The sequence below is a fragment of the Pezoporus flaviventris genome, unplaced genomic scaffold (genome assembly GCF_033815535.1).
Source record: "Pezoporus flaviventris isolate CSIRO_AGI_PZ_B2104156 unplaced genomic scaffold, CSIRO_AGI_Pfla_v1 ptg000066l, whole genome shotgun sequence".
NCBI lineage: Eukaryota > Metazoa > Chordata > Aves > Psittaciformes > Psittacidae > Pezoporus > Pezoporus flaviventris.
Genome location: NW_026892614.1, coordinates 12,811,250 through 13,055,699, shown reverse-complemented (window position 1 = coordinate 13,055,699; position 244,450 = coordinate 12,811,250). Strand labels below are relative to the sequence as shown.

At 40.7% G+C, this 244,450-nt stretch overlaps 1 protein-coding gene and 1 long non-coding RNA gene across 5 annotated transcripts; one reads left to right on the top strand and one right to left on the bottom strand.

The window, feature by feature from the left end:
• The first annotated feature begins 4,400 nt into the window (after positions 1–4,400).
• On the top strand, positions 4,401–239,423 carry DISC1 (DISC1 scaffold protein). 4 transcript variants are annotated; one of them, XM_061471275.1, is made up of 14 exons: positions 4,401–5,198; positions 43,713–44,689; positions 47,887–47,956; positions 83,922–84,072; positions 87,435–87,564; positions 91,429–91,664; positions 107,615–107,669; positions 112,165–112,267; positions 123,535–123,723; positions 180,858–180,918; positions 210,665–210,908; positions 216,547–216,591; positions 226,338–226,495; positions 239,223–239,422. In XM_061471275.1, the coding sequence occupies exons 2-14, from the start codon at positions 43,730–43,732 to the stop codon at positions 239,281–239,283; spliced, it is 2,463 nt and encodes an 820-aa protein (XP_061327259.1). In that variant the 5' UTR covers positions 4,401–5,198; positions 43,713–43,729; the 3' UTR covers positions 239,284–239,422. The 4 variants fall into 4 exon arrangements, 3 of the variants coding, with proteins under 3 accessions (XP_061327259.1, XP_061327258.1, XP_061327260.1); XR_009746566.1 differs by lacking the exons at positions 4,401–5,198; positions 239,223–239,422 and adding exons at positions 24,558–24,711; positions 214,834–214,909 and having other exon boundaries at positions 226,338–226,429; XM_061471274.1 differs by lacking the exon at positions 4,401–5,198 and adding an exon at positions 24,558–24,711 and having other exon boundaries at positions 239,223–239,423.
• Positions 14,412–16,575, bottom strand: LOC133278685 (uncharacterized). Its single transcript, XR_009746649.1, has 2 exons — positions 16,416–16,575; positions 14,412–14,735 (listed from the first exon to the last, which is right to left on the bottom strand). It is a non-coding gene; the product is annotated as an uncharacterized LOC133278685 (long non-coding RNA).
• Positions 239,424–244,450: the final 5,027 nt, after the last annotated feature.

Below are 244,450 nucleotides of genomic sequence, written 5' to 3'. Positions count from 1 at the left end.
TCTTGTCTGTCCTGGCAGCTATCAGGTGGAATTTAAAACTGTTCATGGCACAGTTTGAAAACGGGTGGGATGAACTCTAGCACGTGGCAGCGTGTGGCTGAGTTGTGTTCTGCTTCACTCTGTGGAATGAGCCCACAGCGGCCGCAGTGTAGTGAAAGAGCTCCTGCTTTTGTACAGTCATTCATTATCTTAAAATTACAGATACCTATAAAGAAAATTTTTTCCTTCCCCCTGGCAATCTTTATGTTAGAGGTTTTTGCAAAAAAATACATACTGTTTCTAATGATTTTGAAAAATAAATTTTCTTTAAGGCGAGAGAGAACTTCTTAATGACAGACATGATTTCTAACCTTCAGGCTGTCTGTCTGGAATCAGAAGCTGTGAATAATTTCTACTAGGGAGCAAAGTGTGTATGTGGTGTATTAAAACACCAGCACAGATGGGAAATAGCTAATGGCCTGCAAACGTCCTGCTCAAGGAAATATTTTCCCCCAAAAAACAATTACCCTGTAGCTATTTGAAAAGTGACAGACATATATCAGCAAAACAAGCAATGGCAATTTTCCCATTTCTTATCCCATTACTCTGTGGAGCTATTGATACGCTTGGTCTGTGGCCAGTACTGGACTACGTCATAGCAGATGTTTCACAAGGGCAGCTCTGCGTGCTAAAGATCGTTTGCTTTTCTACAATCATCTCCTTTCTCAGAAATGATTTTTCTTTACGTGTTAACTTTTTTCCTGACTATTAATTTGCAGTGAGGAAAATAAAGCCAGCCACAATTTGCTTTCCAGAACTGCCAGAGAAGTTATGCAAGAGAAACTTCCTGTTGACAGGACACGTATGTCTGTCTACTCAGAGCCCTGCTTACTTGGATTTTTGGTGAGTTTACTGAAAATCAAAATCAAAATTAAAATAGGACCTTTTATAATATTTAGCTTATTGTGTGCCTTATGGAATTCTATGGACCAGATTCTGGCACTGCCATCAAAGCATTTGCAATTTAAGAGTAGGCAGAAGAGTAGCCAAGACAAACAAAAAGAAGATGGTAGCAAGGGAGGGGGAGACGAAGTGACAGGATTTTTACCAGAAGACTGTGCATTGTCGTAGGTTGGTTTACCACTTCCCATTCTGGAAAAGAAACTAGTCAGAACTCCAGAAAGCCTGGAGTGTGATAGTAAAGGGTTAGCTGGGAAGGGCGAAGGCGGCGGAGAGGCAAAATGGAAGGAAGTGAGGTAGAGACAAAGGGGGGAAGAGTGGCAAGGAGTGGGACATCACAGAGGAAGAGCAGGCTGAGCTGCAGGGCAGCGGGTGCACATGGGGGTAGGGTGGGACTGGGGAGGACGTGGGACAGGAAGACGGCCCTGCAAAGAACTAGAAACAACACTTCAAAACCAGGTGACTCAGCTATAAAAGAGATTGGAGTTGACCGGAGAAACTGAATTTAAAACAACCAGATGGTTCCCAAGGCATCTATCTATCCGTGGGTTATAAATAAGGGGAACTTGATTTTCTGAGCAGTGGAGAACCTGCAGATCCGGGACTGAGAAGGGCTTGCAGGCTTCCAGCCAGTCTGCCGCAGATCAACAAGCTCTTAGTTCCCAGCCACCCAACTTCCCATGCATGTTCCCTTCCAGCCACCCAACTTCCCATGCATGTTCCCTTTGCTCCTGAATTGGTAGCCACAAACCTCGATGTGTGAACTACCACCATTTGCATGTTAGAGGCATGGTTAGATAGTTTTTCACATACAGGAATGCTTACTTTGACCACTGTTTCCTTGTGTGCTGTTTACTTGTCTGTTTTGCTGTCATTGCTGCTTCAACCCCGTTTCTTCCCTTTCTTTACTTATCCTTTCTTAGGCAGTACCATTCTTTTGAGCCATTGCCCATGTCCATCCTAGGGCTCAGTCCTTTCCTGGTTTAGCTGGAATTCTGGGGTAAAATGTCTCCATGCAGGAAGAGGAATTGGTTAGTTTCTTTGGTTTGTCTGTTTGCACCTTCAACTTCAGAAACAGTGCTCTGGCTGTGAGGGGAGAGGCCTGGTACATATGTCCCCGGCCTTGGTGCCATGTGTCAGGATGGATGGATGGGTGGGCAGATCTCATGTTGCTTTTGCAAGTGAGCAAACCTTACTTAGTCTGAGGTTTGCAATCATCATAAGCCAAGGTAAATTGCCTACAAACATAAAAGATGTTTCTTCTCCAGTCCTGCAGAAGATTATCTTTGAGGAGTCTGATTTCCCACCAACTCTACCTCTTTTACCTGACCTGTTAATCCCTTTGAAAGGCCCATTTGCAGAGCAAAGCAGAGGAGACTTGCTGCTGACTTCCGGAGCCAGTCATGGCTCCCTGAACCATGGCCGTGAGTGATGTGGTGTCTACCTTCCCAGGTCCTCCCACAGGCTGGGCAGGCTGGCACTGGTGTCCCTCCAGCCACCCAGGGGGCCTCAACTCAGAGCCTCCCCTATTGCGTTGTGCAGGCACATGGGTTCATCCTCTTTTTACCCCCCACCTTCTAGTGGTGGTATTTTCATGTCATGCAGATATTCATTCCTCCCAAAGAAAGAAGCTGCTGTGCGTGCTTTGCTCCTCCACTGACATAACAGGTCAGATGGCTTCTTGAGCCCATCATAAACTTTCTTGGCTGCTGGTGCAGTGCAGGTTTTATGGAGCATCATCTGTCTCTGGGAATTTCTCCCACAGCCCTGTACTTTCCTGCCACCTTGCCAGGCCCCTTTTAATCCAAAATGGTCTGAGCACTTTAATTCTTCCTCAAGGTCCTCTCTTCTGGAGGCCCCCACAAGAAGAGCTGACAAAGCTATGTGGAAATAGCCCAGGGTTTTACTAAAATGAGCTTTTGCACGCTTGGGGACAGGAACCAGGCAGGCAAAGGATGCATGTGAATAGACCGAGGTGTTTCGATGTCACAGGAATATTGTTCAGTGCTGTCAGTCTCATTTTAGGAGGGAGTGGGGGTTGTTCCTCTCCTTGCAGCAAGGACTGCTGGCTGATTTGCTTTGCGCACCTAAAGGGAGAGGTGACAGACAAGAGCTGCAAGGGCTGTGAGGGAAGGTAGGTAAGATGAAAGATCACACAGCACATCAGTCTGGAGCCTCCACGCACCCAGCAGTGGGCAGCCGGGTCCGGTGTGTGCTGACACCTCGTGGTGCAAAACGGTTCCTTTGCCTTCCCCCAGACCTTTTTCTCCCACTTTTCGGCTCAGCCTTTACGCACGGAGGCTCCCAGTTGATGTGCTGCTGAAGAAACGTTGCTTTACAGGCGCAAAGCAGCGATAAGCAATTGATTTCAATTATTATTACTTAATTTGAGCTACTGCTGCAGTGTCCTACAAACTTGCAGTTACAGCGATGTTCTTGAGTCACATGGGATCAGTTCAGATTCTTACCTCTCTATAAAGCTTTTATCATCTATTAAATGTTGGGGTAATGTTCGCCAGGGTCCTGCTTTTAAAAAGAAGGGGAACTGTGGGCATTTGTGGCAAAAGACCTGAGAGTGTGTGTAAATCATAATATTCATAGTAAAGAACATAAAAGGTTTAAACCCAACCTTAGCAGGCCCTGCGTTCTACAAGAACTGATCTGGAAAAGCAGGGCACCTATAAGATTCCAATTAATTTTAGATATATGCTGTACTTTAACGTCTCTGGGCCTGCCCTCTGACTTAAAAGACGCATATTCGTCAGTTATTAGAGAACATGTATTTGTTCTGCCACCTAGTGTCCAGCTCTAGAAATACTCAAGCTTGTGGGTCAGTTACAAGTGGTGCATTGTTTGCTCTTTAAGTTCTTATAAATGCAGTTAGTGGTGTGGTTTAAGCTTCAATTTTATACTCGGGTAGGCCTCTGTTAGCAATAAGTTATACTCAGTGTAAATCACACTGGTACTATAAGTGCTTTTGGGAATACCAGGGAATGGCTTATGTTTATTTTGTATCTCATCATATGTGGCATGGTGTTTGAATACAAATAAATAAAAAACCATAAGAAACTTCGACTGGACATGTTCTTGCAGACCTCTGAATTATACAAATACTCTTATTTGAACTAGATCTTTTAAGGAGTGCTAATAAGGATTTGTAGACTGGAGTCCTAAATTCCTTAGTTTATATTACAATCAAGCTACCCATACAAGAAAATGCAAGCCTTTTTGAGCTGTTGAACTCCTGGTATAAAATCAAATGCTTCTGCATGTGTGAATGTGCCTGTGTACTTCCCTGCCATGACTCTGGCTGCCACAGAAACCCTTCAGGTAGAAAGCACAAGTGGCTTCAAACTTTGTAGCATAAAAGAACTGGCTGTGCTGCACTCTGTGAACAGAGTAGGGCTGGGGCTGATGTTTAAGCCCTGGAACATTGCCCAGCTGATGCTAAAGGTGATTTGGTCCCTCTTGTTGTCCTGGTCCATCAGCTCTTCCTTGCCCTGTGCTTCTCAGTGGTGCCCCAGGCTGGGAGAGACCTGGTATGCACCACAGCAGAGGTGTCATGAATCACCCCTGCAGTGGGCTTTTGGAGGGGATAACACAACCAGAGTTGTTACTTGGGTTGCCCCAGTGCACCGGTAACAGTCACTTATGAAATTGCATCAACAGACTTAGAAATGGTGACACTGTCACCACAGATATTGATTTATTCTCCTAAAGGCCATTCAAGGGTAATTTAAGGGTCCTTCTCCTACAGGGCCTATTCAGAAGTGAGAACCTTCCCCTGTGGCTGAAAGCCATTGAACAGCACACACTTCCTGCTTGTCCTACACCCAACTCCAGGGTGTTGGGCTATCTAAACCTGTGAGCAAGGCTGGTGCGTTTGAGCATGTGGCTGCAGACATCAACTGCTGCCCTGGCACTCTGCAATACAAAATTAGCCCTGTTTTATGTTATATTGTCACAGTTGTATCTGAGCATCTTTGGCTTTTTTGTAACTTAGCTGGGGGCCAGATACTCCATTCATGTTAACTTCTTTCTGGATTACAGCCACAAGAGGAAGGAGCTGCTAGTTTGTTTTAGAGCAGTTCCTGTGCCTGTGGAAGATCACAGGTTTTGGAGGGATTTATGTCTTTTTCCACCCCAGCTTAACAAAGACTGAGGTTTTGTATGGACTTCTGAATATATGGGATTCAACTTGCACTGTGGATAAAGCTAGGAGAGAATTGATGACCTCCCAGTCTTCTGGATAAACTCAGGTGAGATTCCAGCTGTTGTCTTCAGTAAAAACACTTTGAAATCCCTAGCCCTGGCAGGGAAGTTAGTGGCATCCCTCACCTGCTGAACCTCAACAGTCACATCCTGCTGCTTTGTCTTAGGTTAAAGCTCTCCCTGAAGTTATCAGGGGCTCTGAGATTGTTGCTCCCTCTGGGCAGCAGGGAAACAGAGATATAGGCATCTACAAAGGTGTCTCCGCATCTTGGCAGCCTCTCCATGTTTTTCCTTTGGCCTTGCTTCTTTTCCAATTGCTGCTTTTCCTTTGCTTTTGGAGTCACATTTTGTTGTAGGGTGTTAGCATGGGGGTTTGCTGATGCAGCACCTGAAAACAGAATAACTGGTGTATGAGTACATACTTGTATTTTTGCCTTATTGATTGCCTGCTTCCCTCTCCACTTGTGCACATACAAGGAGCACACCTGTAAAGACATGGAGAAGGAGGTGTGCTGTGAGAGTTTTCTCACAATGAGATATTCACTGTAGTAAAGACAACAGTTGACTGAAAAAATGCAGAAGAGCATTATGAGACTGCAGAGTGACAGGATGGGGAAGCAGATTGAGTGTAGGTAGATGTGAAGCGATACACATAGGGAAAAATAATCTCTGTGTGCCCCCTTCAAGATCAAAATATTGTGTTTTTTTTTTTTTTCCATGAAAGTATCAAATCAATGCTTGTCAGCACACAAAAAATCCAGTCAAATGTTAGGAATTATTAGGAAAGGACTAGAAATAAAGACAAGGGTATGCTGTACAAATGTCACTGTATGAATCCCTGGATCACCTGCTTTTGAGTGTGACTCTGATCCCTCATCTCAAAAAGGATATAGAAGAACTGCACAAAGGTTCAGAGGAAAGCAGAAAGGATGACCAAAGTTAGGGATCAGATTCCCTATGAAAGGAAACTATGGAAGTCCAGTGGGCTGTAATCCTTCAGCCTGGAAAAATTACATTAGGGAGGGTATATAGAGATCTGTGGGATTATGTCTGCCATAAGGAAGGCGGATATGGAGGAACCTTTCACTGTCTCTGCTAAGAGACATCATCAACTGCAGCTGTCCATAGCCAGGCTCAGAGCAAGCACCAGGAGCTTGTGCAGTGGGTGAGAGCTGTGAAAAACAGCCTGTCCTCTGGGCCAGCTGCTGCTGCTGGTGTTTCCTTCCTTCCTTCCAAGGAGGAGGATGCAGCAGGTCTCCTGAGGCCAGTTTGTGCAGAGGCAGCAACAGATATGGGGAGGGAGGATGCTGTGGCCATACTTACGCTGTCATATGTTTCAGCTCAGGAGAATAGAGTTTAAATAAGGTTTCTCAGGTCACTGAAGCCAAATGCTTTCTTTCTACCAGAGCTAGCTATGTCTTCTGTCTTTCACCTCAAGCTCCCCCAGCAAACCGGTCGGGCTTCTCACACAGGGCTCAGGGCCAGCAGGAGGGCAGGGTGAAGGTGGCCACAGCTCAGAAGTGGTGGGGATCCAGACTATGCATGTAGCAACGTGCAGGAGAGACAACTTGGCCACCTCAGCACAAAGCTACAACTGAACGTGCTTCAAGCACAGCTTTACAGCTCGAACAGGACCCTTACAGCATCCCCAGGCTTGACCTGAGCTCTCGCCTTGCCACAAAACTCGCACCGCTCAAGCTAATGTAGGGTGTGATGTCGATGTCCTTAAGTTGTTTGTCTCTGTTTGCAACAGGCTTGTATTGATTTAGGTTAATTTGGTTACCCCCAAAAAGGGTTGTGCTGATTGCTCTAAATAGATTAAATAGTGATTTTAGTTAAATTGGTGGCAGGCTTGTGTGTAGACAGGGCCTGGAGCTTTGTAAGCTAATGACTTGGCAGGAGTGCAATGAGGGTTTTCAGACAGTTGAGACCAAGCTGTTGTTTTAAATAGAAGACCTTAAGTGTTACTATTCTAGTAAATGGTCCCCAAATGTGATAATTTTCCACCAACTTGGGCTCCTTCTGCATCCTGGCAGATCTCTTTGCTCCCTCTCACTTTTCTGATAATAATTTGAGAAGTGCTTTTACTCCAAATAGATTTTGGATTAAATCCAACTGTAAAACATGGAAAAATGTCAATTTTTGGCAAGATTTTCTGATTTTTGTCCACTCCCAGCCTGCTGAAATTCCCACATTTTTGGCAATGGGGGAAAAAATGTTTGTCTTCATTTTCATAAAAATTCAGATAGAAGAAAAATTCAAATGCGCCTGGCTCCTGTCGACAGCATGGACTTTTCCCCACAAGTGACATATGGGAGGAGGACAGGTCCAGAAGCAGCCACTCCTTAATTTCTTCTCTCAGAAAAGAGCAAAGGTGAGATTAGCTGTTGGTCATTAAGTCTTTCGTGGCTCTATCATCTCCTTGAAGACACTGTATCTGCATAAGGTGTTGCCTGCCTTCCTCTGAACCAGCTGACTTAACTTCTGCCAAGTGAATCTGCCTGCACAGGTCTTTTCTCTACCAAATCCCATTTTGATCTATCTGCTTTGGCTTTTGTTTGTCACGTTTGGACCGACATCTGAAAAGAGCATGACCAAAAAGTCCAAACCAAAGAGTCACTAAGCCTTGGTTGTCTTTCAGGGAAGCCTACTGAGATACTGAATAGCTCTTATTTCAGAAAGCAACAGACCAGCAGGTAGGCTGTGATCCCTTTTCCGTCTTGGGCAGGTTCATGTAACCAGAAGCAGAAGGTTGGTGATAAGAATGGAGGAGACCTCATGCATCAGAGGACAGAGAGAACAAGAGGAAGGAAAAGGTCAGGGCTACCAGCAGGGCAGCAACTAGATACCAAGAACCTGAGTTACCTAGAGGAATGAGTACATGGTATCCCAGTGTGCACTAAGATGAATCTTGGAAAGAGGTTTCTATACCACTACTGCATGTCAGATCCTGGACTGCTTTATGCATTCCTGGTTCCTGGAAGTTGGACTCCAATAACCTGGAGCACATGTAGAGGTGAAGCTGTGGGAAAATGACAAGACACAGATCAGGCAAATCAGGTGTTAGAGCATTTATGGAGGAGCTGGGTTACCCACAAGGAGTAACAAACTGGTTCTTTGTCCAAGGCATACACCAAAGAGATCAAAGGAATCAGCACCATAAAAGCAAGCGGGTTGTGTGTGACCCAACTGCAGCAGCTTGCTGGGTGCAGTGGTCAGTAAGGGATAGGGAAGGGTGAAAGCACAGGCACGAGGCAGTTCCACAGCCATGAACTTGCAGTCTGTGACAATAAGCACTGTGGAAGCCATCCCCATCTTCACTGACCCCCTCGCCAGAGCAACCTGCCCATGGATGAATACCCTTTCACACCTCCTCCTAACTTTCAATGTGTCCCCAACTGTTCATGCAACCCCCTGGGCCTGCAACTGCACTCATCCCTCTCACATACATCATTGCCCATGACCAGAGTGTACTGGCATCAAAGGAGCACTGATGAGTTGTTCCTTTGTGAGGGAAAGGGAGTGCACTCCACTATGAACTTAAGATAAGGATACAGAGCGTGGCAAAGAAGGACCCTGGATCCATATGCTTCCCAGACTCCCACTCATTCCCATTCATCACCCAGGATGTAACATCCAGCCCCTACAAACTAAACCTTCATCAGAAGCCTGAAGCTCTTCCCCATCTTGTATCTGGCTCTACAGCCTCATTGAGTAAGGCTCTGGGGCTGATCACTGAGACATATTATCCAAGTCCAGAGGCTTGAGGGTAGAGATAGTATGATCTGCTTGCCTTGAACACCTGAAATGTAGATGAACAGATCTAAACCAAACTGACCAAAACATCTGCAGAGAGCTGATGGGACACCCAGGCTGGGAATAAGGCCATTTTCCCCCTCCTTCCATTTGCCATCTGGTGGTGTCTGAGAGCTCCTTCTGGACAGCCTCAAAGCTACTCCAGGCTCACAGCAGAAAACCTGCCTGTGGGGGATGCCCTGCCCTGGAACACAGCTCTCCCTGGGCTATGAGTGGTAAACCAAACTCGGATCAGAACGGCTGGCTTTGCTACAGAAGACTACAAAGCTCACAATGAATAAAAGAATATCCTACAAAATCCTCCTTCAGACTTCCCTGAGCCTCTTCCATGGAACAATTAGTGGATGCTCTTGTTTTGAACTCTGTGACTCACTCCTGTGATTCTGTTGTGGCCTGGGATCACTCAGTCACTTAATGCGACGGGGGAAACAGGCAATTGTGAGAGTTTCCTCTCCGCCTCCCTCAGCCTCCCGCTGCAGCTCTGCAGCATGTTATTCTTCAGCGCCATGCGACCGCAGTCTGGATGCTCGCATCCCACATGTGCTGGCTCAGCCTTCAGGCAACGCTTCCTCACAGTGAGCAGGAAGGTTTCCCAAAGAGAAAAAGCATCTCACTGTGTTTTACAGTACTTCGTAATCCCAGCTGCAAGGGCAGGCCTTTTACCATGGTCTTAATAGTTAAGCTGCGGCTTGGCTCTACTACAGCTTTATTTCTAATATGGTATATTCACTGTGTGTACATGTGTTTGTGTATTTGTTAAAGCTCCATTAAAGATAATAGGCTCTATTAAAGTGATTACACTGGCTAATGGCTCCCACATTATTTCTCTTAACCATATTTAACTTTTCCAGTCGGCAGTGTATTTACTGTTAGGAACTAGTGATTTTTAATCACTGGATTTGCACAACATATGCATTTGTGTAACTTTCCAAGTAGATACAAAAGGCATTTCACAATTAAACCAAAAGTGCTTCCAAAGACTGGATATGTTTGGGTGCTTCTTTGTGCTTACCTTGCCTTGGTCATGCTGTAGTAATTTTGGCAACAGAGCAAGGGAAAACCCTGAATGATTTTCCAACTGTGCTGCAGTGTCCTTCACACAGGGCTTCCTCCAGTCCCAGGAGGGTGGCTCAGCCAGTGGCTCCTGCAGCCGCAGGCAGCAGCTGCTCCTTTGTCAGGGTCTGGGGCTGAGAGCTCCTCTGCGTGATGCTCAGTATTCTCACTTGTCTGCTTTTGACCTCCCTCTGCCTGATCTCTTCTCTCAAACACTTTCCCCCCTTAGTCTCTTTGCTACTTCCCTTCGGTGGTTGCTTTCCCTGTTACCGCTCAGCTGAATTTCTTTCAATTTCTTACCCCTTTTCTCTTTTAGCTTCCCTTTTTCTCTTGCTTTTCCCTCTTCCAAACCACATGCACCACTTTCTCCCTTTCTGGTCATTTTCCCAAGGGCTGAATCACAGCAGCTCTGTTTTCATGGCTGTTCATATGGTCCAGTCATCTCCCACATCTTGGGGCACTCAGCTGAGGAAGGTGACCTTCCTTGGCTCTCTCTGAAGTCCGTGGGGTGAGACTGGAGCCTCCAGAAGGTCACTCAGTTTTTAAGGCTGTCAAAAGACCTTGTGAAGACTGATCTCCTGCCATGGTCTGCCAATAAGATAAATATCCTAATTTATGAGCTTTGAACTGGGGACAAAAGTTAGTACAAATCCTGCTTTTGCACAGTCTTTTGGCATATGTCAGATGGATAGGGAGCACAAATTAGAGCACATTCCCTCTAACCGCCCTCCCAGGGGTCAGACTTTCCCCCACCCTAAATTCTCACCTCTGTGCTACAAAGTGTTTGGTCTGACTTCAATAAGCCAGTGAGCGTTTTTGATCCTGTTCCTTTTTCACTCTAAAAATAAGTATCATGTAAGGAATAAGGAAATAAAAGTGAAAAGGGAAGCAAAACTTTCTCACCCAACCATTTTCAAGCAGGCATCTGCACAGTTTCCATGGCCTTTGTTTGCTGGGAAAATGTCTGCCAGGGGCTAGCTTGAACATTTTGAATGTTTAGCTTTTTCCATAGCAAATCACACAGGAACCATGAACTGCAAATGCAGCTTTATCTCCATCCAGACATTTGTTCCCAAAGGTATTTTACCAGTTCTCTGTGATCACACTGAGAAAATACAGGCAACATTACAACAACAGAGTCTCTCTGTACGCACGCTCTATTGCATACTGAAGTTGCTGACCAGTTGTTGTATGGTAAAGGTCTATTTTCTACGTAGAAATCTAGTCCTAGGATTTCACCTCCAGGATCATTATTGCTGGACCAGGAACACAAAAGCCTGTGAGTCACATGCTCCCCCCGCCCTTCCCTGGGCATCTCTTTCCCCCCTTCCCTTTTACAGCACAGGAGGGGTGACTGCTCCCCCCATGAAGGCCCCTGATCCCCAAGGCAGGCTCATGGGACCCTGTTTCCCACACTTAGCCCCTCTCCACAGGTCACTGGTGAAGGGAAAACTGTGTCCACATCCAAACGTTCTTTGGCCCAGAGAGCTCTTGAGAGTATTTTTGGTTCATTTTATTACTGACTGCAGGACATGATGTAACACAAAAGTGTAATTCCTTGGTCTTGTGTCTGACCAAGGTGGCTGTTGTGGTGGTGGCTGCTACGCTCTCTGTGGCTCTCCATGGTTCTCTGCTCCCTGCCTGCCATCCAGTGTGCAGCTGACCTGGTGGCTTTGATAATCAGACTTTTATTAGCCTGTTAAGTAAATGCTGGCATTGAGCCACTGGCAAGCTGTAAAGCTGACTGAACAATTGGAATAATAATTCACCCACCTTGAATGAGGTCCATTTAAACACGGTGCTTATTTCCTGAATGGAAATGAATCTCTTCTAAGGATTTGGTTTAGATTAATTCACTGCATGGTTTACTTCAGCCTATAATTTTACCACTGATACACAAAGTAGGTTCATAAATAGAGCAATGGGGTCTTGGCTGGGCTAGGAGATAGTGCTGTGCACTAATGTAAATTATAAATGTAGAGTTAGAAAACCTAACAAGCCCAGCTGGCAAACTTCCACGTATTATCTCACAATAATTGCTTCCAGCCAGTAGATATTTTTGTACAGCAGAAGACAGGTTATTTATATTATATATTTAGCCTAAAACCGTAGTAACATCCTCTGGCAAAGGTATTATCTGATGGTGTCTGAAATGGAACCAGCTTTCCTCTTTCCAGGCATTAACAAATGAAAATCTTTGTGTCATCTGATGGCATTTCCGGAACTGGAGAATAAAATTTTTAATATGTATAGTTTATTTCTTAAAAAGTAAATCTATTTTTGACAACCAGATTTCCCAGAATTGTTATGTGTGGTTCGTAAAACTGACCAGAGAAATATTTCCTTTATGATTCTAATCAGGCAGAAACAACAGTACCACCAGCAGGACTGGCTCTTGGTTTAGCACAGTCAGAAAAGAACCTGTGAACAAGCGAGGCACGTGAAGGTCACAGCAGAGGTTATGTTTCTTCCTGTTAGCTCAGAAATGCCTGGATGCCTCCTACATTGCCCATCTGCGCATTCTCAGGCAAGCACTATAGTAGTGAAGATGTTAGGCCAACAACCAGGAAGACTAACAGGTATGTTTCAGAAATCTTAGACAGAGACAAAACTTAGTGAGGGGCCAGGCTCACTACTCAGTGTAGCTGTTCCATCTTCCAGTGGCAATAAAGAATGAGCGTTGTGGTTTAACCCCAGCCAGTGGCTAAGCCCCACACAGACACTTGCTCATTACCTGCAGTGGGATGGGGAGAGAATCAGGAAAGTAAAAGTCAGAAAACACATGGATTGAGATAAAGACAGTTTAATAGGTGAAGCAAAAGCTGTGCATATGAGCAAAGCAAAACTAGGAATTCAATCACTTCCCATCAGCAAGCAAGTGTCCAGCCATCCCCAGGACAGCAGGGCTCCATTATATGTAGTTGTTACTTGGGAAGATAAACGCCATCACTCCAAGTGTCCCTCCTTTCCTTCCTCTTTCTCCAGCTTTATGTTCTGAGCATGACACCATATGGTCTGGGATATCCCTTGGGACAGTTGGGGTCAGCTGTTCCAGCTGTGTCACCTCCCAGCTTCTTGTGCAGCCCCAGCCCACTCACTGGTGGGATGGGGTGAGAAGAAAAGGCCTTGACTCTGTCTAAGCACTGCTCAGCAGTGACTAAAACATCCCTTAATTATCAACTCTGTTTCCAGCATGAATCCAAAATAGAGGCCCATACCAGCTACTATGAGGAAAATTATCCCAGCCTTGAGATTTATGATCTCATGTGCATTCCAGTCTTTCAATAACTTGAGAAGATGTCACGAATATTAAGCAATTGGTTGGCCTGGGTTGCCTGCTCCCTTTCTAGTCACAGGTCGTGGCCAAGGAAGTCTCTCCCAGTGTTTGGGTTAGGTGACTATTAGGTCCTGGCACAACCCCAGAAGTTCAGGCTGTGCTAATGACAGGCTCCTCAATAAAGGAGGCTGGCCTCAGGGAACTCAAGGCAGATCAGCTTAACCTCTGCCCTGGACAAAGTCGCTAAAAATAACTTAATTACTGGTAAAGAACCCAATTAGTTGCGAACTGAAGATGCTGATGTGGTAAGTGCAGAAGGCATCAATGAGAACAAGCCTTGTCTGGTCTGAGGCTCAGTATTCAGTGCTGATGAGAGCAGAAGCTTGGTGAAAGTGGACCATCATAATGTAAGGTTTCTGACAGTTATTTGGACAAGTATCACGCAACAGCCTGATTTAATAAAAAATAAAGTAGAACTGTGTAAGACTGAAATATTCGGTAGTCTGAGACCTGGTGGGTTGAAAAGGTGCAGTTGCCCAAGGAGAACTGCTAAGGAATGGGAGTTACTGTAGTGATGTCTGCGTGGAGCAGTACAAGACTTATTGCTGGTTTTGTCAAGATCTGAGAATAAACATAACATTTCTGCTAAGACATCAAATATGCAAACGCTGGCCAGGCGGCAAGTAATGCTAAAGGGTCCCCTAGAATGGCCAGGATTGCTCAGTAGAGAGCTCATCCAGGCAAGTGATGTCTTAGTACAGTCCTAAGATACCAAGCTAAATTAGACATCTAAAAAGCAGGAACAGAGGCTGTACTTACAGGAGGTGGTTTTCAGAGGGTAAGCAGTGACTCTGAAATACTTTCGAGAGCTCAGAAGAGAGAAGCAACTCAGTAGGAACTCCCAGTGTGATGGAAGAAAAGGTGTTGACTGTCTCTGGATATGCAATTGGTGAGAAGTGGGTAGTGATCAAAGCCCCACATGAAACCATCTGTGGAACATGTATCCCGCTGGAGTGTTCCCACTGAAAAAGAAGACTGAAGGGTTTTCTGTCAGCAGATCAGAGTCATAGAAATAGTTCAAGAACTGGGAAAAAAGACCTTTCATCAGCTACTGTAGAGTTCACTTTATTTAGTTTAGTCAAAGGAAGAAGATAGCAGCCTTCATCACCTAGGGTAAAAACACTTACACTGGGGTAAAACCAGAAGGTGGGATTCAATCACCTAAACACAGTCACTTGCAGCACATTAGATGCCGGATGTGTGACTCCTCCTTTGGGCAGGGAGAAGGATGAGATGAACTCTCAAGACCCTGCTCAATCCTATGTTTGGGAATCTGCTGGATATGCCGCAAGCTTGGATTTAGGCACATTGTGAACTCCAGACATTAAACCCTTCAGTCTTCCTATGTCAGCGAGTTCCCCCAGCTGCTCTGCAAGCTCTGCAGGTAACAGAAGAGTTGTTATAACACTGCAGCAGAAATCCCCTGGAATTACTGCTAACACAGTCACATGCAATCAGAGAATAACTTGCGGTTCCTGATGTAAACTCCAAGGACAGTCTCAGCACAGATGTATGTGAATCAAGTTGAATTTGAAGCCAGACTCCATTCTCTAGCTGGAGACCCAATGCACTGGGCTTTCAAATCCCTGACTGTGGTCCTTCTCTGGCACCCTTTGGATTTCTGGCAGGCAGGGAACATGCCTCACATATTCGTACTTTTATTATCTTTTATTTCTGCTTAATACATCATTTAAATGTTCCAACATAAGGTATATTGGCATGAAAATGGGAAAAATAAAGGTGGCAGGAACTCGTTGCCAGAGCTAACGTGTTTGACTGCTTTTTGTGCCTAGGCACGTGAGCAGCTCTGAGGGGCCTCTTGCGGCACAGCACACTTGCCTTCTCAGTGCCCACTGTTCCTTTGGGCATGGCAGTCATGCTGCAGGCAAGTCACAGGATCATCCCTCTGCCAGCACTTTGCCTGCACAGCAGCACCAGCAGGTCATTTGACAGCATAATGCAGTTAGCTGGGGACTGATAGCGTGGGGAAGCCAGCAAGAGCAGCTGTGTTCCAGTGCTGTATCATGGGACAAGCTATTGCCACAGCTCTGGGAAGGTGGCAGGTGTCTGTGAGGGACTCTGCCAGTGTCACTGTGACTGCCCACACCCCAGGCCTTCCCCTCTATGTGATCCACTCAATCCACACAGAAAAATGGATGTATACAATGGATGTATACAGTGATAATCTCATGAGGAAGGTGACATGTTAAGGTCTATTAAAATGACTGCTACAGCCACATAACGATAAATCCAAATCTGAATTCACACATGCTGTGAAAAAAAACAACCTCCCCCCCCCCCCCCCCCCCCAATAATAATGACAGTTCAATAGAAAATAATTCTGTATCCAGATGTAAAAAGATGGATGCAGGAAAAGTGGTTCCCTTACTGGTTGTACTGTAACATTTAAAAAATCTTGTGACAAGCAGTAGAAACTAAAGAGTGTGAGACTAATAAATTTGAGACAATTTGGGATTTGGGGGGGGGGGGGTAGTACAGTAAAAAGGATAGCTGCTGAGAAAAAATATGCTTATTCTGCTTTTTAAACCACGATTGTTCCCGATTTCTCCCAGTTTTGTTCTTAGTTGATGTACTGACTTAGAATTATGGCTGGTCCACACTACTATTGAGTAAAGGGCCCTAAAGTTCAATTTTAAAGCCTGGAGAACAGCAATATGAATTCTCAGCTTGTTTGCGAGTGATCAGGTGTCTCTGGGGAAGGTTCAAGTTTTCTTGAACTGATTTAAGTTTATAGGGAGGCATCCAGGGAAAATAAATACCCAAAGGCTTAACTCTTTTGATTTGTATATCCACTGGATTAGGCCTTCAAACGTTTTTGAGTTATCCATAATATATGAGTCTTAATCCCATAAATATTTTGAACTGAGTGGTAATGAACTGTCAGCTTTACGCTTGTTTTGAAGTCTACCCTGACACCAGTTGAGTCACTGTCTTTGGAACAGGATCAGAAAACAATGCCAGCAGCATCTACAGCTGCTCCGTTACAGCTGCGGATGAACAAGGAAAAAGATGATTCTGGAAAGTGAAATGTATTCACCTGTAACAACAATCGCAGTAAAGTCTCATCAGTTCCATTCAGATTCGCATGTTTTGTGAAAGTTTTATACAGTTGCTTATTATTTTTAACAAAATTCTGGTGTAGCTGAAGTCTCTAGGAGCTCTGTGGGAACTCCTACTAACTCAGACTGTGACTTAACTTTTGCGTTAAGCACTTCAATTGGCTTATCTATCATAAAGATTACCTGTATGCTAATCATATCACAAAGCAAGTTCCAGAGTTATTACCTTCAGAGTTAACTAAAGCACAATCAAAGTTAGAACACCTCATTCTGGATAGGGCATGGCAGTATACCTAAGCTACACACTGATTAAAGTTGTGAAAAAACAATTACTTCAGTTCTGTGGATGAACTAAAGATATATACTTAAAAGTTCTTTGCAGATTAACCCAAAATGCCCTTGCTTTTCACAGAATCACAGAATCCTAAGGGTTGGAAGGGACCTCAAAAGATCATCTAGTCCAACACTCCTGCAAGAGCAGGGTAACCTAGAGTACATCACACAGGAACTTGTCCAGGCAGGCCTTGAATATCTCCAACGTAGGAGACTCCACAACCCCCCTGGGCAACCTGTTCCAGTGCTCTGTCACTCTCACAGTAAAGAGATTTTTCCTGATGTTCACATGGAACCTCCTATGCTCCAGTTTACACCCATTGCCCCTTGTCCTATCACTGGACATCACTGAAAAAACCCTAGCTCCATCATCCTGACACTCACCCTTTACATATTTGTAAACATTGATGAGGTCACCCCTCAGTCTCCTCTTCTCCAAGCTAAAGAGTCCCAGCTCCCTCAGCCTCTCCTCATAAGGGAGTTGTTCCACTCCTTTAATCATCTTAGTTGCCCTGCGCTGGAGTCTTTCAGGCAATTCCCTGTCCTTCTTGAACTGAGGGGCCCAGAACTGGACACAATATTCCAGATGCGGCCTCACCAAGGCAGAGTAGAGGGGGAGGAGAACCTCTCTTGACCTACTAACCACACCCTTTCTAATGCACCCTAGGATGCCATTGGCCTTCTTGGCCACAAGGGCACATTGCTGGCTCATGGTCATCCTCCTATCCACCAGGACCCCAGGTCCCTTTCCCCTTCGCTACTGTCCAGCAGGTCAACCCCCAACCTGTACTGGTACATGGGGCTGCTCTTCCCCAGATGCAAGACTACATTCACCCTTGTTGAATTTCATCAAGTTCCTCTCTGCCCAACTCTCCAGCCTGTCCAGGACTCGCTGAATGGCAACACAGCCCTCTGGTGTGTCAGCCACTCCTCCCAGTTTAGTATCATCAGCGAACTTGCTGAGGGTGCATTCAGTTCCCTCATCCAAGTCGTTGATGAAAATATTAAACAGCACTGGTCCCAGCACTGACCCCTGAGGGACTCCACTAGTCACAGACCTCCAGCTAGATTCTGCCCCATTGACCACAACTCTCTGCCTTCTTCCTTTTGACCAGTTCTTGATCCACCTCACTACCTGATCATCAAGCCCACACTTCCTTAGCTTATCTATGAGGATGCTGTGGGAGACAGTATCAAATGCCTTACTGAAATCAAGAAAAAACACATCTACCGCTCTACCATCATCCATCCATATAGTTACTTGTTCATAGAAGGCTATAAGGTTGGTCAAACATGACTTCCCCTTGGTAAAACCATGTTGGCTGCTCTTAATGACCCCCTCATCCTTGATATGTCTAGAGATGGTGTCAAGAATAAGTTGTTCCATCACCTTTCCAGGGATGGAGGTAAGGCTGACCGGTCTGTAATTACCCGGGTCCTCCTTCTTGCCCGTCTTATAGACCAGTGTGACATTTGCCATCCTCCAATCCTCAGGCACCTCACCTGTTTCCCACGACTTACCAAAGATGATGGAGAGTGGCTCAGCAATGACCTCCGCCAGCTCCCTCAGCACCCGCGGATGTATTCCATCCGGACCCATCGATTTATAGATGTCCAGATTACTTAACTGATCCCTAACCCAATCCTCATCCACCAAAGCAAACTCCTCCTTTATCCTGACTCCTTCTGGGGCTATAGGAATCTGGGTCCCCCCGGGGAGAGTCTGCAGGAGTAAAGACAGAGGCAAAGAAGGCATTCAACACCTCTGCCTTCTTTATATCCTCTGTCTCCAGGGCACCCACCTCATTCAGCAGTGGGCCTATACTGCTTCTTGTGTTAGTTTTATTCGCTATGTATTTGAAGAAGCTTTTACTGTTTTCCAATGGAAAACAACCCTTTGGGGATGAACTTCACCACTGAAAGTGAAATGAGTGCTTCTGATTCTGAACATTTAAAGTGAAAATGAAAGAAAAGTGGAAGAAAGTGTTAGTTTTTGCTGCAAAGCTGTTATTGAGGGGAAAGAAAAAGTGCAGAGCTGAGCTGTGAGGGTATGTAGGTGAAAAGGAAGCAGCTCAGAGGCTGCGGCTCCAGCAGGACCAGGTAACGGAAAAGTACTGGCCAGGATCTGGCTTCTGCAGAGGGCTGCAATGTGAGGAGCAGGAGCCAACGGCCACAGCAAACCACTGAGCTAAGCTGCCATCTCCCAGCCAGCCATGATTACCTTCATCCCTTATCCTGAGTCTTCTGGTGAGATATGGCAGCTTGGCTGGGTGTCCTACCTCCTCATGGACACAGATATCTGGTCTGTACCAGCCCATGCTGCTGCTCTGCCCTAGCCACCCCTGCCTGGCCTCCTATCTCATTGCAGCTTCCCTAGTCTGTGCTGAAGCCATGCTCCAAAAGATGCCATGCAAATCGTTTTCAAATTGAAGGAGAGATGATGAAAAGAACAGCTTGAGAAAAATCATATTAGAGTATGAGGACATGAGCATGATGGCTATTTACTCTTCTGCTGCAGTGCCACATATAAGCATAGCTTGAAAAGATTAAGATGTCTTGAACCTGGAGAGATAAAATTAGTAAGTCTAACATGTCTGGGCTTTCCTCATTTTTATGCTAGGAAAAGCCTCCCCCCCCCCGAATTTGACTTGAATTCACAAGTAGAGTTGGCTTCCCTTCAGTGGTATGTTTTGGTGAGTACACTATTTACTACTGAAATAGAAAAGGTCTCTGGTGTAAAAAATGAAAAACAAAGATGAATGTAAGAAGAAGAAAAGCAGAGTTTGCAGCTGAGCTATGAGATGAAGCAGAGGTCATAAGGGACAGAGCTACAGGAAATCTGTTCACTATGGCAGCAGGTGCAGGGGGGAGCTCTCATACACTGATATCAATTGAAAGCGAAGGTACCACACAAAGAAGCAGCTATGTGTAGACAATGAGAAGCAAAGAGGCCAAGATGAGGAGTGGAAAACAGAGGAGGCAATTCCGAGCTTCCATGAGGGCACAGGAAGTTGTTTGAGAAGAGGCAGCAGCCCTGCCTTCAGTACACAGGGAGGGATTGTTTGAATTTGGTGGGATTTCTGATGCAGCCTGTAATGCTGTATTTTCACAGTCGCTTTCAACTGGAGAAAGGGCTTTGGTGGGAAAAAAAGAAAAAGAGGTTTAAATCCACATCTGTTCCCAGTTTACTGTAGAGCCAGAGAAACGTTCTTGCAGCAAAAAGTGGGCAGTAGCACAGGGGAAGAGAAAGAAGGCACAACTGGAGAAGTAGTGGAGGGAGTAAGGCAGAGCCATTTCTTTAGGCAGCTGTGCCTGTATACACCATCATAATGAAAATTAAAAATCTAGACATAGCAAAACATTTCAGCTTCTTCCTCTATAACTTAAATTAGAAGATAGCCATATAGTATCAGCTCTTAGGTATGTTTCGTGTAATTTCTTACACCATCCATCTCACTCTAAATACTAAGTAGTGCCCAAAAATGCATTAGGGTAAACTGTAACTGGGTAGATTTCTCTGTAAGCTCTGGATGTCTCACCATGTCATTTTGATCAGACATTCCATGCAGGGCACAATTCAAACAGCATTAAAACCCAAGAATACTACTCTTACCTACCAGAAGTCTGTCTGCTTCCTGCATCGTTTTCTTCATGTGTCTCAAGTCTTCTGTAGAAACTATCTGCCATCTCCCTCCAACTCCATTCCAATGGTCTGACAATTGAATAAGGGTGATTGCCCAAAAGGCAGCTCCTTGCTTAGTAAAGGAACAGATTGCCATGTTCAATATATAAATATATATAACACACACACACATATTCACACATAGTGCTGATAATCTACTGAGGTAGTGACTTACAGTCTGCTGAGATTCCAAGGCCAGGTTGGATGGGGCTTTGAGCAACATCGTCTAGTGGAAGGTGTCCCTGCTCAGGGCAGGGGAGTTGGAACTGAGTGATCTTTAAGGTCCCTTCCAACCCAAACCATTCTGTGATTCTATGATTCTGTTGTGGTGGGAATTTTCTGTTAAATATGCACATTAATGTGAGTATCCATGAGGCAAGGGAAAGACACCTGAAGCAGACGTGTTGAAGTTTCGCATAAACTTTAACTCTTGGAACAGATTCAGAACAATGCAAAGAACCCATTAACAAGGTGTTGTTTTTTTTTTCCCTGAATATCGATCATGCCATGCCTCCTTTGATTATTAGTTTAGAGAATCAGCTTTGGACTGATTGGTAACCTCTGCTGTTCAACATTTCAGATGAAACAAGTCTGCTTCTGATTCTAAGCTATTTGAGGTAGCATTGTCGTGGTTTAAACCCAGTCAGGTAACTTGTTCACTCACCCCCAGTGAGTGGTGCCGAGCTGACAACAATCGAGGTCCATGTCCGTCTCCCCCCCCCCCCCCCCCCCCCCTGCACCGGGGCTCTCCCCTTCCCCGCTCCCAGAGGAACGGGGAGGAGGATCGAGAGAGTGCAACTCCTACGGGTTGAGACAAGAACAGTCCAGCAACAAATCACCACCGCTACTATCAGCTAAAACAATGATAAGGGAAAATAACAAGGGAAGAGAATACGATACCACCGGCCAAGAAAGCGAGTTCCACCCGGAAGCCCCTGTCCTTCCGGGTAACTCCCAGTTACCCCCCCACCCCGGGCATGACGTGCTGTGGTATGGAATACCTCCCCAGCTAGCCCGGGTCAGGCGCCCCGTCTCTGCTTCCTCACAGCTTCCCCTCCTCCCTGGCAGAGCATGAGCCTCACAGAGTCCTTGGTCAGGGTAAACATCACTTAGCAACAACCGAAAACATCGGCTTCACCAACACTGTTCTCAAGCTAGAAGTCAAAACACAGCACTGCACCAGTTAACACAAAGGAAAAACATGACTGCTACTGCTGAACCCAGGACAAGCATGAACGAGGGCTGGCTGTAAAGACCTGGAGAAGGACTTTATGAGGCTGAATGACTGGACAATCAAAGAACAGATGAAATTCACTGTGTATAAATTGAATTGGCACCTATCAGTAAGAATAATCCTAGCCTCTCATATAAGATAAAAAGCTCTGAGATGACTGTTGCCACTGAGGAAGAAACTGTGAGGTTAGTAACATATCAGAAAATATCATCTAAGTGAGTGGCAGCAGTCAGAAAAAACAATCAGATGTTACAGACTATTGCTAAAGGAACATAGAACACAACAGGAAACATGAATAGCAGTACAAATCCATAGCTAACCTGTACCCTTACTTAGCACCATCATCCCAAAAAGCAGAAATAGAAAGATGTAGAGAGGAGCAACAAAGATAATCAAAGGTTTGGAGCCGCTTTTGTACAGGGTCAGTTTTTGAGTAGCTTAGCATCCCCCAGTTTGGAAAATGGATCACATGATCCCTTTTCATAACACATATGGAAATCATCAGCGTTACGGGCACATTAGGAAAGCACAATATCTCACAGCTCTCAAAGACAGTGAGCCACAGAGCTCAGTGCTCAGAGCAAGCACAAAGAGCTGGTGCCTTGTGCAGTGGGTGAGACCTGGGGAAGCCCTCACCCATGGATGTTGAATGTGCAAAAGCTGAAGTGAGCTCAAGGGGAGGCTGGGTGAGCACTTGGAGAGCATGAGAGCCACCACAGAGTGCTGGCTCAACAAACCAAGTTGAGCTGAGGAAACCCCTGAGCACATATCAGTCAGAGAGTGGGAGAATCCAAAGGGGAAGTTTAGTGTGTACTGCCTTGTTCCGGCTGATGCTGAGGCAACTGCCATGGGTTTGAGCTGGACACAAGGCTTGGGCTAGATGGGCCCTTTGTCTGCATCAGTACAAATGCCTTTTACAACAAATTTCTCTCTGACTGGTGGGAGCTAGCACTGACATCATCTGAATCAGACTCACTGCAGCAAGGCTGAAGGAAGAAGGATGCATGGCTATTTTTGGCATGTGAGGCACAGCTGCTCTCTCTCTTCTCTCACAAGTCAGGAAGGGCACAGACTGGAACATGAGGTCAAAACTCCCTTTAGCATGTCCTGTATTTCTTAATAAATGGACTGAAACCAGAGAACATCAGTAAGCTGTCAGTTGTTAGAGAAACCTGAGCCTTTTTTTAGCAACTTTTCTGAATGTTATGAGAACTTCCTTGTGCGGAGGATGGTATTTTTAACTTACAATAGTATTTGATGCATCTGAGAAGGTAGAAGCATTCTTGTAGACTAGGATGGATAGAGGTCATCTTGAAAAACACTGATTTCTTGTGCATGGCTAATATAGTGGATATAGTGATTCATGGTTGAAGCAGATACTACTTTAGCAAAGGTAATAAAAAGCTGTAGTCAGTGGATAGTCATAAGCTTATATAAAGCTTGCAATTATGGGTACCAATAGAGAGAATACTGACAGTAAAGAAATACTAGGGACAGCAAAAGGTGATGCATGTGTTAACTAGGGAGAAGAAGATACAAGGGAAATTATGGAGGATTAAAATTATCTAAGGCACAAAACAGGAGAGGGTTTTTAGGAGAAAGTTATATTGTTGCAATGATCTGTAAGTTCACGGGGACAGCCTCAGGAAAGGTATAGTGATCTTCAAAAAAGGACTTGAAATTATCTGCTGTATATTGTTGTGTGTTAACTCTGGTAGGTAGCTAAGCCCCATGCAGCTCCTTGCTCATTCTCCCTGCCTTGGTGAGATGAGTACCACAAATATAAAAGCGAGAAAATTCATGGATTGAGGTATAGACAGTTTAATAGGTAAATCAAAAGCTGCATGCACATAGCAAAATAAGGAATTCATTTGCTGCTTCCCATTGGCAGGCAGCTGTTGAGCCATCCTCAGGACAGCAGGGCTCCATCACACATAACAGTCACTTGGGAGGACAAACACCATCGCTCTCAGCATACCCCTCCCTTCCTTCTTCCACTCAACCTTTACTGCTGGGCATGATGCCATATGGATATATGGTCTGAGATATCCCTTTGGTCACTTGGGGTCAGCTGTCCCAGTTGTGTCCCCTCACAGCTTCTTGTGCAGCTGCAGCCCACTCGCAGGGCAGTCTGATTAGCAAAAAAGGCCTAGAGGCCAGTGTAAGCACTTCTCAGTAGTGACTAAACCATCCCTGAATTGTCAACACTGGTCACAAATCCAAACCAGAGCCCTACAATGAAGAAAATTGCCTCTATCCTAGCCAAACCCCATACATATATATATAAATGACAGCACAACAAAATGGAAAGGGTCTGTGTTTGACATCTAGATACAAAGCCAATAAAAATATGTATGAAGGGTTGGCTACTTGAAGCCAATGAATACCGTGCTATCCAACTGTACACACACTCTAATGAAGTCAGTATCTGACACACAACGCAGTGCCACAGCAGGCCTCATGAGCAGTCACACTATGGCTGTCAGACCCAACCAGTGCACAGTGCAGCTACCTTTGAAAGCAGATCGATTCCCAATAGTATATTTGGTATATATATTTGGTATAGCCGTATCACCATGATGCTCGGATGCGCAAGAGGGAGCCTGTATGCCTCTGTATGTGTGGCAGAGGTGGCTCTTCTTGTGCGCTAATCCCGTCAGGGTGATGCAGATGGGGAGTGCGAGCGTAGTCATCCTAACTTAATGCCGATGTGCTGCAGACCTGAGGGAGCAGAGACCCTACAGCCTGAGATCGCTGCACGGACAAGGGCCGGCCTTGCCCGAAGCGCGTTGCTCGCTGGGCCTGTGCACAGCTCCACACTGGGCCCAACCGCGGCCCACTCCCTCTCCAGGGCGGTGGAGCTGCCTGCGGCCCGCCTCCGGCTGGGAGGGGCCGGCGCCACGGCCGCTTTCCGCCCCGGTGAGGAACGGGGTGCAGGGGGGACCCGGGATGTGGCGGCTGCAGTCCCGGCCGGGCGGTACCGACAGGCGGCGCCGCGGCGGCGGGGGGGAGGCGGCAAGCTCAGGTGAGGGGGCGGCCTGAGGGCCCCGCGGCTGCTGACGGGGAGGGCGGCCCGGGCCGGCGGCGTGAGGAGGGGAGAGGGACGTTCCCCTCCTCACGCCGTCAGCCCGGTGGGGCAGGTAACCCGGGACGGAGGAGAGCGACGCTGAGCCCTAATGGGGCCAGGGCTGGCAGCGCTTCTCCCTGCTGGAGGCGCCGGCTGGATCGGTTGGATGTAGCCTTCAGGTTGGGAAGGCCGGCAGCTCTGATGTTGGGAGTCCTGTTGAGCACTGGGGAATTAAGGGTGGAAAAATACGGATTTCTCGTTTCTCAGCCTGAAAGTTTTGGGATATTTAATCTTAAACCCCAGTGATGATAGCTTTTATTTCACAGTAAATACAGTCTAAGAAACTGTGCTCGAACATTGAAATGACATGCTTGTTATCTTTTTAACTCAAAAAAAATCCTTCAATTTCATTTCAGCCAATGTGAGAACAGTTACATTGATACAAAGATGTGTAGTTTATTGTTTTTAAAATGACCAACTGCAGAGAGGGAAGTAACAGTCACCCATATGCTGCCTCCAAACTGGGCTTAAAGAAAGAGAAAGGAAACTGACATCTCAATAGAGAAACTGTGCATATATACTCTTATGCATGAGTTTTATCAGTGCGGATGTGCTGCTCTCCTCTTTCCTGAGAGCGACAGCCATCAGCTGGCCCAAGCTAGGGCTGCCTGTGTTACCAGCGCTGGTGCTGGTGAAAGGCTGGAGCTGTGGGGGGATTCTGGGAAAAATAGTACTACACCTTTCCCAGGGGAGCTGGAAGAAAGACATGTCACTCACCGGGTGCGTCCACTGCCTTTTGGGTTGTTTGGGGTACATGGTTCTCCCAGCTCCATTAGTCGAGCAAGACTTTCTGCAAACGCTTCAGTTGTCCTTGCCAGTGGTTTTGTAGAAACCAGCTCATTCATGTTTTGGTAATCCACACTAATCTTTGTGTACAAGTGCTTGAGTAACTTTTTGCTGTGCTTCTGAATAGAGATTTAAGAGCTCTGCAGTGAAGTGCTTTTATAAGAAGGGCTTTCACAAAGTATGCTGCAGAACACATACCAGCAAGCGCTACTGGTAATTAAAAGTAAATGAGAGATTTGAGAGAAACGAGCAAAGTACACCAGGATGCATTATCTCTGGCTTTATCCTTTTGTATTTGTTTATTTTACTTGCTAATAAGCTAGTGGCCTTACAGTAACTCATGGAAATGCGTGTTCTTCTTTATTAAAATTTTCTTATGTAACTACTGAAGTCTCTGATAATGTTGTATGGGTATTCCCCATGTCATTGCTGAAAAGGAAGGCGCTGAGAGTGGTTTTCCAGTTGAAGCTGCAGATTTTTACTAGGGCTTTAAGCACTTATGAAACTGAAAAGTAAGGATATTTAGAATAAATATTTGATGTAAAAAGAACTAAGTTGAGTTTAGAGGTTTGTGGTTACTTAAAATGTTGTGGTCATGATGGGTTGGGGGAATGTAAATGAACCTCCAAATGCTCATGAACAGTGTTTTGTATACTTGTGATTAAGACCATATCCAACTATGTCTTCCTCCCCCCCCCCCCCCTTGCTTCTCAGTGCTTATTCTATTAAAGTTACCACTTTTCTGTATTGTTCATTGAGATTAGGCAGTGAAAATAACCTCTTCTCATACACGATGCTGATGATTACAGTGCAGCAGCACTCTAAAGAGTGGTAAGAGGCAAGTATTGTATTGCTGCTGGCTTCCTCTCTCTTCAAACTTAGATAAATCAGCCTTTGTTCTCTTCAGTTAAGTGAAGTCAAAAGTTTGGGCCTAAGCTGCTGCTTCTGGAATTGTAGTGGGGTCATGTAAGAAAAGAGGATTTATTAGCACCAGGATAAATTAATTGTGATGAACAGGAAGACGAAAAGCACTGCAAACAATGTTTTGTACTCACAAAAGGGAAAACCCTAAAGGTTAATTCTGACTTTGTTCACAAATTAGGCACACTTGGTTAGGCTTTTTTTGCTCACCATAACTTGGGCCTCCCACAGCTACTGAACCACCTGACCTTTCAAATGGGATTTACTGGAGTGTGTAACACTCCTGGGAGTGCTCCTTGGGAGTTATGATTTTTTTGGGGGTCATTTTAGCATTGGATTTCCTTGTGCAGACCTTCTTCCTAATTGAGCGGTGGACAGACTGTGGCCTTTTCTGGTTTTGACCATAATACTAACCAAATATTATAATATATATATATAAATATTATATATAATATTATAATACTGACCAAATATTAACAACTCTGGTGGAAAGGGGTTTTCTTACCTCCTTTGGAGTATATCGGCCTCAAAGGTGAGCAGAAAGGAACCTGCAGAGTTGCCATAGTGATTTCCAAGTTCATCCTTAGCATCTTGCATCTTTTTCCAGAGAGCAGTCCTTTCATGCTGTGTCACTTAGATTACGATTGAGCTCACGGTATGTTGTAATACTGTTCAATATCCTTGAAGGAAAACTGCTGCAAAACCCTTATGTATTCGGGATGAATGTGCCCTTTGTAAATCAGCAGTCACACGAGGAGAAAGTTGGCCCTCTTGCACAGAACAAAGACTGCTGTGCCTATGTTATGCCTGATAGTATCCTTACTTGGAGGTGTTTACTTAATTCTGTGTAATGTTAAATATTTAACTCTCCATTTAATTTTCTGTTTTCTTCTCTTTCAGCACATGGGCACAGATTCTGTTAACTGCTCACCTGAAAAATGCTTTCAGGGAGAAACATTTCTTTATTGGGCCTCATAGCTACTGCTGCTGTGGAATCTGAGATCTGCTGTCGACATTGTCTGTTAAACATGAGTTTTCTGTATGGAAATTGAATTAGCTTTTGACATGGAGTTACTTCCCTATTTATTGACTGACGCTGAGAATGTAAAGTGTCTTAACGACTAATCTGAAGTCTGCAGGCAGAGGGCCGAGATCATGTGCTTGCCTCAAGTAGGGCTTCTTTGTTCAGCGCGACTCCTTTGGGGCATGCAGAATTTGGATTCTGCCTTCCCTTTGTACATACTGTACAGTGCTGCTCCCTCTGTTTTAGACCCTCCTTCATTGTACAGCCATGTTTCCTTCCAGTCTTATTGTCTCTGTGTGATAAATTACTAATTGGGACCTTGCTGCCTAATGAGTATGATCCGTGGCACTTTCTATTCTTTCTCATCCCCTCTTCCCTTTCCTTCCTCTCTTACTGCCTTACAAATAGGTGTATTAGTTTGCAACCCTGATGTCTGAGTAAATTGTCTAGTTACTCTGCTCTTTTTGCCTTCTGTCAATATGTTTATTTATAACAACAGCAAATGTAAAAATAAATATTTTTACCTTGAAAAGTAAATATTTATTATGTAAACAGCTGTGTACTCATTTAGGGATGGAAAGTGGAAAATGCATTTTCTTAATAGTGCTTCACTAGCTCCTTTTGTTTCAAAGGTGTATGCATTACCTGTATTTATAGGTCAGATCAAACAGCATCTGAATCAGAACTACAGGTATAACAATAATTTGCTAAGCACAGTGTATGTATGCTCAGATAATAAAATCTCCTTGGAAGAGAGCTGTGTGGGAGAAGTGGCTGCTTGAAACTTATAGCAGAATGAATGTGATGTGTGTGAACTTGCCCTGTTCTCTCTAGCGACAGAAGAGTTGGTTGGAGAGGTTTCTTTTGCTGAGGGGTCAGGAAACTGTTGCAGTGGAAAATTTCTTGCTAGAGCACCTTTGAGGCAACCTGTGGAGCAAAACGTCAAGTATTATAAAACTGAGTAAGAATGAAAGGGTTAGTATCTGTGGAACAGGCAGGAACTAGAAGTTGATATTAGATTTTTTAAAGTTGTTTTGCAGATATCCTGATCTGTGTAAGGAGAGGCATGTGGCATCAGTGTGGCTTTTCAAGACATTGCTAAATTCTGCATGATAATAATAATGATGATGATGATGGAAAACTAGAATCAAATGATAGCAATGTTTTAATGTGCCTGACGATAATGAAGTTTGACAGCGGCTCCATGACTTTGCAAATTGATGGGGTTAGCAGAGTATTCTGTAGCTCAGCTCATATCTCTGGTAGCTCTTGGAATTAAAATTGGCAGTCAGGCCTTTGGGTCTGAAAAGTATGTTTTGACCATTGAAATAAACCGTTCTTAGGGTCTTTTAGTTTTGGTTTTGGAAAGCCATAAAGCCTCCAGAGAGGAGAAGTGGAAAGATGATTTTTCCTGCTAGTAAACTGCTTTCTTGCTGTTTTAGTGGGATGCCAGAAGTGTTTTATTTCCCATTTTTAATGTTATCATGGTAAGTATCCTTTCCACTGGCATATCAGCTTAGTTTTATGGTTTATCACTTCTGCAGATATACAAGCACCTGGAATGGTGGTTGTGGAGACTACTTGCAAGGCCAAATGCTTATAGACAGAGGCTTTTTTCTTATGTTATGGCTATCTAATTCTTGTGGTCCGATTGTTTCCCTTCCCTCATGAGCAAATGTTTGACTTGAGGGGCGCACCCCAGGGTTTCAAGGAAGGACCATCCCCAAACCTGTTCAGTGTGGTGAATCCAGGTAGCCTCAGCCCTGTAAAATATGTGACTTTTTGTTGTAAGGGCTAAGCTGATCATATGAGGAAGGGCTTGATTTCCACTGTTGTTGGAGAGTAAAGCTTACCCTTCTCTGTTAGTAACCATCCCTGGCCAAAACCTTGAGGCAGGGATAAGGTTGAGTTTCATGTGCTGGTCTAATGTCCAGCTGCTTCCTGTTGTTGATGGCCCATGGAGACTCAGGTGGGGGGGGAGGGGAATGGGCAGTGCAGCCGTTTGCTGAGGGTTGGCTATTCTCTTTTATTGAGCAGTGCATTAATCTGTCAGTATTTGCTCTAATAGCTCAGGCTCTGATTAGGAGAGCTGAGCTGTTGACATCTCAGCTTCAGTCTTGAAGAGCAATAGGCACACTGATCTCAGGAGAGCAGGACAGACAATAGCTGAGTTTGGTGGTGCTTTATATTGCTGGAGCAAGATTTCCATGATTTTAACACCTTTGTGGTTGCTGTGTCCAAAGTGGAAGTGACACAAAAGGGGTGCTGACATATATGCATCAGCAGTGGTGTAGAGGCTTGGGGCCATGCAATGCTGTTGGACACCCTGTCCCAGGCTATGCTGGCACTGTGGTGGGGCATCAGTGTTTTACCACAGCACTGTGCTGAATATTTGGTCCTGTACAGCCAGACCCCTGGGTTAGGAGAGAAGTACATTTTTATTTGCTTAAAGCAGTGAAAACCTTGAGGAGACCCTTGCTGAAATTGTGTGAGAAGGGCCCGGTCACCAGGGCCTGGAGTGCAGCACCAGTGCAGATGGTTGTCTGTGTGTTTTTGCTCTCATACTAGTTAATAATCAACAGGTATTACATTTCCCCTTTCCCTGGGAAAGTTGAACGTGCTCATGGCAAGACAGCTGCTGTAGTGTTTCCATGCTTGTAGTCTGTCAGGGTCTTGTACAGACTTGGCCATGAGAGACGCTGCTGCGGTTAATGGTTCCCTCTGAGCAGTGCATCAATTCTGCTTCCTGTGAGAATGAGGACAGAGGAAAAGTCCTGCTTTTCCTCTAAGGACAGAGGAAAAGGGAGTCTCTGGTTGCTGTAAAATGAAAAATGACCAGCACCTGCTTTTTCTTAGAGTGTAGTAGGTAAGGTTTGTTGTCTTTGGGTTGAAGAGAATGGGTATATTCATGCAATTCACTTTCCAAATTAATTAAATATAATTTTAAAATAATTTAGCTGTGCTATAACTATTGATAATGGTGTGTAGCAACAGCTTTGCTGTGTTTCTGGTGAGCTTGGTGTGGCACTGAATTTTTTGATGGGTGTGTCCAGACCTATCTACTGGGTCTGGACACACGTGCTTCTTATATTATTACTTCCCGCGCTGCCAGGTCTTATAGAAACAATGTGTGCTTTACATAGGCATTAAATGTGGCACTAGGAAGTTTAGATTAGCTGTGGCTTTAATATTGAAAGGCCAGTATGGCATGACTGTTCAGTGCAAGCCATTTGAGAAGTACATGAGGTTGCTGTCTTCAAAGTTTCTTCTTAGGAGCAATTGTTCTACATGTTAGCTGTCTAAAATGATCTTTAATGACTTGAAAATCATGATACAAAATATGAAAGTAGTTTTTAAAAGGAGGATTACAATGCAGAGAGCTAAGTAGGGAATAATAATAGAAGTAGTAATAATAAAAAAAAAAAACAAAACTGACCAGGTAAAGACAATGCAGAGGACAGCTTAAGGCTGTTCTAAGGAATTCTGTGTAGCAGCCTGTGTATTTTGAGCACCTACAGTGCAAAGTAGTGGAAGAAGAAAGAAATCAGCCCCAGAAATTTCTCTAATTCTATATAAAACCAAGAAGGAGAATAGAAAGAACTGTATTCGTGCACTCAGTTACATAGAACATGTACATTCTTGGCATGGTTATGGGTGCCTGACTCAGCTGTGTGGCAGAGTGTTCAGGTTTGCCTTTTTTCATGCCCATGTTAGAATTAGACTTTATGGACAGAATAGAGTAGAGGCAATATTCTGTGTGCAGAGGTTGTCTTCCTCATTCCTTTGCCAGGAAATCTGTGTGAGAGGCAGATTTCATTGCAGCTGTTCAAATGTGATATTTCTCTGTGTGTGTGTTTAATGCCCTTAGCACCATTTAAGGGATTATGTTTCTGAGAGGCAAGTGTCTTCAGACAGTTATAGTCTTGCAGATGGCTCTGTCTTGGCCTCCAGTTGGCAAGCAACCTAGGAAAAGGTATCAAAATATTTTTTAATAATAGTAAACTGAGTGATGCCTTGAGAGAAATGCTCTCCAATGTTTGTACAAGCAATAAAAGAGTCTCAGTAATAAACATTTTGTGAAATAACAGCAGTAGATCAAAGTGATGTTTAAGTGATGCTCATGAGCATCATTTTATCACCAGCTAACCACTAAAGGTCTGCTGCTGTGGAACATAGGTGTTATTGTGTTGTTATGCCTTGTTGTGTCTGTCTTGCTTAAGGCACTGACCATCACTAAAGTTTGTGATTTGTGTGTGTCTGTGTGTGCTGGATGCTTAAATGCTGGTTGTGAACCTATTTATTTCAAGTACTGAACTTTGTTCTTAATTTTGTTCATAGAAAGTCAGCTGTTTCCAGCTTCCAGGATGTGGCAACACTATTGCTTAACTTCCTTGTGGCTCCTTTGTGGAGTTAAATCAGATAAATTGCTTTTTTGCAAATTTGGATGCATCTTCACATGTAAAACTCTTGAACTGTTGTTGTGTATATAAACAACTAGTGGAATACTGCAAATCCTGAGACATGTATTTAAAGCTTAGAGGTAAGATAGGATAGCTTGGGTTGGACCAGGAGGTCTCTGGTCCAACTCCCTGGTCAAAGCAGGGCTGACTCTGAAGTGGAGCCAGGTTGCTCAGAGCTTTACCCTGTTGGGCCTAGAAAACCTCCAAGGACTGCATGACCTCTCTGAGCAGCCTGCTCCACTGCTTGGCTGGCATCAGGGTGAAAAGGTTTTCCTTTGTATCCAGTCTGAACGTCTCTTAAGTTATGCCCGTCTCTTTCTTGTCCTACCCCTGTGTACTGTTGTGTATGGTTTGCTGTTATCCTCACTATTCGTATGTAGCACCTTAGGAATGTTGTTGCTAGTGGAGGGTAATCAAATGCCATTTATAATGTCTTTAATGGAAGTTTTAGACTACCACTCTTGGCATTCTTTGATTTACTTTCTTCCTATAGCATAAAATAGTATTGTATTTGCTGAAGTTTAATGTTGCTGCAAATATATCTTTATACCCAAAGAGGGCATTCTAACCTTAAAGATGTTCTTAGTTCTGCCTCTGTGGCTTTCTCTGATGATAGAGAAGTCCTTGCTTATGACTCAGGCTTTAAGGTAATTTAAGACGTTTCATACATTTTTGTTCAGTAAAGCACTATGACACTTTCATTACAGAGAAATTAAAATCCATGTGTCTTCTCAGTATCTCTCACAGTTTTATTGGCACCTCTTTGTTTTTATAAGGCTATTCATGCATGATGTTCCTGCTCACTGAGCATTGGAGGGAAAGGACGTTTTTCAGGTTGTGAAACTTTTGCAGGTACCTTCAGAATACTGTGAGTTTCCCTTTTGCCCTAGTCAGGACAGGATTTAAAAGGCTTCCAGCTTAAAGGTAGCAGTGTTCCACTTGGAAATTAAAGGAGCCTGTTCATGAACTTCTGTCTATAGTCTGATGGACTTACTTGACACAGTTATTTTATAAATATACTTTCCTGTACCAGATCTGTGGATTAGTAAAGATTTGTTTACAAAATTTGGAATACAAAGACATAAGCAAGCACAAGTCATATTATAGGTAAGTTAAGTTGAGTCATGTAAATATCATGTTTGTATTTGCTTCAAATTTCTGGTGAAAATGTAAGTTAAACCTGAAGTTTCCAATGAAATTTCACTGCACAGAATTCCACACAGGATGGCCTTATTGCTGGGATTTGCCTTGGAGGGAACCTACGACTCCAAGGTTTGATAGCTTTGAGACTATTCAGCTAAATTCTATTCAGATGCTGCTTTTAAAGAATCAAATATTTTCCATGAAGACAGGAGCTGTAAAGGTACAAAGCCTTAGGTGTATCCTTATAGTGAAAATGCTTTCTCTCTAGCTGTCTTTCAGGAGTCCTGCGTTAAGTCCTTAGTTCTGTCTTGGGTGTACTTTGTGACTTGGGTAAATTGTGTAGCTTCTCATGAGGTCTGCTTTAACCACAGGTTACTGCAGTACCTCAGGACTCGTGAGATCAAATGTCTCTGAAAATGCATTGCTTTCCTTGAAAGGAAGCTACAGCAGTTCTGCCTGCTACTTTTTAACAATAATACTTGTCAGTAGTACTATGTGTAAACCTGAAAGAAGCCGGGGAAGAAATTTCCTGCTGTTGCTACAGTAGTATGAAGGAGGGGGCTGTTCCAAACAACTGAAAGTGATAGGCAAATGTGAGTGACTTTGCACAGGACCCGCTAATCCTGGATTCTAAATTCAGGTTTTCTAAAGCAATAAATAAAATAAAAAAAAAAACCAAAAAACAACTCAAACAGTATGGGAAATAATGAGTTAATGATCTGTATTTATTTTGGAAAACAATTTGAATGACGCTCAAAGTTTTTCTCTGCCAAGCTTTTTGCTTCTGCGGCAGATCTTCTCAGGTGTGTGTGTTTAACACCATATGGTACAATCTGCACCTTTTAAAATCCACTTAAAATGCTAAACTGAATCCAGAATATGTTGACCTAAAAAAAAAAAAAGGGGGTTGGCTTACTCAAGACAATCTTAATACAGAGAATATTTTGGAAAGGTAGCTCTGATTTTTGCATTTACTTTTAATTATTTTTTAACTTAAAGTATTTTGCTGAGGACTTTTGTTTCATTACAGTATCACACAGTGTGGTACTTGCACCCAAGAAACATCTGCAAGTTATCATTAGGAACATGAGTAAGGGTACAATTTCTCTGAAGATAATACTGTGCTTTAATTTACATGGGGAATAGAAGCAGACAGGTGAGGTTCAGTGAAAGGTGGCAGATCCTATGGCCTTGTACTTAGGTGGGAGTACTTAAGTGAATTACAAATAGCATGTGGCAGAAGTAAGTTAAAAAATCCTCTGGCAAAAATCTGGGCTTTTGTTGAGCATCATAGGCATATGTTAATAAGTATAACCTGTATTATTAGCTAATGTATGTTTGCCCAGGGAGGCTGTCAGAGTAAATTGTGGCAGGTAATTGTCTTGATTTCCTAGACATGAATAGCAGTGATTTAGAGTCATGGGAAAGAAGCTCTTACAAGAGTGTTTTTATTGAGTTGATCTCAAAGGAGATGAATGGAGCCAGTGTGCCTTTAGAGTGGGGTTTGGTTTAGATGCTCAAACAAACTATGTGTGTGCTGTGAAAGAGGTAACAAGAGCCCTGAGAACTGGTTGCAGTCCTGATAGTCAAAAGGCAGAGCACCTGGGGGCAAGCAATGAAATCAGTGGGCACAGCTGAAGTGGGGTTGGGCTCCTTTTAAATGCGCCTGGAGAAGCCTAGAAACTTCTGAGCCCTGCTGATGGGGACAGTGAAGCAGGAAGGGTTTCCACCATGGAAAGGGATGGGGTCCTTTGGAGGAGAATGGGGAACTGGACAGTCTGGAAGCTCATGTAAAGGAGACTTTTGGAGTCAAGTTGAAAGGTGCTTGATAGCTGTTGTGAGGGGAATCCTGTTAATGGGTATGGGGGAGGCTTGAGCATATCAGGGTAGTGACAAATAGGATAAACCAAAAAGGACTAAAGGGGTGGTGTTGAGGAGTGATATCAGGAAAGAGAGTGTTTCTGTGTGATTTTGAATGTTGCTTGGGAGCTTTGTGGCTGGTTAGTGCTATAGATGGTATAGCATCAAGCATGACCCTCAGTGTGAAGTCTAGAGCAGCAAGTGGAAAGATTTCTGGTACAGCTATCTTTTTCACTTACTTGAAGAGAAATACGCAATTGGTTTGTGAGACTAATTGGGAATAAAAAATGCAAGGGAAGTTGGTGAAAAAGAAGTCAGGGTTTGATGGGAGTGGTGGAAAGCGTGCAGCGTTGGGATTGGCAGAATTGGAATGGATACAAGTGACAGTGAAAGTAGATCTGTTGGTGTTGATGATGTCCTCCCACAGTGGGCATGGCTTTTGGATGTGTGGGAAGACAGGGCTTTGGTCCTCTTGAGTTGTTAGTTTCCAGTTGTGGTGTGAGGTGTGTTGGGTGACTCTTGGGGATCTCCAGGAGTCTGGCTTTGAAGGCAGTATTCCTGCAATACCTGGTGATGTGGGTAGGAAATATCAAGTTTGACCACTAATGCCAGGGCTCTTATGTGGGGAGATGTGGACTGCTGGATGTCTAGCACTGGCAGGTGCCTTCTTTGAGTGCTCTTCAGCATTTTCTGTGAGGTCTTCTCATCCTCTGTATCAATGACAATTATCATTCTGTGCTGGCACATCGGTAAATTCTGTAATTCAATGCAGTTACCTTGTAGAGAGAAAGTATGTTCTTTCCTGGACTGTTAATTTTTTGTTGGTGGTGTAACTTGTGCTAAGCAGAGAGACTTCTGTGCCACCTTATTTATAAGCAGCTGTGTTACCTGCTAGAAGACAAGTGTTCTTGCCAATGGTTAGTAGTCTGCTGCAGTTTCAGCAACATCTACTATAGTACTTCTCCCAAAGCTTGTTGTCCTGGGTTCAGCAGTAGCAGTCATTTTTCTCCTCCTTGGTAGCTGGTGCAGTGCTGTGTTTTGAGTTTCGACCTGGGAACAGAGCGGATAACGATGTTTTGGTTTGGCCAAGGACTTTGTGAGCCTCATGCTCTGCCAGGGAAGAGCGGAAGGCAGGAGGAAGCAGAGACAGGACACCTGACCCAAACTGACCAGAGAGGTATTCCATACCACAGCACATCATGCCCAGGAGGTAACTGGGAGTTAGCCGGAAGGGCTGGGGCACTGCGGGGTTGGAGGAGGTATCGGTTGGTGCTTGGTCTGGTTGGGGGGGGGAGTGAGTTATCGGTCGGCTGGTGGTGAGGTGTTGTATTCTCTTCGCCTGTTATTTCCTTTATCAGTATTATTATTGGTGGTAGCAGCAGTGATTTGTGTTATACCTTAGTTACTGGACTGTTCTTATCTCAACCTGTGGGAGTTGCATTCTTTTGATTCTCCTCTCCATCCCTCCGGGAGGAGGGAAAGAAGGGAGGAGTGAGTGAACGAGTTGCCTGACTGGGTTTAAACCATGACACTTGTTCACACGGTAATTCCAGAATTGCACCTGAACCATTTTGTTTTCTCCTCTATGCTAGAGGAAAAGGATATAACTGATGTCTTTGCTTCTGTGGTCCCGGGCACCATAAAACAAATGTTTTGTTTCTGTTTTGTCTGTTTACTGCCATGGGTATGAGTTGTAAAGGTCAAGCCATATTCTTACCTCGAAAGCGATGTTGTGTGCTGCTTTCCTCCTTACCAGTGTAGGTCTCTAAGTGAACTGCGCTGAGCTTGCTGGAGCATGAAGGTTGACTCATTGCAGGCTATGACATGGACTGATGATGCAAAGTACTGCTGGCCTTTATCAAGGACATGTGTTACTGAAGTTGTCTGTGTAGTTTTTGAGGATAGGAGAGCAGTGTTGAAGTCTGTGCCTCATGAGTTCAGCTGAGAATTATCTTGCCACTCAGTGTGGTGATTAATTGTTAGCCAGCAGAAACACAATCCACAATCACTGCAGCAGAGAGTGGAGGATATCACGAGTACAGAAATTTGGTGGGAGCATGAAGAGTTGCAGTGATTCATGCAAAGCCCTAAGAGTTTCTTTCTGGGGGAGCAGGGTGAGAGACTGGTGCTGCTCATTTGCCTGCCTCCTCGCTGCATGTGGGCTCTGTCACATGCATTGCTGTAATTGCAGTTTCTGTACATGCCTGGCTTAAGCAGTGTCTTGTATTCAAGCTGCATCCTGAGGTGCTGTGCTTTCTGTGGGAAGTTATTGCTCAGCTTTCCTGGTGTCTGGAAGTCCATTCCATCCCTGTTGCTGTCTAGACAGCATTGACGCTGCATCCTGACAAGCGTGACTGGTGATGTAAGGTAAACTTCCTTCAGCAGGCAAAGGAGGAGCATTTGTCCTGGGACTTTGATATTAAATTGTAAAGCTAAAAGCATTCCGACTCCTCACCCTTGGCAATATAGGAACTGCCACATTGTTTTATTTTCATTAGATGTGATCACTACTGAGCTGTTAAGAGAAAATTACTTTCTATTTCAGTAAGCTCAATTCTGGTTTCAGACTGACTTTGCATCAGCTGCTTAATTTGGAACCCGCTTTCTTGGTGAAATTAAAAATTCAAATCTCCAAGCTGGAGAACTCAAACTGTGCTTGAATTAGAAATTGACTGCTGTCAATGTGCTCTCACACTTCACTTTTTTTAAAATTTCTCCCTCCCCCTGACGAGTTTTATATTAGAGTCTTGCTGTAGATGATCTGACTGAGCAGAAGTGGTGGGAATCCACACTGTCATTCTGTAGACAGAGTGATGAAAGAGAAGTGTGGTGTGTTAAACAGACCGTTCGTGAAAGGACTGCTGTGTACTGATTTCATAGTTACATGCATATTTGGTGAAGTACTTCTATGGGAGATGACTGCAAACCCATTGTGTTGTTTGCAAATTAATTTAGGACCTAAGCAAACTTCACCGTTTCTGTTAAAAATCCTTGTTCCCCTGTTTCTGTGTAACATTTAAAACTGTTTTCAGATCTTGACTGAAAGAACCAGAACATCTCTATGCTTGAGACATTTGTGTAAAAATAAGCATTGGTTCTCTATTGTGAGAATTCTTGCTAGGTTTGCAATTTGTGTGTCGTTCTGCCTCTTTGGAAAGTGGATAATAGTCTCAATTACTGAACTATAAGTTAAAAATAATTATGCTCAGAGGTTTAAAACAAATTGGGCTGGATATTTTTGAGGAAGTTAAAAGTCTTCTGTTACTGAGTGTGCTGAAGGAGTCCAGTGCTGGTACTGGCTTGTTTTTCCAGACCTGCTTGTGTTCTCCCCCAGGGTGTTTTATTGTACATCGGGGGTCCACTCTCTGGAACTAGATGATCTTTAAGGTCCTTTCCAATTCAAACCATTCTATGATTCTGTGATCTAAGTGTTCCTGCTTAATTGGGACAGCAGAGTCACCTGGCTGTTCTAGAGTAAATCTGGCCAATTACTTTTCTGGCCAATAAAATGTGTTTCCTTGTAATGCCACAGTGAAGAAGTTGGGAGGTGTAATTTTCATTCAGCTTAGAGGAATGCAATTTCCTATAATAGCCAAACCTTAGGTCTCAGATTGCCAGCCATAGGGTGTTGATTAGTTATCAAATAGGCCTTTACATTGTGACTGCATGCTTTCATAAGCTGGCTACTTGTATTTTTAAATTTGAAAAGATCAGAAAGGCATATTTCTGTTCTTTCTGTCACATCAAGGTGCTTAGGCCCTGATTCAGCAAGGCACTTGCTTGAGAAAAAAGCCTGCTTTATGTGCAGTCAGTGCCCTGCTGAATACTGATGATGCAGATGTGTTTTAAAGTTTTAGTAGTATCAAGCACAATTACAGTATGTAATTAAGCAAATTCTTTATTCCCCCTGACTAAGTAGGTGATTATTACTGATATGGGAAGCTTTTGATATTTATCAGCTTACTTTTTAACAGCTATTTTTCTTTTTTTTTTTCCTTAGTGTTTAGGCAAACCTGTGTTTAAAACCATTTTTCCTGAAGGGGGAAAAAAGAAGTTTATGGCATATTGAAACTGGTATCAGCTAATGTGATTCTTACTGTAGTGAGAGGTGCTGTAATTTCATCATAGCATAAAATGAGTTGTGCTAAGGAGGTAAGTGGCTCAAATGTAACAACTCAATGACGTGTGTTATGGGAGTGTGTCAATACAAACACAATTACTTAAACACTGGCTATGGAAGATCACTTTGACTTCTAAAATGCACAACTCTGAAGAGTTTTTAATGAAGAACGGAAACTAATGTGCATTTAATGACTTCAGAAAATACCGTGTATGTGCTGTCTTGGAAATTTAGCAGTTGAATAACTGAACCCAGTCTGTGACCTTAGGAATCACAGGAACTCTTAGTGGGGAAATAATTTGCAAATGGTATCAAATGTAATGTAGCTCAGCTGTTGCTTCTGTTCTGTAGATACACTTTATAAAATGCTAGATAAAGCATTGTTAACATTCCATTAGTAAGGTCAAAAAGTTGTCTGAGACCTTTGCTTTTTAAGAGTTATGAAAATCTTTATTGAGAAGTAACTTTCTTTGGAAATTTACCTGTGTAAGGCGACGGGGTGGTTTGTTTTAACATAGGCTGTGTTGAGATCAATGCCATCTTATTTTGAAGAGTTACTGGTATCTTTGAAATTCAGCAAATGAATTAAAATATAACTAATTGGGAACCTGAAACATTTTATATATTTTAATGATGTAGGAACTGAACAGTAATGGTTATTGTCATGTCAGATCAAATAATCCCTGGGAGATTATTTTTTTACTGGTATGTTAAATGTTTGTGTGTCTATATTTGTAAATGATAAATATTGTCATCTCACTTTGTTGGCATACAGTTTTATGCAGATGTTTAAGGCTTCCCTAACAGAAGGAGCGCTACATAAATGGCTTGGAGCAGTGCTTTGATAGTAGGATTTGAATATGACCAAGTGTTTTTCCCTCCACACCACAGTTACCACCCACCAATGCTCTGAAGGTGAATTTGTTATTCTAATAAAAATAAAGTGTGTTTAATATAGGTGTACTCATATACTTGAGCTCTCTTTAAAACTGTACGTATAATTTCTCAGTTACTTTCAGGGAGGACTTAATGAGCTTGCAAGCATTTTGCATTGTGTCTTTAAAGCAGGGTTGGGGACATAATTGCTTCAGAGTTTCTGTGCTGATCTATAAAATCCTATTGGACTTCATAAATATGTAAGGTAGTTAAACCTGTCTGTCCACAAATGATACTGGAGCCTTTGGTGGGAAAACTGAACTGCCACTATTGTGGTAGTTTCCACTGTACCCAATTTCCCACTGAGCAGAGTGGAAAACATTCTTTGGCTTTACCTCTCCCTCTTTCTTATTACTGGTACAGCTGTGAACAACATTGCTGGTCAAGCCTTGCTTTACAATAGGCTTCCCCCTTTCCCCGTCCACTGTGCTTTTGGCTCTGAGCTGTTAGATCTTATGAAATGCTGGTCACTAGGAAAGTTTGTTATGGTGAAAAAGCTATTTTAATTATTACTGGGCTTTCAAAATTTGTATTTGAAGCAATTTGTGTAGTCTGACATTAGAATATACACTCCATCATCTTCTAGATTGTAACATATTAAAAATTAGTTTGTAGTATTATAATTGAAAGGCTCTTCTCTTCTGTTTGTGACTCTTTCCCAGGTGCATGCGTCATACAATGCATTGCATGTTGTAATGTCGGAGTATTTTAATTTCCTTCAGTTACTTCACTGTCAAGATACTGCCAGGGATCTGTGTTGATAGCCTTGAAGTTAATTGCCATCAGTTATTTGTTGTGCTTGAAACTGAGGGAATTGCAAGAAAAATTTGAGGCCTGCTTTTCTTTAGTAATCTAGCTGAATTAGTTCAGTGCAGTTTCTGTATCTGATGTGCAAACAAAGCAAGCTATGGTTGGAAGTCTATGCAGAAAACCAAAGTTTCTGTAACTAATTTCAGATACATGATGATAAACAACTGAAATTATTCTGATCTTCAAAAAAGAGATATGGCAGAAGGGTAAAGAGCACACAGGATACCCAAAGCCATAGTAGCATCCTGGCTGGGTTTCAGGATGGCTGAGGGTACTATGACTGCTCTCTGGCTGGAATCAGGGATCAGGTTGTGGCCGCCTTCTCCCTCCATCATCCCTTGGGGAAGGTGTGTGTGTTCGTGTTGAGGTGCTGGTCCCAGCTCTATGTCTGTCCCCTCCTTCTCTGGCTTATGCAGAGTGCAGCTCTGACCAGCTCAGATGCAGTTGTTCTGGGGCTTAGGACGTGCAGCCCTCTACTCGTAACATCTGCTGAACAGCCTGTGGCTTGGGCTGTAATTTTGGTCTGGTAGCCAGGTGAAGGATTTGTGCTGCTGGACTTGCCAGAAGGCATACCTGGAGTCCGTAAAGGAGCTGAATGGTAAACCTGTCTAGAGGAGCACCGAAGTGGGTGAGTTTTGCATGGACTAGTTCAAAGTACTGCAACTGTACCACTTTGGCTCCAAGAATTTGTAGAGTCGCATCCATTTCACTTTGTGTGAATATCTATGCTTTGGCCAATTTAAACCTTACTTACATTAGCTTAGTTTAAATTTGGTGTTTAAAGAGCTGTGATTATCTGTCTGCTTTAGAAATTCATAGTGATTTAGTGAGAACAATTTTAAGCTGATTTTAATTAAACCAAAGAACCTTTTCCATTTTTACAGATGAGGCCTGTGACTAGTCTTTGTAAGTGGTGATAAAGTATATCCAGTCTTAGAATGACTTTTCTGCATGACTGATTTCTTCTGCTGAAAGGAAACTTAGGCTGTTATTCTGTATATAAATTAAAAGAATTAAATTCTAAAGAACATTTTGTTCAATTTTTATTCCCTTACTCCAAAAGCAGTTCCTATTTGTTAAGACTTCTATTAAATTACTCCCAGTACAGTATTTCAGTGTCTTTTTATAGGAGGCAGGTTGATGGACTCCCTGACCTTTTTATTTCCGATTTCTGTGATGCTTTTTCCTCTGACAAAAGACAATGTAAGAGGCAGCTGGGGTATTCTAATTTATGGTGGTAGGAAGCAGAATACAGAAGCTTAACTGTAGTCACATGGTGAGATGTGCCACTATTGTTGGATGCGGAAAATGTATAAATTGCTTTTGTTGAAGGTTATTTGGAGAAAGTGTAGTGAATGTTGGAAAAATTCTTCTGGGAAGTTTCAGGTCCAATGCTTAAGTTTTTATATAGGATGTCATTGTATTGAGGTGTGTATGAAACCTGTGTTAGGAGTTTTTGAGGGGTTTAGATTACATGCATATATATCCATGTAAAAATTGTCAAAGGGTTGTAATTAGAGATGAATATTAAATTTATTGCATGTAAAGAAAAAAATTGGAAACTTGTGTTTTTGGAAGAGCCCTGTGTGGGTGATGAGAATGTTTCTGTCACCTGAGCTTTGGGCAATTGATTCCGTTTCCATGGGGCAGGTAATTGAAGGCATGATTCAGGTAGTCACTAGATCTCTTTGAAGGGTGATTCTGGTAAATAGGTCCAGTCAATATGTTTTTGTATTGCAAAACAGATCATGGTGTAGAGCTTGTGTTCTCATTGATTGTGGCAGGACAGATGAATGGAATACCTTTTGACTAGCAGCAGTAAATCCATGCGAATTTGAAAGTAGTCACCATGTAATTTTTCACCCATATTTTTTTCTACTAGATATATGCAGAAAACAAAGACCAGAACCACATTCTGATATCCCACTTTTAATGTTTGGTGTGTGGTGTTTTTGTTTTCTGTTTTTTGGGTTTTTTTTAATTAATTTTTTATTTTTATCTTGCTTCTTTCTATTCTGCTCTGCAAACAGTAAATCTGTCTTTTCACCTATGTAAGTAAGGTCTGTGTGGGGAAATTGAGCTATTGAGCTTTTTTCTTAATGATATCAATACTGCAGTAATGCTACCAATTATATGGTGGCATTAGTTTTCTAGAACCAATGGTCCTGTGTGCAAACCTTTTCCATTAACATTATATTTTGAACAATAGGTAGTACAGTAAAGCTACACGACAATGTGTAAAATATCTCATTAGACTGACATCTGCAGCTACAGACTGTTACAGAGTTGTATCTGTTCTGGGAGCAGAATCTGAGTCATTTGCTCATACTGATAACACATGGATATGAACACAAGAAACTGGATGTGAGTAACAACAGATTACGCACAAAATTTCTTTGCATGGTTCTCATCTTTTTGGTGAAAATTCAGTCCTATCCTAGATGTCCTCATAAGTCTGAAAATCATTCTGGACCAGGGAGACTTTGACCAGGACTGTGCTTTACTGTGCTGCTAAGCAAATTGAGAATGAAAAAGCATAAGAGTGGTGCTATGAATAGGGAAGATAATGCAATTCATTGTACCCAGGTTTGTGTCCCAGTTACATTAGTGAGTTTGCTTAAAAGCAGGTGCAAACTCTTTAGAAAGTGAATGAATATACACAGCATTCTCTGGCAACACCTTTTCTCCTCTACCAGCATTACGGTCAGTGTCTTTGTTCTGTTGAAACAGAAAGCAATGCACGGTGGGAAATTCCTGAAATGATTATTTTCAGATGCTGCAATATGTTAAGCCTAGGAAACTGTGGAAACACTTTAATGACTTTTTTTCCCTCCCCCAGATGTTCAGGAGCACGTCATGCCTGCAGGCTCTCTTTGTAAAAAGAAGCTGGCAAAAAGACCTGGATACATGAGGTCAGAAGCTCAGCGACAGGTAGATTTTCAGTCCCTGAGTGCCTGCAAACCATTCAGCCCAGAAGAGCTCAGGCATGGCAAGCAGCACTGTGACCACCTTGAGAGCTGCTCTGTATGCAGAAAATGCCAAAGTAACCTTGAGTTCTCATGCTGTAGTTCTGTAGCCCCTGCTAATGGGGTAACAGTGTTGTCCGCTACTGGAAATATGCCAGGATGCCACAAAAATCTTCCATGTTGCAAGAGTCCGCAGTCAGAAAACACAGCAATAATTGTTTACTCCACTGCAGCAACAAACAAAGGAGATGTTTCTGCTGTATGCTCTACACAGCAGAAAAGTGATGGTGCTAAAGTGATCAAGCCTGCAAACATGTGTGCTTTGGATCAGACAGAAGTGAGTAACAGCTGTGGATATCAAACCAGAGATGTCATTTCTCATTCTGTTGGGGCACATGATAGCTTTAGTTCAAGTTTCAGTTTCATACAGCTCTCCCTGAACTCAGCATCTGTAGCAAGAGATTCTGAAGGCAAGTCAACTGTTGAGGAAACTGAGTATGTTCGACATCCCAGCACTGCAGGAAATCTACAGAAGCCAGAAGAGATGATGCACGCTTATGAGCACTTGGGAGCTTTACATTGCTTCTCTAGGCCCTGTGAGGATTTGGAGTATGAAAATGAGACCACAGTGAACGATAAACTGCAGGACTGTGAGACTGTCTCTCTCTCAGATACAGATGCAACATACTCATATTCTACGGATTCCTCAGATGCAGCATCTGCTGGCTCTTCTGTTACCTCAGGCTATGAAAGCAGTTTTACTGCTAGTGACCATAGCTGGGATACTTTGATAAAAAAGTATGAACCAGTGCTACAGGGCTGCCTGCTTGGCAACCGTAGTACATTAAAGGTTAGTAATCTCACTTCATCTTTGCTTCCTCCCTGGCACTCAAAACATTTGTTTTTATAGAGCCCAAGTCAAAGCTGATGTAGGAGTTGGGATGTTAATGGCTTTTATCGCAGTTGTTCATGAAGGTTTACAGTAGCACTCTGCATAATAAAAGTGAGAACTGGTTTGGTTTTCTTTTTGGTACTTTAAAAAAAGAAAAGTGATATTTTTTTATAGTACCCTATTCCTGTGTTCGACCGAAACTGTGATACTCTTATTTCTGATATGTCACACATCAGTTTCTGAATTCAACAAATACCGTTTTCTTTCACAGATGGCTGTTTTGTCTGCAGTTTGGAATATCTGTAGTACGAAATTTGAGGGTGGTAGGAACTCTTTTCTTGATGCGCCATGATTTAACAACGCTAAACTTCGTAACTAGAAATGCATTAAGTTTAGCCAAGTTCTTGGAGTGAGGCATGCATATGAGAGTAACCTGTCAACTAATGATGGGTGGTCTCCCCACATGAAGAAAAATGAGGGTCAAGTCCTTGCTCTAACTCCAACTGGGAATTGAACCTTTTTTCCTTCCACACCAGAGGAGTACTGGGCTGTTGAGTCAGGAGTCCTTGTTTTTGCATTTGTGTATACCCACGTATATATCTACCACACAGGCAGTCTGATTCACTGTGTTTGTTTTTGTGGGAAGGGAAACTTTTAAGAAGGATTAGCTATGTTTTGTTATAGAGTCTTTAGGATGGTGGGGTGGGTGTTGGAGGGAAACTATTTTGAGCTTGCCTGCAATAAGGAGACAAATACTGGCTTGATTTCATTTCTGTTTACAGCGCCCTAAGTGGCTGGTTGGGTTGTTTTGACATCTGATCTGGGCTTACAATGCTCTCTGATCCTTACTTTCCATAGAGGATGCATCTTGGACTCAAGCTAGGTTCTCTTATGTACAGGCTTCACACACATTTTTATGGAGCAGTTTCTTTGGCTTCATGCCTGGAATGACAATGTGCCCAAAGCCTGGGACAGTTTGGGAAATTAATTCACTGCAAATTTGGGAATATAAGCCATAATCAAAATAGGAAATTATTTTTCTATCTATTCATCATGCTTCTTTGATAGGTATAAAAGAAACATTTCTGTCTTTTATTTCTGTAGTCATTAATTCATTGAACAGAGAATTGGGGATTTGTGCCCTCGCATGTCTTTGCCCTTGATTAGCCAGTTGTATATGTTTAATTTGAAGCCTCTTCATATTGTAATGATAATGAGCAAGTCTCAAACTTTCAGAAAGGAACAAAAGCAACTGTAGTCCAGAAAAGGGGACAATACCAAGGTTGTTAAACTTACGCTTTTTTTGTACTTGTGGCCATCACTGGTACAGTTATAAGACATGCCACGCTGAAGCAGCTCTTTGATTAGATGAGCTCCAAACATCTTACAAGCCTGCAAATGGAAAATACTGTGACAGCATCAGTCAGTTTGCTGTGGATATGCCTGGGCTGTGGTACCCAAGCAGTCTTTAAATGACCTGCCACTGCAAGCAAATGATGGAGTAAACATGGCAAACAGCAGCAAAGCTGACTTCTCAATGCAGATGGTTGTTATATATCATATATATGAAAAACGTCATTTGAATAATTCCTACTGCAGGCTTCTTTAAAACTCTATCAAAAGTATGGCATAACATACAGAAAATAATTTATGGTGAGGATTCATGGCTCCTCCCTTCAATATGTTACACATTCCTCACCAGTCTCAGAGAAAAAGATTGGAGTTTCAGGATGTGAAAACTAAAATAAAATAAACCCCTGAGGAAAAGGGAGTATTTACAATGTTGTGCAGTGTTGTTTGCTTTTTCCCTCTGGGGCATCCTATAGCCTGGTTTTGATTGTTTTCTGGCTTTATTTTTTCTAGTTATTTTCTGACTTTCACATACCATATTTAGAAGGAATACGGTTAATTTAAATGTCTTACCTAATTTGTGTGTTGATTGTGTAGTCATGATAACTTAATGTTTGTGGTAAGTTGCTAGCTGGCTTCATCTATTTTTCCTCTATGCAATCTAGAATTTAAATATAGAGATTTAAATATAAAGGAGTTTCAGGGAGGAGTGAAATCTCTTGTAAATGCAAAATATCTGAAGCATAGACTTTCTTGTGCTGAAAAATGCTTTCCCAAGCACTTTCAGGCTTTGGGCTATGAGAATGTATGCTGCTTGTTTTTCCAGGCTTACCTCTTTCAGTGTTAATAATGATATGTTTGGTACAGGCCATGTGTAAATTTAATAAGAAGCAAGTACTTCTCAGTCTTGTAGCTGTAGCCATGTTAGGCAGTGGCTGGCATGGCAATGAGGACTACCTACCTTCTTACCAAATTCTTCTGCAGTAAAAACTTGTAATGGCCTTTAAATACACCCCTGGCTTTACAAATTTTTAGTAAATTTAATACTCTTGTCCAAACCCTTTGTGTTAAAAATGAGCAGTAGCTTTTGAAAGAAAACCTCTTTTGTGGTAAAAGTTTCTTTTTTGGGTGTGAAAGGGTGCTCTGTGTGTGATACGGGTATTCTTGGTGGTTTGATTCTCCCCCCCCCCACCTAGCATATGCAGTGTGAACATTTTTGAAGATGTAAATGTCAGCATTAGGCAGATGAGCCTAAATTATATTTTAATAAACTTCATAAGCTTCATGTGAACACAGTTTTCTGTGCCATGAGTATACCTGCTCTAAAACATTCATGCTATATTTCTTTCTTTTACTTACAGAAGAAAATGGTTTTCTGATGGAAATTCTGGATTTGTTCTGTGCAAAACTCATATGGAGCAAAAATTGTTAGAATGGTCTCTAGAGCACGCAGAGTACAATGCGATCTGAAGTAGATGCTGTGTTGTCAGAATCCTGTAATAGCCTGTACTTTGATTTATTCAAAGTGTAAAAAGTATCCTACAATCACATGATCTCTTTTGCTTTTCAAGAAATATTGTTTGTTATTCTCTGTATGCATTTGGACTGAAGCTGTGCTTGGCTCAAGTAGCCGCAGTTCAGCTGAGTTCCAAATGGGTCTGTCCACTTAACAAATGTGGGCTTAACTCTCAAAGTCAGGCCATTCTAGCGATTTAGTAATCCATTAAATTTATATGATGTAGAGGTTAATAGTGCAAGTATTTTTAAAATGCAACTTCATCATTAACTTTTTTCTCTTTGCACAGATAAAATCCTTGATCTTATGGCTCCAGAAGCTTCAGGAAAAAGCAGTAGAGGAAGATGACTATGATAGAGGTGAGAGTTGTTCCCTCCTTCCCCCACTAGATCATGCTGGGTTTTTTCCCTTCCCCCTTCTTCCTCTACTAATTTTATTTTACATTTGCTACATAGTGGTGGGTAGGTGTGGAAGGTGAGTTCAATGAGCTGTATTGTTTATTCTGATGTATGGCAGGAAACAAAGAATGAAGTAGGTCAGCAGCAAGTAGCAACAGTTTTTATTTTCTTGAGTCACATCACCATGTGAGAAGGTTGGAATCCAAATATCCACCATCTGGATCAGCTGTTTTGAAGCAGCATGACTTTAAAAAATGCAGAAATGAATTAAAGCTTTGAAAAGAGAAAGGACAGGCACTGGCTGCTGACAGAGTTCGATTTGTTGCTTGCTACATTTAGTCATGACACTACGGCAGGTCTCAAACACAGAAATGAGGTCAGTAGCTATTATAAAAGTGACTGATACCGTCCTGTGGGATTAACTTGATGTCTGCTGAAAGAAAACCACTATCTAGAGAATATGGTGATGGTACAGCTGCTGGCAAATATCTGTATTTGAATAGTGCTTTTCATTTCAAATGCCTTGGTGCTTCTGCTAAGCTCTCTGTGTGCATGTGTTAATAATTAGAGCATCTATTAACATACGTCTTGGATTTCTTACTTCTCATGGTAGTCTGTATTCAGGTACTTGTATTTTTGATAGTCTTGAGGTTCTAGGTTAAATTCTCCCTGCTAGATCTGTCTTCAGTTGGGAAGCACTGCAAATGGTTCAGTAAAATCTGCATGGGTACATCAGAGAAATAAGACTGGAAAAAAATAGTTTCTTTCCTGCTGCTTTTTTATTCTCAGCTTTTAGGGGACTGGGGAGTGGCCAGGCTTGTGGTTTGCCTTTCAAAATCAATGTGTGAAGCTTTGCAGTTGTACCACGGTTCTGTTTCCCTGCCTCCAAAGGTGTCCTTCAAGACAATAGAAACGTGTTTTAATAGTGTCCAGGGAGTAGGTGTGTAGCCCTTTTACAAGAGTGATTCTGCTGGCCTCATAAACACTCATCTGTATATAGGAGAAAAGTCTGCTACTGTTGCAAGTCATTCTTTTAGTGTGGCCTTTTCCAGTGGGGAAAACTTTTAGCTATGTTACAAGCTGAGGATGTTGTAGATATTCATGGGTTTAATCTCTGTCAAATAAACATTATTGACGTGTATGCTTTACATGTGTAACGCTCGTAACTCTTCTTTTTTTTTTTTTTTTTTTTCCTAAGTGCCTCTGGGTTGAGTTCCCAGTTGGAGACTTCCTGACAGCTGTGTACACAGTGCGCATGGTTCCCATGCATTACAGCTGGGATTTTCTGGGCAGTCATCCACTCTGACAGGAGTATTTTACTATATCAGGTGTGACATCTGCCTGCGATGCCACATAGTCGTTGACCACAGTGAAAAAGGATGACTTGCCTAAGTTTGCACAGGAAGTTGTTACGTAGTTTTCCTGGGTGCTAGTATTGTGTCTTCAAAACAGGACTATCTTTATGTTGACCATTGTCTTATTAATTACCCTTTCCAGTTTCCACCCTAGTTGTCAGGCAGGTAGCACAAAGGGTGGTCTGCAGAGTCTTGCATTAATTCCCTTCAGAACACCAGTCTGGCTGAAATGTGATTTCACCATGTGTTGTGGGCACAGCTTCCAGACAGCAAAAGTGTGGCAGCAATGCAAAGGTGGAGAGGAGCATCCACAGGTGAGATTGTTGTTTTCTGTGCAATGCCTGGCATATATAGGCAGAAAACATTTGTCCTGATACGGGACTAGGTACTGAGGTGCTTGAGAGACTTTGCTTTATGTTCCTTCATCCTTTTGAAAACTAGAACTCCACCTTCACACAAGTGTTCTCAGGAAATGCCATGCTCCATGCATGCACATGACCACGCATTCTTAATGTTATCAGTCCTTCGAGTCCTTGACCCATTTACTGTCATACTGGTCTTTGTTCCTCGTCCAATAGAACTGTCTGCTGGTTTTTTTATGACTACTTTTCATTATGTTCATGGTATCTGAACTGGCTTCCTTGTTCTGTTTTGTGAATCACAGGCAGCATATCTCCAGGGAAAGACTTGCATGGAGAAGGTGCAGTGCTGCAAGAAGAATTAGAGCTGTGACCTTCCTTCGTTCTCTTGCAGTTGCAAGCTTTCCACCTTTGCTTTTAGGGGTATGTCACAGTTCCTAGTGGAGAGCAAAGTCTTGCCTGGCATAGAGTGAGGTTTGAAAGCTTATTAAAGACCTTACAGGTTGGCCCAGTACCAATTTCTGTTCAAGTGGAATCTGTAATTAGCCTTTTTTAAAGGGATCTTATTGCCAGATATTGCTAGCATGGAATGGAATTGCTAAACATTCAGAGCTGTGATGTGGGACATAAATGGAAATATATTATCAGGGAGTGGGAGAAGCTAACAGGGTGTATTGTGGAGGGCTGAGGGTGTTTTAACTGTAATGCTAAAAAGAAAATTATTGTCCCTATAATTCTAGGGGACCTCTTTGAATATAGAGCGAGTCCTCTGTTAAGAGCAGAACTGTTTTGAATGGGAGATGGTGGTAGTGCTGTGTGGTGATAGCACGGGTCTTGCTGATTTGGGAGTGCTTCAGGGGAAGGGGTGATCTGGTATGATGTGAGTAGCTGCAAAATACCCTGTATGTGAAAGATGTGAGTAGAGGGGAAGGAGGGCAGGTGGAGAGGGGGTATGGATGGTCATATCCCCAAATGGAAAACAGAATTGTCAGTAAACACATTATTATATGTAACTATTATCACTTCAGTGGTAGAGGCTCTTCAGCTTCAACTGTTGGCAAAAACTCAAGGGATTTTCTGACTTTGGCTCTCTATGAGCCATCCAGTCTTGCAGGAGAGAGGGCTCTGTTTTTAACAGCAGTTCAGTGAGAGGGAGATGTGTTAGCACTTAAAACTCCTCAAAGTGCTTAGGACTGGTTTCTGCAGCCTGAAACTGCAAACTTAGCAACTTAATGAAAGCCAAGCCTCTACTGTCTGATATTGCTGCTTTCCTGCTCTCTAGAGCTTTTTGAAAGCTCCCTTAGTTTATAGTAACTTTTTGAAACTGAAGTTTAAGGAAAGTGGTGCCCATACAGAGGATGGAAATGATGCATTGTGCTATTGGTTGTGGCAACAAGGCTAGGATGCTTACCTGTGCTGTGCTTTCTTAAAGACCTGCCAGCATGGTTAGGGTATTGGTGTAGAGGACTGTCGGTCATTCACACAGCTACAATTTCTTCCTGTATTTCTGGCAGCCCCATGTGTATGGGGTGTGCATGTATGTTTGTTCTGAGAGTGTTGAAGGGGCTGCTTGGGGCAGAGGATGTTCTCCTGTGCTGTGTTCATCTTCCTCTGCTAGGGGACCCTGAGCACAGTGCTGCAAGACCCGCAGGGTCCCCTCTCTACTATAGCCACCATGGGTTGTTGCAAATGCAGATGTTCCTTGGCTGTGAAATGTTTGTGTGAAATGCACATTCAGTGAGACAAATCTTCTCACTCCTGGCTTAAGTTTAAAAAGGAAACATTAGGATGTTACATGTTTTATTCCTTGTTCTGTGTTTTGAGGTGATGAAATATCAGGAAGTTGCTTATTTTTTCTGTACTTACTTGTAGTCTCCTCTTGATGGCCACATTACTGTGTATTTTCAAAGCAGGTACGGTACCATGGGAATATGATAAGTGTTTTGCCTTGCATAGCATATAGTAAAAATTGGTCTGTTCTCCAAGGATCACTTGGAGTGTTGTCATGGCTCATTATTCATGATGGAGCTTGACAGCTCCAAGGTTAAATGCACTGCTGAATACAGGAGGTTAAAAAGAAGAGAAGAAGCAGCTTATTTTGTGTCTCTGTAAGTTGTGCCTGCAGTGGAAGCAAGTGTATTTTGCACAGTACAAATCTATTGCCCAAACATTTAAACTCCTTTTCCTGTTCGCTACTGCTTGAACTTCTCAACATTGCCTGGTGCAAGGGGCAATGGGATTGGTAACTGTCAGGACTGAGTCTTGCTGCTGAATTCCACCATTGGTTCATATGCCATCTTGTTACTCAGAAGTAAGTTTCTGCTGAGCTACTGATCTTTTCTTATAAATTATTATCAATTTTAAGCTCTTGTTTGTAGGAATGTGAGTGTATGGATTCATTGCTTGCAACTGGTAGGGAAGGGTAACTTCCCTGTACAGATCATATTCAGAGTTGGGGCTCTTCAGTGAAGGTCATTGAGTTGATCGGAGCAACTCCCTCCCCATCTGTTCAACATGGCAGCTAGAAGATGGAAACATTTATGCTTGTTATGGCAAAACCTAACCTATCCTACAAATGAAAATTCACCTATAGATACATTTAACATCATGTGAGCCTTCAGTTATTTTAGCTGAGATATCAAGGCTTGGGCTACATGAGTTGGTGAACTGCCATGGACTGTGCCAGAGCGCTGTGCGCTCTGCAGGAAAATAGCCTATGTTGTTTTGTTTTCTTTTTTTTTCCTTTTTTTAACCTCTCCTCTCTGCTTGTGCTCTTTGAGACCTCTTCATGTCAATTGTCCTTTTGGTGTCTCGAGAGCTGCAGGGCATCAAGGACAGAACCCTGTGCCGTGAAGGAGTTGGAGTCTTATTTCATGCATTTTCCGTTAATCAGAACTGTAGGAAGGAAGGACTTTGTAGCAGTTAGTCTCCTGTACGTTTACACTGGAAGAGATCCTTTGCTCACTTGCAGAGAGAGTAAAACAGTGGAGTATGATTTTAAGTAGTATCTGGCTTGAAAATTTAATTTGTTAAGTAGTATTCAGAGGGAGGTCTTGGCTACTTCTTAGCTGGTACTTGTGAACACTGAATTATGCAATACTCCCAAAGTCCTGGCCAGACGTATAGTTGTTTGAAAAAAATACTTTTCCTGTTTCAAGTGCTATTTCTAGTCATAGCTTTTGAATACTTGAACTAATTTGATCTTCAGGCAGGTGGGTGGTGTGTTTGGTGTGTTTTGGTTTGTTTATTGTTTTGTTATGTTTCTCCTTTGGAAGAGCTATTTACAGATGAGGGTTGGGTAGAATCCCTGCTTTGCTTCTGTTATTTCAAACTAAAAGCTTGCTTGACAGATGGTTGTTAGGACACAGGAATGAAGGCAAGTTAGCTGCTTGAAGGAAGGACAGTGAATTTGGGAGAAGCTGTATCTGGAAATAACTCTCAAAGAACATGCTACTTTGGATTTTACTTGTTTCAGGATGGCACATACCTCTGCAAGTAAAATCCTTAAACCTAGCTGAGTGAAGTTCTACATCTGAGGCTACTGGTTAGATAAAAAGCGGTGGGGTTGACATTGAAGGAGCAGAGCTTCTGTGACACAGGAGACTTACTGTGAGTTTGTAACTTGCAGTTGCAGGCTGTTGAGTTGGAAGTATGTTTGGGGCGGAAGGGACAAATAGGGCTTTTTATTGCGCTGTACTCTCAGAGCCTTGCTGCATCCCAAGCTTGTAGAAGTTTCTGAAATCTGTAGGTAAGTCTTTTGGGGTTTCATTTTCTATTTTTATAACTTTCCAGTAAAGCTATTAAGAGGATGGGGGGAAGGGCTTGTACAAATTCTCAAAATCAAATCTTCATTGCATGAGTCTTGTTGGTTTTGTCTTTCTTTGACAGACTTAGCCTCCACAAAAGGGTTTAGGTGGTTAAGGAAAGGAAGTGTTTATGTGAAATAAAATTTGACTTAATTTCTGCCCTGGCTTCCCTTTCAAAAAAACAGAGGCAGCACAACCCCTGCACCTTTTTCACCTTGTCAATGTTTCTTGAAGACACCAGTCTGAAAGGAAAAGGTAGAACAGTTTTTGTCCATATCCATTTATTGTGCAGGGTTACAGCCCTTCACAGTTCATAGGTATGAAACTACTTATCTTGCTGTCAGGCAGCTGGAAAACTCAGGTTGTTGGGTGTTTTTAAGGCCAGAAGAATGGCTTTTTTTTTTTCTTTTATTTTAATTGCCTGTGTTTATGAGAGGGAGGTCTGCTATACATTTGTGGGTACATTCACTCATATTTGTTTACTCATTGCACGTGTAGCACATGTATCTTTGGCAACTTCTTGAAATGCTTTCAATGTGAATCCTCATTTTAACCCGGTTGTTCAGTTTTAATCTTGCAAAGGTGTGTCTTTGAGGTAGAATAAGATCTTGCTCTTGATCTGCTTATGCCCTCACATTGAAAATGCGGTTGTGTTTTCTGTGTCTTTAATTCCTTAGCCAATATTGGAGAGCAAGCTGCTGTAGCCATGCAGTATCTCGCTTAGACCGTGCAGCCTAAATATTTTTAGGAAGTGATAGTATTTTGTGGGATGCTACTATGCTCTCTTATTTTAATCTTGGCCAGTGTGAAAAGGTTCAGCTACATCTTGTGTTTCTGGAAGCTGCTTGACAAAAGGAAAATTGCTGAAGTTTTGGCATACCATGTGCTTGGAAGCTTTCTCTACTCCTGGCCATCTGCTGTCTAAAACTGACACTGCGGGCTACCCCTCCTGTGATGGGCTCTGTTTCTCAGCCCGTGATGCAGCCAAGCTGTTCCCAGACAGCCAAGCTAGTCTTTTACAAACAAACAAGCAGTGAAAAAATCAGAACAAAATAAGCAATTGTGGATAATTTAAGAGCTTACTTGCTGTATTGCAGTTGGAAACATAGAGCTCTGATGGGTGCGTAGAGCTTGGGAGCAGTGTTGATGTGCTATCTGGACAGTACCCACAGAGTGAATGACACAGCTCTCCTGCCACCCAGCCCATCTGCTTACTTTGCACTTGCAAAATCATGCAGCCCAATTTTATATTCAGGACAGACTTATCTTTCTCTTCCTCTTTAGGAATATTAACTCCAGATAAGAAAATCATCTTTCATTTGCAGCATTACCACTGGAGACAGTATGAGTATTAATTAAACCAACTACTAGAAATCTATTTTGCTGCTCTTGTCTTACACTTAGGATATAAACATCTTAAGGGAGTGGGAGGCACCTTCTCTTTTTAATTGTTGTCTGCTTAATAAATGACTGGACCTGGACAGAAACTTCTAGATGGTGTGGTAATGCGACTTCTGTGTAATTGGGGATTAAAAAGATGCTGAATGACTGTGACTGTCATTTGAAAGCAAACACTGGAGTGTTCCAATGTGAGTTCTCTGTGGGGAACTGATAACACTCCTTGCTGATTGCTGGGTGGTGTATGGTTGAATTCTTTAGTAGGATGCTTTTATTGGAGATCTCTGCAGCCCTTCCATCGTTTGCCAAACTTCTGTGCAAAGTGGGACTGCCTCCAGTTAATTAACCTCTTTCTCCTGAGGTTTCACTCCTGTCCTCCCTGTCCACACGCCCAGACCCAACTGCTCATCCTGGGGTGCATTCATAGTTCTTCAGGCATGCCTTCCCTCTCCAGTGCTTCCTTGCCTTCATCGTATGCAAGCTTTTGCATGTTTCTTATCTTTTGCCTGTGGAAGGTGAAGGTAGCAAATAATGCTGTTTTAAGGACATCTTTAGCATTCTTGGGACAATGGTAGGGTTTTGGCAATGATTGTTAATCAAAAAGGTGAAGAGGGGAAATTTCAAATACCTAGCGCTCTTATACAATAACATGGTTTGGACAAAGAGCTAGTAAGTCTGTAAGAAATCTGATAGTGGGAGCATCCAAACCAATGCCACATATTGTGAGCTTAAACCTTTTGCTGTTGATATCCTACCAGTCTAATACTGGTCAGGATTTCTGGTAGGTTTTGATTTGAGGAAGTGACTGGTACATCTCTGTACTCACTGAGATTTTTAAAACATGAAAAAGTAGATGAAGTTAATGAGTTGAATTGATTTGATACAGCAAAGTTGAACAAAGAGCAAAGTGAGATGTTGTGGATCAGAGGCATAGTTCAGACATGATGCTGGAGCCAAATACAAACAAAGATGAACAGCCTTTTTGATTAGGTCATTTCAGAACATAGTACTTACCTGACTTATTTATGGGTGTCCATTCATGCACCTCTGGCATTCCCAAATGCCTTAGTACATTCCTGCCAGTGATAGCTTACTGGAGAAACAGCATCTTGGAGAGAAAGCGTTAATGTGTGGGTTGTTAGAAGCTCTCCAGGGTTCATTAGGCTTCTTAAGAAAATATGTCAGTGGAAGTGAAGAGCAAAAACAGCTTGGTATGTGCCATGGTACCATACAAAGCTTGTGTTGCATCGCACCAAAGCGTCAGGGACAGTGCTATAGACTGGAGGACCTGTGATAATGGTCTCAACAATAAGATCTGTTTAAAAATCAGTAGAGTTGAATTTTTTGGAGACAAGAGTTCAAGAAACTTTAAGACTGCAAGGAATCGGGCCCCCATAAGCTGTGATGTACACAACTTCCTGTTTGTTAGAGCTCAAATAGCTGGGTTCTTCCCCCCAAATGACATTCAAATGTTTTACCAAAGGAAGGATTCCCCCCCCCCTTTATGCTTTGACCTTCACCTGCCCAGTCTCAAGGGTATGGGTGACTCCTAATACTGGCAAATAACTGGTATTGTAGTGGAATGACTTTTGGCTGCTGCTGTGCACTGGGCTGAAGCTGTGCTCTTTTCAAAATGAATTCTGAGTGACAGCAATGAGTTTCTCAGTGGGAATCATTTGACATTAAATGACTCTCTTAATGATGAGCATATAGGAATACAGAGAGAAAAGGTTCCTGCTGTATACCCTAATGTAGTGCAAAGCCTACTAGTGGGGTTTATTGCTGAAAATTCCTCATATATCAAATACCGTTCAAGGGGAACAATTTCTTAATGCTTAATCTGAGCAAGAGTCAAACTGGTGATCTGGAAGCAGAAAGCACAATAGCACATTAGTAATTCTACTAAAGCCTTGTGTTTACAGGTTTAGGAAAGTAGCTCTGGTAGCATAAGGGTGCTACACTGATTCTGACCTTCTCCAAATGTGCTCAAGCAGTATCTGCTAGTCGGTATTTATAGGCCAAATGTCATGCTTTGTTGCCAAGTTCATAGAGAATCTGCTGCCCTGTCTTTTAAAAGAAGAAACAAAAAGGATAAAACAAAAATCTCAGCTCTTTTAAGCACACAGCAGTAATTAAAATCAAACCAAAATTCATATTGAAGTTTGGGGGTGTTGGTTTGAAATATTTTAATTATGACCTTTCCTGGCTAGAGAAAATGCTTGTGAGCAAGAGCTGAAATCACCCCAATCACAGGAGGCTTCAACAGCTGGCTATTCTGGCGCTATCTAACCAATAATAAGAATGAAAATAGAGAGGCGTTCTGGACAAAGAGGTTCCAGTCATGCTGTGTCAACCTGCCTCACAGGACCTACGGCAAGAAGAGTTAAGATTTGAGAGTGTATTTTCATGTTTTTATAAAATGACAGCATCTTTCAGGGAAAAGAAACACTGAAGGTGCTGAAGAGAATGAGAAATGTTTCTTTGGGGGGAAAAAAAAGTCCAAAATAGAATTATTCCAGAATTAAAATTTAATTCTGCTTCAGAGCACTGTGCCTGCAGAAGCACTGCTACTGGAATGGCTTTCCAATATAATTGTTCTGCATCATGAGTCTTTTCATGTCTGCCTGTAGATAAGTCTTCTGAGTTTTGTGCAGTTTTCCTGTCTCAGATGCTTTTTTTCCACCTGTAACTCCAAGGACTCATATCAAGGAATACATAGGATCCAGTAGGATGCTGCTGTTTCGTTTAGATCACTCTTATATTTATTGTTTGACATTTTCAAAACAATCATGCGACTCCATGTGAGAAGGAGAAGAGAAATTTGGCAGAGGAGCAAAATCTTCATTCCTCATGCCATTTGTGCTGTTACCAAACATCTGATTCTTTTCATTTTATGCTGCTTTGCTTGTTGGTTGAACCTGCCTGGTTTTGTATACAAGAAGTGTTTCTTCCCTCCTGCTTTCAAAATACTTCAGCTCTGCTTACTTATAGGTGTTGTATTGACTGACCCATTCATTCTGAATATTTAGGGGCAGGCTTACATGCTCAGCAAAACTATTTAATTTCTATTGCTTCACTTGGGGTGGGGGAGCCCTTTCCTTTTAAATGAAGTAAGGAGAAGGCAAAGCTGCATGTCTGTGTGTGAATGGGTAATGCCTACCTCAGTGTAAACAGACGGGAGTTACTCAGAAACAGTGTGGGCAGCAAGGCAGCTGAGCTGTATATGACTGACTTTCTTCTTTTGTGGCATGCACATTTGTTGGGGGGGGGGGGGGAGCCAAAAATGTGAAACAAAATGTGTTTTGCTTGTTGAAGTATCCTTAAAAATACTGTGTTTGCTCAGATGAGGAAAAGAAATTCTGTTCCTATCCAAGCTGGAGCTCAGTTACAGGCTACAGGAGGTGTAGGTCATGAAAGGGCTGGAGTGTTTTGGAGTGTAATGCAGCAGGCCTGGGTCTGTTGGACAAGTATCCCCTGGGTTGTAGCTTTAAGGAGGCAGACTTGGACCTTGACTTCAACAAGCCTGTGGAAAGAAGTTTCTTCTACCTCTGTGTGCTCCTATAGGGACTGTGCTATGAGTGGTGTCAGTCCCGTTTCCTGGCCTCCTTTGTGTGCTAGAAACAGCATTGTGTCTCCTGCCTTTCTGGAGTTAGAAGCGAAGTCTGCCTTGCGCATTGTGCCTAGAAGTTCATTTTTCACTGCTTTAATTTTATAGGGTCTAACTGCTGAATAGAAACTTTCTTGTGAAGGGTCCCTATTTGTCATTCAGAGTGAGTGCTCTTAAAAGCAGCTAATAACAAACTGAATGTTTGCCTGCAAAATCAGTTTTTATTTCAGAAGTTAGAACTAATTTCCCACCCTTTCTTTGGAGACACAGAACCTCCTTGCTCTTAAAAGCTTTCCTGGCTCTCCCTTTCTTAAGAAGCAGCCTCTCCTCTATTTCTGTCAGAAAAGCAAACTTCTGTACTCCCAGTTCCCTGCTCCAGAGTTTAGTGTGCTGCTTGGCCTTTGCTGCACTTAGTCATTTCTTTACGTAACAGGTGTGGGTAGATCAGTGGCTTGTATACCTTCCCCACTGCTTGAGCAGAGATCGTAGAAGGATGGGGTGTTCTTAGCCAAGATAAATATGGTATTTTTTAATTTGTTTTATGTAAGGCTGTGGGTTTTGTATTTCTTTATTTGTAGCAAGATCTAAAGAGTTGTTTTATGGATGGTTAGTTGTTCAGGTGTGTATAGTTGATGTCTCTCAGTTCTAAGGAATGTCTGCTTTCTCATACTTTTTTTTTTCCTGTGGGCTTTATTTTTTCCCTATCCATACTAAGATATGCCGTATGTCTGCCTAAAATTACAAAAGTCCATTTTTAATATTCAAGATGTATGTCATGTAATACAGTGGCACACATTGTTCCCAGTAGTTCCAGTGCCTATCTAAAAGGGATTCTGAAAAATGTTACCTGAGGTGCAGAATTCCTTGAAGTATTCTTGTGAAAGCAAAGAAAACATTTATACAGCCCTGGTAGGCAACCGGAAAGGCTACCTATACCAAAGTGCGCATGGGATAACCTTTGGAAAAGTCAAGAAAACAGCATGAAATACTAGATACTTTTTTTAACTCTCATCTGCAGGCCAATTGACTCTTGACAGTTGGAGGCCTTTTTTGAAGTGATGTATAGCACACAAACCTGTCATCTTAGCTTCCAAGCAAGTACACAGAAGAGGCTGGGGCCAGCTAAAGGTCACAAAAAATACCAACTGCCCCTTCTATGCAAAGAAGTTGAAAGCAACAACCCAATCCAACTTGCAGGAGAGAGGTACAGAGGCTGAATCTTACTTGATGTTAGTATTCTGCTCAGCTGAGATTAACTAACTGCCACAGGTTTCTTTTGAAGGTTAGGATGAAGCTGCGGCAATGCTTATTTCTAGTCAGAGAGTGTTCTTGGGAGCTCAGAGTTAAGGTCAGAAAGTTGTATTTAATCAGTTCCAACTCTCATGAAATTCACAACTGTCCTGCTTCCTCCAATTTGACCTTGAGTACCTGACTGAGGAACATCCTCCAGATCTGGGGTATGTTTAGCAGTATTATGATGTGTTCAGTGCTGTAGTGCCTGTGCATGGTCTTTGCACATGTGGTGCTCTTGCCATTCTTGTTTTTCAGTTGATATTTAAATGGCCTCTTTCTTCATTATTGCTCAGCTGCTTCAAAGCATAGGCAGCTACTTGCTACTGAAATCTGTGGGAACGACCATAATGAAAAAGGGAGTGTTAATTATCAGGGTCACCCCAGTGAGAAAAATGAATCTGCTGGAACTACTGTCCCCAGCTGGCTCCTGTACTTCAGGTTTTTACATTTGTTCATTCAGAAATGCACTGCTTGGGGTTCTTTTCTGGCAAAAGGGCTACCAAATGGCTGTTTCCTTACCACATTAACTTTGGTCATGAGGACATGCAAGGCTTCTACTGTGCAAGTTCAGCCCCAGCAAATGCTCTTTTAAAAATGAGGATTTCCAGTCTTTCAGGCATGGGAATTGTGCATGAAGAAGAGTGCATCCTGTGCATAGGATGATATGAGGAACTTCGGTGACTGTAAGGCAAGAAGCTTGCTTTCCCGTATCTCCCATTCTGATGTCCTCTGTTCCCATGCTGGCATCTTGCAACAGTAGGGTATCTTCTAGCAGTAACTCTTCTTCTATCCACTTTGTGTTTTAGGAAGGTGCTTGGCAAGTGTCTTTTGGGAACACCATGAGTCACATTTTCTTCCTCTCCTGTGCCCTTCTCGCATATTTGTTCAGCCAGCAGCTGCTGTTAGCCTGGGCTGCTGCTGTTTCTGCTTACCACCTGGTGAGCAGGCTTGAATTTGCTCTTCAATGGTTTATTGTGGTATCCTGGGGGTGGCAGTGGATATTATCAGCCTGCTGCTGTGCTGCATCTCTGTGGTTGTAAACTGTCCTCTGGACTGCAGACTCTGAGGGGGTGCAAGGTAGTAATTCTGCTGCTTACCTGTAATCTGAAGTTAAGATTGTGGGCATGATGACAAGGTGCCTCTTCCTTGTCCCTTTCACTCAACGGATTAATTTTCACCAGACTGGGAAGTTACTGACCTTTTCCTAGGAGGTGGTGTTTCTCTGCATTCCTTTATTTGCAGGAGCCCCCCAGGAGCCTAAGGAAACTTACCCTTTGCTGTCCAGGTCTGTTGGGAGTGGGAGAACAGGATTGTACTTTTTACTTGCTCTTTGCCTACACTTTTTGTCTTTGGTCTTCTCAGAGATTCTGATTTTGGAAGAACAGTGGGATTTATTTATTTATTTTCAAGTAAATGTTTATGTTGAATCATATACTTCTTGCATTCTCTTTTTCCCAAGAAAAAGATGTGCTATAACCACAGAGAGTGAGCTTCACATTCTGCCCTGATGGGAGCCTTGTGGCCAGCCACCAGCAAGATTTTAATCCTGTTCCAATCCCTTTTGCTAGGATTTGAGGATGTATGTACTTGTTTCACAGCTAGGGCTCATTGTTAATGGATTTAGGTAAATAAGCCAAAGTCTTGTTTATGTGTGAAGAAAATAAAGCCAACCTAGGAATGGTGAGGAAGGATAATATTAATATCTTAATCTTTTCCCTGGTAAATAAGTAATTTAAAGAGTTGGGTTAAGTATAAGGACAGATGATGGTTTATTTGGTTCCCAAAGGAAGATTTCTGAAACTGGATAGAGTGACCGGGAATGTCTAAATTAGACTAGATATTTTTGCTACTTATAAAAGATTTTATTTCTAACTTTTTGTGAGTTTTATGTTAATTCTTTTGCCTAATAACAGTGGGAGAAGAAGGTGAATATAAATTAGAAAGGTAACAGTGCAGATATCGCAGTGGCAGGGAGAACTATAGAATTTGAGAAAATAAAGGCATTTGATCAACAGTGAAGCTTAATAACAGGGTTATAATGTAGGAGACAAGGTAGTTGTACAGAGGGTGATACTCTACAGGAGTTTTCTGAAGGAATAACATTCAGACTCTTACTTCCTTTGAAACTTTATGGAAATACTTTGTTCCTTTTTTTTTATTGTACTCTTCCCTCTATTTGACACAATTGTACCTGATTGCATCTTCTGCTTAAATCTGTTTTAAAAAGTATTTCTGGAAAAGATTTTTGTAAACTTAGCACAATAGAATTTTGTTTGAGGGTTCATTTCTTAACTTCCATCATCACATAATTGCATTAAGGTATGGCTGCCTGCTGAATCCTGTAGCCTGCTGAATTGATCCATACGATTTTCTGGCACCAGAAGTGTGTGTAGTCTTCTAGAGGCTGTCAAGCTGCCCCTGTAGTCCTTTCTTTCCATCTTTTGAAATGCTGAAACATCCAGTTGTCACTGCTGCAGGCAGAATCCTGTTCTGGATGGACCTGAGTCTGATCTAGTCTGGCAATTCTTGTCACTTTACTACTTTCTGTTTCTTCTAGTGGTTTAACGTGCCCATGTTTTGTTGTATGTATGTGTGTGCTACTGGATTGTGCTTGGAAAAGTGTAAGATATTGTCTGTCAACTTTTATTTCTAGCCCTTTTAAAAAAAAAAAAAAGAAATCAAACATTTTTCTTCTGCAGCTTAGGCTCATGTAAGTGCTCCAGCTTGCAAATAGGCTACACACCTGCAAATCCCACTGACTTCAGTGAATATCAGAATCTTTACATTTAGATGATGGATTTTTAAACTTTCACCTCTTCAGGTAGAAGACAGCTGCCCAAGGGAAAATTTTATTTACACAGTAATGGATCTACTTGATGAAGTTTCCAAACATAAGTAACATTCTCCAGAATGGGGGGGGGGGGGGGGGGGGGGATATATGGTATTGTGTTAATGCAGTAACAGTTAAAGCATCCACATCTCAAGGGGTATGTGTCAAACACAATGCTTTGTTAACCTAAAAGACTTTAAAATGTTATTTCTCCTTGGATATGCCTTACTGCAGCTGCTTGCAACCCCACATTGTGGTGCTGCCGTCATTCATAGTACTTGTCACCAAAGAAACCATTATGGCTTTTTAAGGTCTTGATAGTGTTGTTATTGAGTATCTTTGAATAACTCGTTGAATTTGACACACTTAGGAAATGTGCCAGAGGGTAAAACAAGCATCACTCCTATTCTTGCATGTGGCAGCTGAAGTGGCATTGAAGAGGTTTGTGAAGAATGCCACCCTGTCCCTTGGCCAGCTTCCAGCTTCCCCGCTTCCCTGTGGAAGTGAAAACCTATGAAAGGAGCTATATGTTATTATATTATGCCAGACTTTTTTTTTTTAAGGGAGCAGTAAGGTTTTGAAAGAGGCATGTGGCTCTGATACCTGTACTTTCTCTCTCACAATATTTATTGATGGAATGGCCCAATTCTGATGTTATAATTCCCATTTTTGATGATGTTATAATTAGCCTCATTCTAGAGGCATTCAGGTAGTTAATGTCTACTCTGTATCTTAGGGACAGAGTTGCAGCTGTCTCTGGTTAACTTTTTGTTAATTTAATAAAAAGTTGTTTCTTCTTGATTAAAGCTTGTTAGGATGCACACAATTTTTTGGTTATGTTCAGCTGACGTGTAAAATCTGTTAAGACCTAAGCAGTTTTACAGCAAATCCAGAAGTCTAGTGCTAACAGTCAGAGCATTGATTAAATGCTATGGTGAGAGAAGTTCTAAGGTTTTTTTGCATTTACAGTCCAGTGTGTAAAATATTTCTACTACTCTTCCTAACTGCAGATTTTTTTCCAAACTTGTCTTGATGATACTGGTTCTGAATCTCATATGCTAGTGCCCAATTTTTAACCTTTTGAGAGTACACTGAGTCATATATGAATTGTTTTTGGATAGATGTAGTCAGACGAGGGGAACCTGAGCATCTTGCTTGCCCTTTTCTTCCACCATTGCATGGCACAGCCTAGGCTTCCTCAGGTGATGAGGATCATGCATCTATGTAAGTTGGGTTGTTGCTCACTTAGCCTTAGGATTTCAGCTCCAGCATTAAAGTGGTCTAATACTAACTCCTGTATTTGTATACATTATTTTTGTTTTGTAACACACTGCTGATGTTCCAAATGATAATGGAACATCTTTTTGGAGAAGCAGAAAAATGTTTTGATGAGAGAATAAATTATTATACAGGAACAGGGAGCTAAAAAATAATATGCAACAGATTTTTTTTTTTGGTGGGTTTTAAGGTGGTTTGTTTGGTTTTGTTTGTTTTAAACTACAAGAGCATATTGGTATTTTGCTATTTTAACTGTAGGTACGCTACTTAGGTCTGCTTCAAATGAGCTGTCCAGAAAGTGGGTATATCATCACTTGTCATACTACAGTCTTCGGAGTTTTAATAGAAAGCTGTATATCTCACTGAGCTCCTATTGTGATTGGAACTTCACAGTTGTAATGTGTTGCTATCAATAAATGCTGAAATTTTAATTTTCATGGTTTAATGGAAAAGTTGTCCTCATGTAACTTTGTGTATTATATTTGTTGTATTTCTGAGAGCTATAAGGCCTGTAGGTTAAGCTGTTCTCATCAGACTGTATAGGCAGCGAGCCAATGGCAGTAATGTTAGCTTGTGTCTTGGAAAGAGAAATGACGGAACTGCTCTTTTTTTTTTTTTTCTCATGTAGATTACTATAAAGTTATTTTCTATAGTGGCAATTACTGGACAGTGACCTTTACCAACTTATGACATTGATGTAGTGGAAGGGACGTTTTTCCACTTGACCTTTATGCAATGTGTCGGCTTGTCCTGTGGCACCAAATGAGTTGCAATTGACAGATTTGATGGAACACTAACTTGACAGGAGCTTATTGTTTGGAAGAAGATATGTGTTGAAATGTGGAGCCTCTAGTAAAGAACATGATAAAAGTTATTTGCGTGTCTTCCATCACTAAGGAAGAACTTGCTTAGAAATGACCACTGCCTAAATCGCAACTTGAACACTGATGAACTGAAATTCTAGCAAGCCAGACATCCAATAGTGATATTTCAGAGTAAAATTTATTGTTTTTACTCTCCCCCCTCCCTTTGTTGTTCTGTAACCAAGTAACAGTGGTTTTCTGCATTTTAACCTTGCTTTTTGTCTTAACATTTGTCTCTGAAAAGAAGAGGAATAAAAGTCAGACAAACGTTTTCACTATACAGCAAGGAAGACATGTCTTCCATAAGGATAGGAGGATGTGTGTGTATACAAATATGCACACCCAAAGGTGGAGGGATGTGTGTGTACATAGATATATAGATATCCATGAGTAGCTTCTTTGATAATTTATTAATATATTAAAGAAATAATGGTCAGATATAGTTCTGGTTGTGGAGAGGTACAAGGAGCTACGAGCACACACTACAGTGAGGGTGGATAATATAAAAAGAACTGTAAGGGAGGGCCAAACTTTCCCTGCCCCACTGTTCCAGATGGAAAGTGCAGAGTCCAGTTGTTTTTCAGATCTGCCAGAATAAAGCAGAGAGAGTATTGTGCTTTTTGAGGAGAAATTGAAAAGCAAAGAACAGAAGTCAGTTATCTTGGGTATCTTGTTGTAATCAAATATCTTTTTGTGCCCTGGCTGAAGGTTCTGATGCTTCCTGTGAATAAAATAATTCCACTTACGAAATGGAGAAGACAAAGTTGTAGTGGAACCCAGGGTCTATCTGACACTATTCAAGTAGTGAATTATCGTGGCTTTTTAAAACTGTTGAGCAGCAGGATTGATAAAAGAGCAGCAAATGCCATCTGTCTGATCTACATATTTTACCACAGTTCTTCTGAAGCTGTCCAGTTAAGGTGAAGGAGTTGAATGGGTGTGGGTGGGAAAAGAGCTCGGCTATCTTCTGTTGCATTTGCAGGAGGTATTTGGAAGGTGAAAGAAAGTTTAGAGAGGTTGCTGTTGAGAGATATTCATGTAACCTTTACTTATTATTTCCAAGACATTTTGCTGAAGTAATTTCAGTAGTAGGGGGTGGTGCTGGACAGAGTCAAGGTATGAGGCTGGATGGAAATACTATTTAGCTATGGTGAAACAGGTGGTGTGGGTGTGCTGGCATGGAGTGAAATTTACAGCAGGATCTGCTACTGTAGATGTACTATTTAATTGTAACTCATGAGGAAAGTAGAGAGTAGTTATTGTGAAGCTGTATGCTAATAAAAACTTACTTCTTGCAGTGTTTTCATTTGTAGTTAACACATGGTACAGGAGATTTAATCACAGAATGGTTTGGGTTGGAAGGGACCTTAAAGATCATCTACTTCCAACCTCCCTAGCATAGGCAGGGACACCTACCACTAGACCAGGTTGCTCAAAGCCCCATCCACTCTGGCTCTCGGTCAATACAGACACTGGTCTAACAGTTTTAGTTTCCATGCTGAGGAGGCTCTGATGAGTAGGTGGAAAAGCTGCTGGAGACATTGAAACTTCATGGGCTCAGGCTGGAAGAAGGTAGTGAGTCTGTATATAAAATTTTAAAGTCTCACAGCTTAAAGCATGGAGACCAGCAAAGGTGCCTTGACACTGCTGTGCTTCACTTGGGGTGGGAAATGGAGAGGCTATTCTGTGGATCGCCATGCTGGAGGAGGTCATGCCTCTTTGCAGTAGCTGTTGTTGGGTGGGCTCTTTTTTCTGTGTGGACATAATCCAGCTGAGCCTCTGTCTGCGTTTGGTGGTCAATAGGTTGTTGTCTCATTCATAAGTGCTTCGCTAAAGGAGGAGCAGAGTTAAAGGACTGTGGAGCTTGCTTGGAGAGCCTTTTGATCTTTTCCCCACTGCCCTCTGCTGACAACCTCCTGTACAGCTCGGCTCAGTGTCCTGTGTGCTTGAGGGGTAGTTCTGCCTGGAACACTTCCCAGGAGATCTGTGCCGAGACGGTGGGGACAGCTGTAGTGCCAGGATTAAAAGAATATCATAAATGTGAAAAATAGTGGCATGTTTGTGAAAGGGAGGAAGGTAGGGGACAGTGATTTAAAAAACTAAATAATCCTCATGATCCCTTTTGTTCAACTAGGAAAGAAAGGCTGGGCTTTATCTGCTTTTGAAACTAGAAAATTAAGAGGTGACTCCCAGAGGTAGTAGTCTTTTATAGGGAACAGAGTCCTGTAAAAGAACAAAAGGGCACTAACTTTTAAGAAAAGGTCAAATTATGAAAGGGATAATACAAGGTTTCTTATGCAAGAAGCAGTTCGGATTGTGTAATTACAGCAATGCTTTTATCTGAAGATCTCACACAGGAGTTAATTAAGTCTGATGAGGCCCCTGTGGAGCAATTGTTACTATCCAAGTTTTTACAGGCAGAGGACCTAGAAGCTGAAAGAAATGAGGTTATGCTGCTGAGATCACTGTAAATCCATGGTCATGAGAGAATATTGGGAGTATGACTTGAAGCCACCTGGCACAGCAATGGGCAGAACCCTTTCCAGGAAACCATGCTGTATACCCCTTCTGCTTTTTTTTGTTGTCTGAAAATGTTACTAGATGTAGATGCATAAAAAGAAATTACTAAAATGGGTTCTCTTGATGATGCCTGTAACTGCTTCTGTTTGGTTGTTTTTCCTTTTATTTTTCTTTTCCTAATGCTGTGCTTAAGATCTTCAGGCTCCTGTGATATTTTTGGTTAGCATTGTTTTGAGAGCCTCATGGGAACCAGTAGGAAGAAAAATACACCTATGTGGGTGAGACTTTGTATATTAACTACTTTCATGTGTTCATGTCAGTCTTTCCAATGCAGAGCAGATGGATAAATTGTTTTGTAAGCTTCCTATAGGGAAATCAAACAACTCTTAATTGTTGTTTTCCTTCCTGTAATACTCTTGAGCTGTTGGTAATTCCATAAGAAATTCTGTGAAAGTACTGGTGGATGAGTGAGGATGGGGAAACAGAGAATTTCAAGATACTCTTACGATGCTTTGTATGTAGGATGTTGAACTTCAGAGCAGGTCATCTAAACTTTTTGGACTAGATGACCTTTAAAGGTCCTTTCCACCCCAAACCATCTGTGATGATTCTGTGAAATGTTAAAATTTGTGACTAGATTTTGGCTGACAGCAGGCAAATTAGTCTGAGAAAAATTACAGATGTTTGTCGTGGTTTAAACCCAGTCAGGTAACTTGTTCACTCACTCCCAGTGAGTGGTGCTGAGCTGACAACAATCGAGGTCCGTGTCCGTCCCCCCCCCCCCCCCCCCCCGCACCGGGGCTCTCCCCTTCCCCGCTCCCGGAGGAACGGGGAGGAGGATCGAGAGAGTGCAACTCCTACGGGTTGAGACAAGAACAGTCCAGCAACAAATCACCACCGCTACTATCAGCTAAAACAATGATAAGGGAAAATAACAAGGGAAGAGAATACGATACCACCGGCCAAGAAAGCGAGTTCCACCTGGAAGCCCCTGTCCTTCTGGGTAACTCCCAGTTACCCCCCACCCCGGGCATGACGTGCTGTGACATGGAATACCTCCCCGGCTAGCCCGGGTCAGGCGCCCCGTCTCTGCCTCCCCACAGCCTCCCCTCCTCCCTGGCAGAGCATGAGCCCCACAGAGTCCTTGGTCAGGGTAAACATCACCTAGCAACAACCGAAAACATCGGCTTCACCAACACTGTTCTCAAACTAGAAGTCAAAACACAGCACTGCACCAGTTAACACAAAGGAAAAACATGACTGCTACTGCTGAACCCAGGACATTATCCACCCCTTATTCCATACCATTCACGTCGTGCTCAGATCCCACATTTTCAATACACCATCGCTCTCCCATATATATACATCCATATACATACAGACTAAGAGGAAAAGATCATTTTCTTAGTGCATGGACCAATCCCTATAATGCTGCCGAGTCCATTCGGTCCATGATGTTCAAAGTTCATTCTCTGTTGGGATGATGGCTGGAGGGAAGTCAGGGCCAGTCGCTGGTGACCTGGAGACATCTAGTTGATGGGCTATAAAAGCATTACACAGCAGGCAACGGCATACAATTGAGTTCACTGGCTGTTTTCCCCTAAAATCAAATCCCCTTGAGGTATACATTGGACTTCCTCATCTTCCTGCATTACCCACCAAGTATATCCAGGTCCCTGAGCAAAAGCAATCCCACGAGTGGGTTTGCCTTTACCTGAAGCAGGAATTACCCAGACTGTCTTCCCCAGCAAATTCTTCATATGCACCACGGGAACTTTGTCCCCCTCTACAATATGTAAAAGTTCTGACTGGGCTGGGCCAGCCCTGTTGGCAGATCCTCTGGTGTTGACCAACCAGGTGGCCTTTGGTAAATGTGTATCCCAATGCTTGAAAGTTCCCCCACCCATTGCTCTCAGTGTAGTTTTTAACAGCCCATTGTACCGTTCGATTTTCCCAGAGGCTGGTGCGTGGTAGGGGATGTGATATACCCACTCAATGCCATGCTCTTTGGCCCAAATATCTATAAGGTTATTCCGGAAATGAGTCCCATTGTCTGACTCAATTCTCTCTGGGGTGCCGTGTCGCCACAAAATCTGTTTCTCAAGGCCCAGGATGGTGTTCCGGGCAGTGGCATGGGGCACAGCGTATGTTTCCAGCCACCCGGTGGTTGATTCCACCATGGTAAGCACATGGCGCTTGCCTTGGCGGGTTGGTGGCAGTGTGATATAGTCAATCTGCCAGGCCTCCCCATATTTATACTTCAACCATCGTCCTCCATACCAAAGAGGCTTTAACCGCTTGGCTTGTTTAATTGCAGCACATGTTTCACACTCATGAATAACCTGGGCAATAGTGTCCATTGTTAAGTCCACCCCTCAGTCACGGGCCCATCTATATGTTGCATCTCTGCCCTGGTGGCCTGAAGTGTCATGGGCCCACTGGGCCAAAAATAATTCACCTTTATGTTGCCAATCTAAGTCCATCTGAGCCACTTCAATCTTAGCCGCTTTATCCACTTGTTGGTTGTTCTGGTGTTCCTCAGTGGCCCGACTCTTGGGTACATGGGCATCTACATGACGTACCTTCACCACCAGGTTCTGCACCCTGGCAGCAATATCTTTCCACAGTGCAGCAGCCCAGATGGGTTTACCTCTGCGTTGCCAGTTGCTCTGCTTCCATTGCTTCAACCACCCCCACAGGGCATTTGCCACCATCCATGAGTCAGTATAGAGATAAAGTACTGGCCACTTTTCTCGTTCAGCAATGTCCAGGGCCAGCTGGATGGCTTTCACCTCGGCAAATTGACTCGATTCACCCTCTCCGTCAGCAGTTTCTGCAACTTGTCGTCCAGGACTCCATACAGCTGCCTTCCATCTCCGATGCTTTCCCACAATACGGCAAGAGCCATCAGTAAACAAGGCATACTGCTTTTCACTTTCTGACAGTTTATTATATGGTGGGGCCTCTTCAGCACGCACCACCTCCTCCTCTGGTGACATTCCGAAATCTTTGCCCTCTGGCCAGTCCATGATGACTTCTAGAATGCCTGGACGACTGGGATTTCCTATTCGAGTTCGTTGTGTAATTAGTGCAGCCCATTTACTCCATGTAGCATCAGTTGCATGATGTGTAGAGGAGACCCTGCCTTTGAACATCCAGCCCAACACGGGCAGCCGGGGTGCCAGGAGGAGCTGTGCTTCAGTGCCAATCACTTCCGAAGCAGCTCGAACCCCTTCATAGGCTGCCAGTATCTCTTTCTCAGTTGGGGTATAGCTGGCCTCAGATCCTTTGTATCCCCGACTCCAAAAGCCGAGGGGTCGACCTCGAGTCTCCCCTGGAGCTTTCTGCCAGAGGCTCCAGGTAGGACCGTTCTCCCCAGCTGCAGTGTACAGCACATTTTTTACATCTGGCCCGGTCCGGACTGGTCCAAGGGCTACTGCGTGAACTATCTCGCGTTTAATTTGCTCAAAGGCTTGTTGCTGCTCAGGGCCCCATTTAAAATCATTCTTCTTCCGGGTCACATGATAGAGAGGGCTTACAATCGAACTGTAATTTGGGATGTGCATTCTCCAGAACCCCACTGCACCCAAGAAAGCTTGCGTTTCTTTCTTATTAGTTGGTGGAGACATTGCTGTTATCTTGTTGATCACATCTGTGGGGATCTGTCTACGTCCATCTTGCCATTTTATTCCCAAAAATTGAATCTCCTGTGCAGGTCCCTTGACCTTACTCCGTTTTATGGCAAAACCGGCTTTCAGCAGGATTTGGATTATTTTCCTCCCTTTGTCAAAGACTTCTTCCGCTGTATCGCCCCACACAATAATGTCATCAATGTATTGCAGGTGTTCTGGAGCTTGCCCCTGTTCCAGTGCAGTCTGGATCAGTCCATGGCAAATGGTAGGGCTGTGTTTCCACCCCTGGGGCAGTCGGTTCCAAGTGAACTGGACACCTCTCAAAGTAAAAGCAAACTGTGGCCTGCACTCTGCTGCCAAAGGAATGGAGAAAAATGCATTGGCAATATCAATCGTGGCATACCACTTGGCTGCCTTTGACTCTAGTTCATACTGAAGTTCTAGCATGTCCGGTACGGCAGCACTCAATGGTGGTGTGACTTCATTCAGGCCACGATAGTCTACTGTTAGTCTCCATTCTCCATTAGACTTTCGCACTGGCCATATGGGGCTATTGAAGGGTGAGCGGGTCCTGCTGATCACCCCCTGACTCTCCAGTCTACGGATCAGATGATGGATGGGAATCAGGGAGTCTCGGTTGGTGCGATATTGCCGCCGGTGCACTGTTGTGGTCGTAATTGGCACTTGTTGTTCTTCAACTTTCAGCAACCCCACAGCAGAGGGATCTTCTGAGAGACCAGGCAAGGTGGACAGCTGCTCAATTTCCTCAGTCTCCAAAGCAGCAATACCAAAAGCCCACCGGTACCCTTTTGGGTCTTTGAAGTACCCTCTCTTGAGGTAGTCTATGCCGAGGATGCATGGAGCCTCTGGACCAGTCACAATAGGGTGCTTTTGCCACTCCCTCCCAGTCAGGCTGATTTCAGCCTCCAGCACAGTCAACTCTTGGGATCCTCCTGTTACTCCAGAAATATAGATGGGTTCCACCCCTTGACAGCTTGATGGCATCAGGGTACACTGTGCACCGGTATCTACTAGAGCCTTATACTTCTGTGGGACTGATGTGCCAGGCCATCTGATCCACACAGTCCAGTAAATCCGATTGTCCCCTACCTCCACCTGGCTGGAGGCAGGGCCCCTCTAATGGTCGTCACAGCTTTGGACACTTAAGTCGTGTTGAAAGGGATTATTCTTCATTATCACAGGAGCTGGAGTAAAATCAGCTCTTCCACTCCATCTGGGAAACTGCTCACCAGAGACTGAAGCCGTAGCTCTCATGGGACGATCAGTCTTGGCCCTTGCTCCCCTCTTCAGTTCACTCACCCGTTCCTCCAAAGCTGAAGTAGGTTTTCCATCCCACTTTGTCATGTCTTCTCCGTGATCCAGCAGGTAAAACCATAGGGTACCCCGTGGCGTATACCTTCTGTATCTCCTCTCTTGAACAATAGGACGCCTCTTGTTAATAGCTGAGACGTGTGTTGGTACACGTGAGGAGCTGGATAAATCAGATAGATCGTCCCTCAATTTTTCGAGGTCCTGGGACAGTTTTTTCACAGCTGAGATGATGGAAGGAGTGAGATTGTCTTCGAACTCTCGGAGTTTATGAACCATTTCATCCACTGTTAGTGGTACTATGTCATTCCAGGTCACTGTTGCCAATGAATGGGCATATGATGACGGTGCATTCCGTGTAAGTTTTCGCCACATGGGTCGTGTACATTCAACTTCATCTGGATCTATAGGTGTATCCCCGTTATTCGGCTTGATGTGATAGATCATCTCTACGATGGCTGATTCCCTCAGAGACTGGATGCCTTTGTCTATAGTAGTCCACTTGGCCGAACGACTCGTAACATCGTCCTTGTATGGAAACCTTTCTTTCACAGCTGCCAAGAGCCTCCTCCAAAGGCTGAGGGACTTTTTCTCTCTTGCAATTGCTTTGTCAATTCCCCCTTCTCTAGCAAGTGATCCCAGCTGCTTGGCTTCTGTACCTTCTAGTTCGTGACCATCGGCCCCATTGTCCCAGCATCGGAGTAACCAGGTGATGATGTGCTCCCCTGGTTGACGGGTAAAATCTTTTCGCATATTCCGCAGCTCGGTTGAGGTCCGAGGTCGAGAAGTTACCTCTTCTTCTTCTTCTTCGTCATGTGATGATGACTCCTGATCAGATTCTGGACCGGGTGGTGAATTCATTGGTTCTTCATCTCGCTTCACCCTTTTTGCCTCCTTTTTGCTTGTTCTCTTGCGTACAGGGGCAACCAATATTGGTACGAATTGGTCCTCTGGTTTGGCTGCAGTGATTATCACTGTGGTTTGAGTAGCAACTGTACTTGTTGCTGGGGGTGGTGTAGCTCCCGTGCTTGGAGCTGGGGTAACCGCGCTGTCTGTTGCAGTTGAAGTTTGAGCAGCTGCTGTACTTGCTGCTGGGGTAGCTGCGCAGTTCATTGCAGCCAAAGTTTGAGTAGCGACTGTCACTTTGCCCTCAAATCCGCTGACATTCTTTTCCTTTTGAAGGTGCTGGATAGTGTTGAACAAGGCCCTGTAAGCATAGGCCAAGCCCCAGCACGTTGCCGTGATTTGTCCATCTCTGGTATGGCCAGAATGACCACACACCTCATTTAAGTGTTTTACTAATTCTTCTGGATTTTGCAGTTGTTCGGTAGTGAAATTCCAAAGTACTGGAGGGGCCCACTGACCTAGATACTTGCCCATACTATCCCACACACCCTGCCACTCATGGCTGTCCAGCCTCAGGGAAAATCTCTCGGTCCTCCTACATTGTCGTTTGACCCCAGACAAGACGCAAACCTGACTCTGCTTAACTCTTGAAATCAGTAGTGGGCAAAACACACTCTGTATGCGTGTTAGCATGGTGATTCCCATCACCATCAGCAAACAAGTCTCAACAGCATTAAAAGGCCATTCAAAAAATTCAAAACTCTCAAATGTAAATGGTCTGGGGGGATGACTAGGAGGGTAAAAGGATGTCTCCTTCACAGGTTGAGCACCTGAGGAGGAGAAAAAAGATGTGTAATTGCTAAGCACCTCCATCATATACCTCCCAAAGTATAAAGGTGGTGACCACACTGGGAACATAAGCCAGATCAGTTTCATGATCAATGATTCTATTGTATTACAAGTCATTACCATAAAGTACAATGGGACAAAAACCTTAGCCCAAGCCCCACACTTTAAAAACACTAATACAGCAAATACCGGATGGACGTAAGATATGATATACTGAAACTGTGAGGTCAAGAGGAAAAACCTTGAGAGCCAATAAATCAGCATTGTGATGAGTGACTATCAATCCAGTCAGATCTGTTCTTATCTCAACCCCTCGTGCCCCACGTTGGGCGCCAAAAAGAACTGTCGTGGTTTAAACCCAGTCAGGTAACTTGTTCACTCACTCCCAGTGAGTGGTGCCGAGCTGACAACAATCGAGGTCCGTGTCCGTCTCCCCCCCCGCACCGGGGCTCTCCCCTTCCCTGCTCCCGGAGGATCGAGAGAGTGCAAATCCTACGGGTTGAGACAAGAACAGTCCAGCAACAAATCACCACCGCTACTATCAGCTAAAACAATGATAAGGGAAAATAACAAGGGAAGAGAATATGATACCACCGGCCAAGAAAGCGAGTTCCACCTGGAAGCCCCTGTCCTTCTGGGTAACTCCCAGTTACCCCCCACCCCGGGCATGACGTGCTGTGGCATGGAATACCTCCCCGGCCAGCCCGGGTCAGGCGCCCCGTCTCTGCCTCCCCACAGCCTCCCCTCCTCCCTGGCAGAGCATGAGCCCCACAGAGTCCTTGGTCAGGGTAAACATCACCTAGCAACAACCGAAAACATCGGCTTCACCAACACTGTTCTCAAACTGGAAGTCAAAACACAGCACTGCACCAGTTAACACAAAGGAAAAACATGACTGCTACTGCTGAACCCAGGACAATGTTGTAAACTGTTCTCTTGTATCATTTACTTTCTTCATCTTTTCTGGATGAAGGAAAACAGTGTGACCTTTGGGTGCTAGAACAGACACGGATGGCAGAAATTGGGAAAGTGGCTAGGCTGGACTAAGGTAGCATCTTTAGTAGATTTGAATCAGTTTTTGGTTTTGCATCTACTGATCCAGAGTGCTTGGGAAGGGTATCAGCTTAATCTGAGGGTAAAAGTTTAGTTCTTGAAGAACACTAGAGATAAGGAAGTAGCAATGAAGGGAGAAATTAGGTGTATGTATTTGAGATTATGTAGAGTACTAAGTGTGAGAGTGAAGACCTGGAATACAAGAAAACATTGAGTGCTATTGTGGGAACACATGAAGGGGAATGCAGGCAGCAAGAGGAATTTAAAATATTTTCTTCACCCAAAACCAAAATTCTGGTGTCCAGGTACTCATTCCTTATGAAAGGATTTGCTGTTTTCAGCTCAGTTACCACAAAGACTTTTATCTTTTCCTCTCTTCTTTTTGTTTCTAAAGCAAATCTTCAAGTTTCCCCATAGGATTCCCCACTGCAGTTTTCAGAGTAATTGGTTTGGGGATGTGTGCATGTAGCTGTATTCTCTTTGGAGTTCTCTGTGGGTAATATCCATTCTATAAGAAAGAATATTTGATACCTTTTTATCAGTGTACCTTGTCACAGAAGGAAGATAATGTTGTCTAATTGCATTTTGGCTTTGGTGGTGCTGGTGGCTTAAGAAAAACTGCAAGTCAATTTGTTTACATGCTGTAGTTCTTGGGGGCGGGACGGGACATTGCACAACATAATATGCACCACATTTTAAAATCTGTGCTGTTTTCTTTCAAACTTCAACGTAAAGCAATTCTGCATCCACTCATTGGTGTTTTTAGCCTGGACTTTGTGCTGCTTTGTTGTGCTTTTTTACAGGATGGCTTTTAAAAGCAAGAAGATAAGCCTCTGTGGAATACTTCTTATATTATCTATACTAGTTTTGGACTTCTGTAGCAAAAAAAAAAAAAAAAAAATCTTTCATATGATGTGCTTTGGGATGATATTCTCAGTAAATTCAGGTTAGGCAGTAACAAAGGAGGCTTTTCTTTCTTTGGCAGCTAGAACAAAGCACTTTACATTCACAGTATGTGCTTAAGTAGAGCCTGGTAAAAAAATCCCATCATAATCTGACTGTGTCTCTAGTTAGAAAATCCTTGATATATAAGCCCAGATACAGTCCATCAGATTTTAAAATTTCTTATTCTTTAGAAACTTGCTTTATAAAAGTGACTGGTATCTCAAAATAGAATGCAATTAGTTGTAGAGTATAGCATTGTTTCACTGTTAATTGACTGGTCTGTCTTCTAATCAAGCCATGGCATTTATTCAGAGGCAGTGAATAAAGGCAGGTGTTGGCTTAGAGATTCTTGAAACAAGGAAGGGGCCGTGGTAAACTGGAATTGAATCACCCACAGGTGGTATATTAATATATAGCTGACAGTTGTTCATGTATTTGAACCGTGCTGATGGAAGCCTTTACCAAAATTTTTCCTCTACCATCTCCAATAAAAGAAGGAGCTGTGTGGCTTTGCACTGATTTCTGCTAGCTTCCTTGTCTTGAGGGATCTTTTTAAGAGTAGAATTTAATTCAAAATAGGTATCTACGCCATTGTGCTGCACAGCCTTACTTTTTTAAAAATGCCGATTCAGCCTGGAATCAGCAGTACATACTTTTCTTTATTTCTGTACCATTTCATACGTAGTGACAGTACTTGTCAGCACTGCTTGCAGAATAATGTTGGTATCAACAAGCAATCAGCTTGTTTTTTCCTTTTATTGTCTCATTTGATGTTACTGTAAATTATTGTAAAGTCATATTGGAAATGTAAGCATCTTGGTGATTTCATTGGAAACTTGATATGAAAGACTATGAAAAGCAGACAGCCAACAGGGCACTGCTTATTTTGTATTGTGAATTGACTAAAGCAGAAATGATGTTTTCAAAAAAAATGCCCACACATTAAAACTCTGGTGGTGTTTAAAGGAATTTACAGATGCATACAGATGTTGTATGGGATTGTGCCTTTATTTTCATGCAGTTACAGAGATGAGTACGGGGTTGTCCCATACAGAAAACTGCCCACTATTTCAGCAACTCTTATGCGTATCAGAAATGTAAATGTTATTACTCCAGCATTTAGAAAATTATGGAAGTGGTTAGTTTATGCTCTAATGTAAAATACAAATGTCAGATTAAGAGCAGTGGAGATTAAGATGCTTCTGGTGTGCTGAAATTATGTTACAATGTTCTCATTGTATGTCTGATGCTTTGTTCTCTCCATTTGTCTCTGTTTATTGTAATTTTATTGCAGTAGGACCCTTTGTGTGTGCGCATGTGTGTGTTGTCATTTTCCTATTTCTATATTCCTCTTCTCCTTTTCCTTTCCTCTTCCCCGCCCCTCCCATTGATGTTACCTGCAGCAGGTGAAGCTTACGGCATCAAATGTGACATCAGGTCACTGCTGTGCATTTTGGCTGCTCCGATGCTTTGAGTCTGTCCGGGAATGCAGGAGACCAGTTCTCTTGTGCTTTTCAGGTTACTACTCTTAACTTTAAATAGCACTAGAATTGGAGGCAAACATTGAATTACAAGGGTTTGCCACCTGTACTGAGTGCCAAACAACTGAGGAATACACACAAAACAAAGACTTCTGGGAGTTGTAGTGCACTCTACAGATTTTAGCCCTCCTGCTTTAGGGTGGATTCTGTAGCAGTTACTACTGACTTCAAAGGGTGTTCAGCAGCCAGGAGTTTGGTTTGCTCAGCTGTTCCTCAACGTAGTCTTGATAGTTCAGGAGCACAACTAGACTGAATTTTACAAAGTTGCCTTTTTGGTTTGAATGGAAAATAATAAGTGGTGGGGAAGCTGGGCAATTTCATTTCCACTTTGCTGTAGCAGCAATTAGGCTCTAGCCTTTTATGAACTGAACACAAATTTTGGCTCTGTAACCCAGGGGGTTATAACCTTCTCTGGAAAGGTTTAGCCTCTGCTTACTGGCATTTCTAGGAGCTACTTTTTCTGCTGACAGCTGGATATATTCCAAGGACCCCAGCCCAAATAGTATGTTAGTTAAAATTAGGTGTGAAAGCCTTTGAAGGGAATTTCCCAGTAGTCTCGTTTACTTTGCTTTTCATTGTAGAGCAGTTTTATAGTGCATGGACTGGTTTCATGCAGGTGGGGTAAAGTCTGAAGATGTGCTCTAGAGGTTTACCCAAGGGGCTCCAGCTACTAACTGGCCTTTGGTCAATGGGGCCACACTTAACCTAGTCTAAAGCAAGACCCTCTGAACTGCAGATGTTGGGGCTTCCGTACTGAACTGTATTGCTCTGCAGATGTGCTCCTTTTAGTCCACATAGTCAGTAGGGTGGGCATAGCTCTGTGGTGGAGCTTATTTCAAAGATTTCCATATGCAGGGCTGAATGGAAGGTGGAAAAGGCTTTGTTGTGTACCTGTGACCAGACAGCATGTGGTAAGGGTTAAAACTTTGTCGTGGTTTAAACCCAGCCATGTAGCTTGGTCACTCACTCCCCCCCTTCTTGCCTTCCCCCTGCTCCTGGAGGGATGGGAAGGAGAATTGGAAGAATGCAACTCCCACAGGTTGAGATAAGAACAGTCCAGCAATTAAGGTATAACACAAATCACTACTGCTACCACCAATAATAATAACAATGAAGGAAATAACAAGGGAAGAGAATATAAAACCTCAGCACCAGCTGACCGATAACTCACCCCACCCCACCTGACCGAGCACTGACCGATACCTCGTCCAACCCCGCAGTGCCCCAGCCCTTCTGGGTAAGTCTCAGTTACATCCTGGGCATGACATGCTGTGGTATGGAATACCTCTTTGGTCAGTTTGGGTCAGGTGTCCTGTCTCTGCTTCCTCCCAGCTTCCCCTCCTCCCTGGCAGAGCATGAGGCTCACAAAGTCCTTGGTCAGAGTAAACATTACTGAGCAGCAACTAAAAACATCTGTGTTATCAGCACTGTTCCCAGGCTGAAAGTCAAAAACACAGCACTGCACCAGCTACCAAGGAGGAGAAAAAATTACTGCTACTGCTGAACCCAGGACAAACTTAAGCAGGGGAAGTTTAGATTGGGTATAAGGAGGAAGTTCTTTACTGTAAGGGTGGTGAGGCACTGGAATGGGTTGCCCAGGAAAGTTGTGAATGCTCCATCTCTGGCAGTGTTCAAGACCAGGCTGGACAGAGCCTTGGGTGACATGGTTTAGTGTGAGGTGTCCCTGCCCATGGCAGGGGGGTTGGAACTTGGTGATCTTAAGGTCCTTTCCAACCTTAACTATTCTATGATTCTAAGGGCTAGCTGCTCAACTATCTAGTTTTAATCTGAAGCTCCCTTTTACACATATCCATGTGTTAGGACTCGCAAGGAATTGACTATCTCCTACTGTGTATCTTTTTGGCACTGTTAAATGGTTCATTATTTTATTCTTAAATTAAGGGCACAGGTATACTCCAGTTGCTTGTATTGCCTTCAGTTCTTATCAGAGTATATGTCTTTACATGTCACATTTGGATATTACTTGGTTTGCGTGTTCTCCTTCAAGTAATTTTGCAGAAGGCAATGCTAGTAATTGGGCTGTAGACACCATCCTTAGCAGTCTAATCTCCAGCTGCATTTCAGTCGCGTATTCAGACTCCACATTAGACTCCCCACTTTCTAGCATTTCTAGCATTGCTTTAGCTTATGTAAGTCTCTTCTAGAAAATGAATGGTGCAATTTGAGCATGATGATGTCAAAGTTCTTAATGTGTAGGCAAAGTAAAAAAGGAATGTTGTTGGCTTTTTTTCCTATTTATGGTAAAAAAAACCACAAAAGAAATAGCTAATAAGAATGGTTTAAAATTAATGGTTTAAACCAAGAATGGTTTAAAATTACTAATAGGGTATGTGTTTAAATAATTCATAATTCCATTTGACATTTTCTGCTATAGTATATCTTGGAGACCAAAACCATAGATAGCATGAGAAAAGAGAACCCTAGTTGAACTAGCTAAAGAAATGCTTTTTTTTAAATGTCCAGCAATTTGTAGAATAACAGGATTGATCATCTTCTCACCTATCAGCAAAGAACAGACATAAATAAATGTAAATATATGCAATATAGCAAATGAGGTTCTACCCTTACTATGATGATTTTCTTAAATGTGTTTTAAATGATGATAAATAGCTCTGATAAAGTGAACCTTGTGTTATAGGGAAAAATACATATCAGAATATGTAAAAAGTAGGGACGTAGCCAGATGTTCTCATATGGTAAATTAAAAATTTGCTAAATTGCTTCCTTTGCTTAAAGCTATTACAAAACACGTTCTTTAGAGACAGTGCAGTTCTTACTGCTGTTTAATTGAAACTAGCAGCTAGTCAGCGTCTTCCAGGCCTGTACTCTGGGTTGACTTCAGTTGGAGTGGGATGTTTGAGGTGCATAAGGCAGTAACAGATTGGGATGGGGGATAATTTAAGGGTTAACTTTTGCTGTTTACACGGAAGTAGAGGGACTTTTTACAAGGGCATGTAGTGGCAGGACAAGGGGCAGTGGCTTTAAACTAATAAAGGATAGCTTAGATTAGATACTGGGAAGAAATTCTTTACTATGAGGGTGGTGAGCCACTGGAACAGGTTACCCAGAGAAGTTGTGGATGCCCCATCCCTGGAAGTGTTCAAGGCCAGGTTGGACAGGGCTTACAGCAACTTGATCTAGTGGAAGGTGTCTTTGCCCATGGCAGGGGGTTGGACCTAGATAAGCTTTATGGTCCCTTCCAACCCAAACCATTCTATGATTCTGTGAAGCAGAAGCTTTGTATAGGGTGTCTGTAGGACTGATGCAAGGCAGTTGGCAACATAATGCAGTGAAATAAAAGGCTGTTTAAGAGAATTAAGCCTTATTCCAGATACTTGTCTGTAAAACAGTATGTACTGAATACGCTAAGTTCCTTCATTACTGAATACACTAAGTTCCTTCATTTAAGAACTTCAAATGGGATGATGCTTTTTTTCATGTAAGCTGTGTATTAAATGACTTGAGGTGAAGTGTGGGACAGAACACTAAAGTATTAAGCCTTTGTGTGTGTAGGTATCCATGTGTGTGTTTTCTTTTGGTGTTTCCGTCCATCAGTGAGCTCTGTGATTTTGTGAAGGTCTCTTCTGTGTTGGAATCACATGCTTAGAAGACTAAAATGGAGGTAGAAGTGATGTCCTTGGGTCTGATGGCTTATGAATAGCAAATGCCTTCTGTGTCTGCTTTTTGGCTGAAAAATCCTAAAAATAGGTGGGAAGGGATCTCAGGAGAACATATTTGATCTTGCTGGCTTCAACCTTAGAAACTGTGCCAGAGCTATTTGTAAGAGATGTTTGTCTGACCTGAAAACCGGCACTGATGGAGATTTCCTGTCTATCCTAAGCAGTTAGTTTTAGTGCTTTACTATATGTAATGTTTTTTCCTCACCTCCTTTACTGCAGCTCAGGTTTGTTACTGGGAACCCAAGTTCTGAGGAGAGGTGAAAAGCACTGTATTACGTACTTCTTTGTAGCTTCCTGGTATGTAATAGTACTGGAAGTTACTTCCTTCAGTCTTTATCTCCACTAGATGAAGGAACCCTACTTACTGTCAAGTTTTTTACATTCTACTTGCTAGACTTCTGATTGCTTGTATTACTTCTGCTTGACCCAGATCTCTTTTGAGCTGCAACACTGAAAGCTGGACTGAAATGAGCCTTATTTGCATGGCTGTCTGCAGCTGGCACTGAGGAGCCTTGATCTCTCCACTCACTGAAGACATCAGCCAGGTCAAACTTTCCAGGAAAGGAGACTCAAAAGCTGTGTGCTGCAGTGTTCAGCTCAGTGATGCTGGAGTCTCTTGACGCATAACCCCTAACTGCAATGCTGAAAGGATAAAAAAAATCATTTAGTGCTGAGAGGTAACAAGTGGATATGGCTAGCAGTAGTACTTATAAAATGCCAGTGGAACAAATTATTTAGAAACATCTGTTAGTAGAAACTAATTGAATACTGTGTAGATTGGAATGTATAAAGCAGGACATAGCCAAGAATTAATGAGAGAGAGAATGAATTGGCAGGTGGATCCCCTCATCTGTTTTCCTTCCCAGAATAGCCTGTTTCTAGGGCCAGAATGGGTAGAATAGAATGATGAAACAACTGGACGCACAAACACAGTGTAAGCGTAATTATGTTGGAGAACAGTGAAAACGTTGTTAAATGGCTGGTAGAGAGTTGCTTGCTCTCTCAACTCCTGCTTGTTTAACACACAAAGCTCATTGGTGGATAGTTTGACTGACAGGAGGTGTTTTTATGGGTTTTGGCATTCAGTAGTCATTGATCACAATCCAACACTTTTCTGTTTTAAGCAGTGATATTTTTGATGGCTGTCTTTGAAATTCTATGCAAATTACAAATGCTGTTATGTCCTTCTGGTCAAAGTATGGGCTAGGGATCTTCATCTGCGCCCAAATTTGAGTTTCTTTGTTGTGCTAGGGATCAGACAGCTGTGGTCCTTGAAAAATGCGTGTAGTTCAACCTCACGGCTGAAAACATCTTTCTCCTTTGCAGGAAGAGAGCACACACACATGTACATATGGCTGCTGGGGCAAGGCCTGGACCCTGCAGTAACTTGTGTGGTGATCGTTTTGACTAGAGCCTTCTGGCAGTATTTTGCACCCTAATAATAACGACAACAGGAGTTTAACTACCCTGGAACAGTCTGCTGCCCCAGGGAGAAGATCTAGTCTAGTTAGTACGTTCTTGTGTCTTTATTCCACCCCATCAGCACAGAAGCAGAAAGGAGAGCAGTATGAACGATAGATGATTGTGAAAATGGATATTTCACTAAACTAGCAAATGTAGACAACCCCTATTCTTAAAACCCCTTTGAGGATAAAGAAAATAAGCTGTAAAAAGCATGCACAGATGGATGTTATTCTGATAGTAACATGCTGTATTGATATGTTAGAAAGGAAGGAATGCTAATTGTGCAAAATTGTAGGCAGTGAGGTCATGGGGAAAGTACTGAACTGTAAAGGTTTTCCATTTGCAGGATAGTTCAACTCTCTCTGATTTGACTAATGTATCATCAAAGGTGTTCTGGCCAGGACCAGCCAGGCTTCTTATCTGTCATGGATGTGATTTTTGCTAATATACTGGCACAGTACAGAATATATGTTCCAGAAATAATAATTTGTAATTGAAACTGTGTTCCTTTAATTTCTACACAGGGAAAGAAAACAAAGAAATGTCTTACATAGAGAAATATTTACTTTAAGAAATTTATAGTTATGGTAGAGTCAATCTCTTAAGGACCACTGTTTCTTTTAATGAAAGTTAAAAGTAAATCTTTTTGTTGGATGATAAAATAAGCATAATTCAGCACAGCCTGGAATGATATAATTGTTTAAATGCTATAATTACTTGTACATTTTCTGCTGAAATATATTGCTGATCATATATGATTCTTCAGTTCTTGACCTAATAACAATGCAGTTTGTTAAAAGGTCAGACTTTAAATGTGTAACTGCCATCTAAGAGTGTTTTAAAACTGGAACAGCTAAGAGTAGGAGCTTTCTTAGAATTGAATTCAGAGCTGTTTCTCTAGGAGAAAAGCACAGATTGTAACTTTGAACCAATTCTTTGAAGCCTTACCAAATTAAAACTCTGCGAAAGTGCTGAGAAGCCTGCAGTTTTGTCCTTGTCATAGAAGAAAGTAGCTTAGCATCCTGCTTGTCTGATGTTTTCCATTGTAGTCTTAGCAATTCATCCTTGAGCAAAACACTGATATATTTTATCAAAAGGAGAAGAACTGTCTGTGAGGTAGATTTTACTTTTTGTTGATTGACCTTTATTTCTTCTTCACGTAAAATGGAACCTTTTTTTGTCACTGATGAGTGAATTTTTGTGTGTGATTTTTTTTGTTTGTTTTGTTTTTTGTTTTTTGTTTTTTTAAATTTCTAGCTGATAAATTTAGACGGAAACTGGAAGAACTGGAGAAAGAGAAAAAGTCTTTAAAATTTCAGCTTCCTTCAAGGCATCCTTCAGTTAGCAGTTTTTTGGACCGGTTTGTTACCCAAGTTCAAGCAGAGTTGCGCTGGGCTGCTGATCATCGGTAAGTTTGTTGATTCCCTGTTATGTAGAATGGTGCTTCTGTTTTTTTCTAAGTACAGAATGCAATTCATGAATAATTCTCATAAAGAGTTTTAAGGACATTCTAACATATCAATATGGAGCTTTTTTTATGAAAATCCCCTCCCACCTTCCCTTTTTTTTTTTTCTTTCTACAGTTCATTTAGAATTGCCCTGAGAAACATTGATCATGTCAAACTGGTGAATTAAATGGAACTTTTCTCACTGTTATTGAGTAGGAATGGGATTGAATCCTTGACACTTGGCAACTTGAGCATACAGCAGCAAGGCAGCTTGAGCAATGGTTCCCTGTGGAGTTAATTCTGATGCTCCTTTACAAGCAATGAGAGGATATTTAAATATAAAGTAAAAACTTTTTTTTTTTTCCCCAGATGAACAGATCTTTGGGAGCTTCCTTTTATGCATCGCTTGTTAGGTGGCAGTAATGTGCTCAGCACTGTACAAAGTCACAAAAACGATTTCTCGACCTTCTCTTGAAGGGATAACAGCTTCAAAGATTAGGGGAATGAAGATGAGTTGGATGACCCAAGGGAGGTAGTTAGCTTAGGAAGAAAAATTTCTCTATTTCTAGGTCGGTCTTCAGCTATGCTGCCAGTTACTGTTATTAGAAGCAAGAGGATTCTTCATAGATATTGGGAGCTATTCTTAAATGCAATAGCACAAATGAAAGAAGAAAAATCTTTTGTTTTCTGGCAGCTTGTACATAGAAAGGCTTCAGTGTGCTAGTCAATACATAGTTTTTGATAGACATGAAAATTGGGTAAAACCAGCACAGATAATAGGATTACATTGCTAAATTTGAGACTTTTAAGGGTATTTTTAGTCTCTATTTATAGTATTTGGGAATAAGACAGGTTTAAAACAAACTGCATGCCCTCAGAGTTTTTTGCTTCTACCTTCTGAGGCCCTAAGCAGCTGTTTTGCCATTCCTTAATGATTTAGGGTACAACATCTTGTATTTTGTCATTGACATGTGTTTGCTTTATAATGATTTTGGCTTTAGAGGTGCTGTTGTCTTTACTGTCACAGAAATTATGTTCTTCAGGGATGCTTTAGTGACTTAGTCTGCTTCTTTTTTCTTATATAATGTAGATATATTTTTTTGTATAATAATATACTGAATAAATAATATATACATTTATGAAACTAGTGCTGTTCTTTGATTATATCTGTGTATCTGTTTGCTGACTGCTACTGCTGAACCCAGGACAACAGGTCTGAGAGCAGTGCCATTCTTCAGGGTCAGATGAATATCCTCTTCACTTTTGTGTCCTGTGCATACTCCTTTCTTCGAGCTTGTGTTTGTTGTGACACCCTTTCTTTTTCTTGCTTGATTCTTGTAGCCTTTCACGCTGCTTTGTTTGTGGTCTGACTCTTGTTGATGCAGCAGGCCTGCCCGTTGTCTTCAATACAGGTGTTCAAAATCTTTCTTTTCCAACAGTATTTTTAGATAGGACAAGATTGAAAATGTTACCACTTTTTCAGGAAAAACTTGTAGGCTTCAGTTTTTATTTTGATTCTGAATGTGAACAAAACCAATATACCCAAGATTTCTTTTTTCACTGGAGAATTAGAAAGATGACAAGGCTAGCCCCATCTGACCAAATCATTGCAGTTTCACAGTAGTTAAGCCAGTCTCATCTTTTTGCAAAGAAACAACTTTTAAAATAAAAAGTGCGTATGGCAGGTTATTTGTTCAGTACATGAAACTGAAATTCATGCCCTGGTTTTGTTGGTTAAATTATGAGACTAGTTTTTAGGTGAGTGTATTTGGTGTTGAGAGGATATTGGTGGCAGGTGTAGGAGCCAGGTTTGGTTATGTTTAGCTTAGGAGCAATACCCAAGATAAATCTGGGTTTGTGCAATCACCCAAGTTTAGAGAGATCCAAGAGGTCTTGTTTCTGTTCCCTCAGTCCCAAATAGGCAGATGTACATGGGATTTCCAAGGAGATTCTGAGAATAACATATGTTTATTGTGGAATGTTTCTTAATTTCAACCAACTACTTGGAAATCTCTATTGCATACAGAGCTTGGGAAGATGCAGCTCTTGCTAAAAGAAGGTGACTTCAGAGCTGCTGGCAAGTGTGGCTGGTTGGAGCCACAGCAACCTATAATGATTGTAAGGCATATATATATATAGTGATGACCTAGCACCTCACATTGCAGGTGTCCCTTTGAGCTATTTTGTTATTACAGAAATACAGTTGTGCTGCCATTATGTATGTTTTGTTTAAATATTAATGCCATTTATCTTAGTGCCATGGGTTATTTTGCCTTTTCAGTACATTCTTCAGCACACAGAAAGGGAATAAAAGCATGTGTGTCTTCTGATGGTCCTGCAGAAGAGACAGGAACCTTTTGTTCTACACACTTGTTAAACAGCTGTGCATAGGGATCATAAGTGTGTTATTAGTTGTGCTTAAACTAGACTTGTGATGCGTATTTTGTGTGTGGCATGAATGCATTTGCTTTGTATGATTACAGTGGGAAATCATGCTTCAGAAACATTCTTTGAGAGATTGGTTTTTTGTTTTGTTCTGTTTGTTTGTTTTTTTTTAAACAAGATCTTGAAATGTATCTGTACCCTTTATGTGGTAATGCACTTGCTTCTATAGAGATGGACACAGAAATACAATTGGCCTTGCAAGCATGCATGCCCTTTTGCAGGAACATGCAAGATCAAAGGTTTGCATTGTTTGCAGGTGCATTTTGAGAGGCTGATTATAGACTTGACAATGTAGTACACTGATTACCTTGGGGGTCCAATCATGCAAAGATTTACAGCTGAGTGTTGTGCTGGCCACTGTGAGGAATCCCACTGACTGTAATTTTGAAAGAACTCACTGTGCAGCAGAGAAGTAAAATTTGGCATGGAGAAGCAAACACTCCAGATGATCTCTAATGTAGTCTCCGAAAGCTGTCAGAAGCTGCAAAATTGGCTTTGGCAAGTTTCTAAACTTCTGTCTAAGAGAGATTTTTCTCTGTATTGATAGAAATTACATGCCTTAGTTTTCTCTCTTTCAAGGCAGTGATGGATAAATTTCTGAAATATGAAAAAGCTGGGGGAAGCCTGAAGCCATACAAGTTTTCCTTTTTCCTTCTTCAGCGTGTTGTAAAAACAGTGTAAATGTTTGAGATAATAAGGGAAGATATGCCAAGGAAAAATCTCTTGTTCTCTAACTGCATCCATTTAAGATATAATCATTCTGGTGATGGAATGTTATGACTCTGAAGGTAACATGTAACATTCTGATCTCTTTAGTCTTTGAGATGTTGGTACTCGGGAATAATGCTAACTTTTAGCTTTTTTCATTTTTCCAAAGTGTTAGAAATGAAGAAACGCAAGTTTGGCATGAAAACGAACATAGACTTTTGAGGTCCACTTACCAGGAGAGGATGGAGGTTTCAGCCACAAAACGAAACCAACTTTTTCAAGAAAAGAAGTGGTTACAGGTAACAGGACTGCAAAGTTCTCCAAGCACCAGTGCTGTGTGGGGAAAAGCTTGTAAGCTGTCACACAATTCAGTACATTTATTGTAATAGTGACTTTGCTTCTGTGCAGCAATTAGAGCCTTGGCTGTAGTCCAGTTGATATCTAAGTGATGATTGGAGATGGCAGCCACAGGAGCTGAGTTAATCTCATTATGGAGAAGCAGAACTTCAAGGCTCGGTGGCTTGTGTACATGCTTTAACTTCCCTCATTATCTTTTGAAGTGTCCTCTCTATGTTCTAATTTGCCATTTCACTATTTCACTGATCTCCAGAAATTTTTGTTCAAAGACAAAAAGTTTTCATCTGATTCTGGTTAGAATTGACTGTAAATACATAATTTACCAGCTTTTGTTCCTGAAAGATGGTTGATGCAATTCATAAGGATGAAGGAATCATCATGGAGCTGTTAACATTTGCCAGCAGTAACTTTACACTGACATGTGATGTCAGAATGCGGTAGTTTGGCAAATGGAATGCTTTTAAGATGGCTTCTGTCCAGTTTTTAATCTGTAAGTCTTTTCTGCAAAATTTAGCTCTTTTCACTGTCCTTCAAAAAATCCCAATTTACTGGCTAGTGCAAGTCTTTGCTCCGCCTCCTTGGCAATCACACTTGGCAATGTGACACTTTAGAGAGCTACTAGGTCTTGTCTTAATATCCCATTATTTTTGATACTATTTTTCCTTTGGTGGATCTGATAGTATAATCATCTGTTTATTTGTATACACACAAATATGTATATGAAAACCAGAAAGAACTAGAGCAAAGTATTTACTAGTTATTGCAAAATCTAACCTATATGAAAAAATGTCTTTTCTATCCTAGTCTTCACCTTTGTACTGTTTAATTTATTTCATCAATATGTAAGAGTATAGTTCAACATTTGTCAGTGTTCAGAAAGACATTTTTAATAATGTAGATGTCTAGCCAGCTACCTCAAGATACTCAACTGAAATCTACTGTAAAGACTCCACGCCAGGTAACGTTTTTATACTTTTCCAGGTGAATCTTTATTCCTATGTAGTTATGCTAGGAACAAATTAGTCACATTGTTGCACAGGCATGCTATTTATGAGCATTTGATCAAAATTACCACTAATTTGAGATTCTGGAGAAGAAGGCTGACCTATGGCATTTGGTGACTTCCAAGCATCCCTTAAGGATTGCTCCTTTCCAAAATCTCCTGTGATCTGAAAACATCAGTGTTGTTTGTTTTCAGTTTGCTCCTCCTTTTTTTCCCCTCCTTTTTTTCCCCTCCTTCCTCCTCCTCCTTCCTCCTCCTCCTCCTCCTTCCTCCTCCTCCTCCTCCTTCCTCCTCCTCCTCCTCCTCCTTCCTCCTCCTCCTCCTTCCTCCTCCTTTTCTCTCTCTGTTGTTGGATCTGTGTTTTGTCTTCAGGGATTAGAAAGCGTATGACAGTATCTAAAATTTGCATAGTAATGTTTCTACTGTAATCTGTGCTTCATGTAGAGCACCAGCCCATAAGTGAAGCTGGAGTACAACTCCAGCTTATGTTTAGTGAGCCGAATATAATCTGCTGCTCCACACTGAGGCTTTAAGTCCTTTTTATCTGTCCCTGGAGGCTGACCAGGAGCCCATTAAAAGCTTCTTGGCATTTCTGGAAAAGAAGGCAGAAGAATTTCAGTTTACTGACTAAATTTCCATTCTCCCAAGAATACCTGTGTACTATTCCTGATTGGAACAGCTTTCTGTCTGTGAATGCAGATTGTGTGCTTCTGCTATCTATTTATGTTGCAAAACCACTTTGGTACTAAAAGTGTGTTTTTAAAACCAAATTCTGTTTATCTCCCTTTCTGTTCCCATGTAGGTTGCTTATTGGAGTGATTGCAATTACTACGTTTTTACAGAGTATGAAGGTCTTTGTATAAAGTAGGGCCTATGAAGATTTTGGCAGTATTCCCAAACTGGTAACAGAGACAGAATTGTCCTTTGTGCACACTAAAAGCCTAATTTAAGACTGAAAGAAATAAAACTGATGTTTTTGGCCTGCTGACCTTTCTGTCATTGACAAATACCTGTAGATTGAAACATGGGCCATTCTGTTCTCTTGTTGCTAAACCTAAAACCAAAAAGGAGGAAAATAATTGATGAATTTAGTGTGCGAGTACTAATATAAGTTGAAATTTTGGAGCCAGTCAACCTTTTAAGATGCTAGGACTGTTTCTTGTCATTTTAAGCGATACTCAGGGAGCTTATTGCAGTGCAGCAAACCTGAAAGTATGTTTGTTGACAAAATGAGCATTAGACAACTAAATTTCACTTAAAATACGCTGAAAATACTAAAATCATGTTAAGGTTTGAAAGCAAAGCACTCAAAAAGCAAGTAAGTGCTTAAGTCGGTTATCTGTGCATAGTATGTATGCTTTATGAAAGTGTTCAATTATATGAACATGCCTCTTTTTCTGGATTCCTGCTGCATATGTTGAAGATGGAAAGTGCTTGTTTAGATATTCAGAATACCATTTTTGTCTTCATTACTCATTATTCAGCACCATTTTACTGTATGTCACTCAAACCCTCTTTTCGATTCAGATGTATTAATTTGTGAGTGGGCTCTTTTTACAGCATTAATCAACATGGCATCAGAGTGATTCAAAACCACTTAATTTTATCTCCACATTGATTTGTGTGATGAGGTACTCTTATTGCCATTTTACAGCTAGAGAATGAAGAAGTGAATTGCTGTAAAAAGCTATATGGTCATTTCTAAGGTCAATTTTGTAATGCCTAATTATTTACCTGTGAAAGGTTTTGTTTTGAGGTTGTTTTAATTTTATTTTTTTGTTAATTTCTATTTTTAGCTGGACTGAATATAATCAGAATATGGAATTATCAGCCTTGATTTCTGTTGAGAGTCTATAGATAGCACTTCAGAGACCCCTCTTTCTGGTTCTATGGAAGATAGCGAACATTCAGTCCGTGACAGTGTGTGGGGGTAGTAGTTTAAGTGGCTTGCAAAATTTAACAGAAACTGTATGAAGTGTTAGGAATAGAATCAATTTTCCAGGGTGGTTTTAAACTACTTCAATAGCAAGTAGTTATCCTTTTTTCTTTTCTTTCTTTTTCTTTTTAGCCTCACTTTTCAGGTGGGACAAAGGAGCCAAGGGCTAGATATTAAATACCGTTATTAACTCATCAACCCTGACTCCTTCATGAAGCGCTCCTTCCTAGGGTGCAAGCTACCTGTTGTCTTTCTAAGGAAAAAATAGAATGTGCTTTTGCAGAAACTTCAGAACCATAATGCATGGTATTTGAACCTCTAGCAAGACAAGCTTAACTGAGGTTTGAAGCTGTGGTCATTTTAAGTCAAGGGAGGGATTTTATTCTTTTAATTTAAGTTAAATACTAGTAATCAAAAGGACTTGCTAGGCAGTCAGTGATTTGCCATTTACATCCTGATGCTGGATTGAAAGCCTAGAGAAGCCATTGCAGAGATACTCTGCAGGAGGACAGCTATATGGTTGATCACATTATCTGTCAGTCTGTAGCAAGATTCTCTTGTCATACTTGAACTGAGATTTTGTTTTGCTTAAAGTAGCTCTGTATTTTAAAAGTAAAAGGTGGCTGATGAAGAAGAACCTGAAATTTGGTATTGAAATGGAGGTGGGGTGTTCAGATTGTTAGCACTAAAGTTTTTAAATATGATAAACGTAAGAGTTATTGTGTGTCAACAAAAGAATGTCTTCTTATTTAATGTGCTAAATTGGAGAACCTTAATTCATGCTACTTTAGGGACTTGTATTTTTCTAAGAGTAGAAGGGTTTCTCTAGCAGGGTTTGTTGTAAACTCATGTTTTTGCTCTCTGCAGAAGGAAATTGAAGACCTCCGAGCAAGACTGGCCATATTGGAAGCAAAAGATCAACAGCTAAGAAGAGAAATTGAAGAACAAGATAGGCTTATTCAGTCACAGGACTGTGAACTGTCTGCTTTACTTGGCTGTGTTTCTTTGCGAGAACTACAGGAAATAAGCAAGGCTGTGGATGACACTTTAGCATTGTCCTGTCAAATTCCATTCAGTCTGGATCTTCCGGGGACAATAAAGAGGTATTAAAATTTCAGCATGTTGTCAGTAATGTAGAGGCTTGTATCTTCCCAAAATAATGTTGAATTTGCTGTCAGTTGTTTTCTTCATAATTGCGCCAGCAAAGTAGCTGAATTCAGACGCTTTAAAATTTTCTAAGAAGAGACGTTGAAGTTCTAATATTAATATACTTTCTCAGGAAGAAAGACTTTGTAGTTATTTGCAGGTCTTGCACTTAATAACTTTTTATGGTAAAGAGTCACTTACAGAAAGCCTATGTATCCATTAACTGCTAATACCTATCATCAGTTTAAACTATTTCTTTTTAACTGGTGGATTTCCCCTGCCAGCCTGCACCCTCCATCCCCAGCTTGGTAACTGCAGTAATTACAACATGTTTCTTGTAGCCTGGAAGTCAGTACTAGGCATCATCTGAATAAATATTGGAGATGCTTCTTGCTTCAGTGAACTTCCAATCATAATAAATTCTGAGTGTTACACTCAGATGGTGGGCTTCAGGTAGCAGGGGAAGGATGCAGCGTGCAGACTTTTCAGGTCCCTACCCTTAAATGCACAGTGTATGGTTCCTTTAAATGGAAAAGTAGCTACTCTTGGTAACCTATTGGAAATAACCTCATCTTTATTTATGAAAGCAACACAAGTGCTCAGAGCCTAAACAGTACTGGCAGGTAATGGGATGTTGATGATGGAACTTTGAAAGTGTTGTGTCGCCAGGACAAAATAAAATCTCTGTTTATCCGAACTTGCATTTCTTCCAGATAAGCAATAACTACATTTCTTGCCTTTTTTTTTTTCCTCCCTTCATGTTTGTTGGATTTAGCTTGTTTATATTAACATTCATAAGAAATTGCTGCTCATGTGTGCTAATTTATACAGATATTTTTATTTAAAGTCAGCAGAACATTTTGTAAAGGACATATTCATCTCTTTTCAGGTTTGGTTAAAATTTTATATTAAGTTATGGGAAATATTTTATTGAATTAAGTTTAGTTTTGTTTAATAGTATCTTATACCTGTGTTTCCGAGATTGGGGAATAAAAAGTCTCAAGCAGTCTGTCAGAACACAGGCTTTGATTTTTCTCTCAGTTTGATATTTATTTATGAAAGAATATTTAGTTGTTTTTTTTTTCCCCTCTCACAATGCTGATGCAATATTTGAGTTGCCCTTAACTCTTTGGGAAATGATTTAAAGATGAGTTAAATTAGTACTGGTTCAGGAGGAACTTGCTCAGAATTCTTTGCTTGTTAGCACCATGAATAACACAATCACTAGAGGGAAAACAGGCACTATTGAAAGTGGGTTCAAAACTTAAATGAAAACTTAGAATTAATTTGTTTCCTTTCTGTTCGTTTTTAAAAGATGCACTGAATGAAACTTTTCTGGTTTAGTTTTGTTTGTTACCAGCTCTGTGTCACCTGGGACAATGATCGGGTGCTTCTGCTCTCTTTACTGTGCCTGGAATTCTGCTATAGAAAGTGGAGACAGATGAATGCTGGGTTGTGTTGTGCAAGTAAGCCCACTCAGGCAGTCATCTGTGACAACCTTTGGGAACAGTTTAAATCTCCTATATTGGCTTATAGCTAGGTGCTCTTGTCAAACCCTAAAGCCTTTTCTGACCAGAACTAATAGCAGTGGTGTAGATGTCCACCTATGGCATGGTCACTTGGAAGCTAGAGTCATTGGTTCAGAACATGGAAGCTCTGCATTCAGGTCCTCTGCAGACTGACTGGATCTGAACCTACCATCTCAGAGTAAGCTCTTATCTGCCAAGGATTTCAATGTTCTGGCAGGAAGCATGTTCCATCACAGTTCTTAAGTTGGGTCTTAATGTATCTAGTAATGCAAAAGCAGAAATCTGCCAAAAGGCTAGAAGGCAATGGGAGCCCTGACTCTGGGAGAGTGAAAGTGGGGAGGATTGATGATTATAGCACTCAGCTGAGATGAGAGACTGATATGGTGGTCATATCTGTTGAGGGATTTGGCAACTGTCCCTCAAGAGTTATTTTTTTTTTGGTTTTTTTTTTTCTTTTCTTCTATTACAACTTCGAAGTGAGCTGATAGGAATGTGTCACAACATGGCTGATGCAGTCTTTCAATGAAGCAACGTACCACTCACTGTCTATTCAGCAGCTTTCCTGTCTGCAGAAGATGGTGGCTTGCCCTGAATTAAAAACATCTTGTAGGTGTTTTCTCTACACGATGCGGCTTCTTGGTCTTGTACATCCCACTCAAAATCTGCTCAGGTATTGTATATGCTGTAGCTGCTGCTCTGTTGAAAAGTGCACAAGCTGTCTTGGAAGCACAGACTGACATCTCCAGTCCAGCTGTGTGACTCAACCACTTGACATTATCATACAGCCCCTTGCTTGCCTTTGGTTCTCAAATCTCTTCCCTCAGTCATAGAATCCTTGAATGGTTTGGGTTGGAAAAGGACCTTAAGAACATCAAGTTTGAACCCCCGCTGCAATGGGTGGGGATGCCTCCCCCTAGACCATGTTGCCCAAGGCCATGTCCAGCCAGGCCATGAACACTGCCAGAGATGGAGCATTCACAACTTCCTTGCGAAAACTGTTTCAGTGCCTCACCGCCCTCACAGTAAAGACCTTCTTCCTTACATCCAACCTGAACTTTCCCTGTTCAAGTTTAAACTCATTACCCGTTGTCTTATCGCTACAGTCCCTAGTGAAGAGTCCCTCTCCAGCACCCTTGTAGACCCCCTTCAGATACTGGAAGGCTGCTATGAGGTCTCCACGCTGAACAGCCCCAACTTTCTCAGCTTATCTTCATACGGGAGGTTCTCCAGTCCCCTGATCATCCTCGTGGCCCTCCTCTGGACTTGTTCCAACAGTTCCATGTCCTTTTTATGCTGAGGACACCAGAACTGCACACAATACTCCAAGTGGGGTCTCGTGAGACCAGAGTAGAGGGCAGGATGACCTCCTTCGACCTGCTGGTCACGCTCCTTTTGGTACAGCCCAGGATATGCTTTGCTTTCTGGATGTTCTTTCCTTTAAAGCTGTGCAGTCCATCATACCTCAGGTACAGTGATTTTATGTTTGCATCCAGTCATGTTGTGTTCTCTCTTTCTGTAAGAGAAAAAGCAGTAGCAGATAGTAAGACATATGGTGTGGATATACTTCCTGTATGCCTATGGGCATCCCCTACATTGTCATACAATTATAGAATGATTCAGGAGGTCATCTTGTCAAACTCCAGCTCAGTTTCCAAGTGAGATTAGGTTGCTCAGGGCCCTATCTGTCTTAAGTTTTGCTTGTCTCCAAGGATTTTTTTGGCCCATATCTAGCTGGAATTGTATTGGCTATCCTAAATTAGTCTTGTGAACGGCAATTGTGTATTAGGTAGCAGGTTAAGATACTTGATGAAGTAAGTTGAGCATATTAGTTTTAAATTAAAAAGTCTTGGGATATTTAATATGGAATAGATTTTTCTGGAAATGTACTTTTTATTTTATGAATAATAATGCCTTCTAAAGTTTGGGCTACCTGTGTGAGAAATAAAGCTATTACTCATGCACATTTATTAAAGATCAGTGCTTATGCAGAAAGTTGTTCAGTATCAATATGCTCTAAATTACAGTCTCTTGGCTATCGGGTTGCAAGATACTATGTATTCTAACTGCATTGTCCTAAGTACTGCTATAATGTGCTTTGGCATAATTATTTGTTGGGTACATGAATTGCATTCAGTACTGGAATTACACAGGGCTAGTCTGAAGCATCAAGACAATCTGTGCTAAAATTAATTGTATTGAGTGGCTTGTAGCTCACTATAAAATACAAATTATTTTGTTTTTCTTGGTCTAAATGCTACTAAATAACAACTTATTAAAGTAAACTTCAGGGAATGTTGAGAGAACATCTTAAATGAAGAATAATTGCCCAGAGAGAAGTGTGCAGAAGCAAGAGCGCAAGTCAGCGTAATATTGGGCTAAGGATTTTTTCTAAGCTTATTTTTCTTGCCAAACATTATTATTTTCAGGCAGATTCTTTGTTTTGTCTTATCTTCTGTTTGTGGTGGACTTTTGAAAGTAAAAAGCCTTTGTCAGTAACAATAGTATGTTTTGAGTCTGAAGAATTGAGAAATATTACCCTGGGTTCTTTCTTGTGGGCTTTTGGAAGCTGAGGTTAAAACCTGGCTGGTTAATGTGCAAGCAAATGCATTAGCTTGTGTTTTGACAGGGATTCTCATCAAGGTTGAGACCACAGAATGTGTAGTTTTGCTCATCCAGACAGGCCTAATTGCCCTTGGTAAACTAAAGGGTGTAATCATTATTATAAAAGGAGGAAATTGCAATGCAAAAGCTCAGTTCGTTTTGTGTGGGGTTGTGTGGGGATGTGTTTAAAAGGTGGGAACAGCTGGTGTTGTGTGCACTGTGACGTATGTTAGTGTTTTAACTAAAAATGATGTACTGAAATCAGAGGAAAATAGGACTGAATATTTCAGTGGAAAGTACTTTCTCCTGGAGATTGCAAAATGTAACAAAATGTGTAAATTCCATACTCTACTGAAGAGGACACCATTTCAGAAATATGTTTTTAACTGGTGTAACTTGGATCTTCTATCTATGACTGTTTTTAATTATTTGACATGCTCTCTTCAATACTTGTTTTTTCCTTTTTTTGTTTCTTTTCACAATGAAAACTGGGATGTCTCTTACGTTCATACTTGGTTTCATTTGGCATTGTGTTTTTTTCCATATCTACAGATATATGCAACTGTACAGCATGTGATCCTTAAACTGAATTGCACAGTTCCATCTGGGCTACTGTTTGGGCACTGAATGCTGGCTGAAAGAAAGAAATTCAATTAAATATCTTTCAAAATATTTTAATACTCCACCTCTCCTTCTACCCCTCCCATGGACCAATTTTTAATTAGTAGGAATTTGTTCTGCAGTGGGTATGTGGGATCTTCTGAAGATAGGGAAATTCTCTATTCTATGCATTAGTTATTATAGTACTGTCATGCCTAGTGGTGCACAGAACTGAAGTTTTATGCAGTCAGTTTACTCTGCTTTAGTGATGCCTGGAGCTCATCTGACAGATTAATTCAAAGTGAGATACAAATGCTCAGGGGATTGAAAACATTATTAGAATATACTCAAAGCATTCAGCAACTTCATCTGAGGCTAAAGCCTGATAAAGGCAAAAAAGGTGGTATGGTTTGTTTTTTTTTTGTGGTGGTGTTTGGCTGTGTTGTTGTTTTGTTTGTTTGTCTTGGTTGTTTCTTTTGTGTTTTTTTATTGTTTTTGTGTGTGGCTTTGGGGTTTTGTTTTTTTTTTGTTCTTTTGAGATGTTGATTTACTTGGGAAAAGACGGGGAAAGAAAGGCTTATATGTAGTCTAACATTAACTGATGAAAAGTGGCATTCAGAATGGGCTGTCAGGACAGACTGTTTTGTACACATTGTGTTGATGTTCTTCAGAGTATATTGTCCACGTGATATTTCTAGGCAAATTAGTGATTAGCAAGCTATGTGAAATTACTAAGAACTCTGAATGCAGCCATGTTTATTCGCATGAGCTTTTCAACAAAATTTTGAAGAAATGTGTTTAGAAGAAGAAAAACAAACTGCACCCTATGATTTCAAAAATATACCTGGTTTTTGCTACATAATGTGCAGTCTATCCAGGAAAGTCTGTATTTAATACGTAATTTGAGGTTTTCTTTGGCTATTTATGTGAAAATGCACACGTATCAAAAATATCCTCTGTGAATAGGAGGGTAGCACAAACGCAAAGAGCAGATGAATGAAATGCCTTTATAGTATCATGAAGTGTATATGACGGTGTGCAGGCTGCTAATGTTCCTTCATGGTACAGCAGAGAACTGAATTGTACTTTTAATGCCAGATACGCTTATAGTCTTTATTTCTGGGTTTACTTCTTTTGGGGGGTTGAAGGTTTTTTTTTTTGTTGTTGTCTGCACTTTCTTCCTGATTTCACAACCTTAGTAGTGCTCAATCACAAGTAGAAAGTGATGTCAGTAGGTAAGTTAGAGACAAAATAATCTAAATTTTTTTCTTCTTATAAGATCCTCCTGAATGTTTTCAGGAGGGTCTCCTGTGAGGTGTTGTGAATTGGACCGTGAAGACTTTGATGGTTTAATAGACCTCAAAGCACATTGTATTGATATGAAACATTTTCTGACCTCATTTGGTGCTGGGGCGGGGGGCGGTAGCTGGGCCTTGGACTGGCTATACATGAAGCTGTTTTCAGCAAGTCACCATTGCTTTCACCTTCTCATGCAATGTAATTTACTTGTGGGTTTTTACTTGGGGGGATGATTTTTCACATGCTTCATCTTCATGTCTCTGCCATGGGAGATGTCAGCCTGTGGTGCTCCCTTGGCAGAAAGGCTTTCTGCCTTTCTGACCAGTCTTTCCCTCTTCTGCCATCACTTGTCACAACCTAATAGCCACTTTCCTTCTCAGGTACAGTTATATTTCCCTGATGGTGGTGTAAGCATGTTTGTTTGTGTCTGATCTGTGTAAGATTCTTGCTCCTGGGCTGTGTGAGAGGATGAAAGGCTCCTTTCTCTGTACTATTCCCTGCTTTGTAGGGCAATCTTCTTTTTCCTCTTAAAAATACTTCTCCCTCTCACAACCACAGTACACTATCAGTCCACATAGAATTGCTGTGGAATATCAAGAGTCCAGGGAAAGAAGAATATTAAAAAGGAGAAAAGGAGGGTATATAAGTAAAATGTGAGAGAAGAGTGATTTGCCCCCCCCCCCAGCCCCTTTGTTTCCCTCTTATGGGTATGCATGGTAAAACGAGTGTTTTGAGCTGGCAGTTGCGCAGACAAAACAGGTAGCTTGCATGACCTCCACAGCTAGGTCTTCGTCAAGTAATAGGAATGAAGAAGAGAGAGAGCTCTCAATCACCTCAGTAGTACAGTTGTTTTAGCTTTACAGGTCTGCAGGAATTTAAATACACCACTTGACGAAGTGATGCAAAGCTCCTGGAGCTGCTTTCTCTGGTGTTCACATCTGTCCCAGTTGTAAGCTCTGGGCATGGAAGCCTTCAAGGCTTCTGACAGCTCCAGTTCCTCCCCAGGCCTGTTCATGTTAACTTAATTTCAGTCAGTGATAAATCATCTTCTGCGACACAAGGATGATGCACAGGTCACTTTGACAGTTCCTTACTGTCTTGACTTAGGGCCCTTTCATGCTGCTCTGATTTTTATTGTTTCTGAAGCTTAACGGAGAATTTTAAAACTCTCTTCTGTGGTAGGAAACATGTCTGTCTATGGTACATGAGACAAGCCAAAACACAATTATGGGGTTCTTAAAGTATAGCCAATATCATTGCTGCTACTCTAGCTAGGGATAATGATGGTAGTTTGGTGCCCTGTTTTTTTAATTGTAGTTCTCTTGTTTAATGATCCACTGATCCGTTTTATTTGGTGTGCTACACTTTCACGAAACCTGTATCAGTGAGCTTGTGGCAGAGGAGCAGAGCCAGAGAAGATGTTCCCTAGCACCTGGGGAGGATTCTGCCTTGGAAATTCTCCTGCCCTCCTGCCCTTAGGACGATTAGCTGCATAGCCAGCTTCCTCTGCCACAAGGTTTTTTTTTGAGGGGAAAACTGAATTTTATGTTGAAAGTCATAACCCACCCTGTGCTTTGATAATTGGATTGTCTCATTTCAGCTGGTCCCACAGCTGGGTTTGTGTTTTGAGGAGGCTATCATCTCTGCCTTCTCAAAAAAGGTGCCTTAGCCTTTCACAAAAGCTTGCAGCCAAGTCATAGGTGAAAGAAGAGATTTGCCTCTTTCTTTGTGATCTGAATGATTAGGAGGCTCAGCTTTCTTTTTGTGGATAGATAGGTGTGTTCCTCTCCATTTTGTCTACCTAGGATTAATTTCATTCCTTTGTTCTCTGCTGAAGATTGAAGTGTGGACTCCTTGGGCAAGTGGCTTTGTTTCTTTTTTAACTCGCTTGTGGGAAGAAACTGTGTATTGAAAGCCTGGCATGACATACCATGTCTGTGCTTTGTCACATGTAAAGAATTTGCTTCCTGCAAACGTGCGAACAAAAGTCATTGAACAAGAGCTGCCAGAGTTGGAAACTGGGGTGTAGGGCTTCTTGATTGAGTTGTCTGTGTCTGGGCTGAGTCCTTTGTTCTGTGGCTTAGCAGTTTATAGTGATTCTGATCCTGCTAGGGCCAGTGAGGAGCCCTGTTACAGGGAGGAAAAAGGGCTTCTGTGAAGTCTGCTGCTGTGCCGCAAGCACTGGCCTGCCTTGGGAAGAACAGGATGTATTGGAAGCACAGCAGGGAAAGGAGAGTAAGTCTTCCAACGTGGAGGACAGAGCCACTGCTACCAACCTGAAGTATTTTACAGCAATCTTAAAAGCAGTTTTTAATCCTTCCAAGCAGCTTTATAGAAGGCAAAAGTCACAACAGAAAGATGAGTACCACCTGCTTGAGTATCCACATCTGCAGTGTGATAAGGGGTCTGGTTTTCCTTGCTGAGCATCTGGTTCCCCCTGCTTGCCTGAACAGCATCCAGAAGGATGTAGCAGCCTGTAAAGTCTAGGCCATATATGTGTGGATTCCTCTGGAGATGCATATGATGAGACTTATTTCTCTTTAGGGAAAAATGACCAGCTGTCCCAGTCAGTGTATGATACTGAAGTCATTTGTATATAAGAAAGAGAAACAGCTAACAACAATATCCAGGAACAGACCCCTTCAGTCTGTGAAGTACAATGGATGTTATGAGAATAATTGCAGCTGCTGTGGGCAAGCTCTAGTTTTTGTGCACTCCAGACAGAAGTAGCAGGAGAATGGGTATCTCTTGACACATCAAAGAGTCTGGGGAAAGTTTGAAAGTGATCAACTGCTGCTGCAGATAGCTATTTGATTGTGCCTTTTTTTTTCAGTCTGATGCTCCTGTTTCAGGGAGCAGCAACTGCCACAACCACTCTCTGCAGCAGCAGCTGACAAAGAGTGACTACAACACCACATGAATGATTGGTTGAAACAGACGGCCAGTTCGGCTGTCTGAATGGTGTGTTATACAGGACCAGAAGATTTCCAATACATGCCAATGAAAATTCAGCTCGGTGGTATCATTAAAGATGCCAGCAGCACCTTCAAGTGACTGTGAACTAATTTTTTCTGTTGGGGTGATTTTTATCTAAAACCCCAGCTACCATACTGTGCAGACTGAGGTGCTGCCTCAGTCCTCCTATTTCAGGTATTAAAAAAAAATATATCTCATTTATCATGCTTACCAGAAAATTGTGAAGTGTCATCTAATTCCCTGATTTTTCTGCAGACCTCCCATAACTGGGGCCAGTGTGTGGCAGTACTGCAGCAAATAAGGGTTGTCTCAGTTTAAAGTTCTTGTGTATGTAAGAGCTTCTGAGCAGTATGATGAGTTGTTATGGTTCACTTTGTATAGGTGACTCTTTGAGAGTCGACAAAAGCAAATGCAGTCACCCAGCAACCCATGAGTCAATGGGAAACCTTATGGGTAAGCTGATGTTATACAAAGACAGTGGGAAACTGTACTTCTGGCTCTGCCTCTTGAAGAATTCTGAGTGGAGGAGCACATGTATTGAAGTGATCCTTGACACAGAGCAACAATGAAGAAAAACTGCTCTGCACATGATAGAAAAAGAGCAAATTGCTGGAGCAAAATCAGCTCTCTAGTGGTTCAGAGCTAGGCGCGTAGTTTTGGGTTCTCATTCATATTCCTTGGAGAACTCTGTAGATTGAAATTTGCAGAAGGTCCAGTGCTTCTGTACCTTAAAGTACATCTCTTGATAATTTTCATCTCGGATCAGATTAATTTTTCAGGTTGGAAGCTTTCCAAGGTGACATTTTGCATTTTGCTGCTAATTCAGGTGACTAATCTTTGCAACTGCCGCAAATTTCATTTTCAGATGAATTAAATACAAGTTCTCTCCCTTTCTATTTAGTGTCAAAGTCCACATCTCAAGAGCGCATACAAGTTTAGATAGAGAAATTACATTTTTCACCACATCAGTTCAGCAGAAATTTTGTGGATTTATCGTTTAACGAGCTCTGTCATCTCGGAAGTGTTCTGTGTGCGGCATTATCTAAGGAAAAAATCAGAGTTTGTTTGTAAAACCCTGACTTATGTTTAATGGATGAATTTGCTTCCAAGCATGGAGATATGCTGCTGTGAAAATCACATTGTTTAAAGTCCTATGGATCATTGGGTGAAGATGAAAAGGAACTTGCTTGACTGAATAATTGCTTTCCTGGTATGGTAGTACCCAAATACATATCCCCGCCAGCCTTATGAACAGATCACATAGAATGAAAATATTGTTGTTCAGTGTCTTCCTTGATTAGGTAGAATCAAACTTCGTGGTGGAGAGTTTAAAAAGAAAACAAAAAGTGCTGTTAATGCATTTAATGCCATCTGGCTTTGAACATTCTTAATCAAGCAGAAGTGTAGGGCCAGCAACACTTTTTTGTAGGTCTAACCCTGTAAAAAAACCTGCATGTGTTACCTGTAATAAGGAATCTGTTGATTTTACTCAAGAAAACTTCTGGTACGAGTAGATTTTCTTATTTTTCTTTGGCCTAGTTGTACATATCTAGCTTAAAGCTGCCTCTTGTTAAGTGTAGTTTTGTTCAAAAGCTTTTTTTCTGATTTACCTTCAAAGCTCTGTGAGATATGCACATAAAGGGAACTGTAAAAGTGCAACAAAGTTATTGATTGATTGCTTTATTTTTGGATTGTGGATTTCTTCCTTAAAGGTCCAGTGAAGTCCCTAGACTTAACGATTTTTGTTAAATTTTTGCCTTGATGTAGACTGTGTTTACACCAAATGTTCTCTGAGTGGCACTTCCAATTTCTTTTGCAAAGGACTGGACAAAGGCTTTTTTGGAAGGTCAACTTCTCTTTGCTGTTAAAAACAGGATTACTGTTGTAGGGCTTGGTTTATGCATTTTTATCTTCTAAGAGAGTACAGCTTCTTGTGACTTCGGAGTTGAAGAAGGAATTGTGTTAGAAGACTTAAAGTTGGAAAAGTCATGCTCTCTATAGGCTGCAGCTGTTAGAATGAGGTTATCCTTTGCAGGCAATCTCATTACTCTGGGCCAAATTCAGAAATACTCTAACCTGCTTAAATTTGCTAATAGTCAAGAAAATACTCTTTAATTTTATCCAGGAGGGGATACATATTTATATGAACTGAGGGTTCAGCCCATCATGCTTTCTCATGTGTGTATAATCTGAGCATATGCTTCTAGACTATTGCTCTTGAATTAGAAATTCAGGCATGGGTAATTTTAGGTTGTTCTTTCTTGTGCTTAGTTTTAAAGAAATGGAAGTTCTTTTTGCTTAAGCACTATGTTGTGGTGTGGAGATAGGAATTGAAATTACAGTATCTAGAATAAACTTTTAGGTGACACTAATGCAAGGATTATTTGCTCTTAAAGGGTGTCTTCTTGTCTTTCAGTCTGGCTGCTTAGTTTTTGTATGAAGATAAGAATTTGGAGTAGAGAATATATTATTTACACTGGTACCATGTGTGGTATGTTCTATTGTGCTGTTATGGAAACTGCATTCTGACTGCTTTTAATTGTCACTGTATATATATTTTGTCAATAATACAGGAACTGTTTCTGTTTAAGCAATATGTATATTTATATATCTTGAATGTAGAGAACAGCATGACTTGCCTTTTGCCCGTTTTCATTCTTTGAATTTTTTCTGAGGAAGCAAAATATAAATACACAATAGCCTGGTATGCAAAGGGAAGTATACTAGCAAAGTGGAAGGAAAGACATTCAGAAACATGCCTTCCTTTAGTAGAAAGCCATTCTTCCCAGTATTGTGCTAGACAGCCTTCGTCTGAACAAAGCCACTTCCATAGTATTTGTAATTCCTGCATGTAAATTGTAACTTCCCGGGATATTCTTTAAAAGACATTTTAAACATCTGTTATATTGTGACATTTAATGTCTTCTGTGGTCATGTGGAAAGTCTGTGATAAAGTGAGGAATGAGTGCAGCAAACCACCTGACTCCCAGTCCTCCTTCTGTCCCCCATTGCTTTGAATTGGCTTTCTTTACTTTGCCAGCGTACCATTACTGACTATGAACATTATCATCTCATCAGGTTGCAACTGCGTTATTACAGTTCAACATACTCATTCCTATCTTTCTTTAAGGTCACTAAAATGAGATACTTAAAAGGCACTGTCTTGTTTGAAGTATTGAGATAATAAAAAAACACAGCAAAAATTTTAATATGTGCCAAGCCAGCCTCAGCTCCTGAATATGCAGCATTTCTATATCCTCCTGCAGCTCTCCAGCTGAAGTCCATGTTTTACCAAATTATTACTGAATTTCTTATCCAGAAAGGGTAATTCCTCAGCTCCCGCTTTCCTGTTTTGGTCTAGTGTGTATACAATGAGGCCCTAAGATGCATCAAGTCTACATGCCTTTCTTCTCTCCTCATTATGGATCCTAATGTATGTAAATCCATTGGAAGCCATTTAAGTGATAGGCTTACATGGCCATCCGCATGAACGAAGAAATTACACATGGTGTATAGGTAGCTGTCAGTTCTGCAAGTGTTGAAAACCTCTCTTCTCCTGTGTTTAGTCTGTTAATTTTGTGTTAGTTGAATTCCTGTCTTATTCTAGTCCTTGTCAGCTGGGTCAGGAACTTTGCTTTCTCCGTGTTGGAGTTAGCTTATATTGAATTTGAGAAGTAACTTCTAAATGGTCCTTATAATAGATAGCAGAGACCGTGAGGACAAGCAGTCAAATTCTTGATTAGCTGTTCTGCCAGAGAAGAATGAGTCAAAAACTATGGATGTCTTCCCAGGCAAGAATTCAGTGATGTTTCAGAGAGGTTTTTTTTTAAAGCTGTTTTCCCTGATAGTAATAAGTAAAACACCTTTTAAGCAGACAGAATACTCTCTTAAAATGAAATATGATGCTTCAGGGTGGTGGTAGAGGAACGTACTATTTCTGGTTCAAGTTGCATTTAAAAGATCATGGCTGTTAAAGCTCTTTTGTTAGTAGAATGAATCAGTATTGACTGCCTGTGTTCTGTTTCGGGTCATTAACTTGTCAGTTAATTGGAAAGCTTGTGAGGGGCTTCTCCATGATGGTGTTTTGTGGTAGAAGAAAACAACCTGAGAATAAACTTAGTTAAAAGGTGGTCATAGCTGGTAACTGTGGTTGGTTCATACATGGTTTTGATTGCTTTGTGCGAATTGTATGATGGGCTAATCTGTAAAGGGATAGGGGATTCCCACAGTATCACTCTGAAGGCAAACAAGGATTCAAAACAGGATCCTACTGTGGAATTCGTATCATAAATAATGCAAATACACTTGTAAGAGTCTGCATGAATGCTTCAACTGTAACAAAGGATTCTTCAGATTCAAGTCTGTGGTTAATGTAGCTATTCCTAGCTTGAGTCAAAATGATGATTTACTAATTATATTCTTTATTGATATGTGTCAGATTAATATAAAATTCTCTTAAAGCTCTAGTTCTGCTGTCATTGTAATAGCAGTGTGTGATTTCCTTATTTATTTTAGTGATTTGATAGATGCACATAAAAAAGTAATCTGGGTGTAAAGAGTCTGTTTCTTTCTGCTCGGTACCTGGATGTGAAAATCCTCATGGGCTTGTGCATCCTTGTTAGCAATGTAGACTTTACAACTGGGTCTTAGTTTGTAATATTCTTTTGAATGTATGGTTTAAAAAGAAGTTAAAAATTCATCTCTCTTCCTATTATCTGTGTGAGTTTTGCAGAGGAGTGAAACATTGTATGAACCGGGGTGACTTTCTGTGAATAAAAGTAAGCAGATAAGAGGAAAGGCGCATGGAAGACATTTGTTAAATAGGGGTGCCATCTTTATACTATTGTTCTTCTGGCTATAACTGCACTTTACATTTTATTGTGGCCTGGGTCTCTAGAGTTGAATTTTACAAGGCATTTTCAGAACAATTGGATCAGTCGCCCATTATTCATACAATTACACACTGTAGCCTTGCTGCTCCTTGTTGACATCTGTGCACAAAGCCCAGCTCTTTTTCACATAACTTGACCAGCTCAGACACTGATTGTGGGAGATGCTGAAAGTCACTGAGAGCTCCAGAGAAAAGAAATGGCTGAATAGTTCATTCCCTCTGGCATGCCCAGAGGCAAGCAGGAAGTTGATAATGGCATCATTACACATGTGATATTTTGTGGTTTGCCTATATATTGCTATAGAAAGAGAGAAACTGGAGACTGCTATGTGGGAAATGTTGTTAAACCACTTTTACATAGCTAGCCAGCTGCATTTCTGTTTGTTGCCTTACACAGGCATTGACTTATACTGTTATGAGCTATTTCTGAGGGCACTGCCTCATCTGGAGCTGGAGGGACCCCTGCATGCTGTGGTGGTAATGAGGTGACTGGCCTTGCTGGCTGTATATTGAAAAGGTGTGTGCTACATGAAGTAGGGTATTAGGGAAAGTGATACAAATAGCTGTCTCATGAATGGGATTAAATGATACGCTAGATAGCTGATTTCTGCCTCTGAGGCTGTCTCCTGTGTGCCAGCCTTTCTGTAGGCGGTCAGTAACTGAGCACAAGTCCAACTTTGTGTGCTTGGCTTTCAGACTGAACACAAATTCTGGCTCTTTAAACAAGACTCAGTATATGCTATGCTTGGAAAATATGAAGAAGTAAGATTTCAAAAGAAAACTGAAATGCATAGAGGTAGGCAGCAGGGATAGTGTGCATGTCGAAATGGGCATTCAGTCTTAACTTTCTGAATAACAGTGACTTGTGTTTCTTTCACCTGTAAAATGAATACAATAATGCCTTTTCTTGAGGGAGTATCTTTGAAGTAAACCCTGTGATGTTTCTGAAATGTTTGGATACTTCAGTGCTGAACACTAAAGAAAAGCTCAGAAATAAATTAATAGTTCTTTCTTTGGCAAGAATATTAGCAGTAGACTGTGAAAGAAGTACAATTTTTATAACGCAGCTAAAAAGAAGAATTGTAATGCTGCTGTGGGGAGTGCTGTCATGTACATTGAATTGAGGTGTCTGACAGAAAACCAAATAGTGTGTGATAACGTAATTGAACACTGTATGAAAGACTGCCTGCTGAGTAGGAGGGAGGGAAGTATTAAAGTTGAAAAAGTAATCTCTATACTAACCCCCAATGTTTGACTTGACTTGGATTATTTTTTTTTCCAAGTTAAAAATGTAACTTGTGAATTTACTTACAAGCACCAAAGATAAATATTTATGTTAGGTTCGGTAATATCAAAGTAATAAACCTATTTGGTTTTATATGTGAAAAAAACCTTTGAATTTCTTCGTATAAGCATGAACAATGCTTCAATTTCTGCTCGCTGTTGTATCAATTTGATACAAGTATTTTGTAGGTTTTTATGAAATTAAACTGAGTAATGATATTTCATATAAAATTACTGTTAGAACAAGTGACTGTAGTTGAACTTTCCCTAGCAGGGTTGGAAACTGGGTTATAAGAGAACAGTTAACTGCAAACTCCTTATGTCAGAAATGCCTTTATATTAGGTGTTTGGATGGTAGCCTAGCAAAGCATCAGTCCTGGACACTGCTGGGAACTCCTAAGATACTGGGGTTACACAAGAAATCATAATAGTGGTTCAAATGATAAGTAAAATGCATATACACTCAATAAGGAACTGTAAAGCTAGTGTATGAACTGTTTTGCAAACAAACAGAATTAAGTGGGTAGAAATTGGGTGGACAAAATTTTGGTTAGTCATTAGCAACACTAAAACCAAATGTACAGATTTTATCTTGGTTTTGGCTCTTTTGTGATAGTGAGAGTCATTTTAAAGCCTCTGTGCTTCCATATGAAAATGTGTCTTGTGTAGCAGTCTGTGATCAGCAGAGAAAGTCAACTTCACTTTATTTTATTTTAATCCCTTCTAGCCTTCAGGAAAAAGAGCAATCGTTCACCATGTCCATTAAAGAAACTACTGCCAAAGTAAGTACACATCAGTGTTCAGTTCTTCAAAATATTTTGAGAAGCAGATAATAGCTTGCATCTTAATAAATGGTCTGTGTTTTAGAACGCTGGTTTTGTGGCACTTCTTCTAAACAGATTCTGCATATAAACATTTTTAAACATACACTGCAAAAAAAAAACCCCAGCTTTTATATTTAGACAGGCCACAGAGATTATGTTTAAGAAGCAGGTGGAGTAATTTGTTGTTTTTTGGTTTATGTTTGCTAGTCTCTATTTAGGAAAAGTTAGGAAAAGAATCCTCAGCTTCATGAAATGAAAGTGAACTCTGGTCACAACTTAATGCTTTCACTCTTCATATAGAGCCTCTTACTTTCCTAGCTGACTGGTTTCATTGATGTAAAAGAAAAGCATAAATGAAGCACCTATCTTTCCCACCACACTAATACTAAACTAGCAATCTCATTCTTATTCCCCTTTAAAAATATAAAGAAAAGTGATATGGAATATTTAGCGTATCTTTTGTTTCTAACCAGAGATGTTAATACTTTTTCTTTAATTTTCTTATTTCTCATGGCCTCCTTCTGAGAAAGAGAATACTAAAATTTTCTTTTTATTTTAGCGAGTCACAGGACATCTTTGCTTCAAGAGAGCTCTAGAAAAAAAGGTCCATTTGTTGTAGCTGACCCATATTGGTCTATATGGAACAGGGAGTGGAAAATATTCCTGGCTTTTGATCAGTAATGAATTTATACTCTGAAATAAACTTTATTTTTTGTGCTCTTTCTCTAATAGCACACATCAAAATTAGTAAAAATTTTATCCTTTACAATCTATTCTTTCTAATCATCTCAACCAATGCTTTTGGCATGCACTGTTCAGAAGACTATTCAAAGGCTGCATCTCAATATCCCTCCCTCCTTTCCTACATAATTTTGAGCTTATTCTCCTCTATTCCTTGCTTTATGCACACATTTCGGGGAAAAAAAAATACTATACACCATTATAACATGATGTTTCCCCTATTTTTAAAAATATTATGAATAAGGTATCAAGGAAAAGATTGTAATTGACCTACAGATCATCTACTAAAATGAATGAGACATTGAGGACCTTAGTAATATGTTATTTCAAGCCATCTGCAAGCTAAACCAGATTTCACCTTCTACCCTGAAAATGTGTGTCTTTTGAAGTTTTATTTTACAGCTATAGTATCTAGAGACTTTTTCAATAAGACCTGAAACATTGGATAACAATTGAAGTCTGCAAGGTAGAATTCCACAGCCTGTTTGTTCTTTTAAATATTCAAGAGATAAAATATTATTTTAATTTCATTCCATTCCTGTGTGATGTCTTTTATTTATTAGAGAAGATAAATAGAAAGAACGTAATGAGACTCCTCCAAATCATTTATTGGTTTATTTATTCAGATTGTCTCATCCTATTAATTTTTTTCTGAAGCTGAATAGAGCTGATCTTTTAAACCTTTTCATTGTATGGGGAAAACACTGCTTTGTCAAAGGTCTTTTTGTTCCCCTGTGCCACTGGTATTTCTGTGGCCTTTTCTGCCTTATCTGTATTGTTTTCAGCTGAGGCTGCAAAAGCTAAAATTTGCCTGCTAATGAAGGGAACAATCCCCCTTATCCACCACCACCCTTCAGAAATTAGTATCTGCCTTTGCTAATGGCAAGATTGTGCTGTGATGGGAGATCCAGGTGGATTGTCGTCTTTAGGCAGTGTAAAGTGAATTTCTCTTTTTTTCCAAGGTGCTGTTGTACAGAAATGTGAAGGTTATTAAAAAATTATTATCATTTTTTCCTTGAAATGGTTGGAGGAAGCGTAAATTTCAGCACTTTAATCAGTGTCCTTGTCCCTGTTTCTGCTGCCTTAGATTAAAATTGTATGCTGGAAAGATGGAAGAGGATGACAATAGGCAAATTTTCTTTTGATATTTTGCTGCTTTTCATCTTGATTCCACGTATCTTTGCTAAACAGCATCCTACTGGTTTCAGATAGACTGCTTTTTTGGGTAGCATCTGTGTGTCTGAACACAACTCGTAAGAAATACTCCTGAACAAGAGCATCTTGTTTATGGTTTGTGTGCGGTTTTTAGGTTTTGTGTGGGGTTGTTTTTTGTTTGGTTTGTTTCGTGTTTTATTTTATTTTTTTATAGTCTTCTTTAAAAACCCCCACAAACCACCAAAGAAAGTAATATTTGCCTGTAAAGAACTTCACTGAAAGGGAGGGTTTTTTAGACTTGGAGCTCGTTGGACCATGGGCTACAGCAGAGCTGGTCACTGACACCAGGGAAAGGGCATTGCTGGGGGCACAGGTGGTTGCACTCAGACTGGTTAGAGAAGAATGGGAGCAACAGAGGAAGCTGGCTTTGTGAATGTTCATTTTTGTCAGCTAATAAATAACCTTTCCTTAGTGTCTGAATAAGCTACTGTAATGAATAATTGTAGCTGTTATTAAGATAAAATAATTAGAAAAAAAATGAAAAGAATTGGAGCTTGTAGAGTAGAACTGATCTAATGTCTGAGCAGTACTATTAGTTTAGAGGATGTTACATTATTTTGCCTCTCCTAGTTGCTCATTTAGTTTTGTTGAACTGTGCCATATGATAGCTCTGAAGATTAATGTTGTTCATTTATTTACAGAATACACGTGACATAGATACAAGCAGAGGCTTGGTAATGTACTTATCTCATGTTCCAGAAGAATCATCTCTGTGATTTAAGAGGAGCAGCCTCTGGTTCCTGCATTTTGCCCGTTAATAGAGTGCCAGTGAGCTTTGTTCTGATGGTAGTGCATACAAAAGTGGACAGTTTTCGCTGGAAACTGATTAAACCTCCCAGCTTATTTTGCATAATTGCCAAACAGCTGTCTGGTGGTAATGACTTGAAGTTACTAGCAGCATGGGATATATTCATACAGTTTTCCTGGAGCTGAAAGGTTCCCTGTCTAACTGCAGTTCACTGAGCCATTCAGTACCCCTAAAGAGAGAGAACTACTTAGAACAAAGTCATTAAAAACTTTCAGATTTATTCTGGTGCTCTGTGTGGGAATGGGTGAAGGATCAATCAAGAGCTTAAGAGTCAGGATTTAAAGGGAAGGCAGGGAGAGGTGACATTACAGTGAGAATGGATAGAGGTCAGCCTTCAGGAGAAGGACTTGGAGGTGTTATTTTGATGAGAAGCTCAACATGACCTAGCAATATGCATTTGCAGCACAGAAAGCCAACTGTGTCCTGGCCTGCATCAAAAGAAGCATGGTAGTTTTGTTGACTTAAGGAAAAGGTTAACAGATGCTCTCAGCTGAAGCAAGGGGATATTCATCCATTTAAAAGGATTTAGTTAGTGTCATAGCTGAATTATTGTAATTGTACAAACAGGTAAGCCATTAGAGCTGTAGGCTTTTGCTATTAGAAATTGAAGTGGTAACTGTGCTTCTGTTCACAGTGTGGTGTATGCACTTATTTTTGTGGCCAGAGAAGACAAGTAGGAAGGGAAACTTTCCTCTGTAGATTGCATTTCACATCTCTTCTCTTTGTAACTGACTGGTGCCTATCTTCACTATTGCTTTACTCTTGGTTCCAATGAATACAATGTTTTCTCAAGTGTCAGCTACAATTTTAAGTGTTTGATGCCTGCCTTCAGAACAAGGGATTTACCTTAGCTTGTTGAGGGATTTTCCTGTTCATTTTGCTTTCCTTCCCAAATGGTGCAGTATGGAAGAAACACTAACATTTTTGAGTGTGTGGGAGTTATATGAATTTTGTATGCTGTGTAAAGTCCTTCTGCAGTGGTAACATAGTCTTAAATTGGAAGTACAGAAACACTGTAACTTCCTTTTTTATTTTTCCTCCTATCTCAATGTTTTTTAATACCAGTCCTGATTCATTGCTGAAAAAACTTGCAGTTAAAAAGGTAAAAAAAGAGAGAGCAGGAAAGTCATAAACCTGAGCCCCAGTCAGCTGTGTCTCCTGGTTGTGAAACAAAGTATAGTATTGTCCTGGTTTAGCTTTATTCATTGTCTGTGTAGAGCATTAATTCTGGCTGTTCTGCCTGTTTTCAGTTAAGATGAGCAGCACTCTATTTTTTTTTTTTATAAAAATTACTGTACATTCTGTGCTACGGTATCTTAAACTCCATATGCTGGCTTATTTACACTCTGCTCCAGGCATCACTCTTAATGCTGAAATTGCACAGAATTTGTAAGATGGCCTTTCTTCTATGTGCAGTCTCAGTATCTAATAATGATACATGTCCTTTCTCATGCAAGTAGCTAATACTAGTACTTTTCACTATTTTTATGATAGAATGTGCGACGAAGCCTGGAAATTTTGATTCATGTTGGGTATTTCTGTAAAAACATCACTTTTTATTAAGCTTCTCTACCTTGCTGTATGATGTTCTGTTGTGTCTGTAAACCAAGAACATTTGAAGCCCTATTTAAATTGCCTTATATTTTACACTGAATCAATTGTATATCATGGCTGTCTGCCTTGATGTAGGTTTGCACGAGTCAGAAACTCTGCAGTACTTTGAGGAGGAAAGTGAGTGATATTGAGACTCAACTACCAGCTCTACTTGAAGCAAAAATGCTGGCTGCTTCAGGTAAGTTTTAAGTAATGAAAAAGACTAACACTGATGGGTGATGTGTTAGAGCACTTGCTGAGCTTTTAATATCTGAGACTTCCTAGGAAAGCTGATGTTCCCGTATGTAGATCCCTTGAAGTTATGGCAAGTCTGGGTAACCAGGATGTCTCCTGTGTTGTGTAAGGTGTTTCAGGCCCCTCTATGTGGTTGGGAAATACTGGTAAAGAGGATGCTGTGTGGTAGGCATTGAACATGCAAAGAACATATTTTTCCATAGGTGAAATTGATAAGTAATTATCAATAGCTGTTCCTGGACCTGACAAGTTATATGCCTATATAACTTATATACTAGCTAAGAGCATAAATAGACAGGAAAGACATGATAATTCCAATTGTGGCTTTAAATGGAATACAATAATTGGCACCTTCTGCTGTTCAGATCATTAAACAACTAATGCTGGCAGCAAAAGAGCAATTTGGCCTGTGGAGCACTTGTGCCTGTTATTTACAACCAGTAAAACACTGAGATGTGATTAGAGAGCCTGATATGTAACAGCTTTACATAGCATTTGTTTGTGATTACTGCACTGTTCTTGAATGAAAGAAGGCAAAGCACAGTTCTGTCTCTTAAGTTTGAAGAGGTGGGTTTTCTGTTCTATTTCAATTCAGCATATTGTTTGCAGGTGTGTAAGTAGGTGTCTCTGCTAGACACCTGCCTCAGAGAGGAAACTGAGTAGGGGTGAAAATTCCTTGTACCCGAGTACAAGGAACTTTCCAGTGTTACACCAAGTAAAGAAAGGCTAGAGGGTTTTAATACATGTCGAGGTGACATATTGTAGCTATGTGTTGGTGATTTACCTTCTCAATTAGATACAAGAATCTAGCACTGGCACACACCAATTTTTTAAAGATGAAACCCTGTGCAGTGTTACATGGCTTGTTTGCCAGAAGTGGATAACATCAGGCTTGAGCAAAGTCCTAAAGGAGATTAAGGACCAGCTCTTGTATTGGTGCTCAGCATGTTCATTTTCCTTGTTTCTAATAACAACTTTCTGAAATAGAAACTCTATTTCTCTGTGTCCAACTTTGAGAGGTGGGCTGAACAATCATCCTTCTCTGCCTGTGGGCTGTTTGAATGTAGGTAATTTTCTTGCTTTCAGAAACAGGGTCAAAGTTTTCCCCAATCATTTTATGACTTTCTTGAGAACAAAATATCCCATAGACTGGACGTGCAACTGCTTCATGCTGGCAGCAGGAAGCAGTTGGCCAGAAAATATGTACCTCAGAAGCTTTGGCAGAGTAAATGACAACTTGAAGATGATTTTCAAAACATTCATAACTCTTTTATACTTTTTAGATGTTAAAAGAGGTTTCTTATTTCAGGGATGAATTCAAAAGACAGTTTAATGCTGACGTTTCTATAAACTGCACAGCACTGGGACTATGATTGCCTTTCTATGCATTTTTAAGAAGTGTCAGTGCGATTTCTTAATACTGACGATAAGCATTGTTCCTTTGTCTTTTTTTTTTTATTTTTTTTATTTCTTTTTAATTCTTACCCTGAAAAACACGTCAGGGAATTTTAATGACTGTGGTACAATCCTAAGTTGTTATAAGGCAAAATTCTGGAGGGAACTGGCTAAAAATCACGGACAAAAGGTAGTATGGGGACAGTGGATACTGTAATTCCTTTCTCTTGCCATAAGATATGGATGCGTTTATTTGATGTGATGGCTCTTGTTTATGTTACATGAAGAATAGTGTGCAGAGGATATGGGGGAAATATGGGAATAAAAAAATATTAGCTCTCTGAAGACCTGAAAGGGAAAAAAAAAAAAATCGGGGGGGACTGGGGGGGTAGGGCAGAAGGGAAATATTTTAGTCGATATTTTAGTCTTAAAGCATGAAATGATAAAATCAGAAATTCAGGGTGCAGAATTAATTGCAGTGTGCAGAGAAGCAAGTCAGGAAGAAAAGATTTTATAAATGCAGAAGAGGAAAGAGGAAGAAAGAGATAAAAATAGCCCCTTTTTTTTTCTTTTTTTTTTTAACTTAATAGGGCAAAAACAGTGAGCGGTGGATAATATAGAGAAAGCTGAATTATTCAGTTTCTGTATATTCCTGTATTAGGCATAAATGAATGACATTTCTTAAATAAGGCATAGTTAAGAAGTAGGTCTTAACCTTTCAAGAACTGCTTAAGTTTTAAACAAGATACTTTACCTATGCATACCCTGAACTGTCAGGCAGCTGTTAATGAATACCTTGAGTATATTAAATCATTTTAAGGTGGGAGAATCATCAATTGGGTAATACACAATTATTTAGGGACAGTTTTGGAGTAGCATGAAATACAGAGGGAATTATAGTGTATATATTAAATATGCAGTAACAATAAAGTTTGGTCATAGAGGTTTTAATTTAGTCTGGACGCATGAGGAAGGGATAAATATCTGTTATTTCCGCTTTTATAGCTAGTGGTTAGATCATTCATGCTAACAGTTACATCAGACAACAGTACCGATGGATACTGAGATCAACTCTAAACAGCTGTTGCATCACTTTTCTTTAACATAGCATTTTTCTTGAGGAAGCAGTTAGAATTCAGTGATTTTGGAACAGTGTCAAAGGAAAAAGGTAACTGAATGCAGTTGCACACATCTGTATTAGTGTATCATAAAAGTTAAGTTAGGTATAAGGATGCTGGGGAGGGCCTCTTCATTAGGGACTGTAGTGATAGGACAAGGGGTAACGGGTTAAAACTTAAACAAGGGAAGTTTAGATTGGATATAAGGAAGAAATTCTTTACTGTTAGGGTGGTGAGGCACTGGAATGGGTTGCCCAGGGAGGCTGTGAATGCTCCATCCCTGGCGGTGTTCAAGGCCAGGTTGGACAAAGCCTTGGGTGACACGGTTTAGATTGAGGTGTCCCTGCCCATGGCAAGGGGCTTGGAACTAGATGATCTTAAGGTCCTTTCCAACCCTAACTATTCTATGATTCTATGAGCTTAAGAATATAGTTGTTAAGTGGTACATGCATACTCGGAGCTTACATGCAATGACTTAATGATGTGATGACTTGGAAAGCATGATAATATAACTCATCCTCTAATAGCTACCTTGATAGCTTCAGGGCAGTGTTTATATTCTATGTGAACTGTACTTCCTATACCAAACACACTGTTTTACAGTACTGGTGTCCTTGCACCGGAAAATTAAGAATATAACTGATTTTTTTTTTCTTTTTTTGTGAGAAAAATACTACAATTAATGCAATGTAAGTATAACAGTTCTATTAGTTCTGTCAATACAATACCTTTAATTTTAAGACTATAATAATACTGTAAAGATATAAGAGATGATGCTACATGTGTGAACGTCTCTTCTCCCTATTATTTTGTCCTTGGAAGAAGCATAAAGCTCAATTTGGAGGAGAAAGAAACTTAGTTTGTGAATCTTTTGATTACTGAAAGCCATTGAATAAATACGGTCATTAAATCACAGTGAGATTTTGGGGGGAGAGAGAAGCAGCACATATTCAAATGTTCAAGAAGTATTTTTGTCAACGGTTACAATTTGGATCCTTTATATCAACAACTCCCTTACTTCTGCAGGCATTTGCCTGTTGTGATAACTGACTTTCAGTTAATACTCCTGAGATGCTAGTCCAGAATTTTTTTCAAACATAATTAGTAGAATCTTATAATATTGTTCATGGTTTTTAAGTCTGTAGCTTCAGCTAATTATATCTAACAAGTGCTCCTGATTGCCTGAGATGTTACTGTTGACATACACATTTGTAAATACTTATCGATGAAATGTTATGATTTAGCATCTAGTAGGGTTGTTTTTTTATTAAAACAAAACACCTTAATGTCAGCACTTAAAAACCTGCATGTGATATTGTAACAGTTGCTTCTTGCAGTAGTTGTTAATATGCTCATAAGAATTCTGTCATTAGTTACGGGAAGAGCACAACACATAATGCTCTGTTCTTTGTTAGCATTGTGTGTCTATTGAGTGTGAAATGTTTTGGGAGAATAAATTGCAGATGAAATAATCCTAAACCAGTAAGAAAATTTAGATAGGATGGTATGCTAAAAGAGTGGGTATGTAACTGTAGAAATATTACTAAAATTTATTTACCTACTTTGGGCTGTTTTGCAGGAGAGCAAATTGTGTATGAGAAATTGTGTGTTTCTCATTTTTCCTTAGAAAATAATTTGGGAATAGGAGAAAGTTTGTAAGCTAAAATGAATTTTTAGTTGTCATTTCATGTTTCCTATATTTGAATAATAAAAGAGGCTGTTTGATATGTTTTTACAGTGTCTTCGTAGATCTATGTGAATTTTTTTTTTCCTCTTGAGAATGCATAATAGCATTGGACTACATAGGCAGAAAGTGGCTAGCAGGGAGCTAAGCAGGCATGAATGAAATGCTGAGTTTGTTATGTAGTTATCTGAGATGCATGTCATTAACTTTCCTTATGTCTTTGCAAACACAAATTATATCCAAATAGAGAAGTTACAATGCGGTGACTTGTAAGTAGTTAAAAAGAAATTTAAAACATTCTTGATCTTAAAACCCTCTATACTGGTCAGAGGTTGTGTGTCATCATCCTGTGATTAGCGCTATCTCTATTTCATTGAATACCTGCAAGAGGGATCTTCTTGGAAATGCTGTTGTGTGATGATTGCAGTGGTACAACAAAAAGAGTTTTTTCCTTGTGTTAGTGTAGAAGTATAAATAGTATGACATGAATACTAGGTACTGTATTTCCACAAAACTTAACGCTAGAACTGTTGCCTCTTTGATGCTTGTTTAGGGCAAGTTCTGCATGTCGCAGAAAAGAACTTTAACAGAAAAGTCTCCAGCCTTATGAAGGCTTAATTTTTGATGAATTGGAGTCTGAGTTCTGTGTCTTGTCAGATGACATAGCTGGGTCCGCACACGCAGATTCTTGCTTGCAGCAGTGGTGTGCGTTAATGGTTCAGAGGAATATTAAGATTAATTCTTCTTCATGCCTCTATTGCAATGTCTGTCTCCAGCATACAATACTGTGTATTGGAATGTCTTCCCACAACAGTCACTTCATGCTCCGTGAAGTAAAATTTGCCACTGTGTATGGGTGCAAGTGATGCAGTTTTTGGCAAACATAACAGCAGTGAGCCCCCAGACCCAAGTCTCAGTCACACTGACCTCAGACAGCTATGCTATTTGTCTTTTTCAGCTCATTTCCAAATGAGACTGCTGGATGTTACTGGCTTTCAGTGAACTTCAAGGCTAATTTGTTGTAGCTGAAGTTCCAGCATGATACGTGACCAGACAGCAGAAAATCTTTACTTCTGTTGCAAAAGGCAGTCAGTCATGTAACAACTTACTCTTTTACTTTCCTGTTACCTTAGCTACTATGCCTGGAGCAGGAGAGAAGGTCAAGTAGTCTCTCTGGCTGTTCCGTTTCCAGGGTTTTCTGCTCAAAGGAGAAATGTTAGATGGTAAAAGCTGGAATTCTATGATTCTGTGAAGGGAAGGTGCTCTCACACCATGGAAAATGGCTGTTCTATGATCTGGAGGGGATTCAAGAGAACCCCTGTATAGTCTGTGGAAGGGGGCAGTGATGTCCCTTTTTCCACTGGCTGTCTGGGAGTCAAGTTGACAAACCTCAGAATCCCAGTGCATGTGCTTTTGGTGCCTAAACCTAGGTGGCATGAATACTTCTCTCTCTCATCCTTCTCTGGTTTTCTTTCTTGGCCTGGTTGGTTAAAAAGGAGTTAATGGTTTCCTGCAGCCCTCAAGATCATGGAGATCAAGTCTGGGCTGTTTCCCAACTCTCAGCATGTTCCTTCCTCTCTGCTGGTAGCAGCAATGAGTGGAGGCCAAGGCAGGGGAGAGGGGAGATGTAAAAACCAAAGCGTAAGGTGAGTGGGAGCTATGGGGTAGGGGAAGTGACGATGTGGGGAAGTGACGATGTAGGGAAGCTTGTGTGCTCATGTGCCTGTGCTATTGGGTGAGCCTTGGAGTCACTTTCAGTTGGGCATCCTTTATAATGTTTTAAGAAATTATACATGACTTGCAACAACCATTTATTGGCTGACGCACATAGTAAATTGCGGGGACTAATGTGCTCCTGGGCTATACTTATCAACCCAAGTGCATGCACTTGAGGGCATCTGGTGGCCTGACAGTCACCAGTAGCTATTGCTCCTTGGAACAGGTTGTGTCTCAGTCTTGCTGAATTGCTGTCTTTCAAACCTCTGCCTTTTTCTACAGCTTTTTGTGCATTTTCTCATTGATAATTTTCACTTGAGTCTGAGTTGTTATTATTGATTTGAAATTTTATTATTGCTGAGGTTTTATGCTCCCTCACTTTTTTTTTTGAGGGAGTGGGAGGGAAGGTGGTGGTTCCTGGTTGCTCTATGGTGACTGGTTCAGTGTAGTAACAAGGTTTTCTGTGGCAGAGAATTCCTCCTTCAAATGTATGTCTGTGAGGTCTCTTGCCTGCTTCTAGATGGATTTTCTTACTTTACCTTTCAAGATCACATCAATCATTGAGTTGCATTGTGCTTCATGAAAGTGTTGGCACACGTTATTGCTTAAAACAATAATTGTAATTCAGATATGCTGGAATTCTTGTGAAATGTTTCAGGAGATTGTAGGCTGTCCCTCATTTGCTCTTTGTTTTTTTTTTCAGAGGTGCAAACATAACGGCAGTGCTTCCAAAATCTCACATTTCTGTCATGGTTTTAGGTTTTTCTCTTTTCTTCGTGAGCAGCTGAATGATATTTATTTTCTTCATTTTTTTTTCTGGTGTTGGAATCAGTTTGTATTCTCATTAATCATAAAGGTAGAGGATTTTCAGCCTTGAATTCCAGTGCCATTGATAAATACCATGGCAGCAAATGCCTTAAGCTAAAATAGAAATTTTCACTTTCTTATGTATTATTAAAGGTAATGGTGTTAGACTATGAAGAATTAGTTTATAGGTAATAATAAAGAATGACCAGTCTGTTCTTTCCTATGTTCAAGCCAGTGTCCATTATGTATGCTTTTCTGCGAATGGAAAAATGTCTCCTTTGCTCACACTACATTGGATATAGTTTCAGTAGGGATGGGACTTACCACTACTTCAAGTGTAAATAATGAAAACTAAGAGCTTATGTAATTTCTGCCATAAATACAAGAAAAAGCCTTGTGGGCCAGTAACTTTGTCTTAGGTTTTGAAGGGGAGAAATATTTAATAAAGCTTAAATGATAACATGTTTAGCTTTTACAAAATGGGACAGATTTTTAGTCAACCATATTTTTAGTCAGTTTGGTTTTGGTAAATGGTAACAACTTCATATGTTAGTTTGAGGCTACTAAATGGGCAACAATCTGGCCAATACAGTAAAACCTAACAATGAGCTGTTATAATGGACTTGAGTCTGTGGCATGTAACTAGGTATAGAGAAAGTATACTTGATATGCAGAGCACTATTTAGCTATAGCCATACAAATAAAATTCTAGGAAGAGAGGAAAATAAATATGTACTTATATTTGCAGTGAATAAAAGCAGTTATATAGCTAGTTTGTGCCTGGGGATAATTTTTTTAGTTTTCCCAGTGTGGGTTGTTTTGTTTGATTTGGCTGGTGGTTTTGGCATTCACATCAAGCCACTTACCTGATATGACCCACTGTAGAGAGTGAGTTATGAAGGATGTATATGAAGCGATAGCCCCAGAGGGTAAGATTGAGGAGGAAGTTTAAACTGGGATTTTGTTTGCTGTCTTTCGAGGTAATGGTACTGTTCAGCCTCTTGAAAGTATGAAGAGGCTCAGCTCTTGAGTATCTGCTCAGCTCCTTATGTCAGTGTACTACAAACATGTAATTCAACCTGGTAACAGCACTGGATACTTTGAATTAGCTGGAAAGTTAAAAATTGATTTTTCAGTGTTGTAGAAGTATAATCAGTTTGGTTGAGTTCATGTGAATGATTTCAGATTTTATTGTAATCCCATCTTTACTTCCCATGATTACCCAAGCAGTCTTGATTCCATGTATTCAAGTTGAAATGGAATAGATTTACGATTCTGATAAAGCATCAGACTTTCAATCCTGGACGTTTATGAACAGTTTTCTGAATTTGTGGATTTCCGCATTTGGTGTACCAGTTTGTGCCCAGTGTGTTTATATGAACATGTATGAAGTGGCTAAAATTGCACATTAGTAGTAAGCATCATTGTGAGACAGGATGAAGGATGGGAAAGGTAGCATTTTGCCCTTTGGTCCATTTCAAAATCCCTGTTTCTGTCTTGGTTTAGACAAAAAGCTAAGCTTTGATCTTAGGCTATTCATTCCTTACTTTTATTGTCTCCATACAGATTTTCTGTGTGAACAGTTCCGTTAGCTTCAGTGATTTTTGAGTTTCCTGGGAAGAATTTGGACTGACTTTATTTGTATTATATCACCCAACTAGAACTCTCCCAGTGGTATGGCTATATAAAACATAGCTCTGAGTGGGTGACAAAGTAACAGGTATTGTGTTCATTTAGGAAAAATAATTATTTTATCATCAAAAGAATTTCAGCATTTTCAGGATATTAGCAGAATAAAATATTTTGACACATCTTCAGAATGTTTCTACAGCACTAAATGTGACTTTGTCTCTTAACAAATAAAAAAAGAAAAAAACAAACCTAAAAGGACATGTCTTTTAATGCTGGCAGCTAGACATTATATATTAATTTTTAAATCAACCTTCTCATGGCATTTAGAAAGCAGCTATTTTGGTTGCTATGATTGAGGTCAGGAGCTCACTCATAGCACTTGTGGTGCATGAGTTTGTGTACACTCTTCTGAATTTTCACGGCAGACTTCCAGACACTTCTGCTGTCATGGGTAGCTGCATCAAGCACCTGTGTTTTGGATTTTGGGTATGTATCTAATGCCATTTCCTCATAGCCTCAGTTTTGATATAAAATTCCCCTCTGGGAATTAAGATCCATTCAGTATGCATAAGACTTTAATATGCAATATCGTACTACTTTTCTTGTTGACTTCTAAAATGCAAGAGCAGGTTCCAGATTCTAATGAAGAATCTCTTGCCTTCATGTTTTATTAAGGCTCTTGTGCTTTGATGCTTGAGGTGAATTCAGGTGAATAAAGGTGGCATGTTGAATAGTAAGTCATGTTGCCTTAGAAGCATCTGAATCATTGCCGTTTTCCCAATGATTTTTGTCTTGCTTTTCTTGCTGCTGTGTTTTGCCCGCTTGGGAATGTGTGACAGATTTGGATAACAAAAATTGCACTATTGTTTCCCAGTAAATGCACTGGTAAGCCATGAGATCCTATTGTTTGTAAAGCATATTTATAGTTATTTAATTGTAGAATTCTTTGTAAGACAGAACTGGCAAACAGGATTTTAGCTGAGAATTAGAAATCAGAGAATTTTGAACTCTTAAATAGAAATAAAGTGTCAGCTTTAAGTGGGGAAAAGTGGTTGGTTGAAACTACCATAGGCTTAGGACTAAACTAAAATGAAACAAAAGCTACCATACTTTGCCATGTACAGTCTTTAGATTTATCTTGTTTGATACCATTTTTCTCAAAATTCTTGGAAGTGCAGTCTCCCTTTGGCACACTTGTCTCCATACAGCCACTTCAGTTTGCAGCAGCTTCTTTCCTCCAGGAGGATGATTGTAGTTATTTGCTGGAAGTGCTTCTGTTCACTCTTACATTCTGGAGGAGTGAAGCTGCTTTCAGCAGCTGACAGTGGTTTCTGACCAGTGTAAATACTCGCTCCTCTGTCCTGAAGCAACTGAACAGCAGGCAAAACATTCCTGTTTAAGACTTTGTGACCAACACTCTTGAGACACCAGGTAAAAAGGATGTAATGCCACAGTTTAGAATACTCTAATGTGGATTTAATGTTTTGGATTATGCCTCAATTTTCTAAACTATACTTTTTAATTGCTCTCTTGAGTGTAAGCAACATCTTACAATATTGCAGAAACAAAAGCCAAAGGACATCTTTGAATCTTAATAATGCTAGTGGTATTATAGTTATTTCTGGAGTCTGAAGTCATTGCATGCACTTCAGAAGCCATTATATGTCTTACATGTGTGACTGAATGTGCTTTATATCTGGTTCAAGACTAAATTTTCTAAGTGCATTAATTTATTATATCATATCACCAAATTTTTGCTAAGTCAGGATGATGCTAGAGTTTAGATCTTGTGCTATAGGTCTTTTATCTTGTATTGGGTAAGTCTACATGGAAATTGGTATTCTTTAAAGTGTTTTTTTTTTGTTTATTTTTTTCTCCCCCCCGCCCCAAGCAACTGAATCACTGAAAACACAGGTTCATCTGTATAAATGTAGCATTGTGACAGTTACTCTACTGCACTTTAAAAATCATTTAATAGCTGAGTATCTCAGACTGTTATTGCCTATATATACTCAAGGCTTCCCTGTGAAGTAAGGAAACATTCCTCTCAGGTTCTTGTAAAAATGGTATTCAAAAAGGTCAAGTGGGCAAACGTTGCTTGGCTATATTGCAAGCCAGTTGGGAATTGAACTTTTGACCTGGATCCCTGTCCAAAGGAGCCAGTCATTTTTAAAAAATGCAGAGCAGTGTGAGCTGGTGATACTGAGGTATTCTGCCTGTGTATGAGGTTTTATGCTTCAGGGAGAACCAGAACTGGAGAGTTGTGACTTTCAAGTATAGTCTCTCAGAAGAATATCTCCTGACGGCCTTTGCACAGGCTGCGTGCCATTTAGGAAATGCTGTGTGTTGTTTCTAAGCAGTCTTCTGATTCTTGTTAGGAGCAACATCAAAGTGCTGCTTTGTTCAAGAAGAAATACTTCAGGTTCTAGTAGATTGGTAGCATCTATTTCAAAAGTATTGCAAGTTGAGGTGTTTTCCAAGAGAAGAAAATGGTCTGACAGATCACACTGTAGTGATCAGTGAATTACAGTATGACATTTTTTTGAAGTATGGTCCCTTAGGAACAGGTTTTCTTCAAAATTGTAAATTATATCTGCAATTTGAACACAGTATTTCTGTATGTATAAGGTTAAATTTGCTACAGTCACGATTGGTTTTGTAGTATATTATTGAAATGGATGCTTGCAAAGCAGTTTTTTTTTTCTTTTGCCCTTTCCTCCCTCAGATTGGTCTTTCAGTTGCTTTTGAGAAGTATAGTTGCTTAATTTCCCTTGTTTGCTGTGTAACCTACTGATGTTGCAAGTATCTGCTTAATTGTCTCTTTTGTGTTCCTACCCCTTATCCCCACAAAACACACAGGAAGGAGCTTTGGTACTGCAAAGGACCTAACAGAAGAAATAAGATCATTAACATCAGAGAAGGAGGGGCTGGAAGGACTTCTCAATGAACTGTTGGTTCTGAGTGCCAGAAATGTCCGAAAACTAGAGAGAATCAAAGATGATTACACCAGACTGAAACAAGAACTTGAAGAAGGAGAGACTGCCTTTGGTAAGTAGTTCACAAGCTCTTGCAGCTTTTGCTCAGTCATGAGATCCTAGATGTCTACAGGGTTTGATGAACCATCCTGAATTTCATGAAATGCACTGATCTTTCTGAGGTAAGTTTGGCCAGGACCTAGATAAGCATTATGCTGAATATGCTCTCAGCTGTTTCCCCTTGAGGTGAGAGAGTCTGAGCGGGAGAAGGGTATCCCAGCAACATACAGATTTTTGAAATCTCTTAGCCCTGTTCCCAAAAACTTTGTTTTTTAAGCCCATTTTTATAATAGTGATGATGATATTGTGCATGTATTTACATACGGAGAAACGTGGTCTTTTATGTGGAAGCAGTAGATGTGGCTGGCTGTGACAATAGCAATGCATTTAGGATATGTAACTAAATTTTTAGTGTATATATATATAAAACACTTGGTGATGAGTCTGAATATACAAGGTGCAAGGGATGGCTGGTTCAGAAGCCAAGAGTTCTCTTTGTAAATTTAGTTTGAGTTGGGGTTTAAACAGCTTGCCAAATGCTTCTCACATGTAACTGTAAGCAGGGTGCTTGGGTTGTAGTGTCATGGTGGAATTGGAGAAGTTCTCTGGAATTACTGTGAAAGCTACTGACAAATTAACAAACAGCACAGTTGTTCCTATACTTGACTTAGCCTCTTATCTGCTGTATCCTCTCCTGAAGTTAAGCAGATAAAGTGGCCTTGCTGCTTGATTAAATGAAAAGGCTGAATAACATTTAATTGACTACAAATGTACAGTTACTATAGTTACCTCTAAACAGCTAAGTATAAATCTGAGAGCTACTTTAAAGCTTTTGGGGTTTGAAATGTCTTTCCTTTTTCCAGATCTTATAAGGTGGTTGAAGAGAGGAAAGCACCTCTGTTTTAAAATTATATGAAGTTTCTTCATAGGCAGATGGATAAGCAGAGCTATCCTAGAAGCAAAGTTTTGTAGGCACTTGGATATGTCTTACAACAATGTTTTAAAAATGCATAGAAGAATATATATATGCACACATGCTACTAGAGAAGAGCTTGCTTTCTTAGAAACTAGATAAAAATTCTAAAAAAGATTCCCCAGATCAGTGCATTGTGATCCAAAGTTGCAAATGCACACCAGGCAATGCTTCCTCATTGCTTGGGCTTCCAAGTGAGTTGAAGAGGGTTCTGACCTTCTAATCCACTCCTTTGTTTCTAGGACAAACTTTTGATAATACGCATGTGCTTCTCATTTGTACTTTTCTGCAGCAGGTTTTTAAACAAAACCTCTGCAAGACTCTAGCTGATGTAACAGAATTAGTAGTGGTTCACAGATATTTTTTTTCTTTCCATTTTGCATATATGTAGCTGGAATGAGGTGTCTTCTTGGTCTGACCTCTGCTGTCCTAGAGTTTATGGCAGTAAATTGCAAAATACTGTGTTTACTACATGGATTATTCTTTTAATTTATTGTGATTCTGTAGGCGCAAGGAGAAACTTATCCTTGTGTAAAATAAAACTATCAAGCAGATACTAGTCAGAGACACAAATGAAAATCTGAGATCTTTCTTTTTCCTCATCTCTGCCCTCCTTGTGTGTTGTCTGCACCGTTTTCTCCTTTAACAAATGAAAACTCACGTAGGTTTGAGAACACTAGTATGAGTTTGGTAACAACACATTTAACTGAACGTAAGCCTTCTGGTACACTCTGGAAAACAGTATCTAGATTATATCTCAAAGACAGTATCCACCCTTATGAACCAGTTGTTATTTTGTAAAGTACTTTTATATTTGGAGAAAAAAGCATGAACAATTGGAATACGATTTTGTTACCATTCGTTTTGGCTGTTGTTTAAAAGAACTGTAGATAATTGTGTTGGCTTTGTCTGCACTGTGAAAGGTGAAATTTGAGTCAGGGTGGCCAAGCTGACTTAATGCACGTCCTCAGGCTTTGTGGTTCATTTACACAAGTAAAATCTGTGTTGCTGTTGAGAAAGGTTGTTTTTGCCTTTTACTTGTGTTTCTTCCCCATCCTGTATGCCAGCGCAGACCAGAAGCCTGCTACAGCCTGGGCATCAGTGCCCCCGTGAGACCCACTAGTGCCTGGTGGGAGGTCCAACATCAGCACAAGGGATGCAGCAGGGGCATGGGGCTTGTGATGCAGGGTGTGCTGACCCCTTGGTTTTGGGGATAGTGTGATTTTGGGAGAGTGTAGTCTGACAGAAAAATGATTTCTGTTCTTTGAGCTACTAGTGCAGCATGTGCTCAGCTGCTCTGTGCCATGGGTAAAATTAGAATGAGTGGTACCATTGCTTGGTGAAGCCTGTTCTTGGTTAGTTTGACTTCTCCTTCTTATAGTTAGAAGCCAGTGAGAGAAATCCGTTCTCCACCTAATTCTACTAGCTGAGGATGTTACTGTCCTCTGGCTTTTCTTTCTAGCTGCCTGCACAGATTTCATTAGGGAACCCTTCAGGCTATGTGAACTTAAACAGCAAAAACAATTTGGGCTAGGCTGGCTGATCTGCGTCCTGGTGTGCAGTAGGGATGTACCTGTGATTCCTCTTCACGACACAGCTGTGCTATGCTTTGGCTCAACACAATGAAATAGGTGTCTGTCTGTAACTAAACATAGGTTACTCAAAGTAATGCAAAGAAAGTGGTCTCTTGGTCTCCTCGTTTTGAAGGCAAATGAATGCTAGTTTAAGTAAGTCAGTTGGTTTAAATGTCTTTTGCTGTAGAAAGGAGATGCTTCATTTTTCTTTGGGAGCAGTAATCAGATCAACTGGAGCTGTTGTTTCCTCTCATTCTTGCTTTTGTATTATTTCCAGGGCATAATCTTCTACTTCTTCTGCATCGGGAGCCCTCCCTTTTTTTTAATAGAACCTTAAAACCTTCTGTGCAGGTATTGCTCCTACACATGGCTGTTTCTCATCTGGCACTTGAACTGTTATCTTTTGTGCCTGTGAACTTCTTGAAAACTTTTTTTTATATATATATATATATTTTTTTTACTGAAGGTAATACTGCTTTGTCTGGAAAACATTGAAATGCTGAAATATGTGTGTATGTTTGTCTTTCTCTTGTGTATAAATTGGTAACCTTTTTTTTTACTTCATTAATAATTGTTGATTTCTCACAGTAATGCAGGTACAAGGAAGCAGACGTCAAGGGAAGAGACTTAATCACACAATAATCAGAGCTGGAATTTTAAGTAGGACACATCATTAGCATGTTAATGAATTTTCTCACTCTATGCCAGCTGCCCAAGTATAAAAGATATTGCAGATGCAGTGCAAAAATCAGGCCTGGCTTACTGTGCTGAGGGCTGTCAGTACTACCTATAATGGAGATTTGACAAAAATCCTTTCATATTTTTAGAGGTACTCAAAAATGTTTTCCCTATTGGATAACAGAAGCATTGACAAGTAACACCATGTATGAGCATTTTAGGAAGAATAGTATTAATTTGCCCTTTAGACACTTTCTTCTGGGGACATCAGAACACTTGGTAGAAAGTGGTGAACTGTTACAGCCATTTTACAGATAGGAGAGCCAGAGACTCGGAGGTCATGCAGTTTTGCCTGGAATGGTGGTGAAACAGTTTCCCAGTTGATGCTGCAGCATCAGTCATGATTGAATTAATGACTTGCAATAAACAGATTTGAAATCAAGTGATACTCTGTGTGAGCTTTGCATTCTTCTATACTGCAGGTATTTCTATAGCTTAAGACATACAATGTTTATGGGAAAAATCACCGAAGGTCTGAGCTTTACTGTTGAGCAGACCCGCCTTACAAAATCGGAAGGTCCTGTTATGGCAAGAAAAAGAACTGCTTTGCAGCCCAAACCAACAAAATCCATGTTCCAGACAAGTGAAGCTTAATTACTTGCCTGTCTGCCAAAACTGCTGGATTCTGCTTATAAATTCTGGCTTGGATTGATTCACATTTGTAACCCAGGAAATGAAACCTACCCTCTTGGTTTCCTCATTACCAGTACTGACAGGCAAGTTTTCCTGCCTTATTTGGTGAATTCCTTTTCTGGCTGCACTCAGCTGTTTTCTGCCTCTACTTTACACTTTTGGGAACGCATTTCCTTGTAAATAATGTATCTGTGCACAGAACTGTGGTGGGGGGACAGTATTTTGCTATCTAATTGCTAGGCTGTGCTTGCCAAGTCATCTTAAGTAGGATTTCTATACTGAATTAATTTCTAGAGGAAATACAAAATAAAGGCTAACCCACACATCAAAATAGCTGTTTGACCCTTTTTTAAACCATAGTTTGGAGGTTGGTATTTCAGTCTGTACTGCTCAACTGTCATTTCACATAATTGAGGTTTATAACCTTAGAAACTGGTTGTGTAAGTTCTAAAGCTCTTACTAGCCTGCTTGTAGAGTGAAGCTTTCTGGAATTGAACAGATACATTTATTGAATAATGAATTAGATGGAGCAGAGGTTTTTTTTTTCTAGGATGCTGGAATTTTCTTTCACGCTCAGATTTTTTTTCTCCTGATCAATCGCACACTCTGTGAGCTTGCACAAAATACCTCATAGCTTTCTGTCCTCTAACAGAAGAGAAACCTATTTGAATCTATTTTTTAATTTGCCTTTTTTTTTTAAAAATAAAAGATGTTTTAACTTAGCTACTTATGAATAAAAATGTTAAGAATGTACTTCAAAAAATAGCAAAAGTTCTCATAGTCTTTTTACAGTCATTGTTTAAAAAGCTGTGTATTTGGCTCTTGTGGAGGATGTAATTAAGTAGTCTAAAGCTTAATATCAGGTGGACAGCAGAAATCACTAGTGGTGCTGCTTAAAGCAATATTGGCTTTGAATATGGGAATATTTGTGAAAGGTAGGCTCTGTACTGCATATGCAATTATATAGAATGTGACTTACCAAACTGTTAATGACTGTTTAATGCAAAGTGTTTTTATTCTCTTTCAAAAATACTTTATTCTGGCAGATTCAATGTTCAAAGTCTTATAATAGCATGTGCTTCCCACTGGGAACTCTTTTTTTTTTTTTTTTTTTTTAGTTTAATAATTTGGCTTTTTACTAAAAGCCATTCTACAAAAGCATGTGTATTTCTCTTCATAACTGATTTTTGTAATGCTTTTTGAAAATGTATGAAGATTATTAAAAACATTATACTGCTTATAATTACTTTAAAAAAACCCGAAACATTTCAGTATCTGCCTATGAAATGAGAAAAAACTTAATTCCATGTTTTGCTTACTGATTTTTCAGGTGGTGTTTTTAATTTTGTTCCTCAGTGCTGGTTTTTCTGCATCAAATAGGTTTTCCATATTATTTCCACAGTTCATCCTGTGTGTAAGTGATTATCTGATTCCAAACTGAAAAGCTAAACCTTTTGATTGCTTCTGTTTAAATAAATCATTAAAGGAGAGCCATGCAATGTGTAACAGATGGGCTTCCATGAGGAGAAAGCTGTTCGCAGTCTCATTGTGTGTCCACTTCTAATTTGTGCAAGGTCATTATGTTCTGCATGTCATACCTATATGAAATGCTTGTTATTCAAGTGAATGGTGAAATGGAATGGCTTATTGCTTTTGCCTATAGCCATCTCTATCTAAACGGCGATCTTGTCAGATTTAGCCAGCATTCACCCCATTTAGCTTTCACCAAAAAGTATAAAAGCCTTGGTGATGATGCAGGGATAGGACTGGCACTGCAGCTGGTAGCATCCTTTATTCTCGGCTGACATTCAGCTGGTACTCCAAAATAGTGCTGAGCAGCCCTCTGTCAGGCAACACGTAAAAGCCAGGTCCACGTAAGAAGAGAAAAGGAAAAAAGAAAACAACAAACCCAAAAAGCCTAACCTTGCAGAGCTCCTTTTGTGTTGTCATGGCCAAATACAGCATGAGTAATTGCACTCTGCTCATCAGTATTCTCTCTGCTGTTTCTTTTGAAAAATTGGTATTTCTGCATTTGCTTGGACTTGTACTGTTATGCATATTATACGCTTATCTGCTTTTCATTGTGAGCATGATTCTCATTTTCTTCAGTCAGTTTTAAAGCACTTGGGATCTTTCAGGTTAAGTATACCCATATACATCTTTTTGTCTTACAATTTTGTGATGGTAGTCATTGCATTTTGAGTTGTTGCCCAGCTTTGAGGATTAAATTCAGATGAATGGTTTTCATTCCATATCAGACTTCCACAAAAATTTATATAAAATAAGTAAAATAATTCTTTTAGTAATACCATCTCTGTTAAATAATACTTAATTGTAAGTAATTGAGGGCTTTTTGTGTTATGGAATTGCTTTTTTTGATAACTATTATCTGCAGAATTTAGAAATATATAATGATTAAGTTCTGCTAAGCTCTTCCTGAAATTAAAACTTTTAATGCATTTGTATTTTAGACATTGATTTTTGTCAGGATTGAAAAGATTGGAAACCAGTCTGGTTTAGGATAATTGCTTGCTATATGTCTTGAGTCACTTATAATGTGTTTTTTATAATGGTGATTATAAAGGTCATCTTGTCTGCTGTTGTTCATTTAAATATGTAAAATACTTCATAATTTTCACTTGGAGGATAGTGGTTTAGTTTGTATAAATGCAATGGAGGTATTAAATTTAATCTGACCATTCTGTATAATTAGATGCAAATATCTGTAATTCAGGAAATACGAAATACATGTTCAGGCACCTTGAACTGACACAGCAGCTTGGTTCAAAGCCCACTGATATCTATGGGGGTCTTCTGATTAGGCTGTTTCTCTGTTGCTGCCCAGAGTTGAGCTTCTTTTCTCTCTCTTCTGAGATCTGATGGTATTAACTTTATTGAAATGTTTAATATATCTGTGTTATACTCTTTCTCTGTAGGTAGCAGCGTGACCTAATTACACACAGAATAACAGTTCATCAAACGACCTGGTATTTTTTCTAGTTGTAGAGGTGGTTATATACTAGGTACAAGAAATAAAGCTTGGTCAGAAGTTTTGAGCTGTCTCTTATCAGGGAAAATGATGATCTCTTTAACCAGGATAATCAATAGACAGGAAGGCTTTCTAAGTTGTAGCGCTGCAGAAATATAAAGTGGCTCTGCTGGAATCGTGGAAGTGCAACCTGATATTGAAAAGTGTTACTGAACAGCCTTCTGCTGCAGTGAGAGATGGTTAACCTCAACCCACAGTGGAATGTGCATACTTTAGTGTGCTGGTGTACATACATACAAACAAACAAGCACGCAGAAAGTCTTGATGGTATGCCAGGCAACTTTTTCCTCTTTACCTGGAATGCTATTGCCAGCTATATACACAGTGCATTAAAGTTTTGAGGTGTCTGTAAATATCAAATTATTCCTAGTTTGCTGTCTTGTGCTCTAGGCTTCTGCGTTACTTCTCTTAGTTGAGCTGCTCCAGCTGATTGAGTTGCAATCATATGAAGCAACATAGATTAATGAATCTGGAATAAATTTGGAAGTGTATGCCACCAATTTTAACCATTCTTCATTAGATTCCAATTCTGCAGCTGCATCTTCTGTGGTACTGGGCTGATTGAACTGCTCCCTATTTTTTTTTTGATTTTTTTTTTTTTATGCCTATGTTTTTTTTTTTTCAGGACAAAAGAGGTGCTAAGATGCCAAAAAAAAAAAAAAAAAGTGTCTTTGCACCAGCCAGATGAACAGATTCCTGTGCAACTACTTTTGCATGACACTAGCCGTGGTGATCTCCAACAGACCTTCTTTAATGTCTACCACTTCTGGAGTTTGAGCAGATAGTATTGTCATGCTACTGAACTCTCTGATTTATTTCGTTGTGAAGCTCTCATTTTCCTGATGGTGTAGAGCTGTCATTCCTGTACATTCTATTAAGAGAATTACAGTTTAAGCAGAAAGGTAAAGTTGTGTCTGACTGAAGCTGCTTGGAGGCAGGCAGAAAGGTGAAGTGTGTCCGAGGATGATGGGGTGCTCAGAAGAGAACTAAGAAAACTGCTGATGTATGTAGTTACACTTAACAGATAGAATGGCATTACTTTTCAAAGCAAAGTGAATACTGCTTTCCTTGTCTCACAGGTGAGGTAACTGGGACACTCAGGTAATTGGTTTTGAGGTTCGGTTCATTTTGCCATTTTGTATACCTATGGACTGTATGTATTTGGTCTGGACCTGTTGGATGGGATTATGGCATGTATTTGAAATCTTGATCTTGAAACATGGTTAAAAGTATGAAACCAGTGTTTGACCTGTTAAAGACCCAAAGCCTTATTGAAAAAGTGGGTAAACAGTTGGCCTAGTGTTGCTAACATGCATATATTTTGAGGTCCCCAAAATGGGCAAAGGGCTCTTCAGGATTCTTTGTCTCATGGACTTTCTTTTTGAGGATGAGTATAGAGATTGATTGGATATTTAAGGAATAGTGTCACTTTGTTTTCAAGTAGCACTTCAGTGAAGCCAATTTCAGGCAGTTATCCTTCCAAAGATTCAGCCTTTCTGCAGATTGAAAGTAAAAATAGTGCAGCATTTTACATTCAGTTAATGTTTTGGATTTTATTTATTTTTTTTCACTGTAAGCAAGAAAATGTTGGCTTGGGTCATCTGGGATCACTGATGTAAAATTGATGTTCTAGGACAAGGTTATACTGCTGCAGAACCAGAGAGTGAACATATTGTTTAACTTTTTAGTTATGGGTTATGTTTTCACATGTATGTATTTTAATGCAAAATCTAGCACAGTAATACATTTCCACCCAGAAGTTCTCATTCAGGAGTTTTGGCAGTGTTCTTGAGTTGCAGCATACAGGTCTAATTCTGTGCTTGCATAAATGCATGCAATTTGTAAAGAACTGTACCTCCTTACATTGATGGTAAATTAATGTCTGACTGAATGAAAACTCAGATAATTTTCTGAGACATTATCTTTTATCTTTGCTTTGATATCAACTCGCAATATTTAGATATGGCCTCTAGGAGTACAAACATCTAAGCAAAAGAAACCCTTGAGTTACCATTACATTGGGAATACAGCATGTCCCTCATGAAATACAGGTTGTTTTTTGTTTTTTGTTTGTTCCAGATTTTGTTCCTGCTGATTGTCAGATGCAGATTAGTCAGCTCTTTCTGCCTCATTCTGTCTTGCTCTTAATTGGCTCAAAGTTTTCTTTGAGGTATTTGCAAATACAGTAATAAAGATGCGAGCTAAATGAAGGTTTCTGTAATTAAGGTACTGTAAAATAGGAATATTATTATCCTTTACTGACTTTTTACTTAATAATTATACACTTAAAATGAATTAAATGGCTATCTGCTGTATAGTTTGCTACTTGAACAACCGAAGGGTTCCAAGAATGCTGCAGGCTTTATACCAACAGATATAGAGAAGTATAACCAAATCTGGAGTAATGGAAAGATGGAGAAGGCATAGTATCTGTTGATAAAAACGGTATAAAAACACTGAATTTGTAATCCTCCCTAGAACAGCTGGTTTTTATCCCCCAAATTATTTTAATACTACATGTGTTATGCTAAAAAAGGCTTTATTGTAGAAAACCTCTTCCAATTCACATCTTTCACCAAGATACACAAGTGGAAATACAGAAACTTTAAATGGAAGAGAGAGATATTATTTGTTCTGGCTGTGATTCCCCAGAGAGAGTATTTATAATTTACAATTCTTGCTCTTTATTCTCTAAGCTTTTTGTCCTTTCTGTATTTCTATTAAATCCTAACTGATTACTGTGAGATGATGGAAATATTATTTAGAGCAGAGTTAAGTACCTTGTATCTCCTGTTCAGAAATTTAAAGCTTTCATCACATAAATTTCGTCCTCCCGCTATCCTTGGAGACATAAACCAGAGTAAGTGGCAGAAAACCAAGGAATTGCTAATGCCTGGAGTCAGGAGCTAGAATTTGGTACCCTTAAGTTTGATTTCTCTTCTTACTAGAGAAGGAAGAGAGTTTGCTCCTGTTTCAGTTGACTTGTGCCACAGTTTCCTTGTATGAGGACTTGAGGTAATGACTGTTTCTGTTACAATTATGTTGTGAGGTCTGTGGTCTGCAGACTCAAGCACAGGAGATGGTAGTAGGAGGCTATAGTATAAGACCAGCGATTTTGCCACCAGTAATTGTGCAGAATCTGTGGTCCATGTGCAGCAGCTAGTGATTAGTTACTATTTCTGAGTACCTGTTAGATGTCAACTGATAGGCTGTGATCCTGTAAGAAATACATCAAACTGGGTACTTGAAAGCCTACTCTTATTTTGTTGTTGTGTTCAAATCCTGGTATATTTCTTTATACAAAAATATTGTAGTAGACAGAATATAATTCAAACTTTCAATGATACCAAATGAAAAGAAGATTCAGTCTTTGTATTTGCAGAAAGTATATTTGGTTTGATGTGCATATGGAAGGCTTGGGTAAAGATAAACAGACAGTGTTTGCCAAGCTGCAGAAGATTAGACAGTTCAGTACATGTTGGAATTATCAGCTGGAGGACACATTGCATAATTTGGACTACAACCTTTATACATTTTTGGCTGGAATATACCTCTTATCTAGTGAGGTGCACTGAAACATAATTAACAGTGCAAGCTGGAAATGACAGACTGAAACTATGTGTTCTTCTGTGCAGATAAACAATCCTATATCTAGATAAGAAGTCATAGTAACATATTCTATATCAATTTTTTTTCCAGTTCCTGTATTCTCAAACACTGTACAGAGTTATCTGTGCTCTGTGCCAGAGAAAAGCAAATAGGCACTAGCCATGTGTCCTATGGGCTTGATTTTAAGAAGCTTTGAAAAATGTTAAATCCTGCCGAAATTGGCAAATCTCTTGCTCTTGATTTTGAATGTTTTGTTTGAGAGAGAATTTTGAAAATGCATGGACACAGAAATTCTGGTCCACTGGTATCAATGCATTTTGCTTCCAGTTTCACCTCTGGCATTCTGCTATGTTGAAGCTGCAGCATCCATTTCTGACCTAAGCTGTTTGGGTGCGGGTCCACTTACTCTGATGGAAATGCTGTCAACACAAGAAAGAGCAGAAATTAGTCAGAAATTCGTTTATCTTTGAAATCCTTCAGTTTTATCACAAAATGATACATTTTGCAGTTGGTAGGCCTCTCCTGTGAAAGAAACTTTCTATTTTGTAATTTTTAAGCTAAAAGCTAATTACTTTGGGGTTTAGTTCAGTGAACTTCTATCTTGTTGACTTCTGTAAGTTTTTTTCTATTTTAGGATAGTTGTTCTCTGTAGTTAGGAGAAAAAAAATATTTTTGTAAGTCTGAGTATTTGCAATGTGGTATTTCTAACAGAATCATCTGTAGCATTTAGTCTTGTTATTGCAGTAGAATGACCTGAGTGAAACGTATATTGCTCTTGTATTCTCAGGTTTCCAGTATACAGTCTTGTGGGTATAAAAATGATTTTGTAAATTCTAATCTAGCGATCAAAATAAAAATTTGCATGTCCCAGGAGAAAAAATGTTAAATCCCCAATATGAAGTTTATTCGCTCTGTTCACTACCTGTTAAAAAAGCTGTGTAATATACCATCATTCGTGAGCTCATTAAGTGGTCAGCCACATTCTTAAGTGGGGCGATATTATTCTAGTGGGAAAGATGCCTTTAAAGAAGCCTTAGACACTGACTGAAATATCCAGAATGGTGGTGTTCTTTTAAGCACTTTAGATGGCATTATGACATGGGTGTGAATATTTGCTAACATAGCTCTTTTTTCTCAGTGTGCTTTCTTTTTATGTGCTGGGTAATGACAATCTTGGGAAAACTTAAAAAAGAACAAAACTAGAGCAGGACACAACATTCCTGCAGTCTTCTGGTGCTGAAACAGAGGTTTTGGCAGTTTCTGCAAGTACTTGACTCAGTCCCTCACCAGCACCAAAAAATATAGATGACGTGTCAGTGTCATAGCCTGAAGATGTTTCATGAGCAAATCGGCCAAGACTCAAAAAGATTTTGCCTACAAACTGTTTCCAATGCTGGTTATAGACCAGAAGACATTGAAAAATAGAAGTCTGTGTATCTGAATAGCTTTTGCCAACGAGACTGGTTAGAATCAGGTATGATACCCTCTGCCATCGCAGGCAGCCTGAGACAGTATTGTACTTTTGTTCTGGTGAGTAAGAGCATTTTCCATTCCCTTGACTTGAGTTTTTCTTGAGTAAAATGGGAGTGTGTTTGTACTGATGACAGAATTTGTTTATATAGCAGTTGGAAGGAAAAAAAAATAATAAAAGGAATTTTAGATTGCAATTTGAATTAGTCTTTCTCATAAAAAAATAGATACTTTTTTTTTCCCCACTGTGAGTAGCTTTTTGTCTAATGTTGGCAAAAGCTAGAACTTGAAAATTTTTTAACATTTATTTCATCTATTTTGGAATGTCATAGATGGCACTCAATGATGGAATGAAGTCTGTACTTTCAAAAATTGAAGAGAATTTGTAGAGCAGTAATAGGAGATGAAAGGGTTGGGAAGACAGCCTAGTCATGGGAGACTTAACGTATTTAGTGCGTCTGCTCAGCTTAATGAACAGAGATCTGAGATCATTGATGGCAGTCTGCAACTGCCTGCTCATAGACCAGAACTGATAGTGGAAAGATCTTTATGGTGTTACACCAAAGCAGAAATGATCACTTCTAATGGTTAGCAATTGAAGCTTGACAACCTTAGGTTTAAAAAGTGAGTCATTCAACTTTTAACTGACAAGACAATTAGTTTTTGCCAGAGTTCAGCAAAGATTGCTGTAAATTTCCAGTAACTGTTTGGGTTTTTTTTCTTTTTTTTTTTTTTTTATACCTGGTTCCAGCTGGAATGAATTCAGAGAAATCTTACTGCCTGTGTTTCAGAGATGACCAGGATCAGTGAATTCAATAATCTCTCTTAGACTTGTATGCTGGAACTGTTGTTTTATCAATATGGTAATTAGAGAAGTTATTCCTATTTTGGTATTTTTTGTAGGTGAATGAAGCCCAATGCAGAATGCTATTAGCACTTTCAGTTGTTGTTATTGTTCACTGGGTTCTGTGGCAACTCCTGGTTCTTTTCCTGCCCCTGTTTTTCTTTTATTTTTAATTTACTAACTCCCAGTACTTTTTCCAAACTCTGCATAATTTATTTTCTTACCCAGTTTATGCTCTGAAATTATTTTCTTACAGTTCAATAATTCATTGAAGTTCTGTTCATCTGAGCTCCTAATCACACAGAACACAGTTTCACACCTTTCCCAGGGCAGTGTGCAACTCACCACCACTGCACTCTCTACCTGAAAAGTTTATTTTTGAAAGAAGCTGCCATGCCCAAGTCAGAGAAGACTTGTTTAATTCCTCAAAGGCACAGTATGTATGTGTTATCTCATTCTTATGCTGCTTGTATTTTGCCTCTCATGGTGACCCCTGCTGCGGTTACTTGTGTAGCGTATGAGTGGATTGGTTAGGGAGATAGAGACTGCAGGAGAAAAAGGAACACTCTAAAAGCTTAGAGCATTTTACAAGCTGTCTGCCTGACCTTGAAAACCAATATTCAGTGGTCTAAATGGAAGATGTATTCACAGTTTTGCAGGATAAAGTACTGGGGCAACCAGGATCCTTTCTTGTGTTAGAATACTTTGTTGCAGTGCTAAAATGCTGTACTGCAGCTGAGAACCATCAGGGTATACATTTATTAGTTCATTCTCCTTCTGTAGCTTTCCCCTAGGTAGGGTATCAGGCATCCTTTTATGCCTTTCAAAGAAATATAAAGAAGTGAGAAAATCTGTATCTTTTTAAAGTTCTCCTGGGTTTTGGGAGTTGTTCTGAACCTCCAGAGTCTGTAGTCTTTGGCATTCCTGTGTTTATTTATTATCCCTTTTTCCAGCATTAAGCATTTTGCAAAGCATGTGCTGTAATACTTCCCCATCTCTGATAAATGCTATGCATCTCTGCAGCAGAAAAGAAGTTTTAACCTTTAAAATCTGGGTATTAAATTGTTTACAACTTTTCCTTTTGTTTTTTTTCCTTAATTGTTCTTTCTGCTATTGTTGTGTTTACTTTGATTGTAAGCTTTCATCTTCCTAAGTCCAGTTGACATGTATTTTTCTTTTATCTTTCCTCATCTCTGTTCCATCCTTTTGCATTTTCTTTAGTCTTTTTATTTGTATTTGTGTATGTGCAAAATAATTTAATTTATCATGCTATTCTCTCATTTCTAATAGTTTTTCTGATGCAAATGGTTACTGAAGTAAGCTGTATGGACAGACTTTGCTGTTAATTAAACTGGGGAAAAACAAAGATAAAATTGAGTTTTCCATATTTGATGCTTTACATCTTTTTAAAAAACATGTCAGGCTGGTTTCTTGTTTCAGTCCATGTGTAGCAAAACTGAGTTACAGAAAGAGTCTTCATTCTACTTGCATGATTTGTGGACTTGGTAGTTAGATGGTTGCATGAGAAATGTCAATTCTTGATGACAAGCATTTTTCCAGTGTGCAAGTTTAGTGGAAGAGAATAATAGAATGGTTTGGGTTGGATGGGACCTTAAAGATTGTCTGGTTCTAACTGCCTTTCTACTAGACCAGGTTGTTTAAAGCCCCCACCCAACCTGGCCTTATGCGCTGCCAGGGATGGATCATCCACAGCTTTTCTGGACAACCTGTTCCAGTGTCTCACCACCCCCATAGTGAAGATTTTTTTTCTTAACATTTCATCTAAACCCTACCCTCTTTCAGCTTGACACCAAATGGGAAGCTATTTCTGCTTCTTTCTCATGTGTACATACCTTCTCACTATTCTAAGGAATAGAAAACTTTAGGCTGTGGTTTACTATTTGTGCAGTGTAAACCAGCAGGGACTAACCTGCAGTATTTCACTGGCTGCAGCAGCAGTGTATCTGAAATTCTCAAAGCAGAAGGAGACTCATCTCAGTTTAGCTAAGTAGTGTTCTGTACTGCCAGGTCCTTCTTCTGTCCCAGAACAGGTGCTGCAGTGACGTGCCTTCAGTAAATATACTGCTCTCTTTAGCCATAAGGTGTTAATGATAACCAGGCTAGAGACAACATTGCATGGCTCTTGTGTGCGCATACGCTGTTGTACAGTTTCCTTGTCACAAACCTTCTATTTTTCTTACCCTACATGTTGTCCCTGTTGGATGTTGTGCTTAAAGGGTGTGTGGCTGGGTAACCCTGGCTTAGTTGTGCCTTTGCACATCACAAATGTGTGTTTCTTTCAGCAGCATTTTCCAGGTTCTTATCTCTTCTTTCAGTTCCCCGTTAGAAAAAGGACCATGTTGAGCTGTGATGAAGTACTAAGCTCTCAAGGCAGAGTGCGATGATCCCACAGAGGTGTATTTCTCCTATGTTAAGCATCAGGGAGCCCAAGGTGACTTTGCTTTGGAATTATTTCTTTCTTTTTGTCTTCATTTCCCCCATTGTGTTTTGCTGCTGAACAGTAGAATTTATGATAAATTTATATACCCAAGGTATTTCTGCAAATTACATTAGCTGTAAAGTTTAAAAAGGCAAGAAGATACATTCCTGGAAGCAAACTACCCAAAATGATTGTTTAATGAAGAATTCTGCGTCAATACATAGGGTATTCCTCAGGGAATAGTTTGAGTCTGAGTACTGTGAGTTTGTAATGTTACAAAATAAGTAAAAACCACAGTAATAGAAGAGTTGCTGTCCAAGCCTAACTCTGTAATAAGAGGTTAGGTAAGAAAAGCTGTCTGACTGTCTAGCATTCAAAGATCACTAGCACAGGCAAAACTCATTTAGCTTTTGTTCCCCATTCCTACTGTAGGTGATGGCTTTCTTCAAACGTTCTTGTTATTTTGGCAGACTGTGAGTGGCAGCAAGCTCTTTAACTCTTCCCAGCTTCAACAGCCACCACCCTCCTCCCCCACCTCCATGGAATGACAGTCTCCCTATGGATTTTGATAAAGCATTCCTTAAAAGGGAGCATAATGTGCCATCATTTAGTTTATTAGACTGAAATATGTTCTTGCTACCCCCTTTGATGAGAGTTATTGCTTATAACAATCACAGGCAAATCTGATTTACTGTAAACAGTTATAGCAGCAGAGTAGATATATGGGCTTGTAAATTGGTTGGAAAATGGGAGCGATTTGCTAACAGAGAGAAAGCAACATTAAACTGTTCTAGCATTCACTGGAGTCTTGTATCATCAGCTACGCCAGCTTAACTAGGTATTACGAGAAGCCTTATGCCAGTTCTTGTTTTGCTGCTCGCTTTGTGGCTGCATTATCAGAGCACACTGAGGAGGCACTTCCCTGTCTGGCAGGGTATAGTGCTGGCTCAGCTCAGCTGTGACTGGTGGTAAATCAACTGCAATGAAGAAGAAAACGGAAGGGGCTGTTCCTCCATTGACTGGGCGGGGGGCACTTGTGATTTGGATACTGCAAATCCCAGGGGTTTGGAAAAATTTGAAATCTGGTATTCACCCAGGGAATTACAGACCAGTCAGTCTCACCTCTGTGCCTGGCAAAATCGTGGAGCAGATTCTCCTAGAAGGCATGCTAAGGCACGTGAAAAGCAACAAGGTGCTTGGTGACAGCCAGCATGGCTTCACTAAGGGGAAATCCTGCCTGACCAATTTGGTGGCCTTCTATGATGGGGCTACAGAACTGATGGACAGGGGTAGAGCAGTTGATGTCATCTACCTGGACTTGAGTAAAGCGTTCGACACTGTCCCACACGACATCCTTGTCTCTAAATTGGAGAGACACCAATTTGGTAGATGGACCACTCAGTGGATAAAGAACTGGCTGGATGGCTGCACGCAAAGAGATGTGGTCAATGGCTCATTGTCCAGCTGGAGACCAGTAATGAGTGGTGTCCCTCAGGGATCAGTGTTGGGACCGGTCTTGTTCAACATCTTTGTCGCTGACGTGGACAGTGGGATTGAGTGCACCCTCAGCAAGTTTGCCTATGACACCAAGCTGTGTGGTTTGGTTGATACGCGGGAGGGAAGGAATGCCATCCAGAGGGACCTTGACACGCTTGTGAGGTGGGCTGATGCCAACCTTATGAAGTTTAACCATGCCAAGTGCAAGGTCCTACACCTGGGTCGGAGTAATGCCAGGCACAGCTACAGGTTGGGCAGAGAAGAGATTCAGAGCAGCCCTGTGGAGAAGGACTTGGGGTGTTGGTCGATGAGAAAATGAATATGAGCTGCCTTCAGTGTGCACTCGCAGCCCAGAAGGCCAACCGTATCCTGGGCTGCATCAAAAGGAGCAATGTGACCAGCAGGTCAAAGGAGGTGATCCTGCCCCTCTACTCTGCTCTTGTGGGACCTCACTTGGAGTCCTGTGTACAGTTCTGGTGTCCTCAACATAAAAAGGACATGGAACTGTTGGAACAAGTCCAGAGGAGGGCCACGATGATGATCAGGGGGCTGGAGCACCTCCCGTATGAAGATAGGCTGAGAAAGTTGGGGCTGTTCAGCTTGGAGAAGAGAAGGCTGCGTGGAGACCTCATAGCAGCCTTCCAGTATCTGAAGGGGACCTGTAGGGGTGCTGGAGAGGGACTCTTCACTAGGGACTGTAGTGATAAGACAAGGGGTAATGGGTTAAGACTGAAACAGGGGAAGTTTAGATTGGCTATAAGGAAGTTCTTTACTGTAAGGGTGGTGAGGCACTGGAATGGGTTGCCCAGGGAGGTTGTGAATGCTCCATCCCTGGCAGTGTTCAAGGTGGGGTTGAACAGAGCCTTGGGTGACATGGTTTAGTGTGAGGTGTCCCTTCCCATGGCAGGGGGGGTTGGAATTTGATGATCTTAAGGTCCTTTCCAACCCTAACTATTCTATGATTCTATTCTAAATAATTTATTTTTCATTTTGTGTAATAAACTGGAAAACTGAGGGGAGGAGTAGGAAAATAAAGCCTTTTAGTGGGGACAGCAAGGAGGCACAAAAACTAAGAAAACCTTTGAAGAGGAGGTATTGTAGATTGGAAGAAGCTCTTGATTTAGTAATGTGTGAAATGTTTCCTTCAGCCAAAAGTAATGTTTAGGTCTATTCCCCTTGCAAACTTGCAGAATGAGGTGAATTCAGTTCTTTCCCTTCTCTCCCCCCAAAAAGAGTAAGTGGGAGGTCAGTGGCCCTACAGTTAGGGAACTGTCTGGATTCAGTTTCTCCTGTGTCTAGGATTTGAATCCACCTCTGGCTCTGCTGACCCACAGGACAGGGGGTAGGGGTGTTGGGTCCCCAATAGCTGAATGTGCTCTGGAGGGGAAGGCCTGTGGTGTCACCTCTGTGTCCTGATAAGCTAGGGGTTATAAAACTGATTCTGCTTTATCATTCATTGCCTTTCCCAGTGCAAAACTGACTCTGGAGCCACGGGAAGTTGTAATTATGCAATTTATATGATTTATTGGTTAGACTCAACAGCCACTTTTCACTGCTGTTTCCATTGCTTTTGAATTGAATCCGTTTAAAAGTTTGATGTTTTTTCAAAGATCACATAATTACAGGTAGCGTAACCCTATTGGCCAGTCTCATTTGGAAAAGAATTAATTTCAATAGAAAGTATTTTCAAGAATGATTAATTTAGGGAAAAGCCTAATATTTGCTGAATGTCGTTTGGTGTGGGGGTTAAAGAGTCACTATTTTTGTGCATGGGCGAGATGCTTTACCACAGGGGTTTGCGCCGTGGGAGGCAAGCTCTGTGCTCATCAAGGCAGCAAATGTCAAATTTTACCTTAAATACCCCAAAGCTTTCAACATTATGTGTTTTCTGCATAATGCATTTATGCTGCCTCCAAATGTTCCTTTTGACCTTGGCGAAAGGCTGTAATTAATCTGCAATTAAAGTAATGACAGGCTGGGAGAGGCCGAGGTGGCAGCGCGAGAGGGCGATGTTGCCGCGGGAGAGTGGTTGTGGCTGCAGCGTTTCTTGGTAGCCAAGCGTCCTCCTTTAAAACCTGATTGAAGGCTGCTGTTTTGGGCTTTGAATTGCATTTGGTCCTGGCTGGGTTCTTCTTGAATGCACACCTTGCTGTAATAATCCAGATGGCTGTCCTCTTCACAATAGATAAGAATTAAGAATGGTAATAGGGGATATTTTATTTAAATCCACTTTCCTTATCTTTCATTACTTATTCACATTCTATTATACCCTGGTGCTGTATTCAAAATACTTCAGGATTTAACAAGGGAGAAAAAAAAATAACCATTTAAATTAGGATATTGTGTCAGCACCTTTCCTGGTGGTAAATTTTTAAAGCAGTAGTGCAGTATGGAAGAGTGAAGTTGTTTCAAATGGAGAAGGATGCCTCACGAACTCAGAATTTTGTTCAAGTTGCACTTACAGGCAAAGAGTTAACTCTGCAAGAGGAAAAGACCAACTCACATGATTAGGTGGAAAAGTGTCACAAACGGGTATGCTCACAAACCTCATGTGTGCTGCTAAATTGATATGACTGAGCTGAACCTTGTTAATCCCACTAATAATAGACTCTAGAAATTATCATAGAAGCACAGAGAGAGCAAAATACACCAAGTATTTTGTGCTACTTCTGCTGTATAATGGAATAATGATATTCTACATTTCCTATATACTTATTAAAAACAGAGTACTGAGAAGTGTGAGGCATTTTTTTGTCTTTTAAGGTATTGAATGGGACGGCGTATAGTACAGTCTGTGTGATAAGTACAACTGGCGAGAAGACTTTGTAAAAACTTTGCTAAGTTTTTTCATTTCTTTGAGCACCACGGAATGTTTTGCAGAGACTTCTGACTAAAACTTCTTCAAGCAACCGATGCAAAACAGATAGTAAATACAGTGGTCTGGGAAATGGGATACCCATCTACACGTCTGTGTGTGTGACTTTATTCATGGCAGTCTTGGATACTTGTGTCTTCACAGAGTGAGGTGGTGGAGGAGTAGAGCCTCTAGCCCTCCTTGTGTCTCTGCACCAGATTTCCTGGGGTGGATGGATCCATCTTCTCACTTGTAAACAGACCCTTTGAGAGAATTAATGTTTCTTGAGACAGTGACCAGACAATTCTGGGCATTGTCTGACCTAACTTCAAAATATCAGGATGCTGCTTTGAAACTGAATTATCCCTGGCCAGTGCTGGTGATGCTGCAAAATGCAATGAAACTGAATTTTAAATGTCTGTAAAGTAATGAGTGACTGAGCTGCATAAAGTGCGTTTTCACAGAGGATGAATCTTCTTTAATGTCAGTACAGGGACAAAACAAGCGGGTGCATTAGCACTGTTGTAGATTTATTTCTGTATAGCCCCTGAGTGCATAAAATTAGCCTTCTGTCCATGATAATTTTTTCTGACAGAGGTGGAAGGACTATTTTGTTTGTTGCTTGTGGGATTTGAGCTTGCTAAGGCAGTTTATTTGGTGCATAACAAGCATGCGTAGTTTCAGAAGGTCAAATGAATGCTTCAAGTAAAAAAGAAATCATCTGGGTCTGTATCAACAAGGTATCTAAAAATGTCAGTAATTTGCTGAATGTAAAATATGTGCTGAGAAAAAAAACCTTCCTTTTTTATATAGGTAATCTTTTGTAGATGGTACAAGCGGCTAACTGTTGCTGTAAATCTAGTGTAGCATGTTCTTAGCAAGACAGCAGATATATAGAAGGAAAAAGCCTGTAGTAAAAATATGGATTCTTTTTACTTAGCATGCACACCTGTGTGTTTTTGGAGCTCAACAAGGTTGCAGGATGCGCATGTGTAGCTGAAAGCCTCATCAGACTGATCGAGACGTTTATAAAACATTCCTGATCAATGGAGTGAAAACAATGGAAAATATGTTTTAGGGGGAGATATTATTATCTGTGAGAATCAATACAAATGTTGCAGACGAATTACTGTTTCAGAGTATGATTTGTTATGTTGACATATGCAGCCATTTTTCTTTCAGTGCTAGAGTTTAGCCATTTATTTAGCAATAAGAGGAAAATCTGAATTTCACAGTCAACCATACTGAGATTTTTTTCCCTTCTATTATTTTTTTTTTGTGAGCTCACTCTACTAATTCTATTGTGTGGAAGACAGTAAAACTTGCCATTAGACTTGCATTGCTCTCTGGACTTCTAATTTTTCTTTGAAGAAGGACGTGGTATAAAATGAAATGTGGAAAGTTATAATGAGTGCAGGTTTCTGAACCCTTTTTATGCACAACTAAAATGACAATTAAGGAGAGAATGAGAATAGCTCTTGAAACAACATTAACAACATATGTCATCTTAATGGATTACAGAGATGTTAAATATGACACTATAAAGTACATGCACATCATCACCAAACTATCATGGAAATACCATGTATGAGAATTTTAAAAAATGGAGCCCCTGTGTCTTTTGAACCCCAAGACTTGTAATCAGCAATTAATCTTCCCACTGGTTTGTGTGACACGAGTTATTTAAGTCTCTTCTCATCAAGCCATTTTAAGTTTATTTAAGCTATCAACTTATTTAAGACTTCTCATCAAGCCTTTTTTCTCTTGATTTTTGAGTACAGCTTAGTACAATTTGTATGGTCTGTATATGCTGGGATGTATGTTTGTCTTCCATCCAGAAAGGTGGAAAGAAGTTAATTTCGGCAGTTGTCCTTAAAAAGCTGCTCAAAGTGTACTCATTTGATGTGCATGTAGGTAAATATTTAAAATAATGCTGAAATGGTGGCTTTAATATTTCTTTTTACTCTAAATAATTTAGAAGGTCAGCTTCTCTGTGAGTTTCTAGTGGTTGTTACCACAAATGTTCAAGTCAATCGCAGGGCAGTGTGAAAGGTTCAATTAGGTTTGACAGAACTGAATGTAAGGTTAGAAGTTGTTTATCTTCAGCTGGGTTTCTAATTTTCAAGGCAGATATGTAACTACTGTAGATGGAATTTCTACCTAATATTGACAAATACTATTAAAAATACTTATAATCACTTGAGGCAACGAAAATTCTCCTTGCTTGTTTGATTTTGATCTTGTTTCTTGCCAGTGTTACAAATTCTGTCATTGTACTTGGTTTTGCCCTTGACTTTTGCGATTTCCAAAAAATGTATCTGCCTACAAGTGCTACTTGACAGTGGAGGTGGTGAAGCTGGCAGCAAGCTAACTTGATAAAACTACCAAGATCGATATTATATTATCAAGATAGCTAATACTGTCGTGTCTCAAGAGTCTCTCTTCACTTGGCTTGTCCAGTGGAGTAAGTTATCCCAAGGGCTGAAGTCCTGTTGTCTTCAGCTAGAATCTAGGCTGTTTAATGGCATAAGAACACTATAAAAATAAGATTTGCATCTTATTGTCTATATATTGCTTTCAGTATCTTTTTAGAGAGGTTTTTTTTTAATCATTAAATGAAAAGTAACAAAATCTATTTTTCCATCTCAGCAAAGTCTTGTTTTTTTTAAAGTGTATTTCTCATACTAAATGAAACTTTGACAGGAAAAAGAAATTCTATGAACAGAAAAATTCCCAAGTTTTCCATAAAAACCTGGGATACATTTGAGTGAGTATTAAAGATTCTGAGCCAGAGAAATGCAATTTTTTGAATATGTATTTTAAATTCTTCTAGCTAATATTATCCTTGGAAAGAGAAGCCACAGTGCAAATGTTTCTGAAGTTAGTGACTCTGTAAATGCACACAGCATTTGAAGGCTGTGGCAAATTAGGTAGGAGTGTTCATCACCATCACTATACTACTTTAATGTAAATTACTTTGCTGAATACCCATTTTGCACACAGGGAGCAGTATAAAACAGGTTTTTCATATGCTTAACAGATCATTTAAAAAATAAAACGTCTCTTAAAAACCTGTCCCTTTCTTGGCCATCAGTATTTCAACTGGCACTGGTATTGCTTCTTGGTAAAAAGTTCATCTAAGAGCAGCACAGGCAGCATCTCTGCCCAGAAAAAACTCATTCAGTATGATGGAGAGTAGCGTTGTTAGTTGTGTGTGATTCAAAGCTGGAATTTATAATCAGAAGGAGTTCTGTAATACATTAATGTGAATGAAATATTAAGTATTAAAAGGAGGAGTTTGTCAGAGGAGTATCCAGGTGTACCATGCAGGCTGCCAGCAATAACTTGCTCCCACCGATTTTATAGTCTGTGGCTTGTAATGTTTTAATTCAGAGCACCTTAAAGGGTAACATATCAATATATAACTATGTATGTCCCTAAGTGCTCTTTCAAAACTTCACTTTGACAGATAGTAAAATGGAGAACAGACTCATTGGCTCCTCAAATGGGACCTGCTTCTGCAAGAGTTTCGCATGAGCCAAAGCAGTGTCAAAAATAATGTGAACTCTGGATGAAATACTTGCATGGGAAACAGAGTAATACACTGGTATGGGTTGTTTTAAATGTACCCCCAAGTGATTAATTATTGTTATTTGAGAAGTGATGCCTGACTGCTTTTAAAGGTGGCATCGCAATGCATACAAATTGTATGTGTGTTTAAAGAGGATTCTTCCTCCCAAGTGCTATATTTTAGTCTCAATATTTGATTTATTTCTTTTGTAAATAATTTGTGTCCTCTTCGTCACTGTTTCCTGCCAATTTCCAATATCTACCCAAATGATAGAATTTTTTTTTTAATGTTTTGAGGTTATTTTCTGTTTGTAAAGTTCTTCCTGGGAGAAGTAGGAATTACTGTTCTACTGGAGCGGACATGAAGACTCCCAGCTCCATAGCTAATGGAAGGGCTTATCTCTTGACAATAACACTACACAGTGTGTACTAGCACAGACTTCCCTCCCTTGGAACTGGCTATTATTTGTTGAGCGCTGTCAACGCACTCGGCGCTGTATAATAGAAAGAAAGAGGAGGATGGGATTTCTGCCCCAAAGGGTTTGCTGTCTGTTAGATGCACAAAACAGATAATGCTAAATATGGCACTGGTCACATGCACAGATTACTCTGAAAATGCCACAGATCTTTTTAATGTACTTCCTCCTTTGATGGATGTAGTCTGTGTTTTAATGAAAGCATAAAAATACTCTTGTCTTCCCCGAAGACTTTACAAAAAGCTACATCTGAGGAACTGACAGGTAGGATCTATCATACCAAGCTAAAGCTTATTGCTAAGCCAAAATATCTGATAAAGATGGTTTGCCTACTGGCAAAGAATTAATTGGATTTCATACTTTGATTCCTTTCTTTTGCTCCATCATTATTATCATGGAGTTACAGGAGGTAGAGATACAAAAGACCTATTAAGTCATCCAGGCGATAGACTTCCCAAAGCCTGTCTTCTATTACCCTTATTTTTTTCTCAAGAGGAGACCTTTCTTAATTTCAGCTTGTTATTCCTAATTGTATCTAGTTTTTTTTGCCATCCTAAATAATTTATTTCCTATTGGCATATGTATACTTCAAATATTTGCAGGCCGTTACTGTGTCCCTGGGAAAGTTGTTCCTTAGCCAATCTTCTTGCAGTTAACTTCTAATGTTTTGATGTAATCAGTCTCTTCAGTCTGCACTTACCATTTTTGTTGCTTCTCTAATAACTCTCTCTGATGTGTAAACTTTCTGGTAATGAGGTGTCCAGAGCTGAATGCAATATTTCATATGTGCCTGCACCAGAGCTCTGCAGAGAGGGGACTTTCAGCTCTCTGCTCTGGGAATTGATGCAACTGCAAATGTGGTCAAAACCGCCTGAGCTTTATTGTGCTATATTGTGTAGCAAACAGGAGACCAATTGATTTGGATGACAGTGGTTTTGTATCATTTCAGGTGATAAAGCAATCTAATGAATGTTTTTCCATGCAAATGTGAATGGGATTCGCTAGATTTTTATCTCTGCAGGAGTGAACTATATTCACTGAAAAGATTTGTTTTCTTTATGCCCTCTTTATAAAGTAGGCAGTTAAAAGCTGAACAAATAAGTGAGGTTAAAATAACACTGAGGTGATTGGCAATGCCCTGCTGATGATCTCTCGTTTGAACATCTGCTGACACCCTCAGGGGGAGAGTGGTTGGGATAGGAGTGATTTCTGCTGACTCATTTTGGTTTATTAACATCAAATTGAATATCTTGGCAGTGGAGATGTCCCTGGGGAAATGGCAGCTATAAGAACTGGTGCTCTGTAGGTGTGCCTTATTTGCTTGTGATTAAAATAAATCCTCACACTGGAAAGGGTGAGGGGTTGCCATCAGGATATGAGGCCTTGGGAAGGATAAAGGAAGAGCACTCCAGCAGTAAACTCTTATTATTTTGAGGTGCACTGAGGGAATTGCAACTGTGGTTCGTGTTTTCTCTGTATTGGAACATACAAGAAGATAGATTATGGAGGGAGAAGAGGCCAGGGAAGTGCTGTCTGTCCTGGCAGTGTGCTCCAGGCTGGTGCCCTGCACAGTGCAGCACTGCACCAAGCACTGATCCCAGCCACCAGCTACAGATCATCAATGAATAAATTGGGTTGGATTTAGAACCGAAAGTGAAAGCAAATGGTCTGAAATTGGGTTTGATATTAGTATGAAGCAGTGAAGAACTAAGCTTGCTGTGACATGTTAAATACGTTTTTCGTATTTTGCTGCTCCTGCACGGAACAGAGCTATGTCCAGTTACAGTTTTAACAGGAAATGCAGCTGCTGATCTAAAAGGGGAGTTTGTACTCCAGCCACCTGGGATCCCAGTGTGTTTGAAACTGAACGTTTGACATCACCTTATCTTTCTTGCCTCTGCTGCATGAGCTGTGAGATCATTTTCTGTTTCAGTTTGACTGATTCAGTTTAGTGACTGGTTTGTTGAACACTGAGGAACTGAGTTAAACTATAATAAACTTGTTTCCCCTCTTCCAGTCTACAAATAAAGCTGTGTTTGGACACACAGGTCTCCCATAACTCTAATCTGGGAAGAACTGGGGACCCAGAACTGATTGTGTAGAGTCCCTAATTTGAGGCAGTGTTTCCTTCTGATCAGTTTAAAATAGTTTTGGATAAATCTAGCTTCCTTCAAATGTACACGAATCATTGAAAGTAAATTATTTAGTGAATTAATACCAGTTTGCAGTGTTCTTTTTGTGCTACTTAAAAAGGACTCTCATTCAAGCTGAGCTTGGTATATCAAAATATCTATAGGAACTTCACTTACTATTTTCTAATAGATATCAAGATAATATAAAGATACAATTCTGGTAGATTATAACTGTTTAAATAGTGTTTATTTTGTATGCTGTCAGAACATAGAGAATATATTCTGGCAGATAGCTTGATTCTCCAAAGAGAATCACTTCTTTTGAAAATCAACTAAAAAAAAATATGGATCAAGACTGATTTAAGGCCAGGCTTTGTTCTAGTTATAATCCAAGATTAAAACTGTCCCAGAGAGCAACGTGGTAGCTTTACTTGTTATCCAGTTGTGTATTTGATGTAGTGGGATTTGTATCTTTGGTAATTGCATTCTTGTGCAAGGTCTATGGTCTTGGATGACTGGCAGGGCAAATTGTTCTTGTGCCATTCACTTCAGCACAGAAGTACTGGTGGAGAGTGCCTGACTGGTCCCCAGACTGGCAAGCCATGGCCTGTTAGGACTGATTTGGGATAGTTTGCTCCCAGTGTCAGGGTCAGTACCCAGGTATCTGGGATAGTTGTTCTTCAGTGTTTAGTACTTTTTGTCAACTGCCTAGATGGAGGCAGATTTTGATTTTGAGCAGGAGGCATGGTAGGGTACTCTCAGTGTTTTATTTTACCCTAGTTTGGAGCAAGCCTTAATCTCCTGATAATATGAAAGGAAATTAAGTCTTCCAGTTGTACCTAGTTCTTTTTTATTGTAGGTGATGATAATCTGCCACAGATGAGTAGGCATGTATTGTTACCAACCTTCTGGCATGTTGAGGACAACAGAGAGGACCAAAGGGCAAAACTGTTAGTCTCATTACAATCTAAAGTTTTAATTTATTCCTTAGCTTTTCAGTTAGCCTCATATATACAGAATATAAAAAACAGTGCATTGAAGCAGTATACGCAGTCCTCAGCTTTAAACTGCAAGGTGTCTCCTACTTCTGTGCTTTATTCAGAGTATCCTACTGGGGGGGGGGGGTACACTGATGTATTCTAAGGGAGAAGGAGGCTGAATTAAGTTAACCAAAGAATGAATGCTTTGTGAGCAGAGTAGCATCATTCTTCCAAGTTTCTGCAGGGTTTTTAGAGCACAAATTAATTAGTCTCTCGGCCCTTGGCAGTAAAGATCATTTTACACAGGGCTGAGGCCAGGAGAGACTGTTACATCATTTAGTCTGAGTTTGCTCTTAGTGTGTACCAAGCAAATGCTCTCTTAATGTTTCTCACAGCCAACCTAACATGGCTTTTTCTACTGGTCTTTAATAAGTTATTGAGGACTTGATGTAAAAAAACTAGGTGCTGCAAGGCCCATCACTGGCTTCTAGTTGCTAGACTGTCCAGTGTGTGGTACAACACATCCTGTACAATGCCTCTAGAGAATTAGTGCCTTAGGTGGGGATCTGCAGCAACTGCTTAGACTTAGCCAGTAAGAAAGGCTAAGGAGAGAGTCCTTAGCCTCATGTCTCTCCAGAACTTAGGTATTTAGCCTAGACCTTTAGGGAAATGTTCCTCTGTATTTGAGTTCATGGCCTGCACCCCTGTCCTGAAGACAGGACAAAGGGATTCCCCTCCCTCCACCCCTCGCCTCCAAAACACCAAGCAAATATGGTTGTCCTTTAAAGTATAGGCAGTATTTAATTTCTATATCAGTTGGAGGGATAGACTAACAGATTTCAATTTGTTGAAGAATATCCAAGCTGCCAGGGAAGGAAAGGGCACCTAGTTGTACTGCCAGTCTTCTGTCTCTAGCCAAGAGGACAGACAGTAATATTTCCTGGTGATCTCTTTTATTTTTATTTTTATTTTTCCTCTCCTCTCTAGTGAGCAGTGGAACATTTTGAGTGGATTGATACCTGAGGTAGACATTGAGCATCGTGCCCTTGCCAAAACAGGGATATTAAATCCAGGAGGCTTTAGCTGATGGTAGAACTCAAGGGTTAGTGAACTTGGAGGCACATTGAATGGTTTAGACAGCCAGGATGACATACTATGTCCTCAGAGAGCTTGTGGAGTAGGTTGCATTTTAGTAGAGATGAAAATGTTTGAAATTAGTCCTTTGTATTTTGCTATGAACTGATTCCTCTTGGTTAGAAAGACCTATCGGTGTATTGCATTAAATTAAAGGCTTTCTGCGAGGTTTCAATGCTACAGGTTACGCAAGTCCTTAATTACTTCCAGTTTAATACTTAAATGTTTTTAAAACATCAAACAAAAGTAGCAACATAGAGAATCCATTTGTAAAAAGTTAGTTTCCCTGTGTCTTTTTCTTGGGAATGTTTTTCAAGTTTGTTTCTAAAACAAAACCTGTGCCCATTAATCTCTACTGAAACATCATCGAAACTCACAGTACAGAGGAGTGGAAAATTACTTTTGTATCTATTCCATTTTTGCCAACAGTGAGTCAGCACTGTCTGTCATTTTTGCTAAAATAGCTTTGGTTTCTTAGGACATTAGACACACATCTACAAATTACTGTAGAAATTATGGAATAAATGAAAATTATAACATAGAAAAACATCCCCTGTAAAGATGACACTTATCATAAGGACTTTGATGTCAGGATATGCTGCGCAAGGCTTTTCTTTACCTCTCTTGGGAATTAAAGTTGCCGTATTCTCAATAAAACCAGTTAAACTACATGGCAAAACCCCTTACCTGTAGTGGTGGAGATAGAGAGAAAGGAAAAGAGATGGAGGTTTGTCTTAACCACAACCACGTTTCCTATCCTGAAGAGAATTTTGTTCTGGTTAGGGGTATCTTACAAAAGCTTGTCTTAGTGACCGAGCAAAGAGGTCACGGCTTTCAAAAGGTCCAGTATGATTTGGAAGCTGAAGTCATATATGCTGAACAATTTTGGCACTTTAGTAGAGGCTAGACTCCCTGGTATCTATGACGCTTAAAATGATAATAAGGCATCCTGTGGAGAATCTTAACCTCGGTTTTCATTCCTTTAATTGCTATTTTTCACTCCTGTCCCTTCAGATATCTTTTTTAAACACCCTATTGATTGGAAGGAATTTGAGGCTCTCTTCGAGTCCCAGTCCCTTCTCTCTCTGCTTTCTCTTTTGTTTCTCTGGGCAAGCAGGCAGTTCTTATAATTAAGAAATGGGGACTTCGGGGATTTGAGACAATTGCATCATTTTTTGTGATGTTGACAACTGACATTTCAGAAGCTTTGCAAGTCTGAAAAGGTTGTTAGCATTGTAGCAAAACTAAGCATTTTTTCCCCTTCCTCCTTTATTATTGTACAATTTGAATTGTCACATGATGATTTTGTGGTGTTCTGGAAGAGGCAGACTGTCTAATTCTTCTATTTTTTGGTAACAGAAATGAGATTTGTGGCAAAATGGATCTTGTAGTTCTGTTGAATTTTGCTGATCCCTATTGCTTATTTCCTTGTTGAATTCCAGTCTGTGATACTGAAGAGTTGTGTGGTGGAAATATCAATGCTATTGTAAGGGAAAGATGGCGGCTTCAGAAGATAAGTGACCAATTTCAGTCAGTTAATTCCATAAGAAAGTAAAAATGAAGACTTGTAAAATGATCTCTTAAAAGAGTAGTTGTTATGATCTGTAGGAGGCTGTTTCTAAACAGATGAAGCTTCCTGTTAAACACTGAAGTTGAACATTAGATTTTATGGAAGAGGGATTCATACTTGTTTTTTTTTTTTTCCCCCATGTTTTTCACCTTGAACTATAACTTGAAGACTTATGCTGCTAGTTTTGACTACTCAATATGTGGCTTAGGGAAGCATGTTCAAATAAATCACTCCTGAAGAGGAATGATGTCAGGGAGATCTCAACAAAACTTTTGTTGATCTGAGAGGTCTTTTACTGTTACAGTAGTCAGGCAATCGAGTGACTTCTAATACTCTGGTGACTGCTTTGCTATCACTTCAAAAGGGATATATCAGTTATTTTCTCATGCTTTACATTTAGTGGTCAGATCAGCCTCTGCACTACAATTTTAGTTTGTTTTTACTGTATCCTTTTTAGTCATTGTTCTAGATGGATATTTTAGATGAAGTTGCTTTATTGAATCTCTTTGGGGAAATTAGAGGAGGAGGAGATTAGAATTGAATTGTTAATGCAAAACCATGCTTCATGAAGTTACTGAGAGACTACTTTTGGAATGCTGATTGCTGCTGAATGTATGGATATGAATGTATTGATTATGCACCAAGCAATTTTTTTTCAGACCCTCCCCTGTATTTTCCATAAAAGAATAAAAAAGCATATCTATTTGTAAGTGTGTATGTATCTTGGTTTTCTGTTTGAACGCTTTATTTTCATCCTTAATTCTGTCACTTTTAGACAGCAATGGTGGGGTTTTTTTTGCTTTTACTCCCTTGTTTCATAGCTTGGCTAGATGCCTTTTGAGTTATCCTTCAGTGAGCATGTACAGGCCACTTCTTTCACACAAAACCCACTGAATGATTGTCCTGCTTTCTTCCCTCTTCCTTTTTTTTCCCCAGTCTTCAGCATACTTGTATTGCCTGATAAAACAGCCTTGCTGTGAAGTTTTGCAGAAGTTCATTGTATAATCTCCAAACTTGGGTTGCCATCAGCATTCTCCAGTGAACTTGTCGTGATTGCTTTTATTCTTCTCCAGTTTACTGTGATAATGGTTTTCAGTACCTTTTGTGATATCTTTTTCATTTATCTGGAAAAAAAGAGATCATAACAGATGAAGCTGTTGTGGGGGTTCAAACTATATAGTAGGTGAAGCCCATCATTGCCTGTCCCAGTGAAGTAAAGAATAATGTTAGACTTTGTTTAAACCTTTTGGTGTTTTCCTAATGAAATTTCCCTGCACCTCTCCTGGGAAATTGCTGTGTGCAGCTCCAGTATGAAGACATTTTAAGCATTTAATTACATTGATTAGGTAAGCAGAATCCATGTCCGCAGCAGGAATCTGTTTTTCATCTTTGTTGTTTATCACTGTCAATTCTGCCTAATTAAAATCCCTTCCATTTTTGAAGATTGTATCGTCACCAATTTTACTGCGAAGGTTTGTCTGAATCATCCACTCCTTATTTACCTTTGAGATTTGACTGTTGTTCCATGCAATACTCTTAATAGTAATAACAGAAAAAGAAAAGAAATTTGGAACTTCTCCAGGTTTAAACAGCATCCCAGCACCTGAATCATAACTTTTTATACTTTTGCAGTGTCTTTGCAGTTTACTTCTGTGCTTCAGTATCTTGGAGGTACTTCCTGTTTGTTTAGGTTAGTATGTAATTCTTACCTCTGTAAATCAAGGCACAATGTTCTAGTATTGCATTTCATCCTGTCAGTCCTGCATCCTGATTGCTTCCCTTACCTCAGCGTCTGTGCTCCTGAGAGAAGTAACTACCACAGCTGCTGATGTTGCCCTCTTTCAAGGTGTCTGCCCTCTCATCCTAACCCTTGTTTCCTTACTCTCTTCTGAACTTTTCTAAGTCCCATTAGAAAATAAGAAATTAAAAGTAGGAGTCTAACATCCCAGTCTCTGTGAAGAGTAATTGATTTCTGTTTGTCTCAATGTTTCTGGTAAAATGCGTGAGCGAGGGAGAATTACTTGGAAGATTATTTTTTTTGTATTAAAAACCCCACAAACCCACAACAGTGACTATAAAGTATGATTAATAACAAATTAGGCATGAAAGAATCCTGTGCACCCGCACAAAAGCTTTGTAATGAGTATAATGTTAATACTGCAGCATTATCTCCTAGTTCATGGTAATGATTAAATTTCAAAGTATCTGAAAGAGAAGATGGAGCAACTGTGTTTCTAATGAGTCTGTAATGAGTTCTAAGGCTGGGTAACCATGCGGAGTTGAGAGATTTGCATAATAATTATTATAACTGGACTACAGCTATAGACCTATAAAGTTGTTCTTCAGAGGGAATGAGAATTGTCTTAGAATTTAGTGAAAATTCTTGGCCAGTAATACCACAACTGTAACTAAGGAAGATAAAGTGATGGCACTTCACTTGTTCCTGGGTAAAAGTCTGCCTGAAAGCAATGAATTTTATGGCCTGTATAATTACAAGGAAACAAATTTGAATTTTACACTAATTGGGTCTCTTCAGTCAGTATGTTTCAGAAGAATTGAATAACCAAAAAGCGTAAAATGCAGGTAAAAACCTACCCAGCATCCTTAGACACTGATAAATTGAGACAACCAATAAAAGAGAGAGATTGTTGAATTTCAATTGCAGGAGGAAGGTCTTTCCTTAGCTCTGAGCTGTTGTGTGCTAACATTGATGGGTTTATTGATTTTGTTTGGTTTTACTTTCTAGTTAGATTCTTACACAGTGAATGGTCCAAAACTGCATTCATTGATTTTCAGTAGCATAACAAAAAAGAGCTGATATTTTGTATCTTGACTAGCACTAGAGAATTTTGAGGGTTTTAAAACAATGAACTGGAAATTCTGATTTTCTTTTGATACTGACTTTGAATTTATATTTATAAATAGTTGCACAGTTTTCCAGGCAGCCAATGTTTTACAACAAAATTACTTCATCTGTATTCTGCCTGTCTTGGTTTATTCCATCTTTTATTCTGTCAGGACTGTTTTTTACTTTGTAAAAGTGTAAAATTTTCTTGCTGGTATTGAAGGGCAGTGTTAAAATGAACCCTGTCTCATCTCTAAATAGTGTGATTGGAGAACACTTAGTACACAATATTATGCTTGTGGTTCAAAGCACTGTGCTGGCCTAATAATTTGCAATCACACTTTGACTGCAAAACTTTGGCTGCTGCTGTAATTCTTCTCTTGGGTTTTCTTTCTCCTTCTGCTCCACTGGGTGGTCAGCTCAGTGGTGCTGCTTGGCCTCACCTCACAGGTAGGCTGGCTCTCTTGCTTTAAATATAACTTTCCGCTCTGATTTTCCCCTAACACTTGCTACGGGTAAACTCCTGAAATCTCTGTGGCTTCACTAATCTGATTATGTTTCTGCAGGAGATTCTTCCTAGAGCAATTTCAGCTGTTCTCTGCCTCCTGATGTCACACCTCCTGTGTGTGTCTGGGTTTTTCTGGTCTGACCCCTGGTGACTTTGTCAGGTGTGAGGTGCTCCAACAGTACATTCAGTTCCTGGAAGAAGTTCGCAGACAGTGAAGAGAAAATTGCTGAGGTTCACTTAAAATCCTCCAAATCCCCCTGCGTCTGTAAGGATGGATAGGACTCTCTCTGCAAGTCAGTTGTAGGCCTGTCTTACAGAACGAGCTCTTTTTGAAGGGATGGTTGAACAATTAGTAGGAGTAGGTCAATAATTACACATACAAACCAGAATGCATTCTTGTACCTTAGGTTTGTTCTAAGACCAGTGTTGGCTTTAAAAAAAAAACAAAAAAAAAAGGGGGGGGGGGGAAGGGGTTGAGGGGGCAGAGGGAGTGGATGCCAAAGAGATCCATCTGTGGGAAAATGGATATTGTCCAAGCATGTTGTGACATGTCACAAAAGCCTTGAGTGAGGTATTGTCACATTTCATTCTGTTTCTTTGCCTTCCAGAGGTACGTAAGTCAGGCTTATCTTTTTCCTGTGCCCTAGATGTGAGTGTACCATGGTGATCCGTTAGTCTTATGCAGGTGAAAGACTGAGGACAGCAGCTACCAGTAGTGCTCAAAGCAGTTTGTATGTCTAAGGTTAGCAAAATCGACCAGCTCACCTGGGCCTCCAGCTGTAGGCTAATGAAATAGTTCACCTCAATGGGAGATGTATGCTGTCCTTCACATTGTCTTGTTATCATGCTCAGTCTGTTACACAGATGCAAATTCATTTTCTGACCACCCATCTCCAGCCAGAAATCTTGAGGTCGAATGAGGTCAACAGTGTGTATAGTGTCAGATAGCGCATGAGTCAGCACCATGCTTATTCCAGTCTCATGGGGATGTCATTTCCTATGTTTGGATTGATGAAGTTTCTTTTTTTTTTTTGGAAGCTTTTTCTCATGGTCAAAGTCTGGAGTAGCCTGAATCCAGACAACGTGATTTGAACTCAGAAAAATATTCAATTCAGACTGATGTACTTGACTGCTGAACTAAGTTGATCTGTTAATAGTGTCCAGAACAGTAAATGACTTGATTAGGGAGAAAGAATCAGATTGATAAACTTGAAGAGTAATCTTGCTTCTTTGAAGTAGTCTTGCTTTTGCATCATTGTGATATTATTTGTGTGCCTGTCTGTACTCCCAAAACATATATTTTCTTTGAAATGTGATCTCTAACAAGCTTTATCAAATACTCCTTGCTAAGTGCAAATTGAGGAATATTTTGAGATGGAAATGGATATGATTTATACAAGTAACTGGTAGTTTTTTGAAACTGCCCATCACAGTTTTTAGCTTATCTCGATTTAAAACAATCAAGAGATTAGCAAGCAGTGATTTTTGTCCCTAATTCCCATATCAAAGCTGTTTGTGTTAACTAGATAAACCACGTTCTGAGGCAATATGTGCAAAGGCTTGTTTATCAGCAAGAAAGATAAAGTTATCCTCACTTGACCTGAATCTTTTTCTTTGTTTTATGCCTTTTCTAGATGCTTCTGAAGCATTCAAATGGAAGACTAACTTATATTTGATCTGCACTAGCATGATTTTATCTTTGTTTTGTGTTTTATTGCTTAATTTAAAACAAATTAGTAAGAGGTGAAGGTAATAATGTAAAATAGTGATGTTCTTTCAAAAATACAGACTAATGCTACTGAGACTCATACATTTTTAAGTTTCATCAGAGAATAGTGTTATTCAGTAAAGAAAATGGTGACTTCCTACTTCTTAAAATTATTATAACTATAAATCCATCTATGATTACTTGTATGAGAGCAGCATGAAGGGTATTATACAAGAAAACTATTGCAACGGCTTTGCAATCTTCTTTGAGCCAGTTCTGTATATATCAGTTGATCCCCAGAACCAGTACATTTTACGTTTGACTTCCCCCACCATACTGGTTGTCATTAGGAGTTCAACCCTCTGACCCCTTGCTCTATCCTTGTTACATCTTCTTGTGCTAGTTACCTAATGTTAACCATAAGTGCTCATCAGCAGTTGAAGCAGTAGGCTTCCAGACTCTGGGAGTTTTATGCAAGTGGACAAAGGAGCTGTGATTGAGGCAAAGAGATTTTTGCTTCCTTTTTTCCAGTGTCAGTGCTGTGAGCACTATTTGAAGTCTTTGATTCAATCTGCAATGTCTCACCCCATCAGTAATTTGTTCTGATACTCTCTATGTCAAATCTGATACGATCTTCGTGGAAGACATGAGAGAATCCTTTAAATGATGGAAAGACTTTGTTTCTTTAGAAATTCACAGTTTTGGTGCTTGTTCCCGACAACAATTTAAAAGGAGTCTGTCTTTAATGTTCATTATTTTTATGCGGTATGCTGATGTTTTGGGGTTATTATGAAGAACAGCTTTAGTAGCATTACTGAATGCTATGGGAGGTTGTTGAACTCAAAATCCATTATTATTGAAGAAAAGGATTAATTGCTCAGGAAGAGCAATTAAAGGGAGGCCTTGGACTTCTAATTTTGCTCCCCAAGAGCTGGAAATGGTGAGAGATGCTGATCTCAGCAGATGACCAAGAAAAAGGTTTCAAAGCAGAACACCATCAGTGAGAGAATTTGAAACTGAACTTACTAAAAATGAACATCAGGGTGAGTAATGGGATAGTTTTAATTCATTTCTGAAGCATATATATGCCTTCTGCAGAAGGAGGGGACTTCCTGTCTGTTATGAGGAATATCACATTCAGCTAACAGAAGTGCTTGAAACTTGGCTTGCAGGGTTTCTTGGAAGGATTTGGGTGTTTTTAAGGTAAGTTGCATGTGAAGACACTTGCTTCTGCTAAGGTGGGTCCCCCTGCTCTCGTGTTTTGTGCTTCTTTGATTCTTGAAGATGTTCTGGTTTTCTTTTTGTCTCTTCATTGCAGTGGTAAGTCAATAAATACTTCAGCTTAGCTAAAGCTGATCAGAACGGAAACAAGTTTTTCAAGGGGCTTTTTGAGGGATCTCTTTTAATTTTTTTTTTTTTATTAGTTCTACTAGAAAGTCTGAAAACATTGCGCTTGGGGGTGGAAAATTTCCATTAAAGTTATAAAAGGAAATGTGAAAAATTATAGTAGTAGGATGAAATCTAAACAAAAGTGTTGGATTGAAATATCATCTGATTTGTGATTGGAATGAGTATTCCTTATTATGCCTTGTAAAAACTAACATGCCTGTGATGAGTTGTGCTGATGCAGCACTAGAAACAGCTGTTCACGCTGAGATCAGCCTTTGTATGTTTTGGCCATTTGAGTATGTGAGGGAATGGTAGGATTGAGCTGGAAGCATATTAAGTAATGCAGCTAAAACAGGATTTTGCTGAAATTATTTACATCAGCTATTCTTTCCAAGACCCAGAAACCTTTATGTCCATGCAGAATAGGCAAGGACGTTCATTTAGTGCCAGGGGGTTTCCCCATTTCTTTTTTGCCATCTTCCCCCTTCTGTTCCAGCCACTCTCTATCAGAGTCAAAATGAAGCACCCTGGTACCTCCAAATTGCTGTCTCTGCAGCAGTTCCTGTGCCTATGATATGCTTTGACACGCTTCCTTCCCCAAAGGCTGCCCTCCCTAGCAGCCCACCTTAGCTGTTCTGTGTGTGGTTTCTGGGTTAAGGTGAATGCTGACACTAACACAATAGGAACATAGACAGCTGATGCAGGTACTTAAAGCTGTGACTGCAGGTAGAAGAAATAACTTTGTTAGCAGTCTTTTGAAGAAGGGTGAATGAAAGAGGTGAAAAAAATGGGGGGGGGGGAGCAGGTCAGAAGCAGAGCCCTGCTGAGAGGATGAGAGGAATGAGAGTTTGTTTCTGTGGTATGTACCAGCTGATTAACTTTTTGCTTTGACCTCTGCGAGTTGCAGTCTCCCTTTGAGGCCCCCCTTGGTAGGCATTGTCAATGACAATCAGTTGGCAGATCTGCCACCTAAGGTGCCCTGCCCTCCACAAACCTTTGGTCTCAGGTCTCCTTTGGTGAGGGGTGGTGTTATCCCTATGCAGGGGGCTGGAAAGCCATGTCCCTGAACACTCTTTCTGGTATCAAGGATATCCCCACTGTGCTTTTGAACCATTCCAGTCCTTCAGGTGACTCAGTGATCTGGCCCATCACCTTACGTCAAATATGTGTTGGCAGCATGCAGCATGTCCTGCTGAGGGGCAGGGTTTGGTTTCACCTCAGTAATGCTTTTAGAAGTGTAACACTAGAAATAGCCCTAATCTTGGTTATGTCTTTAATAGACTTAGCTTGTGGGTCTGTTGAAGCAGTATACAGTTTGGAGCAACAAACTGAACAGTTGGATATTTGGATTCAGCTCCTGTCTCTGCCTCGTATTCTCTTGGCTGATGTGACACAGTACCTGTGTCTTTCTGGGTCTGTTCATTTAAGTTTGAATGGTGAAACAGTTCCTCTCTCAGGAAGACATCACTTAGTTTTTGGGATCCAGCAGTGAATGTGTTCGTTTAAAGGTAGGCACAGTTCCTTGCCATAGTTTAAATGCAGGAAGCTCCTTGGCACAAGAACTTCCTCGTGGAGTAGATAACATGCCGCCATCATCTTGGAGGCTGCTGGGTAGGGATTATCTGATACAGGGCAGAAGGCTGAGTAGCCTGAGAGCTGCTCTCTTTTTGCCAGGAAATAATTCCAAAGAGGGTCTTCTATTAACTATCCTGACCGGTCCAGAAGACATTTCATCCGCTCTCTCTTTTAGGCAAAAATGAGAATCCTTGCTCTTGTTTCAGCAGCTGCAGTGGATGAAGCACACTTACAAGAGGCTGAGATTTGCCCTTAAATACAGTCCAGACCTACAAGCTGTCACTGTACTCTGAAGCTCATTGATCTGAAGTAGTTGTGGTTCCCATCAGCTAGAATTCCCATTGTGGCAGCCAAAGTATATTGCTGCCTCCATGCTTTTTGTAAAAGATTTTTTCCCGAAATAGACTTTTCTGAACAGTGAAGGATGAGGTTTTTGTTTTTTTTTTTCTGTTGTCCATCTGGTCCCTTCCTCTGCATCTGGAATGCTCTGGTTACCCAATCCACAGCACCAGAGATAATTTAAGAGTCTTAAAAAAACCAGCAGAAGTTTCTGGAGAGGATTTATACCTGCATATTTTTTCTCTGTCTGAAGAACCTCTGCATTATTGTGTTGTTTCTAAGGATGAAATTGCCCTCAGGGAATTGGACTGAAGTCCATCATAAAAATGAACTTGAGAGTAGCATTCCTTTCCTAGAAATCACTGTAAAAAAAGGACGCCTTACAGGTAAACACTGAAACTGCGGAGTGTTTCTTGGACAGTTTAGGCCAAACCAACAAATATTCTTCAAATAATTGTCAAACTAGGATAGTAACTTTTATTTTTGTTATAAATGGCATCAGTTATATCTGTGTTGTATTTCCCGTGCCATGGTAGAAAGCCGATCACATTTAACACCTCTCAGAACTGATGAAGTTTCAGAACAATACAAATCAAATACAAGAAACCCAATGCCGTTTAATGCCTTTGCTGCTAATTTCTTAGCTAAGGAGGCCAGGAGATAAAAGGTTAATCAAAGATGATTCTTGCTAGACTACAAGGTGATTTTAATGGCAGGGTGACAGAAGCTGTTTCAAAAGGATTTCTTCCTGTTCTCCTTGGTTTTGTCTGCCTTTCTGCTCCTCATTGCACCATGCAAGCTCGGCAGGTCTGTGCAGCCATCTGAATCTGGGTAAGTCATTACATGCCTGGCTGGCTGCAGGAGGCTGGCATGCCCCTGGAGCTCAGGGCAGTGGGTCAGAAGATGGCACTGTTCACTCTCTGGAGGGCTCCAGTCCTGCCAGGGTGCTTTGCGTTGGAGACCATCCCCTGGGGTAGCTGCTGCATGGTATGCTCCTGGTCCTGAGCCTCCGTGAATGAGAAATTCCTGTTTTCCAGGTAGAAAAATGGGTCACTACAGTACTAACTGAAGGCAGATAGAAGAAGTTTCGAGGAAAGCTCCTTAAACCAGGGAGAATGGATTTTAACAAATTGTGAAGAAGCCCAGGAGAAAGAGGTGGTAACTTCAGGCAGTAGAAGTGTTCACAGTTTTCTGAAATGACTGTACCTGGCCCCTGTTATCTATTTGACCAGTTCAGCTGGTCAGTAACTTACGGATTGTCCAATTTGGTGGAAGAACAAGTGTTCAAAATTCTGTTAAAAATAATGAAGAAAACTTCAGTATTTTAATGCTTTTCAAAGAGCCGTAGCTGTCCAAATGTCACAGAACTTCCCACAAGAATATATCTTGAGCAAAGATGCAATGCCACAAACCAAGGTTAGGCAGCTGTTTTCCTTTGCTGATACGCTCCATTTTGTTTTATGAAGCAGTGCCTGCTACCTGCTGCTGACTGCAGTTTTGTTTCCTGTTTAAATATCTTCTGGGGAAGACCAAGGAGAATGAAGCTATTAAAATAAAACACAACCCAAAGCTGAGGTTCTCTGGGATCATTTGAAATGAATCATTATTAAGCAATTCTGCCTCACAACTTTTTAGAAAGTGACTATTTAATTGCTACTACTCAAATGTGTTTTCTTAGGGAATGGTTCCCCTTTGGACATCTCCTTTCTCTTTAGGCAGTTTGGTTTTAAAAATGCTGAAAATTGGAATAAAGCATAATTAGAATAATAGTTACACCACTCATTAGGGAAGTGATATCAGAGTGACAGTCTCATGTAAAACCCAGACAAAGCAGAGAAGCTTTTCCTTCCTTCTGTGCTTGCCCTGACCCTGAGTGGATGCATCTTGAAGATAAGTCTAACACAGATTCCCATCCATTTGTGAGTTTGTATATGTTAAAGAGAAACTTCTAACTGATGTTTCTGTGGGGACTATGGAAAAGCAGAATGACAGAAAAACCCTTCCCAAATAAAATACTTGGCAGTTTCTCTGCCTCTTTAATGCATATAAAATGTGATGGAAGAAACACTAGCCATGAACCTGGTGAAAAAGACCAGCAAATTGAAATGAACACCTGTAACTGAAATAAGGAAAGAAAATGAGTCATGGGAAGATTTTTAAAAAAGGGAAGATTCAAATTCAGCAGAATAGTCTTTTAAAGACAGAATTTTCTCTACAGTAGATCCTATTGAATCTTGCAGTAATATGTTGCTTCCCTGCCTCTGCAAATTCATTTGTGCTTGTAGTTTAATCCTTCTAAGGCTAATCTAAGCCTTCCTGTGCTACTATATAGGTAGATATAATAAGCAGTCTATTGATTTTTGTTACTTTACCTGGTTTCAGAAGCAGTTATTATACCAAATAGCTTTTACTTTGGGGGGCACTCTAGTTCATCTGTTTTTGCTGCTGAGTTTTCATATAATAGTAAAGAGTCTTACAGTGCTTATTTTCTGAAATATCCCTTTTGCTTGTTTGTATTCTGACAATACATTCATTTTCTTTCAATTTATGTGTGGTTTCTGATCTTTCATGTGTTACCATCTTCCATACAGAGCATTTTTCACGCAGCTGAGTACTTGTAAGTCCTTGCCAGCTGTTTGTAATTCACTAAAAGCCTATTTTCTGTTTCACACATCAGTTTGCACTGCAGGTAGGGTGGGATCTGTTATGCTTTTGTGTGCTGCCTTCTCCCAGAAAGCATGCCCAGTGTCTTGTGCAGGCAAATCCTTTCATCCTTCCTGCTTCATCCAGCAGGAGGTTACAGCCATCTAGCTGGACATGTTCATGGGCCTGGAAGCATTTCAGAGGTACTCGACTCAAACATCCAAATTAGTTTTCCAGTATCTCTCTTCTTTTTTTTTTTTTTTTTAAATACTTTTCAACCTGGTTCTGCATCTATTACAGTCATTTCTTCCCAGTCTTGTCAGGAGCTTTGGTGAGTTCAGCTCCTGTATGTCCATTGGGCAGTTGCCAAACAGTGGTACAAAGAAAGGAGTTATAAATATTACTGATGAAATCCTCCTCTGTGTCACATCTATATTTGTCTTAGTGTATGAGGAATGACCAATTTTATTTGATTATGAAACCTGTCCATTGGGTGATTTATTTGTGTAAATGGAAATCCCATAATTTGGTTTAAGGTTACATGATTTTTTTAAGTCACCTATCTATTATTTCAGGTATGTTTCTGCAAAGATTAGGATGTATTTTTGAGTTAGTGTTTCTCCAATAAGCAGCTTTATAAGGCAGTTGTTTAGCTAAAATTTCAGAAGCTAACCACCAAATGATAAAGGAATGAATCTTAAGATCATCTTTGGCTGGGCAGAGGTATACTGTGCTGACTTGATGGCTTGGTAAGACTGACCTGAATTGACTAGAGGGTTTAAACCAATAAACTGACTTGACCAAAATAATTTCCTTTGGCCCTTTTTTTTTTTTTTTACTCTAATGTAACATCCTTCAGCTTCATCGGAGTTGTAGTCTTGAGGCAGAACTTCATTAGGATACTCCTTCTCCTGTTGGGTCTGTATGCTTCTGTTCCACCAGTTTGATCCAAAGATGCTGTATCTGGTCTCTGAAGTTCATTAGCTACTTCCATAGTTGTGTGTGTGCGTGTGTGTATATATGTACATATAGTGTGTGTGTGTGTATGTATGCTGTTTGCCAAAAGGTAAGTAGTCCTACAGTACTGGTTACTGGGAACTCCCTGCCTTAGGGAGTTGTAGGCCTCCTTTCATCATTACTGAATTGTGACTTTTTGGTCTGTGGCTGTGGGCTTGGTGGTGCTACATTTATCTCAGTGGTAGAATTTAAATAGCTTTTCTGTGTTAGCTTCATTTTCATATAAGCAATATATTTTATGTTAAATTCCTAGATCCTCCAAGTCTTCCTCATACTCAACTGTTTTTTAATTTGGATGAAGAAGAAAGTGGTGTTCTGAGGAACCTCTATAGTGTTATGAGGATCCTTTATAGTGTTCTGAGGATTTTCACACCTCCTGCAAGTTAATTTTGCCTTCCTCTTTGGAACAGGCTAGCATTGCTTATCTGGCATTGGGGTCACCAGCATCAGACCACACTGCTGTGAGCTGAGGCATTCTGATTTCTCCCAGAAGCAAACCCAGGCTTCTTTTGAGAGGTACTTAGCCTGAGAAGGGAGAGGATTTCCTAGAACTTTAATCATACCCCTTATGTTTTCACCCAAACTAATGTGCTTTAGAGCTGTGCTAATTGACCTGATGTTCTGGTTTTAGATTTGTAGTAGTAACCCTCAGAGCTAATTTACACAACGTGCTTTGAACTAAACTTGGTAATGCAAATATAATGTCCTATTAGCAAACTATGAATGGTTCCTACTGGGATTTGTACAATGATTCTGAGCTCATTATTACTGTCATTCAATACTGTGGATGAGTAGAGGAAAAATAATTAAACAAAACAGTACTTTAAATCCCAAAAGGAATGTAAAATCAACAAAGTTGAAAACCCAGAAGCCTTAACTTGTGTTTAATATATGCACTCTGTTGAAAGGGTGGGGGAAGTACGGGTATGTGTTAAACTCAGCATAGCTGCCCAACCTAATTGGATGGAAAAATTGATACCCAGTGAATCATGTATTTTCCCCAAACGATTCCACATTTCTCTGAATTTAAGAACAATAATGTTACATGGGAAATGGTTTAAGAAGTATTTTCTTCTAATCCTCCTTTAAGTGTAAGTCATCTACCGAAAGTTGCCTAGGAATTTAGCTGTGTGACTCCTACTGATATGACTGGAAGTTTCATGGCAAAAATGCACAAACACTGCTTTGAAAAAGCCTCTTGCAATCCAGCACTGTGGAAGCTTTGCTGTGTGAGCATTTCTCGCTTCTACAACTTGATCTGGTGTGAGCAGCAAAATCTATGGGAGGGCTTAAAGTTCAGAAAACCACTGAATGTTCTTCAGCTTTGCATAAACATACAGACTGGTACATGTCCAGTTCTCTTAGACTGTGGGCATTTTGGCCCAACCCTTAGAATTCAACTGGGGAAAAAAACCACCAAAGCACCAAAGGTAGGCAAATCACTCTTAACTCTTCAACTGATATATCGGTCAGCAAGCAGAGAGGCAGCAGCTCAATTGAGCACCAGCTCAGGGTGCCCTGGAAATGGGGCTGTAATGTGCTGATAAGCTGCAGATCAGCTCAGACCAACAAGTATCCCCTTGGGCTCAGTTCTTTCATCAGCACTTTCTAACCTGCTCTTCATTATGACTTTTTTTTTTTTTCCCCTCCTATTTGACTTGATCCACTTCTCTTTCTGGCACTGCTCCAGTCTGTTCCTGGGCAGACTGTATCTCTTATACTGTTAACTGCCAAGTAATTAGACTGGGTAGCTGAGCAGGAAACCCAAGTCATCCTCTCTCTGTTCAGGCTGTGGGAGTAGTGAAAAATTTCATTCCCTAGGCATCACAGCCCCAGTTTGGTGTGGTCCAGCCTGGTGGCTTGCAGACAATTCCATCTACCTGGCTAGCTTTAGCATGAAGGAGTGATGAGAAACAGGTAGATGTTGTCTAAAAAGAATTTTGTACATTTTGGAGCAGCTTCACAATACCACTGGTGCTGTTGCTATGGGTTTTGGGGTGTCCTAAAGATTTGGATGTTGACTTTTACCAGAGTTGGACTCATATCTTTAAAACTTAAATTAAAACTTTCCAGGTGCCTCTTGAAAAAATAATTTGGGTCATGAAGATTAGATCAATTAAGGATGTGAATTCATACCTAAAGAACACTTGGTATTAGAATATGTTAAATTAAGCTATTGTACAAAGAGTCTACAGCAGCCATTGGGAAGCTATTTCAACATCACCAGAATAACCAGTAGAGTGTCCACAACCTAGTAACTTGGGAGTCCTTATTAGATTGCGCTGAAAGTTTTCTTTTCTGGCAGGAACTGAAACACTGCAAGTTCGGTATGGAGAGCAAAACCAGAAGTAAAATTCCCTGTGGTAATGAATGATTTCCAACTAAAATGAAAGAGCAAAGCTGACAAGAACCGAAAAAGAGGAATTTGAAAGACAGCGAAAAGAAAAAAGAATGGAGGAGGAAATGACACAAACAGTGGAGACTTGTGAGTCAGGCAGCTAGGTTAGTATGGCAGGCAAAATGTACAAAAAAAGAAAATCACAGTCAACAGTCAACAAAAAGTGTCAGGTCCACCAGAAATAGTTATTTTTGAGGGGTAAGAGCCACTGCATTAAAGCATTGTGCCGCTATGAAGAGCAAAACCAGTCATCCTACTTACAGTATAGCAATGCTGATGAGACTTCCCATGAAGGGCAAGGTCTTTAATTCCCTTCTTTTATGGACATTACTCAAACAGGGTTTAATTCAAATAAAAGATTTTTCTATTGATGTTGAAACTGCTTCAATCTAGAAAGAGATTTTGAACTAGTAATAAAGCTGCTTTTTCATTATCTCTGGAAGCAAAGTATGAAGTAAGTCTACCTTTCCACCCCCACCCCCCCCCCCCAAAAAAAAGTTTATAGAGGGAGCTCAAGTATTCTATAGTTTATCCAGATAAGGGGAAGATGCAGACTTATGTCTGGCTCTGATGACAGAGGAGGGTGTCAAAGAAAAAGAGTTATGACATACAGAGCAGCATAGGTGGAAACTGCATGATAATCTGCAATATAGCAGGTTTTGTCTTCCATTGGAATGTCATTGGAATCCCTTGTTTATTGTGCAGTCAGAAGTGGTATGTGCGACTCGTTTATAAAATGTACTTTATCATTTTATGGGGAATCTTATGCCTTCATTGGGACTGCCTTAGCTTAGAGATACTAAATCTGTTGCTTTCAAGAGCTCTAGTATAATAGAGGCTTGCACTAGAAAGTTAATAAGAAAGGTAACACAGATTTTATAGTATAAGCAGTATTTTTTAAGTCAGCCATTTAAATTAATGATCCTGTCTTGAAAGTAGTTCATAAAAAGTCACACTCAACAGTGCGCACTCGTGTCTGTGACTCTGCTCTTTTGGGTGCTCAGTGTTAGTGTGGGCAGTTATTGCACATACATTCTTGCAGCTCCCATCTGTTTTGCTCAGCTGCTGTAATTTTCCCAGTTATATTTTGTATATCTGCTCCAGCTTTGTATGCTAATAGTAGAGGTCTTTAAGGTGTTGCTGCATGTTCATGGTCTAAAGCATCATGTTTACAGTGATATGTCAAGTATAGCCAAATGTTGCTGATGAGTTTCATTAAACTCATAAGCAGTTGTGAGCAGGTTGCATAGTACCAGAAGAAGGAAGCAGCAGGGCAAAGATTATTAGGGATTAAGGAAAGTAATATATTAAGGTTGTCTGTTTTATTCCTTGTGCCTGGAATGACTACAGAAAAAGGCTCTGCTCAGCTTCCCATTTTTTCGTATTTAGAAGCCCTGTAATTGTATTGCAGAAAAGATGCCTGGTATAGCTATCAGCAGACACGTAGTTTACAAAGGGCTTCTAAAAACTGCAGTGTATTGGTTTATGTGGGACACTTTGCTTATTTGTATCGCTGGGCATTGTCAGCTATTTTTCAAAACAGGAATTGATGCTTCTTTGTAGTTTGAAGACCTGTTCTAGATCCTTGGAGAGAACAGCAGTGCAAAACCACAAGTGAGTGCTTTTTGCAATTATCATTTGTAAGTACTGGTACAGGAGCTTGATGCTTTATTTGATGTCTTTTCAAGTTTGTTAAAAAATAGCTTGCAGTGTTGAATATTCCTCTTTCTGTCACTATTGCAGTATTTATTACTTCAGTATATACTTTTGAGCTCTGCTTTGCTGTCTTTAAAATAATCTGAAGGACTGATGTCTTAGCAGCCATTTGTTATACTGGATTGAAGATAAATGTTTGTCATTTTCATTTGTCAGTAGTAACATTGGCCTTGTTTTAACACTTTTTCCCCCACCTCTTTTCTTTTGCTTTTCAAAGCTCTCATGCTTTTACTCAGCTCTCCTTTTCATCTCTTTTAGTAACCAGATTCTATGGCAGCGTTTGGGAGCAAATTCCTCACTCCCTTCCCCCCCTTTTTTTTTTTTACTTTTTTGGGGTTTGGGTTTTTTTTCTTTTTTTTTCCTGTGCTGCACTGCTGTGTTACTGTTCCATAAGGAAGTTTTTTTGAGCACAAGCATCTTCTGCATTAAATAATTGTATTTGTTGAAGTACAAAATGTATTTTATCCTCTGGCTTTTTGTCTGTAGGTGCCTGGGTTCCTCCTAATTTGTATATCATGACTAGCCAGCATGTTGAGGTGGAGAAAAGGTAATTAGCGCTATTAAGAGCAGCATGAAATTTTGCAGAGTCCTTTTGGAGAAAAATATCTGGAGGAGTTTGAGTAATTCAAAGGAATCTTTGGCAGTCTTTCCTTTGTGACCTTGAATTGAAAAGCCAGTGGGTTACTCATTAAATATCAATTTTTGGTTGTAAAGGACTAAAACATTAGGTGTAATAGTGTCTACTTGAAACTTCATTGTAACAGCCACTGTGGGAGAACTTAAAACAGCTACTGGACGTTTTAGAAGTCTTGGTGTTGCTGACCAGGTGTCACTGTGTCTGATGGTCAGTGGATGTCGTGGTTTAAACCCAGTCAGGTAACTTGTTCACTCACTCCCAGTGAGTGGTGCCGAGCTGACAACAATTGAGGTCCGTGTCCCCCCCCCCACCGGGGTTCTCCCCCACTCCCGGAGGAACGGGGAGGAGGATCGAAAGAGTGCAACTCCCACGGGTTGAGACAAGAACAGTCCAGCAACCAATGTACACAAATCACCACCGCTACTATCAACTACAACAATGATAAGGGAAAATAACAAGGGAAGAGAATACGATACCACCGGCCAAGAAGACGAGTTCCACCCGGAAGCCCTGTGTCCTTCCGGGTAACTCCCAGTCACCCCCCACCCCGGGCATGACGTGCTGTGGTATGGAATACCTCCCTGGCTAGCCCGGGTCAGGCGCCCCATCTCTGCTTCCTCCCGGCTTCCCCTCCTCCCTGGCAGAGCATGAGCCTCACAAAGTCCTTGGTCAGGGTAAACATCACTTAGCAACAACTGAAAACATCGACTTCACCAACACTGTTCTCAGGCTGGAAGTCAAAACACAGCACTGCACCAGCTAGCACAAAGGAAAAAAAAAACAAACATGACTACTACTGCTGAACCCAGGACATTATCCACCCCTTATTCCATACCATTCACGTCGTGCTCAGATCCCACATTTTCAATACACCATCGCTCTCCCATATATATACATCCATATACATACAGACCAAGAGGAAAAGATAATTTTCTTAGTGCATGGACCAATCCCTATAATGCTGCCGAGTCCATTCGGTCCATGATGTTCAAAGTTCATTCTCTGTTGGGATGATGGCTGGAGGGAAGTCAGGGCCATTCGCTGGTGACCTGGAGACATCTAGTTGATGGGCTATAAAAGCATTACACAGCAGGCAACGGCATACAATTGAGTTCACTGGCTGTTTTCCCCTAAAATCAAATCCCCTTGAGGTATACATCGGACTTCCCCATCTTCCTGCATTACCCACCAAGTATATCCAGGCCCCTGAGCAAAAGCAATCCCACGAGTGGGTTTGCCTTTACCTGAAGCAGGAATAACCCAGACTGTCTTCCCCAGCAAATTCTTCATATGCACCACGGGAACTTTGTCCCCCTCTACAATATGTAAAAGTTCTGACTGGGCTGGGCCGGCCCTGTTGGCAGATCCTCTGGTGTTGACCAACCAGGTGGCCTTTGGTAAGTGTGTATCCCAATGCTTGAAAGTTCCCCCACCCATCGCTCTCAGTGTAGTTTTTAACAGCCCATTGTACCGTTCAATTTTCCCAGAGGCTGGTGCATGGTAGGGGATGTGATATACCCACTCAATGCCATGCTCTTTGGCCCAAATATCTATAAGGTTATTTCGGAAATGAGTCCCATTGTCTGACTCAATTCTCTCTGGGGTGCCGTGTCGCCACAAAATCTGTTTCTCAAGGCCCAGGATAGTGTTCCAGGCAGTGGCATGGGGCACAGCGTATGTTTCCAGCCACCCGGTGGTTGCTTCCACCATGGTAAGCACATGGCGCTTGCCTTGGTGGGTTGGTGGCAGTGTGATATAGTCAATCTGCCAGGCCTCCCCATATTTATACTTCAACCATCGTCCTCCATACCAAAGAGGCTTTAACCGCTTGGCTTGTTTAATTGCAGCACATGTTTCACACTCATGAATAACCTGGGCAATAGTGTCCATTGTTAAGTCCACCCCTCGATCACGGGCCCACCTGTATGTTGCATCTCTGCCCTGATGGCCTGAAGTGTCATGGGCCCACCGGGCCAAAAATAATTCACCTTTATGTTGCCAATCTAAGTCCATCTGAGCCACTTCAATCTTAGCCGCTTTATTCACTTGTTGGTTGTTCTGGTGTTCCTCAGTAGCCCGACTCTTGGGTACATGGGCATCTACATGACGTACCTTCACCACCAGGTTCTGCACCCTGGCAGCAATATCTTTCCACAGTGCAGCAGCCCAGATGGGTTTACCTCTGCGTTGCCAGTTGCTCTGCTTCCATTGCTTCAACCACCCCCACAGGGCATTTGCCACCATCCATGAGTCAGTATAGAGATAAAGTACTGGCCACTTTTCTCGTTCAGCAATGTCCAGGGCCAGCTGGATGGCTTTCACCTCGGCAAACTGACTCGATTCACCCTCTCCTTCAGCAGTTTCTGCAACTTGTCGTCCAGGACTCCATACAGCTGCCTTCCATCTCCGATGCTTTCCCACAATACGGCAAGAGCCATCAGTAAACAAGGCATACTGCTTTTCACTTTCTGACAGTTTATTATATGGTGGGGCCTCTTCAGCACGCACCACCTCCTCCTCTGGTGACATTCCGAAATCTTTGCCCTCTGGCCAGTCCATGATGACTTCTAGAATGCCTGGACGACTGGGATTTCCTATTCGAGTTCGTTGTGTAATTAGTGCAGCCCTACTGCAGACTACTACTGCTGAACCCAGGACAGTGGATCATCCCTATTAGCCACAAGGTATCCCGTTAAAAGCTGAATCACGATTTCTCTTGTTGCACAGTTTGTCTCCTCAGCCAAAAGAAGTTTGAACTGTTCCTTCTTTTCATAATATAGGCATTAGGTGTTGTCAGTTATTGTCATGGGGCTTAGCTCCTGCATAAAGCCTGATGGTCTGTTTGTCTTGGAAAGCTACGTAAAGGGCTCGTTCTGTTCTTGGCTTTGTGGGTTGTTGGGGTGGGTTTTTTTGTGTGTGTTTTTTTTTTTTTTTTTAATCTAACAGTGTTAAAATGAATCTTACTTTCAGGAAAATCTTATGGCAATTTGAGGAAAAGGGTTGAACTCTCTTGGTGCCTATGCACATATTGAGTCTTGTTGCCTTTTTAGCCTGTATAATGGCTTCCAGATGATCTCCTGTGATTGCTGACAGTCCACAGGGGGCAGGTGGATACTTGGCTTTCCTTGATGTTTAGGCTTTGCTTTGCAAGGATAAATGAGTAAAAATAAAAGGGTTTTTTTCTGGGGGGGTCTGAACAGATGGTCAGCAGAGGATTGAAGTAATAAGTAGCAAACTGTCAGAGAGGAAAGCCAGGTAAAAGAAAATGTGAAGAAAATGTAAGCAGATTGTTCGCTCTCCCTCAGCCTTCTGCTTCATTTCTCCCTAGTTGCACAGTGAAGAATGGAAGGGAAATAGGAATGGAAAGGGAAAGGAAAATTTCCTCATGTTTTTTGGAGAGGATATGGTAATTTCAATGCTAAGGTGTGTTGATAAACTGTTGTGTAATGTTCTATGTAAACAGTAACTTGGGTGACTGCAGAGAAGCTAGCAAAACAGGAGGATCTTACCCATGGAATGGGATGGGAGAGTAAAACTCAGCCCTTGCTTTGCCTGTAGGAGAATCTAGGAGGCTCTGCCCCTAAGAATTTCTCAGTGCGGATGTCCAGCATCCTTCCAGAAACTGGTGCTGTGCAGTCACTCTGGAGCTAAGAATTGTGCATGGTTCTTCATCTTTCTAAATAAAGTAGAACTTGTCTGTCATGAAGAAGACCTTTCAGGGGAAGTTGGCTTATTTATGTCAGCAGTTTAAAGCAGAGATACAGTTTGGGTTTGAGTTCAGATTTTTTTGCAGTAAAATGGAGAATGTTACCATCCGGTACCAGACGTATGAAGTAGTAGGAATGGTTTTCTCTAGGTCTGCAACCAATTTAAAGCTTCATTTGGTGCACACCAAACATCTGCAGCTTTTGAATCATTTATGGAAATGTAACAAAACCTGTGATAAGAGTTTCTGCACCTGGCCTGTGGTACCTCAGAGGTGGTGTGTGCAAGAGAGACATTTAAGATAGAACTCCTGGAGGCTGATCCCAGACCCATGGCTGGACAGGTGGGTGGTCTTGTGCTAATTACTTGATAACCCTCACTAGGCTTTATATAGTCTCCATAAGTATCAAGGCAGGTCTACTATCATGTAACATCAGTGCTCTGTTCTCTGCTGGGCCAACATTTCACCTACCGCCCCTTTAATTTAGAAGCAGTGTGCTTGCTTTAATGCTGTGTAATAAAACAATTTGTAACATTTCAGCTGATTTTTCTTTAAAAGGTAGATTATTTACTGAAAGTATTTAGAAAGTAATTTGCCTCCTTCCGCTCCTGTCTCCCATATCTAGCACAGGAGGAACCACTGTGTGTCAGGCTAGCCAGGTTTTGCAGAAATGGGAAAGCAGCCTTAGAAACCTTGTGAAAGTATGGTAATTCTTTTCAATTTTGGCAATTTAGTCATCACAGAACTTGAAGGGTTACCTGTCTCTTTGGATGAAATGTAGCACATACAATGAAGAAGCTTCAGGAGGTAAATTCCTGGAATGTCTGTTTCTCAAATGTGCCTTTTAATTCAGGGTGGTTCCCCCTCCCCACTCGTCTGCTCTGCAAACCTTTTATGCCATGCTCAGAGAGACAGAATTGTAAGTTGTTACAGGCAGAGCTGCTGGCGCCGCCTGTCATTTCTCTTTACAAGATCTAGCTTTCTAGGGTTTTATTTCTTTGTCAAACTTCTGTTCATGCTGGGATTTTCTGTAGCTTGTATCTGCCCTGACATCTACCTTGAGGGCAGGATGTGGCTTCTCTTTAAAATCAGTATTTCTATATACTATATATGTTTACCTATAATTTTTTACAAAGGCAAGGTATCACTTGACTCATTGCAGGCTCAAATTCACTTTTGCAGCAAGGCTTAAAAATTAAGCAAGCTGTAAATATGTAAAGAGCCTTGTAGGCAGAGACACAAATGGAGCATGTTCTTCACTATGTGCTTTGTGCATGCTCTGCTATGTGTAAATCACTGTCATCTCTCCAAATGAGTTGGTTCTTGGCGTTTCTGGTGTGTCCTGAAGAGAGGAAACTGATTGCCTTGGGTATAGCATTGCCCACCCACTCCCAGCATGTCTAGAGGTTAGACTGTATGCTTCCTCCTGTTCAGGATGTACCCATGTACTTGACAGAAAGTTAACAGCAGACCTTCTGTGTCGACAACCCCAAAGGGAAATTCCTGAGGAAGATGAATTGTTCACTCTGTACTTTTCTGCTTTTCCTGTTTCAGTGCATTGTAAGAGGGAAAATGTTATGCTGTCCCGTGCTCTGCCAATTTTGTATTTCTTTATTACTCTTCATATATTTTTATTTCATATATTTTTATTACTTCCCTCAGCAAAGATGAAGGGTATGAAGTGGCAGTATACTGTGAGATTTTAAGCACAAGAGAGAGCAAAGTGTTTGAAGACACTGATGCTTGAGCTAGAACCTTTAATTGTTTGTTTCTGTATATCAGAAGAGTTGTCCTATGATATCAGAGCAGTTGACAACAAGTGCTGGAGAGACAACTGAAGCTGATGGCAGAAATACTCATATGGTCAAGGGGCAACATAGTGCCTCTCTCTGAAAGCAGTGGAGTGGTATTTGACAATAGATCCATGAAAGCCCTCTGTCCTCTTGGAATGGGATTATGGTAAGGTCAACATTAGCAAATCACCCAGCAGTTGCTGCAGACTCTGCTCTATCCAGAGGGATTCAGGCTGTTTAGCAGCCCCACATAGTACAGCCCTGCTGCATTCATACAACTCAGTCCCTGCAGAACTGCTGTGTTAGAGCTACCCACTGGTGGTATGTCACTGCAAAGCACTGCTTTACATTTGTGTGACAGGACAGTCAGTATCCTGCTCTCCAAGCCACTTGTTTTTAGAAGGAGGAAGAAAGCCTGTGGTTGTGTTATGAAATCATTTCCAATTAGGTAGATGGTATCTTCAACTCCATCAGGTAAGTTTGGGTTGTCTTTACATGTGTGGCTTTCATTTCATAGATGTTCAGTACTGATTTTAGTCTTTCCACTTCACTTTTATGTAGTGTTCCTATTCACAGAACAGCCAATCTGTTTAGATGACTCCTAAGTTTTGACCCCTTCCTTTCTGGTGGCAGTAATTTCCTGAGGCAATTTTTGTGCTCTTCTGCAATGGTATTTAGAAGATTATCACATTCCTTATAACAAACCATAATTGCTGGAAGAGATGGGCTGTAGCCACGTATCTCAGTATTTACTTCAGTACTAGAAGGCAGTCAGTAAACCTGCGTAGAATATGGTGGCTTGACTTAACCCAGAATTTTAGCTCTAATTATTCGAGTATTTGCATGTCTTTATTGAGGCATCTATTTCCTTTTCTTTAATCCTGGCCTTTTTTGTTCTTGTTAATCAACTTCCCTGGAAGTAATGCACTGGAGAGAGGCTGTTCTTTATGCAGAGCTCATTCTTTGGGTTTTTCTTCTTTCTGTCTGCAAGATGCAAAATGCCTTACAATCCTGTAATCTAAGCTCTTGTTATTGGGGCTTGGTAAATCAGTTTGACATCTAGTTGAGTATCTGAGATGTCATCATTGAAGTTTGACTGTCTTTTCAAGTTAACTTTTAAATATATCGAAGCCATTCTGCAGTTTTTCAGACTTCAACTTCACACATTAACACAGCACATCTTCCACGACAGGAAACATCAGATATTTTCAACTAATCATGTTCTGGTTTTGCATTTTTCTTAGTGTTAATAATAATTTCTGCATTTAAAAACTGTATAGTGACAGGACAAGCAACCTGTCAACCTTGTTCACTCTTAATCCTGCATTCAAGAGTTTATCATAGGTGAATCAATGCATATCCATCCGTTACTTCTATTTTTACATTATCGTTAAGAGCGAAATCTCATCTTAGATCATTAAATCATACAAAAATCTCACTGAAGCCAGTGGGAGTTTTGCTTTACCTGACTATTAAAGTATTTGAGAAGGAATGTAATGCTTGTGGATTGGAGAGGCTAATTGTGTAAGCTTCAGGTTTGTTCTGAGGGCAGGTAATGTCTGGCAGTATTTTTTGTGCTGGGTCTGCATCTGCTAGCAGCCATTGTGGCTGTTCCAGCCTTTGATTTTGTGTAAAAATATGTGTCACTGTTCACAGAACCATAGAATGGCTCACCCCCACTCTTCACCTACAAACAACCCCCCTCTCCCCCCCAAAAAAACAGCCAACAAAAACAAAAAAAAGGCCTTTTAGAATCAAAAGCAAGAAGTTAACTTTGGATTTGCATCTCTGGGTCTTAGGGTGTGGGTTGCTTGTCTGGTAGTGAACTACAGACTTGTGGGCTAGCACTTAAAAACTGCTGTGATATTGGCTACCAGTCTTTTGAGGCCCTTTATTCTTCTGAGGTGCCAAGCTCTTACATCCCTACACCTGGAGCTTCCATATGGACACTGGGTTCAAGGTGTCTTCAGTCAGATACTCAGTTTTACAAAGTTTTTGAAAACATTGATCATAGAATCCAAAGCATATGTCATGGTCCATAGATCTTTGTAAGCTCAATTTGTGAGGACCAAGATTGGAGAACAAAAATGATGATATACTTCCATGTGCAGGCTCAAATAGTAATAGAGGTATCATTACGCTGGTGGGGCTGCTTTTAGATGAGAAACATCACATGATGTTATTTTAGAAGAACACTATGTAGGTTAATTGTTGTAAGATGCTTACACAGCTTCTAAAATGGCAGATTTATGCTCTGTAACAACCAAACGGACATGCCAGGAGCTCACCATTGCCCCTCAGCTCCATCTGGCCAGGAGTGCTTCCAAGACTGGACTTTTCCTGCTGCTGTAAGGAGGAACAAAAATATATACTAAAATAAGAGAAAGAAGTGCTGAATCACTTTTTTTCAATTAAGGCTTCATAAAAAAGTCTTTTTAATCTTAGTAAATGCCCTGGTGTCTGATTTTCTGTATTTATACTTATTTTAATGCCTCCTCTTAAGGCCGATAAGAGCTAAGCATGTAAATTCCCAGAGAACTGATGAAAAAAAGCAATCCCCTTCACTTAAATGTAAAAATAAACCATTTGGCATGTTTATGCAGAAAAGAGTCTCATAAATTATTGTAGGTTTTTTTTTCCCCTCTGTCATCTAGTACTTTCTTAGCTAGGTTGAAGGCATGCACAGCTTTCTGCTTGCATTTTTTTTCTTTGAAGTGATGGTGAATATATTCATTAATTTAGAACAAAAAATCTGCTAATTTGTTACTTGTCTTCTGTTTCAAATGGATGATCTAAAAGGGTGAAAGTACTTCTTTATTTGGTGCAGTGGTACTTGCAGTTTGTTGTGAGGGAAATAATCTCTCTAAGATTTTTAAGCAGTGTTTTCCTTCAACAAAATCTCTAGGTCACAGCTTGTCCAATTACATGCAGAAGAAGGCAAGGAGACAGAGCTAGTCTGGGGAGCTTTCTTTTTCAGCAGCAAAGTTTGCATTTCTTTTAATGTAGTTAAAACATTTGACAGGAGAGAGTAGAGTTTAGTGATGTGAGGTGATTTCCAAATGAGTGTTAGCTTTTTACTGACCTACTTTTGACTAGTGGTGTATTCTTGTCCGTTACTTTTTGTCATTGAATAATGCTGATATATTAAGCTGTGTGCTTCAAGGGCATTGTAGAATTGCATGTAGGGGCACGACTGAACTGTGAAAGTGCGAATTACTCTATCAGATCATACCCAATTAAAAAGTGACAAGCACAGCAGGAACAATTGAAAGCAAGGTTTATCTTTCATGTAACATAAGAAGTCACTATATCGGTTAGAAACAAAGTGAGTGTGAAACAGATTCTCCACCTCTTCTCATCCCTCTTCAAAAATTAATAATATCTGCTGACTTTATTATCCAAAAGAATAAGCTCCTGAGTTGAAACAGCTCATGTTGAAGGATATTATGACAATAGCAAGCGAAGGGGAAGTACAGCAGCCATACACCTTTAAGCTATCTGCTATCAAAGCATGCACTGGCCCTCAGGTCAGCACGTTGGGGACTGACTGATAGGGAGTTTGGAAAAAGTGATGGTATTTTATATAAAGCTGTAGTGTGTCATTAAAGGAAAGCTTGCAGTCTTGCAGGCTCTCCACAGTTCCGCAGGAAGCGTAGGAATAAAAGCATGGTAAAGAAACAGAGAACTTCTGGTAAGTCCTGTAGTCATTAGAGAACTGCTACAAACTGAGGAAACTTTTTTAGTCTCCAGTGCCATTATCCTTATGTAACCTTTTGCATAACATTCATCAGCACTCTTCTCACGGTGAGATGGGTCTGTGAATATACAAATGAATGCAGTTGTCTATGTAAAATACAATCTTCCAGAATCCTGCTGGCTCAAGATGTGTTGCAGAACCTATTCTGACAGTGAACCTGGATTAAGGATGTTACAACATTGTGGTGCTTTCCAGAGTACTAGGGTTGTGGTGTTTTATTTTGGTTGGTTGGTTGGTTGCTTTTGTCATCATTTGTAGGGTTTTGGGGATGTTGCTATTCTGATAAAATCTCTTGCAAATTAAATACCCTCCCCCTCCAAGTAAATTACCTTTGCAAAATGTGTCCTATATATGCTATTAGGATGCAGACTGCTTAAGTGATGTGTAACTGCTGTGTGACCAGGTAAATACCACTGTCTGCAGACAGTTGATGTTAGGTTGACCCTGATGCTCACTGCTAATGGTAATACCCATGCGGCTTCATTTAGTGAAATCCTCTGTGTGTATGTGTGTGTGAACAGAACTTTAGCACAGCTGATTTGGTTAATGCTGAGTTTTCAGATTAGGCTTTAGTGTGTGACATTTTATTTTGTGCTGGGAAAAAAAAAAAAAAGAGCGAGGACAGGGGAGTGAGAAATATGAAGTACTTGATATGTGTAAAATGTGCTTGGAGGTATTATTGTATTGTAGGGAAGACAGGGGGAGACGGATGGTTACATTGACAGGGTACCTCATCCATGTAGCAAGCTTTGCCCATCAAAACAGTGATGGTCTGTAGAACGCATTTTTATGTAAAATGAATGTTTAACTGATGTACAACGAGTTAAGAGTTTAAAATTGACCAACTGGTTTATAATCTCTTACTAGACTAGGAGTTGGCAAGCAGCTATTAGGGAGGGAAAAAAAGTTATCGTAATGTGAAAAGAGTTAATTCTCTAAAAGCCTCCTGTTTCCTGGAGGGGATTTACCTTTTCCCCCACTCATACCCACGATGGAGGACCAAGTGTCATCCAGAGGAATGGCTTTATTGTTGTGTGTTATGATGAGTGGTTTATTGGAGTTTCTTCTGAGAGAAGTAGTAGGGACTCATGCAGGCAGTATCTAGGTACCCAGTTTAAAAACAAACAAACCAACCCAAAATGCCAAAACACAAATCCCATCACAAATCCTAAAACAATCTTTAGCAGTAACTCTTTCTATTCTATGCTGTTTTGGTTCTATCAAAAGAAGTTTGATACAAGATTCGTAACATTCGAAAGGACTCTTGTGCGTGGACTGACAAATTAGTTAAGCTTCCTTGCTTCTCCTGATGGTAAAGGGGAGGACCTAGGTGTGTGGGATTTACAAGATATATTAAGGCAGTACGGATACAATAGACTGTCAAGAAAAACAGGGAGAAGACACCCACACTGCAATTTGAATATGGAAAAGATTAATGGAATTACAGTTTCAAAGTGATATATATATATATATATATATATATATATATATAAATAAAACCTGTGGATAAGAAATGAGTTGGTTAAAAACTGTACAGTTATACCATTACCTAACTTTAACTTTTATTTTCCAGTCACCAGTGTAAAAGAAAATGCTGAAAAATATATGGAGATACTGGAGGATAAACTGCATAGGTAAGGATGATTATTATGGAAACATTTGTAAGCTTAAAAATTCTTGTTAATACAGCACTGATATGCATAAAAGTGTTCAAGTATGTTTTGTAACTTGTGTTAGTATAATACAAAAACTGGTTCAAAGCTGGAAACCCTGTAAGCGTTATTGTTAAGATCTCTGTGGCTGTGCTCAGCAGCTTTGCCACCAGCCTGCCAGTGGATGCAGGTAAAAGAAAAATCACTGTGTTCTCAAGTGTGTAGGACTGCTCTGAAGCAGTGGTAGGATGGCCGGAGAAAAGGGAGCTCATGTATGGTTGGTGTGCATTGCTCAAGCTCTGGTCGGATGGCCGGAGAAAAAGGATCACACATATGGTTGGTGTGCATTGCTCCAGCTCTGCCTGCAGGTGCTTTAATTGGTAGTGTGAGCTCTTGAACACCCAGAAGCCCTGAAGTATTTGGGATGTGACAGCTGGTTGAAAAATCACTCATCTGTTCTTATGCAAAACCCAGCTCTGAGCAGAGCCAAGGAATCCCATACTAGAATTCTGGGCATCTTTAACAAGTAATGAGTCTTTATATAACAGTTTTGAAAGGATGCCATTTTGGGTGATTGTGGAAAACAAATAGAAACCAAGACAACAATGGAGATATTTTAAGAACTGAATCCTAATGCAGAATTTGCTTATTTTCATGCCTTTTCTTTTTTTGCCTGCTGCCTTTTTTTCCTTTTTTTTTTTTTTTTTTTGTCCCCAAATGCTAGCATTTGCATTTCTTTCTCTTACTGTGTGAAAGGGACTCTAGATCACCCCTTAAATTTTAGGCTACTCCTTGAAATAGGCTTAGCAAATGTTGCAGTGCTGTTATAATGAATATTTTACATTAGTGGATTTTGCCTTGTTGACCTCATTATTTTTGGTTGTATATTTATAAAAAGAGGTTTCTAGATATTTAGATTTAATCACTCATACTTTTGAATATGGAAGTATTTATTTTGCATAACTCTTAAATTTAAAAGCAATTTAGTGCTAAGTGAAAAATGATGGAAACAGACCTCAAGATCAAGTTGAGTGACTGTGTGCTGCCTAACCCCCTCTTAATATCATTTTACTTCAGGACATAGTTTAGCGGTGAGCTTGGCAGTCCTGGGATAATGGTTGGACTTCATGATCTTAGAGGGCTTTTCCAACCTAGCCAATTCTATGGTTCTATGTACCCCAATCCATAAGCGTAAGACAAGTCTTAAGAACATTCTGAGGGTTGTTGTTTTGAAAACCATACTCTTTATTAAATATAATATTAAAATTAATGTTTTAATAGTAAAATCTAATGTATAACAACATGTATTGATGCTTCTAGTCTGCAGAGATTCAATTGACTTATCAGGCTTCCAGAAACAAGTAAATTTCTCTGTAACTGTTAAATACTTGGAGAATCTGTATGTTTTCCCACCACCACCACCTTCCAAAGATTCAGTAGATAGACTCTGCAGCTGTTACTTGTTTTAATTTATTTATGCCTTTTTGTGTGATTTTTGGGTTGTCTACCTGGACTTTTCTGCAGTAGTATTTTGTATTACTACACATTTTTGTGTATCTTGATAGGTGTTGTTAATGACCTTGCAGCATGTTTTTTTCCACTCTTCCTGCTATTTCTGGGAGACATTTCCATGCTGAACTGCTGGTATTCATCCTGCTTCTGTGAAAAGTATCTTTTCAGGGGAAGGATTAAAAGTTAAACCCTCTTTTTGGCACTGCTTTATATTTTGGAACCATATTTTGATGAACAGTAGATGACCATTTCAAAGTTCCCTTAGAAGATGAAAGAATTGTCAAATATTGTAATATAATTTGTTGCTTTTGTATGCAAGGGTTGCCTTTCTGAATACCCCATAGACCTGGGCCTCAGTCTAGGTTCTCTATTGCAACCAGGCTTCAAAGGTTTGCTGTTAAGTGTTCATCCAGCCTTTGCTGAGGACACAAATGCACGAAGTCAAAGTGTATCACTGCAGCTGTACATGCAGTTCAAGATGCAGTTCAGGGCTCGCCATCAGCTTCTGTAACAGACTGTTGTGGTGTTGCCAGGATTTCTAAAATTTTTCATCCTTCTCTTAAGAATTAAAAATAAATAATAAAAAGCCCCAAACAGCACCCCCCCAACAACAATGAAACCCCCTAAAACTCACCAAATAAACCCAAACCAAACTCCTCAAAAACCCACTGCAGTGCTGGCCAAGCTCCCAGATGGTGAAGATTGAGTCCTGTAACAGCGTGACAGTTTTTCAATATGTTCAGATGCTATTATTCTAAAAATAGTTTATCCCAAGTAATTAAGGGAAGAGAATTTCTTTTAATATTGGTGGAAAGAGAAAATCTCTGATATTTTTGACAAAAAGAAGTCTCTAAGATATTCCATCATTAAAATCCCTTTGTATTTATGCTAATAGATTTGTCATAGCTACTTGTTTTTTAAAGGTTCTTTGGACTTCAAGTAATTAACTACACCTGCTATACAGCTTGAGTAATTAAAAAAAGTAAGCAAGAGCTCAAGAGGCTTCCTCCCCTTACAGAAATAACTTGAGAAACTGTTTCTTTTTGTTTGATCTTCATATAGGTGCCCAGATTACTCCTTTCACAGAATCACAGAATCCTAAGGGTTGGAAGGGACCTCAAAAGATCATCTAGTCCAACCCTCCTGCAAGAGCAGGGTAACCTAGAGTACATCACACAGGAACTTGTCCAGGCGGGCCTTGAGTATCTCCAACGTAGGAGACTCCACAACCCCCCTGGGCAACCTGTTCCAGTGCTCTGTCACTCTCACAGTAAAGAGATTTTTCCTGATGTTCACATGGAACCTCCTATGCTCCAGTTTACACCCATTGCCCCTTGTCCTATCACTGGACATCACTGAAAAAACCCTAGCTCCATCATCCTGACACTCACCCTTTACATATTTGTAAACATTGATGAGGTCACCCCTCAGTCTCCTCCAAGCTAAAGAGTCCCAGCTCCCTCAGCCTCTCCTCATAAGGGAGATGTTCCACTCCCTTAATCATCTTTGTAGCTCTGCGCTGGAATCTTTCAAGCAATTCCCTGTCCTTCTTGAACTGAGGGGCCCAGACCTGGACACAATATTCCAGATACAGCCTCACCAAGGCAGAGTAGAGGGGGAGGAGAACCTCTCTTGACCTACTAACCACACCCTTTCTAATGCACCCTAGGATGCCATTGGCCTTCTTGGCCACAAGGGCACATTGCTGGCTCATGGTCATCCTCCTATCCACCAGGTCCCTTTCCCCTTCGCTACTGTCCTGCAGGTCAGCCCCCAACCTGTACTGGTACATGGGGTTGTTCTTCCCCAGATGCAAGACTCTACATTCACCCTTGTTGAATTTCATCAAGTTCCTCTCTGCCCACCTCTCCAGCCTGTCCAGGTCTCGCTGAATGGCAACACAGCCCTCTGGTGTGTCAGCCACTCCTCCCAGTTTAGTATCATCAGCAAACCTGCTGAGGGTGCATTCAGTTCCCTCATCCAGGTTGTTGATGAAAATATTAAACAGCACTGGTCCCAGCACCGACCCCTGAGGGACTCCACTAGTCACAGACCTCCAGCTAGATTCTGCCCCATTGACCACAACTCTCTGCCTTCTTCCTTTTGACCAGTTCTTGATCCACCTCACTACCTGATCATCAAGCCCACACTTCCTTAGCTTATCTATGAGGATGCTGTGGGAGACAGTATCAAATGCCTTACTGAAATCAAGAAAAAACACATCTACCACTCTACCATCATCCATCCACCTAGTTACCTGCTCATAGAAGGCTATAAGGTTGGTCAAACATGACTTCCCCTTGTTAAAGCTATGTTGGCTGCTCTTAATGACCCCCTCATCCTTGATATGCCTAGAGATGGTGTCAAGAATAAGTTGTTCCATCACCTTTCCAGGGATGGAGGTAAGGCTGACCGGTCTATAATTACCCGGGTCCTCCTTCTTGCCCTTCTTACAGACTGGCGTGACATTTGCCATCCTCCAATCCTCAGGCACCTCTCCTGTTTCCCACGACTTACCAAAGATGATGGAGAGTGGCTCAGCAATGACGTCCGCCAGCTCCCTCGGCACCCATGGGTGTATTCCATCCGGACCCATCGATTTATAGATGTCCAGATTACTTAACTGATCCCTGACCCAATCCTCATCCACCAAAGCAAACTCCTCCTTTATCCTGACTCCTTCTGGGGCTATAGGAATCTGGGTCCCCCCGGGGAGAGTCTGCAGGAGTAAAGACAGAGGCAAAGAAGGCATTCAACACCTCTGCCTTCTTTATATCCTCTGTCTCCAGGGCACCCACCTCATTCAGCAGTGGGCCTATATTGCTTCTTGTGTTAGTTTTATTCGCTATGTGTTTGAAGAAGCCCTTTCTATTGTCCTTGACCCGACTTGCCAGATTAAGTTCCAAGGAGGCCTTAAGTGTCCTAATTGCTTCCCTACATCCTCTAACAGCTGTCCTATATCCCTTCCAAGTGGCCAGCCCCTCCTTCCATAATCCATAGATTCTCTTTTTCCATATGAGTTTGCCCAGCAGTTCCTTGTTTAACCATGCTGGTCTCCTGGCTCCCCTACTTGACTTCCTACTCACTGGGACACTCTGATCCTGAGCTTTGAAGAAGTGGTTCTTGAATGCTGACCAACTGTCTTGAGCCCCTTTACCACCTAGTACCCTTTGCCACGATACTTCCCTTAGCAATTGATTGAAGAGGCCAAAGTTTGCCCTTTGGAAATCCAGAAATGTGGCCTTGCTACGTATTCTATTCCTCCCACACAAGATCCTAAACTCCACCATCTCATGGTCACTGCAGCCCAGGCTGCCATTGACCGTCACTTCAACCAGACCCTCCTTGTTGGTGAGTACCAGATCCATCAGTGCCCCTCTCCTAGTTGGTTCATCCACCATTTGCATTAAGAAGTTATCATCAATGCACTGGAGGAACCTAGACTGTGAATGACTGGCTGTGTAAGTCTTCCAGCAAATATCGGGGTAGTTAAAAACCCCCATAAGGACCAAGACATGTAGTCGTGAGGCTGCTTTCAATTGCCTGTAGAAAGCCTCATCAACTCCTTTGTCCTGATCAGGAGGTCTATAATAGACCTCCACAACTGTGCCACCCATACCAGCCTGTCCCTTAATTCGCGCCCACAGACTTTCCACTTGCTCCTCATCTGCCCCTGGACAGAACTCAATACATTCTAGTCTCTCTCTCACATAAAGAGCAACTCCACCACCTTGCTTTGCTGATCTATCTTTCCTAAAAAGGACATAGCCATCCATGACCACATTCCAGTCATGTGAGCTGTCCCACCATGTCTCTGTAATTGCCACCAGGTCATAACCATTAGACTGCACACAGACTTCTAACTCCTCCTGTTTATTCCCCATGCTGCGTGCATTGGTGTACAGGCATTTCAGGGAGCGAGCAGAGCACGCTAGTGGCACCCTTGGGAGGCAGGAGGCCTTCTGGTCTTCGCTCATACTAGAACATTGCCCCACTAGTTCAAACCCAGCTACAACCCCCTCGCACTTTGAATCTAACCTAAAGCTCTGTGAGTGAGCTCTACTAACTCTTGCCCAGGTACCCTTTTTCCCCTGCAGAACAGGGTCTAAACAACTACCCTTTCCCTCAAATGAAACAATAGATTGAGAGTTCTCCCTAGTCTGCCATTCTTCAAGCCATAGCATGTTTCTCTTGGGCTTGTCCCCAACAGCCCAGTTATCTCCCCTTCCCCCTTCCCCCTTCCTACCTAGTTTAAAGCCCTGTCAATGAGCCCTGCTAACTCCTGCCCCAGAAACCTTCTCCCCCTCTGGGACTTATGTATCCCACCTGCCACCAGCAAACCAGGTGTCTCATATAGCAGCCTATGATTGAAAAACCCAAACCCCTGCCTTTGGCACCAGTCCCATAGCCATATATTGATCTGCAGTCTCTTCCTATTTATCTCTTCACCTTTGCTTGTAACAGGTATGGAGGCAAACACCACTTGTGCTCCAGACCCTCTAACCAGCTGTCCCAGGGCCCTGAAGTCTCTCTTCATTGCCCTTGCCTTGCTTGTAATAATTTCATCACTGCCAACCTGAAAAACCAGCAGCGGATAGTAGTCAGAGGGCTGCAACAGATCAGAGAGTTTCCTTTTAACATCTCCAATCCGAGCCCCATGTAGGCAGCAGACTTCCCTGTGGGATGGATCAGGTCGACAAATGGGCCCTTCTGTTCCCCTCAGAAGGGAGTCACCCACCACAATTACTCTTCTTTTCTTCTTCATTGAGGACGTTCTAAGGCATGGGGCTGAGTGACAAGCCCTAGGTGACTCACTAGATGGATCTACCCCTCCATCTCCATTTACCTGGCCCTGTAGTTCCAAGACCTCATACCTGTTATTCAAGGGCAACTGGGAGGAAGGGAGGGATTGTGAGGGTTTTCGCTTACCTCTCTGAGGAGGGACCTCCCTCCATACTTCCTTGTCCCTTAAGTTCACTCCTTCTATCTGATGGTAGGAGGGAAGGGGATCTATCACTTGTTCAACCACTTGCCTCTGCCCTTGCCTCCATCAATCAATTTCACTTTCACACTCTCTGATAGCTCTCAGCCTTTCTACCTCCTCCCTCAGTTCAACCACCTGCTTTAGCAGGTCATCTACTTGCTGACACCTCACACAAGCGGTGTCACTGGCTCTCTCTAATACAAGTGCCAGGCTCAGGCATTTACTGCAGCCAGAGACCTGCACGGCCGCATGTCTGCAGGAAGGCTCAGTCTGGGTACCCACGTTATTCCTAACTACAGGTTTTGATCGAGTGGTGACCATGATCTATCTGGTCCATCGGTCCGTCTACGTCTCTCTGCACAAGCAAGCAGTCCTTCCTCCTCCTGCGCTCCAGTCGAGTCCTCTTGATCAGGCGGTCACCCCACTCACCTGCCCGCGCAAACTGCCTCGCCACGCTCCTGGTCGCTCATGCTCCCTGGGCAGGTTTTTAATGGCTCACAGCTGCCGCCGAGCCTCCTGGCTCTGCCCCCAGTGAGTCAGCTGCTCGCGAGAGCTGAGCTGCTGGGCTCCTGGGCAAGTCCTGTTGAGGACTTGAGGCTCCCTCCTCAATGGTTTTTGTCACTCTGAGTTGAGGCTCCTGGACGCTGATCTCTTCCTGCTCCACTTCGGTGTTGCAGGCGTCCTCTCTCAATCTACTCACTTCAGCAACTGACGTATATCATAACCTAAAGAAAGACTCTCAAAGGAAAGTTTAAAGAGTAAATTGTAAGTTCATGTTGTAGACAGAGGAAGAATTTGCATCTGGCTCATGGATGCACTTTTTTTGATGCCTTTGAAACCAGTAGAGGATCAAATCTGTGCAGCATGAATTCAAATAAGCTTCTAAAGTTTTTCCTCCAGCTGAAACATATAATTTTGCTAGGGAATGTTCTAAGTAGAAACCTAGATTCCGAACCCTTCAGTTTAAGAAATACCCCCAAAATAAGATAGAACTCTTAGAAATGTAATTTTTGACTACTTTTATAATACAAGAGAATTAGTGGAGAAAAGTCAGACCAAAACAGCTTTAATGAAGATTAAGGTTAAAAAGGCATCAGTTTTGTCAATGAAAATGTTTTCCCCCCTCTCCTCCTCTTTTGTTTATTTTTTTAAGAAAACTTTGAATATATTCCTCTTGTGATATTTTTTGGTTTTTTTTGGGGAATAGAGGGTGGGGGTGGAACCTAGTTTATTCACTGGAGCGCCTTTTTGGGGGGTCTTGATTTCAGTTTTTTTAAACAAATGCAATACTTTCGACTGCAGCCTATGAAATATCTCTCTTCTCAAGTAGCTTTATAGAATGTCAATCTGTTTGACTAGAAACTCTTTTAATACCCTTGTGCCTACAGAAAAAAAAAGGGGAAAAATATGCACTGGAAAAAAAAAAAAGGAAAATATGCACTGACAAAAAAGGAAATATGTTCAGTCTCTAATAATTTCACTCCAAAGAAAGTTAATCCATTAAGTATACAAATCACTTGGCAGTGTTTTTTTCCTTTTGAAGTATAGCTTATATTCTGAGCAGTGGATTGAGAATGGTATCCTCCCATCAAATAATAAGTAAATAGGGTGCAGGCTGTCTTTTCCAGTCACCGATATGTATCAAGCCACTCCAAGGGCTTATATATTAAATCATTAGCTGCTCTTTTGAGAGTGTAAATAACCATTGCCATCACTTCCATAGAATTATAGAATAGTTAAGGCTGGAAAGGACCTTAAGATCATCTAGTTCCAGCCCCCCTGCCGTGGGCAGGGACACTTCACACTAAACCATGTCATCCAAGGCTCTGTCCAACCCAGCCTTGAACACTATGGTACACCTTACAAAAGTTTTATCTTTTGTTAGCAAACAGGAGATGTGCAAAAGAGATTAAAGTTAGCATAATGAAACTCTGTGTTCAGTGAAGACATCTGTCTGTATAAATATCTGAAGTGCAAGAAGTTTTGCTTAGATAACTTCAGCTCATTACCTGAGATAAGGGATTTAAGAGGGATTGCACAGGAGAATTTTACTTACTTTACTTACGTCTGATCTAGCTCACTGAAAGTCATCTGAGTATCTTGTGTGACCCTTGTTCTTCCACAGAAAGTATTTTACATCTCATTTCTTTCCACTCCAAGTGAAGACTCTGCTGGGGTTTTGCATCATTACCGTGACTAAAGTGGGCTTCTAGTCCGTAGAAGAGCCATGAATGCGATCAAAGGGCTGGAGCACTCTCCTATGAAGACAAGCTGAGAGAGCTAGGCTTGTTCAGCCTGGAGAAGAGAAGGCTCCAGGGAGACCTTGGAGCAGCTTCCAGTGCCTAAAGGCGGCTGCATGAAATCCAGAGAGTGAGTTTTTACAAGGGTGTGTAGTGATAGGATAAGAGGGAATGGCTTTAAACTAAAAGAGTGTTTAGATAATTATCTAATTTAAATTAAATGTTAGGAAAACTTCTTTCCTATGAGGGTGATGAGGCGCTGGCAGAGGTTGCCCAGAGAAGCTGTGGGTGCCCCATCCCTGGAAGTGTTCAAGGCCAGGTTGGATGGGACTTTGAGCAACCTGGTCTAGTGAAAGGTGTTTCTACCTGCGGGATGGTGTTGGAACCAGATGATCTGTAAGGTCCTTTCCAACCCAAACCATTCTATGATTCAGCAATCCAGCTCTTTAAAGAGCCACTAAATTCTGCCATGAGTGAGCTGAAGTCATGTAAATGGTTGAGCGTCATGAATTGAGCCCACAAAAGAGTGCTAGAAAGCCATAAGAGCAGAAAATTTGGGTCGGGATTTTGTGCTTAAATGCTTTCTATCTCCTAACTCATTAATTAAATGGAAGCGGCCAGATTTTGCCAAGTGTGTGGGGTACCAATAAACACCTTTGAAATGAATGGAGATGGAGAGAGGGTGCTAAGTTGTGTTTGGTTAGGTACTTAGATGTGGGAATACAAGTCTAGACTTGGGGTTTGTAAATATTCACTTGTTTTTGAAGATACCAAAAAAATCACCTGCATTTTAAATGGTTAAGAAACCTTCAATATGTATTTCTGCATGAAAATCCATCATCTCCTGTGTTATTTGCTAGCTCTTGCATATCTCAGTGAAGTCATGTGATATGAGCAATTGTGTCTCTGTCACATTTTACGTGTGCCCCGTATTTCATTAAATCTCTGTCGTAGCTTCAGTCTGTTTCCCTTCTATTGTAGAGGAGGTTGTGTGAGAATACGTGTGCATAGAAAGATTGATCTCTATGAGAATTGTATTTGATACCTGGAGAAATGAAAACAAATGTGTGGAACAAGGTAAAATTGAAAAAAATAAAAATTATCTTTCAGACCATTGCCCTTGCAGAAGCTAGTAAATGTTCCCCAGTAAATACAGTTATCTGATAAAGTGCTGTGCAAAACCAGGAATTCAGTTACATCACTGAAACATGCAGCAAAAGGCTTTGCTTCTTTCAGCTCAGTCTTACCTTTGGAGACCCTGCTACTCTGTTCTTGCAGTAGCAGAGGGAAATAAGGCATTTTATAAATTAAATAAAAAACTTTTTCTATACTTTTTGTTTTTTTATATTTCTTTATACTAAGCCAAACTAAGATTAATGGTGCAAATCAGCTTCATGCGATTTAGGCTGAAATAATATTTTTCAAGTGTCCGTCTGCTAGATAATCCATTGAAACATATTTGGAATATATTGCCCTTGTGAAACTTACTAGAAACTGATAATCTGTGAAAGTTTGCACTCTTAAGCAGATGGAGTAAATGTAGCAGAATTATTAGAAGAGAACTTCATCTGAAGATTTCTTTTCTGTATGCTGTGAATGATCTGACATTTGCCCTAAGAATTGGTGGTTTTGGCATACCAAATATTTCCTGAGTGACATTGCATGTTAACTTGAAAGTTTTGCCTGAACTATAGCCTGAGCAGTTAATGACAGATATGATGCTGGATGAAGGAGCATCTCACAAGTGAAAATACATCTTGAGGGGGAAGGAGGCAGAGAGCAAATGAAATGCCAGGCGAAACTGAAAATCTTGGGAGCATCATTTATCCTGCATGCACTCAGAATAGAAGAGCCAGAGCTTTCATGGAGAATTGAACCCTGAAGCAGCAGAAACCCCAGAAGGAGCTGCCTTCATTGCTAATTAAACAATTAGGTCCTTAAACGTTTCTCAAGCCTGTAATGATTTTCTACTGTGAGGTCTCTGTGTCCAACTGGAGCTTTCTAGCATCCTGCATCCACCCAGAGCCCTGTTTGAAGTCTGTGGTATCCAAGCCTACAAGTACAAGATTGCAAATGTTGAGCATTGTAATGACAAAGCTCTTTTGTGTCCATCTTCAGACTTTTATTTTCTGTAAGGGTAAGATTTCATCTTAGGCTCCTAGTGTCATGTATGTCATTGTGTAGAAAGCCTGATGTTTGCTAGAGAACTGCTGTGCTAAAGCTGCTGAGTAAGGCTTTTCAAAAGCTTTTCCCTCTCATGTGCAGCAGTGCAGGCATGCTTGGGAGTGCCAGATGGCCTGCAGTAATTTGTGTGACCTGTGACCTGCCTCAGTTGCACTGAGGGCCATTTTAGCTGCTGGTAGTATCTTAGGAGTGCAGAGCTAAGACTGTAATGTCATCTTTGCCTACGTCCCCAAGACTGTTTTTCGCTCTGCTTCCAAGAGAGCACACAGCCCCATCCCTTTGGTGGATAATGATCTGATCTTATTTTGCTTACCGGCAGTTTTGCTGCAGGAGTGTTAAATGCAGGTTAGACAAGATACTAGATCCTTCTAGTGACTCATTTAGTCCCTTTCTTCTTCCCAGCTGGTCTAAGTCATACACAGCTGTGAGAACATTAGCTCTGAAATTGTGAGCAGCAGACACTTTATAGGCGGTGATGCATTCCTTTATATCTCATGGCCCACATGGTGATAGCTTCTAAATCCCTTATCATAACTGCCTCAGGCTGCAAACAGCTTTTTTTATACCAGCCGATGCAAAGATGACATTTCTTGAGCTGAGGGAATTTAATGTGATTGTGCTGTTCTCCAGGCCTCCAAAGATTATGATGTGACTTCCATTCATCACGAACACAGGACTTTTTAGTGGCTTTTTCTAATTCCTGGATAGGAATTGTGAAATTTTTTGGGAATAATATTGTTCAAGAGTAGCTGGTGACAATTACACAAAGGTGTTTTATTGAGCTATTTTCTGAGTTATTCTGCAAGAAAGGGGAAATGAATAAATGCACTTGCTGGTATGTGCTTTGCCATTTTTGAATGATACAGCACCTGGTAGCTTCACAAATGTATGTGAAAACTTTCTTCTTTAATTGATTCTCTTTCACTGTTTGTCTTGGTTGATTTTCAGTTCAATAATGTTTGTTTTCATGTTAATGGTGGCTTTTTTCAACTCACGGATGCAGAGTACAGGAAATTTAGAGGGGTCTTACCCTGCTGTGTGGTGTGCTCATCTGCGTGGCTCCTTGTTCACTGAGGTGGGAAGAGGATTGTGTGTGATTAGGACAACTTGCATTTACTGAAGAAGCAGAAGTCAAACCCAAGGTGTGTTTTACCTGATCTCATGCGTCTGTGATTTTTTTTTTTTTAAGAGTTTCAGTGAAATGCCACTTGACAATCTGCTTGCTGAAACTCCTAGTCCGAGCATGCATTCTGTATCAGAAACTTGTGGTTTTCTCATGAAAGCAATGCTTTTAATGCATTTGAACACATCATCTTCACTGACTTCCATCCTTTCAGACAAAACATCTGATGTCCTGAAGGATCCAGGTCAAGAGTAATTGCCACCACATCACATTCCAGTTTACATGAAGATGAACAGTCTTAAAACAGTTAATCTCTTCCCTTATTATCCACCCTATTAGCTAAATGCCGTATGTCTCAAGTCTCCTTTATAACATACTAAGTTTCAGGAATGTTTCTGGGAGCAGAGCTGGGTGTGAATGCTCTTAATAGCGTGACACACTGAAGGGACAGTGTTTCATACTGTTGATGGTCCTAAGGCTGGTTGAAGATTGTCTTAGAGCACATCAAAAGGGCTGTGTGTCCTTGTGGATGCATAGCTCTCGTACCTACTTACGACTTCTCTACTGTTCCTGTCTATATGGGATATTTGTCCCAGTAACATTGCAAAAGCATTGCAGTGTCACCAAACCCATGTGAGAATGATCAGACACTTTACTTGGGAGAATTGGTTCTCTTTGTTGTGTACATTTGCTTTGTTTCAGTTACCTTATTCTTTAGTCTACATGAGAGACACTGTCATGAAAACGGCATCTTTGTTTTTAAAGGCTCATGTTTTCCTGATACTCTAGTTTGAAAACTGCCTATGTCATAGCGCTTTGCTGTGGAAAGGTTATGATATTATGAATTGAAGTATTATCACTTCATCTGTGTAGCTGGTTACAAGAACATAGGAACTTGAAAGCAAAAATAGTGTTTTAAATAGATTTCTGTAGGGGAGGAAAAAATGGGCAAGATCCCACTGATCTTTTGTTTTGTTACTATTGTACTGAGGGAAGATTACTTGCCCAAAATATTAATAAATAAAAGGAGTGAATAATGAAAAGCAAGCTGCTAAGTGTGCTAGTTAATAAATGACAGGTAATTCTTTGGTTGCTGTATTGGCCCAGCCTTAATTGGGAGATACATGCTCTTTTTTACTAGTTCTGAAAATTTAGTTTTTTCTACTTTGTTAATTGGATTCACCATTGTGAAAATTAAGTATCCTTTCTTGCTCTATTTCTTTGGTTTTCCTCTGCTTTAAATATTTGTGTCCTTTCTTTTTTCCTAATGTTTGCTCTTCTTCTTTAATTCCTCTATTTTGAAGTTAGCATCCTTAGAGAGACAGCTTTCTTACTCTCCTCCTGGTGTTTCATTTATTGTAGCTTCTCTGTCTCCCACTTGTCTCATTTCCACATTGTAAATTTTATTCTTACCTTCTTTCTTCTATTTCCAACTTCATTCCTTAGCACACCTATTTCTGTGTATCTCCTCTCTATATATCATGGGGGTTGGAGGGAGGAGAGTTGGGTGGCAGGAATATAATTAAGCACTTGATTCACAGAAAGCCTATTATCAATTTTAAAACACAGTAGATATTTTTTTGAGATATCTTAGACTGCATGACCACAGTGTAGGTTCGCATTATCTTCATAATCACTTGCAATACATTTGAAAATGTCCTCAATGTCCAGACAGTGTATAGTATCTTGGAAGCTCTTAGTAAATTTAAATTTAAATAATCTTACAGGCAAACGGATTAATCTAGATTAACTGGGTCTGTAGAAAAGGGGACAATCTTTGTTGTTCCTTCTGTTTCTGGATGTGGAAAGTATAGCTAATGCTCACAGGGATGGAAACTGAAATAATCTCTCTGGAAGTGCAGCAGCTTAGAACTTGGAATCATGTCTCTGCAGTATGATACGTATTTCATCTTTAGGGTGCCATGTGCCAGCAGAGATCATTTGGTAGGCAAACTCACATCTCATGCCAGGGTGCAACTCTTGGTCCCCAGATGAGCTTGTGTATTTCAGCACTGGCAGAACTAATATTTATACTTTTCTATAGAGGAAAAGCATTTTGTAAGAGCAGTAAAAATGAAGGAGGACAAAGAATGCAATCTACTTTGTCCACTAAGTGAGAAAATGAAAAAAAAAAAAACAAACACAAAACTCTGGACAAAAAAATCCCCATTGGTTCTGTCTAATGGTCTTCACGATACAGGAGATAATTGAACTGATGGCACTCTCCATGTCTTTTGTGGCAATAGCAAGGACCTTCTGAGTCTGCAGAGATAAAACAATTGCTTGCTGCAAGGGAAGGAGGAGGTTTTTTTTTAATTCCTGAGGACTCACGGGCTGGATAAAGGTGTGCAGGAAGATTTTTTTTTTGCAGAAAAGGAGAGGTGTGATGGGGGAGGCTTTTGGGTCCAGCAGTTGTCTGGGGGAAGGCAACAAAACACAAAATTTCCTTTTCCACTCTAAGTCCTAGTGGCGAATTAGTATTACACCAATGTACATTTGGTGTGTATACATGTATACGTATATATATATAGTGCCCTGAACATTTTTAATGAATGACTTCTGTATGAGACAGTAAGAAGTGAAGAAGGGCACAAGAACTACAAGCTTAGCAGTTGTTGTCTGTTTTCTTTCTTTTTGCATTTTGCCTGTTCAGGGATGCTGGGTCACAAATAATTGATTTCTTTTTTTCCTTTTTAATTGGGAAGTGGGGGAACTGTGGCACATGACTGTACTGATTTGCGAGAAGTAAGGGAAAGCTCTGTTTGGTTTAAATCTAATCTCAGCATTGAAACTAAATTTATTTTTAGGGAAAAAAAAAAAAAAGAGGCCAGATTTGAGGCTGGTTTCCAGTATGTGTTAAAGCTTTAGAAGAAGCAAAGCACACGATCACACAGCCTTTAGTAAGTCTGTCCATATTAATTCAGGTTTCATCTAGATTAGGGCTTTTTCAAAGTTACAGAATTAACTTGAGTAGTTAGTGTGCAGCATTGGGAAAGACAAGGTGACGGGATTTTGCTGCTTATTCATGGAAAAGCTTGCCTGCCTATCCCCATTCCCTCCAGACTCTTTGTCTTCCATTCATTTTATACTTAGCATAGCAAAAATCATCAGAGGGCAAGGCTGGGTCTCCCCTTCTAAAACCAGAAAGTATTGCTTATAAAGAAAATGTGCTGAAAGTTCACAGGCTTTCTAGCTGGTTAGTAATTGTGTATTTTATTAGGATCTTTTCTTACTCTGTGTGCCTTTTTCTTGGGCTACGTTGTTCTGGTGCTGATCAGTCATGCCTGAAAAGCTAGAGTTCAACACTGTGCTGAAACTCATTAATGTCACAGTATTCTTTTATGCTGCAAACTCTTGCCTCATCAGGAATAAGTAATTCTACATCACTTTGCTGCTTTGGTGTGCTCAGATTTCCCTATTTTGGAGCAGAAGTAATATTTTCTTTTTTTTCCACATCTGTTTTCTCATCTATTTCTATTTGATTCAATTGCATGAATTTTATTTGGAGTTTAAAATTAATATTCATATTTTGTTTGTGAATCAGGGATGCTTTTCATTGCAGAGAGTATCTCATTTTGTGAATGGCGAATGCTTAACATGGCTGACAACAACCATACTGGCTTCCTCTTCCCTGAGAGTAGGCTGTGTGGTTTTTGATGTGGAAGCCTATAAAATTTTTCTTTTAGGTACCTATGCTAATGTACATTTGCATTAAGGAAGGAAAGGTTGATATAAAGAGCTTTAGTTATTTGCTTTTTAGTAATTTTCCATTTCCAATGGCTCTGAGAGATTTCTACCTTATGGCTCCACTGGGCTTCATAAAGAATGTTCAGCTGTTGACCTCATCCTGGGATTTTCAGGGGATGTTTAAAGATAAGGTCCAAGACCATCAACTTCGAGGATGCATTTGCAGTGTGCTATAGATGCTGAGGAGTTACCTTTGGATACTTGTTCAAGCTAAAGGACAGTGGTTTCATCATCCCATCCAGATAATGGAGAAAATATTCAACAGGAGGTGCTAGTGTTATTTGCAGATGTTTTGTTAAGAGCATAGTGTTGGGTAAGAGGCACTCTGGAAACTAGGGACTGATTTTGAAAAATGGATAAAAAGACATCTACTTAAGCAGACGACTGTTTCCAGCAATTTTGTGGGACTTTCCCAGTCTTTTATTTTTACTGAAAAGTGAGTGCATAATGGATGTAAACTCTTCAAAGTACTCCTCTTTGCCCACCAGCATCACCTGTTCCTTGCCCAGCTCTGCTCTGCTGTTGTCTTCTCTGTGAGCTGTTTAATGCAAACCTCAACCTATCTTAGTTGTGAAGAAAGAACTATGTGAAGAGAGGGAGGGATATGCAAAGCTGAGCGTCACCTCTGTGTTCATGGCATCAAGCTTTTGCTCTCTTACCAGGTCCCTTTGGTGGCTGCATATAAATGCACATACATAGTGAGAAAGACCTGCTCCTTTCTGAACTTACCAAGAAAATTGTTCAGAGGTATTTTCCTACTGCTGCAGGCTTTGAGTGCATTCCTGAAGACAAGACTTAAAAACAGTTTGTGCATTTCTCAGAAGCTTTGTTGTCTCTCTTGAGCAGGATTGCCATCAACAGTAGTAACATAGAGCAGTCAAGGAAGATGAGGATGGATGTCTCTGTGTCATCTGCCTGCTGCCCAGTAGTGCTGCTAAATCCTCCTGCCCTGTGTTTGGACAATACTTTGCACAAAGTTCTGACTGGCCAATTAGACACAAGCATCATGATAATTAAAGAAGCAGAAATAAAGTATCACCACCTGCATAGCATGAGTACGAAGATGTAGGACAGCTCCGTCTTGCACACAACCCAGATGGTCTTTCTCAATGGTATTTGGAAGCATTCATTACTTAACGTACTTGCTGCTAGGAATGTGCTGTACCATTTTGGGAAGGCACGCAAGCCCCAGCAATTCCGAGTGTGCTGTCAGCAGCACAGGCTTCATTGTTGCTAACAGGATCCAGCCAGGGAGGATCTGTAGACACTGCCCTTTCTCTCTTGCTCTTTCTGAGCCAGAACAGGATCTGGCTTCTGACTTTATTTAACCCTGCAGCTACAATCAGTCATATTGTGCCCTTGGACGTTTCATAGGAACTCCGTAAGCACGCGTCTATTGACATCATGATTTGGCAAGCACTCATTTTCCCAGGTGTGTCTTCCTGGTCACAGAGGTTGAATTTCAAGGTACATTTCCACATCATAACAATATATAATCTCTCCCAATTGTATCTTTTCTAAAAGGACATTCCTTTGTTTCCAATTGTTATGTGTGCTTAATTTCTGCTCAGTCAGTAGTATACAGAATGATTCACATTCCCAAATTCACTTGACAGTGAAAGGCTGAATCTGTTATTTTTTTTCAGAGCGAGGACTGTACTATAAACTGTTGGATTTTGTGTCAGAGAACAGAATAAAAATCATAGGAGAATTGTAAATCCCTTCTATATGCTTCCTAACACATGTGGTCAGAGACTGTAATAAACAAGGAGAGATCAGGCTTGTTATTCTAATTACTCTGTGGTAAGAATGCATTCTTCTATTGGTATAAATAGCCATTGCTGCTATTGCAGCAGAGTGGTTTTGTGGCAGCTGAGAATGTGGCCTCAATGGAAATGCTGTGCTTTCTTCCTGTGCCATACTTTTGGAAACAAATGCATTTTCTTGGATTTAGAACTGGCTTTGACTTTGAAAGCCACTGAACTGCTTCGGTTTCGGTGGAAGTTACTAGAATCCATTGTGGGATCTCACAAAGGTATTTAGGCTTGTGCAGCAGCTCAGCTGTTTGAGCAGAGCTTAGATGAATACATAGATCTTGAGATGCATGATTGCCAAAATGAGGGCCTAATTGATGCCTCTCCTTTAAATCTGATTTTGGATCAAATATTAAATAGTGCAGAAAAAAAAATAATCTTATTCCAGCAATTCCCATCCAGGCAAAAAAAAACAACCAACCTGATCCGACTGTTTAATGACATTGTGGGGCATTGCTGTTATTGCAGGAGCCAAAGGCAAGCAGCATGCAGACTGAGTTATCAGAGTTAGGGCCAAACTTGAAGGTGCTTTATCAGATTATGAATGAGGTGAATGATAAACAAGCGTTTAGAAGCTGGCTTTATGTGGACAGCTTATTAAGAAGAATTCCCTGGTAGCTTTCTCCTCATCTGTCAAAGTTAAGTTTTTTACTCTTAGAATAGATTATTTCTAATCGATGTTTCAGTGGAGGTAGGGGCACAGGACCATTACTTTGTTCCTTTTGTTAAAGACAAATAAATAGCCCTGAAAACAGGTACTAAATTTTCACATTATATATTAGGCAGTACAGTAAAAATAAATTGTACAGTAAATGTAGGGATGAAATTGAGCAGTAAATTCTTACTACAAGGTGCATTCCTTCTTCCCTTGTAAACTACTTAATTTCCTGCATTCGACATGTCAGTCCCATTCCTGCATCCACCTTGCATTAAGAATCAAAGGGAAAACCATCAGCTGCAGCAGTCTATCATTTTGTGTTTCCAGTGGAGATAAGTATAACACAGTGGCATTGAATATTGATAGAAAGATGAGAGGCCGTGATTAAAGTTTTGTGCTGGGTAAAATAAATGGGTAGCAGATTGATGAGAAAGCAGCAAAAATATTGTTTGGCATTGTATGGTGTCTTGTTTTCTATAACACTAATCAAATGTCCATTGTTGGTTTTAAGCACTAGAAAAATGGTTCCTCCTCCTTGTTTTGAACAGGCCCTTCAAGAAAGAAAAGGCAGGCATAAAATATGTACATTTCATGTAAAATACAAAGTGACAGTTCAGACCTCAAGATGCTGATATCAGTTTTTTTTCCTATGGGCAGGAGAAAGATGTCATGATTATTAGCAGATTGGTTTTAGATTTTAGTTTAGATTCTAATCCTACAGTATCCGGGGTGCAGTAGGTAATGTTTTACTGAGCGGAAGAATTTGTGGATGATGAGTGCAGCTGATAAGCTTCATTTTTGAAAAACATTTGACTGTCAGATATCTATGTTTTTCTATTTACTGACATCGCTGTGAGGGGTTAAGTACGAATATTATTATATGAATATTGTTTCTTCTTTGTTGTTGTTAGCTGCTTTGAAAAATCTGAATGTCGTAAAGGAAAGGTATTTTTAAAGAAATATTTTATGAAGCCAGTTCAACTTAATACCATTTAAAAGGTCTGAGAAGATTCCCTAGGAATCTTAGAATCCATCCATCATAATAGAATGCATTTTATCTTTTTTTTTTCCTTAATTATACAGTGTATAGAATTGGTGATATAACCTCATTATGCATAGGTACAAAATGCTCAAACCTGATTTCAAGTATTAATGTGAGAATGCAATGACTCTTCATGTGAGAAATATTTTGATGCTTTACATATAATTTAGATTTCATTGCATATAATTTAGGGACGAGTGTGGAGTGGAATTTATGGGAAATATTACAGCTTGCATCTGGTTCATCACTTTGTTAACATACAGGTATTGCTGTAAAACAATAATATATTAAATCAGAATCTGTGGAACTAGAGAGAAAAATGGATTTCTGGATGGAGATCAGACGTAGTGGTGCCCCTTGCAGTTAGTCCTGGGCAGTGTTTTGCTTCCAGCCCTCCCATCTAATACAAGGTTTGTCTTGCCTTCTGCACAAAAGGCTGTATTCTCAGTAATATATCTCAGCTGCTGATAGAAATCATTCAGCTACAGATGCAAATCAGGAAACTACCTACACTTAGAGCTCCCTTTTGTTTACCTTGCTTTGACAATTTGGTATGCACATTTGAAAATCTGTCCCTCATTTTATACCACTGTGAAATATATAATAGTTACATGGTACATTGATTTTTTTGCTTCAATTACAATACTATTATTTTAAAAGGAAAGCGTTTTTACAATATAAAAAGTGCATTTCCTTCATATATGAACATCTTCACATCCATGTATCATCATGAGGTCCTTCACCAAGGATAAAACAATACAATTACAATTGTTTAAAAATAGAACGTAATACATGTAAACATAACACACAATGTTCATGTTCTCAGCTAGTTAATTCTGTAGTACAGCATATACTTATTCTGTGCATGGTCTTTCACAGGATCTTCATCTAAAGGCACTACTTGAAGCTACCACACGTAATTAGATGGCAGAGTAATAAAATGGCAGTGTTACCTGCTAGGTAATAGCATGGAGGGGAAAGTGAGTCAGGGAAGAGAAAAGTTTTCAACTGGAAGAGTATAAAGACTGATGGAGATTGTCCCTGTAGTCAGACCTGCAGAAATACATGGTCCCTGAAGTGAAAGTTCAGACAGGCAAGGAGAGATGTGAAAAGTAAGGTCCTTGCAGCAGGCAGCACCAGTCTTAAGGAGATTGTGCAGTGTTTGAGTGGTTGCGTTCCTGCATGGCATTTTTCCTTCCAAAGTGGTTTTGTTACATTTCAGTTCTGTTCTGTGAGACTTTTTTTATACTGGGCCTTGGATGTCTACAGTGTTAGATATCTTGGATAAGCAGGTGTCTGCTCGTATTTGGGGTTCTCCACTAGGCTTTGTCTGGAATTTGGCAGATGTCAGCAAGGAGGGGATTAAACTGTTGTTCTTTGTTTTGTTCACAAAGTCAAGAGCTCATAGCTTCTAATCCCAACATAACTTAAAAGACTGGTGGGTGTTCCCTAAGAGTGTCATAAAGGTCAGATCACTCAACAGGATGCCTGGCTCCAGTTATGCTGCCTGCTGCACATCCAAGTGTACTCAGCCCTGTTACATCCCTGATTAGAGGAGGGGAGGATGCCAAAGCTATCACATTGAGGGCTGGTTTGGCCTAGGAGTTCTGCTCACCTGTTTCATCAAATCTGTCCCTTTCTGCACATTTGCCTTTGCTACTGGGATGCTGTGGAAAGCAGAGACACTGCTATTGCTGTTCTTAAAGATACATGGAAGTAGCGTTCCCATCTCTGTGCTGTACTATCATGTCCTGTCTGGTATGGAAGTAGCGTTCCCATCTCTGTGCTGTACTATCATGTCCTGTCTGGTATGCTGGATGTCTTTTGTCTAGGAAGTTACACAGTGGACTTGTCTATGGCTCATCGGGTTTAGGTATTAGAAAGGTTAACCAGAGCAAAATGTTTGGTTGTTGAAGATGTAGGAGTCTAGGTTAGATGGGCATTGTGAGGGTTGCTTTTTGGGGCTCTTGTGGTTCTGGGCCAGAGTATTCTCTAATAGGTCAAACATCACATTTAAAGAGGGTCAGTTATTTGTTTTCTAGATATTACTGTGTTTTATAAGGAAGACAAGGTCAGAGAAGCAAATTGCTTGTGCTGGAGAAAAGTACTTCGAACTGCAGACTAGGAGTTCTAGCTAGTCTCCAAGGCAAGTGTTAGAGCAGGTTGACATGTGGCCAGGGTAGTGTGGACTCTTCTGACCTTCTGGGAATGAGTTTTGTTCTTACATGGAGAAGTGCAATAATAGTGCTGAACAGCAAACAAATGTTGTCAGTGAGCTTTGAAATAAAGGAGTGAGAAGAATGTCTCCTGCTCTGGAGGACAACCAGATAATCGGAACAATATGAAGGCAGTTCATGGGATTTTCAGCTCCTAAGGAGATTGGAGAGAAAGATACACAATGCAAGGAATTGAATTGTGAAATTGAGGTTGTTATGAAGGGGTTTATAGGATTAGGGAGACTTGCAAGAAGAAAAAAAGCAGAAGACTTTTATTTCAGATGTTTAAAAGAGGTGACTTTATATTCTAGAGCACAGTGCAAGAGAAAAATAAAGTAAGTTTTGCTGTTCAGCAGACTCCAGGTTTTCTCTGTTCTTTTCCCTGTACCTCCTTTCTTCTTTCTTTTATGTTCATCAGCTGAGAGCTGTGATCTAATGAGCTCTAGCTATATATTCTCCTTTTCAGTCTGCCATTGCACACCAGCCAGATGGGGAAGACAGGGTTAATGCCTCCCTCTCTAGAGCCTTGCATGAGCCACGTAAGGGGGTCATGAACCTTGTAGTCCATGGTTTGCTCAACAGATTGGTTGTAGACTGTCGTGGTTTAAACCCAGTCAGGTAATTCGTTCGCTCACTTCCCCCCCCCCCCCCTTTCTTGCCCTCCCCCTGCTCTCGGAGGGACGGAGAGGAGAATCGAAAAGAATGCAACTCCCACGGGTTGAGATAAGAACAGTTTAGTAACTAAGGTATAACACAAATCACTACTGCTACCACCAATGATAATAATGATAAAGGAAATAACAAGGGAAGAGAATACAACACCTCAGCACCAGCTGACCGATAACTCGCCCCCCAAGCCCGACCAAGCTCCGACCGATACCTCCTCCAACCCTGCAGTCTCCCAGCCCTTCCGGCTAACTCCCAGTTACATCCTGGGCATGACGTGCTGTGGTATGGAATACCTCTTTGGTCAGTTTGGGTCAGGTGTCCTGTCTCTGCTTCCTCCTGGCTTCCCCTCCCCCCTGGCAGAGCATGAGGCTCACAAAGTCCTTGGCCAAACCAAAACATCTCTATCAGCTCTGTTCCCGAGCTGAAAGTCAAAACACTGCACTGCACCAGTTAACACAAAGGAAAAACATGACTGCTACTGCTGAACCCAGGACATTATCCACCCCTTATTCCATACCATTCACGTCGTGCTCAGATCCCACATTTTCAATATACCATCACTCTTATCTCAGTGCACTCTTATCTTAGTGCATGGACCAGTCCCTATAAAGCTGCTGAGTCCATCTGGTCCATGATGTCAGGCTCCATCTCTTGTAACAGTCTTCCAGAGCAGGAGAGACTGTGTGCAGTGTTTACACTTGTGAATAACCTGGGCAATAGTGTCCATTGCTAAGTCCACCCCTCGATCATGAGTCCATCTCTGTGTTGCATCTCTGCTCTGATGGCCTGAAGTGCCATGGGCCCACCAGGCTCAAAATAATTCACTGTCCCCTTAAGCAGTTACTGCAGCTTGTTGCTGGGGACTCCATACAGCTGCCTTCCATCTCCGATGCTTCCAAAGCACTGGAGGGGCCCAGTGGACTAGATACTTGCCCATACTGTCCCACACACCCTGCCACTCATGACTGTCCAGCCTTGGGGAAAACCTCTTGGTCCCCCTATATCGTCGTCTAACCCCAGACAAGACCCAAACCTGACTCTGCTTAACTTTTGAGATCAGACAAAATGGTTGTGGGTAGAACACACTCTGTGTGTGTGCCAACATGCTGATCCCCATCACAATCAGCAGGCAGGTCCCAAGGATACCCAAAGGCCATTCAAAACCTTCAGAACTCTCAAACGATGCTGCTGTACTTGTCACTGGGGCTGGTGTAGCTGCTGTGCTTGCCGGCTCTCCCACCACCGGCTTCTCTTTTCCTGAGTCCAGCTCTTCCTCCTCTGCCTTGCTGGGAAATGCTGCGTGGTCTCCTGCATCCTCCTGGGGCTCGGCAGGCGGCTTCCGGGGGATGCTCTCGGCCGTCGCGGGGCTCGGCTCGGCCGCGGGGCTCGGCTCCTCCGCCGCCTTGTCCCTCTGCTCGGCAGCCGCCTCCTTCCGCTCCTCGACCGCCCCGACCTCCTCCACCGGCAGCCGTCTCCTTGCGGCCTCCGGCCCCGCTCCCGCCGCCGCTTGGTCCCCGGGGCCGCTCTCCCTGGCCGGTTCGGCTGCCGCCGGCTCCCGGGGCCGCTCCCCCTCGGCTCCCCGCAGCCTCACGAAGATGGAGAGTAGGGTGAGGGCCAGGACGGTGAAGAGCAGCCGGACGGCCAGGTACAAGTCCACGGCCACGTCTGTCCCGCCCTGCTGCTGGAACCCGCCCGTATTACAAGCCGTTGCCATAAAGCACAGTGAGACAAGAACCTTAGCCCAGGCCCCACACTTGTTAAACACTAACACAACAAATACCGGCTCTAAGTAAGTTACAGCATTCTGAAGCTGTGAGATCAATAGAAACAACTCTAAGAGCCAATAAATCGTCATTGTGACGAGTGACTATTAATCCGGTCAGATCTGTCGTTATCTCAACCCTTCGTGCCCCATGTTGGGCGCCAAAAAGAACTGTCGTGGTTTAAACCCAGTCAGGTAATTCGTTCGCTCACTTCCCCCCCCCCCCCTTTCTTGCCCTCCCCCTGCTCTCGGAGGGACGGAGAGGAGAATCGAAAAGAATGCAACTCCCACGGGTTGAGATAAGAACAGTTTAGTAACTAAGGTATAACACAAATCACTACTGCTACCACCAATGATAATAATGATAAAGGAAATAACAAGGGAAGAGAATACAACACCTCAGCACCAGCTGACCGATAACTCGCCCCCCAAGCCCGACCAAGCTCCGACCGATACCTCCTCCAACCCTGCAGTCTCCCAGCCCTTCCGGCTAACTCCCAGTTACATCCTGGGCATGACGTGCTGTGGTATGGAATACCTCTTTGGTCAGTTTGGGTCAGGTGTCCTGTCTCTGCTTCCTCCTGGCTTCCCCTCCCCCCTGGCAGAGCATGAGGCTCACAAAGTCCTTGGCCAAACCAAAACATCTCTATCAGCTCTGTTCCCGAGCTGAAAGTCAAAACACTGCACTGCACCAGTTAACACAAAGGAAAAACATGACTGCTACTGCTGAACCCAGGACATAGACAAAATATAACAGCTAAGGTGAAAGGTGAAGAATTGATCAGGCTGGAAACCTCTTCTTTTTTTTTTTTTTTAAATGAAAGAGAAAGGCAAACTTATTCCTGAAGTAGTAAATACTTCTTTCTTAAATCTAAGAAGGGCTGTTAATGCATGACTCTGAGTTAATGTGATAAACCAAATAAGAGGGGTGGATTTCTGCTACCAGTAAAGCAATACGGTTTTCTTCCTTCCTTCAAGTATTATTATTCCATACTGTCTTTCCCTTGCCTCCTTTGTTCACTGCATGGCTGTTGCCTTAAGAAACGGCAACAGCGGCATAACTAAATTTAGAGTAAGAAAAGCTAGTTCCTTCCTTTTTCTGTAAAATATAAATAGAAGCGGGTGACCAAAATATAGAGAAACTTTCCCTAGTTTGTACAGTAGAGTGACAAAGAATAGGAATATAGAATAAAGTCTTTTGATTCTGCAAGCCTCAAAACTTTCCAATAATTTTAATTGTAATGAAAATCCCTGGCTTTCTACCAGACTGGTTTTGTTGCATTTTGTTTGCTTCCTTGTGAGAGAAAACCACCTTTATGTTCAGTGAATGCAGTGTTAACATGAGTGCTAGGTACTGGGAAAAGGTAAGTTCATACTTTCTTGAATCTGCACCTTGGAGTGGCTCACCTCTGTGTCTAGAGTATTTCTTCTTAGTGATGCTTACTTTCACCACGTAAGTTGGCTTTTGTTTATGCAGTTTCTAAATAGATGTCTTATGATGTAGCCTTTTAGCTTCAGACTCACTCTCTTGGCTTTCAAGATGTGTCTTACAGGCATTTCCTGTGAAATTAAGCAACTTTTTCTACCAACATAGTAGGTCTCAGGCTGTTACAAACCACTTTTAACAATTCAGTCACCAAGGGGCACTAGAGATGATGAAATTTAAAGTAGTGCCATCTCCATGGCTAATTCTAGTTTGCTTTTGAAGAGATTTGGGGGGAGGTTTTTTTGGGGGGGTGTTTTTTTTTTGTGTGTGTGTGTGGTTTTGGTTTTTGTTTTGTTGTTTTTTTGTTTGGTGGCTTTTAGTTTTTTGGGTTTGTTGGTTGTCTTTTTTTTCAATAGGGTTTAATATAAAAGCCTCTGCTATTTTTACATGGGCATGTTTTTATTTAGGCTGTAGTGTTCAGGAACTGAATGTGCCTTTTGTATGTATGCAGGGCCCTCAATAGGAAAGTCATGTTCTCCTAGTTCCAGTTAGTACTATAAATAGCTTTATAATAATGTTGTGCTGAGAGACACATAGAGAGTCCCCACTGGTATCTTTGAGAATATTGTGAAAAGACAGAGAAGCAATATCCTTTGGATTTCAAGGAAGAGAGAGAATCCTTGTTGGATATGACTCTTGGCATGAATTTCACCCAATGTGACATGTAAATTGAAGATAACCTCTAGTTTCCTTTTACCCTCTGTTCTCCGGTGTTGTTTCCTAGAAGACTACCTGAATCTTGGTAAAGGCATCTGCAATTACAATTTCATTTGCTACTTTATGAAGAAAACTCAAGGATAAACCTCTCTGTTCTGCATTCGTTTCCTCCTGTCCATAAACATCTCAATTTCTCTGGCAGCTCTTTCATCATCGTCAACTTGACCTAATCCAGAATACTCCCTGCTGCATCCTTTTGTGTTCCTGTGGATGTGTCGGCCATTCTTCAAGCCAACTTAGGCCTGCTTTTGTAGATTCTTTATGCATAGTGTCCTTGAGATAAAACCTGTTCCAGCTATCCATCAGCTAAAAAAATTACTCAGGTTGAGTCTTGCATCTTACTGCAACATCCATTTCCCTGACCATGACTTGACAAAATCAGTCTTGCCCTACTCTCATCCATTCAAAGAGCTGTTGACACTGCAATGACTGTTCTTTTTCCCTTAAGTTCTGTGTTTCTGATCATTTCAATTTGTTTGCTTTTCTCCAGTGGTTCCCTCTGTCCTGTCACATCACGTGTAGCTGCTAGCTTTCAATGTCAAGGCTTCTCACAGTCTTTTACCACCTACTCAGTCCTTTTGTTCTTTTTTTTTTTTTTTTTTTATTAAACCACATTGGTATCAATCACTTGCCTATTGCATTTTTATACTAACCTCTTTTGCTCTTTTTTGCTTTTGCTTTTTTCTTACATGATTCCTTTATGGAAGGGTGAAGATTTTGGATATCCACTGATCTGTTTCATGGCCTCCTGTCGGTCCTTAAAATGCTCATTCACTGTGATACCTCAGTGTGCTTGACAGTGATTAGACTAATTAGTCACTCATGTAACAAATTAAACCATTGTACTGTAACTAACGTGCCATGTTCAGTCCACTGTTGTCTCTGTTTCTTTGAACATCCTCATCTGTATCTTGTACAAAGCCTGGCACTTTGTACTCATGAGCACTCATGTGAACTTGGAAGTTCACAGTCTGTAAGTGATTAAGGTATGCTTTGTTGTTGCTGGGTCTGTAAATGGTTGGTGGATTGTGATTTGCTGTGGATTCCAGCAAATTGATCCTGGCACCTCCGCTGATCTTGCCACATATGTTACTTTGTTAGTAAAATACAGACAGGCATATAACACCCAGAGGTTGATATATCATAAAATATTTATAAGTATAGGAATAATGCAAAATCTGATCCAGTCTTGATCCATCATTTTGAAAAGTTGCATATATGAAAAAACTTTATTCAGTAAAAGCATCCACATATTTTTGGCTTCATGGAGGCTGCAAATGCACTTTCAGTGTGGATTGAACATGAATAAACCAAACTCTGAAATTCAATTGAGCTTGATTTCACACCTGATGTAAAAGCCTAAAGATTTTTGCATGCTGGTAACAACATAATTTTGAATAATTTCTGTATGTGTTTGTCAGCTGCTTGCAGCTTTCAAGTAATTTTCATTCAAAAAGTGTGTTTGAAAAATGCTTTTAGGCACTGAATTTCAAACACAGACTAAAAAATGCAGGGTTCTTGGGTTTGGGTATATAAGTTTAGTATAGCCAAGTACATATGCATTCACTGATAAAATTTAAAAGTTCATCCTAACATCTCAGTGTCTTAGTTTAAGATGTATCAGAGTTTTACAGATATGGTGGTAAAACAAAGCTATTCTTAAACTAAAAGTAAGCTATTAATGGTATGTTCAGTAACTGTGGATTATTAAAACAGGTGTCAGTTGTTGACCGATGAGGTGAGACATGGCCCAATAACAGCAGCCCAGGCACCATTGCTCTGTACATATATATATATTTATATATATTTGCTGTCCATTTTGTCCACTGTGAATTCTGCATACATCACTATCTCTGCCCTACCTACTCTGTCAGTAGAGCTCTCTGTTAAATTGAATAGCCAAAAGAAGGTATCCACTGGAAATCATGATTTAGGTTTCTAGTGTCTTTTCGAAGCCTATAATAATAAACCATATATAGCTGCAAGCAAACTTTTTCAAAAAGTAAGTAAATGGGATTATGTATGTTTGCAAGGAAATGTTTTGGCTGTGTAACCATGGTAATGTGACTGACAAGTAGGGAAAACAATGGAGGGTATATTGTTTTTCTGGGTTCATAGGTGAAATGCTACCTGGATGGAACACAGGTGTAATCTAGTGAAGGTTTTTTTTTTCTTTCTAATTAGCAATACTCTGAACTCCTTGGGGGAGACCAATTTGTGGACCTCATGCTGAATTCTGCCTTCAATAAACATATATACTGACTCTAAGCACAAATGAAAAAGCTCAGCTTCTGGAGCATAATTTTATTCTCAGTCTCAGAATATTGCTGTGTGAATTTTACAGCTTGACATCTTGTAGAGTTTGTAGGGTTAAAAATGTACCTTTGTTAGGTTAATGAAATCAGTGTGATCAGTGCAGCTCCTTTATCTCTTTCATTTAGAATAAAAGATAAGCTGGTATTTAATTTAGTCAGAAAAGCTGAAATTAAATAGTTATTTTCCTTTTTTAGTCACTTATAATCCTTACAATTATATAGTAAACAATATAATTTGAAAAGCACTGTGAAAAACTGAGGTTATTAGATATTAGCCTTGAAATCTGTCTGGAAGTGTGTACTGCCATGAGACTCGGTGCTTTTCAGGCCCATCCTGGCCTCTGCCACTTATCTGCTATATTTTAGCAGGCAACCTAATCTTTGGCCCTTAGAGACAACATGTATTAAATGAAGATGTGACCACATCTCTTGAGAGCAGTGTGATCTTAGTAATCGGTGTCTTGTTCTGATAAACTATCTATGCCTAGAATTCCCTTTTACTTCAGGTGGAAATACTTATTGGATGGATCTCAGGAGCAGTATTTGTAACATAAGTGGGTTATCTCTGAGAGATGATCAGTAGCTTAAAGGTATGAGGAAGTTGGATATTTTGAATTTTGTAATGCTTTTGTTTTTTCTTTGGTGGGATAACAAAGTAGAAATAAAACCCAAAATAGTGAGAGATAAGGACAATACACACAAGTATAAGGCTGCAGGGAAGTAAGGGTATTACAGTTTGATCTAACCAAATTCACCAGAGTTGAAGTAAGCAAGTTTCAGCCTAACAAGAAATACAGTGTATATATTTTCCAAAACTTAGAGCTGATTTAATGCAATGAATAGTGTGATTGTTTGTACATGATGTTCTACATCAAATCTTGGAAAACAACATGACTGCCTTTAGGGTGACGAGCCTGTATATCCAGTAGGATGAATGAAGCTCTGGTTGTGATCACAGGACCCTGGTCTTTGGTCTGATCCAGAGAAGGACACATATAGCCAGTGTACAACATACAGTTGGAAGCAACATCTTAGCACAAAGGGATTTTTTTTTTATGGTATTGGCTTTGTAATAGGGCCACAATTTTACTGCTTTTCAGTTTTAAATCACTTGTGTTATCTCTGTGGAAGCATTTGAGCTGCTGTTGTTCTTTTGTTGTTTTTATTTTCCTAACTAATAATAAGCACTCACCCCCAAAGTTTCTTGAAATAGCAACTATTCTCCCTGAACTGCAGTTTTCTTTTGGCTTTTATTTCAGCTGTGGGAGCCAGCTGCTCCAAAGAGTGTGGGAAGCTGACTTGGAGGCCTGTCAGCTGTTGATCCGAGGGTTTCAACTGAAAGGAACGAGTTGCTGTGGTTTCGAGCAAGAGGAGAACCAAATGGATGAGATGGAGATGACTGCTGATGGCCCATCTGATTCTGAGAAAAGAAAAGAAGGTCACTTTCCAAAGGGCATAGAGTGGGGCTCTGTTCCCTGCCCCAAGCACAGTGAGCTAGAAGAGGTATCTGAAATATTCTACAGCTGTATTTCAAACTGCTAGTTTTCTTTCTGAGAGGAGGAGTTGAATCTGGGTGACGGGTCAGCGGGGCAGGTTAAGTATGAATTTAATATCTGACCTCCAATGTGGGACATGAATAAAATAGCTTACTAGCTTCTCAGAAGCCCTTCAACCCTTTTTCTTTTCACAGTCTTTTTAAAATGTGGAAATTATGCAGACAATAAGTACAGAATGTACATCAGGACTTAAAGGAAAAACAATTAAGTATTTAACACAAGCTGTCAGCTGTTCCTCATCTCATTGATGAGTGTCAGAGCTGAGTTAGTTCTGCTGACTTGTTAGCCTGGATGTATGTTAGCTGAAATGGGAGGGGGAGAACAAGTTTCCCTCCCCTAGTGAAATGGTCAAAGGTTTCCTAGCTCAGATGGCTGGTAGGCTTCCAGCATCCAACAAGTATCAAAACAAGGAAAAAAGTCATAAGGCATAAATGGTTTGACAAATTTCTAAGTTTTCATGTTCTGTTTTGGAATGCCATCCATGCTCAAAAAAATAAACAGCTACCTAATAATCTTAACTGCACTGCCAAGGCAAAGAAGCTGTTAATAAGCTTCATCAGCCCAACAGCACCACTGTGACAAAAAGACCCTCCAACAGGAGTTGTCAGTTTTATTATCTTGGAATTTCACTGACAAAAACTAGAAGTGTGCTTAATTACACCTCTTGTTACGAGCCGTTGAACCATGTGTTACATTGAAAGCTGATGCCTAATTTTGCATTTATATTGGCTAAAACTTAGTGGAAAGCAGGCCCTTACCTTACTGTAAAAACTTCTCATTTGTAAAATTCTTGGTGTGGGCTTCAAGAATGCTTGCAGCCTTTTCCTAGGGAAAATGGTTTATGGGCTGATTCCACATAGACAGCATTTTTATTGGAGAGGAACAGCTGTGACTTTGATTTGCCCCCCCCCCCCAACCCCTTCTTATTGTATTCCTGATGAGTCTGATGAAGTAACAAGAGTTCTGTTGGTATGGAAAGCTGCATTCCCCTTTCAGAAGCGCAGCTGAGAATCTTGGGGTGGGGGTGTGGAGGTGGTGTTGGGGTTTGTGACTGTTTGTGTAGTACTCTTGAGATTTGTACTGTAGATGATTGCCTATTTCACCTCTGCAATTCCAGATTGTTTGCCTGGAAGTCAGCATTGCTATCGTAAAATGACATCTAGGCAGCTGAAGTGAGGTGACTTCTGATTCTGGAGAGATGTGCAGGACTCAAGACAGACAGGTTCCCCATATGTTTAACGGAAGAGGAAAGCACACCTGCAGTGCTTCCATTAAGCTCTTCTTTTTGAACTTGCTTTTTGATAACTTCCCTCTGCCTCTGTCAACCACAGAGGGAACTTTGGGAGACTACCTCCAAACTCCAGCATTTCATCTAAGTGCTTAAACTTTGTGGTATAAATGCCTTTGCCTGGGATATGGCTTGTCCTGGTACCCTGAACAAACTCCGTTTTGAGAACATGCCAAAATCCATTCAGAAGCTAATGTACAAATATAAACATGAAAATGCCTGCCTGTGTTTCCACAGTGCTCCTAGGGCTGACAAACTTGACAGAAAAAAAAAGCAGTTTTGTTAGTATAAGACTGTTCATTTTCCAGCTTTTACAAGGAGTTGAGCAGCACAGCTGTATTTCACAGCTTAGTCAACCAGCCTTCCTCTGCTTCAGTGCTGCCTACAGCTTTGATCAAAGAGGCAAAGTTATATATCAGTGATGACTGCACCATAAACAACTCCAACGTATAGACTATCTTCTGGTTCTGGAGTTAGGGTTGGTCTGCTTTTATACTTTCAGGAGGTAGGATTTTTTAACTTGTTCTGGTGTTTAGTAATTTTACGCAGACAAGTACACTTTAGATAGTAAAGCTGGTAGGATCTCAGTATGAGTGACAGGCAGTATCTAAACTTTTGGAAAAGAGCAATAGCATAGTTCATCACAGGGCAGAATATAAAAGCAAACAAAACCCTGACACAAATCATTCTAACTTCCAGTTTTGAACATGTTGAAGTGCAAGACAGGATCTCTCTTGGTGTGTAAATGGACTTAGTTGAAAGATAAACCACTTCCGGAGCATTTAAGCGGTCTGGCCTAGGGTATGGCATTGTTTTTATTTAAAAATAATTTTGTTTGTGGCCAAAAAAAAAACCACAAAGCAACAGTGGTGTGGCTTTTAGCCTCTAAATATAGTCATTCATATGTCTTTCATAGAAAAACTTACTGTTACCCATTAGTAATGAATCTTTTTGTAGCCATTTACAGTAAGTGGGAATACCTAGTAGAAAAGCATGTATTTGTTTGATATTATTTAAGAAGGATGCCCTGTCCCTCTGTGAGAAGTAGCTTGATGTGGTTGCCATGTTTCTAAAATGACTATTCTCTTCAACTGTGTTACTTATGTTCCCCATTGGGGAATTTCTAGAAAGTGCTCTTGGTCACTGAAGCAGAATGAAACAGTGGCATTCTTTGTATTTACAGGTTATTGAATTTCTTGCTTCAAAACAGTATAGAAAAGGGTAATTATGGCATATGTGCCTATATGCCTTGGAAGGTCTATTATTTTCCAAAGTGATTGATTTACTTTATGGTGAAATGCTGTAAACGAAGCTCTCCAGTTATTTATCATGTCATATCTGGCTAAGCATTGCTGTGGATTGGATGCTGGTTTTGTTGATGTACACTATAAATATAGTTTCCTCGCATAGAACTGTGTTTCACTGCATAGGTTTCATTTGAAAACAAAGAAACAAGCAAGAAATGTGGTAATAAGAAAAGCAAAGTAGATGAGTTGAAAGCACCCTTCACTTAGATCCTTAGGTATTGCAGAGGGAGTATCTTTCATTTTTAATTAAATATCCCCACTAGATCATAAAATATGACATGTTCTGTTATAAAATATGTAAGGTATAAATTCTTTGAAAGTTCAGATATTTCAGTGTCATGTGTGAGGCACAGGTTTATTAACTGTCAGCAGTTATTTTATAGTCTTCATAACTGTGTTCTCTAAGACAGTACAGAATTTCTTTTCCTCAGTTGTGTAGACTATAGCATCCCAAAATAATCCGGTAAATCAAATTTCCTTTATAATGGTTAACCAGGGAAGGCAGTTGCATGCTTGGGCATCTCAGCTTGTTGAACCCATTGTTACTAATTCAAAAATAAATAAAGTGAGGCCAGCAAAAATCATCCCATGGAGCACTCTTAGTTACTTAAAAATTAAGATGTACTCCTCTCATACAGGTAATTCATTAGGTTCAAGTATTTAAAAAATATGTTGACGAAAATTATAGACTTTATTACTGGCTTCAGCCATGTGCAAGTCAGCTCATTGTCTGATGTATTTGATACTGCTTCTTGAGTTTCCATATACGTGTATACTCTCTAGCTGGTAGCTATCTTAATGAAATTATGGTGCCCCATCACTGCAGTTATAGCTTGTCTTTTTATGACTAATTTGGCTTGATTTTTGTTTTCATCCCAGAATTTTTCCATACTTTCAAACTGACTGAAAGTTATTTTGCGCAGGTGACGTGAGTGAGATCAGAGTTGTTATGATCATTATTATACATTAAGATATATATCTGGATGATTTTAAAAATATACAGTAACCTTTAATTTCTCTTCAGAGATTAGCTCCTGCTTTTACCACTCCTTAGGACATGATGCTTTACTTTTCTTGCTTGTTGATAATGTATGTGTAAGCAAAACCTTGTTATAACACCAGAAACAGATAACTAATAAATGGAGTGTGTGTGTGTGTGTGCTGGGACCTCCCTAACGCCAAATATCTTGATGAACATGAGTATGTGCGCACCTGCAGGCTTGAGTTCCTGACCTATCCTTTTTTCTTCTTCTTCTGCTATCTGTCATGCTGTGCAGTGCTCCCTCTTAATCACTATGAAGGAAAGAAACACCTACTAGATTTCAAGAAAATTGAGGTGATTAAAGTTACAAGGTAAAAACCAAAATTCAGTAGTGTTGCCTTTTGTAAGTCAGCGTTTTTGGTAGTTATCCTGTCAGAATTCTTTGTAGATCATTTCTCACATTTTCACCATAAAAGAAGCAGGGAGCAGAGGTAAGAGTAAGGGCTGCTGTCTTTTCCCCACCTCTCCATAATGCAGTTTTGCCATCTGGGACAATGTTTTGAGATCTTCTGTAGAGCACTCTGGTGTTTGGAAGATGTTCTGTAATTGTAAAGCCTTCGTGTGGCTCACTGTTTTTAAGATATTGAATGTTCTAAGTGATACTAAGTGGACAATTGTGAAAGGATAGTAATATTTAATGTGGTGTCTGTCATTAAAAAGAGATCATCACAGGATATGACATTACATTTTTCAGAATGTAATGATAGCAAGCACCAAGAAAGCCTCTGTCAGCAGGCTGTAACTCATTACTGTGCATTGAGATAGCCTGTGCTCCAGGAGGCAAATGTTCAATGTGTAAAGGACAAAGCCTCTAGAAGGCTAAATAAACTGGCATTCGTTTGAGTTTTAATTAAACATTGTATTTGTAGAGCTGCAAAAATAATTCAGAAACGTTAATCTTCATTTTAAATGTCAGCATTAAGCATCACTGAAAGTCAATGTTTGAGTGCTTTTTTGTATTGATCCAAGCTGGAAAGGGTTTCTGCTGCAACAGGCAGCTGGCTTGTACGCAAGGGTCAGATCATCGTTGTACAGTCACATGTGTTGTTGTGCAGTATGATGCCCCTGAGTGGCGTGTGATCCTGATATGCAGTATCCACTGGTAAAAATACTACCTCATTAGCATCTCAGTAACCTTAATGCTTATGTGTATTTTGCAGTAAAAATGTAATTAAAAAATCAGTATTACAGGAAAAAGAAATCTAAGCAATCTCTTTTCAGATAGATTACTGAAAAAGAGTACCTAGCAATAATAATGATCTTATAGCAGAGTAATGATTTTGCACTTTATTATATATATGTACATATCTGTGATACTGTTTTCCTACCAAAGCAGTAGCCCTATCTCAGCTTATTGCAAGATTATCAATACTGTTATATGTGATAAGAATTAATGATTATACAATAACATTAACATCAAATTTCTTTGCTCCTCAGCCATTGATAAATTTTTGGCAAATTTCTTACAGACTTCACAGATGAAGCAATTTTTGAAAGAGGAATTGACTATAGTTAGCATGCGTTAACAATACAAATTGTCAGTGGGGTCTCTTGAATGTCCTGCCCGAAGTCACTTACAGGGTTTGTGCCAGAAAATTCTTGTAGACTCCTGAATAGTGTATAGATCCATAAAAGCTTGATAGAAAAGTTTGGTTTAATCTGTAGTTAGTCCTTCAGCATTAGAGGTTGTATTCCTTGTGGGTTTTAACTGTGAAGCCAAAGGCAGGCTTTAGTAAAATGTACTCAAATTTAACTTTAAATATTGGGTGGCTACAAATGCTCCATTATAAATGTAATTGAAATGTTTCATGTTTGTGAAAGAAAATGATGTAATTGTTCTCCTTATATAATTTTTTAATGTGCTGTATGGTTTTTGTAAGTTCCATTGAAATTTTACTGTTTATATAGCATTTATCTACTGTATACTTAATAATTTTGTCTCTAACAGGTTACAGAAGATGTTTCATTTGGAGCAGAGGGTCGTTTATCTGAGGTAAGTGTTTTCTAGACAGTGTAGTGATATTGTATGGACTTTTCTGGGCCTCAGAACTAATGACACTTATAAAATTATAGAATGGTTTGGGTTGGAAGGGACCTTACAGATCATCTGATTCCAATCCCATGCCACAGGCAGGGACATCTTCCAGGTTGCTCAAAGCCCTATCCAACCTGGCCTTGAACACTGCCAGGGATGGGGCAGCTACAGCTTCTCTGGGCAGCCTGTGCCAGTGCCTCACCACCCTCATAGTGAAGAATTTCTTCCTTATAGCTTAATCTTAAACTACCGTTTTCCAGCTTAAAGCCATTCGCCCTTCTCCTGTCACTACATGCCTTTGTACAAACTGCCTCTCCAGATTTCCTGTAGACCCCCGTTAGACACTGGATGCTGCCCTAAGGTCTCCCCAGAGCCTTCTCTTCTCCAGGCTGAGCAAGCCCAGCTCTCTCAGCCTGTCTTTGTAGGACAGGTGCTCCAGCCCTGTGATCATCTTTGTGGCTTGTTAGGCACAGTGGGTAATAGGAATTTCATCTGAATAAAATACTGGATGTTGTCCTTTTTTTTACTCTTTTCATAACTAAAAAGACATCAGGTCCTAGTCTATATATTTAATGAAGTCTAGGATAATTGAGTAGCAGGAGATGCATTTGCTGAAAGCGATAAGGGAAAATCGGTCTACACACAAACTAAAAGCTTAGATAATAGATGTGTAAGGAGAGTTATACTGATTCTAAGAGCTGTACTAATTCAGTCTGGTCTGGTTTTTTTATTGGTATGCCTTGGGTTGCAACTTACATATTAAGGAAATACAGTATGCAAGCATTGTGTCCAGCCAGAAAATTAATTACACAGGTGAGTAACCCCCAGTCACCTTCCATAACAGCATATATGCCACATGTAAAGTACAAGTGGCAAGTGCTCAGCCAAGGAATACTAAATAAATAAAAACTGCAGTTGGGATAACTCCTCAGAGTTACCATGAATCCGAAATCTGTGGAGCAACTGGAATGCTCCAGGAAAGATAATCTAACTGCAAGACCAAACTCGGATTGCTGACCTTGCATACAAGGAGACTGTGACGTGAGAGCACACCTAGGATAAACTGCTTGGCTGTGTGTGGATTCAGCATTAATAAAACCAGGAAGCCTTTAGAGTGAAGGTGAACTTTGCAGAATATGCAGATAGCCTTTCTTATTGTTGAACTTTGTTGTGAATTAAAGCAAAACTGTGCAGGTGCTTGTATCCACAGATGACCTGAAATAGGAGCAGTTAGTCCCACAGGATAAGATAGCAAAAAGCTCTACTGCCAGTGGGGCAAAACACCGAGGGCACATTGGAAGTGGCAGCTGCCAGGACAGCTGGAAATTAAACATTCTCATATGGTCTGGACCAAAGCAAATGAGAGTACAACTGCATGTTTGTGTCCAGCAGTGACCTGTACCGAAAGCTGTAGTACAACCCAGCCCTTGGCTGAAGTTGTTCCTTTGCTTAACAGGAGATGTGCCCAAGAGCACGTGTGATGTGTGTTCTGGGTTTACACATGCACCAGGGCTCACAAGCACAGAGGGCTGCCACTGCAGAAGTATTCACTAACAGTTTAATATGTCAGAGTCCTCACAGGCAGAGAAACTTTGCCGGTTTTAAATTTTGAGGGGGAAAAACTGCATCAAGAGAATAGAGAGCAATGATTCAAATAAAGGAAATGGAAATTTACTAAAAAGCCAGGCCCTACCACACTGCCACAGCTGGATTGATGCTGACTTGTAGACAGCTCTATGAAACTGTCAGCACCATTTACCATGTCAGGGCTTTGCCTAAATGCTTCTTTGATACTCTGGTCCCCTAATCCACTGTTGTCAGTCTCCCTGCTGCCTGCAGGAGAGCACCCTGTTAGTCATTTCAGATTCTTGCATCTTAGTGACTCAGGATCAGAGATGGGAGTGAACAATACTAGAAACCACCTGTAAGTGACATCCAGCTGTGCTGACTCCTAGCACACCAGGGTGTGGACACTAGAAAACAGTTTGGTGCTTTTGTTTCTTTTCCAAGTCCTGGTCCACTGTGAACTTTTATTGATAAGTCAGTAAATAGCCTCATCCTCCCACAGCAGGAGCAGGAGTTGTCCCAGTTTAATGAAATGAGTCAGTGCAGTAGTGTTTAGGAAATTTGCATTTTAGGGAATTTGCACTCAGGGAAGATCTTCAGTCTACTAGAGATGAGAATGGGAAGACTGCTGTCACCCAGACCACAGCAGGGTGCTGGAAGGCAGTGGAAACCTCTATTCCTATGTAGATGCTTTTCCAAGGACATTCCTCCACTGCTGTAATGGAAGATGAGGGGAAGGATTGCCAGCATCGGGCTGTAATTTTGATGTGTCATTTAACACTCCCATGTGGTGGTATATCCCTATGGTTGAGAGAAGGCGACCAGTGCAAGCAAAGGGAATGTGGGAAAAGCATGTGGTGATGGGGTGGAGGTAGGACATAGTTGCAAAACAGCAGTCTGGAAAGCTTTATGCCTGAATTGTTGCATATGAGAAACTGAGGAATGTGTTGTAGTGCTGCAGTCTTCTAAATATATATATATATATGTAACATAAACAGACTGATGGAACAAGCTAGCAGTCTGTAAGTGAGAGGTAATAAGAGCAAAAGTAATTGGGAAAGAACCTTGGTTCCTCTTCTGAGAAAAGACAGGTAGAGTTTCTATAAGATGAGGAATCAGCAGATGATCTTTGATAACCTCCAGAAGACATTGTGTTTATAATACAGCACCATCTCCTTTTGGGGCAGAAAAAAGCAAACGGTAACAATCTATGTATCTGTGTCAGCAACTCTTCAGTGGTCCAAAAGAGTTTTGCAAGGGAAAGGATAAAAATGAGCCTAAATGTGTACTACTGCACATTGTAAGAGTGCATCAGCAAGACCCTTGAATGTACTAAGGTATTGTAAATAAAAGACATGCAAAATGTCAAGGGAGTTCAGGAATAAGCTGTATGTAAGGGGTGGGTGAGAGAAAGCATGCGTGTCTTCTAGTAATAAAAGTGAATGAGAAAATACTGAGATGAGAGCAGATGGCAAAAGTATTTTTTCCTATTCCTTATTTTCTTTGCTTTTGGTCTTTCTAAAAGTGATAAACTATGTCCATAATGTAGTGCTCTTAATATTCACTTCAAGGTAGCAAGAACTGAAAACAGAAAAGGATCCTAAGGCAAGTAAGATGTATTCAAGTCAGGCTAGACTGATGAAATTTCTTCTGAGTGCACAGGAGCCAAGAGAAGCAATCTCCAAACCATTAACAAACCTCTTTGAAAACTCCTGGAGGAAGTTTGAAGTCTCAGGGGATCAGTAAAAGGCAGACTTGGTATTTGCCTTTAAAAAGGAGGCAGGCCAGGAGTTTGTGCCAGTCAACATAATTTCAGTTAGGATTAGAATTCAAAATGTTCTTGATAGATTGAAAGAATAGCCTGAAATCAATAAGATGGGATGTGTTGAAAGACAGGTGCAAATTGCATTTGAGGAAGAAAAAAGTTGGATTTATGTATACACATGGTAAATAGCAGTTAAGATGACAATACTGCAGAAGCTAACATTATAGTGGACTACAGCTAGTGGGATTCATTACCTTCATCCGAGAAAGGGCAAATGTCATTTGCAGCCTCATTAATGGGAATGTCAGTTGTAAGACAGAAATAATTACTGTGCTTAGCTGAGAATGTCAAAGACTCCAGAGGACTACTGGTCTGGGCACCTCACTGTAGAAGACAGGAACACGCTGAAGGAAAGCAACAGAAATAAAAGGTTTAGAAATCCTGATCTGGTTGAAAGTCAAAGGCTTCAGTTGCATAAAAAATAATTATGTAGAGGACAACTGGTTAGTTATCATTGTGTGATATAGAAAGATAAAATGAAGTGTGGCCATCTTGATTTGTAGTGAGGGAAATTTGCAGTAGGAAGATTTGCTCAGTCCAAGGGCAGTTAAGCCCTGGAGCAGGCTCTGTTCTGTCAGCTGCTGAGAGCTGTGTAGACAGACGGCGGCTGAGGAGAGTTACAGTGGGCTTAAGAGTGCTGCAAGACACAGAGCAGGCATTGGTGCTCCCTGGCTGCTTCCTCATCAGCCTTGCCCATCACCTTAATGGTGCTGGTAATGAGTTACGTGTCTTATTTTCAGAGTAAGAGATTAGGCCTGCCCAGCAAAGTGCCCACAATGCAGGGACAAATGTCCTACCTCCACCTGTGGCAGCGTAACTCACTATCTGAAAGCCTGTGTGCTTAGCTTGCATGTGACTGAAGAATCTGCTTGTGCAGGACAAACAGATGGATGGTTGCATTTTTGTTTCTAGAAATGATTTAAGAGGTGCCCTGGCCTGATGTTCTGGAGATTCAGGTGCTCACAGTTTACATTAACTTCTGCAAAGGGGTGAGGGTAAGCATGCGGCACTGCTGCCAGCAATGAGTCACTTGTTCTAAACCTTGTGCCATAGTGTGAAGTATCTGCAAGGCCAACTTTTTGTAGTTGTTATTTCTGTTATTTTGAATTATTTTAACTATTGTAGGAGAGATAGGATTTATGCTTTGTAAATCTCCTAATCTTTGAGGCTTTAATATTCTGCAGAAGGTCATCTAGGGCTTTTATCTTACTGGGGTTATGATATTGTTAGTTGGAAGTAAGGCAGCACCTTTTTACAAAAATTCCTCTTGTAAGAAGAATTAATTTTAAGGATATATCGGGGAATCTTGCTTCTCAGCAAAACCACCACAGACTCTAATGGTGGCTCTAATCCCTAATAGAGTCTCTAATAGAGTTAGCTTAATCTAGCTACTACAATACTGATTCTTCCATGTAAAATTGCTGAACTAGATCCAAGAGAGGGTGGAAGATGTTTGCCCTGGAAAAGCTGATCAAACGGTTTCCTTGAGTAATTCTGTCAAGGAGCTGTTGCTCACAGGTGACTAAAATGATTTGTAAAAGGGTAAAATGAAATGCAGAAGACTAAAGTGGAAGCCCTTTCCTCTGCCCTTAATTCAGATGCTGTTGCTCCAGCTGTGCATTAGCTGAAATATTGTTCCTCCCATTTCTTGCATCGGACTCTCACATCTCTGGGACAGAATGAAAATTTTTACTTTGCATGAGAAAACAGAAGAATTTCACCTTAAAAAAATAACAAATTGCACCCACATTTGTGCTGTTTTCACCTGCTTAAGGGGGGTGGGGAGATTATAGTCAGCCATTCACAGAAAAATCCATAAAGCAATACTACATCTCAGCTCTCTTCTGACTCCTGCAGTCTTTCCTATCTGCTTCCTGAAAGTGCTGTTAGTACAAAAATAACCAAAGTATTTTTAAATCTTACAGTAGCTTGTAGCATTGACATAACCTACAAGCTTGGATGAGTTGTATTTTATTAATGTGTTGAGCTGGAGGCAGAGTCCACTCTCCTCTCAGAGATGTTGATCAGTGTAAAGTGCCACTTTCCAACCAGGAGCTGTTCTGAATAGTTTGTGTGTCATCGATAGCTCTTTCCCTGCTTACATAGACAAATGTCAAATAAAAATGTTACCAGTGACGTTGCTAGGCATGAGCGGCGCTGAGAGAAATCTTTCCTATCTGTGTCTCTGGGTTATTGAACTCTTTTCAAACAAGGGCCTGGGGGTAGAAGCTGTGGAATTGGTTGAATTTTTAGAATTATTCTTGTATATTTTGAGAGCAGTATATTTTTTTCCTATTGTAACTCTTCCTCCTGTTCAGTTAGAGTTCTCTGCATGACCTCATCTTTCCAATCCAAAATAAGAAAGGCAATATATACATGTTCTGGAAAATCATAACTTACATGATGACCTTTCTGCATTTTTCATGTGATGCTTGTGAGTAAGTTCCTCAGGGATGATGCTTGTCTAAACCATGGAGGAACTTCTCATTTCAACTAAAAAGGCAGCTGTGTCATGTAGGTGCAAAAAATAGTTTATCCATACACTATTATTGTTGTAGTAAAGAGGAATTAAGCTGCAAAATACCTATTAGGAGTTTAAGATTAATAGAATATAACCCCTACCTTATGAAGTTATTTTACTTACACTGCAGTGGAACTATAGCCTTATAGATATGATTAAATGGGTTTCAAGTGTTTAAAGACCTAAACAAGCTTGATTGATTTTTATGTTCTCAGATTTCCTGGCTTCCCTTATTGTTGTAAAAAATCTGCATTGAGCACATTGTCCTAGTACTCATTGTTCATTTTATATTCATTTCCAGGGTAAATGGGATTTTTGTTATATTTTTAGACAATTCATTACATACTCAAAATGTGATCGTTCAGGAGCACTACACTGTTGTTTGTTTTTTTTCTGAGATAGAATGGACGTTTTACTTTAAGTGAGAGTCTAAATATTTGGTTGACAAAGGAATTAAAGCCAGTGATAAAAATTACAGTCTCTTATTTCTAAACACGTTTAGTGTGATATCAGTATACCAATAAAGTCCTTGCCTGGAACTGCAGTGAGTTAGAAGCTACTAACCAAGTCTTAGAATCCCCAATACAGGTTTGTACTGATTTGAAGCACCATGAGATGCCTTTGCTACAGAATTAGCATTCACCTGAAGTCCAAGAGCCTTGGAGGTCTTGTTTGCTGAGTTAGTTACTACCATCCTTCCTGGGACTTTACTTTGCTGTAAGTTTTATTTTAAAAGGGGAAAGAAAACGTCAAACATGAAATCAGATTATATAGCAGTACACCATTAAGTGTAGTTATCCACTTATAATGTAGTTATGCACGCTAGATTTCAGGCTGTAGTTATTTTATTTTGGATCTTCAGGGTCTGTGTGCATCAGAGGTAGGCCACACTTGCAGCTTGGAGCCTGTTTTGCCAACCAGGTATCTAAATGCTGTCTCCAGCATCTTTTAACCCACCTGAAGTTCAGTGAGGGGGTTAGTCTAAAAGGCCCATTTTGCCCTGTACGTTCACTGACACAGCAAATAGGGAAACTGGATCTTCACAGCAGGGCTGGGCAAATCCATCTAGTGTGCTTATCATTTAGACTAGCTGCTCAGTGAACTCTTGAGTATTTGCATGTATGAGACAGGAAACGCGAGGGCAGTTTTAAAGTGGAGGAAATGGATCTTCTCTTACAGCTACTGATGATACTGCTAATTGGTTAAGAGATTATCTGGATAAATGTTCAAGCCATCAACAGTACACTAAAAAAGAAAGGGATCCCTACTGTAATGCATATCTTTATAATGCTTTTTATATTTAAATATGCTGAATGGCACAGGTATTCAAGAGCGTGCTGTAACATGTACTGTTCTTTTTTTGCTCTCTGTAGTAACTGATGATTTCAAGTTGGGACTAGAAGTGTCATCCTTGACAGCATTAGTGTGATCCAAAATCTCATATGGTAATAGTTTTTGATGAAAGCAGTGCTGGATCACACTAAAGCGTTCAATACCTTGATGTTGTAAGAGCAAGAATCAGCTTTTTATGTGTCACTATGACATAGCAGCTCCTCGGGATATGTACAGGACTAATGCATTTTGTCAGAGTACACAGTCTGAGAAAGAGGCTGGTCTGGAAAGCTTCACCTATGGCTTTTGTCTGTCAGAGCAATATTTAGTGCCATACGATCACAGAACAGTTATTTTAGGAATAACAGCGTTTAATTAACGGACAAACTGAGTATTTTTGACTTGTTTTTCTTGTGTTTGAGATGATGGTTATGTGAAGACCTGTTTTTCTTAGGTGTAATTAGCTGTTAGAGAAAATCGGTGTTCTGAGTTGGATCTTTCTCTAGATGCTCAGAATTTTAGATGTGCTTTCAGAGTACTACGGTTTTGCAGTTTACTGACTCTTCTGGCCTGAGACCTAAGTTCTCTTAGACCACTGTTGTGGGTTCTTGCATGCATGTCACAGCATGGTTCCCTAAAAGCTTTCTATTGATATAAATAGCCTGGGTTATTCTACTCCCTAATAGCATGTGGAGTCCTGCTGGTGTGCTGAACAATGATTTAGCAGCTGGATGGAAGACTTGTTACTCGTCTTCTGTTCCTGGCCTTGAGAAAAGGACACTCCTAGTTGCTGTAGTGAGAATGTGTACCTTCTCCTCCCCTGTTCTTATCTTTGAAACAGTGGGTCACTTTTGTGTCTGTAAATTCTGTGGAGTGCTGTCATAGATTCTCATGTTTGGTACTGACTCTGAAGATGGCTGCTAGGGACTCATATGCAGTCAGGGACTCAGCCAGCTGGTTCTTACACTGTGCTTCTCTAAGCTGTGGCTGTTTGCAACATAACCTTTCATAACCAGCTCACTCATCCAGGATTCAAGCTGCAGCTGGATGCATACCCGTGTGGTCTGCTGAATGGCCATGTCTGGCAGAAGACCTAGGAAAGCAGAAGGGTCAAAGCTCTGTGCTGTAACAGAGGATGTGCCAGCAGGCAGAGTTCTTCTGACACTTGACTCTGTGTATGTACTGTGTGACATGAAGCGTAAGGGTAGCACAGAACTGAAGTCTGGTGAAAGCGTTTACCAAAAATCAGATTGTTTCACAATGGGCAGCATTCCAATAAGTATTAGCACAATTTCTTTGGAAGGCCTTTGCTTGAAGGTTTGATTTCTCTTAAGCAACCCCTGATGGGCTGCTATCATAGCAACAGATCAGTGCAAAGGACTTCAAGTACTTTTTTAAAGGAGAAAATCTTTATCAAGATTGCATATGGCCACATGTGCAGCTTGCTTTATGGATGAGTGTATAGATTAGGTCTAGAAAAAGTCCACTCTTCTGTATTCCAGCAGATGAATGACTCCTTTTTTGTCAACATGGCTCCAGCAGAACTTCATCTTGGCACTATATTTCCTTACATGTACCCCTTATCAATCACTGTAGACAGTTTCATGATGTCTTGGGAAGGAGAGGAGAGGCTTTGTGTCAGTGCTGCACAAATTGATTGTTTGTTTTTTTTTCCCTCCCCCTCCTGTATTTTCTGCTTTTTTGGGTTGTTTCTCAAAGAAATAAAAAGTACAAAATATGAAGATACAAATGCTATTGTGCAGCAAATGTTAGGGGAAGGACTTTGCAACTGGTTTAAAATGTTCAGTTTAAAATAGAAAAAAAGAGTTTATCTGTGTAAGTAAGTAGAGAAGCATTACTCTTGAAAATAAGCATTTCATGATAACACAAAAAGTGTAATTTCATTTTGTAATCTCTTAAGGCTTTGATGCATTTTCTCTGGTCTGTTGAACAAAGTCCCTAGGTATTCTAACCATATTTTTCCTCAAAAAAGTAAGTACGTTTTGTATTTATAAGAGATACCAGAAGTGGTGTCTCTTTTAAATTTTTAAATGGCCCAACAGTGTAAATCATATTTACATGAACAGTTTGACTATGCCCTAAATGGCATAGTCAGCATGAGATTTTCCTCCCCTGCTATGGTGAGACAACAGGGAAGAGGGAGAGCAGTTCAGTCTTCACACCCCTTTAATCATCGGCTGAAAGTGAGATCGTGACTTTTTTTTGTGCTGAGAAATAGACTGAGACCACAAGTTTATTCCATTTCACATAAACCACCTATTTATTGTACAGTAACAGCTTTTTGTCTCTCTAATGGGAATTTGCTTTCAGGCAATGTCTTAGCACTGCAAAGTATCATTTCCCCTTACTAATATTTTCCCCTTAATTTGATGCAAATTTGATGTAGACAATTGTAGTCGGCAGAAAACATGGCTTCTTTTCTTTTCCAACTTCTTGTAGGAGTTCTTCATATTTTCGGCAGAGCTGGGAGAAAAATGTAAAGCAATAAGTGAGAAATTGGTGCACCTGGAAGATCAATTGCAAAGTTCTGCCTGCAGAGTTGATGAAGGAGATATTCATATCCTTTTTGATACAGCTACAGATATGTATCAATCTATGTAAGTATGTTTGTGGAATACTTGTCTTTCAGGTTCACATGGAATACTAGTTTTTAATATAGATTGAATACATTAAGAAGGTGAGAATTGATTGTCTTGCTGAAGTGGGTGTTTTTGTTGTAGCAAGTTTTCCTACAGTGAACTTTCACTGTGGTCTGATCCAGCCTTAATTGATTTAAACAGAAGTTATTTCTGTGCACACTGAGATTAGGCACTGAAAAGCCTTTATTCTACTGCTAAAATCCTTTTGTTAGTAATGCTTATATAAGTAAATGCCTAGCACTCTAAAAGCTGCATGCATACAAGCATCCATGCACCTGCATTTCCCAACATGATTTAGCCAAATTAAATGCTACATCATTGACTCAAATTGTGCATATTGTCACATGTAGTTTGGGGGTTTTCCCTTTAAAAAAAAATGGGCAGCAGGTGCATCATGTGGCATCCTATGCAATTTAATCTGCCTCTAACTCTCCAGTGCAAGTAACCAGATAAGATGTTGTCTTATACAGCACCCGTATCTTTCTGTGCTTCATCTGTCAATCCTTACCTGATTGAAGATTGTTTAACTTTTATGAGGTATTCATTGGGCATTTTTTAAAATGTAAGAGCACAGAGTTTTGTTTCATTTGTAACTTTCATAGAAAAGCTTATCACAAAAGAGATTTTGTTCAGCTAAGAAAGAGAAAAAATAATAAGAACCAGTGAGGCTAAGGAAGATGAGAGTACTTAGCTGGTTAGGTTTTAAAGGAAAAGAGGTGGCAGGCAATGGGATAATGAGGAAAGATGAATAAATTCAGGTTGGAGAGATTAAGAGAAGAGCCTTTACAGACACCTGAAGGTGATTTGAGGTGAGGAAGGATTCAGTTCCTCCTAACCTGAGGTAGGCAGGCCTGCAGGAGAGGGTTTAGAGAGAGAATAATAAATAGAGTGTATGGAAATACCCCTGTAGTTTAGGTAATTTGGCATCTATGGCCAGCATATTGCAAAATCCTATTGTAGAAACTTGGTTTCTATGAAGGTATCAGAATCAGAAACTTTAAGGCAGAGAGGGGAAGAATGCACCGGGAGGTGCTGCATCGGAGGGGAGAAAGGCAGTCACTGATTTATTATTACTTCAGATCTTTCTTTCCTAAGTATTTAAATGTACAGATAGATTATTGTCTTGTATATACCACAGACCAGTTTGCAATACTCTTTCAATTATATTTACAGCCTGTGTGCTTGGTTGCATTTATGTTTCCCTGATGCTCTTTGCAATCATTCTTTTCAGAGCTATATGAATGTGTGTGTCTGTGTGTGTGCAGAGCATCTAATTCCTCCTTTATGCATATTTGCTCTCAAATAAGCTTTTCTCATTAATCCCGATAGAAGAACATTGAGTTACGGATTCTTTGTAGGGGACTTAAATTCACATTCAAACCAAGTAGTCAGGCCTGGTCATGATTACAGTTTACTAGGTAAGGTGAAATAAGCTGGAAAGCTGCTTTTTGATTCCTGAAAGAAACACACTACAAGTAAAATAGTAGCATTTGTATTTTCTATGGAGTGTGCGTATTTCTTTGTAGCTGGTGAAACTACAAGAAGTAGTTGAAAAAATAAAATCTAATCATTGAAAGTTTGAGAAGAGTTGCCAATTAATCTCATTCTAAGCCACGCTTGTCTGATACAGATCTGATTTCCACTGCTGGTGAAATCCAGGTCATGTTATCTAAGTACAGAAATGCACACTGTGTGATATCCTGGTCTTAGCAAGACCACCAGCCACAAAATGAGAAACCATGTTTAGGACATAGGGACATACAGAGAAAGCAGTTCAGCAATTTGGCTACCCCTTATTAACATTCAGTTGCTATTTCAGAGGTAGTCCAGATCAATGTGCATAAAATGCTGCCATCTGGTACATGTAATTGCTGTGCTATACTTCAAAAAGGAATGAGGAAAAATAGCTACCACAGTGCTACAGACCTGTAGATTGTTTTTTAAGTAAAAACTGCTCAGTGCCTATAAAATAAATTTTCAGTCATTGTAACGTGCCTATATTGCAGGAACTAGACTGCCTCAGTAGAATGATTTATGATTAATAGATGGATCTATTGTTTGCATGGTAGTTTATTTGGTTTAAAATAAAAGAACTTCTTATCCCAATATTGGATAATTATTCAGTGTTCATTAAAAATCTGCAGAAGTCTTGAGAGCAGGAGCTTAAAGATCTGTGATTGTAATGAAAGCAGGATAAATTTTTCAAACTCTTGTTTGCTGGTTATTTTTGCCCTTTCCAACATACCCCTCCCCCCACCCCAAAAAAAAAAAACAACAAACCCTGCCTTAAGAATAAATGTTACAAACTGTATTAGGTCAAAAATCTAATGGGGGGCTGCAGAGATGTAAATTAGTCCTGTCATCTGATTATTAAAAGACTTTTGAAGACTCCACTGAGAAAAATAAATTCCTGATGCTCTTAAGCCATTTGCCAATGTTTAGTGTGTCATAGCTTTGATTAATAATTAAGTTTGCATTAGAAGAAAAATCCCAGATGTCATTGTTTTTCATTCTATGTTCTGGTGGCATAGCGCACTTAAATCAGCCATGCTGCTCATCATAATTGCCAGCACAACCTGAACAAAAGAGAAATCTAGTGCTATTTCTTAGTCCCGAGTATAGGCACAGGCTGATTTGGGATTCTCAGTTATTATTGAAGCCTTTCACAGCAAATATTAAACTGTACTTTTGTATAAAAAGCATCAAACAATGGGGGAGGAAGGGGGAAGAAAATCTCCTCTGTAGCACTATGACATATTTGCTAAATTCTATGTAGTATAACCAAATAAACCCACGGAACATTCAATTATGGCTAATTATTGCTGAGTGTATGAAAACAGTCCACATCATTAATTGGAAATAGCAAAGGATGAAAGGCGACTCATTCTGGTGTCTGCAGAGCTGATGAGAGGTGTTACTTTCCTGACAGTAAAGGCTTGGAATTCCCACTAAAATTAAATGGAGCCTATATTGCAATTTCACAGTCATTTTTGTTCTTAATTAGCAGTTACATTTTGATAGACAATTTGAATGCTTGTAATAGTTCCTCCTGGTGAAAATGCTTTTGTTGGAAGAAACCTGGCTGGACTATTATTATAAAAGCAATCTGCATTTGTCATCCTTAAATGGGCATTTTAAACAGTTTCTTTGAAATCAGAATTTTGTGCCTGTTCATTATGCATTGCAGGTCACTTTGCTAACCCTTCACCTTGATCATATGGCAGGATCCATCAAATCTTGCTTTACACCAGAGTAGGTTTTCAACAGAACCAGAAATGTGGAATCTCATCCTGGGTGAACCTGCAGTAAATTTTGGGATCCCACAAGAGTGAGAGGTGTCAATGGTGCCTTCTTTGATTTTATTTTAAATGACAGGAGGGTGAGCCTTTTCCACCATGTGTTGCATTGAGAGAACATTGTTCCATTTGTATTGTTTATGTATGATGGAGGTAGGTTGGTGTATTTACACCCATGTGCTGCAGCCTTCCAGTTTGTTTTACAATATACTCTTAGTTTCTAACCTTTCCTATAGTAAGGCAACTGGTTTATAATACCTGCTTTTTGTCTCTTTTCCTTAAACGTTTGAGCTGAGAAAACAAAAGATCATCGATGAGCCCATTTTGTCTAAAAATTAAGTCTGCCATAATTAGCTCTGCTTTGTATCTCCTTTGCAAAACGTTGACTGTCATGTTGCTGAAGTGTTTTAAAGAAAGAAAGTCAAATAGCTGAAAAGCTACAATCCAGACAACATTAGAGCTGTGTTATTGTTGCAGAATTTGGATTGTGTTTATGTGAAGCTGTTCCTAAATACTTGAATTTACTGCTTATGAGACATTGAAGAGATTTTGGCAGTATTTCACAGGAAGACAGCAGGACCAGAAAATGTTCCTAGTTGAAACTTATTTTGGCTTCTGTTTTGATACTGGCTCAATATTTGCAGCATTGGGGCTGAGAATTTAAGCGTTAAGGATACATTTGCATGTGGATCCATGCAAAACTAGAGTATTTTTTTGCATATTTAAAACGGGGTAAGTTGTATCCAGACATAACCTCTGTATATGTGTAGAGGTTCAATGCTGAGCCCTATACCATATATTTTTCCTAGGTATAATGGCTTGTTTGACAGTTACTGGTCTGCAGCTGCCTGTGGTATTATTTATGAGGTTACTGAAATTTGCTGCAGTTAGACTATACAGTCATCTTTCTTGTCACTCCATCTTCCTGTTGGTTAAGAGTTTCTTTCCCTGTCTTCTTAATTTTCATCCATCCTTCAAGGTTTCTTATCCACTGGTACAGAAATGTTTTATTTTTGCTTTTTCCTCTACCTGAAAAGAGATTTTGTAATAGTTTGGGATATTACAAATAACAGCGTGTAGCCAGGAAGTGCACATCAGAAGTAATTTAATTTCAGAGGCTTCCTGGTGTTCATAAACTGAAGAATTTCTATTCTACCGGTTAGGTTTTCAGCAGAGTCTCATGATTAAGTTGCAGTCCAGGACTGCTCATAAGAAGATAATAATGTTTTTTACTTCAGAGAAGATGCAAAGCATAACTAATTTGTCCTTGTATGGCCCTTTGAGATCCTAAGGGAAGTTTTATGTGTGCTGCTATTACTTGTAATAACAGACATAATCCCGTTATATTAATAAGAGCTGTCCAGAAACTAGAAGTGTACATGAATACTCCTGGCGAATGTATTAAAACATCATAGTAAATGTATGTAAATATGCAAAGATGAAAATTTGAGGACCTGACAATGGAATCAAAAGCAGCCAAAATGCTTTTCAAAGGCATAACTGTGACTGCCTGAAATAGCCATGATTGGTATGACTTTCCCATGGTCCTCTCTAGTCACAGTTTTTCAAACATAGCAGCTCACTTTTTACAGTTACATAACCTGAGGGTGTCTTTTTTCTTGACATTGCATTGACATTGGGGTCGAGTAAAACAACATTTCATAATGGATGAGCTTTGTAAAGGATAAAGCCTGTCCTTGTGTGTTATCCTTCCTGTGCGTTGTATTTCTGAAATGGAGTTGTTTCAGTGTCAGCCTGTTTCATTCCCTTGAAGTGAGTTTGTGGCTCTCTCGGAGATCATTTGGTGACTTACTGCTAGAAATGAGCATATTTTTCTCTCTCATGGCCTGCTTGGGTTAACCTTTTGGGGTCCTTGCCTTTCAAGCCATACCTGTGCAGGAGGCCTCAGTGTGGAAGGGGTGGTCCCTGGGACTTGCTCGTTGGTTCACAGCTTCAGCAGGCTCTGACTTGTATTGTGCTTGCTTTGCTCTCCACACAGTGTAACCTGTGGAAGAGAAAATGAGGTTGGTTGTGTCATTTGATCTACACCCAATCCTTGTGCTTGAGTCAACAATGAATAGTCTCACTGACAAAAGATTGTAAGTAGCAAGGCTGATATATTGATAGTACAAACTATGCTTATTCCCAGGAGAGAGTAGTCACCAGAACAAAAAGCTGTGCTGCCTAAGAAGCTACTCCACTTTAAAAATCATGTGTGTCTTGGCAGTTGCCACTAGCCCCCGTGCATATCCTTCCTTCGTCTGCCAGTCTGTTCACTGCTGCACCCCTCATTTTCTCATTCCTGCTATCTTGCCTCTCGTTGTGGAGCTGGGGAAGGAGGGAAGTGGAAGGTCTCCTAAGAGGCCGATCCATTAGCCATAATTTTCTTCCCGAGTGCCTTGCAGGAAATCTGAAATACACAATGGCAAATAAAATGTGTAAGACTCTCTTAACCAAATGAACTATATTTACCGAATTATCAGATGTATTTCTGGTAGCCTTTTTCCTTTTCATGCACAACTGCATAACCTTGCTGCTGCTAATCCCTTTGCTTTTCAACTTGTTCAAAGCGTTCACTGTGAAACCTCCTATAGCTTTATATTTGTGGGGTTTGTGTTGTAATTATACTGATAATTCAGCTAAGATTAGAGCACAAATTTTCTGTGCTATAAGCTAATTTTGCTGCTTACCTAGCTTCCCAACACTCCTTGTGTAGCACACATCGCTGAGCTTGCTAAAGCCGCACAAGCTGCGGTCGCTTGGCTTACATCTCAGACTGGTCCTGCTGCCCTGTTGCCTTTATCTGAGGTCTGATCCACTCAGGTCTGTGGCTCTGGCTTAAAAGTCCACCCTCCACCCAGCAGACAGCTTGCAGCTAGTGCTGCTGCCTGCATGGTACAGGTTCTTCATCTCCTTCCTTTCCATGAGAACAATATCCAAGCAGTATCCCCCATCCTGTTTCTTTTTTAAAGTGCTAAATAATGTTACTTGAGAACTCCAGTTTGCCTGGATTTTTTTTTTCTTCTTTTTGAAAGCAAGTGTGAGAAATGTATTAATATTTAATCCTGACAATTTGGAAGAACTTGAAGCTACAATAAGATAGCCACGGCCATCTGTTGTGAGCAGCAGAACAAGAATTTATTTAATAACTTGGAAAGAGAAGAGGGACTGCCAATCACCTATAGATTTATTCCTTAATAAAGCTTGCACAGTCTCTGCAGAGGGAGATCCAGGTGGTGAAGGAGACACTCCAGACAGTGCTCATGCAACTTCAGCCAGCAAGGGAGGCAGAAGAAAAGGCTGGAGACTTCCTCTGTGACAGCTGGTGTCCAGGAAAACAAGACTTGAAGGAATAATGAGCAGAAAGAGCTGGTAGGATGACATTAATTCACAAAGGGCTGCTTTTAGTAACTGAATACTGTTTTACCAAGCCTCAGGGATCTCTTCTCTCCCTGCATAACTAATAACTAAATCAATTATGGAGCAACAGAGCCTGGAGGTCTATCATCAGAAGTATGCTACACAGCCTCACATGTTCTGGCACAGATTGGGAAACAGCTTTCAGAGCAGAGCAGCCCCTGTAAATGTGTAGATTACAAATTGATACATTTCAAGTGAGTCTGCAAAGTTGCCTTTAATGTCAGTGAAATGTTCTCCTTGAAGACTCATAAACAGTATCTGTCTTCCTTACTCATGGATTTTTATCTCTGATTTAAAAATGTAGCATTAAAGCTGGAACATCGAGTATTTCTTGAAAACTAGCTGTAAGAACAACTTTTTTTTTTTTCCCCTCTTCCTTCAGCTTTAACAGCGTTCTTACACTGAATGCATTTTCACGTTCCTGCAATAATTAAATCAATAGGATGAAATTCAAGCTAATAGCATTCTTTCAACTGAAATTTGGACCTCATTTACTCAGTGGTATTGAGTACAGTGGAGGTAACTAACAGCAACCCCTATAGCAGTAGCTTAACTCGCTTCATTTACGTATTAATATAAACTTGCTTTAGTATTACAGGGGTTGTAAAGCACAAAGTATTATTACATTGGTAATTTGTCTACCTTAAATACTGTATGAATGATATGTCATTATGTCTCCTTGTAAAGATTATTACTACTAGTATGTTACTTCGATCTTCCTTATAAACTTCAACAGGAACGCAGATTTTTTTTGCAACAGACAGGTATAGTTATATATACGTAAACGTGTATTTTTATAGGAAATAAAACCACTGCTGAACTGAAGCCAACTAATATAAATGATCTATACTTAAATCGTTGTTCAAAACAGTTAATGCCTTTAGGAATTCATCATGTACTCTTTCTTGGATACCAGTATATCTCTGGTGTCACAAAAAAAATCTGCTTCTGCCATTTTTTGCAGGGGGAGAATTTAAAAGGGAAATCTAGTTTGTTTTTGTTTTTTTTTTTTATTAAGCCAATAGATGAAGAAAACATCTTGCGCCTCAGTACTGTACTTTTTATACCATTGCTCTGACATTTTTAGGATTACCTTTTTTTGCTTCTTCAATTACTCATTTTACAGCCACATTGTGAAGATTCTTACGAATTCTGAAGGTCATTGAACTACTAGCCCACTAAGATCGTGTTCAATTTTTTTGTGAGTTTTAATACTAGTTGAAACTTCTACCTCAGTGTTAAGGATAGAAGGGAAAAGAGTTCCAGGCAGCCAAGACATACAACAGGATTATAATTGCATCCAGGAGCATACGGTTGTCAAAGCAAAGCTCAGGTGGTTGCTGTAGTCATCAGATCCTCAAGGTGGAATTACAACTCTGTAATTCAGAACATGGTTGACTTTTCTCTTTGTGTAAAACATGAGCCAGCATCCTTGTTGTGGTAAAGGCTTTTGGATCTTCACCTTGTCTGGACTGTGCCACTCAAATCCCATTCCAATCCCCAATCTCTTGCTGCTCCTTTCTTTGACCAGTTGCTTTCTCCAGGCTTTTCTGGATAGTCCCTGTTCAATACCTACATCCCCACAGCAGATCTGGCACTTTCTGAAATGCACCCAGACAGATAAACAAGGCGTTTGTCTCCTGCTCAAGGCAGCCCAATCAGCATGGGTAGCAGCCTATGGCACCCTGATGTTCACCCCATGCATAGGATCAGCTCCCATCCTGTGGAACCCACCTGAGTTCAGATAAACAGCAAAGAAAGCACACTGACAAGACCAGTCTCTTACAGCAGTTTCCTTAAGACCTGTAGAACCTCCTTGTGGGTTAACACCACAGAAGCCCCAGGTACTGAGTTTCCAGCTATGAGCTCTTATATAGGATGATGACAAGATGATGGCCAGTACACTAAGGTTGCGTGACCCTCCTTCTCCCACACACTGAGGGGTGTGTGGAGTTTTGTCCTCTGAATAAGTAGTGCCCACAATGTAAACAGTTGGCAGGCCCTGTAAGTGCCTCAGAGCCAACTAAGCATGAAGTCTGCCTCGCTCAACAACCACCACAGAGGCAGAAGACCACCTTCATTCCCACTGCCCCTTTCTTGAAGACATTCCTGCTCAGTTAAAAAGCCTGTGTGGATTTTGTGTTTCAGAGCACTGCTGCATTTTAATAAAAACCTATGCAACCACTTTATTAAGACACTGAACTCCTGAGGAGAAGGCAAACTGAATCAGTCATCATTCATATCATATTTGTCTCTGTTAACATTTATTTTATACATAATGTGGACTACTACTACTTTAATTTATTATTCCATTAACTTCACTGTTTGTTGTGGGAAGTTAGAGCCAGTAATCATTCCTTTTCTCGGACATGCTGTATAATAAGCATACTTAAAGAAAAGTATACTATGCAATGTATTAGCTGCCTTTTATTGGTGGGTAGAAAATTTTCAAATAAAGAGAAAAATGTTTGTAACTAACCAGATGCCTGTTTGCATTCTGTGCAGAGTACAAGGCTTTAGAAATTTCATCCTGGGGAGGTGGGTGTGGATGAAAAGGGGAGGAGAGGAGAAAGAAACCACGTGTGTGACTGTTATTGTGCTGTTGACAGCAGCAACGCCTCTGCTTGGGGAATTCCGTGATGCCTTCCAGAAGCAGTCTATAAGGATGCATTCAAGACCAGAGTCTCACAGCAAAATGTAGCTATTTTCATTGTGAAAGGAAGAGAAATAACATGCTGTGAGCTATACAGACAGATAAACCTGCTGCGATGAGAAGTAAAAGAGCATCTGTGGTATTCCAAGGGTGTGTTTCACATATGTTTGCTAGGACTTCATCACCTCCAGGTGAACTCAAGTCCTACCACCTGCAAGCAATGAATTTCAACAGAAATAAGCCTCTTTCTCATTTTGGAGCAGGGTGCTGTCCTCATCTAAGACCCCAAGCCCTCAAAGTTTTGAGGATTACACAGACTTTGTGTGTTAAGCCTTTGCACATCAAAGGAATCGTAGAATTGTTTCGGTTGGAACCTTCACCAAGTTCTTTGCTCTTCCAAAGCACATGCAATAGACTGCTTGAGGAAAGGTGCAAGATAAGGAAGCAGCTCACCTCAAGCAGTCCATTGCATGTGCTTTGAAGGAGGAGGAGTTAGTTATGTTTAATATGGACCACCACCACCACCCCAACCCATGTACAGACGTACTCAAGGGACTAAAGGAGAAAGCAAAGAGGGGACAGCTCCCAAAGGGTGTTTAGCTCCAGCCCAGTATTTCTTTTCACAATCAATTAGCTAATCCATTCTTTGTAGAGCATGACAGCTCAGACTTTTGCTATCATTACTTGTTAAATCAAGATAAGCACATCTTTTCTAGAGCACTGGAGAAGGCAGTTCTATAACAGATCCCAGATAGTGCTGGAGAGAGCTCCAGGGTAAGGTTAGAATAATCCTCATGTGTATCCTCTTAGTTTACTATCCCATTAAAAATGAGATTGGGACCAAGAGATGTTTTTTTAGTCTCTGAGATTAACATGCTACAAAGAAGCTCTAAAATACTATGCACATGTGGATATTTTTCTGGACTGTTTATTAAGGAAGATAATAGAAGTTTCTAGAAAGATTAAAAAAAAGAAAAAGGAAGAAAAGCCTGTGAATATAGGAGATTCTTTCTGAACCTGAAAAGCAGCCAAGCCAGCAGCCACAGTAAAGCATTTCTCTTAAATTTCTAATGAAGGCTTGAATATGAGGCCTGGGAAAAGAACATCTGGGGTTGAGTGAGTAAGGAAATGTCTGTGTTCTTCACATGCATGGCATTCAGCCACTCTTTCCTGGTTTTCTTGTCTGGAAAAACAGTGTCCTACGGAAGGGGGTGTTGCGGTATTGTCAAAGACACACACAAGGTCAGTACATCACTAGGCTATTTGTTCTTATAATCATCTGCAAAGTTGAACAAATAGTTTATAATAAGGAGCCACACAGGAATACTAAGTGGAAAATGAGAGAAAATGTTAAAATAATCAGAGTCACAGCTAGGAGACACATGATGGGTCTCACTGGAGAAATGGAAAATTAAGAGACCTTTCCACAGTGACAGTCCAATTTACAGTAAGAAAACAACCTCATATGTATTACTTTTCTGACAATGAGACTGAAACACCAAAGGAAACACTTCTGGGTTTTCTTACCAAGTAGGCTCAAGATTTTATGTGTATCAGCTCATATCCCAAGACCTATAGCTTGCGCACACTCTCAGGCTTCCCTCTAGGAGCACCCCAGTGCCAGCAGCCTGAAGCCAGGCACAGCACTGGATATAGGAGCTCCTCCAGGGCTACACTGGGAGTCAGTGTCACAGGAACTGGGTTAGAGATATCAGGGCCAACCTGTTCCACTCCTTGGGGATTGGAAGGGGCAAAAGGGACACATCCATCTCACTATTTCTGTGCTCTTCTAGAAACTTAAAGATTTTGTTTTCCTATTGTTTAAAGCACATTTTCAGAAAGTTCCTTGTGCATCCTTCATGAAATTATTTGAAAGGACCAGGATTAGTTTCTCCTTCCTCTAATACAGTAAGGTCTAGGCAACAAGACCTGCTTGTTTTCAGCTGTTGTCTGATGAGTTTGGATCAAAGTTCACTCCTGTAATTTCAGTAACCAGAGTTCCTGGAGCAGCAGCTGACTGGTTGACCAGGCTTTTTTTCTCCACTTAGACGGGCAATGCTAAAGAGCAGGAACATGGTATTGGCACCTGGACACAGCACTGACAAGACTTTACAAATGGTGCCGACTCCACTGTCCCCACAAAATGAAAGTGGACAACGTTTCAGGTAAAGAGGTGCAAGAATGGCTGAGATGATAGATTAGGAAAATCTGTCTCACAACAAACCAGCAAAGCTGAGTACCAATAACTTAGCCAGCTAAAGACCAAAATGTGACCCACTCGCATCCTTTAGTATTTACACTGGGAAAGAGTATCAATGCCTACTGGCTATTTCATTTAGCAGAATCCTCCACAACATTAAAATAAGACATTTCTAGGGAGGGCAAGAATTGACCATTGGAGCAAAAAACTCTCAAAGTTAAAGCAAGCTTGGGATTTTATTTTTTCCTTCTCTTCTAAAATTGTGAAGAAAACCCTCCTGTTACATCCCAGATGTAACACATTTGATTCAGGAAGCACTACAATGCAGTTTCATACATGCATGATTCGGATGCCACAGTGCTTTGCCTTAAATATAGGCATTTTCTTTAGTGGCTTGAAAAATAAAAAGTAAAAGGACACAGAACAAATGCTTTGATAAACTGTTGTTTAGCAGCAGAGATAGAATTGACAGACAAGGCAGCTGGGTGTCTGCAAGCTGGAACAACTTATTTACCTACTCTCTGATCTTGACCTTAGCTCAAAAGGGCAAGTGAAACCAAACATTAAGGAAGGGCTTATTGTAAATCTTTCCTGGGATGCCAAGACTAAAGCTATTACAAAATGGTTCGGAGAGTGACTAGGCAGGAGCCAAGGGTTTCAAGCCAAATCCCCTCTTTCCTCAGGGCCAGCAGGTTAAATGTGGCTGGGGGCACATTTCATGATGTAGCACCAGGCAGGATGTGGTGATGCCAGCACTGGGCTCATGTCTGGAAGCAGAGGCATTGCTCAGCCCTCACACTGTGCTGCAACCTAACAGGCAGCACATCTGTTTGCAGCACTGCACAACATCCTCTGCAAAAGAAGAAAACCCAGAGAAACGCAACCAGCACCATAGCCATCAGGCACTGCTTGTTTTGGCTCCAGTGCTGGCATTTGATCAACCTATTGCCACTCATTTTCATTAAGTGAGAAGGAAAAAGTGAAGAGAGCACCCTGCCTCTCACAGCCATACGTGATTTGTCATTGCTAATTCTCTATAATGAGCTGTAGCAAGTGAAGCCAGTCTCTTTCCATTAATCCTGACAGGAAACATTTCTTCTTTGTCTTCCCATCAAGTACCCCAAAGTCTTTGAGTGAATATGTGCTACAGCTGTACCAAACCCCCAACTCTCCTTGAAACTTCTCCTTAGCATCATGAACAGAACGCAGCAACACAGAGGAGCTCTTCCAGTACAGTAATACTGCCTGGTTATGACATGGGAACAGTAAGGCATCACAGCTTTATTTCTTCTTTTTACTGTGTATTTTTTATTATCCTGAATTGGAAATGTAATATTGATTAGGTCTTCTTAAATATCAATGCTTAGTAATCCTATTAAAATAAAGGTCTTCTGTAGTGGAAAATGAAAGAAATGAAGCAGCAATGGTGTCTCCTAAACGATAAATGAATCACCAGGCCTGGTTAATGTCTCCTCTTCTGCAGCCTTAGTTCTTGGGCTTTAGGAAGTTCTTCCCAGAAGATATATTGAGGCCAGGGGGACAATCATTCAGGAATTTCTTTATTCACTTTCCCTGTAAATTGGTAACAGACCCTGCTTATCTTTTGCAAAAGATATTGGAAAGCATCAAGTTTTGCCTCTAAAACTGTTAATGATTACTGGGTCATTTATTATGTGAGGTGGTATTTAGCTCTTGGAGTTGAATCAACAGCAGAAAATAATCCCAACTCCTGTGTACAGACAGTCCTGTAATACAGCAACCTAAGCAAAAAGGCTTACGTCTCTTGGTCAGGAGCTCCCAGGGTGCTTATCCTTCCCTCCAGTCAGTCTACCCCTGGGTAAAGGCTTAGGCAGACAGATGTACTCTGCATTCATCCCTGTAGCACCTTTAACATATGATTTATGCATGTCCTAAACAGTGCACAGATTTGATAAAAAGGAGCTAATTTCATACTGGAATTCAAGAGATTTTTTCCCCTGTCCGCTAGTCATCTTTTCATTTCAGCTCCGTCATTTCCATGCACAGCATTCTGCCTCTGCCGTGGGCTGCACCTCAGCTCAGAGACATGGGGGATTGTGGCAGTCCTCACCCCTGCACTCCGCACATGTTCGCAGGCACGCACACACATGCTCACACACACTCAGTCCAAGGGACTAAAGAGAGCTTTACCTTGTCTCCTTTGGGTTGAAGCCTGCTGAAATGATGCTCAGGAGAGGCAAGCATGCCTGTCAGGCATTAAGGCTCCACAGAGGTGAGCTCAAAGAAAGCTGTTTTCAGCAGTCTCACACACATCCGCCTCTTCAGAAGTTGAGGCCCGCCTGACACAGAGCAGAGTTGTTTGTCTGTAACCACATGCCCAAAGCGTCTATAAAATCTTCGCCTTATCACTGCAGAAGCACTGGCAAAACACCACCAGATTGGAAAGAAAGCTTAGTTCCACTGGCTGAAGTGGGAGGCAGAAGGTGCAATTTGGGCAGGCAGGAGCTCACCCTGACAGTTCCGCCGGAGGAGGAAGAGCTGCACGACCCTGTCAGCACCCACCATGCCTGAGCTACTGTGCTCAGGCTTTCACAGGGGCTTATCAGCTGCAGTAAGAAGTTCACACACCCCCTTTGAAAGGGCAAAACAAACTCATCTGCCTGGAAATACAACAAAACCAAACTCACGAGTCAAGGGCAGTCTGGTTCTCCGTCTAGCCCTATCAAAGCTCAGCTGTATGATCACAGGTTTTCTGCCCCAAACTGTACCAGACTCAGATATAGTTAATATATCAGTCCTGCATGGTTACTGTGTAGCTCAGTTACTAGTTGTTAAGGATTTCAGAGAAACGGGAGAGATGAACTTCTCATACCTGATAGGCAACTCCAGGTCATCCCTATATAACCAGTAATGCTGCCCAAAACTACTCTCATTGAAGGGGCATGAAAGGGAAGAGGTCACTTTCCCTCTGGGATTTTAAAAACGTCAATGCTTTTGAGGACGTAAACACAAGTCCCTAGTAAATTTTATCAATGCCCTTACTATAAAAACAGAATGCTGTCAAGGCTGTCCCAAGCTGAGATTTCTGGTCTGTCTTCGTTCGCTAATCCTAGGATGAAATCCACATGCCTCTCTATTCTTGCCAAACTCAACACTCACCCACTGGCAGTCAGGTCTCCTGGCCAGTCTGTCCCCTGTGCAAACACACACTGTTCACCTGGCACAGGACATTCAGAGCCTTTTTTTGGTCTGCATCTCTTCTGACTTTGGACAACACTTTGATTTTCAAAATGCCAACAGCGAAGTTTGGGGTAAAAAACACACACAAAACCCCAAAGGGTCATGGTTTAGGGACTGTAGTGATAGGACAAGGGGTAACGAGTTCAAACTTAAACAGGGGAAGTTTAGGTTAGATTGGATATAAGGAAGAAGTTCTTTACTGTGAGGATGGGGAAGCACTGGAATGGGTTGCCCAGGGAAGTTGTGAATGCTCCTGGGCTGATGAAGAGGAAATTAAGCTCATAAAATAATTAAGCTCATAAGATACCCTCCATGAAGCACATGACATAGAAGACAGACTCTGTGAATACACAAATAGCACTGCCTGTTAGAGGTCTTTACTTGTGACTTGGTGACAAGTTTTCAACCATATGCTCTTGCAAATCTCTGTCACTGAATGCAACTTCATTCTCACCCAGAGTGAGCAAGTTGCCCTAGCAGGAGCCTCACTTACAACATCAAATGCCAGTACTTAGCCTCCAGTCATTGGCCAAGAGGTTATGGTGCTACCATCAAGTCTCACAAACAGAACAATTTCTCCCATGCTAGTGTTGGGTAGAAGGACGACTTGACAGCTTCTGCTCACATGGAGGAACAACACTGACCTGCATTTGGGAGGGACTTGGATTGAGTTTCAGCAAGCGCCACGTACACAGGTAGGGTCCAGGGAGCAGCTCCACTTCTCACAGCCTCTGCCACTCCTCTGTGAGCCTGATGCCGATTTTCAGCTGCTCTTTCCACCTGCTGCTGCCCTCTGGAGTTTTCCCTTGCAGATATTCAGCCTTGCTTGTAGAGGACACAGTATAAGACTTTATATCATGGGCTGTCAAAGGGAAAGCTTCTCCTTCATACATACATTCAGTACAAGCTTCAATACACACATTCCCACCCCACCCTCTTCTAGGCTAAACACTGAGTCTTGAACCAAATCCCACCTGCCCTTCCAGGCATGGCAGGCAATTTGACCGCTTTAAAACATAAATAAGAAGCCAAAAAAAAAAAAAAAAAAGCCCAGGAAGTAAACTGGACTGCTCTGTTAGGAGTTTCCGATCTGTCAAGTGTTCCCTGACACTTCTTATCACAAGTCAAAGTAATCCTTTAAGAGGTTTTGCTGAAGGGAGCATTAGAGTGTGCAGGATCATATAGAGGTCTCCAAGGAGAGTCACAAAGCAATACCAGCAGTAAAACTGAGGCAAGAGGCATGCCACTGACATGGCTCTCAAATTCTGCTCTTAAAACATTAGGGAAACCTGAGATTAGACAGATACACAGGATCCTTAGAATGGCAGCCAGTAAGTGCATTTCATTTCTGAATTGCATCTTTACAAGCAGCACTGACCCAAATATAATATTTAAGCACAGGAAACAATTTACTGCCCCTTTTGGAGTAACAACTGAGCTGCTTAAAGAAAGCTTGACCTAAGGTGATAAGATAAAAAGCTGCATCATTTGCAACCGCATCCCTAGAGCATCTGAACTCTGCTTGGGCTCCTTGTGTGTCTCTCCCCTTTGAAACTGATGTAAGACAGTCCTCTCTTAGCTCATCTGTTTCATGCTCATAACAGGAATGATGACATTTGTCACTGAAACTCTGCACCAGAAGGTAGTCAGTGCAAAGTAAAGTACTAGCCTGACTTCTCCAGCTGAGCTCAGGGATGGATGTGAAGCCCTCAGAGGGAGAAAGGAACTTGCCCTTCTTGCAATGAGCAGAAAGCAAACTCAGGCCAGACCCTGCAAAATTGCTACAGATTACCCCTGAGTCTGACACTTTTCATCCAATGAGGCACAAGATGCAAGGCAGGTCCCTGCAAAGGGCACAGTTTAACGTAACTTACTTCATGGGTCACTCTGTGTAAGCGTTTGTAAGACCCCAGAGCACATCATGCATTTTGGGTGATGGCAGCACTGCCGTTGGTGGATTTGCCAAGGAAAACACTACCTTAGATTTTTTTATTTTACCTCTCATCCAAAAAATGTTGTGAATATTTTCTTCTCAGCTGAAACAAAGATTCTGTTGTAAAGGGTGTGGGGAATTATTCTAATGTGGTGATGCTGCCCAGCTGTTTTAAAAAGGAAACGTGTAGTCCTCATTTTTCACCACAATAATGGGATAAATGTAAGTCAGCAATGGTAGAGATCACTTGGGAAGAGCAAGGTATCATTTTTACAAACCAGGAAAAATAATGTCTTCAGCCATCTCTTGAATTAAATATTCACAGTCACAAAGGAGTGAGGACCCATATTCTCAGCAGTTTTATCTATCATGACAGAGGGGGTTACATATTCATATGTAATGCCTGCCCACACTGATGCACAGCATTAGTCACTGCCATCATTCTGTCAGCAGCAAGACAGTGCAGAAGGTGGTGTATGTCCTTTATATATTGTGTTATGTGAATTAATGATCACAATAAATACACCACCAAAAAACCCAACCCTGCTACCTTATTGAAAAGAGTAGCTGAGGTAAAAAAAGAGGAGATGAGCTCAACCACCATCTCCTCACACACCTGGAGTTAGTAGCAATATTATTCATGTCAGACTACTTCGTGTGGAACAAACTTTGTGCTTTGTGTCAAACCAAGGACAGTAACTTTCTTCACAGGTTTTTCACCCTTGCAAACCTAGCACAGAATAGTTGGACAGCTTCCTTCATCCAGGTTCACTGACCAGGACAAAAAACTGTGCCCAAATGTGGAGCTAATCCAAAGAACCGAGGGCCCCCCACCATTTGTCTGGTCTGCACAGGCATGGGAAGCTCCTGCTGAGAGAGTTTCCTCTACCTACTGCTCATTTCCATTCTGCACACACTGGAAACACCTTTCTCACTCCTCACAGATCCTCTAAGCCCAGTTAATAAGATACTGTGAGTTTGCCAAGCAGCAACTCACTCCACAGCAGCAAAGAAACCCTCCATGCAACCTGCTCAGCAGCAGGAGCAAGGAGCTCACCATTCCCACTACTGGCTCTCATCAGCTTCACACTGAGAGGAGAAGGGGGTGATTGTCCCACCACTGGCCCACCAAAACTAAGAGAAGTGAATGCAAACATCAGCTCACAGACAGATGTACCATGTTTCATGCAGA

What these genes read in the sequence shown, in the direction of transcription:
- DISC1 (XM_061471274.1), top strand. Translation starts at nt 24,636, where the DNA reads ATGTGGCGGCTGCAGTCCCGGCCGGGCGGTACCGACAGGCGGCGCCGC. An exon ending in GCAACCGTAGTACATTAAAG is followed by an intron (nt 44,690 to 47,886) that starts GTTAGTAATCTC and finishes CTCTTTGCACAG; the next exon opens with ATAAAATCCTTGATCTTATG. An exon ending in CTTCCGGGGACAATAAAGAG is followed by an intron (nt 91,665 to 107,614) that starts GTATTAAAATTT and finishes AATCCCTTCTAG; the next exon opens with CCTTCAGGAAAAAGAGCAAT.